Below are 282,027 nucleotides of genomic sequence, written 5' to 3' on the forward strand. Positions count from 1 at the left end.
TCCATCCTTATACAAGGACCAAAGCATCCTGGCATCGATATAGATGTTTTTCTTGAGCCTTTGATACAAGAGATAAAAACTTTATGGAAGAATGATATCGACATCATTAATGGTTTTACACTGCAGGAATTTAATCTAAGAGCCATTATCTTCGTCACCATCAATGATTACCAAGCATTATTTGTCTTGTCAGGATAGGTGAAAGGTAAGACAGGATGCACGGGGTGCATTAATGACACCGTATGGTCTTTCCTAGAAGGTTCTAGAAAGGTAGTTTACCTTGGGTATAGACGTTTCTTGGTGGAAGGACACATGTACCGAAGTAAGAAGGTCTATAATTTTTTTGGCGGCAAGCCCGACCTTGAATCTGCTCCAGAAAAATGAGATGGGCACTATGATTTCAACATGATCAGGACCATTCAGGTTCCTTATGGGAAGATGATAAAAAATGAGAAGAAGAGAGATAGAGATAATCCACCTATCGATGGCGTGCCATTCAAGAAGCTATCGATCTTCTACAAGTACTTGCTGTATTGGCCGAACCTTAAAGTCTGCCATGCCATCGATGGTATGCACCTGAAGAAGAATATGTTTGGTAACACAATTGGTCTCTTCCTAGAGACATCAGCCAAGACAAAGGATACCCTGAAGTCACGACAAGACTTAGTAGCCATTAAGATAAGACAAGACCTTCACCCCTATCGATAAAAGGAATGGAAGATATGAACTACCCCGGCTAGCTACAACTTGACACTAGATGAGAAGAAGGCAGTGTGCTAGTCGTTACGGGGGATTAGAGTACCAAGTCGATTCTCATCCAACATCAGAAAACTAGTCTCAATGAAAGATCTGTCGCTATCTGACTACAACTATCATGATTGTCATGTGATGCTGACGTTGTTCCTTTCAATTGCAATTAGAGCGATCAAGCTTGTATATGTGAAGATGGTTATCACTTGATTGTGTTACTTTTTCAACAAAATTTCTCAAAAGGTTATTGATGAAGATGAATTGAAACACCTCAAAGAATTTATTGGGGAGACTATGGTGCAATTGGAAATATGCTTCCCTCCAAGATTTTTCAATATTATGGAACATCTCATGATTCACATGGTTGATCAGATACGGGCACCTCACAATAATGTCATCTTTAGTCTGTCAACACTTGAGTGTGATTCGTGCTCAAATTAAGGGCCGCTCGGAAGATTGGATCATGAGGGAGCACAAGTGTCGTTTGACCGCATGGTTGAAGCACCTAAATCTACCAGATGGGAAAACCATGGAAGATCAAACGATCAAAAGATTGGCAGTTGGCCCATCTAGGCATGTCACGTCATGGCAAGGTTATGATATTAATGGATATCTATTTTATACTACCGCGAAGGATAAGAAGACTCTATCTCGGAACAGTGGTGTTTGTCTTGAGGCCTTAGAGGAGAGAACCGGCCAAAATACCACATATTATGGTGTCATAGATGATATACGGGAAGTCCAATATGGTTCCAATATACAGATCCGTTGGGTCAAACATCCAAAAGGTGTTGAAGTGGACGGCTATAGGCTCACAATTGTTGACCTCAACAATGTTGGTTACAAAGATAGCCCTTGGGAACTTGCTCATAGGTTGCACAGGTTATGTATGTTGTTGATCCTGCAAAAAAGACAAAGTACATTGCAGTCCCTGGAAAACAAAAAATCTTAGGAGTTGATTGTATCGAAGACGTTGAAGAATATAATCAGTACAATGAAATGAACCTCTTCATAGACCTACCACAGAAGATGATGATTTTTACCTACCGCAGAAGATGATGATTTTAGAAGCAAGTATAAAGAAAGATGAAATGCCTTGGGCACGCAAGGACGGAGAATTAAGAATTGTTACCGTGTAATATATAACTAGTTTGAGTCTATTTAACTCGTGTAATATGTAGTTTGAATTAATTATCTCATGGACTTTAAATCAATTATGTCATGTAACTGAATCAATTACCTAATACTTTTGAAGTTGGCATATATATTTTTCATTTGAGAAGCATAATAACTTTTGAAGTTGAATGTATGAGTATATGTGAATGTGTTTAGTGGATGTATTTTTTGATTGCAAACTTTTACAATTTATCTCGGATGAATATAAACTTTATATCAAAATTGTAGAGCTCAACGAGACATTAAACTTTATCGTTGACAACTTTTGCATTTGAGATCATTTAATAGCTCAAAAATACATTTTAGAAGAAAAACAAAAATGGAGAAACGATTTCTAGGGGCGGGTGAATCCATCCCACCACTGGAAACGATTTTCAGGAGCGGGTGACTCCATCACTCGCTCCTATAAATCCTTTCTAGAGGTGGGTGGTGGTGCCACCCATCCCTGCTAATGGCACCCTATATATGATAATGCCTGCAGGGAGTTAGCCAAATTTTTGGAGAAGCCCGTGGGATGCCAATAGGCCGCCAAAATTTTCCCCCTCCCTCCCCCGGACTGGTGCCACTCCCCTCCCCCACGGGCTCCGGAACCGTCGGGCCACAGCGTCGCCTTTCCCATCGTGGCGCCTCCCCGCGCCACCTCTCCACCGCCGGACCGTGCAACATGGGGCGCGCCTCCTTCCCTCCTCTCCACCGCTGCGGGGTCGGGTAGCCTCCTCCTCGAGTGCCGCCGCCTTCCAGCTGAGCCGCCTCCTTGCCCGGCCGCCTCCTCATCCCTGCCGGCCTCGGGCAGCCTCCTCCCCAAGCACCACCTCCCCACTGGGCCACCGCCTACCTGCCACGGGTAAATTTCTTCAATTATTATGTAAACCAACAATTGTAAATTTCTTCCATTATTTTGGACAATCATTGAAGTTAATTTTTGGAAAAATCTATCTTGTCTAAATTATCATTGCAGTTGATGTTTGTGGAATTATCTATCTTATTACAATTTTATTTTGATATTTTTGGCTAACTATGGCAAGTGGAAGTGGCAGCGGCGGCTGTGGAGGTGGCCGCCGTGGTGGTGGCAGATCAGTTCCCAACATAGTAATATCCTTTCCTTCTTTTAATTAATTTTTTTAATACACATGAATAAATTCTAAATTTACTTACATACAATGTAGCTTATCAACCCTATTACAATGGGTTAAAGATGTTGTCGAAGTTATAAGTGGTACTTCTCTTGTAATGCAAACCGAAGGTGTCGGTGAACCTCATTTTAAAAGAGTACATATCACTTTACAAGTACCTATTTGAGATACAGATTTCACCTTGATGTCAACAGGAGAGGCCATCCCGATGGTTTCAATTGCCGCATGGGGTCAAATAGCACCAACGGGTAACTTTTGAGAGGACCGTCATAGAGACCTGCCTAGAGCAGCTTAAGGATCATGGGTACTTTGTGCCAAACTTGTCATATTTTTTAATAAAGTAGCTTGAGGAGGGAGAAGACAATGTGATTGTGACTACTAAGAGACTTTATCGACTTAATCAACATGACATGGTATGGAACATTCTTTTATCATTCTTAACTTTAGTTATGTTACATCTTTTAACTTTCATCGTGTTATTATCATCTTTTAGGATATATTTGGTACTACCATTGCGGCAACGAGCTTTCATACGATTCTGGATCAAGTCTTGGATGTGTTTGATTTGACTTACATGGGTGGAAACTCGATATTCACCAGAGATTGGAAGTTCCAGGCCCAGCTCACTTTCTATAGGCCACATCAATTAACATCTCCATTGTTCGAGATTTATAGTAGTGTATGTGACCATCCATATGAAGCGAAAGAGAGTGCACTCATCCGTGCTCTAACTTATTTTGATGAAGTTCTAGGCTGGATGATTGGAGACCTTAACTATGTTCCATATCTAAGCATATCTAAGGAAGCGAGCTAGATTAGTACGAAATATGTAACATGTATGGTTGTACGCCTACCCTTTTCTTATGGATTTAAACTTGTTCCCTCTACGACCTTTTAAGTATTGATGTACGAACTTGCACTATTATCAGGAGCAGACTACTTGCTCCCGCAAACAGCTATTTGTAGCTGCGAAAGCTAGGAGCGGGTGGCGCGTCCGCCCTACAAATGTCATTTCAACCGTCCCTAGAAATCATTTTTTATAGTGGGTGAACTTATTTTATATAATTGAGAATTATCTTTCTTACTTCCTGTCCCCACATGACATCTTAAAATTGACTCCCTTTTTGTCTTCATATGATTAGGAAATAAAGATATGACAATCAATTCTATCACCACGTTTATTTCAAAAAAAATCCATCACCACGCATCCAATTCGATAAGTGTGCTAGTCCATGAAGTGCACGCGGAGCTTGCAGAGGTGACATGTCATGCGCTCTATGGGCAATCTCCCAGCCCAAGTAACAGATAGTTTCTTTAATTAGTTTGTTAGCCATATAGGTACTACACATACAGATTACATTCACAATAGTTAGTTTTTTTTTCAAAATAAATTATCATCCAATCCCTTTTCTTTTCTCAACTTTTCTCTCTATCCCCGCCCTTCTTTCCTTGGTTCTCAGGTATTCATGGTTTTTTCATGAGAAATTATTTCTTCTACCTCCTCCTTAATTCTCTTGCCGCCTTAGCAAATTGTTTACATGACATTAGGATTGTTTGCATGAGAAATCAGCTGTTAGTGACCGTGGAGCATTAATGGGGTTTGTTAAAGTGCTTGTGAAAAAAAAGAGTGAAGAAAATCAACTTTGGAGCTGATGGCTCCATCAGCTTGCCTATATTCAAGTGCAGCAAGATCACCCCTATCAGTTCGGCTCAATAGTAAACTGCCTTGTAATTGACTTATCACAGCGATAAGTCGTCCCCTCAGTCTACTTCTACAGCACTACTGATATATATATTATGTCTTCTACATCTTCAAGGATCCTTATGAGGCTACTTTACTATAATAATGTTGATCTCCGAGGGTAATGGAGCCATGTGCTCTGTTTGATTATTGTTTCTTGACTTGTTCTCACTCTAGTTACAACTAAACATCATTCTGGGTTTAATTTCCTGGATAACAAGTCTTTTTATGTTTTGTAGATCAGACAGCTGAAAATGATAAAGGCAATAGTATTACCTAGCTTGAAAAAATATTGTTTCATAGTATTACTTAACGCGTTTAGCAAAACATTAAAATAGAAATTTAAATTTAAATTTGCGTTCTGGGGTGTGTTAGTGTTGTTGATATGTGAAATAGTGCTCTTGCTGACTTTGAAGGAGTTAGTCAATTGAAAGTCAAGCCTTTTGGAAGGTAGCATTCGATCTTCTAGTCAGTTCTCCAATATGATGTCTATACTGCAGATCCTCTAGTACAAAAATGATGTAATATAATACACGTGGATCTAAGTCGTCCTAACCGGTAATCGATGTCCACGGCCAAATCCCTAGCTAGTCAGACTAGTCTAAGAAGAAGATTTGCTGATCTGCTGTGTCACATGCCATTCCAGCCAACCGATATTATGCAGGAGTCTACGGCAAGTTCTCTAGACTATCACGGCGCTTATTCATCCTTGATCCGGCACACATGCAGCAGTTTTTAAGGGTGCCACATGGCCAGGAGGGATCTGAAACCCTTGCAAATTGTGGATTCAAGAAGATTCTTGTTTGCAGTGCATGATCCTACGACCTTTTTGCATTCCAAGCGACAGTGCTGAGGATCAGTGTATAATATCCAGCTGTTTCTAGTAGCGAGGGAAATCTTAACGACAGCTTGAGTACACATTGGTAATTAGTGAAGAGAGGTCAAAATCAATTCTCTACGAGACCTAATTCTATGAGAGAAGTGATTCTGTGAATAAATAATTTTCTTTGATTCTCTAGTATAAACTCTTAAAATTAGGATGGAGAATCTCTTCACAGAATCAGAAGAAGCAACTTTTTTCAGCTCCCAACCTCTTAGTTCATTTTAGAGAATCACTTCTCTCTTAAAAACTGTTTGGCAGAGCTCCTGCTGGATTCAACAGGGAATCAGCTCTGGGAGCTCTGTCAAACACAGTTTTCACTGCTGGGGAAAGCCCTATCAGTACCGGTTGGGAACCTCCTTTAGTACCGGTTTACTACTAGTTCGGTACTAAAGGGGACCCTTTAGTACCGGTTGAAATAACCGGTACTAAAGGGTATTAAAAAATTAAAAAAAAGAAATCCCCGCCCGGGCCCTCCCCTGGCCTCCCCCAATGCCACCCTCCGCCCTCCCCCCGGCCTCGCATCCCGCCAGCGAGCTCGGATCCCGCCGCCCCCGGCCCACATCTCGCCGCCACCGCCACCACTGCATCCCGCCGCCACCACCACCGCCACCCCCGCATCCCGCAGTTGCCGCTCCATCCGCCAGATCCCGCCGCTCCATCTGCTGGATCCCATCGCCACCGCTCCATCCGCTGGGTCACATCACCGCATCCCGCTGCCCCCGACCTCGCATCCTACCGGCCGCTTTGTGCCTCAATGGCTACCGTCGCAGCGCCTCGCCCCGCCGCTGCTCCTCGTCTCAAGCACGAGGTGACGGGCGAGCAGAGGGGGAGGAGACGGGAGGCTGGGGAGGGAGGGAGGAGGCCGGTAGAGGAGGAAGGAGGGACTCCTGGAGGGAGGGAGCTAAGGGAGGGCGAGGGAGACGGAGGGAGGTTGAGAGGATAAGGCCAGCTAGCGGATGGAGAGGAAGGCGGAGGGAGGGTGAGAGGATAATGCCAGCTAGTGCCTCGAGGGAAGGGAGGGGGCTGGTGCAAATTAAAGTCCCCGCGTGTAGATGGAGGGAGGCGGAGGAAACCCTTTAGTACCGGGTGGAGACTCCACCGGGTACTAAAGGTGACCCTTTAGTATTGGGTAGAGCCTCCACCCGGTACTAAAGGCCCTCAGCACATTAGTACCGGGTGGAGCCTCCTCTCAGTAATAATGGTCACCTTTAGTACCGGGTGGAGCCTCCTCTCAGTAATAATGGTCACCTTTAGTACCGGGTGGAGCCTCCACTCGGTACTAAAGGGGTTAGGGGGGCTCCTCGAGGACTATCCGTTAGGCTCGATACTAATGCTCATATTAGTACTGGGTCAAAATGGAACCGGTACTGAGCCTCGAAACGAATGCTCAGTTTTCCAATAGTGTTTAGTGGTTGAAGCTTGGTTCTAAAATTAATTATCAAGGCATCACCTCTGGTCGACTTTGAAATGCTAGCCTAGCACCCTCACTACCAATGGCGATAAGATGCGTGCGACATCTCCACTTTTCATACCCTTCCATCCAACCAAATTAAACCTTAGGCAAAGGGAGGTGCTGTCTCCTGTGTGGTGGTTGCATGAACAAATGCAGTGGCAACCAATGATGTGGCATCAAGATCCGCATGGGCTGCCAGCTGAGATCTGCGTTGCAGAGCTAGCTGCGGTGTAGGTGATGACTGCCGATCTCGCAGGATTGCCACTGCCTACGCTGCTGGCGTCATCTCTATTTCTCACGCTGCAGGTTTGTCGCTTGTGGCACATATGTTTCCGATGACATGTCCTCCTTAGAGGCAGCGTCCCTTTGGAGTTCCTGCTCCACGCTGCTAAGTCCCCGGCTGTCAGCTCCTTGTGCATGTCCACTGTCGTTGTGGAGTTATTAAGAGGCTGCCACTCGCCTATACCACTCTGAATTCGATGGATGGTATTAAAGGTCCTAGGCTCCTAGCAACTCTTGCTTGTGTGGTTTTATCAGCCATATGCACATATGGTTTAACTTGTGATTCTTGGTGCCACTGTTTCCATTCTTCTCAATCAAGCTTTGTGCGTTGGTGATCGTCAGTGCTGTATATCAAGCTTTGTGCAGCGCCGGTTGTTTCATCAGACGGTGCGGACTACAATGGTGCATCATCAGATGATGTTGATATGTGTGCATTTCGTGATTCCATTGCAAAATCCTTGATGGAAAATAGAGGGTAGATGCAAAATGGATGGTGCACGACTCACTTTGTATGTAATAGCATAAAGTTGGTATTTTGTATAGGCTTAAAAAAAAAAGCTACTCATGCTTGGGATATGCTTTTGTGTAAGCTCGATGAAAGAATGGAAATACTGTATGATTATATAGATTAAATTTACTATTTAGTTAATTTATTAGTAGGAAATATCAAATAAAACAAATGAAATTGTATTAACCAAGCTCTTCGGGCCATTCATTACAATTTACCAGGCATTCATTATACAGAGGGTATTTCAGACATTCCACTCTCCAGCTCAACAGCCAGCTATCCAAAAGCTAGGTTGCCAAACAGACTAGCTTATCAAACTAGAGATTCTCAAGTGAGCTTCTTGGACAAGCTGCTTTTGGGAAAAGCTCCAGCTACCCCAAACGGGGCCGAGTCAGAAGGTTTTTGTATCAAGTGAAATATGATTGACGTAATTATACGTGCATGTGTGCCAATTGCAACAATAATGCACCTACATTTCAGCACTCACCTCGTCAGACACTCAACAGGTACTTTAGTACTGACAACGGTACTTGCCACTTGGTAAGTTTGAAATGTAAAACCGGCGGCGGCCTTCGTATGCATTTTAATACTGCAGGGCCAAATATGAAACAAATTTGTCCTGGCTTGAAGACCACGAAATTCGAAGCTATGCCACGAGAGTCGCGAGACCTGTTTTTCTTACCGCGCACTGCCCGGGTACCTAGTTCACACATATAAAGTGTGCCCTTGCTTCTTGCCCTAGCTTCTTCAGACTTCCAGTGCGTGCCCTTGCCCGGCCGGCAGCAAATGGAGAAGCTCCGCTGGAGCAGGAGCTCGTCGTCCCCGCGGAACCAGGCGGAGAGGAAGGGCTTCCTGGCCAAGACCGTGGAGCGGTGCCGCCGGTCCCTCAGCCGGCGGCGTTCACCGGCGGCGCCGCCGGGGTGCTTCGCGGTGCTGGTCGGCCCGGAGAGGGAGCGGTTCGTGGTGCGCGCCGAGCGCGCCAACCACCCGCTGTTCAGGGCGCTGCTGGACGAAGCGGAGGCCGAGTATGGGTTCCCGCACCCTGCGGCCGGGCCGCTGGTGCTGCCGTGCAGCGCCGAGGAGTTCCGGCGGGTCATGTCGGAGGTGGAGCGCGAGGAGGACGGGGAGAAGGAAGACGTTGCACGCGGCGCGTCCGTTGCTGCCTCGTCCCCGGCGTGGAGGTTCTTCTCCGGAGGAGGTGACCATGCAGGTTATGTGAAGATGAGCCCAGAGCCCGACACGTACGGGCCACTTTGCGAGCTAGCAATGTAACCAATTGACTATTTTGCTCGAGTAGGATAACCATGGATCGTTTCACTTCTATACTCTAGTTCTCTTTGTCTGTTCGAGGAGTGGGTCATATCCTTCACCACATCATTTCTCACAGCAAATTAAGCAGATGCAAATGCAAACCTATAAGGAAAATAGTCCTAGGCCATAATATGATTTTGGTGATTAATGATAACATATTCATCGGGACTAATGTATTGGCAAAATATACTTTTATAGATATTTTATAGGTCCAAGGATGAATTACAAAACTATCAAAATGAGAAGAAAAAGAAAAGACTTGGAAGAATTCTACGGCATCCAAATGATAGTAAAAAATCCAGAGATAGTCTTCTTCTAAGGCTTACAAATGATGATAATGAAGCTGGGACAAAGACACGTGAAGATTTGAAGCGAATCCTGCTGAAAATATGCACCGATCCATACTCTGGTACTAGTAACCGTCACCGACATATTCGGTGATCACGGGCAGGGCCAAGGTACGTGCGTGCACTGTTACCATCGATTCATACTCTGGTAACAGTAACCGTCACCGAATCAGTCAGTGATCACAGGCAGGGCCAAGTAGGCGCGTGCACTGTTACCACCGATTCATACTCTGGTAACAGTAACCATCACCGAATCAGTCGGTGATCGTCAGCTCAGCTCAGCATTGGCTCAAAATCAGCTTTGAAAGGTTTGGAGTATAATTTGAGCCTCACCAATTCATACGGTGGCTACAGTAATCATGGCAGCGAATGAGTCGGTGATACGCAAAAAGTTACAACGGCTATGTAACGGCTAGTTCTTGGAGTTGGGGCTATATATACCCCATTGCCTGGCTATTTGAGGTGTCTTAGAGTTTGGATAAGCTATAGGCTTGGTTCTCACATACACACAAGTGCTCTATCCACCAAAGCACAAAAGAGAAGGTTAAGGCAATTAGCATAAGGCTAAGGTCTTGATTAGTGCTAGTTTAGGTATTTTAGCACATTGTTTTGGGGATTAGCCTAGAGTTAGGCGAGGTTTGCACACTTCCTTTGTATCGGTGCTTGCGCGCACCAAGAGTTGTAAATCCGGGGCTCGTAAGTCTTGTGAGACCCTCCAACCGTATTTGTGGAGTGGCCACCGGTGCTTGTGAGAGGGAGGAGAGGCTCTCGACATTTTGCCGAAGCTCTACCAAGTGAAGAGCGGCAAAGAGCATCCGGGAGAGGTTAGGCAGAGACCCATTTGCACGTGGGGAAGGCCCGCCGGCTATTCTACGGAGTTACTTGACCGGAGAGTTTATGCCCTTGCGCGGGTATTCCCTTTGAGAGGGGCTCCAACAACGAGGACTAGTGGAAAGCTTTGCTTTCCAATACCTCGGTAAAAATCACTGTGTCGTCACGCTGGGAGTTTGTCTTCTCTACCTCATTTACCTTCCGCATTTCTAATTGCACTTTACATTCTGTGTTTACCTTTCCTAGAATTTCTATGTGTAGTTTATATGATTGAAACCTAAGGTGCAAAACTCTTTTGCGGTAGAGATAGCAACACATAGAAAAATCTAGTGCACATCTAAATAAAGATTGAAATAGATTTTTTATATGTACTTGGAGCCTTAGTTTTTAGAACATCCAATTCAGCCACCCTCTAAGGGTGTCACGGTCCCTTCAATTGGTATCAGAGCCGGTGGCTCATATTTAGACCCTTTGCTTCACCGCCATTGAGCAAAATAACATTCGAAGAGATTATGAGTGATCTCGGTAGGCCTCCACACTTTGACGGCACTAATTTCCCCTATTGGCATGTTCGCATGTCATGTTTTCTAAAGGCGAAAGGTTTAGGTGTTTGGAGAGTGACGAAACATGGAATGAATCCCATAGCTCAGCCGAACAGCCCCACCAAGGCCGATGAAAAAGAGTTGCATCTCAATGCTATTGCTCGGAATTCAATTTTTGAATCTGTTAGCATTGAGGTCTTTAATAGAGTCTATAAGCTTGAAAGTGCACATAAAATATGGACCACGCTCATAGAACTCCACAACGGCACGAGTGACGTTAAGGAGCAAAAGTATAGCTTGATCAAAGAGGCCTTTGATTCTTTTCAAATGTTGCCTGATGAATTAGCTAATTACATGTACTCACTCTTAAATGTTATTGTCAATGAGCTAAATGCAATAGGTTTGACCAAGCTATCCAATGCGGACATCTCAAGAAAGATCATCCATGTTCTTCCCAAGGACAAGTACGCCGCCATCGTCACCTACTTCCATTGCTTCGAAGACATTAACAACTTGAAGCCAACCAAGCTCTTGAACCAGATTATTGCTCATGAGCTATCCATGAAGATTACCAAAAGCCATTCTCCCTTGAGTAAAGATGTTGGCACATCAAGCAAAGAAGAGAAGGAGAAGGAAGAGAAAAATGAAGATAAGCAAGAATCTTCCACATCAAGCAAAAAGGCTCAAAAGCAAGAATCAAGTTCAAGCTCAAGCTCAAGTGAAGCTTCAAGTTCAAGTGAAAAAGAAGAAGAAAATGATGATGAGGTGGAAGATGAAGAGGATGATCAAGCAAGTAGTAGCAACTCCTCCAACGATGAAGAAATCAAGCAACTTGTGAAAGGAGTAAACATGCTATTCAAGAAGCTCAATTCCAAAGGTGTCCCTACAGAACAATTGGTTCGCTACAACCTAAGAAAAAATAAGAATGAATGTTTTGGTTGTGGTGAGGAGGAACACTACATTGAGTATTGTCCGTTGATGGAGAAAATATACAAGCAAAGAAAGAAAGAAAGAAAAGAAAGGAAGAAGGAGAAGAAGGCAAGCAAGAAGAAGGCCTTCACAAGCATTGCAAATAGTAGGTTTGATATGACAAGCTCAAGTGATGAAGAAACCCACCGCAAGCCACGTGCCTTCTTATCATCATCAAGCTCATTGCACATTTGCCTTATGGCAAAAGGTAAGCATGATAGCGATGTAAGTGATGATGACTCCTCTCCTTCAATTAATGAGCTTGTGGATCTTGTTCGAAATCAAGAGGTAGCAATAACAAATCTTTTTAATAAAAATAAGGAACTCAAAGAAAAATTGGCTAGCTCATCATCCAATTATAAAGAATTGACCGAAAGGTTTGATGATGTCATTGATCAAAATGGTGAGCTAACTAAGAAAATTGAGGTCCTTGAACAAGCTAAAACTACCTCTAACAAGGCATCCACATCCTTTCAAAATAAATCAAAAAAGGATGCCTCTACTTCTTGCACTGATTTAAATGTTAAATCTTGCTTACCATGTTGCAATGAGACTTGTGCCAAGAATGTTGTTGTAGTAACATGATGAGCTCAAGTAAGAAGTGGAAAGGCTCATGAAGGACTTGACAAGGCTCAAGGGCAAGGAGAAGGCTAATGAGAGCAAGAAATAACCTTCTCAAGATAACCATCCCAAGATGGTGAAAAAGCTTGAGAAGGGTGTAACCGTTACTTGCTACTCATACCACCAAGAAGGCCACAAGTCCTATGAGTGCAAGAACAAGAAGAAGGGGGAGCAAAAGAAGAAAGTCAACTCCAACAAAGCCTTACTTGAAGGTTGACAAGAAGAAGAGGACACCCTACCTCCTCAAGAAGAAAGATGACAAGGTGGTGGCTCACTTGACCAACAAGCAAGGCAAGGGGTGGAACCAACCTATTTGGGTTCCCAAAGAAATCATCACTACCATGAAGGGCTCCAAGAAGGTTTGGGTTCCAAAGGCGACTTAGAGTCCGCGAGACTCAGGAGGATTTGGAGACTTGGCCACAAGAGAAGAGCATTTCATGCAAGTTTCAAGTTAATCAAGATTTGAAGCAAGTTGCAAATCATTGACAAATCCTATGCCCAAATCCTCCAAAGGTAACTAGGTAACTAGATATCCTTTCATGCTCTTTCAATTAGCATCTAGTTCCTATGATTGTCTAGGATTGCATGAGAAAAAAAATTCCTTTGCATTACCTAGTGTGCAATTTCATATGGTAGGTTGTTTGTGCTTCTCTCTAACCCATGAGCAATCTACATGGTTTATTAGTTGTAGGAAAATGGCACTAGTGCTTATTTCATATCTTTTGTGCCAAGTCCAAGTTATAGGATAACTTCCCAATGTTGTTATTGACTAGTGCATGTCTCTCACAAGTAATTCAAATGTTTGTATGCATATAATTAAGGGGAGCTATCTTATGGTTTGTGATTTTGAGACTAACATTGTTTGCAAGCTTATCATGTATGTAGTCTCATATTGAAAGAAATCAATCCCCGGAGATATGCAAGCTTTAACCTTCAAATGGTGCTCAAATGTTCACTTGGTATCTTTGTCTATATTGATATCATGCATTTCAATTCATATAAAGCTATCTCCATGCATAATATATATTAAACAACTCCTCTTATCTTAATTGACTAGTTGTGCATATGGTTTGACATCCACTATATGTATGCACACACTTAGGGGGATCTTAGTCTATGTTATGTGAGTTTCATGTTCATGATCTTATTTGCCTTCCACACTCAAAAGATCATGATCTATGAAACTCTCCCTTCTGCTTTTAATGTCTTCTTTTTTTGGTGTTTAATTCCAAAGGGGGAGAATTTTAGCGACCAAAGCAAGTAGACCTTGAAGGGGGAGCCGCCCTTAAGGAGGAGCATGAAAGAAAGCAAGAACCGCAAGTGTAGGGGAGATTGTATATTTCAAGTTTGGGGGGAGATTGCAAGAATTTGGTCTAAGAAAGGGAGAAAAGTGGCATTGGAATAAGGGAAGCCTTATGACCACATAAGGGGGATTCCAAATTAGTTTTCAAATTGGTAAGAGCAAGGTATGGTTTACTTCAATTCGATATTCATTGCATATTTCAATTTGCATATGACTCTTGCTCTTGCATTGCATCCAAGCAAGTAGTTGTACTTAATTTCTATATTATCTCTTGCTTCGATTATGTTGTCATCAATCACCAAAAAGGGGGAGATTGTAAGGAAAATGACCCTAGGCCATAATGATTTTGGTGATTAATGACAACATAATTATTGGGACTAATGTGTTTGCAAGATGTAGGTATTTTATAGGTCCAAGGATGAATTACAAAACCATCAAAATGAGAACAAAAAGAAAAGACATAGAAGAATTCTACGACATCCAAATGATAGTAAAAAATCCAAAGATAGTCTTATTCTAAGGCTTACAAATGATGGTAATGAAGCTGGGACAAAGACACGCGCAGATTTGAAGCAAATCATGCTAAAAATATGCACCGACACATTCCACCGACTCATACTCTGGTAACGATAACTATCACCGAATCAGTCGGTGACTAGTAATCATCACCGAATCATTCGGTGACCATAGGTGGGGCCAAGGTAGGTGCGTGCACTGTTACCACCGATTCATACTCTGGTAACAGTAACCAATACCAAATCAGTCGGTGACCACAGACAGGGCAAAGTAGGCGCGTGCACTTTTACCACCGATTCATACTGTGGTAACAGTAACCATCACTGAATCAGTCGGTGATCGTCGGCTCAGTCCAGCATCGGCTCAAAATCGGCTCTGGAAGGTTTGGAGTATAATTTGGGCCTCACCAATTCATACGGTGGCTACAATAACCATAGCAGCGAATGAGTCGGTGATACGCAGAAAGTTACAACAGCTATGTAACGACTAGTTCTTGGAGTTGGGACTATATATACCCCATTGCCCGACTATTTGAGGTGGCTTAGAGCTTGGAGATAGCGGCTTGGTTCTCACATACACACAAGTGCTCTATCCACCAAAGCGCTAAAGAGAAGATTAAGTCAATTAGCATAAGGCTTAGATCTTGATTAGTGCTAGTTTAGGCCTTTTAGCGCATTGCTTTAGGGATTAGCCTAGAGTTAGGCGAGGTTTGCACATCTCCTTTGTATTGGTACTTGCGCGCACCAAGAGTTGTAAATCCGGTGCTTGTGAGAGGGAGAAGAGGCCATTGGCGTTTTGCTGAAGCTCTACCAAGTGAAGGGCAGCAAGGAACATCCGGGAGAGGCTAGGTGGAGACCCACTTGCACGTGGGGAAGGTCCGTCAGCTATCCTACGAAATTACTTGACCGGGAAGTTTATGCCCTTGCGTGGGCATTTCCTTTTAGAGGGGCTCCAACAACGAGGACTAGGGGAAAGCTTTATTTTCCGATACCTGGTAAAAATCGCCGAGTCGCCACGCCAGAACTTTGCCTTCTCTACCTCATTTACCTTCCGCATTTCTTATTGCACTTTACATTCACCATTTACCTTTCCTAGAATTACCATGTGTAGTTTATATGATTGGAACCTAGGGTGCAAAACTCTTTTGCAGTAGAGATAGCAACACACATAAAAATCTAGTGCACATCTAGATAGAAATTGAAATAAGTTTTTATATATGCTTGGAGCCTTAGTTTTTAAAACACATGGTTCACCTACCCTCTCTAAAGATGTCACGGTCCCTTCATAAGCAATTGAGTCATCCCATAAAATCCATAAGATGATCCAGCTCGTGAGCGTCGTCCATCAAACGTTAACTGAGTCCTTGTTTTTATTGGACTTTATATATATATATATATATATATATATATATATATGAACTTTCGAGATTTTATGTTTTTCATATTTTTTTATTAATGGGGATCACGATGATTTTTTTTTCTTCATCATAGAGGCATGGCGGAGTTGATGAGCCGAGGCCCAACAAGAGAAGTCGAATAAATATTCGAGTTTTTGAAATGTGTTATTCATAAAAGAACCCCAATGGCATTTTCTACCCCGAATGAACATCCAACCATAATATATCCTATATCAGTTTCATTTTTATTTAGAAATTAATTATTGATGCAATTAAAAGGGTTACTATCAAAGTAAATATTTAAAAAATAGAAATATTTTATGAACTATTCACATCCTAAAATAAAAAAAAATTTGGGTGTGACTTTTTTCTCTTCTTTTCAAATTAAACTTAATTTGATTAATGTTTATTTAATTTGTTTATAACTAAAACCTTATATCTCGGGTTTTCATAATTAAATGTTAATTTGACTAATATGAATATAAATGTATTTTTAATTATATTTGGTTAGTTCAACCCGAATCATAAAGTTATACGCTTAGATGCTTTTACGTGCTGCTTTTAAAATCAAATGTTTAATTTGCTTAAAATTGTACTTAGCTATTTATAAGTAAAATTGGATTAAGCTTTACATCGAGTCTTTTCATATGTAAATATGACTTGATTAATTCCAACTAAGGGTATTTCTCTGAAATATCTTTACATTATTTTTTCAACTAAAATAAATGAAGCATGTAGCTCCTATCTTTTCTTTTACAAATCCAAACCTCTCGATAGCTGTACCTTTTCAACCTTAGTTCCTTGCGTTCGTGTGATCCTAGAATCGAGCCCTATCCTTTAGTACACTCTTTTTAAATCTTTTCTTTTGATTGGTGTATTGTTTTTAGTTGTACTTGTTTGTTTGCTTGTATGTTTGATTGGCTTCGAGTAGAAGGATTGTTGTTCGAAAGCTTTGAAGATTAAGAGCTTCAAGAGAGCAAGAGCTGAAGAGCAATAAGAGTAACTTTTCATTGGAGAAAGGCAAGTATCACTAACCATCCTTCTATCTATACTTATTTACAAGAATATCTTACATTAATTGGAACATGGAGCGACCACCTAGGAAAACAGTACAACCATAAGACCAACAAGCTCTAGTCTTGGCTAATTAATCAGAGACTCTAGTTTGTGATAGTCTTACCAAAAAGCTAAGAGGGGCTCATAGGTTGTGCGATGGCTTGTCCAGCCAAGGGGCGTACGCACCACTTGGGGGAGGGTTCATCCCTTATGAGGAAACATTAGCGGGTTATCACTTATTAGGGAATCTTTATAAAAGCCTTGTAGCGTCCCTATGCAGTCACACCTTGGTAGTGTGATAAGTGGCTACTTTTGCACAGCATGGTTGGGTCTAAAGTTCTCTTGAACTTTTACGCGACTTATGGTGGAAGTGTACAACCTCCGCAGAGTGTAAAACTATTATAATAGCCCTGCTCACGATCAAGAGCAGCCTGGACCCTCATATGATAATTGAACTTAAATATGGACTTAAATCGTTATTCTGATTATTTCTTGTAGCCTTACTGAGTACCAACCACAAATATACTCATCCTTGCTTTTTGCTGCTCAGAAGAAGGTGTATGAAGTTTTCTGAAGATGATGCTGTGTTCTAGGCGTACGCAACCCCCGGTCGATTGCATGTGAAGTTTGGAGCGTCCGTTTCCAGGATTAAGCATAAATCTCTGATATACTCTCTTGTTCTTTACGTGATAATATTGCTGTTATTCACTTATGATGTCACTATATGTATGAAACTAGGTCCTGGTATACATATAGGTAGCACTTGATTTTGTTTTAAAACCAGGTGTGACAGGTTGTTATTCTGATCTTTGGACTTGAACATTTATAAACATGCCAGCATAATCTGGACAAGTCAAAATGTCATCTTAAACTTCATACTCCATATGAAGTGACAATAAAATTAATAACATATGAACTAACCTTTCTTGAATTGTCACCTCATTTTGTGCTCTACCCTTAATACGGGTTAAACATTCAACAAACATGTTTATGTTTTCTTGAATAGCAGACCAGCGGTGTATGAGGGAACTTTCGAGTACAATCTAAGTAATTCGTGTATATGCTTGGAATTAAAATCAAGTAATTCGTGGCAAAAAGTTATCCTCTTTTTGCTATGGTGTATTTATCTTCTTGAGCGTGCTGCAACTAGTAAGTATTAACTTTGACGAGCCTGGCACGACCATGCATGACCATCACTGGCCAGTGGTCACAAACAACAATTGACGGGTAGTGCTAGTGCCAAGTGCCAGCGCATGCGCCCTCACCAAATCCCTTGTCTCCGTGCTGTTGCAGTTCCTCACATCTTCGCATAGTATGTCCGTAGTATGCGTTTGGGCAGTGCATTGGCTGGCAAGAATATAATGTACTCCTACAAAGTTAGTCTAGTCTTGACTCTTTTTTTAACAAAGGTTAGCTAACCAATTTCCTAAAAGAAAAGGGTTTGAAAGCAATAGGCCATGAGCCGCCAGATAGTGCCAGTGTCGGTGCATGTCGCCAGATAAGAGCAAATAAACCGATGATCAGCAGGGTCATGGAAACTTGGGCAGGAAGAAATTGCCCACTAACCAAACTCATGCTCTTTTGTCATAGAAAAAATAGCACAAATACAAGTGGGAGCATTATTTTTAAAATTTGCACTTGACTTACCACCATTTGGTCCTCCTCCGGTCTCTATTTATACCCCACCCATGCCAGAGAGAGCCTCCCTTTGTCTCTCTCCCTTTGGCAACTTAACGCCATGGACAGAGGGAGCCTGGGCTTACTTGTTCCCACAAGGACGCACGAGAGGCTCCACCACGGTGGCTTGCTCCACAACTCGTCCAGTAAGCCTCAAATCATATATCCCTGCACCAGCAAGCAAACTTCTCTTATTAGTATCCGTAGAGATGCTTCCTCGAGTCGGCCTAGCATCCTCATTAAGTCTTCCCAAAATATAAGACATTCTATGGTTTCTATAGTCACGTTAATTTGATTATTTTGTTTTTTGTCACTTGCCTTTCATAAATAAATAAATATAAACAAGTTTTTTCACAAACCCGTACCAATATTAATTAGAGAGGAACTCCGCACAAAGTTATCTTTATCTTTTCTACCGACGTGTTACACCCAAATTCATGGCTAACAAAGACTGAACAATAAAACAGGTTTTTTTAGGATAAAGGCTATATATCCAAACAACCCCTATGTTGATGAAATATATCTCCAACCAGCAGCTGATGAAATAAACCTGAGTAAGAATTGAATAGTAAAAATATTTCCTTTTCTTCTTGAAAAGCTCTGCAAGTTACAAGAAAAAACAAGATCAGTTTGAAAATCGTTGGAACAGCAGCATGTCAAAATTTCAATCCTTATACGTATTTGATTGCTTCTTTTTCTTGAGCACTGATGACATGAACGGTAGTTACTAACTCCTATGTAATACTTGCAAGAGAGAAATACAAATTAGTAAACTAATTCTGCCTTTTTTTGTTTTTGACAAACAAATTTTGGAATGCAATAATGCAGATCCCACTATGTTGCAATATTTGCGAGAATGGCCAGAGCTATATTCACCTAGCTTCTGGATGGGTGCTTTTACATTGATGCAACTGATATTCATCATAAGTATGTCCAGTCAATATCTGATCAACCAAATAAGTTGGTGCAGACAGAGATTGAAGATTGCAGCTCCTGATGAGCATTCATATCAGGACCAAAAGAATACAGTCATAAAGCAGGGTGTATCATATCAAGCAAGCAAAGCATGCTGCCTGCTTATGTTAGCAGTTCATATTCTGCGGGTATTCTTATTGCAGTTCAATGAAAGACTAAGTAATTGCATGTATCCATCTTGTGTGCTAAGTGAAGGCTTGCAGGTGTTATCCTTCATAATATTGTCAATAGCAGTATCCAATTTTCAGGAAACAAAATCTACTAAACTACCATTGATAGTTCGATCATGGTGGATATTAAACTTTCTGCAATCAATTACCATGGTGGTATTTGATCTCAGATCAATTTTATCGGATCATGAACACATAGGATACAAAAAATGGACCAATCTGTTCAATCTTGGTGTTTGCACTTATCTGTTTGCAGTTTCAGCCAGAGGAACAACAGGGATCAGGATAACTTTCACAGATAGCAGCATAACAGAGCCACTTTTGACCCCATCTGTAGGACAGCAGATGGAAGCTGAAAGGACATGTCTATATGGAAGGGCAGGTATTCTACAATTTATCACATTCTCTTGGATGAATCCTATCATTGCTATTGGATACAGGAAAACTCTAGATCAGAATGATGTGCCAGATCTTGATGGGAAAGACTCTGCCGAGTTCCTCTCTGATTCGTTTAAGAAAATCATAAATGATGTTGAACACAGGCATGGTATAACTACTTCATCAATATATACAGCAATGTTCTTATTTGTTAGACGGAAAGCAATGATCAATGCAGCACTTGCTGTGCTAAATGCCAGCGCATCCTATGTTGGACCATCATTGATTAACGACTTGGTGAAGTTCCTTGCAGGAGACAGGCAATATGGACACAAAAGAGGTTACCTTCTTGCTTTAGCTCTTCTAAGTGCTAAAGTTATACAAGCAATAGCAGATAGTCAGTGGCGGTTTGGAGCTCAACAGCTCGGGATGCGGTTGCAAGCTGCTTTGATATCTCACGTCTATCAAAAGGGACTCCAGTTATCCTTCAGTTCGAGGCAGAAGCACACCAGCGGAGAGATCATAAACTACATGGATGCAGATATACAAAGGATATCTGATTTTTTATGGTACACAAACTACATATGGATGCTACCCATTGAGCTCTTTCTAGCTGTTTGTGTTCTCTATCAAAACCTAGGGGCTGGGGCCTGGGCTGGTTTAGCAGCAACACTGGCAGTAATGGTTTGCAATATTCCGCTAACCAGCATGCAAAAAAAGTTGCAAGCCAAGATCATGGCTGCTAAAGACGAGAGAATGAAGGCAACAACAGAAGTTCTTAGAAGCATGAAAATACTGAAACTTCAAGCATGGGATATGCAGTACCTTCAAAAGATAGAGGCTTCACGAAGTGAGGAGTACAAGTGGTTATGGAGATCTCAGAGGTTGTCAGCTTTGACAACACTTGTGTTTTGGGGGGCACCTGCATTTATATCCTCTGTAACATTTGGCTCATGCATATTGATGGGGATTCCTCTAACTGCTGGTAGTGTTTTGTCTGCCCTTGCAACATTCCGGATGCTACAAAATCCAATCTTCAGACTTCCTGACTTGCTTTCAGTGTTTGCTCGAGGTAAAGTTTCAGCAGATAGAGTAGCAAAGTACCTACAGGAAGAAGAACTGAAATGTGATGCAGTTACACAAGTGCCAAGAAGTGACACATGCTATGCTGTGGAGATTTATCAAGGAACATTCAGCTGGGAACTTGAGACCACTTCTCCAACTCTCCCAGATGTACAGTTAAGAGTAAAGAGAGGGATGAAAGTAGCTATCTGTGGAATGGTCGGCTCTGGAAAATCCAGTCTATTGTCATGCATACTTGGGGAGATGCCAAAGCGAAACGGGACTGTCAGGGTGAGCGGGAGCAAAGCATATGTTCCTCAAACTGCCTGGATCCTGTCCGGGAATATCAGGGACAACATTTTATTCGGAAATCCATATGACAAGGAAAAGTATGAAAGGATAGTACAAGCTTGTGCACTGACTAAAGATATTGAAATGTTTGCAAATGGAGATTTGACTGAGATTGGTGAAAGAGGAATAAACATGAGCGGTGGCCAGAAGCAGCGGATTCAGATTGCAAGGTCAATGTATGAGGATGCTGATATTTACCTCTTTGATGATCCTTTTAGTGCAGTAGATGCTCACACTGGAAGTCAGATTTTTAAGGTAGGTTTTGTAGTTCCAAGAAACGCACAAATATAGTACTAACCATCTAGGACTTTTAGGACAGTAGTCGGCAGATATTCTAAGCAATAAATAATTGGATCATGCAGGATTGTGTAATGGGAATTCCTAAAGACAAAACAGTACTGTACGTGACCCACCAAGTTGAATTTCTTCCAGCTGCAGATCTTATACTGGTAGGTGCCTAAAATAGCTTTTTGTTTAACTAATCATGTCCAAAGGAGATGCCAAGCAACTAACCATGTGGATGAAAGTTAACAGGTGATGCAGGGCGGAAAGATTGTGCAGGAAGGGAAATTTGATGAGCTCCTTCAAAAGAATATAGGATTCGAAGCTATAGTAGGAGCCCATAGCCAGGCACTTGAATCTGTCATGAATGCTGAGAGCTCCAGCAGAATATCCTCAGATAATCAGAAATCAGCAGATACAGAGGATGATTTAGATGCAGAAAACAAAACAGATGATCAGCTTCAGGGCATAACAAAACAAGAGTCAGCACGCGATGTCTCACACGACACCAATGACAAGGGAAGGTTAACACAAGATGAGGAGAGAGAAAAGGGAGGCATTGGCAAGAAAGTTTATTGGGTGTACCTGAGGACAGTTCATGGTGGTGCCTTAGTTCCAATAATAATCGCTGCACAGCTATTATTCCAAATATTTCAGGTAGCAAGCAACTATTGGATGGCATGGGCATCCCCTCCATCATCTGCAACCAACCCAACCATTGGATTAGGCCTCCTTTTCTCTGTGTATATAACACTATCTATGGGAAGTGCACTATGTATCTTTGCCCGCTCCATGCTCACATCATTAATCGGTCTGCTAACATCAGAAAAGCTCTTCAAGAACATGATCCACTGCATCCTGCGTGCCCCAATGTCTTTCTTTGACTCCACACCTACTGGGAGAATTTTGAACAGGGTTGGTTTTATGAAAATTTTATACTGCATCACATGCCCTAACAGTACTAAAGTACGAAACTAATGTGTGTTTTTCATGTAACAGGCCTCCAGTGACCAACGTGCTCTAGATATGGACATAGCAAACAAGCTTAGTTGGTCCATGCTTTCAGTCATACAAATCCTGGGGACCATTGGTGTTATGTCACAGGTTGCATGGCCAGTTTTCGCCATCTTCATTCCAGTGATGGTTGTCTCTGTCCTTTATCAAGTACGAACTCTTAGACAAGAACTTCAGATCTTGCTTACAACTTTGGTGTTCTCTTTACCATTATGCATATGGTTACTATTGCAATCAATAAATTAAAGGAAGCTTAAATACCAGTTTTCTGAATCCATATACTTTGTATAATGTGCAGCGCTACCAAATACCAGCAGCAAGAGAGCTGGCTCGTTTGAATAAAATTCAAAGGGCTCCAATCCTACACCATTTTGCAGAATCACTATTAGGAGCATCAAGTATTAGAGCATATGGACAGAAAGATCGTTTCATAAAAGCAAACCTTGGTCTTTTTGACAGTCACTTCAGACCATGGTTCTATAACTTCGCTTCCATGGAGTGGCTTTCTCTCAGGCTAGCCATGCTATCCACTCTTGTCTTTGCGGTTTGTTTGATTCTGCTAGTCAGCCTTCCTGAAGGTTTATTGAACCCAAGTAAGATGTATATGCAAAGCCCTTGGTGATTACAGAAGCCTCAATATGTCTTATGTTTAGTGATTTTCAAACTAATATAATTACACATGCAGGCATTGCTGGACTTGCAGTGACTTATGCATTGAACCTCAACTATCAGTTGACGTCTATGATTTGGAACATTACCAGCACAGAGAACAAAATGATATCAGTAGAAAGAATATTACAGTACTCAAGGATACCTAGTGAGGCTCCTCTATTAGTTGACTACTGCCGCCCACCAACTAGCTGGCCGCAAAATGGAACTATCAGTATAAGATGCTTGGAGGTATGTGAAAAAGAATCATGAGTTATGACCTAACATGAGTGCAAACATAATTTTATTTCACCAATGATTTTAAAAATCTTTTGCTGAGTTGGTAAAAAAAATTAATTTATTCATTAACGTTGAAGTTAAATAATCATATGCACAAAATAACAGCAAGCTGTCAGAAAAATTCATCTCACGAAAGCGCTCGGTTTATAATAATTATATAAATAATCACGTAGCTCTTACTTTTTATTTTCTACATAATAAATTAAACATGTACTATGTATTTTATCTCAATATATGCATTAGCTCAAATGGAGCCATCTAATGTGACTTTTTGCTTTTACTGTTTTACAGGTTCGATATGCAGAGCATCTCCCATCTATTTTGAGAAGCATATCATGTACAATTCCAGGAGGGAAGAAAGTGGGGATTGTAGGACGTACTGGCAGTGGAAAGTCAACTTTTATCCAAGCCCTTTTCCGGATCGTTGAACCACGGGAAGGCACAATTAAAATCGACAATGTTGACATCTGCAAAATAGGGCTGCATGATTTACGTGGCAGACTTAGCATCATTCCACAAGATCCAACCATGTTTGAGGGAACCGTAAGAGGGAATCTTGATCCACTAAATGAGTACTCTGATCAACGTGTGTGGGAGGTAACTTAATCAGCTACAAATACCATCATGATAAAGAAAACCTTAATTACCATTTGAAATAGGGATAAGTCATAAATTAACATGTTTCCCTCACACTGCATGTTTGATACTACCACCAAACTTTAAATGACTGAAGCCAGAATGGGGGAATGGATGTAATTGTTATAGTATAAGTGCACCAACTGTACATTGCAATTAGTAACACAATACAATTCCTAAAGATTTTCTGGTAACTCATAACCAACCCGATCGAAATTCATAATCTATTGACATAAAAGTGCACAGAAAAGGGAAAGTACCACTCAAAAGAAAATGATGACTAGAGGGAGTGGAGACAGCCACCTGATCAGAATATTGGTTTGCTTATTTTGTTCAGGTATTGGACAAATGCCAGCTTGGCGATATAGTTCGGCAAAACCCAAAGAAGCTGGATTCAACAGGTAATGCACTATTTCAGGTCTAGTGGCCAATGTGAAAACGTAGTGTTCATGGGTAGGTGGTACTGTAGTAGTTACCGTAGTCTTGTAGGTAAGGATATCTTCAATGAGACTATAACCAAACGGGATACCCCCTGCAGTTTTCGAGAATGGAGAAAACTGGAGCGTGGGCCAGAGGCAGCTGTTTTGCCTTGGTAGGGTTCTGCTAAAGAGAAGCAACATCCTCGTACTTGATGAGGCAACTGCTTCAGTTGACTCCTCCACTGATGCAGTTATCCAAGAAACCGTCCGCCAAGAGTTTCGGGATTGCACAGTGCTTACAGTGGCACACAGAATCCACACGGTTGTTGACAGCGATCTCATCCTCGTCTTCAGTGAAGGTATAAGGCCCGGGTTCAATGAACAAACAGCAGTCCGCTGCATGTTATTGGAGGACCTAGCTGCAGTGATACTAAAATCCATACTGTTTTATGATGAGCAGGGAGGATCGTGGAATACGACACTCCGTCGAAATTGCTGAAGAACGAGAACTCTGAGTTCTCCAGGCTCGTCAAGGAGTACTCGAGGCGATCCCACTGCTCCAGCGGCAGAGGAAACAACTGTAACAGGGGCAACTAGCACAGCATGAAGACAGGGATTGAAGTGAACTTCAAAATCAATCGTAGTGGCCTAGTGGGTGGCATAGCACTAGCTCCTAGCTAGACTCAGTTATTCTGTTGCTGATGGGATCAAACGTCCTGTATAAGAAAAATAAACGATAAGAAGCACATATTCTGCGTAAATGTGTGCACGCGAATGGTGACAGTAGGACGTTTTGCCTTTTTCAACTGTAATACTTGATCGGGGCCTTACACATCGCAGTGCGTCCGGTCAGGCATTCCATCGAGCAGGCGACGGGCATATGGCAGTGCGCTCGAGACCGGCGCCAACTTAACGGCGCTATCCCTAGCCTACCGGCTATTGGAGAAGGAGGAGGTGGGAAAAACGGGCAGGCGGGTCGTCGGTGTCATCGCCGGAGCGGGGTTCGGGGCGGAGGAAGGGGGGCGATGGGTGGCGGCCGTCGGCTGAAAGGTTGGGGAGGGCGGGAAGCACAGCAGAGCCGCAGAGATGGTTCGTGTCGGCTTGGCTTGCGTTAGGATATGGAGCTGGCTCGGCTCAAAAAACAAGCTAAACTACCTCAAACACGGCAAATCGTGCTTAGAGCAGTCAGTGTGTTCTAAAAGTTATTTTTCGTTTTTCTCTTTTCTCTTTGAGTATCCATCGGCGCACCGCAAGACGCAATGCTAGATGAAAAAACTCGGCATCGATGACTCTAGTTTTCTTGATGCATAACTACTCCAATAGCAGGCTGCTGCTCCCTGTCAGTGAGAAGGAAACTATAATGGGAGAAGAAAACAAAGCATCGTTAGTTGTCGGTGTTAAAATCCGGCAACCTACCAAGAAGAATACCCAAGGTAGAGTCTTGGTTGGTAGGTGTCGCCGAAATCAGAAACTCGATGGTATACGTAGGCACGCGATTTAGACAAGTCGGACCGCTAGATCGCGTAATACCTACGTCCTGTGTGTTATTTGCTTGTATTCAATTGAACTTTCTAGAGAGGTCCCTGCCTGTCCTTATATATTGGTGGAGCAGGATTAAGGATCGGTTATTTTACAGGAATACCAGTCGGATTCGACCAGAGAGTCCTACTCTAACTGCTATGAGTAGTTTCCGAGTCCTCGACTAGTCCCTGTCCTCCACGTAGACTACGTCGTCCTGCACCATAGTCTCCATATCTGACACGTCTCGGTGCACAACCCTATATATGGGTCTGTCCAAATCTTCTGATGGGCTTGTGGATGTATGTACGACAAGCCTCGAGTACATTTTAGTCAAATGCAGCAGTCCCGAGTACCTTTACAGGCTTCATCGACTAGTTTTTGATGCTCTTCTAAGTACTCTGTCAAAGTTGAGCCTTCAAGTAACTCGAGTACTGCCATGCGGCTAGAATGTGCTCAAGCCTCATCCGACGCTATGTTGAATATCTGTCCTTGAATTTATATATGGAAGTGCGATGAAAATTGCACTTCATATGGAGTAGCCCCCGAGCCTTAGGTTGAATCGAAGAATCAGGCTGAGGGTCAATCTGCATTCGCATTGTCTTCACTTTAAACTCCAGAGAAAAAACTTTTTAGCCGACGGGCACGTGGCACACAGCCCCCGAGCTGTTACCCGATTAGTTTAAGGAGGTATAAGGGTCAACCACCAGTCATTGTGACCGTCGCCAACAGTAACTTTATCTTTTGTGGTAACTTCGGAAACTGACGGCCATATGCAAATTTTGCTACTAGTGGCGAAAACATTAGGCCATTACCTCCGTTTACTCCGCCTCTGTTATAAATAGACGGGAGAAATTACCCCTCCTGTTTACTTTGCTATTTGCATCTACTATTTGCCTTTGCTGAAAACCTTCCCCCCTAGCGCCACCACAATCCAATCTTAGATCGCCAATGCCACCTCCCCCTGTCGAGCTCCCGAGCATATGCGCGTGAAGAGGCTTGCAACAATCAGGATGGGGAGGAAAGCTGCTGGTGCCAAGGGTGCTGAGGGTTCCAAGAAGGGATCCAAAAATGGGAAAGAGTCACAGCTGCCTCCGCCCAAGTACGAAAAGACGAACCAGATCGCGCTGCCGAATCAGGCCTTGTCTTGGAAGAGGTCCACCCTAAAGGAGGAGGAGATCCAGGCCCTGTTGACGGCGAAGCTACTGAAGGATCAAGCAGTCGTAGGCTGGCAGTGTGCCTATGGTAATGCGTGGCCATTTGGGATGCACCCCGACGGGACAGTAACTTTTGCGCACTTGTTGAGCGGGGTTTTGCTATCCGCTCATCTGATTTTCTTCAGGGTCTTCTGGATTACTACAAGCTTCAATTAGTCCACCTCAACCCAAATGACATCCTCCACATCTCTATCTTCGTGCATTTGTGTGAAGGTTTCTTGGGGATTCAGCCCCACTTCCAGTTGTTCCGCAAGATATTCGAGGTGAAGCCGCATCCAAGAATGGAGCACACTGAAGTAGTCAGAGGTGCCGGAATTCAGATCCGGGAGAAGAGTAGTAGTCTGTATTTGGACTACCAAACAATTAAGTCACACTCCGGGTGGAAGGAGAGGTGGTTCTACATTGAAGACCACGAATCAAAGCTGCCAAAGGTGACTGGTCACTGCCCGGAGTGGAACAATAGGTGGATTGATGAGCCAACGTTCGGGAGCAGTCTCCAGGTACCCGAGCTTTTAGCCAAGATTGCCCATCTGAACAAGCAAGGACTGACAGGCATCGGAGTGGCCTTCAGTTTCCTGAAGAGGCGAGTACAACCCCTGCAACTCCGGCACATATGGGGTTACGAGTACTCAGGCCTTGATGATCCGTCAAGGATGTCACCTGAGGATATCTCCACCGATGAAGTGATGGCAAGGCTGAAACACATGTTCAAGAACGTCGATGAGATCTCCCAAATAGTCTTGGCATTTAACTCCTCCAACCCACCAAGAGCAGTATGTACCCATGGCTGTAGCCCCCGAGTACCTATTCGTTGTTGATCTTCTGTTCCGACTGGTCTCCCTTTATGCAGGAGGATATACTCGTGTTCTTTTCACCCCCTCCTCCACCCGGTGCTGATGATGTTGAAAGTGTGCCGCGGGTTTGTGGGTGGAATATGGCTATATTGGGGGCCACCCAAGAGGAGGAGGAGGAAGAAAAAACTGAGTCCCTCAGCAGCTCAGACACTGATGCCGCTGAGGATTTTGTTATGCAGTACCATGCCTCGGACGAGGGAGGGGCATCCTTTGGCTCATCAAAGCGTCTTGCGGAAGATGAGCTTGAGGCCAATTTGGCCCCACTGCTGAGGAAGAGATGAATAGTTGCCAAGACGCGCACTTCGAGGAGTCTTCGCATCGTCGAGCACGCGCCTCCACCGGTAATAACCTTAAAGGAAGGGTAGAACCCTGAGGTGCGAGTATGATTCTATATGCATGTTGATCTCATGGATACTAAGGATGGCAACGGGGCATGTTCGGATCGGGTGGAGTGCCGAGGCACCCAAAACCGAAACCCGAACCTAAAACCCGAATTCGACCTGAAAACCGATTTGGGTGAAAATCCATCCCTGAAACCGAAATCCGCGGGTACCCGAAACCTGATGGATTAACCAAAACTCGAACATGAATAGTACAATATAGTATAACGGTCTTAAACAATACAGTAACAGTATAGTACAGCAACAATTTCACTAACAATTTCAGCAACAGTACAGCAACAATACCAGGCGCAGTACAGTAACAATACAGGTCTTAAACACCAAGTTCAGGGACAATACAACAACAATTTCATGGACAAGTTCACAGCAACAATTTCACTGAAATTACAAGTTCATGGACAAGTTCAGAGATCACAACAACAATTTTACTTGAATTACTAAAATGTTGAACGCAATGTAAATTCACAAGTTGAAAATAGAAGCAAACAACAATACCATTTCTTCATCTTTTTTGTCAAGACAAGTCATCAAAACACCAACAAAAGTGGACTGAGAACCTGCATTGATATAGTATTCACAAATTAGTTTTATTGCTTATCTGGAATGAAGAACACATACTTATAGAAATTGCACTTACTGACTTACCCAACATGTCGGCATGAGACCATGCTTGCATGCACATAAGGGCTTGTATCATTGATGGTGCAAGCCTACTACGATGTGGACTAATTATTCTCCCACCTGTACTAAAGACTGACTCGGATGCCACTATTGTCACAAGAATAGCAAGGACATCATGTGCAATTTTTCGTAATGTTGGGTATTTCAGCCCTGCATGTTGCCACCACTAGATGATATCCAGCTCTTGTGTCCTAGGCAGCAATGGCTCTTCCAAGTACAAATCTAACTATGTATGCACATAAGTGGAGGTCACAACTAGCTGCTTGGACATGTAATCATCAAAAGTGTCCATCCAATCCTCATCATCCATCTGAATAGGAGCATTAGGTCTAGTTTGAGCACCATCTGTTGTGGCAACATCCTCCATAGCACCTTGGTAATCCAAAACCAGATTGCACAACAAGTCTTTCACTTTGTTGACAGCTTCCATAGCTAAACTTTCTAACCCATGAATTTTGAGAAAAAGAGCATTCAACAGTTACAATTTAAACCTAGGATCTAGGATAGCAACAATAACCATCAAACCATGCACATCTGACCAATACTTGTTGAATTTTTCTTTCATTTTAATAGACATTTCTTCTAACTTAGGAGCATCATGGCTTTGCCATTTCCTAATTGCAAAAAAAATGTTGCATATTTTGGGGAAAAAAAGGTTGGCTATAACATATCTAGTGCCTGACAGTAGCTCAGTTACATCATAGAACATCTTTAACCTGTCACAAAGATCTATAGCAAACTTCCAATCATCTTCAGATGGAACACATGGAGCACGAGAAGCAAGGCGCTCAAAAACATCTTGGTAAAGTAGTGCAGTGCTAAGCATAATATAAGTTGAGTTCCATCTAGTTTTACAATCAAGAGCAATTCTTTTTTCATATTTTCCTTTCATTTGTGCTGCCATTTTCTCAAACTTATCATGTCTTTTAGGAGCGGCCAACCAGTATGCAACACTATCACGCACTTTATCAATTCCATTCTCCATGACACTCATTCCATTTTTCACAATCAAATTTAAATAAGAAAACTTTTTAGCTTCCAATCTTCATCTAGAAAATGGGCTATAACTGCCATGTAACCTTTCCTCTGGTGGTCCACGAGTCCGTAGTAACAGCAACATGAGAACTCAATTTCTTGATATAATTCACCATAGATTGCTTCTGCACTTGATACATATCCAAGATATCCTTCCTAATTGTGTTTCTAGACACTACCTTGAATGCTGGCTGCAATGCAGCACAAAAATTGCGAAATCCAATATGGTCCACCATGGAAATAGGATACTCATGGACAATAATCATTAAAGCAAGTTATTTCCTAGCGACATCTTGATCGAACACATACTTCTCTATTGTGACTGTGCCATCTTGTGGGTTTGCAGATAATTTAAGAGTTGAGTGCGTTAAACCTTTTCTAGTAGCTTTGTCTTGACATACAACAATATGATTCTTCAAGTGAGTTGTACCATTTCTTATCTCCCCACCTAAATGGTTTTTTACACCATTTACATTTTGCTTTCCAAACCCCACTTACATTAATCAAATCAAAGTCTTCCCATACTTCAGATCTTACCTTTCTCTTAGTACCAATAGGAACATCATCTTCTACCTCTACCACATCAGTATTACCTTCAGTTGCAGAATCAGTTGTCGGTGCTGCTAAATTGGATGGCGGTGTTACTGAATTGGCTGCAAGATATCGACGAGTTTGAGGATGAGAACCCACAGATTGAGATTCTGCAGCAACTTGAGATCCACTCGAAGCACTAGGAGCTAACGTTGCTCACTTCCTGCTGTGATCTAAAAAAGTTTTCGGTAGCAAGACATCAGTTCAAGACATCAGTTGAACTATTGATTATATCACTAAGAGGACAACAAAAAAGCATAATAGTTAAATTCTAACATAGACCAATTCCTGAATATTTAGAATTGAGAATATTAGGTTACAGCTAGCATTGGAAGGCAGACTAAAGAAATAACATACAAGAAAATTGATAATTCAAACGGAGCTAACATTGGAAGACAGACAATAGAATCATGGGCTCAACTTAAACTGGAACTACACAATCTCTGCAGGTAGAAGTTTGCCACCAAAACACTGCAAAAACCCTTTTACACAATCTGTGCAGGCAGAAGTCGCGGGATGGTGCACGGTGGCGGGGCGCAGCCGGCAGTGGATCCGGCGGCGGGACGGCGTACAGAGGCGGGGCGCGGCCAGCAGTGGATCCGATGGCGGGACGCGTACGCACAGGCGGCGGGATGTGTGTGGGAGAGGTGAGGTCGCGCAAGACTGCCGATGGCAACGAGCGACAGCGGCGGGGTAGGGGACTGGGGGTGCGGCGTGCTGGACTGCGGGAGGTGTCGGGTGTGGCACTGCGGTCGTGGCACCGTGCGCCCATGCGGGGTGCCTAGACGCCTGGGTGGTGTATCTTGCCGTTATATACCTAGGGTTCCTAATGGGCCTTTAGTGGGCCGAATTGTTTTGGGTACCCGATGGAGCTCCGCGGTTATTTTAAAAACCCACACCAAACCCGCAGTATTTCGGGTATCCAAACTTGAAAAACCATGGGCGAAAACCAGGAACCAAAACCAAAACCCACGGACCCGAAACCCATGGATATCTGCCCCGAAACCGAACCGCTGCCATCCTTAATGGCTACTAATCAAGCCTTTGTTGTATTTGCAGGTAGTCGACAATGTAGTTGAGGCAACGGAGGTGGCTGTTGGTGCCGTCCCGTTAGAAGTTCCAGCCCCCGGGGAGGTCGTTGAAGTCAGTGCTAATAAAGAACCCCCCGCTGTTGAAGTTAACCGTGCCGGTACTGAAGTACCCGCGTAGGAAGAAGACAGGACTACCCTAGCTGGCAGTAAGCACCTCCACGTGCCTCGCCAGGAGAGTTCACCCCTACTGTCCAGCCGCTACGCTTGGTGGGGAACCCGTCACTAAAGCTGCGGTGATCCATAAGGTAAGCATTTTGTTGTTGTATGAGTACTAATTCTAGGTTGAGTACTTGGTTGTCTTCCGTCGCTGACGCTAAGTGTTGTGCAAGACGTCTTCTATCCTGGGCCTTGGGTCATCGGGTTCAAGGTCAACAATCGATGATGCTAGTCGCTCGGTTGAAGATGCACCTCCCACACCTACTATAGCCCTAACGGAGAGAGATTTAGCTCTGACGGTCGAGACAGGTGCCGCATCACTTGTCGCCGTGTTGATGCATGACATAATCAACTCGATGGCTGACATTGCAGTGCCAGCCCCCGAGCCTGCTGTACCTGGGGCTCTTCCCATGGCTAGTCTTGTGGAGAGTCCACCCCCGCCTGTGATCGTGGAAGTTATCCCCCTCAACGCTGCTACTCCCGAAGCCCCTGAGCTTGAAGCCGCCAGAGCTCTTGAAGCCGTGGCTGCTACTGTCGGGATGACTTCCGAAGCTGGCACGTCATCTGGCTGTGAGATGGTTCTTGTGCCCAGCGTGAGGATCGAGTTGAGCATTGGGATTTAGGTGCTGCCTGAGGAGGTCCAGCTGATTGACGATCCTCTGCTAGATGCGCAAATGATGGCCACCATGCTCGAGATGAACCGACGCGTCGCGTCTTACATTAAGGTAAGTTTGAATTTTTGCCTTATGCTTCACTTCTGAATGTCTGCAATATGTACTTCGTGCGGTACCCGAGTAGTGATTTGTGGATAACAGGATTTGATCAACCGCTCTCGCCGGAAGTCCTAGTTGCTGCAGGACTATGGTGAGACCGTACAATGTGCTGAGGTATTGGAGAAAGAGCTGGCTAAAGAGTGACAGCAAAACTCCCAGCTCGTCATGAAACTTGACAGATCGGTGGCGACTTTCCAAGCGCAGGTGCAAGACTTAGAAAAGGAGAAAGAGCGCCTTGTTGCCCGGAATAAGTCATTGAGCCAGAAGCTTGAAGGTGAGTACTCATCTTTTTGTTGTGTCCGTCTATTGATAGCCTGTAGTCTTTTTGACTAATTTTTGGTCTCTGTTGTGCAGAGTATAAGAATCAGGAATCCCAGTTGAAGGCTACCATAACTAATTGGCAGAATGCCTACTATCGGACCATTGATCAACATGAGAGGCTGGGGCAGCAGGTGTACGAGCTGGAGCGCGACTTGGAGAAAGAGAGGAAGATGCACCAAGATGGTGAAGTTGAATTGATCAATGTCATGACGACCATCCAGGCGCAACAAGTCGAGCTTGGGGCCTGTAAGCTGGAGTTGCAAAGCTATCTGCGGTAGCCCGACCCTTGGCTGATATGGTGGAGCCTCCGGTTGATGGCGTGGATCCTTGTCCACTGGTGGAGATACTCCGAGATGCACCAGGGAAGATCACAGGCTACGTCTAAGGGATGGCGAAGTCCGTCTCAAAACAGTTGCTGACCTTCATAAAGTCCTACCTGACGCTGACTTGTCTCCTATCGCGGAGGGGATAGTGGGAGACTGCACGGACGAAGTCTTCCAGCAATATCTGCAAGAGATGGATCCATTATCGAGGAAATTGCCAAGCATCTGGACCTACAATGAACTCCTTACCTTTTGGGATAGGAAGAACACTTAGTTTTGTAATGGGATAAATGTGTAGATAACTCTAAGTCTAAATGCAATTTGTTGCTATCGACTTGTCATCTGTCGTGTTTAGTGCTTCTCACACTTGGTCCTAATTTTGCTCATATGACCGAGGTGAGTGTCTGTGCACAAGGCTACTATTGTGAGCCTCTTCGGAAGCAAATTGTTGGATACTCGGGTACTCGAGCTATCCAGTAGTGGTCATCGGCTAGTTTCTCCAGGATTCTGTTGACTAGGGCTTGTTTCCTCGACTCCCCTGAGTAGAGTATTTGCATGATTGCTGCTTTGTCAGGAGGGCCACATGGGAGTACTGCTCGCCCGTGTCCAGTTGACAAAGACGAGCAACATGTGAACACTGGTCGTCAGAGTCCTGACGGTAAGGATAGGCGTCACATGAACACTGTATGGGTGTGATGTGCATAGGGAGCTCTACCGTGCATTCACGAGAGCATACTGTAGCACTCTGGACGGTAGTCGGCTGCCTTGGCTTTAAATAGAGTTGCATCTGCATCTAGAGTGTTCATGGCTCAAGTTATAGCACAGGTTGGCTTGAGGTTTTTGTTGTTCATCAGGGGTAGCTTCCACCATATTTTCTAATGCTAGAAGAATTCTTGTGAAGAATACACAGGTGCTCCTTCCCTCTACAGTCTCTTTGGCCTAGCCTGGAGGCTATAATGCTAGAAGAATCCTCATGAGGAAGGTGCATCGTGTGCCCCGGGCTTTGTCCAGGATACCGCTAAGAATGGACTAGAGTGTAGCTTCCTTGAACGCAGGTTTCTTGTGTTCACTCATTTTTCTTCTTCCACGTTGAAGCTGCTTGTCCTGAGGTTAGGGTAGTCCCGAGACTGGTCACACACACTTTGTGATATTGTAAAAGCCTGGGACTTCTGTTGTAACCTTAATGAAAGCACGTATGCCTTATTGATGAGATGTTGCTATCTTGTTTCTTTGGCTTGTTTTGTTGCTGTACCTTGGGAATCTGGAGCTGCGAAACTCGTTAGTATGAGCCACATTAAGATAGATTTGTAGTAAATAAGTAGTCGATCAGGTAGTTTGTGGACTCCTAGACGACTTGATGGCTCTTGCGTTGCTAGTTCGCTAAGCGAACTGCCTGGGTGAGTTGAATAACTCATGTAGACTTATAATTAAAAGTCATACTGGGGCGTTGTGGCCCAAGGAGCTCAATGGCTCATTAGGATGCTGCTGACCCACTTTTGCAAGCCGCAATAAGGGAGAGAATAAGTAGTCGAATTTCACCGAAGATAACTGCATTATTATGCTAAAAACTTATAACGGTGGCCAGTGGCCTATTTACAATGCTGTGTAGTCTTCTAACTACGGATAGAATCGACAGAGATGCTCGATGTTCCATGAGTTGTTGACATTTTTGCCAAAAAGGTGTTGTAGCCTAGGCTTGTGACCTTGGATACGATGTACGACCCTTCCCATGGTGAATTAAGCTTGTGCAACCCCTTAGTGTCTTGGATACGCTTAAGGAACATGTCGCCTATGCTGAAAGAACGTTCTTTGATGTTGCGATCATGATAGCGGTGAAGACCCTCGAGGTACCTTGCAGACTAGACGAGTGCTGCACATCGGGATTCTTCTAGGCTGTCAAGATCTAGATGCCTTGTCTCCTTTGTTGCCCCTTCATCGTATTGCTCAACTGTTGGGGATTTCCACATAACGTCAACAGGAAGGATAGCTTCCGATCCATAGACCAGGAAGTAGTGCGACTGCCTCGTAGGTTTGCACGACTGAGTATGTAGCCCCCAGAGGATGTTGGGTAGTTCTTTGAGCCACTTGCCTCCTTTGGTGTTACCAATATCGTGCAATCTTTTCTTCAAGGCTTCCAGTAGCATCCCGTTGGCGCGCTCAACCTGACCATTGGCCCACGGGTGAGCAATAGAGACGTATCGAACATTGATGTCACTATTTTCACAATACTCCTAGAACTCGTGGTTGTTGAAATTGGAACCCAAATATGTGATTATCCGATTGGGGAATCCATAGCAATGGATGATCTCATCGAGGAAGTTGAGTACTCTATCTGCCTTGGGGCAGGTTGCTGGCTTGACCTCAATCCACTTGGTGAACTTGTCGATGGCTACCAATACTCGGTTGAATCCTTCGAACACTGTAGGAAGTGGACTGATCATATCAAGCCCCTAGCATGCGAAGGTTCATATTGGCGGTATGGTGATAAGCTTGTATGTAGGGGCATGGTGCTACTTGGCAAAGAATTGGCAACCTTAGCACCGGCAAACTAGTTCCTCAGTGTCCGCTAGGGTGGTGGGCCAGTAGAACGCTGCTCTAAAAGCCTTCCCCACAATTGTGCGTGAGGAGGCGTGGTTACCGCAAATGCCCTTGTGTATCTCCTCCAATATATCATTGCGGTCATGACGTGTGACGCACTTCATGAGTACTCATGAAGACGCGCCTCTTCTGTATTGCTCTACCCTTAATATGGGTTAAACATTCAACAAACATGTTTATGTTTTCTTGAATAGCATACCAGTGGTGTATGAGGGAACTTCGAGTACAATCTACGTAATTCGTGTATATGCTTGGAATTAAATCAAGTAATTCATGGCAAAAAGTTATCCTCTTTTTGCTGTGGTGTATTTATCTTCTTGAGCGTGCTGCAACTTTTTTTTTTGAACGAGCCAGCAGGAGAGCTGCTGCTATATTAAAAAAGCGGAGGAATGCCCGACGGGTGAAGTACAAAAGTTCTATACATACTGCACACACACATCCCAAAGCAAAAGGGAAAATGAGAGAGTGTAAAAAAATTCGATACTACAGATCCCTCACCACATTAATGAAGGACTCTAGGTGCTTAGCACCTGCCACAATCCATATAGCCCCCTGGTCTTTGATCTTATTTACCGTCGGATGTATCGTCTGCTCCTTGTTTTTAAAAATCCTGGCGTTCCTTTCATTCCAAATTTCCCATAGGACGAGAATAATTAAGCTTCGCAGCCCTTTCCTGTTGGCCACCTGAGCGGACGCCAAAGCTGTCCACCAACTATGCAGAGGCTCATGTCCATCCCAGTGGCCTGGGTCAATATAAGCGCATCGTGTCCATGCACCCATCTTTGCCCATATTGTCTTTGTAAAAGAGCACTCTCTGAAAAGATGAAGACCAGTCTCTTGAGTTATGTTACAAAGTGTGCATTGCAGCCGGTTAGGCCATCCCCATCTCTCCAGGCGATCCGCTGTCCATATTCTGTCTTGTACGGCTAGCCAGCTAAAAAACTTACACTTCGGCGGCACCCACATTTTCCAAATGATGGTGTCGAAGTTAGTTGTCATTGATCCTAAGAATTGAGCTTGGTAGGTAGATTGCGAATTATAATGTCCATCCATCGTAATTTTCCATACGATGGTGTCCGGCTGATCCGGGCGTAGCTGTATCCGATTGACTGCAACCCATAGACGGTGGTACTCTACAAAATGTGTCACAGAGAAGCCGCGGTGTAGTAGGTTTAAGTCTCGTATCCAAACATCATCGATCATAGCATCGTGCAGGGTCCTATTCTTCGTCCTAGAGATATTGAACAAATTCGGGGCCATGTCTCTCGGCGTCTATCCCTGTGCCCAACTGCTATGCCAGAAGGATGCTTTCTTGCCATCCCCAATTGTGATCGTGGTTGCCGCGGCAAAAAGTTTGTGGTCTACTTGTGAGCAAGGAATATCCCGTTGGTCTGAGAGCGGACCCTCATTCATCCAGTCGTGCCAAAGCCACCGTAGATGCAACGCTCGAGCGAATTTTGCTAGGTGTAGGATCCCTAAGCCGCCTCCTTTCCTCGGCCTTGCTGATCGCACCCAGTTTACTTTGCATTTACCGCTCATGATGTGTTCAGTTCCCACCCATAAGAACTGTTTTCTCTTTTCATCAATGCTTTTCATAATTTCTTTAGGCGCCTTCAAGGCCGTCAATATGTACACCGGTTGAGAAGTCAGCACGGCCTTGATGAGCGTGAGTCTGCCGGCCACAGTCATGTTCCTTCCATTCCAACTGGTAAGTTTCCCAATAACTTTGTCCACTAGAGGTTGGAAGTCAACAGTCCTTAGGCATTGTGTGGACAATGGAAGGCCTAGATACTTGATAGGGAATAATGTGCGCTTGGTAGGTAGGTTATGCGGAACTTCATTGAGTTGTACTCCCTCACAGCGGATAGGGACGGCCGTTGATTTGTGGAAGTTTGTTTTGAGCCCTGTTACTTCACCAAATCCATCCAGGATGTTGACCAGTGCATCTATTTCCTCCTTCCTCGGTGCTATAAAATCATCACGTCATCAATATACATTGATATATGGCATGATGGTGTCCGGCCACGTAGTTTGGTAAGAACTCCCAACTCAGTTGCCAGCTCCAAAATCCTTTGAAGTGGATCAATCGCTATGACGAAGAGTAGCGGAGACAAAGGATCACCTTGATGTAGTCCCCTACCCTGCGTGATAGGTTGGTTAGGACCCCATTTAGAAAGACGCGGGTGGAGGAAGTGGAGAGAATCGCCACGATCCAGTCACACCAGCGTGTCGAGAAGCCTAGGTGTTGTAGAAGCGAGAGGAGATAGTCCCACCTAATGGAGTCAAAGGCTTTCGCAATGTCCAGCTTGATGAAAATGGCAGGCACTCTCCCTCTGTGATACCACCTCGCTGTGCTACGCACCATCATGAAGTTGTCATGTATACTGTGTTTCTTGATGAAAGCACTCTAGCATTTAGAGACGATGGAGTTCATGTGCAGTTGCAGCCTAATCGCCAATGCCTTAGTGATGATTTTGATGAAAGAATGAATGAGGCTTATGGGCCTAAAATCCTGGATGCAATCTGCTCCCTCTTTTTTGGTAAAAGGATAATATTAGCCGTGTTGATTAGCTGGAGGTTGTTGCAGCGGAGGGCGTAGAACGCATTTACCGCTGCCATCACATCGTTCTTGATGATATCCCAACATGATTTAGGAAGAGTCCTGTGAATCCATCAGGCCCTGGTGCTTTATCACTCTGCATGTTTTGAATGGCATATTTGATTTCATCTTCGGAGAAGGCCAAGTCTAGGGAAGCTAGGTTGTGCTGGTTCAGTCCCAGGAGATCCCAATTAAAATCCCGACGTCGGGGTTGAGGGCATTGCATTGTTGCTTTGAAAAAAATTTGAATCTCATTTGCTTTTTCTTCGTGTGTACATGCCCATCCACTCCCCCTCCTAAGTTTCTGGATGTAATTTTTACATCGCCTAGAGTTGGCCCATCGGTGGAAAAAACGTGTGTTGGCGTCACCTAGCCTGAGGTTTGTTATTCGGCTTGCTTGCTTCCTACATGCCCGTTCAATAACCGCAAGTCCCATGACCCTTAATTTGAGGCGGTTGCACAGTGGCTGCTCTGCATCCGTAAGAGGTCGGTGCTCTTGCGTAGTGTCGAACCGTAGAATGACTTCTAGAGCCATATTCATTATCATCTTCGTGTCTGGTATGAAGCTACTGCTCCATTCTCTTAATTAGGCGCGCATATGTTGTAATTTGTGATACAGCCTGTGGAATGGCTCAACGTGCGGCGATTGGACGCTCCATGCTCGGCCTACAGTGTCTTTAAAACCTGGGAGCATTGTCCAAAAGTTTTCAAACTTGAAGGATTTGGGGCGTCTGGAGCCACCTTGGTTTGATAGCAAGAGTGGGCAATGGTCGGATAACGACATTGACAGGGCATGCAGCACGTGCTTATTGAAGGCCTGTTCCCATTCGTCATTGGCAAAAACCCTATCCAGCTTGACAAGGGTCAGGTTGCGTCGTTCATTACTCCAGGTGTACCTTCTATTTTGGAGATGTATCTCGCATAAGTCACAATCATCGAGCGCCCGTTTGAATGAGTTCATAAGTCTTGGGTTGATCTTGTTGTTGTTTCTGTCAGACACTTTATATATCAGATTGAAGTCTCCTAGTACCAGCCATTGGGAACCGGCGCTAGGTTTTTGTTGCCGAATTTCTGTTAGGAAGTTTGTTGTCCTGGTAGAACCAGTAGGGCCGTAGACTGCTGTCAAAGTGAATTCGTTCATCGCTTGTTGCGCTGTCACTCTTGCTGTGATGTGGTACTCTCCTACAACAACGTCGTTTATCATGACATGATTACTGTTCCACAGTAGCAGGATGCCTCCTCTTGTGCCGCTCGGCCCCCTGCTGGTTTGTAGGTGAATCTGTCAAGTCTATGCCCTCCTAGGTACGCGGCCGTGAAAAGATCAATCTCGCTAAGCTTTGTTTCTTGTAAACATGCAACGTGGCATAGAGTGTCAACAAGTGTCTCCCGGACCGTGTCACGCCTGGCTCTGTGGTTAAGCCCTCTAACATTCCAGCATAATATCTCAATGTTCATTTGCAACTTTTGTAGTCTCCAGTATTGCAGGATAGTGGTTGAAGAATGATGATCCCCAATGCATTAAGATCTGAATTTGGTCCATGTAAAACAGTGTGCCGGCAATGATAGTTTCTCTGTACTTTGTAAGCCCTCCAGGAACAAGGTCTGATATGAGCTTAGCAAAACTAACATCGCCAATTTTGCTTACATAATTCTTGTCCAGCAAGATGTTTCCAGGCTTTAGGTCACGAAGGACGATAGGCTCTGGTCTGCAAGAAAGCAAACCCACAAGATACCTCAAACATAATTTGGAATCGCAGAAGCCAATGGAGTGGATGCCCTTTATTGTTGACCAATTGGTCTTCTAGACTCCCATTCTTATCTGAAATTAACAGAAGCATTACAGGAGGCGCAGCAGGTACATAAGGCTGATATAATAGTTGCATATCGTCGACTGGACTGTGATTGAAGCGCAGGAGCATAATAGAACCAGGTATTACAGAAGCAGGTACAGAAGCCTGATATAACAGTAGCACATCATCAACTCGACTGTGATTGAAACGCAGGAGCAAAATCGACAGAGGCATTACAGAAGCACAGGATGAATGTAAACAAAGGTCGATGTAAGCATAATTGATGGCCCAACTCAGGTGTCTGGTTCTAGGATTACAACCAAATTGAGAAGATGCATATGCTGAAGGTGAACACACAATGATGCAAACATAGCTGCTAGCCCATGTCATCTGTCCGGCTTTAGGCTTACAAACAAATTGGAAAGACGCATTGAACATCTGGAGATTGTGGATGGTTTTTGCCCTGGAAAGTAACTGATACACTACACTTAACATTGGTGGCTTGTGAACTCTCGGTGCTGCTGGAGACGCAGATCAGTTGGCCTGTTGGATGGTTGCTGCCTGGGCAGGCATTGCCTGGACAGCTTCTGGCTGGCGTGAGGCTTCTTCCTGGAAATCTTCAATGGCTTCACCGGCCACCGCCGCCATGGCTTCATCAAGCTGCTCGGCCACTGGGTCGTCGAGGTTGAAGATGGCTGTCAGCGCTGCAATGATGTCCTGCGCCACCGGCCCCTAGAACATGGACAGAAATTCTTGCAGTGTAACCTCGATGTGCTGCATCTCATCAGTTAGCAGACCAAGCTTTTTGCATAGATTATGTTGTGCCCGTTGCATCGCCGGCATGGGTCTGCGGGTAGCTACCTTGCGCTGCGGCGTACCGTGGACATGTCGAAGATGCGTCGCGGTCGGCGGGTTTTGTTCGTCCCCTCCTTGAGCTGCTGGTTCTGCTCGTCCCTGTGTTCCTCCACTGGAGGTTCATGGAGCACTTGCGCCGGCGTGGTGAAGAATGTGTTGATGACGTTGGTGCTGCGTGGGCTGCTGCGTTGCAGCGCCGTTGTGGTGGAGAAGGTGCTGGCGAGGTTGTTGCTGCTAGGACTGTTGCGCTCAGGAGTTCTCTGCCCTGCAGTCGGCTGAAGGTTGAAGTCACTGTCATGCTCACTGCTGGCGTGAAACAGACCTGCCTCGCCATCGGTGTTGTTGGTTGGCTGCATCTGTGCATCATGAAGGCGAATAGGGGATGCAAGTTGAAATGGTGAAACAGAAACATTGTTAAAACACGGTGAGTCTGGTTGCTGGCCATGGCCTTCCAGCTGAGCCTGTAGCTTCTGTAGAGCCGCATCCACCTCTTGTACAGAGACGGCGTTGACGTTGACTCCCCCCTCCTTCTGGACGTCCTCCAGGATGCGTGCGAACACATGAGGCACCTTGACCATGGACAGGTCATTATTGGCTTCCGTATGTCCGCGCGCTTCGGACCAGGCTTCAATTCCTTCATGTGGTACGCCAACCTTGTCCACCAGGGTGGCCGCTTTGCTGCCATGGTCGAGGGAGATGGTGTTCAGGTGTAGCTCTTCCCTGTCCTCCCCTTCCTAAAACATGCACAGAAAATTCTTGGCGGCCTCCGCCATTGTGGAGGCGCGGTTGGAGAACAGAAATTTGTAACTCGATGGACTTCCTGTCGCGCAGGGGGGCAAAGGATAACGGCGGCGGTGGCGTGGCGTTGTCGCAGTTGGAGACGCCGTGGTGCTGACGCCCCCTATTCCTGCTGCTGCCACCCCACGTCCTGCTCCTAGGCGAGCATTCATGCTCACGGTAGGAGTCGTTGCCCAGGTGTTTGCGCGTGTCGTGGCCGCGGTGAGCGCGGTCACCGCGCCCATGGTGTTCCTGGTCATCGTCGTCGTCCTTCCTCCGGCGCCACACGTTCCACCTGGTGTTGTGGTGGTCATTGTTGTGGCTTCTTTGATGACAGCCACAGTCCTCTCTGTCCTAGCGCCGTTCCTCCTCCCCCGCCACGCTGCTTCGGCCAAGTCGAGGTTGGTCCGGGCGTGGTGGCGAGCGTGTCCTTGCTTCACGTTCCATCGCCCTGCGTGGTGCCATCTCCCCGTCGATGCAGTCGAGATGCCAGGGAGGAAGCCGGTGGACTGCGGGCGTGCACGACGTCCTGTCGTCGAGGTTGACCGAGGAGAGGGTGTAGTCTTGGATCTCCTCTAGGTGCAGGATGACGCAATGCTTGACGCCGCGCTGCCACTGGTCGGGTGGCGCCTTGGACACCATCACAGACTCCAACCTGGCATCCCGCGCGCGGCCGGTAAACTTGAGCCACACGCACTTGGGGATAGAGCTTAGGTTCGCCGTCCAGGCCCACAGGTTTATGGTCTTCGTCTCCTCTAGGTGGTCGAGGTTGGTGTCGATGGCCTCCAGTGCGCAGGTGTTGCCGATGATGCGCTCCGCGATATCTGCCCTCCAGGCATGCATAGGCACGCCATCGAGAAAGAGCCTGACTCTGACGAGGAGAGTTGCTCCTTCTGCATCCCGGAGGCTCCTCCACTTGGTGAAGAGGACCTCGATGCCGGCACCCATTGCCTTGCCCCTCTGAAGCGCCTCGGAGCAGTGGCTGCTGTGCTTGCTTCAGGGAAGTGACGTGAAACAGTTACCTCGCTGTGGCGCAGCTTGAAGTCTTCTCTGATGGCCCTCTCGACGTCCCGTGGTTCAACTGGCTCCCGGCCGTGGACCGCCAGGTGACCGCCGCCGTGGAGTCCTAGTCCTGCAGATCGGCGTCGATGTCGTCGGTGGACTGAACGAGGCAGTCCACCTGCTCTAGCTTGGTTGCAGGGTCTCTGAGTCTGGACATGTTGGTCGTGGAGGTGGGCGTCGGCGGTGGAGGAAGTGGAGATGAAGCCCGGGCGCGGTGCGCTGCTTGGTGTCGAGCAGGAGCAGGTGGAGCTCTGTTGCCGCTTGTGCTTGGTCAATGGGGAGGTGGAGCTCTGTTGCCGCGTGGTGGTGCTTGGTGGCGAGCAGGAGGCGGGCTGTAGTTGTTGTGGCGGTTGTTGGAGCAGGATCTTGCACGGTGGCTGAAGCGGTGGCAGACGAAGCAAAGGTCGGGGTCCTAACAAGATGCGGCGCGGTGGTCGAGGGCCAAGTAGATGAAGCAGCGCCCTTCTTGCATGGAAGGCGCGTAGACTTGGTGAAGCTAGATGCTGTTGCCGGGTGCTGGGAGCGTGGCGTGAAAGGGGTCGGTCGTGTTGAGGCGAGATGGCCGGCGAGTTGAAAGCGCCCCCCTCTGCCACCAGTAAGGTTGCCTGACGGGCATCCAACCATCTTGAGCAGAGAATGCGCGCCGGTCAACTCAGGCGCGGCTCCAGAGGTGGCCAGACAGTGAGTGGTTGAAGAGGGGAAACCGCGGCTGTTGGAGTAACTGCGGGCAGCTTCAGTAATGGCGGCCTGCCGGTCTTGAGGTTGCTACACGATTTGAAATGACCTTGGCGAATCTTGCACCGTGGATCCTCTGACCACTTGCACGAAGGAGCGGCAGAACAGTGGGGAGAAGCCCTGCTGCGCCTCCGGTGTGTCCTGCACAAAGGGGCTTACCTGGGATGCAACACCGGCAATGGATTTGTGGGTAGGGGATCTTGGAGGGGCGGATGTGCTCAGATCTGGTTGAGATTTGGATTTGGTATTTGATTTGGTGGGGGGAAACGGGGAGGGCCAAGCAGCCGCGGAGGTCCTGGGAGCAGCGTGCTGCAACTAGTAAGGCCCTGTTTGGCATGGCTCCAACTCCGGGTGGAGCTGCTCCACTCCAGAACTCCAAATGGAGCCAGCTCCGCTCCAAAACTCCAGAACTAAAATGGGATGTTTGGCTAGATGGGTGCTCTTAGCTCCAAAAAAGATCGATTTCAGTGTGGATTGCCATTGTTGCCCCCCAATTAAGACCCCATTTGTCATCCTTTCTATCCCATCTTCTTCTTCCCCTTTCAATCTATATTTTACATCCATCCATCCCCTTTCAATATCCCAACATATGCTGTAAATGAATGGATGAACATGGTCAGGAGGAGTGAAACTCAAAAGACTTTTGCAAATGTTTCCCTTGGTCTGTCAAAATCTTCCACTTTCAATATGCCAATGGGCGGCAGGGTGAGCGGCGGGCTGGGCGGCGGGGCTGGGCGGCGAGCGGTGGGACAGGCGGTAGGCTGGGCGGCGGGGCTGGGCAGCGAGCGGCGGGACAGGCGGCGGGGCTGGGCAGCGGGCGGCGGGGTGGGCGGCGGCGGGCGGCGGGCGGCGATGGGCGACGGGCGGCGACGGGCGGCGACGCGGGGCGGCAACGGGCGATGGGCGGCGGGCGGCAACGGGCAACGGGCGGCGGGCGGCAACGGGCGGCGACGGGCGACGGGCGCGACACGGGGCGGCGACGGGCGGCGGGCGGCGACGGGCAACGGGCGGCGGGCGGCGACGGGCAACGGGCGGCGACGGCGACGGGCGCTGGGCGGGCGACTGGCCTTGACGATGAGGAACAATAGAATAGAACGAAACGTTTTTTTTTTCATAACCAGTGGCATTGGTGGGTAATTATCCACCAACTCCACGAGGAGGTTCAAAAGAGAGGTTTCTGGAGCAGCAAAAGAGGTGCTCCAAAACTCCACCTCCATTTGCACTACAGCTCCATGGAGTTGGCAACTCCATGGAGTTTTGGAGTTGGGATGTTTGGCTGAATTTTTTGATGGAGTTGCTGGAGTTTAAGAGTGGGGCCATACCAAACAGGACCTAAGTATTAAATTTGACGAGCCTGGCACGACCATGCATGACCATCACTGGCCAGTGGTCACAAACAACAATTGACGGGTAGTGCCAAGTGCCAGCGCATGCGCCCTCACCAAATCCCTTGTCTCCGTGCTCTTGCAGTTGCAGCGCCTGCAGTTTATAACGTGGGAACGAACATTCCTCACATCTTCGCATAGTATGTCCGTAGTATGCGTTTGGGCAGTGCCTTGGCTGGCAAAAATATAATGTACTCCTACAAAGTTAGTCTAGTCTTGACTCTTTTTTTAACAAAGGTTAGCTAACCAATTTCCTAAAAGAAAAGGGTTTGAAAGCAATAGGCCATTAGCCGCCAGATAGTGCCAGTGTCGGTGCATGTCGCCGTCGTCGGCACGAGCAGGTATCAGAGAAAATAAACCGATGATCAGCAGGGTCATGGAAACTTGGGCAGGAAGAAAGTCCTCCTCCGGTCTCTAAGTGGGAGCATTTATTTTTAAAATTTGCACTTGACTTGCCACCAATTGGTCCTCCTCCGGTCTCTATTTATACTCCACCCATGCCAGAGAGAGCCTCCCTTTGTCTCTCTCCCTTTGGCAACTTAACGCCATGGACAGAGGGAGCCTGGGCTTACTTGTTCCCACGAGGACGCACGAGAGGCTCCACCACGGTGGCTTGCTCCACAACTCGTCCAGTAAGCCTCAAATCATATATCCCTGCACCAGCAAGCAAACTTCTCTTATTAGTATCCGTAGAGATGCTTCCTCGAGTCGGCCTAGCATCCTCATTTAAGTCTTCCCAAAATATAAGACATTCTATGGTTTCTATAGTCACGTTTGATTATTTTGTTTTTTGTCACTTGCCTTTCATAATAAACAAATAAATATAAACAAGTTTTTTCACAAACCCGTACCAACTTTGTTAGCAAAAGCAGTTAACACGGTTTATTAATTAGAGAGGAACTCCGCACAAAGTTATCTTTATCTTTTCTACCGACGTGTTACACCCAAATTCATGGCTAACAAAGACTGAACAATAAAACAGGTTTTTTTAGGATAAAGGCTATATATCCAAACAACCCCTAGTTCATGATCAGAGCACTGCCGAGAAGTTTTAAATATATCCCCAACCAGCAGCTGATGAAATAAACCTGAGAAAGAATTGAATAGTAAAAATATTTCCTTTTCTTCTTGAAAAGCTCTGCAAGTTACAAGAAAAAACAAGATCAGTTTGAAAATCGTTGGAACAACAGCATGTCAAAATTTCAATCCTTAAATGTAGTTGATTGCTTCTTTTTCTTGAGCACTGATGACATGAACAGTAGTTACTAACTCCTATGTAATACTTGCAAGAGAGAAATACAAATTAGTAAACTAATTCTGCCTTTTTTTGTTTTTGACAAACAAATTTTGGAATGCTATAATGCAGATCCCACTATGTTGCAATATTTGCGAGAATGGCCAGAGCTATATTCACCTAGCTTCTGGATGGGTGCTTTTACATTGATGCAACTGATATTCATCATAAGTATGTCCAGTCAATATCTGCTCAACCAAATAAGTTGGTGCAGACAGAGATTGAAGATTGCAGCTCCTGATGAGCATTCATATCAGGACCAAAAGAATACAGTCATAAAGCAGGGTGTATCATATCAAGCAAGCAAAGCATGCTGCCTGCTTATGTTAGCAGTTCATATTCTGCGGGTATTCTTATTGCAGTTCAATGAAAGACTAAGTAATTGCATGTATCCATCTTGTGTGCTAAGTGAAGGCTTGCAGGTGTTATCCTTCATAATATTGTCAATAGCAGTATTCAATTTTCAGAAAACAAAATCTACTAAACTACCATTGATAGTTCGATCATGGTGGATATTAAACTTTCTGCAATCAATTACCATGGTGGTATTTGATCTCAGATCAATTTTATCGGATCATGAACACATAGGATACAAAAAATGGACCAATCTGTTCAATCTTGGTGTTTGCACTTATCTGTTTGCAGTTTCAGCCAGAGGAACAACAGGGATCAGGATAACTTTCACAGATAGCAGCATAACAGAGCCACTTTTGACCCCATCTGTAGGACAGCAGATGGAAGCTGAAAGGACATGTCTATATGGAAGGGCAGGTATTCTACAACTTATCACATTCTCCTGGATGAATCCTATCATTGCTACTGGATACAGGAAAACTCTAGATCAGAATGATGTGCCAGATCTTGATGGGAAAGACTCTACCGAGTTCCTCTCTGATTCGTTTAAGAAAATCATAAATGATGTTGAACACAGGCATGGTATAGGTACTTCATCAATATATACAGCAATGTTCTTATTTGTTAGACGGAAAGCAATGATCAATGCAGCACTTGCTGTGCTAAGTGCCAGCGCATCCTATGTTGGACCATCATTGATTAACGACTTGGTGAAGTTCCTTGCAGGAGACAGGCAATATGGACACAAAAGAGGTTACCTTCTTGCTTTAGCTCTTCTAAGTGCTAAAGTTGTAGAAGCAATAGCAGAGAGTCAGTGGTGGTTTGGAGCTCAACACCTCGGGATGCGGCTGCGAGCTGCTTTGATATCTCACGTCTATCAAAAGGGACTCCAGTTATCCTTCAGTTCGAGGCAGAAGCACAACAGCGGAGAGATCATAAACTACATGGATGTAGATATACAAAGGATATCTGATTTTTTATGGTACACAAACTACATATGGATGCTACCCATTGAGCTCTTTCTAGCTGTCTATGTTCTCTATCAAAATCTAGGGGCTGGGGCCTGGGCTGGTTTAGCAGCAACACTGGCAGTAATGGCTTGCAATATTCCGCTAACCAGCATGCAAAAAAAGTTGCAAGCCAAGATCATGGCTGCTAAAGACGAGAGAATGAAGGCAACAACAGAAGTTCTTAGAAGCATGAAAATACTGAAACTTCAAGCATGGGATATGCAGTACCTTCAAAAGATAGAGGCTTTGCGAAGCGAGGAGTACAAGTGGTTATGGAGATCTCAGAGGTTGTCAGCTTTGACAACACTTGTGTTTTGGGGGGCACCTGCGTTTATATCCTCTGTAACATTTGGCTCATGCATATTGATGGGGATTCCTCTAACTGCTGGTAGTGTTTTGTCTGCCCTTGCAACATTCCGGATGCTACAAGATCCCATCTTCACACTTCCTGACTTGCTTTCAGCGTTTGCTCAAGGTAAAGTTTCAGCAGATAGAGTAGCAAAGTACCTACAGGAAGAAGAACTGAAATGTGATGCAGTTACACAAGTGCCAAGAAGTGACACATGCTATGCTGTGGAGATTTATCAAGGAACATTCAGCTGGGAACTTGAGACCACTTCTCCAACTCTCACAGATGTAGAGTTAAGAGTAAAGAGAGGGATGAAAGTAGCTATCTGTGGAATGGTCGGCTCTGGAAAATCCAGTCTATTGTCATGCATACTTGGGGAGATGCCAAAGCGAAACGGGACTGTCAGAGTGAGCGGGAGCAAAGCATATGTTCCTCAAACTGCCTGGATCCTGTCTGGGAATATCAGGGACAACATTCTATTCGGAAATCCATATGACAAAGAAAAGTATGAAAGGATAGTACAAGCTTGTGCACTGACTAAAGATATTGAAATGTTTGCAAATGGAGATTTGACTGAGATTGGTGAAAGAGGAATAAACATGAGCGGTGGCCAGAAGCAGCGGATTCAGATTGCAAGGTCGATGTATGAGGATGCTGATATTTACCTCTTTGATGATCCTTTTAGTGCAGTAGATGCTCACACTGGAAGTCAGATTTTTAAGGTAGGTTTTGTAGTTCCAAGAAACGCACAAATATAGTACTAACCATTTAGGACTTTTAGGACAGTAGTCGGCACATATTCTAAGCAATAAATAATTGGATCATGCAGGATTGTGTAATGGGAATTCTTAAAGACAAAACAGTACTGTATGTGACCCACCAAGTTGAATTTCTTCCAGCTGCAGATCTTATACTGGTAGGTGCCTAAAATAGCTTTTTGTTTAACTAATCATGTCCAAAGGAGATGCCAAGCAACTAACCATGTGGATGAAAGTAAACAGGTGATGCAGGGCGGAAAGATTGTGCAGGAAGGGAAATTTGATGAGCTCCTTCAAAGAAATATAGGATTCGAAGCTATAGTAGGAGCCCATAGCCAGGCTCTTGAATCTGTCATGAATGCTGAGAGCTCCAGCAGAATATCCTCAGATAATCAGAAATCAGCAGATACAGAGGATGATTTAGATGCAGAAAACAATACAGATGATCAGCTTCAGGGCATAACAAAACAAGAGTCAGCACACGATGTCTCACACAACACCAATGACAAGGGAAGGTTAACACAAGATGAGGAGAGAGAAAAGGGAGGCATTGGCAAGAAAGTTTATTGGGTGTACCTGAGGACAGTTCATGGTGGTGCCTTAGTTCCAATAATAATCGCTGCACAGCTATTATTCCAAATATTTCAGGTAGCAAGCAACTATTGGATGGCATGGGCATCCCCTCCATCATCTGCAACCAACCCAACCATTGGATTAGGCCTCCTTTTCTCTGTGTATATAACACTATCTATGGGAAGTGCACTATGTATCTTTGCCCGCTCCATGCTCACATCACTAATCGGTCTGCTAACATCAGAAAAGCTCTTCAAGAACATGATCCACTGCATCCTGCGTGCCCCAATGTCTTTCTTTGACTCCACACCTACTGGGAGAATTTTGAACAGGGTTGGTTTTATGAAAATTTTATACTGCATCACATGCCCCCACAGTACTAAAGTACGAAACTAATGTGTGTTTTTCATGTAACAGGCCTCCAATGACCAAAGTGCTCTAGATATGGACATAGCAAACAAGCTTAGCCGGTCCATGCTTTCAGTCATACAAATCCTGGGGACCATTGGTGTTATGTCACAGGTTGCATGGCCAGTTTTCGCAATCTTCATTCCAGTGATCGTTGTCTCTGTCCTTTATCAAGTACGAACTCTTAAACAAGAACTTCAGATCTTGCTTACAACTTTAGTGTTCTCTTTACCATTATGCATATGGTTACTATTGCAATCCATAAATTCGAGGAAGCTTAAATAGCAGTTTTCTGAATCCATATACTTTGTATAATGTGCAGCGCTATCAAATACCAGCAGCAAGAGAGCTGGCTCGTTTGTATAAAATTCAAAGGGCTCCAATCCTACACCATTTTGCAGAATCACTTTCAGGAGCATCAAGTATTAGAGCATATGGACAGAAAGATCGTTTCATAAAAGCAAACCTTGGTCTTTTTGACAATCACTCCAGACCATGGTTCCATAACTTCGCTTCCATGGAGTGGCTTTCTCTCAGGCTAGCCATGCTATCCACTCTTGTCTTTGCGGTTTGTTTGATTCTGCTAGTCAGCCTTCCTGAAGGTTTATTGAACCCAAGTAAGATGTATATGCAAAGCCCTTGGTGATTACAGAAGCCTCAATATGTCTTATGTTTAGTGATTTTCAAACTAATATAATTACACATGCAGGCATTGCTGGACTTGCAGTAACTTATGCATTGAACCTCAACTATCAGTTGACGTCTATGATTTGGAACATTACCAGAATAGAGAACAAAATGATATCAGTAGAAAGAATATTGCAGTACTCAAGGATACCTAGTGAGGCTCCTCTATTAGTTGACTACTGCCGCCCACCAAGTAGCTGGCCGCAAAATGGAACTATCAGTATAAGATGCTTGGAGGTATGTGAAAAAGAATCATGAGTTATGACCTAACATGAGTGCAAACATAATTTTATTTCACCAATGATTTTAAAAATCTATTGCTGAGTTGGTAAAAAAATTAATTTATTCATTAACGTTGAAGTTAAATAACCATATGCACAAAATTAAAAGCAAGCTGTCAGAAAAATTCATCTCACAAAAGCGCTTAGTTTATAATAATTATATAAATAATCACGTAGCTCTTACTTTTTATTTTCTACACAATAAATGAAACATGTACTATGTATTTTATCTCAATATATGCATTAGCTCAAATGGAGCCATCTAATGTGACTTTTTGCTTTTACTGTTTTACAGGTTCGATATGCAGAGCATCTCCCATCTATTTTGAGAAGCATATCATGTACAATTCCAGGAGGGAAGAAAGTGGGGATTGTAGGACGTACTGGTAGTGGAAAGTCAACTTTTATCCAAGCCCTTTTCCGGATCGTTGAACCACGGGAAGGCACAATTAAAATCGACAATGTTGACATCTGCAAAATCGGGCTGCATGATTTACGTGGCAGACTTAGCATCATTCCACAAGATCCAACCATGTTTGAGGGAACCGTAAGAGGGAATCTTGATCCACTAAATGAGTACTCTGATCAACGTGTGTGGGAGGTAACTTAATCAGCTACAAATACCATCATGATAAAGAAAACCTTAATTACCATGTGAAATAGGGATAAGTGATAAATTAAGATGTTTCCCTCACACTGCATGTTTGATATTACCACCAAACTTTAAATGACTGAAGCCAGAATGGGGGAATGGATGTAATTGTTATAGTATAAGTGCACCGACTGTACATTGCAATTAGTAACACAATACAATTCCTAAAGATTTTCTGGTAACTCATAACCAACCCGATCGAAATTCATAATCTATTGACATAAAAGTGAACAGAAAAGGCAAAGTACCACTCAAAAGAAAATGATGACTAGAGGGAGAGGAGACAGCCACCTGATCAGAATATTGGTTTCCTTATTTCGTTCAGGTATTGGACAAATGCCAGCTTGGCAATATAGTTCGGCAAACCCCAAAGAAGCTGGATTCAACAGGTAATGCACTATTTCAGGTCTAGTGGCTAATGTGAAAACTTAGTGTTCATGGGTAGGTGGTACTGTAGTAGTTACCATAGTCTTGTAGGTAAGGATATCTTCAATGAGACTATAACCAAACGGGATACCCCCTGCAGTTGTCGAGAATGGGGAAAACTGGAGCGTGGGCCAGAGGCAGCTGTTTTGCCTTGGTAGGGTTCTGCTAAAGAGAAGCAACATCCTCGTACTTGATGAGGCAACTGCTTCAGTTGACTCCTCCACTGATGCAGTTATCCAAGAAACCATCCGCCAAGAGTTTTGGGATTGCACAGTGCTTACAGTGGCACACAGAATCCACACGGTTGTTGACAGCGATCTCATCCTCGTCTTCAGTGAAGGTATAAGGCCCGGCTTCAATGAACAAACAGCAGTCCGCTGCATGTTATTGGAGGACCTAGCTGCAGTGATACTAAAATCCATACTGTTTCATGATGAGCAGGGAGGATCGTGGAATACGACACTCCGTCGAAATTGCTGAAGAACGAGAACTCTGAGTTCTCCAGGCTCGTCAAGGAGTACTCGAGGCGATCCCACTGCTCCGGCGGCAGAGGAAACAACTGAAACAGGGGCAACCAGCACAGCATGAAGCCAGGGATTGAAGTGAACTTCAAAATCAATCGTAGTGGCCTAGTGGGTGGCATAGCACTAGCTCCTAGCTAGACTCAGTTATTCTGTTGCTGATGGGAGCAAACGTCCTGTATAAGAAAAATAAACGATAAGAAGCACATATTCCGCGTAAATGTGTGCACGAGAATGGTGACTGTAGGACGTTTTGCCTTTTTTCAACTGTAATACTTGATCGGGGCCTTACACGTCGCAGTGCGTCCGGTCAGGCATTCCATCGAGCAGGCGACGGGCACATGGCAGTGCGCTCGAGGCCGGCGCCAACTTAACGGCGCTATCCCTCGCCTACCGGCTATTGGAGAAGGAGGAGGTGGGGGGAAACGGCCAGGCGGGTCGTCGGTGTCATCGCCGGAGCGGGGGTGGGGGCGGAGGAAGGGGGGCGATGGGTGGCGGCCGTCGGCTGAAAGGTTGGGGAGGGCGGGAGGCACAGCAGAGCCGCAGAGATGATTCGTATCGGCTTGGCTCGCGTTAGGATATGGAGCTGGCTCGGCTCGAAAAACAAGCTAAACTACATCAAACACGGCAAATCGTGCTTAGAGCAGCCACAGTGTGTTCTAAAAGTTATTTTTCGTTTTTCTCTTTTCTCTTTGAGTATCGATTGGCACACTGCAAGACGCCTATGTTTTTGTGGCCCTGGTGCAAAACATAAAGTGGGGTCTATATTTATAAAATGCAAAAAACTAAAGTGCACGTAGAGTAATATCATAAGTATTTGTACAAAACGATTAAATGATGAATCTTACTTACTGATAACTTCTTAGCTTCCATTAAAAATCATCATTCGTCTAGTATTTTTCGAAATAAAATCTTCAATTATATCTTCATACATAATCTTCTCTAGAAGATCATTTTCAAGCGCAATTGTCGCCAATCCATTTAGCCTTTCTTGTTTTCATAGTACTGTGCATGTAGGTCTTTAGCAACTTCAATTTGGAAAAGCTTCGTTCTGCGGATGCAACTGTTACAGGAATAGTTAACAAAATTCTATATGCAACAAGGGCATTAGGAAAACAGCCCATCCGTTTCACAAACTTCAGAATATCAAGAGGGCCCATGTCTTCCTTTGGAATGAAATCTTGGAGGAACTTTAACTCCACATGTAATTCTTTACCATCAATATCAGAATGGTCACCACTCTTAAGTGCAGCCTCAAGATGAGCACAAGAAGACAACAGACTCTTGTCATCTAAGGAGCATAATTTCTTTGAAGTAAACAAAAAACTAAAAGTTTTTTCGTATCCCTGGTATTGTTCGAATCTATTTGTAAGTGAAGCAATAGCTTGATCAACAATGGATAGAAAATAATTGATTCTAATTAACTCCTCTGTAGATTGTGAAAATAGATTCATCTTCAGGTGCCTCATCAAATTGCCGTTTCCTTTTGATTTTACGCTTGGTACGGAATGTTGGTTCAACATCCATCTCACGTGCAATTTCTTTTGCAGATTCTAATGTATTTGGAAAACCAGTTTCTCTATACTTAGTGAAGAATGAAATCAACCCCTGCACTTTCTCAATAGCAATATCAATAAGCATATCCTTTGCTTGTAATTGTTTACTGACCAAATTAATAGTAGATAATACTTCATACCAGATAACTATTGCCACTATAAATTCAAAGTCACCAAGCTCATTGGTCGCCAAGGATTTAGCTTCACTACATATTGTTGCATCATTATCAGTATCTGACACTTCCAGTAAAGCTTCTCGTATATCCTGCATTTGGAACCTTATAGCCTTAACACTGTCAACACGACTCTCCCAACGAGTTGCTGACAATGGCTTGAGAGTGAATCCTGATATGTTATCTTTTAAAATTTGCCATCTCTTAGTGGACTTACCAAATATTGTATAGATACGTTGTATGATTCCAAAAAAATCTTTTGCTTTACCGCAACTCTTTACCATATCACATAGTGCTAAATTAATACTATGATAGCCACAAGCAGAATAAAAGGCTCGAGGATTGATCTCCAAAACTTTCTTTTGTACCCCTATATTTTTTCCTTTCATATTTGATCCATTGTCGTATCCTTGTCCTCTCACATTGTCTATATCAAGGTCAAGATTCTTCAATTCATTTTGTAAAACATCAAATAACCCTTGGCCTGTAGTATCATTAATATCCAGAAAACCTAAGAATGATTCCTCAATGCAAATAGAATCTGAAGATGTGTCAACATATCTTATGATCAAAGACATTTGTTCTTGGTGGCTTATATCAGGGGTACAATCAAGGATAACTGAGAAATATTTTGATTCCTTTATTTTTCTAATTATTTCAGACCTGATAGAAGCAGCAAGCAAATCTATTACCTCATTCTGGATGCCATGACCGAGGTAATGTGTATGGATATCATCATTTGTTATGCATTGAACATGCTCCTGCATAACCGGATCAAATTCAGCCATCATTTCAACCATGCCTAGAAAATTGCCATTGCTGTCCTGATACAACTTGCTATTGGTGCCACGAAATGCTAAGTTATGCTTTGCAAGGAATTTTGCAATCAAAATAATTCTGAACAAAACCTTCCTCCAATGTTCCTTTTCCTTCTCAATTTCTCTATGAGCAACTTTATCAATAGTTTGGTTGTTATCAAATCTGAGACGCATGTCATACCAAGAAGCCATATTTGTAATATGATCAGCACTAGTTTCATGATCTTTAAGTCGAGTGCCAACATGTAACCAATCACTCAGACCTTCATTTGCTAGCTGACTCCTTAAATGCCCCTTTCTTAATAACTTGCAACAAAAACAGAATACTCTATCAAGCTATTTGGAATATACCAGCCATTCTCTATCACAAGTTTTCCCATTTGATAAAATTCTAGTATATAATGCTGCAGAAAACCTCCTTGATAACCTATCTTTAGGACCTTTCTGAATAGACAAGTCCCTTTTAGGACCCTTTTGGACCAAAATATCAACCTGTTTTTGATCTAGTCCATCCCAATATCTTGGATCAAATATGTTAGGCTGAAAAGGAACCCTCAAATCATTGTCACTTTCAATACTAGCTGATCCATCAAGGGTAGCATCAACACTATCCGCATTATTGGGATTAACTTGCACTGATTCAGTTCCTAAAGTGTGAGCTTCAACGTTGTCTGTGTTATCACCGTGATTTCCATCACTATGTGCCTCAGGAGTTTCATCTTGTGCACTAGTTTGACAGTTCTTAACAACAAATCTATCAAGAGCACCCTTTTGAGTCCGAGCAAATTGTTCAAGCCTGTGTTTCTTCTTGCGCTTTTCATTACCTGACTCATATTTAATATTTCTAGAAGACATGATATGATGATAAATAAATAGGATTCCCTGTTTCATGAATTACAAATCAACAAAGCTAAATTAACATTTAACAAATCATTGACCCAATTGCACACAAATCATAGAGCCGGTCACCTAGCATTACATTACCTGGCGGTAGCTTTTGCCTTTTGTAGTTCTGTTGTGCCGTTGTGGAGAAGACCTACCGTCAGATGGTCAGAGGCAGGTGGAGTCGCTGCATGCAGACTTGATTGCGGCAGCGCAATTTCGCATGCAGCTCGGCGACTCGGCGAGATTGCGGCGACCGGCGGCGCTCTCGCGATTAGATTTAGAAATTAGAATAATCGGCAGGCGGCAGCGGCAGGCCAGGCCTGCTAGGCTGCTAATCAGTATCGGATGATTCGGATCGAACGGTCCTGGTCCGGCAACACGGCAACAGATTCTCCAATCTCTAGGGCCCAGGCTAAAAACACAAAAAGTTGCATGCAGCCATGCAGGCATGGTCACAAACTCGCATGCAGGCAGGAATAGAGGCCACCAGAGAGAGATTGACAGGTCACGTACTCACGTACACATGGGGGCCCCAAAATTTTGGAGGCCTGGTGCGATCGGCCCACTTGCCATGCATGATGTACGGGCCTGCAAGACGCGATGCTAGACGGAAAAACTCGGCATCGATAACTCTAGTTTTCTCGATTCTCCATAACTATCTCAATAGCACGTCGTTGCTTCTTTAGTCACATATTGTCAGTAAAAAGAAAGAAATTGTTATAATGAGAGAGAAAAATAAAACATCATTGATGATTTAATATTTGCAAACATCGTCACTTCCAGCACGTTGTGGACCTCTAGCTGCCCTTATACGAAGATATTATACGAAGGAAACACACCATAGGCTCGTTAGGCTCGCAAGTGGCTCGTACGCCACATGCCGACTCATAACTAACGAGCCGACTAGTCACGTACGAGTCAGCTCGCGAGTTTTGAACTTTTGGTCCACCCCTAACCGGCCGATTCCTTACCAGGCCCGCTGGGCCCTGAAACTTCTCGGCCCGTGAACTCCTCCGGTGGCGAACACGAACACGTGCTGCGGGGTGCTGCAGTGCCGAGCTGGCAGCAGCCAAAGCCACTCGTCGGCTCCGATGATGGCTTCATCGTCAGCAGCGGCTGCTCCGTTCCGGTTCCTACCCCCCCTCGCCACCACCGCCTCCTGCACCCTCCTCTCCAACTCCTCCCGAACCCCAACGACAAGGAGACGGCTACTCCTCTCCACCACCATTGCCGCCGCCATGGCAACTTCTTCACCGAGCGACGGCTCGGCCTCTTCTTCCTGCAAGGTCGTGGACTCCCACCTCCACGTCTGGGCCTCGCCACAGCAGGTGAGAAAGCGGGCGACGCGCGCAAGCCAGTTTCGGCCTCCAGAACGGGGTGTTGGGTAATTCTTCGCGGTGGTTGTGACCTGTGACTCTGTCCGCGCGCAGGCCAATGAGGGGTACTCGTACTTCCCCGGCCAGGAGCCCACACTCCGGGGCGACGCTGACTTCTTGCTCGAGGTAAGTTAAGAGGAATTTAGGCCTGGTTTGGTTCACGCTGTTTATTTTTAAGCACCCGTCTCATCGATGTTTAGATACTAATTAGAAGTATTAAACGTAGACTATTTACAAAACCCACTACATAAGGGGAGGCTAAACGGCGAGACGAATCTATTAAGCCTAATTAGTCCATAATTTGACAATGTGTTGCTACAGTAAATATTTGTTAATGATGGATTAATTAAGCTTAATTAGGCTTAATAGATTCGTCTCGCCGTTTAGCCTCCACTTATGTAATAGGTTTTGTAAATAGTCTATGTTTAATACTCCTAATTAGTATCTAAACATTCGATGTGACACGTGCTAAAAATAAGCAAACGGAACCAAACAGCCCCTTAGAAATGCCGCATCTCATGTGCCCTTGCAGTTGCAGTTACCTTGACCGTTGTAGCCTATAATTTGTTTCAGAACCTACGATTTGGGGATGAATTGTGCCCGTACTAGTGATAGATTAGTGGGTAAACATCTATTGTGCATCGTGTCCATGTGAAATTCTACAGAATTGGCACCAGGAAACTGTGCCAAAAAATGAAGCTATTCCTTAAATTCTCAGCATACATGGAAAAAAATCAGCTGGTGGGTTCTTTGTTTAGTCTATGTTTCTGAACATGTGGTGGCCTATCGACCTAATTGCAGTCTTAACGGTATTTCCTCCTCTATCCCGTTGTTATATCAGTTGAATCAAATGATTCAAGATTGCTCTTGAAAATGTAAGTTTGAGTCTGCATTTTGTGTTATTTGGTCTAACTAACCCACTATTACTTGTCCTTTAGGCTAGCTTGTTGAGACACATAATACATGATGCGTGTGGAAGTGCTGATTAGTGAACTGGTTTGAAAATTTTCCTCTTTATGTAGTGCATGGATGAAGCTGGAGTGGATGGGGCTCTCATTGTCCAACCTGTTAATCATATGTTTGATCATTCGTTGGTAACTAGGTAATTAAGCCTTTTCTTGAGTCTACCTATTCCAACCTGAAACCACCTGAATTAGTCATATCAGTAAGACCATGGTATTTCATTTTTTCTGTAGTGTGTTGAAGAAATACCCATCCAAATTCATTGGTTGCTGCCTTGCGAATCCTGCAGATGATGGTAGTGGGATTAAACAGCTCGAACATCTGATTGTACAAGTAAACCTCTTGGAACTTTCTTGAACGCAAAAGGAATTATTTAATCTAGCATTTTCTAATATACTACCCCTTCGTTCTCACCAGGAAAAATATCGTGCTGTCCGGTTCAACCCAAACTTATGGCCATCAGGTCAAAAGGTTTGCAAATGAGAGACTGAACATCACTTTCCCTCTACCTCTTAATTTTGATTTATGATCAAAGTGGCCTGAAAACACAAAATGTCTCAAATAAACAGATGACTAATGAGGTCGGAAGGTCATTGTTTGCTAAGGCTGGAGAACTGGGAGCGCCAGTGGGAATATTGGTGATGAAGGTAAAAAATGCATTCCTCTATTAGATGTATGTGCAGTTACTATTGGACTTTGGGATTCCGACAGCAAGAATGACGTAGCAATACGTTCCCATCGTAAAAAGGAGAAGAAGGGCTCACATTCAAACAAAGATTCATATATTCTATATTGTCAGGTTGTGCCATTCTAGAGCCTGAAGCTTTGAGGAAACTAATAGTCCAGAAAAATGCGAGTTTTCAGCCCTGTTAATTACACAAGTCACTTGTTACATGAGCTTATGAAATCCTGTCTGCATCTTCTTTGCAAAATAAAATTGTATGAATAGGCTCCTTGAATATAAAGTAACAGGGACTTAATTACCCTCTTTGTTACAAAGTCAAAATTATATAATTATTCTTTGTTGTTCTTGTGTATGCAGGGAATTGGTCTATATATTCAGGAAATAGAGGAGCTGTGTAGGGATTATCCTGAAACTACTGTTATTCTTGATCATATGGCTTTCTGCAAGCCACCAACGTAAACTTGTGTTTTTGCTTGTTTATAGTCTGCGTGAATGTAGTCATATGAAGCTATAGCCTGTAGTAGCTTATATTGCATTGCAATACAGGAATGACGAAGAAGAGAAGGCATTCTCATCATTTCTAAACTTATCCAGATTCCCACAGGTAATCTCCAAAACCTCTTTATTTTGTCCATTGGCAGATCAATGTGGTCATGGAGAGAAAAAATAGTTTTTATTGTGCAAATGAGCCTTTTTAGTACCAGCTGACATTAGCACCCTCAGATTTTGTTGTCAGAGATCTGGGGGCAGTAACACTATTCTGTGAGGGGCGATACCTAACCTGATTTATTGTCAAGTAATGGCGTCATGAATAAAGTGCCAGATTGTAGTAGAAGCTGTGCAGTTAATTCCATTCCTTCTGCTTCTGTAACATTATACTTGCTTTAATGCCATGATGCATTACTTCAACAGGTTTATGTCAAATACAGTGCTCTTTTCCGCATCTCAAGAGAAGCATATCCATATGAGGACACTGCTCAGCTTCTTTCCCATGTGATATCTATCTATGGAGCCAAACGAATAATGTGGGGAAGGTGAATTTGCATACCCACTGATAGTTTCAATTGGTCATAGACTAAAACAGTGCCTATGAGAAACCACTCTCAGTTAACTGATAGCATGCTCTGAAGTGTTGGATCAGCAAATTTGTCGAAAACACAAGCGTTGAGTTACCACAGAAACCCCAGCAGCAATTACATACTCCTAACTGAAAGGGAAAAAAATCTGCTATGGAATACAGAAATCATATAATCCCTTTATCCTCTGGAAATACACACTTCCATAGATTGATTATGCCCTGAACTTGTATGCAGTGACTTCCCTTATGTTGTTCCTGAATGTGGCTACAAAGGAGCAAAGGATGCAGTCTCTCATGTTGCGGGCAAGGTATCTGTTTCACCATCAGATTTGGAATGGATCCTGGGAAAAACAGTGAGCCAGCTATTCCAAGGTGCATGGGTTGCTCCATGAGGGAGCTGTCATGATCAGTGTATTGTAGTGTTTTTTAGTTGTTGCTGCTTGTGTTGTTAGTTTTGTGGTTTGTTGTCGTCATTACTTGACCCTTGCTTGACCCCTTGGGGTCTTGTTGCACTATTGTTTGTCTAGGATGGGTTTGATCTTCTTAATATAATTGGCAGCTCTCCTGTCCGGTTCGCTTAAAAAAAAGATGGTGTAGTGTAGTGTTGCTGGTAGGAGCTAAATCAAGACTTTGTCTTATTTTCGAATGTTCAAATGTATATAGTGTTTTAATTTGATACGAATATACATATAAAGCATTTCTATGTTCAGATTTCTATCACCAACAACAACCAAATTTTATTGTCTTCTCAAGAAGACTCCTGTTTTTCGGCAAGAAAAATTTCTTCATTTATCCAATTCCGACTTGATCGTGTAACTCAAACATGTGAAGATGAACTAAAGGTGCAAAGACCAAATTGTCGTCAGTGTATTACAACCAAAATGTTTTCTTTTATGACAATGGGAATTCAGATTCAGTTAGAAATGTTGAGGATAGCATTATTACCAGCTCGTTGACTCACGGGAGAATTAAGTCTCGAGCAAATTACAACTTATATATCATTTTAATTTATTTAAATCATACTCCCTCCATCCCAAATTATAGATCGTTTTTGAATTTTCTAGATACATATCTTTTACTATGCACCTACATATAATTATGTCTAGATACATGACAAAACATACGTATCTAGACAAGCTAAAACGATCTACAATTTGAAACGGAAGGAGTAACAATTATACGATATCATTGGCTTAGAACACCCAAAATGGAATAGCCAAATAATACAAGGAATAAAACTAGAATTGAGTTGTAGCCAGAGAATAACCCGCCATCATTGATATCCCTGCTACACTGTATCTATCATTTTGTTGTACTGCTATAGCTAAAAATAATCCATATTTGTGCATGCACATGGTTTAGACAGTCAAATAATACGCACCAAGGTACGTACAATAACTTATTTCTGTGCTCATACCATCATCCTTTTTTCTTTAGAAAAACAACGCACGGCAACCCTCTATGGTAAAATATTTCGATGTCTCCTTTGAAATGCGTTATCTCAAAACTTAAAGAGGGGGGAAACATAAGATTCAAGTTGGTTGTGAACTGCGATACTATATGAATAGAAATTTTCCAACTGAGTGCTTGGATGCAATATAGGATAAACGCATGAATTTAAGGAGATAGACATAAATGGAAGTAATTTCTAAGAGGTTGGGCCCATATATATTTTCTCCAAATTCCTATGAATGGAACAATTCCTTGTGAACTTTTTTTTTGATTTTAGGATATCTAACTTCCGAAGAGATACCAACATTCAAATATAGCATAAGATCTGTGTTTATATTTTGCTATAGAATGAGCCTATACTGATTGCAATTTTCCAGAATCTTGTGCATTTCATCGGCATCATCACATTTGCAACAATAACATACCCATCCGCATATATTTATAAACCATATGTGTTTTTGCAACACGAAAAAATCCTAAAACCCATGGTTAACCTTAATTTTTTAATCATTTTCTCTTTATTTTTTGTTGTTTTCTTGACTTAATATGTAATTACTATAAATGTACAAGTCTATAACAAAAGTAATATTAGTACATATGTTTTACCGCTTGAACCACTCGGATTTGTAGCATGCTAAAAAAGATAGTAACACCAGTGGTAGTAATGAACGGTTTCTTAGCAAGTTAACATGGTTTCCTTAAGGAATAACAGTCCATATGGCACCTAGCAACAATGTATAGTTTTATTCATTGAGGAAATCACAGCAAGAAATAGTATGTATGATTTATTAGCTGTAGTAATCAATGGTTTCTTGGTGCCGTAAGGACCCTTCAGCAACGGTTTATACGGCGCCTCGTCTAATTATACCGTGTACTTTATAAACTACACGTGCTTTCTGCAATATGAAATAAAATCTTAAAATACGGGCAAGGACACCCCTACAGTTTTTCTAGTGCTGTTTCCTCGTGAAATTAATGATTATCTAGATTTGCAAGGCACCACGAGAAATACAGTTGCCCGAGCAATAGCAGTCCATAAGTTCTGTTACTCGTATATATAAAAACAATAAAATAAAACAGCAGGCTCATTTGCAACGTGACACCGATCATCGGAGGATTATACATACTCCACATCTAAGCAAATATAATAAGCATCACAAATTCTCAAAGACCGAAAAAAAGGGGAAGAGAGTAGAGAGGGTAGCGAGCGAGAACGGGAGGAGACGGAGGGACGACCCCTAGACCCCACTGACCAGCGTCACGGAATCTTCCTCGGAGACCAAAGCCCTACTACTACTACAGCAGCCGCGACAGCCGCAACCGCCGCAACCGCGGCCACGACCCGCCATGCAGCAGCAGCCGCCGCAGCGGGGGGCCCCGCCGACGCAGGGCTTCGTCGGCGCCGGAATGCCGCCGCCGCAGGGAGACGGGGGCCTCGCCTCGGCGGCGGCGGCGGCGGTGGCGCAGGCCAAGGCGGAGGAGGCGGCGCGGGCGCGCGCGGCAGAGCAGATGGCGCTCGAGGACGCGTGGAAGGCCCTGAACCCGGACTTCCGGACGCCCTTCGCCTCCGTCGAGGACGCCGTCAGCAGGTGCGTGCGCGCGCGCGCCCGATCGATTGATCTTCCTCGCCGCCGCGACGAACCTGCTGCTTCGTCGCGCGTGGTCGGCGCCGTTACCACGCGGTTTAGCGCGCCTTGCTGGCTTCCTCTCGTGTTCTAGGGATCTCGTTTTTCCCTTTCGTTAGATGCACGGTTCTTTCTGCTTCGATCTTTCGTCGAACATCTCATATGTGTTGAGGCTTAAGGGTTTTTGGGATTAGTTCATCGTCATGGTGAACCCGGTTGATTCCACGTATGGCTTGTGGTTTTCTCTCTAAGATTTGGTGCGGCGAATTTGATTTTCACGTGGTACTGCTTGATTTGGGGAAAAAGTTATATGCAGAGGGATATTAGCGACCTCCTAAGAAATCTGTCAAGGAACAAAACTAAACTCTGAAATGGTATGAGAATAATCAAAGTGAAGAATTTTCTGGATCTGGGGATCAATATACCTATGATAAATAGGGAACTAACCTGACCAAGAATTGTGAATTCCACGTTGATGATTTCTGACAGAATATCTGAAATACGGTTGGTTCTTAACTGACAAAGTTGTTGAGGGAGATCCCTAGATTAAAAACCTGCAATTATAACTGAATAATATTGTTACCTATCAGAACATCAGCTATCTTTTGATGATTAATTTTGTTAACCACATATTACCTGGCACGCGTTATTTCTGAATCCGATATTTATTGAATAGAACTACTGTTGTCAAGTTATTATAATCTGACAAAAACAGCTCATCCCTTTGTTTCTAAATTCACAGTTCCGTACATCTATACGCGAGAATGTCATCTGTTAAATGCATTGTAGTACTGTATGATTGATCTTTCTTGAATAGAGACTCTCTACTTATTCTTGGAGGGATTGCATGTTTGCACACCAGTCTGGAAACTCATGCTATCTGGCATGAAAATGGGTTGTAGGTTCTAGGTGACTGGGATAGTAGGATTAACATGTATATGTGCTAGATGCAACCTGAAAAGATCTAGTTATTGCAATCTTAATGAGACCTCACATTACACCTGCTGAAAAGAGAACAGTGAGGATAGCAACATGCATATTCTGCCATTTAGTTCATATATATGTTTTTGAGACTAAGTATACGAAGAATTATTCATACTTTACCAATATTGGTGTCCTGTTCTCGCTAGTTGGAATTTGGAAAATTGTTGGCATGACTAACAATCTTCTTCACCTCATGGCCAGGCTTCTGCCGTATCACGTCTTCGCGGACTACGAAGAGGACGACGGCGTCATTGACGCCACCGTTGGCGGCGGCGGCGGCAGCGTCGCCACCGCGATAGAGAATTCAAGCGCGCAGAAATGGGAGGACGACATGGGCGCCGAGGTGGACGGTTTCCTCGAGCACTTCGAGAAGCAGGTGCTGACCTTCAACGTCATGAACCGGGAGCGCGCGGCGGGCTTCCACCGCGCCGAGGAGCAGCTCATTCTGGAGAAGGCGCTGTACGATGACGAGCGCCGGCAGATGGATCGCGTCCGCGCGGCACTCGTGCAGCACCAGCAGCAGCTGGAGCATCAGCGGGAGCAGCAGGAGGCCGCCTTGCGCGCGCGAATGGCGGCGCTCGCGCAGGCGCAGGCCTCGGGGGCGTGGCCGGCGGTGCAACCAGCCGCCGCCTCGTGGCAGGCGCTGGCTGCCGCGGCGCGCGGCGAAGGGGGCTCCCGCGGGCAGGCGCAGGCACCGGCCTTGACGATGATGCAGCAGCAGCAGCAGCCGTCGGAAACGATGATGACGGCCGGCGCCTGGCAGGCGCTCGCGGCGGCGGCGTCGCACGGCGAGGGAGGCTCCAGCGGGCAGGCACTGATACAGGCTGTCATGATGCAGCACGTGCAGCGGCAGCGGCAGCAGGAGGAGATGATGGCGGCGGCGTCGCGCGGTGAGGGCGTTCCCGCCGGCCAGCTGGCGCTCCCGCCGGCCGCGCTGATGCAGCTGATGCAGCAACAGCACCAGCAGCGGCAGCAGGGGGAGATGATGGCGGCGGTGGCGTCCCGCGGCGAGGGCGTTCCCGGCGTGCAGGCGCTCCCGCCGGCGACGGTGATGCAGCTGATGCAGCACCAGCAACAGCAGCGGCAGCAGGAGGAGATGATGGCGGTGGCGGCATCGCGCGGCGAGATGGGCCCCGGCGAGCAGGCGCTGGCATCGGCCACGGTGATACGTCAGCTGCAGCTGATGCAGCAACAGCAGCAGCAGCAGGAAATGATGGCGGCGGCCGCTGGGTGGCAGCTGGGCGGGCGGCAGATGACGTACGCGGCGGCGCGCGGTGACGGCAGCTCGAGCTCGCAGGTGCTTCAGCAGTCAGGGCAGGGGCAGGTCAGCAGCGGCGCGGCCTCCAGGATGGCGCTGCCATGGCATGGGAGCGCGGAGGGAAGGGAGCAGTAGTGTTTGCCAGGGCTTTACGATTCCTGCGAGAAAACCAATCGTGCGGCTTGCGTCTCTGTTGGATGAGTATGTCATTGTTGTAGTGTTCATGTCAACTAAGCTCATTTACAAAAAGCGGCCAAATTTGACCGTTTAAAATTCAATACCTGCCATTGTGTCATTGTAGCAGCTTATTACAGTAAGTATATTAAGTCGTGAATTTCAATAACAAAGTGCTACAAGCCGATAAGAAATGTTAGGTTAAATCCATTTCTATTAAGACAAACGGAAGGATATGGCATAGTTCAAAATGTTTCGAGAAGCAATCGATCAGTTTCATATTGACTCTTTGCCCAACAGGATACCTCAACTCTGAAACAAACCTTGACAAGGTAGAGCAGCAACAAGGTCTACTACACCCAGAATAGCGTGTGTGTATCTTGTACATCATATTGAACATTTTGTAGGGTAAAACACGACAACCACTGCAAACTATTTCCCTATCCGCATGGCAGAGGGACCGACTCTTTGTACCTAGGTTACAATTACAACAGTAGCTTACAACATATTGGCATCGTCTTTCGCCATTGCCACCCATTGACAGAGCATGACACCAGACTTCTTCGATCTTTGAGCTCATAGTCTCTCTGAAGGACTTTAGGTGGACATACAAATTATTGTTGGTCTCGTGGACGCATAATAGTTTCATAGTATTGTACAGGAGCAGCGAGTAGTTTTGGGCAACTTGTTGGCCTTCTTATCTGTCAGAAGAGAGTAACAGAGATAACAACATTCAGGATATGAGATTAACATGAACTGCCAACTTACAAAGTTTTGACAATTCAGCTTAACCCATCAACTGCATAAGACAAAGTAATGAAGAGTATCCAAACTTCCAGAATTAGTGCTGCAGTGTTCATTCTGTTTTGAGAATTACTCAGTTTTCAACGTCGGATATGCTGACATGCAATTCCTCCACTTGCAGAGCAATTAGTTTGAGGAATGGGATTATCCTAGCAACAGCCCATTGGTTATCTTTTGTTCTCTTTTTATTTCACTTTAAAAATGGAATCAGCTGGTTTCTCACCCCTATCCCTCAATCCTCATAAGTCATAAGAACAAGGCTAGTGAAAAAGAATGACAAATTGGGTCATCCAACAAAAAACATGGGACTACGAGGTGTCCAAGAAATAAACATCCGATCATCAAGGAATAGTCTACTTTACACATCTGAACTTTGCAAAAATGTCCATGACATCGAGTATTTTAAACCCTCAAACTAAGAAAAGCGGGTCAACTTACACCCAAAGATGGTTTTGGGAGCCATGCTTTCGAATTTTCCTTACTAGTATAAGTTAACAGGAGGGAAACGATGAGAAGACACATAATGGAGAAATAGAAGACAGAAAACTAGAAGAGAAAGAGATCAACCATGTGGACGTAAACAACCCTGAGTTGGATGCCCATCTAAGAAGTATAATGTACAAAGCCTGAAAAAGTTACTCCAATAGGAGCCAACTCAATGAAATTGATTTAGACCACTGGATGGCCTGTGGAAACAAACTGGCTATTTTGGCTAAGCCTACATTCATACTTTTGAACCCCAGCTCCAAAGAGTCGATGCAATGAAGAAGCCAGTAGCTAGTACACGTAGTTACCAAATAAGGCTAGCTGTGAACCATAACCAGCTCATTATTTGAATAAAAGGGTGTGAACAGTCAGTTTACAAGAGGTCAAATGTCCATTGCGTTCCTATTTTTTCTTCTCTCTTTTTTTTCTTTTATTTCTATTTCTTTTCCATACTATTTTATCCTCTCTTTTTTTCTTTTTTCTCTCCCACTTCTTTTCCTCTTTTTTTTTCCCTCACTTATCTGGTGCTTGCTTGCCCCTTATCCATTCGTTTCCTTCCTGCCACATATTATCTCCTTGTCAAAGCCTAACTTTGCACAACTAACTCTAGGGAAAGTGGGGCTGCCAGAAAAAAAGTGTGGAGAACAAAAAGGTAGCCACACTTGTGGCAAAGTTTGGTACGAAAATGAGTCTATAACACGTGGGGCAAGGGGCTAAGAATGTTTGTAAGCCACAGTTTGTGGCGGAAACCAAACACATGCTTAAGAATCTGTGGTGCGACAAACGTGTGGCGCGGCAAGATGTGGCTAGCAACCAAACAGGCTTGATTGAGAACTTGGCCAGAAAATCGAGATATTATGGCTTAGCAGCACAAGTTGGGGGAACAGCTTCTTGAAAATTGACTCAGTAAGCCCTGCATTTAATCTCAAATCATAGAACAGATTGTAGCTTCTCTATCTCCCTACGAGTAGCAAATTTGTATAATTCTCAGCTCAACACTTTCTACATTTCTGAAACAAAGTACTCTTATAGAAACCAAAAGAACACACTTCTGAAAATATAGATCCAACAAAAATGAAGGCAGCATGATAAAGCGTGAACCTTAGAAAGGAAAAGAAAACAAATCATAAGTAAAATAAAGCAATAGAGGCAACCAAAAAAATACTGAAACTATAATTAGCAGAACTGGAATTTTACGCATCTTGATACAATGATACTTATAACAAAGCTACCAGTCTATAGAGTTGGATGAGAGAGGTCAAATTCAATAAGTAACCATTTCATTAAGTGTGAAAACTTGCAACTCACCTGGTTTTGATTTGGCTGATGATGGTTGAACAACAACGTGCATTGTGATAGCACTACTGGGAAGATCACCAAAAGGTGCTCTGCACTGTGCAACACTCTTATCATTTTCTAGAATTTTGCCTCCGCTTATCAGTTTCACATCATTAGCAGTCTTTGGGCTAACTGATTTATCTGCAACAAAAAGTTACATTAGAAATATTATATGGGCAGGGCAAATGTGTGAGTGATTGTTTAACAAACCCAGAACTGAACTGATAACTGATAAATGCAGCATACATAGATGTAAGGCAATTTACTGCATCAAACTAACTCCACAAATTAACGGAGAAACAGAACAGCTAAAACTGCTCATGCAACTAGTTTCTGCAGTAATACTTTTGATGAAGCAGGAACACATCGTGAGACATCATATAGCCAGCTTGTAGGAAAATAAACATTGTAGAACTAAACACCAGCCAAAAAAACACATCCTAGCTCGCAGAAAATTTGCCTGATACAATCAGCGGAAAATATTTAATTGCATTACTGATCTTAAGTATGCAGTTCAAAAATATCCCATTCTGGGCAAATTTTCTGTGGAAAATGATATTATTTCATTCAAAATAGTGGAACTGTTGATTTAACGATCTAACTCAGTACTAATCTATGATGCAGTTATACAAGCCTGCAGGATCAACAAACTTCAACTAATGAGAAAGACTAGCAATAATATGGCACCAGCAAAATGATGGGTATCTACTTCGAAGTGTAAATACGTGCGCTCATTTTCACACCCTCCGGAATACAAAAGTAAAGTATAGAGTGTCCTCCCTCCCTCCCATAAACAAGATGATACATTGATATCCATACGGAAGCTGTTGTCAATGGGAGCTACAAGTGCTCAGTTAAAAAACCATGAGCTTCTCTATATGTTTATTCTACTGGGCTCTCTGTTGGCTACTTTAAAGTGTTGATCATGTTACCACTGTGGGCTACTTTGTCAAGAAACTTGAGACTGCTCCTGAGCCAGCAGCATAGCAACATGGAATTGTACACCTATGTGTAAAGACCCCCCTGGATCTTGGAGCAACTTGAGGCCACTCAAGGTTCTGATGAAATCTCATCAGTTCTTTAAAAGCAATCATGGCCAGGTGTCAAATAGACAAATACCCTACTGAACCATAAACTTATCTACAAAGGATGTAATAATATTTCAGTTTGAAAATAAAAAAACTCTACTATTACTGTTTGAACCGAAGCCAGCATATGGGCTTGACATTTCTTCAGATATGTTCTGGCATACCATAATAAGGAATAAATACCGGAATAGTTAATGCTAGATTTACAGGGTACAAAGCAACTGGTTCAAGCTCAAATCTTCTATTCGTCAACTATGCTTCGAGGCAGAGAACTTTTGTCAGGGAATGGATCTTATTGCTGCGACATATTCAGTTCTTTATTACAGTGCCTCTGTCTGCTTTGCGTTCAATACTTCCAATTCAACCGAGTCTAGAATCTTAACAAAAGAAGCACTTGCTAATAATGGAGGCGCCCCATCCTTTTTCCCAAATCGGACACCAAACCGTGAAGGCACCGAACAAGGAAATCTGAAGCTCGCCCCCCCCCCCCACCCCACCCCACCCCACCCCTTCAAAGCCCTCCGTTCCTATCTCCTCGCGACACGCACGGACTAAAAATAGCAACTGAAGATATACAAACTTAGCAGTATGGATCACAGGGCTTGACACCACGGCGGTAGCCGGCTCATCCCGCCTCGTAGGAGTTCCAGAGCTCAAGAGAACGGGAATCTTTAAGGACCTTTGGGCCAGTCGGCGACGACGCGTTCCTTGAGCGCGGCGACGGTGGTAGCAGCGGCGTTGCAGCGGACGGGGCCGATGTCGGAGCCGTCGAAGAGCCGGAACTTGACCTCCACCTCCTCCGCCTCCCCTTCCCGCTCCCGCTCCTCCATCTCTTCCGCCCCCACCTTGGCCCCCTCCTTCTCCGCCATTTTCTCGGCCCCTCCCACCAAGAGCCGGGACGCCTCCGGGACCCAACCGGAGCCCTGCGGATCCCGGCCGCTCACAGCGAGAGCTCCGGAGGCCGGCGCGACTGGGGGGCGGGGAGGGGCCCGGGTGCTCGGGCTAGGGTTTGGTGTGGGAGCGCGAGGGGAGGGGAGGCAGGAGAGGGAGAGGAGCAGGGGAAGCAAGAAGGCGAGCTAGGCAGGTTAGGCGAGAAAAAATTCTCTTCCTTTGTCACTGGAAACGCGGGAGGGTTTTTATTGTAAGCGAAGGACTGGACTAGAGTATCTACGTTGTGCGAGTTAAATTGGTTTATCTCCACAGAATATTCAGTGCTCCTTTATTCTCATGTATATGAAATTGAAGAGAGCAAATAGCATGTCTTACTCAGCTTTAAGAGAAAGTTCTCTTTCTCCTCTCACTTGAGAAGTTTTATTACTGGGTTGTGGCTTTTAATCTTTTGCCATGTGTTAGATTCCTGTTTGTCTTGAGAGCTTATGGTAATTTTATTAGTGTCATGTATGTTGTTTCTTTGGTCTTCCATAGTAGAGGAAAAGAGGATCATGTAAATATGTCTATGCCTACCTCAGTGGAATTGAAAATTTTCTATCATTTCATAGTATAAAGTATGAGTTATGGGTTCGGTTGGTGGATTAATTGATGCTATTTCTATGCTTTCCTTTTATGCATGTATCCGTTTCTAATGAAATTTAATTATTATGTTAAAAAAGGTGAAATTAAAGAAAAAAATTGGCTAACTATGCATCCATCCTAGTAGTCACTCTTTATCTTGTATTTTAGCAATCAAAATAAATGCTCAATTCTTGTCGGTTTCTTTGACTCTCCCTTCAAAAGTTCAAACCATATGGGATTTTCCTTGGTGCGCATAACAAACCTTTGCATATAAATCCTACTCCCTCCGTTCCAAATTATAGGTCATTTTATAATTTCTATGTTCATGATTTTTACTATGCACCTATATATATTATGTCTAGATATATAGGAAAAGCAATGAATTTAGAAGTGCCAAAACGACCTATAATTTAGGATGGAGGGAGCACATTAAAATTAGTATCAAGAGTGTTGGATGATGAGGAGACATCAAACAACATCATTGTCAACGGTGGAGGTCTATCTTTCTCTCACTAGATTGAAGAGAGTTCAAGTTTCTCTTTGGTTATCCATAGAGCTAAGACACGGGTAAAAGCAGTCTTTTTATGATTGGGTGCAACGATATACATTTGCTTTGCACATTCCTTTTCCCGTACATGCTCTCTCTCTCTTGGCACCACACTAGAAACTACTACTCCTAATTTGTTTTTTTAAATATTGCCTGTTAATTTAATTTACGCTTTTACTTAAAATAGTAATTAATGCACATGTTATGCTATATCATGTGCAAAATGCTGGATTTTTTTTGATAGGGTGCAAATGTTGGATTTAAATAGTCTTCTTTAATAAAAATTCACGGCAGGAGCCTCCCGTAATATGATCCAAGATCACTTCTTTCGACGGCAGGAGTTTTGGGCTGGGCTGCCACAGACACTAAAGTCTAAAGGCCATTAACATGCAGCTCTTTCTCGGGAAGCAGGTTGGGCCGGCAGAATAATTGGATTGGATCCACACAACACGGTCCCTTTCTTCCCTTTTGACGCTTACTGATCGATCAGTTGACCAATCATGATCTGGCCTATCCGATCCGTTGATAATCAAGAGTTGTTCAATTCAGAAGCTAGCCCGGTTGGTCATGAATGACTTTTTCCTTCTTATTTAATCTGGCTAAAAAATTCTCAGAAATCTTCAAATTTAGGGGTAGAAGGAGACTCTGTCTCTTGGTAATTAGTGCATTCCTCTCCTTTGTATTTCGACCACGCCTACATCTCTTTTCCACTCTTTGCCACAAATCGTGCATGAGTGCATCACAAGGGATTTTTATATAGCACAAACCGTCCATGATGAATCACTTATCTAAAAAAGTAGGTCTAGTTCAACTGGTTGAGATATGAGGTGTAGTTGTACACTCCAACCATCCAAGTTTAAGTATTGTTTAACTCGAATTTATGTGCCTATCTTACACTTAATAATGGAAAACCACGTACCTACCTAGTTCATGCTACTCCCTCCGTTTTAAATTATAGGTCGTTTTACTTTTTCTAAATTTACAAAATTTTCTATGTGCATAGCAAAAGCTATGAAACTTAAAAAGTTACAATTTAAGGCGGAGGGAGCAGTTTTTAAGCATGGGATAGGTCGAGAAAGCATTTGTTAGGCTTTGTTTTCTATAAATCAATTATCCCAAAATGGTTACGTTAGTGTGGAGGCGTATTGTTAGATAGCTTACGAGCTATTATAAACCCCATTATCATTGACACCTAAACGAATGCCGTTCAAGGGCCGTATGTGACAACAACTCTGAACCGCGCGCCTGTGACGATGAGGCTGTCCAAGGCAGTGCGCTAGCTGCAGCTCTTTTCTTTCCTTTGGTACTAGCATGTACGGAGTACGTAGCTAGCGCTATAGCTTTATAGACAATGATTAATGGGTCGGAGCAAAAGCCCCCATTGTAAATCCTTGTAGTGAGGCAATCGCCCCGTATCCCCGATCACATTGTACCTTTTGTAGGCCAAATCCAAGATTTAGCTCCTGCCACTCAAAAGTTTAAAACCTCACTAGCTAGGAGAAGCTGCCGTCCCTTTAATTTGTCCCTGCCCTTGCCGGAGAGGAGAGGAGAGAGAGCAAAGCCTGTTCTTTTTGTCCCCAAATTAAAGATCAGGAGCTTCCTTGCTACACTACTCTGCTCTCAAGCAAACCATGCATGGTTACGCAAGGAGTACAGCTAGCCAGGGCGCAGGCGCAGCATGGTGTGGTGGGCCCCACTGGACATAGAGCGGTGATGACGTGATGTCATGAGACAGAAGGGGCCACAAGGGCATGCATGCATGGTCAAGGTGGCGCCGGGTAACGAGGGACCGAACCGGCGGCGGTTCGACTGAACCAGAGCCTCCACTGATCCGGTTCACTTAAAAGCTGTCCATGCAATTGGACCGGTAACAACCGGTTGAACCGGCGGACCGGGTGCTTTTTTCTCCTCGCTTCACCTGCCAGCGGCCAATCCTTTTTCACTAGTGGGCCAAACACACATGATGTTCGGATGCTAATTAGAAGGATTAAATATGAGCTAATTATAAAATTAATTGTACAAATGGAGTCTAATTGGCGAGACAAATCTATAAAGACTAATTAATCCATCATTAGTAAATGGTTACTGTAGCACCACATTATCAAATCATAGACTAATTAGGTTTAATAGATTCGTCTCGCGAATTAGACTCCATCTATGCAATTACTAATTAATATCCAACATCCGATATCACAGGTGTTGTTTAGCACCCATCCTCAGGTTGCAGGCATCCAGCAGACCAGCACACGCAACAGAGAAATCAATCCACCATTTCTTTATCTCTTCCCGTTCCACGAGGCCAGCTAGACGCCGGCAACCAGGACTCTTGGTCTTTGGGCTTGGAGCAGCAGCAGCTGCTTCTGCCGCCGCCGCCCTTCCGCGAGGGAGCGCCAGAACGGCTTCTGAGTTCTGACTACATGCGCTGACGGACGCAGGAGGCTAGCTCTGCCGCAGCAAGCTTTCCCAAATCCAACACGGGGTGCGGCGGCGCTGCGGTGGACGACGAGTGCGGCGGCGCTACGGTGGACGACCGACGACGAGCGCGGCGGCGGCGCGGCAGGCGGAGCGAGCGGTGAGCAGCGCGCGTCTTAGTAGGGGCAGCAGAGGCTGCTGTGGCCGGGAGGGAGATGGCTTGGCCGCTTGGGTTTGCCCGATGCGTGCGCCAGGCGGCCGTCGCTGGGAGCTCGGATCCACCAAGGCGTGCGGCGGCGTTGCAGTGAACTGCGAGTGGGTCGACGACACATGAATGAAATTCTTGCATTGACTATCAGTCAATTGTAAATGAAATTCTTGAATGAGCTATAACCTGATTGCATACTGTGATTGAAATTACAAGCGATTCCACTGAAAGATTATTATGGAGTTATAAATCCTCAAGATCGCGTGCATCTCAATTTCAAGCAAAAGCTTACACCCTAAGTAAAACTTTTGAATGGTTGTGTCATGACTCATGGGTTTACTAATTATTTTCTGAATCTAATTTTATATATGAACAATTATATATGCACCGGTTCATAGTATCTGCAGCCGTTTGATTTAACGGTTCAAAGCTATTGAACCGGCGGTTCAACCGATTTCTAATGGTTGGACCAATGAACTATTGAACCGACGACCTCACCGGTTCGATGACCGGTCCGGTCCTAATAACTATGTTGCTGGGCCATCATGCCTAGCTCTGTACACATGTCACTTTGTACACCGTGTGTGTGTTTTGATTTGGTCCTCACAAACGACCATCATGCTCAATTGCTCATATCATATGATTATCCAGCCTAGCCGTTGTTTAGACTTTGCACTGTTTGTTACTAGTCTCGAATCTTGTCCCCAGTTGAAGGTCCAGAGGAAATAAGCAATATATAAGGTTTTCTTCTTTACACTACGTCAGAAATGATTTGTGGTGGCACAGGCAAATTAGCATGCTGGTGGGCGTGATTGGCATCCGCTAGCACAAAGATTCGTCGGGCTAGCGGGGGAGCGCCCACCCGCACAGATGGCCCCATATGTGCTGGCGGTGTGCTTACGTGGCTCGCCAGCACAGAGACCACTGTGCTGGTGGGCGCTTATGTCACTCGCCAGCGCATATTTGTGCCTGCCGGCGCAAATGTGGCGCGGGAAATGAAAATTCGCATCAAACGAGCGGGCGAGCCAAAAGCACTGCCTCTCTCCTTTTTATCTGCGTGCTCTCTCTCCTATCCTCACGTCTCTTTCTCCTCTCTCTTTCTCTCCCCCCCCCTATCCCTTTCATTCCTCCTGTGCGGGCGAGCGCGAGCGGCGACCAAGGGCGCGCAGCCGGTGCGGGCGAGCGGCGGGGTGCGGAGGGTGGCGGAGGGCGCGGGAGCAGCGGGCGTCGGACGAGCTTTTGTGCTGGCGGGTGGCTAACGTCGCCCACCAACACAGAGCGGTCTGTGCTGGCTCAAAGTTGCTGGCGGGTGCTCGGCCCGCCAGCACAGAGCCCATTTACCCGCTAGCCAAAATCTTTTGTGCCCTAGTGTTACTTGCAAGTTGCAACTGCACATTTCAAAGAGCTGCCCAATTCCTATAAATTTAACACATGCGTGGCTGATGGAAACCAACGTATTTCACTTGACCCTAACCCTGATTGGTGCCAAATTGCCAACAACGATCTGTAGGACAAGTAGCTAGGTTCTTCCCTGCTCTGTGCTCTCATAGTCTCATGAGATTTTGGAAGTTTCAAAAGGGGTTTTAATTACTTGAAACTATTGAATCTTCCAACCGTGATGATTCTCTCATTTAGACTTCGATTTTTTTTTGATGAAACAGGAGAGGATGATCCCCTGCTGGATATATATTAATAGAAAAGAACAACAGCAGTTGCAGAGGTATAAATCAGGAAACAAAGAAGGAAAGAAAGAAAATCAGAAAGATTACAATGAGTGCTCTAGCCATTCTAACACTGGTTGCTTCCAAGCCTCTTTTACTCACAGAACAACTTGAGTAAAAACAATCTTAAACCGCATCTTAGCATCTTGAACTGATGGAGTAATACCTCTGAAAATCCAGTCATTTCAGACTTTGATTTGGACAACCCATATATGTCTATTTTGATTGTTTCGATGAGGACTATCCAATACTGAACTCCAATGTGCAATTTGGCTTTATTGTCCTCTTGGTCCAAATAGTTATTTGCATCCATTCCTCCAACTTGCCTTGGGCCAACTTTAAGAGTAAGGAATAGGAATTTCATATTTTCATACATGAATGGCGAAAATTATTCTTACCACACCTTCAAATTTTGGATCTCTCCAAATTATACGGTGGATCTATATATCCCAAGATGTTGTAGCATAGCCTAGCCTCCTCGATCATGGGCACAAGGCACTCCCTCTTTCCCCGCAATACCATTGAGTAACCCATCTATTCCTTATCAGCCGTTAACCCGTTAATGGGTCTACATCTCCTACAAGCCAACCACCATTCCATTTGTAAGATGGCATTGTGTCCTGAACTCGCGGTCATGATATATATATATATGCTGCCACTCAATTCCCTCTTGTTCAGTACTAGCTCTAATTCATGAATAGAAATATACCCTAGTGAACTCAAAGCATTTATTTAGTATACAAACGATTTGTCTAGGCACCATATCCCTCTCCAATTCTACAAGTAGATTACATTAAAGCCCGCTAATAGAAATGGGCCGAGGCATGCGCAGGTGGGGTGGAGGGTTGTCTATTTCTACAACCAGACCACATAAGGAACTGCCAATAGAAATCGATTTCCACAGGAGATTCTTATGTGGTCCACCTGTAGAAATCTTTTTTTCCACAAAGTAACAAAAGGATCGCGTGAAGTTTGAGGTCCTGTGCTTGAATCCTAAAAGGTGCGTGCGATCGAAAAATCGGACGCACTCATAGGAGAATCGCTACTAGAAAAAAATGGATTTGTATGGATATTTCTTAAGAGAACCATTAGTAGAAATTATTTGGTTGAGTATATTTTTTTACCTTCGGTGGGATTATTTGCGGATGGCTAAACGCCACTGGAAATGGGTGTATCAGCCCTCCGACCTGTCATCACTGCGCCCAACGATCGAGAGATAAGTCACTCATTTGTATGTTATATTCTTTGTGGTACCCTTTATTTTAGCAATTCCTCAGGACAATAGGCTAGGGTCATATACATGCATGGTTGCAACTTGCAAGAAGGTGCAAAGCTCTGCGGTTTGGTTACTAGTTCAAACTTTAAATCCCAATGCAAGCACTGAGCCTGTTTACCAATCTCCAAGCACCTTGAATATCTAGCCACATGATCGTATCTCCCACTCCCAGCATCAGCATGGACCATGGAGTAGTAGCTCGAAAAGGAGAGAGAAAGAGAGGAACGCGCGTGGACCAAAGCCGGCAAGCCGCAGTGAGCACGGGAGAAAAGACCGGCGGAGACCGAAGCTGTGCGCCTGCGGCCGACCTGCAGGACCACCGGCCGGAAATAGGTCAGCAGTCAAGGCGCATCGCGTCAGCCTCGGGACGCGGCGTCCTCCCTCCTCCGCGCGCCACCCTCTCTACAACGGCCGGCCGGCCGGCAGCGGCGTGCATGGCTCGGCCCAGCTTTTTCTCCCCCTCTTGCTTCTAGCTTTTCCCCTCGGCGTACGTCCGCCCTCCGCCTTTCCTCGGGCCGCCGGCCGTCGCAGGCGCGATCACGTACGTACACTGCTGCTGTCGATCGCTTTAGCCTAGTGGCCGCCGGGCTTTCGTCTCTCTCTCGATCTCTCGAGCTTTCTTTGCATGCCCGCGGCAGCACGGAGCAGAAGAGGAGACCAGCAGACAAGGGCACCCCTGCTGACAACCCGGCCTCGTGCTTCCTGCTACGTACTATACCGCCACTAAACTACTGCTCCTGTTCCTACGGCTATGGGCGCGCTGTACGTACGTACTGAGACATTGTTTTTCCTTTTAGTAATCATCATATGGTCGATCAGTTTGCTCAACGACAGTTGCTTATTTAATTTTGTGGTCGATCACGAGCTCTCTGGAGCACATGTATGATGTGCACATGCAATACTCTAGCTTATACTAACCCCAGCCCAGTACATCCTCCTCACATGCATGCAACGATGGATGGACATGGATCGACAGCATTGCGTGGAGGCCAACCCCAAGTGGCCGGCCCTAGCTAGCACTTACCTCACTTACCAATTATGTCCAGTGATGGCCGTGGGAAAAAAGCCATATGTATCATTGCACGCTGCCAGTTCCACCACACAAAGACCATGCAGACCTGCATGCAAATGCAAATAAAACACAACTCCAGTACGAAAACGCCCTTTCATCAAAATCCAAACTTAAAAAGAGAAGAGATCCAGAAGCAAACCAATGCAAATCAAAGCACGTACGGAAAGAAAAACGCACGAAACAAGAGATCGTGAGATCAGCTGGATACGCTTGCTGGTTGCTGCCACCACCCCTCGTGAAAATTCTGAAAAGATATCACGCACGCACGATCTCCATGGCCGGGCACCTGCATGCGTCCATGCAAATAAAAAGAGACCAACGCAACAAGTCTCGCATGCGTACGTGTACGGCGCTGCACGCGCGCTTTTTAACCGTGCGCGCGCGCGCCAACTTTCCAAGCCTTTATTACTTGCTGCTTGCCCATCACCTGTAGAGACCCAGCCCAACCCCGGCCGGCCGGCGGCGTCGATCCGACGGCCGCCTGCCGGCGAGGCGCCGCCTCGAGATCCGGAGCCACCCCAACCTGACCCCAAGCAAAGTGGCACACACGCTTTCACAAAAGGTTGGAGGAGAGCTGGTTAAGTGGTTTAATAACACTTGGTTAGTTACTTGATCATCATGTCTTTGCAGTACTTGACGACCATTATTTTTTGTAAACTAATAAAGCCGTGAGGTGGTAGCTAGCATGTGGGTGAATCCTTGCTCGGAACTTTCGTGATATCGCTGGCATGCAGCATGCAAAGCAAACTTGGTAATTTGGTCGTACGTACATATACTGTGCTGCTGCCTTGAGGAACATGCAATGCATGCAAACTCCAAAGCGTATCATCGCAGTCAAAATATTTTTACCGACAAGGCCATTCGTCGCCATGATCTCGCCGACACAGCAGCCTGCCGCCGAGCTAAGCTCATGAGTAACTACTTCAGGCCTGTTTGGTTCGTGCACTGAAGTTTAGTCCCTATTACATTTAATGTTTAGATACTAATTAAGAAGAATATAAACATATGCTAATTACAAACCAATTGCATAGATGAAGGTTAATTCGCAAGACGAATCTATTAAGCCTAATTAGTCTATGATTTGACCATGTGATGCTACAATAAATATGTGCTAATCATAGATTAATCAGACTTAATAGATTCGGACCTATTCGCTTCAGCTTATTCAGCCGGCTTATCAGCCACTGAACAGTATTTTTCTCTCACAACAAATCAGCCGTTTCAGCTTTTCAGTCAGCTTATAAGTTCAGCCGAACAGACCCTTCATCTTTTGAATTAGCCGCAGGTTTTGCAATTAGTTTTATAATTAGTTATATTTCTAATTAGTAGGTGACCCGAACTAAAGGCAGTGGATCCAACGACAGTTTGTGGCAGTTGGATAAAGGTGGCGGTGGCAGTAGTACTACCACACACACGACAGCTTTGCATAAAGAATACCGTACGTCAGCTACAGTGCCCAACTAATTCTCCCTCCCTCTCTCATCTGGTACCATATGCACTTCTAAACAAAGAATTCGAGTCACATGTGCATACTAAAAGAGTTCCTGGTATTATATTTTCTAAATAATATTGCAGAAATGTTTGTTTCTCTACAGGTCGGTCGATGAATGAGCCCAATTAACACACATTTACCGGCATACAGAACGAAGCTTTAAAACGACCGTTTGCACAAAACCAAGCGAAAAGCTGGTGCTGAGACGACATTTCTCTGTGGAAGCAAAAGCCGGTCTTTGCTCCCACCATCGATCAAATCCTTGGACAATTTTTCAGTAATGCTTCTCCTTTGCAGTACTGACGATAAAGATAAAAGGTCTAGCTGCTCGCCCAGCAGAAGAAGCATGCACTGTCGGCCTGCCCTGGGAGACAAAGGAAACATCACCGTGATGTAATGCACTAGCTCGAGGCGTGTGTTCATCCACCGATGCATCTGTATCCAAAGCTACTAGCCTAGGCTCACTTGTTTCAGATATCTGTCTCGAAACCTAGCGACATATGGACATGTAACTGTTTAAGTATCCCTAGACGATCTTGGACCTAATTAATTCCTCAGCTGTCTGAAATTTTGAGTTCTTTCTGCCGATTTTGTGAAGATGCACGTAATACACTTGCCTCTAATGCTCCATTTCTTTTTATAATAAGGCGCGCGTGCGTCAACATTCAAACCTCACAATCTTCACCAACAACTACCTTACAAGTTAAATCCAGCTTTAAAGCTACTTGCCGCCAGAAATTTACCGGGACGCCCCTGACCCCGCTCCTCTATATATAGGCGCACCTCCTCTCACCTCTAGCCTGCCAGCCCTAAAGCAAAGAGCCAAAGACACACTCGACCTTGCTCTCGCAAATTGCACACCGGCCGCTTAGCTACTAGCATAGCTAGCTAGCCATTTGATCTCAGCAGCCATAGCATAGGAAGCACCGGCGGCAACGAACAGAGAGCGACAATGCAGTACGGCGCGGCGGCGGCGGAGCAGGCGTGGTACATGCCGGTGGTGGCGCCGGCGGCGGCCGCGGAGACGGCGGCGGAGCGCGTGGAGCGGCTGGCGTCGGAGAGCGCGGTGGTGGTGTTCAGCGTGAGCACCTGCTGCATGTGCCACGCCGTGAAGCGGCTCTTCTGCGGCATGGGCGTGCACCCGGCGGTGCACGAGCTGGACCTCGACCCGCGGGGACGCGAGCTGGAGCGCGCCCTCGCCTGCCTCCTCGGCGCCGCCGCCGGGCCCGGGGCGGCGCCGGTCGTGCCCGTCGTGTTCATCGGCGGCAGGCTGGTCGGCGCCATGGACCGCGTCATGGCCGCGCACATCAACGGCTCCCTCGTGCCGCTGCTCAAGGAGGCCGGCGCGCTCTGGCTCTGAGCTCGCCGCCGGCGCGCGCGGCGCCATTATTGCTAGCCGCTGCTCGGAGCTAGTTATTGTAGGGCAGATTAAAGTAATACATCATCCACAGTTCAGTAGTGAGTGAATCGATCATAGAGTGAGTGAGTGCGTGCTTGTGTGCTTGTGTGTGTGATCAGAGAGAGGTCAGTGATTTTTTTACTGATGCTGCCTGCCTCCGTCTTGTGTGAGTGTGAGTGAGTGTGGTAGAGCTGGCACGTGCTTGCATGCTCGCACGTACACGGGTGTGTGAGCAATGCTTGCTGGATTGCTGCTGCTTGGTGCAAGAAGAGATCTAGCTACCTATTTAGTGTTATCATCTCTTCTATCAACCTTATTAATCAGTTTGGCTTGCCTTATTTTTCACTGATCCCTCTTGTGTTTTACTGTACTTGCATTTAGAGGAGAGCTAGTCATGGACAATCGACTTGTGTGTCATGAAATTCGGGTTTTAATTAGTTGCCACTTGACATGCATATATGATCACTGGTTTGCATTCTAATAAAATGTGAAAAATGCTAATATCAACAGCGTGTATAGTTATTATCTACTCAAATTGTAGCATTTTACTGCTGGTTATTGTTTGTTTAAAAGGATGTCAAAGAAAAGGAGGAGTAATATAATAGCAAGTGGGATTCGCGCTCTCGTCCTCGGTCCTAGTCGGTGCTTGCTCGGTGTAGTTTTTTGGGAGCTCCTTTTCGCGGCTGGCAGGCAGGCAGCATGCACGCTCGTCTTTTTTGCATGAGACGGCTAGCATCTCGTGTGTGCCATCTTTATGCTTTCTCCGAGATATAGCTTTTCACTGTGTGCTTCGCCTGTGTCTCCTCTGTGCTTTCTTCATGGCAGCAGCTAGCTACGTACCTCATGCATGGCCATTGATCTTGTGCGTTTGTTTGTTAAAAAAAAACTCTATCTGTTCTAAAATAGAAGACTTGTTCTAAGTCAAAGTTCTACAACTTCGTTCAGGTTTGTAAAAAAAAATGCATTCATAAATTAGTCCCATTTAATCTATCTATCTATCTATCTATCTATCTATCTATCTATATCTATATATATATATATATATATATATATATATAGTATCTTTTTGGGTATCATAGATATTAATATAACTTTTATATACTTAATCAAATCAGATAGATTCGACTTGTTCCAAGATTAGAATATATTACATTGCGTACATTTTGAAACAGAGAAGGTAATGTTTACACGGTTCTCCCACGGTCCCACCTCAGGGCTCGCTTGTTTGGGTTTGCGAAGAATCGTTACTGTACAAGTACAGGCACGAGTGATTTACTGCACCGGTTATATTTAACTGTGCCTTTAAGGCGCGGCTAATGTGTAGTACCAAGGTCATGACCGGTGCACAATTTCGTTGCGTAGTTACTACAACTAAGAGTTTCATGTCATCTAAGGATATTTGAGTTGATGAATGAAACAAAGTCTTCCGAGTCCAATGCAAAATTTCATTTCACAGTTTTATAGATTGGCTATATCATATAAGTGTTGTATCTAAACGACCAATGAGCGTTGACAAAACATGAAATGGAGTTTGGAAACAGTGAGCACCTATATTTCATTTTGATGAAAATGCTTCAATATCTCCCTCTGTATAAATGTTGCGCCATGTCACCATATAAGTTGTTGACGTGGCATCTCAGTTAATTGGAATGAAATCTCCATGATGCTCCTACCAAGAATGGCCTCTGCCGTGAGGAAACAAGCCGGTAGAAAATGATAAGTTGGCACAGTTGATGAAGCACAACTTAAAAGGAAGCTGCGGACATGTAACGACGGCATCGACAAAAAAACACAGGCAAGATGCCAAGATCGTACTCGGCTAGATGAGAGTAAAATGCGACAAATTACCAAATATAATGGGATGCCGGTAGCGGTAGGGCCTTGTTGTGTGGAATGAGCAAAAGCACCAGGTGTGGGCCGGTATGGGCCTCCTGCTAGGCCCTGCGCGCTGGGCGGGTAAGTCGTTTGATCTGGTAGCAGGTAACAATGGTTGGGCCAGCTTCTATTTCCTCTCTACGGTTACCGCCGTACGACGTATGGGCCGCAATCTTTGGACCCGGCAAGCCCAGATTCCCTCTGGGCTCCCAAAACTGCGTCTTCCCTTTTTGGCAATAATAGTTCTCTGCTCTTTCTTTGTCCGAGAGGCTCTGGGCCATGTGCTGGTAGATCCCTGTCTTTATGCTTCTCCCTGATGCCCCGGAGCACAAGTCAGGCAGAGGTCCTTTCCTCAAAGCAGAAAGTAACCAGCACGTGCTCAACGAATTGCGAACAACAGAAGGTTGCATCGTCAAATTTTCCTTAAATAGAGATAATGCTAGCTCTTGCAACAACTTGTTGGGGGTAATCCAACATGTGTTAAAATACAAGTTCAATGCCCATCTTTTCTCATCGGCTAATGTACCGGCCTAAATTTTCGAGAGGATTCGTGCATCGTAGCCATCCATGGGGACAAATATGGCAATCTGTCCTTGCGGATAACGTAGAGAGATGCTGGAATATATGCTCCCTTTCCGCTGCAACTTGCAGGTACCATTTAGAAAGTGGTAAGCTGCACGTTGGCTAGCGCAACTGAAAATCCATGCTACAGATCTTCTGCAAGAAGCTAGCGCAACTGAAAATTGATTCTGAATTAGAAGAAAAAACTGAAGGTAAAAATGGCAATCGCCAAGACTGGTCCCAGATGAGATGATATCCCTGTCTCATGTTGCGTTTGCGTGCACAGTGCCACGAATATCACGTGGACCCGCCGCAGCTTTGGAAGGCTCCTGGCTTTCTTTCTTTCTGGTCAGGCGAATGGTCATTGGTCCATACACATCTACATCCAAATCCTTCCGGCATAAGCATCCACCTTTAATTTGTTCTCTTTTAGTACTGCTTCTTCTTTTTTTTTGAAATATAAATCTCTTTTACTACTTGACAAGGGTGATAAAAAAGCACAGCATTTTTAAGCAAAGGTGTTTTTGGCACAGTACGAATCATCACTAGCCCCGACTCTATGTCGAAGTGATTTGCTTATTTATTTGTTTTGTTTGCGTGATCGCGTCGTGCTCCTCTCAAGAGAGAGGGGGAAAAAAAAGTCAAGCCCGTGCCTGTGAGTGCGACGGAGTGGCCCCTTGGACATGATTAGCAGGAGTTTACGTTTGAGTTCCATTCACCTTGGTTTTCTAGATGATTGTGAAATATGCAGTGATTTTAAAAGGAGTTAAACCTCGCTTATTGGTAACAAAAATTATCATCAGTGGCCCCTTCAGACATGATCAGCAGGAGGAGTTTACTTTTAAGGTCCCTTCAGCTGTGTGTTTGTGTGTTTCCAGATGATTGTGAAGTGTGACCCTTCCCAGCCATCCTACCATACCTGGTTCAACTAACCCAACGAAGCATTTTTAATGTTTTGCAAGGTATCCATAACCATGGGGACCCTGTTTACAAATTGCGACATATGAATTTTTAAAAGTCGGGGGAAATACGAACAACTTCGTGTTAAATCATCCCCCCCCCCCCACACACACACGTTGAAAACTGAGGGCTCATTTGGAATGCAGGAAAGAAAAAATATGGGAATATGAAAAACATAGGAATACTATAGGAATGTAGATACAAAACATAGGATTGAAAAATGTAGGAATTTTGATGGAATGGAAATTTGGATATGTCACAGGAAAAACATAGGAATCCTAAAGGATCTTTAGCCATGATGAAATTGTTGTTTTCCACTAATTGATCAGACATGGTTAAATATTTCTTCTACAAGTAGTACACACCAACAATTGGGCTGCACACAGAAGGACAACAATTAACAAGTAGCTGAAGCATTGAGTTTCTCGTTCTTCGCATAGGTCTGAGTGGATGTTAGAAATCTTTTGGAATCAGCATGCAAAGGAGTAAATTCGTATGGAACACTATTCACATTTCCTGCAAATCAAATGATAGGATAGGAAGAATTCCTCTGTGAACAGTATTCCTTCAAAATTCCTTCAAAAAACCTGCAATCCAAAGGACCCCTGAATTGCTGGACACGCATGCGAGATTGGAAAGGGCGACGAGCAGAGGCCACGGAGGATCTAATTTTGGAAGGCGACTTGACCTTGACTCACACGGAGCAACGGCCTGCTGTCAGCCTGTCATTCTTTACGAGCTTAATCGGCTGCTTATAATCAGTAGAGTAATCAGATCAGTCAACCGGTCAAATTAAATTAATAATCGGCGTAAAATCAGCAACGCACTAGTACGTGTGAACGAGCCGACATCTGACTTGGACGTGGCTGCTCCGTTTGCAAGTTGCCAATAATCAGCAACTTGCTCCCGACAACCATCAAGTGCCAGTACTTTATTTACTGGCCGGATCATTATCTTAATTCCCGAAAGATTATTCACCGCTGGGAAAAATAATTACTCGCAATAGTGATACTTTCACCGGGTAAAAAAGTTGTAGTTTTCACGGCGGGCGCACGGAGCACGTGCACGCGGGATAAACTATCTGGCGGAGATATTTTTTTTGGGGGTGGTGGGGGGGCGCAACCGAGATCACACGATAATCCCCCGGAATTTCTCCCAAAATGACAGTGAAGTCGCTCCTAACCTCCCGTTCCCGTCCTACGCTTTCCCGTTCCCGTCCTACCAACCCCCCACGGACCCCAGAGGGAGGCGGGCCGGCAGCCTCCCTGCTATAAGCAACAGCCAAGAGCAGCAGGCAGCGGCAGCAGCCGCCCAAGGCGAGCGAAGGAAGCCAGCCGACGCCACCGCCCCCCGCTCCCTCTCCGTTCCTCCCCCTCCCCGTCCCCCCTCGCTCGCCTCCCCGATCCGCGCCGCCTCGCCGGCCACCTCCGCCCCGCCGACCCGGACCCAGCGGCTGGTCGGTGCGGGAATGCGGGTCCCCCGCGCGGCGCCGCGGGGGAGCGACTGATTCATTGGTTGATTCGGCGGTGGTCCCCGCGATGGGTTGCTTCCCGTGCTTCGGCTCGGGGCGGGAGGACGACGAGCTCGGGTACTACGGCGGCAATGGCGGTGCCGCCGGGTGGGCGGCCGCGGCCGCGTCCTCGTCCGCTGCGGCTGCGGCTGCTGCTGCTGTCGGGGGCGGCGCGGAGGCGGCCGTGGCGGCTCCACCGCGCGCCGAGAGGTCCCCCACAGGTGCGTGCTGCGTTCGCGCGTCTCCCTCCCTCTCCCTCTCCCTCTTGGATCGGTCGCTGGGTTTGTTGGTGGGATCGGGGAATCGGATCCGTGCGAGGGGCTTGATGCTCGGGTTAGTCTCCTCGTGTTTGTGGTGGTTGAGTCAGTCGCTCGGTTGTTGGTGCGAACGGACCGGGCCGATCCTTGTGGGTGTGGATGTGATTGCGGGAAATGACAGGAGCGATGTGCGATGCAGCGTATCCTTGGGATCTTTCGGTATTCGAAGGGGAGAAGGGTACCGACTTGTATTGCCGAATTCAGAAACTCTACCTCATGATAACCCGTTGATTAGAAGCAGGGCTATTGTTTTTTTTTAAGTGATGATTGGTATACTGGCTTTGCTTGCGTATGACCGTGTCTTTGGTATACTGGCAATGCATATGTGCAGGGTCCAACAAGTCGAAGGCCAAGGGCAATGGCTCGAAGAAGGAGCTCGCGGTTCTCAAGGACGCCAACGGCAATGTCATCTCTGCGCAGACCTTCACCTTCCGCCAGCTTGCGGCCGCGACGAAGAACTTCAGGGATGAATGCTTCATTGGGGAGGGAGGCTTTGGGCGCGTCTACAAGGGCCGCCTCGACGGCACGGGCCAGGTGATGTGCGCTTTGTCGGCAAAGCAGGCTTTCGACTTTTCTTGTTTCTTGCTGTTGGGCTAGTACAAAAGTGGCTCGGCTGTACCAATGGCACCATTGATTTGTCTAGGACATTCAAGAAAAAGCAGTGTTTGCACATGAGTGGTGGATGCCCACTGGCACGGAAAAATCCATGTTCACTTGTAGCTGATCCAACTTATACTTGGTTGATAATTGAGGGCAGTGTGCACTGTTCTGTAGGTCCCCTTTTAATTTCACTAGATGAATGATATGAAACAAACAAACAAAGAAGTGATCCATGTCATTTGATTTGTATGCAACTACTTGAAGCCCTGATATTTGGTATAAGGCACGGCATTTGTATTTTGCTGAAATGCTGATGCATCTGTTACAGGTTGTTGCTATCAAACAGCTCAATAGGGATGGTAATCAAGGAAACAAAGAATTTCTAGTGGAAGTTCTCATGCTCAGTTTGCTTCATCATCAAAACCTTGTCAATTTGGTTGGTTATTGTGCCGATGGAGATCAACGCCTTCTCGTGTATGAGTACATGCCACTTGGATCATTGGAAGACCATCTGCATGGTAAGACTGTTCTGTATATTTGTCTCTGCATATTAGTTCCTGTTAAGTTTCCTGTTGATGTTTATTTGCTGGTACTGTGGCACTCAGTGCATGATAGTACTTGTTTTTCACATGCTTGCCAGAGTACATGCTGTCAATCTGCCATGCTGTCTGCCCCCATCTAGCTGCCAATGCGTTTCATTTTGTCCATGTGCATTAACGCATATTTCCATGATTTGGAGACACTTTTCTCTCCCATGTCCTTTTGTCCCGCAGCAGTACATATGTGCACAGTAACCAATGGGTTTTTCCAATAGTCAATCATGGTTCTGCCTTTCTACTTTCTCAGCATTGCCTACTTAAAGTATGATGGACTTTTTCATAATTGCATCTGATTCTGGGCACAGTACAATTAAGTGTAGTTTACACCAAGCATTCGACATATGACTTTACTTTACTACACTGGGGAAATCTCTATACAGAGTAATAAAACAGCTACGTCTATTTTTGTGTGGAATTTATGTACAGATTTTGAGTTGAAACTCACTTATATGATTATACTATTGGTGGCACATCCTTATTGTTCATGTGACTGAAAATGTGTGTTATAAAATGATCTTTGCATAGGTTCATTTTTTGTTGCTAAGATATAGCCTATTTGATTTCTCCACTTTTTAATTCCTTGGAATGGAATACAAATGCTGTAATGTAACAATTATGCTATAATTAATTATTCGAATAAAAGGATCATGTATTTACTGCATCGACAAACATAATGTGCCTTTTGTGACATATGAATAATCCATTTCATATCAGTGATTGGAACCTAGCAAAGAAATAGACTGCTGACACAAGTAGTATCCCAATTTAATATTTCTCCTGAACTTGCTATGCTCTGGCAATTTATTCCTGCAAAAGGCATTTGAACTATATCATGTGACATAGTATAGTGATACAACTGTGCACTTGGAACATTTTCTTTGCAGCATTTTAGCATTTTTGTTATCTCTTTGTGGGTCAATATTGGGAACAGGAACCAATAATCTTCCAATGTTTTAAGTATTATATGAGTACAAATCTGCAGTTTGTAGAAAATCTGCTGAGAATTCATTCATATTATAAGCATCCTTTTAACTTTACTCCAATTAAGTAAGTTTGAATGTCTAGCAATACTATGAGCAGTGGCATATTTTCCATTTCTGAATTAAATTAGCACATAATGCAGATCTCCCTCCTGGCAAGGAGGCCTTGGACTGGAACACTAGGATGAAAATTGCTGCAGGTGCTGCTAAAGGGCTTGAGTACCTCCATGACAAGGCAGACCCACCAGTTATATACAGGGACTTTAAGTCATCAAATATTCTATTGGGAGAGGGTTTCCATGCAAAGCTGTCCGACTTTGGTCTTGCTAAGTTGGGTCCTGTTGGTGATAAGTCTCACGTCTCAACACGTGTTATGGGAACATATGGTTATTGTGCACCAGAGTATGCTATGACAGGACAACTTACAGTTAAGTCAGATGTTTATAGCTTTGGAGTTGTCTTGCTTGAGTTGATTACTGGCCGGAAGGCCATTGACAGCACCAGACCAGCCGCAGAGCAAAACCTTGTGTCATGGGTAAGTTTGTTCAATTTGTTCATTAATCATTTGTCGAATATTTTGGCTGGGGTATCCAGTATCTGAATGTCAAGCTATTGGGTAACCCGTATTTTGTTTGTTGATATTGATATCTGAATGTCTTCTAAGCATTTGATTGGCTAATGGATATCTAATTTTGATGGGAAACTGGGATTGAATCTAGGGGGTTACAATAATAGTTAGTTGGTTTGTATGTTTAGGCAGAAATTATGATAGTTCTGACTTAAGTAATGCTCTTCATTGATGTATTGAAGTGTTGGATCTGATTGTGATAGAAATTATGTCAAATTCTAGAAGTGCACTATGAAGTCTTCTTTAGTTTTTTTTAACAAATTGTACACATACATGATGCAATGTCCATGCTAGGTTACTTAGCTAAATAACAATTATATAGTACATCTAGGAAGAAAATGATCATTTGGTATCATTCTACAATGATCAATGGTTATCTTCCATATGCTTATTTGGATTAACTAATTGCATTCAGTGGAGTTAACTCTTTGTTTATTGGCAGGCACGACCTCTTTTCAATGACAGACGGAAGCTCCCAAAGATGGCTGACCCAGGGCTGGAGGGGCGATTCCCTACGCGCGGACTTTACCAGGCGCTTGCGGTGGCATCAATGTGCATCCAGTCTGAGGCTGCGTCCCGCCCACTCATTGCCGATGTTGTGACTGCTTTATCCTACCTTGCAAACCAGATTTATGATCCTAACACAGCCAGCACCTCCAAGAAGGGCGGCGGCGACCAGAGGAGCAGGGTCAGCGACAGCGGAAGGGCGCTTTCCAGGAACGACGACACAGGCAGCTCTGGCCATAGGTCGCCAAGCAAGGACCTGGACGACTCTCCCAGGGAGCGGCATGCCACAGGGACTGCGCACAAGGGTGAAAGAGAGAGGATGGTGGCCGAGGCGAAGATGTGGGGCGAGAACTGGCGGGAGAAGCAGCGCGCTGCTCAGGGTAGCCTGGATTCTCCGACCGGAGGTGGGTAACTTGGGTCACCAAGGTGCTGTTTTGCCTGTGCGTGTTCTGTCACAGACTGTTTTTTCCTTTGTGCGGTGGGGGATGACGAAGACCGTTCGGTTTCCGGTGTTGTTAGCTGTACATTCGTAGGGGGTAAAACAAAACAAAAATGTGGAGGAGATGAGAAAGCGAGGGGGGAAAGCAATGGGTGCTTTGCTCTGGATGTGGTCGAGTCGTGCCTGTAAATTCTCGGAAAATTTTGCAACGGTGAAGGACAAGTCTGAATCTGAACCTCATTCTGTCGTTTGCGTACGGTGGTTTTTGTTACTGTCGGCAAAGTTTTGGTCGGCGCTGTCCGCTCCGATCAAAGTGGGGCAGCTTCTTCGCATCACTTTGATCCTGAAGTGCCTGTTGACAGCGATATGTGGAACAGCGCTGGAAATTCGATCGGAAAAGTTAGGGTTTTCTTTTTTTTGAGAGAGAATTTGTGGGCTGAGTCTAATTTACCCCTCATCTATTTATTTTGTCCGCTTTAACCCCTAAATAAAATTTAGACTTACTTTACTCCCCGAATTATTTCATTTGATACAATCTACCTTCTAATTAGATTTTTTTCTTTGCGTACAAGTTGAATTTTAATTTTAGATTTTCTCAGTTGACTTATAACATAATGCTCTCGTAAGAAAAATATATTCGAATTTTTTCATAATTACTTTTCGTACAGTTTTATATATTTAAGATCAATTTCCTATTAAATATTCCTAACTTATGAAAATAATCATGAAAAATTTATAGTATAATTTTTTAAAATATTATGCTTCGTATCCGCTCACAAAATTTGAACTCAAAATTCAACTCGTACAGAGAGAAATAAAAAAGAAAAATCTAATTAGAGTAGAGATTGAACAAATGAAATAGTTCAGGGAATAAAGTGAGCTAAGATTTTATTTAGGCGGTTAAACTGATAAAGTAGACAGGCGAGGAAGTAAAAATGGACTTTTCCTTCTATTATGGGATGCCTGGATGGCTCCTGTTATCATCATCATGCTTACTCCTATAAAACTTGTTTTGTGATTCGCAGAAGTTGTTTTAGGGTTTTTTTTTTTATAATCGCAAACACTAGAATTCATGCGATAATCATGTGAGATTCCTGCACAATGCAACTTACAAAAGGCAAACACGCTACCAGTATGGTTAGCTGAACAGAATGGTTAGCTGAACAGAATGAGTGCCGATACATCGTACCGTGGTTTTTACCTCATTAGAGTAGTGGGTCAATTTTCTTACCCATAGGTTTGTTAATGGGACAAATCTCTACTCGTTGGGTTTATGAGCATGGGTTTGTTCCCATAGTATCCAAACCTAAACCCGTGAACATTTTATTTTGTGAACGTACAATGAACGTGATGTCTTCCCCTTTACTTCCTAATTTGTGGAATGGTGAATGTGTTCATGGTGGGTGAGGGTGTTGCTTGCTTGCTATTATAGTGATTACTTGTGTTATGTATGTGGTGGATTTGTGACTTAGTGCGATATTGTGGTCACTTGATTATACAACTTGTATTTTATTCTCTCTATTAGTAGTTTTTTAGAGAACCATGAACTTGTTGCTCATCATATAAATATATGGATTATGAACTCGTTGCTCGTTATAATAACTTGTTGATTATGAGAAGAAGTAGGTGAAACCCATGGGCAACCCGTGGGTATCTGCTAACCCGATGGGCACGGGTTTGGGCAAAATTTTAAACCTGGGTATGGATTGCTTAGTGAGTTTAGATATTTTCCATAGGCATGGATTTGGGGTGGCAAAACTCAACGAGTTTGTGCCCGTTGCGATCTCTAATCACAGCGACGGCCGCAAGTGGACATCCCTCTGCTGAACACTCGCCACGTGTTCAAATCCGGCCAGTCTGTCCTCGCGCGAGCTCCGCACACCACGGGAGGGGAAAGGTGGGGAGGGTTGTTGCCGGAGGTTTCGGGCTGCCCGCCGGCGTGCCGTGAGAGCGGAGCGCCGACGGCGGCCGGTTGCAGTGCAGGCTCCTAGATATGGAGATGGTGGTGAGACCGATCCTCTTACTGCACAAACTGTCGTTGCCCGGCCTAAGCACGCCGTGGTATCGATCTTAGATTTTCGCATCTACTTGTTCAGAGGAAGCGAGAGCTGGCGATCCTGTTGCAATGGGGGTTTGCCGGGTTGGGATTCGCACGGATATGAGGTGGGTTAGGGTTCGGGTAGCAACGGATTCACTTGCTGGAAGCTGGATATATCGAGGAACCACCACATTTGGGAGGGAGGGTTTCAGCCTCTCAGGGTTTAGACCTAGGCTTCGTGTCGCGATAAACTAGCCACTGGGGATTCAGTAGTATCGCTCTGGAAGAAGAAGGGCATGAGTTCTGGGGAGGTGCCAGATCAGAGGAGTGCCGAGCGCGGCCATTTTAGAGTTGCCTGTCACTGACTGACCACTGTGCCTGACGGACAGTGAGAAAATCACCAGACTGGATCACTAGATGTTCGAGCACAACGCACCTGGTTTTTCTGATCACAGACCACTGTGTTTAGTCTGTGCAAATTTCTTCCAAGTCAGATCATGACTAGGTTGATTCTGTCCTTTATTCTTCAACAGAAACACAACCATTTCAGCTTAGTCACTGGGCATTGGGCAGTGGGTTATCTGGTAAGGAAGGAATCTCCAGTATTTTCATAGACGATTTGCCAAAATGACGGAAGAAGGTTTAACACAGTTCACACCCAATGAGGGTGTGATTGCTGACACTCATCATGATGTAAAGCAAGCAACCAGTTTCGTTTCACCTTTTCTATTTGACCTGACAACAAAGCATAACAAGTAGTAACGAGACAGTTGCAGGCTGTTATACCTGTATGAGAATTTCATTTCTCTGATGTTCAAACCCCTTCTAGTCTTAAATATATTTTCGTGTTGTGCAGCAGCTCCACTCAAATGCAGGCGTACAAACTTGTATTCCTTCTACGCATGTTCCATGCCTTGGTGGTATTGCGGACGATTACGAAACACGGTGTTCAGTAAAGAGTGTCCACGAAGTCATATCCCAATTCGACTCAGCGAAGCGGGAGCTGGTGAAGTCTATTGGGTTTGGTGGTCTTTTGCAATTTCCTGCGCTTACAGAGATCAACAGGAACTTGGCTGTTTGGCTACTAAGAAAAGTAGATGTGAATTCACAGAGTATTGTGATTGAAAACAGTCGCATCTTTACTTTCAGCAAGGAGGACGTTAAACTAGCGTTTGGGATTCCTGCAGATAGAATCTGGTTGCCCAGGTAGCCAGGTCGCATATGTGCGTTCTTGCCTTAATTTGATTGGCAAGGATTCCAGGTGTGAGAAAGCAGCACAGGAGGTTCTGCAGAGACAGTACTACACTGCAATGCATGCAGAAGAAAAGGCCTCTTTTAAAGTGGCATTTGTTTTTTTTTTTTTTTTGTGATGGCAACGCTGTTTGCTCCTCCTTCCAAGCATGACCACTCCAGAACTGATTTTTGGGCAGCCCTAGGGAGGCCAAATGAGATTGGATCCTATGACTGGAGCTCATACGTGATAGGTCATCTGCTATTTGCTGCTGCGAAATTGCAGAGTGATCTTACGAAGAATATCCACTCGCCTTTAATCACTGGATGCATCTTGTTCTTACAGGTGAGGTTGCAGGGATATATGCAATTCTATTCACCATGCTGTGTTCTTTCATTAAGTATTTAAGTCCTTATGCTGCTGTTGTTTAGCAGGTACTTTATCTTGGCAGTATTGACCTTGGTGTCCTCAACATGCCACACAATAGCTTTCCAAGATCTCAATGGTTCACTCCTGAACGCATAAGAGCAATGCTTGCTGGTTGCTGCAGATACAGTTCACAACCTTAGAGGCATGGTCAACATTGAGTTTGGTGCTTCGACTGTGAGCTTGCTTGCACTTGTTTCTATAATTCCAATGAAGCGCCTACATGAAGTTTCATAGTTGACCTTAGAAATTATTTGCAGCCAAGGCCTTCAGCTGAAGTATGCTACACGTGGGCGAAAATGAGTGGGAGAGCCCAGCAACACTCCACCACAACGAGATTGTTTGATGCAGCCATGCATTGGGTATCAGTTTTGAATATAAGTGAAGAGGTAAGTACTAGATACTTTTTTGAATTCACTGGTCATAATTAATGATCATCCGCTGTATTAATCATGGCCATATGCTAATGTCACAGGCCGCAATATCCATTTTCTTTGCAATGATGCAAAGCCGGGAAATAATAAATGATAAAATTGACGAGTTGGAAGTTATTCTTTTCGACGTTATTTGTGTCATTGTGAAGAGCTACCAAAATGGCTTCAGGTACTGCTCGCCAATTGGAGGCATGAAGCGTGCATTGGTTGGAGCTGAAATAGCGTCGAATTTGCGTACGTCTCTTTCTATATACCTTTTTCTCTCTTACACACTGGTTGTATCAATACTTGCATGGATGCACAATACCGCTGACTCTGCTGATGCTATTGCTGGTGGAATTTTGTGCATCCTTTTTACCATGTTTGCACCTACTATGGAGTTTCATGTGCCAGTGTCCTACATGGTTGCCTGTCCTTGCCAATGTGTTCTGGACATTCATCATTATTCATTTGTTACCAGATCCAAGCTCCAGGATGGAGCGCCCCACATTTTCACGGTACCTTCAAATGCAGAATCCAGATGGAAAGGATACAACTTTTCCTGATGCCTGCCCATCCCTGAAAACTTCCCAATCTAGAGCTACAATGAAAGTACCAATGCCAGGTCCATCAGACCAGCAGGTCTTCCCCTTGGCAGTGATGTTAGCTCGGCATTCCACCCAATCCATGACCTGCAGATCGACAATTCTCCACGAGAGCTCACACTACCAGTAGCACAAGAAGCTACCTGGGAAGCGTGCTCACCCTCCCAGACTCAGCAGAATTCTTCAGTGCACAAAAAATGTTTGCCTGCTTTTGTCAACAACGTTACGTCCAAATCTTATCTTTGGTCAATGCAGTCCAAATCAAAAGCCAGAGTCCAATCTCTTGCGTGCGAATTCCAGGAAACGGATTCTCCAGTCATGAAGATAAAAGTTTGTAAATACCACTCGCCACCAACCCCATGGCAACTCGGACACAAGGAAGAACCCACTCAGAACTCTGCATTGGAATTGTACCAGTGGATGACCACTCTGCAGCCTCGTCCAGCCATAACCGCGAACTATAAAACTGACCATTCATATTTTTCTTGTTCTCCTCAACTGCAAAACCCAGTACTGAAATATATTTCTTTTGCAGGCCTTGGTTGATGCATTTCAAGCCAAAGTTTATTGAACTGGCCCCAGATGATATTCATGAACAGATAACAGCACAGGCTGAATTTGACGTCGAAATTTCATGGATATCTGTATCCGGCGTATTAAACAGATGGATGGCGCGCTGTATGGCGCACACGTTGAATCTCGTTGGCGCCATCTAATGGAATCTGACTTCATGGTGCGGATGAAATGCATTTTCCCAACTGTTCTTTACTTGCCCTTCTTGCTGGGCGGAGTCTTACACAATCTCCTTCAGTTCGCAAGCAATTCATGGGGGACCACCTGACATATGCCGTTCCCAGTTGTAGATGTGTATGCATTTTCCTCCCATACTTGTTTGCACCTGCTGGTTCCCTTTGAAACATATGACCCTTTATTGTGAGCGGAATTGGTTTTCTTACTACTTCAGTGCAATGTGCAGTCTGTTCAGTTTGGCCTTTATCTCTGAATGCTTTCCCTGCCTTTTGTTACAGATATTCTTCCCGGCTATAGTTAATCAGAGGTGGTTTTGCTATGTATGGGACCTTGGTGAGAATGAGGTTATGGTATACGATCCATCGATGCTGGGAGATATGTGATCAAGAAGCTAGGAGAAGCCATGGGAGAATGTGCTAAATTTTTCTTTGACGGTTGGACGCAATCTTGGTCCGATCGGAAGCTTTTCATATGTACAAGCAATCGGTTAGAGACCCACCTCATAAGTACGTCCCTGGTACAGTTCTGCAGATGCTTTAATGGATCCAGCATCACCCCCAAGCTGACAGTGGTGAGACTAAAACGCAAACACTTCTGTATTATGCTGTAATATAGTTTAGGACCATACCATATCATCTGTATTAGCTTAGGAGCAGGAATACCCTGACAATGCTGATGTTTCCGCAACTAAGTGCTCCGGTTTTAAGAATGGTAGTTGGACGGCTATTTGTTGCTCAATCTGTGTACAAAACTTAGTTTTTTACGCCAGCAACACTCTCCAGTCGTTTTGGAGAAAACAGAGTTTTGTCAACTTCTATGATTCGCTAGATGTGAAACTGGTACTCGATCATAAGCTACCACACTAGTTACTTTCCTGATAGCCTCATAGTACGTGCTATAAATACTCAGAGTATGATGGTGTTAGTTCAAAAAAGAAGAAGAATCATCCTCAGTGAATGCGAAGGACTGAAGAGGTTTTTGTGTTTTGATAAAAGAAGAGTCCGTGAATGGACCCTACAACTGCAAAAAGGGACTTCCTAAACAGAACACAGGAACAGTCAGTTAATAACCAGACTTCCAAGTAAAGAAATGAGCAGGAAAACAGATACCATCACAAAATCTAATTCAAGTTCTAGAGCGCCTATTATTCTTTGAGTCTTGGACAAGGGCTCAAAGGGTGGTGTAATGAGCGTAAAACTGAATTCGTTGAACGGAGCAGATTGAGTTCAGTCTCCACAGAGATTTAAAATCTATGCATGAGTAGCTCTATGCATTTTGTATAAAAGAAACCTGCCCGTATTTATTTCATTATCATCATTACCATTACTATTCCATGCTAAACCATGTTTACTTTGCTTGGTCGACGACTAGAGCCCAATAACCCGTGCTGCATAAGCAGAGGACATGAAGTTGAGGCAGTTCCCAACAGCAAAAGAAGAGTATACCTGAAATCGGTCAGCTTTCCATTATAATTTAGAAGTGTAAGAATATATAAGCAGAGCAGGATCCCATACAACTTATACCTATTCTCAACGTGTGAAATTTGTTTAGGCCCCGTTACGATCCCTTCAATAATTGGAATCTATTTAATGGAGTATGCTATTTATCTTGGAATGTAGCATTCCACAACTTTCCAAAGTTTAGATATAAGTCTATCTTAAATTCATAGGGTGGGAGATGGAAATTGATTCCATAGATCCTCATGCTATGTTTCTAATGTGCAACTTATATCACGCTCTCCGACTCGCTTCCCTATAATAGAAGTGCAGCATATCAGTATCTCTCCCATATGGCCAACAATAATATACTATATTAGCTTAATTAATTTGTGTCTAAATTGTGATTATTAGAATGGAATTCAATTACAAGGATCGGGGCCTTAGTGATTTCTTTGGGAGCAGTATGCCTCGGTTGCTATTTGTTTCTAAAAGCTTCTTTAAAAATTTATCTGCAAAAATCAAATATTTTTAAGTGTTTGTGACTTGGAGTATTCTGACATGAACACACAAATGGAACATTCAATGTCATGAGTGAACCCAAATGCCTCGGAAACGGGATGTAACAATACCCGGTGGGAGATAAGGAAGTCGATGTGAAACGGATGCGAATTGCCATTTCTGAGAATTCAAACCCACGCACTTCGGTGATATGGTCGTGCACTTAATTTCGAAGAATCCCTAGCATATGGTGGTGCACTGATGCTTTGTCTCTGCACAACAAACTGTTAAATAAAGGTTGAAAAATCTTAGGGAAAAAAAGTCAACTGATGGCTTATTCAAAATAGCGGCACGGTCCGTGGCTGGGTGAGATGATATGAGACATGAGAGAGAGACTCTCCTTCGAGTGCCAAATTTTGCCAACCTTTTTAATCTTCCACCTGGCCGTGGCCGCGCGCGAATCCGTTCGACCGAACTGCCGGATTAGTACCTGTACCGGCCCAGATATCTTGGGAGCAGTTGCAGCTATTGATCGAAGTGTGTGGCACTCGACGGAGAGCATGCGTGTGTAGCTGTGCACGTTCCCCGTATCATTTCTTTTGGAGCGGCGTGCAGTGGTGGGCAACGACGATCGATCTTGAAGCGCCACGGCACGCCAATCGCCGGACCTCCCGTGTGCCTGCCGCCGCGTCGATCGCTAGGTCACGAAGGATATCCATTTCTGTACGGTTCTGGAACATCGGAAGATAAAGAGGAAAAATTGGAGCAAGAAGGGATCTTCCTCGGAAGCAAGTAGCTGAAGCTGACGCGACCCGCGACCACCCGGCGGCACGGCAGCAGCCGCCGCGAGGCTGGACCTTTGGACCGGATGGAAGCAGTGCTTCGCTTCGCTGTCTGTCCTAGGTCTTGTTTTAGTTGATAAAGTTTGGAGGTGCCAAATTGCTGTTACAGCACTGTAACACACTGTAGCGTTTCGTTTGTATTTGTGAATTATTGTTCAAACATTAACTAATTAGGCTCAAAAGATTCATTCGCAAAGTACAATAAAACTGTGCAATTAGTTTTTAATTTCGTCTACATTTAGTACTCCATGCATGTACCGTAAGTTTGATGTGATGAGAAATCTTCTTTTTACATAGTGTTAAAGTTGGAAGACCTAACCTGAATCGCCGTCGATTTCTTCCTCGTTTTCCCCGCGCTTCTTCTCGGTTTCTCGCACGCAAACCACCCCACCCACCTGACCCTCAACAGAGAGCGAGAGGCTGTGTGTATATAAATAGCGTCCTCTCCCTGGCCTCCACAAATTAGCAGCAAAAAAGCCGCGCGCATTCCAGGTGTGATTTGGCCGTTATCTAGCAAGCACTAACCCTTCTCCTCACCGGCCGGTCGGTCGCCTCGTCTGACTAGGGTCAGCCAGCCACGCACCGCCGCCAGCCGCCCGGCGACGTAGCGTCCCCTTCACCTGGACGACGATGGCTCAGCGCAAGGCCGCGCGCGCTGCCGCCGACGCCGCCGTCCCGCCCGCCATGCCGGAGCCGGACATCGCCGCGGAGCTCCACGCCCTAGTGGCCTCCTCCACCTTCCCCGCGCCGTGCATCGGAGGTGCCGCGGCGGCGGAGGCGGCGGCGAGGGACGACGCCGGGCGGAGGCGGCCGCCGCTCGTGGTGATCGGGCACCGCGGGAAGGGGATGAACGCGCTGGCGTCGCCGGACCCGCGGGTGCGCGGCGACGTCAGGGAGAACACGCTCCGCTCCCTCAACGACGCCGCCGCCAGCCACCCCACCGTCGCCTACGTCGAGTTCGACGTCCAGGTGCGCGACGCAACCATTACATTCTTTTCCCCACGGCGTTTCGCTCGCCGCGGCCGCCGTCGTCCGCCGTTGACCAAGCCGGTTCTTAGACGAGGGTGGATTTGACTTCTCCGTGGACAGTCGGGGGCGGTGGGCCCCGGTGGCCTCCTTGAGAGCTGACACGTGTGTGTGTGGGTGGGTGGCATGCTGGCGGGCCGGGAGGGACCGGAACAGGGAGAGCTCGTGGCGTCGGTCCAGAAACATCGGTCCAGTTCTCGAGTTCTCGAGCTCCTCCCGGATCTCGGGGAGAAAACTTGAACGAAAGATTTCTAAACAACAGACAAATTCATTGATCCGATCAATCTACACAAAAATCGCATCTTACATTGATAAAATTTCAAAGCAAACACAGTAAAATTAGTAACTTGTTATCTTGGTATTTCTGCCTCTGCAGCTCAGAATGAAACACGCTAGAATTCTGTATTATCGATGCAAGAGATATTTGATTTGTATAATATCGAACTTATTGTAATCGCAAAGTTCTATCTCCTTAGCACTGCCTCCTTTATATCAAAACACGCTGGAATGGGTAGCTAACCGTGACCGTGATTTTTGCAGGTCACCAAGGATGGCTGCCCGGTCATCTTCCACGACAACTTCATCTACACCCAAGAAAATGTAAGCATATCCCAGAATTCCAATGTTACATGTTACTACTTACCATAAACCATTTTGTTCTCTCACGTTGCACATCGTATCATGCACCACAAACTGTGATCAATACTCGAATTTCAGGGCGAGATCTCAGGGAGGCGCGTCACCGAGCTTCACCTCGACGAGTTCCTCTCCTACGGGCCCCAGAGGAACCAGGAGAAGGTATGCACCGTGAACAGCCACGAGCCTTTCAAAATCCTAAACGACCGCGTTGCCAGATTCAGTAATGTTCGAGCTCACCTCCGTGTTGCCTTGCCGAATTGTTCTTGCAGGCTGGGAAGCCGCTGCTCCGGAAGCTCAAGGACGGGAGGATCCTCAAGTGGGACGTGCAGAAAGAAGACGCGCTCTGCACGCTGCGGGAGGCGTTCGAGGGCGTCGACCGCCGCGTCGGGTTCAACGTCGAGCTCAAGTTCGACGACGACCTCGCGTACACGGAGGAGGCCCTCACCGGTGTCCTGCAAGCCGTCCTCAAGGCACGTTGCTATGAGCAAGAACCGATGCTAGCTTCCTTGTGCAACATCTCTGAATACACTTACTGACCGCTCTGCTACGGCTTCTGTTCATCAGGTTGTCTTCGAGCACGCCGACGGCAGGCCCGTCATCTTCTCCAGCTTCAAGCCCGACGCCGCGCTGCTCATCCGGAAGCTGCAAGACAAGTACCCTGTAAGTGCCATTGCTGACACGGCCATGGTTGAGCTTGAGCACATAAAGTTTTCGGACCGTGAACAGTGACTGGTGGCTGAACCTGTTCGAAATTGTTGCGACGCGACTCGATCGATCAGGTGTACTTCCTGACGAACGGAGGGACGCAGATCTACGCGGACCCGAGGCGGAACTCGCTGGAGGAGGCCGTCAGGCTGTGCGTCGACGGTAGCCTACAGGGGATCGTGTCGGAGGTCCGGGCGATACTCCGGCAGCCGGCGGCGGCGGCCAAGATCAAGGAGGCCGGGCTGTCGCTCATGACCTACGGCCAGCTCAAGTGAGTGACACTTAAATCCACTGAACACTTTACGTGGCTACCTGCGACGCTGACGGCCATCAGGAACTGAACGTGTCATCGTCGTGTTTTTGTTTCTTGCAGCAACGTGCCGGAGGTGGTGTTCGTGCAGCACCTGCTGGGGGTGGACGGCGTCATCGTCGACCTGGTGCGGGAGATCGCCGAGGCCGTGTCAGCGTTCTCGGCCGCCGCGCGGGAGCCGAGCCCCGAAAGCTGCGGGGAGGTTGAGAGGCTAGAGACGGCGGCGGCGGGGACGCCGAGCTTCTCCCCGCGGGAGATGTCCTTCCTGCTCAGGCTCATCCCCGAGCTGGTGCAGTAGCGTGTTTCTAGCCTAATCCAGGTTTGACTCGCTATAGAGTAGTCGTTGACTCTGCATGTAACTCGCGTCAGCCCCAAAGGGGCAGAGGATCAGGCATGTAATTTCCGAATTGTATAGAATTTTGACAAAACGAACATGTACTTACAATGTTCCGGCGACCTTCTCTGTGCTCTCGTGAGTCCTCTGTTTATCGTACATCCCCATGAGATCGAAGTCGGAATCTTGGGATTGAAGTTTTCATCGACAAGTATATTGTGTGGCTTAAGATCTCTATGAATGATCCCCTTGTCGTGGAGAAACCGGAGGCCACGAGCGACCCCCAAGATGATGTTGAACCATGTAGCCCACTCTAGCTTTGGGGACTGAAGAGACGCTGAAATTGTATCCGAACCAGAATTTGTTACTACTCTCAGGATTATTTGACGTTCTATCCCAAAACCACCTTTGTTATTTGAACTGACACCTCCAATCGGAACGTCATCTATAACCGACCGAAGAGAGTACCTTTTTAGCTCGGATATTTCTAACAAAATCCTCTCTTATTTAACCATTAGCAGACAACTAAGCTCAACTTTGTACCAGAATTTCTCAACACGGAGGAGGTGCAAAAAGTCATGTTTTCCCACGAACTGCTGTACTATTCCTTTTTTTCCATTTTCTTTTTGGTTATATATAGGACCGAAATAGTGCTAGACTTTTTAATAGGGTAGAATTAGTTTCTATTTATATCATTAGGATTGCTTGACATCCAATCCACTATCAGCCATGAGACTCAAAATAGATAAACCTAATATTTGTAGTATACTAGTCCATCAACCCGTGCTCCCGCACAGGCTAATATTTTTAAAATCTATTGTATTTGAAAATTATTTAGAAATTAAACTCCTAGCTAATAATCAAAATTGTTTACCTATTACTCTCTTATTTTTCAATACTTCAACCTAATACTTATATAGATATGTACCTATCTTTGTCCAGTTGTGATTGATTTTTAATTAATAATTACTCTATGCACCTTTTCATCCATATTCATACTTTTTCCATTTTGTATCACACCTCCAATCCTCCATACATTATGTTTAGCATACAAATCAATATTTTTCATCAATTCCTCACATACATGTATAAATGGTCTAAATGGTGGCACTCATCATGTGTATATACTTTAACTTAATATTTTTATATTAACAATGACATAAATAGTTAATTTAGAATCATATATTAGTTTACTTTTTGACATTTTTGTACGATGCACATGAAGATAATTAGATTAAGATTTAGGTGTTTACTTTAGGTTATTTGTAATAACGACATACGTGGGTAACATAGATAAAATTTTAGAATAACATTTTAAGTTATGCTTTATAATGATGTGTATTAGTAGATTGAATGAAGATTATGGGGTTAATTTAGTTTATTTTTTAAATAGCTGAGCTCAGTAATTTAAATATAGGTTTAGAGCTTATTTTTGAATATTTTCACAATGACGGTGGTGGGTAACTTTTTAGAAAATATAATAGATCAATGGCTATGATTATTAGAGTTTACAGGATTGGTGTTTGATGTTTTTAATTTTTATAAGAATTTGTTTCTTTTTTCTAGCTTGTCTTGTGGGAACTAATGTGGAGTCTCCAATGGAAAAAAATAGAACTAATGTGGAGTCTCCAATGGAAAAAAAAGAGACTATATTGCTACAAAACTATTACCATAAGCTACCTCTCGTTTGTTAAATATTAGAACACAATACTTATGTAGATATATACTTAATATATTTATCCAATTGTGATAGATTTTAGTTAGTAATTACTCTATAATATTTTCATCCACATTTATAATCTTTAACTTTTTACATCGCAGGTATGCGCTTGAATTTGTTTAATGAACCCTAAGTTTGAGATAAAATTTTAGCATAGAAATCTATATTCTCATCATTTTATATCCTAATAAATAGTGACACACATCATGTGTATATACCTTAATTATTATATCGTATACCAATAGTGTAAGATATAGATGATTTAGAATCATATATTGCTGTATATTTTTAATTAAGGTTATTTGATTCAAACGTAGGGTTACCTTATGTTATTTTTAATAATAGCATTGTGGGTAATATAGATGCAAATTTAAGGGGTTACTAAAAGTTTTTAAAGTAATAGTGGTAGGCAATTCAGTTGTAAATTAGGGGGTTATTTTAAATATTGTTTATAATGGCATAAGTGGATAATTTTAATGAAGATTAGGGGGTTACTTTAGTTTATTTTGTATAATGGCAGAGGTGGGTAATTTATATATAGATTTAGGGGATTACTTTAGGCTCTTTTTCTAGAGTGTCCACTTAGAAATCCTAGGTGGCTTCACCTAGAGGCTTCAAAAGAAGCCTCCAATTAGTAATAGTAAGATTCATCTTCTCACATGGTATAGAGTTGTTGTTGTTCGTTAGCCGTTGCCTCCACAGCTTCCACCGCCCCTACATGTGAGATGATCCCATTTCTCTTTCGGGCTTGCAACTCGTAGTCCTAGGGTCCACGTTAACGTTAATGAGTTAAGAGTTTTCCTTGGTCACTCGTAGTCTAGGCCGCCCTCTCCCCTCTGCTGCGCTCCAGTTGAACATGGTCACCAGAGCCCTTCCGGGGCTGGGACCTGGGAGGTTGGTGCGGCTCGTCGTGTCCCGTTCCCTGGGACGTGCGCGCCGAAGGTGTCGCGCCAGACTGATCGGAGGCGTTTATGGATGCCACCGCCGCAGCAACACGATCCCTACGTCTCCTCCTCTCGGGGGGCTGCTATATATACAACGTGTGAAAGCTGGTTAAGGTTCGTGGTTTTAAAGCCCACCTAAATAGAGATCTGAATTTAGCATTTCAAAAGATAGGTTTCAACATTTTCTCAATAATAGATCAACATCTAAATTACCTATATTTGTCAATATTTCTTTGAAGAAAAAGCTAAAGTGATGCCTAAATTATTTAAATATGCGATTATATAAAAAGAATATATATCTCAAAGTACTCCGTACACACGTGTCTAAATTTTTGACTTATTATTATTAATATTGCGTAGTGTCAGTAACCACGCAGACTATGTGTACACGTATGCACCAGGTGTTGAGTATTTATTTTAATACTAAACATATAGCTGAAGCTAAGTGTATCACAACCGGATAAGGATTATAGTGTGATCATCATCCGTCTGTATTTTGTAAGTCATATTTCGTTTCATTACAACAGCACATTTATGTAATGAAAAAGAATATTCATAATAAAGTATTTTCGAGTACGAATCTAGTGACATCAACTTTCTATCACAAAAAATATATATTAATATAGAATAACTATATATTGGCCAAAGGCATGTCCTAACAAAATGAAATATAAGCCTATATGGTGCTTAGAATATGGACAGATGAGAGACAACAAAGATAGGCAATTTTGATTAGCATGAACTTCTAACACTAATCTCTCTTAAAATTATTACCCCTCCCCCTCCCTTCCGTTGAACCTTAAAAATTTTTTGCCCGCCTAAGAGCAAGGGTTACGACTTACGAATCGGTAATAACCAATGTAATAACCGTAGTTTTATGCTGTATGACCATATGTGTTACGTCAGTGAACTCAAAAGTCTTCTCCTTAAGTATTCATATTTTATATAGCACAGGTCTTGCATCTCATAATTTGGACCAAAAACCAAACACCAGTAAGTTCGTCTCTTATGCCTGACTTCAAGCCATTCACGTACCGGTCTGATCTGGCTCCATAGGCGAGCACCGGTAGGCGGTAGCTCTACCTACACCCAAGGCACAACGACAGCCGGACCGGGCCAGACGCCGCCGGCGTACGGACGATGTACCCTGGAACTGGAAGAGATGGCTCCTGCAGCACCTCCGTCCTGTTGTCACTGCTCAGCATGGCAATGACTTGCCCCCATGGTCGGCCGCCTTGGCAGGTCGGTCCTACTGCACGCAGAGGAGCACGATGTGCACTACCCTCAGCATGTGCCGCGCCGCGTGCTCCTGCCCGTTGACGCCCAGCTTCCTGTCCATGACGTCGACCGCTCGATTCTCCTTCCGGTGCTGCCACACCTTCTCACATAGTAATCAGCAAACTCTTGCAGAATCATGAGGAGATAGCATAAACCCCCCCCCCCCCCCCCCCCCCCCCCCCCCCCCCCCCCCCCCACACACACGATCACTACCAAAATCCCCAACTTCATTGGGGCATATTTCATAACACAATACTATGTTAGTGTGAAATTCGCGAATTTTTTTATTACCAAACTAAAATGATTAAATATTTATCTAATAATTATCTTGAATACGGCCACAAATCCACTGCTCCCTATCCTGTTACTATTTAAGAAATGACTTGTTGCAGCCTTAAGAACTTTGTAGTCATAGAGTTGGCAACTCGTTCTTTCTCCATCCTTGTCCTCTTCTTTCGTGCTCCATCGCTCCTCTCCTTGGTCATACATGTTCTCCCCTCTTATGCCATCTACATGATTCGTGAAATAAAAAATAAGGCACAGAAATAGTGATACAAAGGGAGAAATCGAGTGATTTCCTATCATTTGCTAGAATAGGATCTTGTGACACTTATGATGGATCCTGGAAAATTATTAACATGGAAAGAATTGAGACCAGGTGGGGCCGGATGTACCATCCCAATTTTCCTAAGCATTTAAAATATGGACCCCAAAAACTTTTTCTAAAATTTATATAGCAATTCAAGCCATAGAGCCTTGCATTTGAATTATTGCATCACAAATAGTTTTCCATAATCAAATATGCATTTGTTTGAGCTAACTACTCCATCTACTCCAAAATATTCCACCTTAACATTCCTTCCAAGCCCTTACACCAAAACCAATTCAAATTTGAACATATTTCAAATTTGAACTTAAAACACCTTACCAACTAAAAGGAAAAACCATTTAAACCTACTTGGGCTGATAACCTCAGAACCGGCCCCTTCCCCTTTCCAGCCTGGCCTACCTCCTCTTTCTCCCGCACATGGCCCAAACCAACTGCCTCGGCCTGCCACTTCGCTTAGCCCAGCCCTGCCACACGATGATGTCATCCTGATGTCATCATCCCCAACCTCCATCCATCCCCCCTTCCCTTCTCCTCGCCCGCCCACGACATCACGCCAGCCGTGTGCCGTACCCGGCCCTCCAGCCACTCTCACTGTTCCCTGGCGAGCGCGCCGCCATCGCTCATACTCCTATCGTCGCCGCACCTATCAGAACCCTTCCCCCCGCTCAAGAACCCAACCGCCCCTATTCATTTCCCCGCGCTCCAGAGCGTGGCCACCGGCGAGCTCCCCCTGATCTCCTCCATCCCAGCCTGATTCATCTCCCCGGTGAGCGCGCCACACGTGCCAGCACCAAGCGTGTCCACAACCGCGCTCCTTCCCGCCAGCATCCTCTCTCCCGGCCCTATCCACCCCCGCCACTAATGCCACGCGCCGCCGCACCATTGGCGGCCGGCCGGCCCGGATAAGCTTGGCCAAGGCCGTCCGAGCCCCCAATCCTCTTCGTTGGGCTATAAATAGCCCTTCCGACACTCCTTACCCCCCCTCTCCACCACTCTCCACCACTCTCCTTCGTCGGAATAGGATCCTGCCGCACCTCCTCCACCCGCCACCATGCTCTATCTCCTAGAGCCGGGTTGGGTCGAAGTCGAGGAGCCCCGCGCAGTGGTAGCCACCTCCCTCACCCGTATCGAAGCGCCGCTCCCGCTGGCCGCTCGTCGCTAAACCACCGCCGCCGCTCAATCCCATTGCCCGCAGCTCGCCGCCAGCCAAATTCTGGATGTCACGCTGCCCGCGTGAGCTTCCAAAAAGTCCCAGGTACAACCGCTATGCTGCCCGTGCTGCTATATGTCCTCCTCGCCTTCTCCAGCCATATCCCCGCTCGGCCGTTGCGCCGTCGGGATTCCGGCGAGCCGCCGGCGTTGCTCCGGTCTACCACCGGCCACCCTAAGTCCTCCACTGCACGCGTCGAGCCACCTCGAGCCTTCCCATGCCCTTAGCACCCCCAAACCCCCTCTAGACCTCACTCCCCTCGCATCCGTGCTGCCGTGCAACTCCGACAAGCTCCAAGCTTGCCGTCGGTCACCACTCATTGACCACACTGTCCTCCACCGGTCCGCCATGGCCTCCTCTAGCCCCTGGCCACTTCCTGCCCTGGCCCAAGCCTTCCCTCGTCCGGCACAGCCTGCCGGCGAGCTGTCCTGCCACACGCGACGGTCCGGTGACCCCAACTGGGTGGCGCTGCTCCCCTTCCCATCCCTGCACCGCATCTACATACACTGCATGCACGCACTCTCCCTCAGCCCATCACGTGGACCGCCAGCCCACAGCACAGTCCGGCCACGCTAGCCCCCACACGGCCCCCTCGCCACATCATGCCAGGACCGCCTATCTCTCTCTCCTCCCCCCATCCGCTTTGTTAGCTACAGCCACCCGAATAAACATACACCAATTCTCACCTAGCCATGTTAGAAATTCCCAAAAATTATCAAAAATTCACCAAAATATATTAGAACCCATTTTAAACCCAACCATACCTTGTTTGTCCAAATCTCACATCCATAACCCCTATAACTAAACCCTCCTTTCATTAATGAAGAACCCCATATTTCATGTGGCCAAAAATAGGAAACCATCCCGAAAAGCTATGGAAAAATCCTAGAAAATTCTAGGAAATTACTCAAGCCTCCTAAACCCCAATTATCCTCCTGTAACCCATGTTTGATGTATTGCTATAATTGTTTGCTTGGTTGCTTACGTATAACTACGATAATATAGAAAACGACGACACCAAAAACGCATTTGACGATCCAGACTACGAAGAAGAAGCTCGATCCAGACTTCGAGGAAGGAAAGTCCCACAAATCATCATCATCTTTTATCCCAAGCTTTATTAATAAAATAAACCAAGATAATAATTTTTTTATAAGCTTTGTATATTTTCCTTTATTTCGTTGCTTAGCTCGTCCTAATAATTTTGAGCCCTCCTTGATATCATGAACCCCATATACACTAGGTCATATCATGACTCACAAATTCTAAGGAGGAGTGAGAGTACTTTAAAAATGGCATAAAATAACTTAAGTAAGTCTAGCAGCCAATTAAGGCTGGATCCGCAAGTAAGAGGATAGCCTCGGTAGAGGATCCTATCCTAAATAAGCTTACTCTAGTCATATGAGGACCGGATCATGGGAAAGTCTTTCTAGTGAATAGTACAGCCGCACGTGCCAAAAAGGTACAGCCTTCGGGAGTGACTAAACATGTGAGGCCTTGATTCACACCCCACTACAGAATCTAATAAACTTTCCCAAGAGGCCACTGTGGGCAACAGATAGACTGGAGCAAGACCTTCGCAATCCTAGGTCTGTTCAGCACGGGTCTCGAGTTGAGGTCTGTAGAACCTGTTGACATTGTATGTCAAGTTATGATGCATCTTTTCCCGGGACAGAGTCCACGAGTGGACATAGTGTGACCCCTATTTAGACCCCAGCCATATCTATGGACGGAGTTAGGGAATGTTGTCTAGGAATAGATACTGGTGGGTACGGGTCTCGTAGGTCAGTACCGCCTATGATCAAGGTACAGGCTGATCGAACGTGTGGGTAAAGTGTACACCTCTACGCAGAGTTATAAAAACTTTTCGAATAGCCGAGGCTCACGGTTAAGAGCTCACATAGTTAAAGCTCCCATTGATTAGTCATAGAGTGAGATTCAGGCTTGTCTTGGGATGTGTCTAGAAATAAGGCAAAAGCTGGCTCGGGTAATCCCTAACGGATCCCGATGCTCTTAAAACTTAGGGACCGGTAGGGAGCTAGTTTTTCCTCCAGGACCAACAACTTATAAATATTTGCATTTCATTCTCTTCAATTTATAACCATATACATTGTGCATGCAACTAGCTTTCGGGCAAACTAGCAGCTATTCCTTGAAATCCTGCATGAAATAATACAACAATTGTGGGATTTGCTGAGTACCCATTATATGATGCTTACCCTTGATTCTCCTTCCTTTCTTTCTTCAGAGGAAGAAGTTGCTAGTGAGGAAGACGAGGATCTTCCCTAGGAGCCAAGCCGCTTGCAGGCTTGGGATTGTTATGTAGGACTCCGCTGTATAATTAAGGTTGAGGCTACGGCCCTATCATTGTAATATTCTTTCTCTTTTTCAACCTTATGTAAATTATCAATAAAAGTTGTACGAAGTATGGATGTGATACTTCTCGTGTGAAGTGTCCGTATCATCTACTGATCCAGGGAATGATATGAATGACATTCGGGGTCCCTTTTTAGGGGCAGCCCCCATACCGGGTTTGTTGGATGACCGTATGTTGTTGCTTTGGTGGTTGCTCCGTTCGTGTCATTTGAGGACTGTACCGTTGTGGCACACTGATCGAGGTTGAACAGTATTAACCACATGCCGGGAGTAGAACGTAGTCGAAACCGATAAACCTACGTACATTCGTGCGCTAGTAGATTGAGCTTGATATCATCATTCGTATGATCATGGTGTTTTTAGCGTAGGAGCCAAGCTCAAACTTGATGTGAATGATAAGCCATTAACACACTGTTTGGTTGGTGGCGATGCACCGTAGAGAAGTACTTTATGTTTTGCACCGTACTACGTGTCATGGGTGCTGTATCTCTCAATTTAATGCTCTCACTACCGTTCAACTAAAGAGATCGTACCTCTTTATAAAAAAAATCGTACCTCATTTTTTAGCCCCTTTGGAATAAAGGATTGGCGGAGGAATTCTGTAGGATTTAGTTCCTATAGAAATTTTTTATATGTATCCTTTTGGAACAAAGGATTGGACATCCAAGAATCCTACAAAATTCCTATGGAATGCCTCAATCCATAGGAAATTTTGAAGAAAATCTAATATGAGATCCCATCTTTTGAAAATTTTCCTTTGTCTCTCCTCATATTCCTATATTTTTCCGATGTTATATCCAAATGCTCCCTTTAAAAGTCTCCAGCGTGCTAAATTCCTATAGGATTGTAATCCTACATTTTTCCTATTCCAACGTTTTGAGAATCCAAAGGAGGCCTTGACTATAAACACCATCAACGTTGTAAAAAAATGTCATCAACTCGGTACATGAAATTATTTCCCAATCCAGTCAAAACGAAGAGAGAATTGTCATTAGTCAAAGAGGTTGAACGATCGTGGCAGCTACAAAAGAAAAAAAATAGACCAAAAGCAGACACCTGGCATCGACGGGAAGTCGGGAAGGAAGTCGCCACCAAGAGAAACAAAAAGTAACGGAAGGGAGAGGGCGCCGCCCCCCACTGGCAGGTGGGTCAGGAGCGGCCCGGAGAAGCCGAAGCGACCAGAGGGGGCGTCCCGCGCCTGGGCCCCCCATTCCGCTTCCAGATCTCATTATTGCACGCGGCCACCCCCCTTTCGCAAGTCAGAGAAGCGAGGAGGAGGCGAGAGATTTGCATCCCGAGGGAGAATAGAAAGGGACCCAACCCAAATCAAATCCCTGGTGCCCCCTTCCTTCCCCCACACGCCGCCGTCGCCGCCGCCGCCGTGAGGACTCCGGCGAATGGCGTCCCGCATCGCCTCGGGCCTCCTCCGCCGCCGCGCCGGCGCCGTAATGCCCCTTTCCCTCCCTCCCTCCCTCTCTCCTCCCTCGTGCGCGTGGTCTCCCTTGGCGGCTAGCTCCTGTTCCCCATTCTGGTTCGGGAGAAGCCGATGGATTTAGGGTTCGCGCGGTGGTCCGATGCGGCGTCCCCCGTCCGATGGGTGTGCTCTTCGCCTTCGGATTTGCGTCCAGGCGTCCTGGATGGGGTCGTGGTTGGTTTTGCAGGGGCATCTGGTGGCGTCGAAGCTGATGCTTCTGGGTCTCCCCGAGCCTGCAGGTGGGCGGCGTGGGGCGCTGATGGTTGAGGGACGTCAGCTGTGCGTCCTAGGCTTTTACCCATGATTTGATTAGGACGGACCTGGGACCTGGGGGTGATGATTTGGGGCGCGCCACACGGATTAGGGTTGTAAACGTGCTTCTCTGCTGTTTCTGGCCATTCCAGTGTTAACCTTGCCATTAACTGTTCTGTATAGCTCAGGGATCTTTTAGTGGCCAAGGGATATGATGTACGGGCAACAAATGGATGCAGAGTAAGCGTGAAGCTTGTAATTTCCCCATCTTGTGAGGTTTCGTGCTCTCTGTGGGGGTATCATACATCTAAAGGAGTCTAGTGAATTGATTTCCTTGCTACCATCTCTTTGGTTTAGGTCACCAAAACAATCTGAGAAGAGAATAATGGGCGTTGAATTGTTGTGCTATGGTATTTTCCTTTGTCTAGCTGTTTCCTGCAAAGAGAACCCGTTCTGCGCTGTGTAGAACAATCTATTTAGTGTACAACTGAAAGTACCATTAATTAAGGAGTAGGTTCATGGTATTTCTGATTATTCTTGGTTCATTGTTCCATGCTAACTTTTTTCTGGATATTTTTGGACCATATTTATTAAGTAGATTGTCTTGATGAAAATTTTGTGCTCTGCACTTGAGACCAAGAATGCGTTCATTTTTATATACCACTATAAGTTACTTTTTAGCTGAGATTTTTTGGCGTGCGTTTGAGAAGACCTAGATCCTCAGTTGCACTGGTCTCAGTGTTGATAACCTTATGTGATCATGCGGTATGTGACCTTGTGTGTGATATGTATCAATCTAAGAATAGGGTTTTATGCATAATAGTGTGTAAAATTGTGGCATACATGCTAATCAAGAAACTGATAAAGCTCACAGTTCACCATTTGAGACCCAGATATGTCTTGTTAATGGAAAAGGAGTCAAACACACGTAGATTAATCGAACATCTTAGACCTACTGCTTCAAATATGAAGGTTTTTGGAGATTATTTTATCAACCAATGCTATTCCTTATTGCTGTTGAACTGATAGGTGTTGCCTATAAATAAAACTAAGAAGCTTGTATGGTAGCCCAAGTTCATTTTCCCCAAAAAACCTTCTTCCATCATAAGAAACGATAGTTTGATGGTTAATGGAGTAGGAGTGGGAGTGGGATTTGCTGATAGGGGGTGACTATATCCTAAAGCTTTATGTTATTGCAGACCCTATATTTTGTAAATAAGAAATAGAACATGCCATCTGAGTCAGCTGTAAAGTATGGCAGCTGCTTCAGCATTTGTGGCCATCATTTATAGCAATGTTAAGTTGAATTGGTGCCTTTATTAACAACCTTCAGGGCATTCCTTTATACAAGCTTGAAAAGTGTCACAATTGAGATTGATCCACCATGCCAATCCTATCTAAGTTACTATACTGATTTACAATTCATTCTGAAGTAGTGTATCAAATTTTCTTAGTTATGGTTTTATTATTTTTATGCCATTTTACACTTTCACATTGTAGTAGTGCTGATGCACAGATAATATATGCTTGGATGTATTACTCCTTTACAGCTAATTTCTCTCTTTCTCACTGATCTGACTTACTTGCAGAACCTAGGCCTCCTAAGGAGTTATACACATGTCAGAAACTACAGCAGTCAACTTTCAGGTAATTAGTTTGACTGGCCCTGTTTTTAGTGTTCAAATCTTAACTATTGACTATAATGTCTGTTTTCTCCAGCTTTGATTCCAGCTACGTCCCAGTGCTCGAAGCTAACGAGGTAATTATTAGACTGTTATGAATATGAATGTCTTCATCATTGACCTCACATTAAGTTTTCTTACATTTTTTACTTTCATACAATAATTTTATTCTTGTGATTGAATCTTTTTAGAAGACGTTATTACATGCCGAATGCCTCTCCGTACCAAGTTTGGAGTAGGTCATTTGCTTCAGATAATGGTAAACCACAATAGCCTGTTGAGGTAAATAGTGTTCTATAAATGCATTCCACATTATGTGCTTATCAAGTCTTGCTTTTCTTTCTACAGAAGACAAGGTTGAGGCTGTTGTGCCCTTCATGGGTGAATCTGTAACTGATGGAACTCTTGCTAACTTCTTGAAGAGTATGCTCTCTCCCCCTCCCTCCCTCTTAGGTTGTTCTATATTCTGTCGCTAACACTTCTTTGAAACAGAACCTGGTGACAGAGTCGAGGCCGATGAGCCCATAGCACAGATTGAAACTGATAAGGTATTGGTGCCTTCTGTTTGAATATTTGTAGAAACACCATATTTGCGAATGGTCATAGAAAGACTGTTTTCCTTTCTGTTTCAGGTTACTATAGATGTTGCAAGTCCTGAAGCTGGTGTTATTGAAAAGGTGAATATCTGTGATCCTTTCTGGCTTCCAGTCTGCTTTCTTGGCCATACTTTACCTGTACTGGAGCTGTGGCTTTATGCAGAGATCAAAGATACATACTTGAATTGAATACCATGAGTATCTATTAATGTTTCAGATCAGTGGTTATATCTACTAATGTTACAGATCAGCAGCTACTCCCATACTAATTGTTGCTATTTCTGACTGATGTTGTGTTCCAGTTCATTGCTAGTGAAGGTGATACAGTTACTCCAGGCACCAAAATTGCAATCATATCAAAGTCTGCTCAATCTGCTGAAACACATGTTGCTCCATCTGAGGAAGCAACTCCAAAAGAATCTTCTCCACCAAAAGTTGAAGAAAAACCAAAAGTAGAGGAGAAAGCGCCAAAAGTAGAACCACCAAAGACACAAGCACCTAAGCCTGCTGCACCATCAAAAACGTCCCCTTCAGAACCACAGCTCCCTCCAAAAGAACGAGAGCGGCGGGTAAGGCCTATATTATCCAATGACAGCTGCAGATTTTTTTCAAGGGACATGCAATATTTTACCATGTTGTTGCAGGTGCCAATGCCAAGGCTCAGGAAGCGTATTGCAAACCGTTTGAAGGATTCTCAGAACACCTTTGCAATGCTGACCACATTTAATGAAGTTGACATGTAAGTGTTAGTTTAGTTTGGTCCTATTCTTATATAATAACAATACTTCACGTAACCATAACAGTAGGTTCTATCTCATCGTTTTATTTGTGCCTTCTCCTGTTATCATCCTAATTGTTAAAAGATGTGGCTAGTATCCAAGCAATAAAGAATCTAGTTTGTTGGAGTATGTTTCACTATATGATTGCTGCTCCACTTTGAAGGGGTCCTAATACTTGCTAAAGCACCCTGGAAATTAAGAACATATGCTAACTTATGAAAAGATTGCGTCATATGATTATTGAATATGTATGAATGCTCATAGAAAGTTATTTCGTTGAGGTGCACTGACCAAAATAATCTCATCATTTGTTGTGCAAAACTGCAAATAATTCTTATATCAATATATGTGGTTTATCATCTTTGTTTTCTTACATGTGGACTTAAACATTACTTTCTGCTTGCCATTATCATTTCTTGAAGTCCGGATAGTTGTGTTTATCTATCACTAAATCTTATGATTAATGCAGGACCAATTTGATGAAGCTTCGTTCTGATTATAAAGATGAGTTCGTCACAAAGCATGGTGTCAAATTGGGTCTCATGTCCTGCTTTGTCAAGGTACCTGCCAGTCTTGTGTGTTGCAACCTCTTGCATGATACACTTACATCGTTGTGTTAATTTCATTTATTTTTGCAGGCTGCTGTTTCTGCACTTCAAAACCAGCCCATTGTCAATGCTGTCATTGATGGTGATGACATCATATACAGGGACTATGTTGATGTCAGTGTTGCTGTTGGCACTTCCAAGGTACCATCATATAGCAGATAATTGTCACTCTGATGACTGTTTCCTTCTTTCGTATCTCATTGTGATGTAAATCTTTTTCAGGGCCTTGTGGTGCCTGTTATCCGGGATGCTGATACGATGAACTTTGCTGACATTGAGAAAGGGATAAACAACCTCGCAAAGAAGGCAAATGAGGGGGCACTGTCAATTGATGACATGGCAGGAGGAACATTCACCATCTCCAATGGTGGTGTTTATGGAAGCCTTATCAGCACACCTATCATCAACCCCCCACAGGTAACTTGCTCTCCAGTCATGTAAAACACATTCTGTAGCAGGCTCTGTCCATTCATTTTATACGCCATCTAAAATGAAATGCAGTCAGCAATTCTTGGGATGCATTCCATTGTGCAACGCCCTGTGGTTGTGAACGGCGACATCCTCGCAAGGCCGATGATGTACCTCGCCCTGACATACGACCACAGGCTGATTGATGGCAGAGAGGCTGTCTTCTTCCTGCGCCGCATCAAGGACGTGGTCGAGGATCCCAGGAGGTTGCTGCTTGACATATAAGTTCACGCCCTGGCACTGCCCCGCCAACTGTTTTGTGCTTATCTGGAAATAATACCATGCAAATTTTTTGACTGATGAAAACTAGTTGCTTCCTCCGAAAGGCAGAATCTGAGCTGAGGATATGGTGAGGTTTTTCCTATAATTGTAGAAGAGAGCACCAAACTCAACGCTGAGGTCATGTTCACTTTTCCTATCGAAGATGTTCCATTTCGGGATGTAGTTCCCCGAACACTCGTTTGTTTACCATGCAAAAGCAATAGGGGCTACTGCATTTTTGGGGTTTACATTCTCGCCTTTGTCTGCAACTCGAGAGTCTCGGTTGTATTACCGGTACTGCTTGTAAGTAGGGGTGGTAAAAGTTTCTCAAATTTAGCTTAGCAAAGGATTGAGATCAATAAGGGTCAGATCATAATAATATAATATGATTTTGATCTAAAAATAGATAAGGTTAAGTTGGATTGTGAAGGAGGTAGGAGGATCCTGATTCATTACCACCCCTACCTGCTGCAGCGCTGATAAGTCTTGCTCCAATCGTTCTTGCTGTATCTGCTGAATACTTTAATGAAAACTCGTCAAGAAATACGGTATGAAATACGATATGGGGTATGACCCGCTGCATTCGTTAGACCGACAGTACAAGGGTTAGGCGTGCAGCACAAATTCCTCCGTTCCATTGATATTATAGTTGATGGTCTATTTTTTAAAGGCTAGTCAAAGCAAAAGAAATTTGACTTGGGCCAATTTCAAAACGTTTTACGTTTAAAACAGATAGAAGGCAGTTGCATGTCCATAGGTTTCAATCTTTTTGACGGCGAATAAACATTCGAAACCGCCACAACACCAACGATAAGAATCTTCCTTTTCTTTTCAATATTTTTCCCTTTTTCTGGGGTGTGGAGGATCCGTTTCCAGCTAATTTAAATATGAATTCAGAGAAAAAAAATGAAATCACACGGGTTATAAAAGATAGACTTAACACGAAAGATGACAAGTAAACACAAAATTTGCATTGAATGGGTCAGTTACGTATGCCCTATCAGTTTGGTATGCACAACAGAAGTTTTGGGGATGAGAGCCTAGATGGGGTTACGAGTTTGGTGTTCAGTGAGCTCACAAGTCATAACAGAATCCACACAGAGCTGCTTTCAGCAAGGAGCTACAATCTACAGAACTAGCATAACATTAACTGCTTTCAGCATAATGCTACTCCATACTGAGGTGCACAGATGATCTAGCACACCTCATTTTTTTTCTCGTGGAGAATGAGAAGATTTGGCAGTGATTCCCAATGTCGGTAAAAGGCCCAGTGTACATTTGAATTCTTTTTCTTAACCATCCGCTTTCCCTTTTATGGGTCTTACCCATGCTGCCCCAAAATTCATACCAAGGTCTTCAAAAGATCTTCCAATAACTTGAAATGTGCAGGGGAATTTGGCTAGGTGCAGATTTATGTAACAACCAAGCCACCAAATCCAAGCTTCTGAACACCAACTCGTCCGACCACCATCAACCTGTGGAAAAAAAAACACATTAGCATGCCAATTGTTTTAGAAAAAAAAGGGGGAAACAATTAAAAAGACAAGAAAAAAAACAGAAAAAACTAAAGAAGAGACAGGGGCTTATTAGGATATGTAAACACGCAAACAATAGCAGCTTGAGCGGATTGCACAGACTACAAGTCTTGTGCCAATGTGCCATGTATGAAACAACAAAAGAATTGTAAAAAGGCAACAAAAAGTATCAAGTATCGTGCATACAAAAAAAAAGGTTGCATCCAGACTTCTGTAATCTGTTGTCTTGGTTGGACCACATGCAGTGAGACAGGCGTTCATTGGGGACACTCAGTCACCAAGATGAGTGCGAACATGCATAATGCCCCTTGCCAACCTGTCAGCAGCTGAGGTGTCTCACTGCTTGTGAACTAAAATAAAGACACTCAAAGATCCCCCAACTGTGTGGGGGTAAGACAAGGAGATAGCGGGAGTTGGATGGAACCAGGTTTTATGTGAGAGCCTTGCACACTAGTAGTTCTTTGATACATCACAGCGGACTTGTTGTGTAGGCAAATGTGTCTCTAAAATCAATTTTGGCAGCTGACTAAGCTCACAGATGATCCTATCATGGATCGTGCACATAAAGATATATAAACAATAAAATAATGTATTGCATTATGCATCGGGGGTAACATGTTTGAATACACCAGCAGGAGGAATAGTCTGCAATAACTCAGGAATATATTTTATGAAACAGCTTGCAGTACAATAGGGAGGCAAAAGAAAGGGCAACAGGACAGAAGATAAATGTGTAAAAACACACAAAAAAATGTAAAAGGCAATCAGCAGCCAATATCATGTGTGTTAATGCAAATAGAAGTCTAGGCTAAGGCAGAATGCATGATTTTGATCCAGTTGCTTCAGAGAATTTAAAACTGTGTACTAACCATTGGTGTGCTTAAATAACTGAGCCCCATTCTAGACAACTATAGAAGATGCATACAACAGTGCTGAATAAGGGAAGAACATGCAGACTTTGTGTATTTTTTAACATGGAAAACTTGAATGAATGACAAGGTATTGGAAACTGGACAAGCTAAGCATAGTGCTTTATGAAGCATGTTATGTCCCCTCTGGCAAGATTAACATATCAATCATTATATTCGGACTTCTGAACCAATAAAGGTAATATAAGGCTACTGGAATTAATTATAAAGAACAGGAAACAACTACCATCTCAACTGCATATAATTTAATATCATAGCATTCCTTGTTATACTATGAAAATATCAGACAACCTATCTGCAATAAGCAGCCCTACCTATTGAGCTCCCCTTATACAAGGGGGTCACTTGGGGTGGGTCGGTGGTTAAATTTCAAATTACTCTAGTTGCTGTGCTACTGATGGCCTCCATGCATATGCAGGCTGGGCACTGGAGGGAACAAGCCAGATGAGATCATGTTTGAAACACTGCATACTACCAAGAGGGTGGTACTGCTACACACAAAATTACGGCATACTTTGCCAGCATCAGTGATTTCCTTTTCACATGAACTATTTGGCAGGTAGACAAGTGGAAAAAAAACAATCCTGAAATCATGCATGTAACAAAGTGCCGATGACCTAGAACATACTCCCTCCAATAAAAAAAAAGAATTCTGGAATGAGCGAGCGTAGACAATTTTTTTTTAACTTTGGTATCGATCTCTTAATGAATATATTTTGATTGGACTTACAAAAAGAAATTAACTCGCTGAAACATAATTCATGACATATACTTTTACCATTTTGTTCAAATATATTGCGTATGTTAGTAAAGAAATTGTATTTTGGGGTCATGCCTATGTTAAAAAACAACACATTGTGTAATTGGCAACAAATTCAAATGTAACCATTTCAAGAACCGTATGATAATTCATAATCAGTGCAACATACCTCATTGTGGAAGGGCAGAATCTGAGATAACATCCCTTGTTGAACCATGTTCAGGAGGACACTCATCATTTGACGATAGAGAGGAACTAGAACCTGAAGCTTTGGAAATTCCAACTGGAGAAGTCTTTGCACTTTCGGCAGTCGAAATGGATTTATTATGAGGAATGGCTGCCGTACAAGATGCGGCAGTAGATGAGATTTTCCCAACAGGGCTGGAGGCCCTGATAGGAATTGAAGTATTCTGAGGTCTAGAATGGTTATTTGAGCCAGGAGATGCCGTTAACCACATAAACCGTAGAGTATGCCCTTTACAAGATTTACCACCAATAAATGCTTTCTCAGCTGATTGCCGTGTTGTGTAAGTCACACATGCTGAACAACTCAGAGATGGTTTTAAGGTTGCATCATGGTTATGGGCTTCAGTATGTTCCAGGACAACAGATGAAAGCTCCCCAAATGATGAGAAATGGTCTGCCAAGATAGATTCCTGTAAATAAAAATAGTTAAAGGCATCAGAAATAAACTGAACAGCCTGTAATCAAACACATCAACACAAAATGCAGCATGAGAATATCAACACAGTTTTTTTTGCCAAAAGGGAAAGGTGAGTTCTTTTATGAAAAAAAAAGAGAACTTGTTGCCATCAGTTGCACAGATGGATGACTGATTTTCCTCGAATCTTGCCACTAAATATAGATACAAGACTGTTTCTTAAATTAATTTTGCGATGGCAAGGATGCCAAAAATTCAGCTAAAGAGTGCAAATAGTATGCGCTAAGATATCCACAAAAGTTCATGCATATGCTTATCTTCGATTTTGACTGAAAAATGTTGAGCTCCACAGATAAAATTATCTCAAAATGGCACCATATCATTTATCGATCTCAGAATAGCACGTGGTTGGATGCTGAACTTACATTTGCAATTTCAGACGGCAAAGGTGGAAGAATTCTGAATGATGTGGTTCGATTGTCAAGCTTAAACCTATTCTGTGGAGGTACTAACAGAGTAGTCTGCTTCGTAACCACTGCTGATTTCTGTGTGGATATCTCAGCAGATTTTTGAGAGCATGAAGCCAACTCTCCAGAGCTTTGCTTTTCCAATGATCCAGCAACTTCCTGTGATCCTTCAGCCCTGGCGCTCATGGACCTTGCATCTTTTACTTTTGATGCATCATTTGAAGCAACTTCTTTTCCACTGGCCTCGGCATGCTTAACTGAATTAGCTGAACCTTTCTGCAATATAGTTGTTCACTTATTAGAAATCAGCAGCAGAAACAGCTAAAAAGTGCAACTAATAGGAAAATTTTTAGTATAAACACTCAGCCTGTTCCTACTAAAGAAAAGTCTATTCACCTAACAACAAAAAATCACAGTACACAATAAAATTTAAGCCACTTTAGGGAAAGAAAAGTAAGTACTTGTTTTGCAAGTTTCTCTAACTGGCGGCGGAACTCATCACGCTTCTGAGCTAAGATCTCCTGTTTTTTGCGAAGTTCTTCCAGTAGTTCTAGACTTTCATGCCTTTTTGGAGCATTGGGTATTGGTTTTATACTGCTTGTCGATAGCGTTTTAGAACCTGTACCAGAACTCAATGGTTCAGCAGAAGATCCAGAACTGGGCCTTGGAGCTAATTGAACATTTTCCTTGACTCTGTTGGGATAAGATGGTTGAGGGGCAGAATTGGCCAGCATAGTAGACGATTGGGAAGACTTTGCAGGGATTCTACCCTCTCCCTCATCAGGAATCCTATCTCTGTTGGCCCACCATAGCCTTATAAAGCGGTTGCCCATAACAGCATCCGGAGCTTTCAGGGCAGCTTCTGCTTCTTCTCTTTTTGAGAACTGGACAAAAGCTTTTTCACTGTTAGATGGGATATAAATATCTATTACTTGACCAAACTTCTGAAAATGCGAGAGAAGGGCCTCCCATCTGTTGTTTTCTTGGGGAATTCCATGTACATAAAGTGTACGGGATGCTTTGTGAGCAGCTCGATTACTTTGCCGGCCCACGTCTCCATATATTCTCGAATTGGACTGACCATTAGTATCCTTAGCAGCAGCAGACTTTGATTGGGTCGTGCTGGGAGCCATCTCATCATAATCACTTTTTTGGTTTCCGGTGGTACTTGTTGATGTAATTTTAGCTGTGTTACTAGTCCCTGATTTTCTCTTTGATGCTATCCGCCCCCAAACAGAAGACTTCAAACCCTGCGAACCATCAGTAGCAAAAACCTGGTTTGAATGCTCCTGCCCCATTTCATAGCCTGAGGATTCAGGATTCCACATTCCAGCATCAGTATGTACAAAACCAGCACATGAAGCTTCTGGGTGTTCATTGTTCCATAGAGGCTGATCAGGATCATATACATCAGCATCAGCAACAGCTGAAGTGGTGCTTCCATTTAGCTTTACTGCGTCGCTTGCAACACCAGATTTGACCTCTTTTGCAGGAACACTTTTACTGACCGAACCAGTACCTCCCTCATTTTGGATTCCCAGTCCTTGAGTATTTGGAACAGATACTGGAAGATTGAATTGCGAGAGACTCTGCAAAGTGATAAAGAGATTATATCAAATTCAATGTCTTTACCGCAGGACAAAAGATTATCTAGTAGTACTTGACCAGAGGAACTTTGCCACCCATAACAGTTTAATCTTTTATATTAAAAAAACAACTCAAGCAAAATAACAACCAGAAGGTAAAATGCTACAGCGAAGAAAAAGGTCCAAGGCATGCCAAAGTTAATTGTGGTATGATATAAAATTCAACAGGATTTCTCAGTTCGGATTTTGGATAGGGGTATTGTTAGTATGATCACAAGATTCACAGCTCAGATTAGTGATAACTGATATAACATAGTTCAGGGTGTGCCTTTCAAGGCTACAGTTATGTTGGCACAACATAGCCATGGCACTGTGACTCAAAATATGTATACATACATACATACATACATACATACATACATACATACATACATACATACATACATACATACATACATACATACATATATATATATATACAGGAATTAATCTGGATCCATTAAATATGTAAATCTCACAAGAATATCCCTACGAAGTTATGATGGAACACATCAGATAAGCAAAAGAATACAGGATAGTATGCAGATGATTATGAAGAGTGTGAAATAGATATACCTGCATATCATCAACAACAATTCTATTAACACCATGCTCCATGGGGCACATATCCCCTCTCAGGCAAAATCCACGTTCCTCAAAGTCTCTACAGCGTTGACGAGGCAGGCCAAGATCAATCAAAGGAGATACTGCAGGCTGAATAGGACCTTGCATCCCAAGTGGGTGGATTGGATCCAAAATTCCATGAGGCATTCCAGGCATAAATCCATATGGACCACTTGGCAATGCAGCGCCCATAAATAAGCTAGGGTGTGCAGGTGGTCCTTGTGGAGCCATCTGGGATGCAAAATCCATCATATCAAGGGTGTTAAATCTTGGGTCATGCTGAGTCCAGGGTGCACCATTCCGTCCTCTTCCTCGTGGAGGGCGAGCAGCAACAGAAGCTGATGAATCGGCTCGGAAGGATTGGTTCACTCTAGGCGCTCGACTGTGAGCTCCTGCTCCGGGACGCCTCTTGAATTTTGGCATAAAATCCTTCTGTGATTCGCCTTGAGAACCAGCTCCGCCAAACGGTTGCCCATTACCAGAAACCCTGCTCCTTTTTTTGATAGAGATCCCTGGATGTTGCTCCTCTGTATTATCATCAGATTGTGGTCTAGCCTCCCGTCTTCGGTGCTTGTGGTTGCGGTCATCATCATCGTCGTCACTGATTTCAAAGTCTTCAGTATCTGTAGCAGCTTCAGAATTTGTTGAATTATTTTCTTCCTTCGGTGAAGGAACTTCTATCCTGTCAGCATCCAATGCTGGAGATGATGACTCTTCGATCATCTTCAAGGTTACCAAGCTAGCAGCAAACTTTGCATCTATAGTGTCTTCATTGTCTTGATCATATTCAACTCCAAGAAGCGATTCAGTCCTATCTCAGTATATCACTACATGAGGCAGAACACAGAAACAACAATGAGTAATACAACACGAAGCTGATGATATGATCATGGTAACAACAAACTGGATAGGCCCAGAACAACAGCAAAGTGGGAAGGCCATATGTAACTCTTTTCCTGTTAAAACAGGAACTGCACTGATGGCAGTTTAACTCAGCTTTTCAGACCACACTTTTATTAGCGGGATTATGCGAACAGAAAACACAGTCTACACTTAGGGGTCAAGGTGAAACATACATATCGAGCCTATTACTCAATTGTCATTGTTAATAGATACTCTCATACCACCTCCAGCAACCAAAAGAAAAGTAACGGCGGGGTGGATGCTGTTAGCTTTCCTAATTTTGACCAACACCATGCATGATACATGCAAATTGTTGGCACAATGAAAATGGTAAGTAGGTTTCGACCAAGACAGCAGCAGCAAAAGTAGATTTATTTGTTCCAGATACAGCTGCGTTCTTATTAGCTGGTACAAAAGTACATTAATTTGTTAACAGCATCTAATTCTGACTGATTAGTTAAGCAATGGCGAATTTTAAAGTGCTATCACTACAAGGGAAAGCAACATGGTGACCTCATATAAAATTTGTGTCCACACAGTGACATTTCTATGCATCTTTGAAACAAAGGACAAGACTAATACGACTGGAAGCAATTCACTGATACCCATGCTGCCTTAAACAACGAAAATTTTGTCCTGCTCCCAGAAACAAGGTTAACGCACAATATGATAACTGAAGCAGTAGAACCTAGTACCTAGCTAAATGCTTGGCACCACTGTAAATGGGTGAGCCTAATCTACACTCCCTTCCAAAATTCTATCTAGACTAAGCTTCCTCATCCCTTCCCTCTTCCAATCCTACCTCACTACCAGCCTTCTGCTAGTGATCTGCGACATTGCACGAAAATCAAACGACCCAATGACAGGGGACCCAACTGACCATGAAAACACCGTCAAAGATTAGTGGCATTTACATGCGTGTATCGGCATGGAAAGCTACTTTCCCTAATCAGTGGCTCTAATATGAAGCAATAGAACCCCATTGAAACATAAAAACAAAAGCATCCTGATTTTAAAAGTCAAAATTAGCTAGACATTCACCTTCCTGCACACAGTATTCCTGGGAGCTCTCATGCAGTACCAATTCCAAAATCTCAATTCAATCCAATCTCATATTCTCATGTTGATCAGAACAAACAATATGCATATAAGCTGGCAGCCATCATGCGTGGAGTGGTATTTGTTTGGACTACAAAGCAGTTGCATGCCAGAGAAACACAAAAACATAGGGTGAAACAGAGCGCAACAAGTGTGTCCACAAAATAGTGACAAGCAAATGTCAGAAAGACTAAAGGACAATGTAAAAAATATGGCACACTAAAATCAAGCATCTACCAATCTGCCTGCTCAGCAGCTCTCGATCATTGGAAACAATAAAATTATTTGCAATCCTATACTCCTACCAGAGAAATAATCTTCACTATTGACCTCAAAAGTCCACTCCACTCGAATTTCGCCAATCAGGCCGCTTGACGGCACCGAAATGGAGCTCTCCTCGATCAAGGAACGATTTTGTGATACCCACACCCCGTGCGCCCAACGCCCGGACTGCAATCCGGGCCTCCCACAGCCAAAAAAACCTAAACCAGGAACAAACCGCGAGCCAGCGCCGTGACAGTCGCATCAGTACACCACGCAAGGCAGCCGGCCGCCTCCCATCCTGTCCCTGGCTCCTCCGACTCGCCGATTCAGCAGCAAACCCCAGCGCCGCGCGGGAGGCCGACCGGCCGGCCCGCGGGCAACTGGGTAAGGGAACCGCGGGGCGCAACGGAATCGGGGGCTTACCAGTTGAATCGGGATCGCTGGCCGGGGAAGAGCGGGCGACGGTAGCGAGGCGGGGGGAGGAGGGCGAGCTCGAGGGGAGTCGCCGTCGGGGAGGTGAGGGGATGAGATGGTTAAATGGCGAGGGGCACTTCGGTAATTCTGTTCTGTCCTGGGCCTGCCGTGTTGTGAAGCTAGGCTAGGGTTCTTGCTTGCTCGTTTTCCTGTCCTCTCTTCTCAGACTCGGCCTGTACTATGCTGGTCTGCCTGCTGTTGCATCGACGCCAGCTGAATTTCAGCTTCAATTTTTGATCCACGAGGCTTAATCCATTGGCCCAGAATTAATCATTGGGAAGGTGTAACCGGGCAGGTTCTTGTTTGGCACATGTTGTATATTAATTAAAGGATAAAATAGTGCCTCCTTTTAAATTCTTTCAAAAGATAGACTTTGAATTCCTAAATTGTACTACCTCCGTTCACGAATAATTGATGCTCCCGACCAGAATTTGCACTCGTAACAGGTGGAAGCTTTTGTTCGGACGTCATTTAAAAAAAAACGGAGGTAGTAAACTACATGTATGTATGGTTTGTAGCTGACCTGCATCGTCAACATTTATTTCAATTCTTAGCTTGTTTGAATTTAAATAAAAACGGATGTAGTAAGTACATGTATGTATGGTTTGCGTGAAGAGCACCGACAAAAGTGAGGAAGCCATTGTCAAAAATTGGACAAAAGAAAATGTGTATGAGTAATATACAGTTCCCAAAATTTTGAGAAAACTACTTACTATCGTCCAGATCAATATTTTTGCTGCACATATGCACATAGATTGGTACAAAATAGAATTTGGTGCACGGTTTGCAGGGATTGAATGAATTTTGAGCTTAAAATTTCATTTGCATGTCAATTTTGTCCCAGAACTAGTACTTCTTTATTTTTTCTCAAAAATTATTTAAACTAGTTTTATTTACAAAGCTAAAACTTTGTGCATGTGTGCACCAAATGCTGTAGATCTCTTGTGACTAATCATTATCTTGATTAAACGAAACATGTCTTTAAAAGAAAGTTTTAATAGAAACTAGATCATATTTTTTAAGGAAAAAGTTCAAAAAACTGGTTCACGATGCGCCTCTAGGATTAGAACACATACTCAACGATTCGGCCGTGATTGGAATTTTAGGCCTGCCAGGCCCAGCCTATTGGACCTTCTTTTGGGCCAGCACCAAATCAACTAGCAGCAATCACACGGTGACACGTTTTATCGTAGGTTTTACATCATAATTTGAAAAAATAGGAGTTTTTGTTATGAAAAGACTTGCGAAACAAGATCATTTGGTCACAAGAAAACTAGGATCAAACATCCAGTTTCAAATCTCAAAAATGTATGTTAAACGCATTATTGCAAATTGCAAATATATTAATCTCCACTTCACTAGCAAAAAGTGTGCAATAATCATAAAAATATAATATTTTAAAAATCCTTTTAGCTCCACATCTCATAAATAGTAAGTGCTTTTGTTAGTAGGTGTCCCCAACTCGGACCATGTGGTTTTCAATAAAGCAGGGCAGATACATTTGATCCATAATTAGTTTTCCCCTGAGACACTGACCTATTTGTGATTGCCTCCTTTGTTTGAGACCTTGTCTCTGACTCCTTATTGTTTGCCATATTTATTTTGCAACTCAAAATTGAATTGTTGTGCTGAGAATGAATGGGCTATTCTTCCATCTTGTCAACAGAACCCAGCAAGTAGTCAATATCGGGAGTGATAACAGCACGCTTATTGATCTCCCCACGGCGCAGCAATGCTTTTCTCTAGTGTCCATTGCTGCAACTTCCTAGACAAACTTGCAATTCGAGCCAGAAGAAACCTGCACAATTTGTTCATTATGACTTCTTGAGTACTGCATGGAAAACCTAGATAGAAAACACAACTACTTTGAAAGGATCGTGTGATGCTTAAAGGGGGTGAATAGGCTCGATCTTTAAAATTTGAAAATTCTTCACAACAGGTGAAAGTTTTTGTTCGGACGTCATTTAAACATAAAACGAAGGTAGTAAGTACACGTATGTATGGTTTGTAGCTGACCTGCATCGTCAACATTTATTTCAATTCTTAGTTTGTTTGTCCAGATGTCATTTAAATAAAAACGGATGTAGTAAGTACATGCATGTATGGTTTGCGTGAAAAGCACCGACAAAAGTGTGGAAGCCATTGTCAAAAATTGGACAAAAGAAAATATGTATGAGTAATATATAGTTCCTAAAATTTTTAGAAAACTATTTACTATCATCCAGATCAATATTTTTGCTGCACATATGCACAGAACCACATAGACCGGCACAAAATAGTTTTGGTGCACGTTTGCAGGGATTGAATGAATTTTGAGCTTAAAATTTCACTTCCATGTCAATTTAGTTCCAGAACTAGTACTTCTTTATTTTTTGTTCTCAAAATTATTTAAACTAGTTTCATTTACAAAGCTAAAAATTTGTGCATGTGTGCACCAAATGATGTAGATCTCTTGTGACTAATCATTATCTTGATTAAACGAAACATGGCTTTAAAACAAAGTTTTAATAGAAACGGGGTCATATTTTTTTAAAGAAAAAGTTCAAAAAACTGGTTCAAGATGCGCCTCTAGGATTAGAATACATACTCAACGATTCGGCCGTGATTGCAATTTTAGGCCTGCCAGGCCCAGCCTATTGGGCCTTCTTTTGGGTCAGCACCAAATCAACTAGCAGCAATCACACGGTGACACGTTTTATCGTAGGTTTTACACCATAATTTGAAAAAACAAGAGTTTTTGTTATGAAAAGACTTGCAAAACAAGATCATTTGGTCACAAGAAAACTGGGATCAAACATCGAGTTTCAAATCTCAAAAATGTAACGTGAAACGCATTATTGCAAAATGCAAATATATTAATCTTCACTTCACTAGCAAAAAGTGTGCAATAATCATAATAATATAATATTTAAAAAATCCTTTTAGCTCCACATCTCATAGATAGTAAGCGCTTTTGTTAGTAGGTGTCCCCAACTCGGACCATGTGGTTTTCAATAAAGCAGGGCAGATATATTTGATCCATAATTAGTTTTTCCCCTTAGACACTGACCTATTTGTGATTGCCTCCTTTATTTGAGACCGTGTCTCTGACTCCTTATTGTTTGCCATATTTATTTTGCAACTCAAAATTGTTGTGCTGAGACCCCCTCGAGTTTCTGGAAGAGTAAACTCCATATTGTTCTATGTAGAAACAAAACTAAATAGTCCCTTGCAATGTGGCATATGGTCATGATGGCTTTTTACCCAAAAGAAATGAATGGGCTATTCTTCCATCTTGTCTACAGAACCAAGCAGGTAGTCAATATCGGGGGTGATAACAGCGTGCTTATTCATCTCCCCCACCGCGCAGCAATGCTTTTCTCTGGTGTCCATTGCTGCAACTTCCTGGACAAACTTGCAATTTGAGCCAGAAGAAACCTGCACAATTTGTTCATTGTAACTTCTTGAGTACTGCATGAAAAATCTAGACAGAAAACAGAACTACTTCCAGTTTTGAAACTCACATCAAATAGCGTGTCTCCGACTTTCATCTTCACTTTACCACTCTTATATACAAGTATCTTCCCAATATAACCCCCAGGCAGATCCTTGAGTTTCGAGCCACAATGTGATGATAGCCTCTGTAACATTCGTAAAAGTCACCAACTTAAATCACCCGCTAAAATTTGTTTTCAAAATCTTTTTACCGTTGAGCTCCCGAAAATCTAATTTTCCCGGCGATTTTGCCGTCTCGGCACCCAAAGCCGACAACCATCCTTTTTATCCTCTCCGCAAATTTCACCACGTGCTGGTCGACAAACCGCCGTGCGTGCTCCGACCGTTCTCCGTAATCAGCGCCGACTCTCCCTTTCTTTTTCTCTTTTATTTTTTTCCTTCTCTTTCTTCCTTTCTTCTTCTTCCTTCTTCCTTCTTCTTTCTTCCTCCTCCCTCTTCCTGGCTGGCCGCACGCCTACCTCCCCTGGCCCCCCCAGCGCCTTCTCCTTCTCTAGCGCCCGGCCACCCCGGCCCCTCCTGCCGTGCGCACGACCGAGCCCCCCTCCCCAGCACACACTCGGCCCTGCCGCTCTGGCACACAGAGCGCCGGTGCCGAGCCCCGCCGCTCACCTCCCGGCGTCCCCTACCACCGGCGCCGCACCCCGACGCCGCGCCTGCTTGGTCCCCACCACGCCAGGCACCGCCGCCGGCCCCTACCGCCACCTGCCGCACCACTCGCCGGCCCTGGTCCCCACGACGCCGTCGTTGTTTCCTCCGCCCACCGGTCATAAAAGGGCCTCAACGCCCGGCCTCCACATCCCCACCTCCCTTGCCACCAAGCCCTACCTCCCCCTACGCGACACGGTCGCCAGGAGCGCCGTCCCCTCTCCCATGCGCCGCCGCCTCCCTATCCACCGACGGCCGCCCCCCTTCCATCACCGAATCTCCAAGGTAAGGGGCAAAACGGGTTCCCCTCACCTTCCTCCACCTTCCCCCGCCGTCCAATCTCACCGCCGGCAAGCCATGGCCAGCCGGCAGCCGCTGGACCCACCCCTCCCCCATCTCTCTATCTCGGTACAGGGGAAGAAGAAGGGGAAAAACACCCCCCAATTTCGATCTAACCCTCTGCTTTCTCCTATTCGCGAAATAACCCTCCCACCTCTCTCAAAGTCTGTTTCACAGATCAGCCCTTCCACCTCCTAAAAGTATTTACAAATAGATCCCTGGTTTCTCGTAGTTCAGTCCTAAACCTTATTTTAAGCCCCTAACACACAGTTATCTCGTCATTTCATGCGCCGAACTTCCTCCGATTAATCCCAAATTCGACCACGGCATCCTGCAATATACCTCCACCAAGTCATATCCAAATCTCATGAAAAATACTCATTCCTTCTATTTTCCGTACGCGTCCTCTGTTCGAAGCTCAACGGGTAAAACTTTAATTTTCTTTTATTTATTGTGTGCCCGATTGTGTGTATCGTAGATCGCGGTGTACCCGAGGAGGAGCACAAGGAGGAGTTTGACCACGAGCCCGAGCCCGAGGACCAGCACCGTGAGTAAGAACTCCCAGCCAACTACGAGGACGGTAAGTTCAATCTCACCCTTTGATGCATATTTATTCCTAGTTTTTCAAACACAACCTATTGGCCCGTTTTATAAAATTGCATATTGTTTTACTGCTGAAACACGGTTGGATAGCCACCCCTTGATTGGTATGAATATTCCTTGTTTGTCCTATAATTATCTCTAAATATGATTTGCTCTGTTTGGATGATAATTACTGCTAGAATGCTTAGGACCTTGTTACTCAATTCAATCATAACTACAATGGTTTATTTAATGGATAAATGTGTGAGTGTTTTCAAATGAGAAAAATGGGTTTTTGGAAATAAAGGAAAGAAATGCTTAGATGAGATGGATGGGTGTTTCTTGTGTGAAATGCCAATAAGTTGGGTTCGTACCTTTATGGTTGAGCAAGGTTGGGAGATATCCATCTTGTCACAGTTAAGGACTGAGTTGATGTGCCATCTTGCCTAACCCACTATCGTGCAACCACTCGACCGTTGTGTGGGCGGCGGCTTAGCATAAATCCCACTAGCCGGCCTGTTAGCCATCAGGAGAGCTGGTGAGCAATGGGAGACTATGAAGAAGAACTAAAAACTTTGTGAACTTAGATCCCGATTAAGATCTCGTTGGAAGGTCGTTAACCCCTTGGGTGCTTCCGTGTTGGCTAGTCAGTCTTAGCTATGGTGGGTAATGGCTTTGATACGATCTGCACCGACACTAAGGTGATCGTGCTGCGGTACCCTACTTGTGGGTAAAGTGTACAACCTCTGCAGAGTTAAAACCTATCCGGGTAGCCGTGTCCACGGCATTGGACGAGTTACGGCTTGGACACATAATGAGTGTTTGGGTGATGTATGGTTTCCAGGGTGTGAGTGGAATTTTGGAAGGTGTCCGGTAGTTGTGCTGTGAGCTACTGTGGACGGGGAGTCCAGTAGCATTAAAAATTGGATCCTTTGTGTAGGATCAACCCCTCTTATTGATTCTGTTACCAAAGAAAATGTTTTGTGAAAACCCTTTCGAAAATGAACCCCTGCATGTGTTGAAAAACCTAGCTTTATAGCAAATAAACCTTAGCCTTATCCTTGTATATCATGTGCATATTCTTGATTGTATCCCCCTCCGTGGATGGGGTTGGACTTGTTGAGTACTTTTGTACTCACCCATGTTTTGTTGCTTCAGAGGAAGACCTAGACTTCGTCGCCGAGGATTTCGAGTAGAAGGTCGCTTCCGCACCCAACGCTGCCTGTGGTGTTGGCCTTTGCAGAATGCTTCCGCTGTCGTGTAGTCTCGAGTGCTGTCTCTTGACAGTAGCTTGGCTCACTGCTGTTGTTTATTTACTTATCATTTTGGCGTGGCTTTCGCGCCCGCTCCCTCGGAAGTTGTATGGTTTATGAACCATCTGTTGAATAAATGTGTTATCAGCCTCCTGGGACTGATATTTGTATCACATTTAGTCTCCGCTAATGTGGGGATGCTTCAGCCTCATGCCCTAACGTCTCTCCTCGGAAGCTTTATTAGGCTCAACAATTGATTGTGGCTGCACTGGTAAAGGAAGGGAAGACGGCAACTGGATGAAGAGCAATTGTGATTCATCTGATCGATCCTGTCAACACAGGACATGTGTAAGGGCAGCAATGGCCACGGCCTGTAAAACTATATTAGTTTTAAGCAGTTCAATGTTGATTCTTAGTGTACACAATTGAGCTTGCAAAGTGATTTTGCTTTAATAATTAATACATATAATAAAAAAACGGTGTTGGAATCTGCGACGTACCATTAATCCAAGCTCTTCCGCTGCGGTTATAGCATCTTGAGCTCTGCTTGCAGAAGATTCTCCAAATTCTTCCTCATCAAGAATTTCTGCATTAGGAATGTAGGAAGGGTGTAAAGGTTCAGTTGAAGAAAAATTCTTGCAATTTCACTACAAAGACAACAGCATACCAGGATTTCCAGAGTAGGGCCTCCTTAATGGGAGAGTAACAGGATAATCAGTATGGGTATAGTCTTGTAATAAAAAAGGAAATCAATGGATAAGGTTAGGAAGCGATCTGAATTAGTAATCTGATCTTTACTCACCCATGGCTCTGCATATTCTTTTGTTAACTTCTCTTCATCTTCATATGAAATGGAAACAAAGATAGTTATTAAGGTCCAAATACAGCAATCTGTATGTGCAAACAAGCATTACATATATTCTATGTTCTTTTAAAAGAGAAAACCAAAATTTGCAACCCAGCCAGCAGACTAATCCAATTTTTCAGAATTGCGACGCTTAGTGAACGGTTTAGAGTCATAAGCAATGAAGATAAATATCTTCCACCAATACCTTTAGAATGTTTTGGCATAGAAAATGATCTTGCGTAAGAAGAATTTCCTTGTCCAAATGCAACTTGTGTCCGGCTGCTATGCAAACAGAGCAATACATCGTTAGCTAGATGTGCATCAGAAATAAAATAAATAATCCCCACCAATATTAAAAAAATTGTATATTTATAAACACCAACGAGATACTAGTTTGATAATTATAACAATTGGATCTATCAATTTAGAAAGAAACTAATGATTTTTTTCTGAATAAACCTTCTCAGTAACAAATCCTTGGTTACCTTGTACTACATGCACTAAATTTTAGTACACTAATTCAAGACTTGGAAAGAAAGAGTTCGGTGCATGCACAACACAATGTAGTAAAATTTAAGACAATCCAACGTGATGCAACATATATCAATAACCATTCACAGGAGTAGCTGCGAGCACATCAGCTTGCAGGGATAACACTTCTTTTAGAGGTAGGAGTAACAAATTTACTAGGTGGTGACGAGGTTTAGACTATAAAGCACGGAATGAACATAAATAAGCATTCTTACGCCTATCCTCAGTTTTAACTCTTCTAGAAAAGGGTTCTGTAATCTGCAAAATGAAACAAATTATTGTATACATCAACCAAGCATCAAGTGAAAAGATCGCAGATACAACAAATGAAGGACCAAATATAATGATTAGTACATGTGATGCCTTAAGTTTCATCAGAAATTCCTTATCGATGGTTTCATCCCTGCTATCCTCAACTGGTTTCCTGTCAAGTTAGAGTAAATCAAATTACACATCACTGAAATTGCTAATCTAGCAAATTTTAAATGGAAGCTATCCAAGTTTTAGAAAAGTAACACGGACCAATCACCTACTTTTTCGGAACAATTTTGGCAGCTTTCTTCACAGGTACTTTGCGTGCAAATTATAGTCCTCCCCTACATCAAGAAACAACAATGGTAAGCAATAAACTGGAAGAAGCTGGCATTGTGAACAGCCAAGGAAAAGAGATACTAACCTTTTGAGGAGCACCCATTTCCTTCTTGACTTTACTCTTGCCGTCCATAAGAAAATCAGAAAACCTACAAGAGTGAAGCTGCGAGCTGATGTGTTACGCTTACAACTTTTCAACATTGAAGTTGACTACAATTTGCACAGCAAGTAGAAACTTGAAATTGCTTCTCAACTTCGATTGAAGTATTCTAAACCACAACACACAGTGAAAAATATAATGCCCATACTCTCAATCCATTGACCAAGATAAACATACAATTGTTAGCGGCAGAAAGCTTGCTTCCCTTGATAAAAACTTCAAAAGAAAAGGGCGTTAGAGGAAGAGAACGAAGCAAATACTCCTGATTCTAGCGGCGCCAGAGCCCGAAGGGGCGATTAGTGCTGAAATGCCTGGGGCACGATCAAGAACCCTGCTACCTCCCTTCCCCATCCGGATTGATCTCTTTTCTAATTCATGAGCACAGGTGACCTCAAAAAGCATTTGCTTATGAACTTATTATCAATTACCCCGCAGTTTCAGTATCCACGTGATGAGGATAGGACAGGAGGGAGTAAAGCATTCTAGCAGCAAGCAATCAGTCTGGTGACACAACCACCAAAATAAAGACACAAGAATAACTTAAAAGAAGGATTAATCCAAGGAAGAACAGGCCTCTGGGTGCCCCGTGCCGCCGGAGAGAATTACCTGATGGAAAGGGGCGTGGAGAGAAGATGGCGATGCAGCAGCGGCGGCGTTGGCCTGGCCCTGCTTGGCACCACTATAAATGGGTGAGCCTAATCTACACTTCCTTCCAAAATTCTATCTAGACTAAGCTTCCTCATCCCTTCCCTCTTCCAATCCTACCTCACTACCAGCCTTCTGCTAGTGATCTGCGACATTGCACAAAAATCAAACGACCCAATGACAGGGGACCCAACTGACCATGAAAACACCGTCAAAGATTAGTGGCATTTACATGCGTGTATCGGCATGGAAAGCTACTTTCCCTAATCAGTGGCTCTAATATGAAGCAATAGAACCCCATTGAAACATAAAAACAAAAGCATCCTGATTTTAAAAGTCAAAATTAGCTAGACATTCACCTTCCTGCACACAGTATTCCTGGGAGCTCTCATGCAGTACCAATTCCAAAATCTCAATTCAATCCAATCTCATATTCTCATGTTGATCGGAACAAACAATTTGCATATAAGCTGGCAGCCATCATGCGTGGAGTGGTATTTGTTTGGACTACAAAGCAGTTGCATGCCAGAGAAACACAAAAACATAGAGTGAAACAGAGCGCAACAAGTGTGTCCACAAAATAGTGACAAGCAAATGTCAGAAAGACTAAAGGACAACGTAAAAAATATGGCACGCTAAAATCAAGCATCTACCAATCTGCCTGCTCAGCAGCTCTCGATCATTGGAAACAATAAAATTATTTGCAATCCTATACTCCTCTCAGAGAAATAATCTTCACTATTGACCACAAAAGTCCACTTCGCCAATCAGGCCGCTTGACGGCACCAAAATGGAGCTCTCCTCGAGTCAAGGAATGATTTTGTGAAAAGATTGCAAATACAACAAATGAAGGACCAAATATAATGATTAGTACCTGTGATGCCTTAAGTTTCATATCAACAATTCCTTATCGACGGTTTCATCCTTGCTATCCTCAACGGGTTCCCTGTCAAGTTAAAGTAAATTAAATTACACATCACTGAAATTGTTAATCTAGCAAATTTTAAATCGAAGCTATCCAAGTTTTAGAAAAGTAACACGGACCAACCACCTACTTTTTTGGAACAATTTTGGCAGCTTTCTTCACAGGTACTTTGGGTGCAAATTTTAGTCCTCCCTTACATCAAGAAACAACAATGGTAAGCAATAAACTAGAAGAAGCTGGCATTGTGAACAGCCTAGGAAAAGAGATACTAACCTTTCGAGGAGCACCCATTTCCTTCTTGACTTTACTCTTGTCGTCCATAACAAAATCAGAAAACCTACAAGAGTGAAGCTGCGAGCTGATGTGTTACGCTTACAACTTTTCAACATTGAAGTTGACTACAATTTGCACAGCAAGTAGAAACTCGAAATTGCTTCTCAACTTCGATTGAAGTATTCTAAACCATGACACAGTGAAAAACATTAATGCCCATACTCCCAATCCATTGACCAAGATAAATAGAAAATTGTTAGTGGCAGAAAACTTGCTTCCCTTGATCAAAACTTCAAAAGAAAAGGGCGTCAGAGGAAGAGGACGAAGCAAATACTCCCGATTCTAGCAGCGTCCAGAGCCTAAAGGGGTGCTTAGTGCTGAAACGCCTGGGGCACGATCAAGAACCCTACTACCTCCCTTCCCCATCCGGATTGATCTCTTTTCTAATTCATGAGCATAGGTGACCTCAAAAACCATTTGCTTATGACCTTATTATCAGTTACCCCACGGTTTCAGTATCCACAAGATTAGGATAGGACAGGAGGGAGTAAAGCATTCCAGCGGCAAGCAATCAGTCCGGTGACATAACCACCAAAACAAAGACACAAGACTGACTTGAAAGAAGGATTGATCCAAGGAAGAACAGGCATCTGGGTGCCCCGTGCCGCCGGAGAGAATTACCTGATGGAAAGGGGCGTGGAGAGAAGACGGCGATGCGGCGGCGACGGCGTTGGCCTGGCCCTGCTTATCGCGGGGGTGGCAGGCTAAGGGAAAGGCAAAGGTTCCCGTCCTGAGAGTTTTGTCTCGATTATTTTTCTTTCCCTGTCTGTGTGTAAGTGTGTTAGCACTGCTTTCTTTTATAAACCCTTACAAAACCTCCTTGCGCAAATAGTTGCGGGCTAAATGATTTCTCGGACCACTCATGTGCACCAGGTCGGCGGGTTGAGGAAGAAAGAAGTTGACGGTTGCAGCGAGCTGGGTTGGATTGAGAGAAGACAGCAGACCAACCGAAGCCCCAAAGCCCACCTTACATTCAGCATTGTAACTATTTTTTAAAAAGATCTAAAAAAACTCAAAAAAACTATTTTTAAGCGTTCATTTAGCATTACTTTTTGTGAAAATACTAGTATAAGTCCCTGTTTGGTTCCTTTAGTCCCTACCCTGTTTGGATCCAGGGACTAAAGTCCATTAATGCAGATAAACAAAGACGAAAATACCCCTAATCAAAGCACAAAACTAAGGAGACCGAGGAGGAGCGAGCAGGCAAACGACGGAACCGAGCCCACGCCACCGCACGCACGCGCAGAGCGCAGGCGCATCCCACCACCACCACCTCCTCGCCCGATCTGCCCGCCCGGTCGCTCACCGCACCCTGATGTCGGCCGCGAGGATGTTTTCCAGAAGTTGCTCATTCATTCGTGTATCAAAACCAGATTCCCTTTATATTACAATTTGCCAGTTGTTGCTTTCTTTGGATCTCAGCATGGTAAGTCTGCTGGATTTTTATCCTTTCAGATATTAGGATGGATGAACTCACGCAAGCTGTTGATAATCTGAAGAAAGAATGGAACCAAGCGGTTTCACAGCTTGAGGAGAGCATTGATGTAATCAGATCATGTGGAAAAACAGGGAAAGGGACAGAGGAAGCAAATTCTCTTCCAAGATTGAATGGTTCTGCACAGGATGCTCTGCAATTGCTCAAGTCACTGCAGTTTCGTCTTGATCTTCTAGCATAGCAGCTTCCCACTTTTGAAGAAGTGCAGTCTGGCTAAGCAACCTTAGAGTCATGGGATGAACAATACAAGAAGTAAGATAGTCTTGGAATCTTTCCTGTTGTTCTCCTTTTTAACCTGCTTCGATTTCTCACAATTTTGATTGTGTTGGCAGGCTGTGTGCTAGCCTGAGGAATGCTAACTTACAAGCGAAAGAGAACATCAGGAAAGCTGCTCAAGAGGAGGTGTGTGATTTTGCCTCAATTTCATGATATTAATCTGATTGATTTGCTGTCTGAGAACTACATACTTCTTAGAGCATCACCAATGCAAGGGAATTACAAGTGAAATGTTACGCCGCATAATAAAGAAATTATTTTATGAACCTATTCTTTATATGCAAGTATATCTTCTCGTAGGCGTTTATGGACTCACATAAGTTCAGAAGCACCATTGAATAGTTGCTTTAGTTTTTGCAACTTCTTTTGCAAAATTGGCAAGAAAACTACCTGTAGGCGCCATGCACCTTTTTAGAGCATTGTAGGTGCCCTTATAACTTAAGGCTATCAGTTTCTAATTGTCTTTTCTCTAGAAGGAGCTTCTTCTCGGGGGTGGAGAAGAGTCTACCATCCGCAGGCGTAATCTCCAGTAAGTTGATTTTTATGAGGTCATCTTTCCTTTAAGCCAATATATGGGATATTTAAGGAATTTTCATAATTTAGTCAGTTACATGGGTATCCCTTCCATCTGATTTCATCAAATCTGGGTCACTTGAAATTTTAAGAACCGGATAAGGGCTATGACTTTTGAATTCTAGTTTGTTCTTATTTCAAACTAAGAATTATGTGGAATAATTTGCTGTGTTAATGCATTGCACTAATGAATGAAACGCTCTTCTACATTTGTAGTCCAAGTAACATCCAGTTTTGTCGTATAATGTGATTTGTGACCTGTTGAATGGTGCAGGACAAAGACTGGGATGACATCTGCTGCTGAAAGTATCACTGAGAGCCTCCGACGGTCTCGCCAGATGATGGTTCAGGTTAGCATGTCCACGTTTTCAATTGATAGCTATTATGCTGATGGCTTATTGCTCATTAATTTGAAGCCAATTAATATAAATGTTTGCAGGAAGTGGAAAGAAGTGCAAGTACCTTGGCAACATTTGGTATGCATTCTTATTTAAGCCTTTAGTCTGTTTAGAATATCTTATTTCACAATTGTTATCATTCCAGAATGATTGAGTTTTGTTGGTTGGTTTTCTGAATCTCCTGTACAATGGCTTGGCCTTATTGTAATTTATTCATGTGATGGGTCGGAGAAAATAAAACTGCTTGGTGGTACACATGTAGTGTATTTATGTTTTAGGTTTGTCATGTTATTCTTTGTTACTTTACTATAGGATGTTCTTCTGTTATGGTTGAAAAATTATAGCGCGTTCATGCACTTCATGGTGTATGAATTAAAACATTTTCCTTTTTGCCTACATTTTTAGGATCGTCATTGTAAGATTGCAACATGCAAACCAATTTATTAAATTATGCAGATGAATCAACACGTGTTCTTCGGAAGGCTGAAGGTGAATATCAAGGACACCGCTCTTTGCTGTCGCGGACCGTGGTTTGCTCTCCACGATGCAACGGCAAGATGTTCCTGTTAGGTAGGTACCCTCTAGCGTAACTGGTCGTATAGCCTGCATTCTTGTTTTACGGTCAAGCCATTTAACAGAAAGACATATCTTTATATAATGTGTACACCTACTAGCAGCTCTAGTCACATTTTGCACAATGAATATCTACAAATTGAAACACATCCATGGCTCCTTTTGTAGAACTGGCAACGAATGCTATAACTGACAGTACTCAACTATCATTTGTCAGGATCCTTCGAGCCAGTGCATTTTTCATATTAAACACAGAACAACTTGCTAGGCTGTCTTCATAGAGAAGTAGGAAATACATGATTCATTATAGCTCATCGGGCGAAAAAAAGAGAAGAAAAAATACTTGCAAGAAACATGCTAGCATTTGATTTGCATATTATCACAAGTTTGAAACTGAACAAAAGTTGTGTGGATTTATAAGTTATTCAAAAGCCTTTATAAAAAAAAAGTAGTATGAGTAACACCAAAGGGCACCATAATCATCAGATTGTCATCTAATAAATATTGCTACCTTCCTCTATGAGCTCTGGGCCTGGTTGAGATGATTCCTTAGTCAATGGTGTAGTCCTGCCAGTTAAAGATTCAAAGGCACATAACTTGTGGACTGCTTCAGTAGGCCACAGGTTATATTCTTATGCAACAGGAAGTACCACGAATGGATCAAACAACTCATATCCTCAAAGTCCTATTACTTGTACGTTGCATCTCCAAGACTCTGTACTATGAAGCAAGGATGCATATTATCCTTGTTTGAAGGTGGATTAGTGCAGTAACATTCCTGACATAACTATTTTGTTCCTAATTCCCAGCGGTTCAGCTGTCAGCCCAAAATGCTTAGGAAGAAATTGTTTTGAAGTATACGTCTGGTACTTCTGTGCTATACAATCAGTTCTTTTTATCCGCTAGACAATGTCCTTCCTGTCTGGTAACAATTCCGTGTTTCTGTGTCAAATGTGCCATAACCAAATGGCTAATAGCTAATTGCATCTGTTTCCAGGGTCATCCTGACAGCCGGCTTTATCATTTTCTCCTTGGCGGTTCTCTACGTTGTCTCAAGACGCATTGGTCTGCTGACGTTGCAAAGGAAACTGGCTGATGCCATCAGATCAGGTTCGTTGTCAGCCGAGGACATCGTAGCGAAAGCCTAGCAGCATGGACCTGCCGCAGCTGATGCTACAGCCCCCACTCCTCCCATTTACGATGAATTGTGACTCGCATCTGCCCATGAGTTTTTTTTTAGAGGCATTTGCCCGTGGTTTCTTATACATGTGTACCCAGATTCCCAGAAGCAATTGTAAGGCAATAGTTTCACGAATAAGCTATTGTTGAGATATATATCTACAGTCTGCAGTGATCTGTGATCATCAAATCATGCACCGACCTGTTCGATTGAAAGTCCATGATCTCGGCTCAGCTCTGGGCTCAAACGGCCTTTCTTCTTCTTTTTTCTTATAAGGGGCTCAAAAGGTCTTGGCATGCGCCCAATACACTAGTTGTCAGGCACCTAGCAGGAGCGGAGCGGCATCCCCCAGCCGGCCTCGTCCTTGGAGCGCGGCCAGGCGTTCCAGGTGAGGCAGACGGCGTCGGGCCGTTCAGGTCGGCGGCCGCCGTGGGCGGCATCGCGGAAGGGTTGGTGGCCGACACCGGGGTGCGGCGAGCGGTGGGGCAGGCAGATTGGGCGAGGAGGTGGTGGTGGTGGGATGCGCTTGCGCTCTGCGCGTGCGTGCGGTGGCATAGGCTCGGTTTCGTTGTTCGTCTGTTCGCTCCTCGGTCTCCTTCGTTTTGTGCTTTCATTAGAGGTATTTTCGTCTTTATTCATCTGCATTAATGGACTTTAGTCCCTGGATCCAAATAGGGTAGGGACTAAAGTTTAGTCCAGGAACTAAAGGAACTAAACAAGGGCTTAGTCCTTCTTTTAGTAGCTATGTTTGGCAGTTTAAGGACTAGAAGAGGCTTGAAAAGGAGGAAAGTCCTATGGAGCTAAATAGGCCTTAATATTTTCCTGAGGCCGCTGTGTGTACGATGTCTTTATTGTGGCAGATGGATGCAGGAAGAAGACAAGCGAGGGTGGGTTCTCGGTGCTCGTGTTTGGATCAACGACCATGACTCCATGGGGCGCCATTCCTTGCTACGTCGGCACCGCTTGTGCCTATTCATCCATACGCTGAAACTTTATAATCCTTAGATGACAAGGAGTATACATTTTTATTTGAAATTTTATAACCCTCTTTTTTTTTAGATGTACTGAATCTTTTAAGGTTGTAGAACTTCTTTCATGAGCCCTAGTTATTTTGGTCGATTTCATGTGTCCCAACCTCTAGGTTTTCTGGAACTTTTAGAAGTGGTTGAGTATTTTTCCCCTATTTAAATAATCTTCCATACTAAAATTAGAAAATTGCTGCCACTAAGCCCTAAACCGCTTTGATTGGGCTCAGAGACAAAACTAGACAGAATTCAAAATTGGGGTACCTAGAATAAACGTAAATAAACGTATTGAAGTTAAGGGTCAAAATTGGATAGTCTGAAGAGTCCATGGACCAAATTTGAACTTATTCCGCTATTGAGAAAAAGTTAGGGTCGATCTCTCACCTCATCATCTTTAGTTCCAACCTAATTTGGAGTCGTCTATCAAGGTGATCTAATGGCTCACATTACTCCCCGTGTAACCCTAGCCCCCCTTGTCTTTCTTGTGACCAATGTTTTAAATAGCCGGCTATAGCTTCCGCTATCTTCGGCTATAGCTGATTGAGGAAGGTACCGCTATTTGCTCCTATGTACAATTTAGCCGCTATAGCTTCATTTAGCCAACTATTAGCTATTTTTGGAGGTTGAACGCTAAATGCCTTAGCCCGCTATTTAAACACTGCTTGTGACTCATCTCCGTTTTAATAACATCACTGCCACCTAGCATCCTTCTGCTCATTGCTTGCCACCATTGCCTCCAATGAGCGTGTGAGGCACCCCCGTGAGCTCATGCTGTCTCCTACACTCTCATTATCTCATTGTTTTTTAAAGAAGAACTCTAAGAGTCAATCTCAACCATGCCTTTTACCTCACCCCCGCCTTCTTCCTCGCCTCTAGTGGTGATTAGGAGCCACCATATTCATTATAGCCCATCAACACACTAACCTGAGTTTATAGAGCTAGCACAGCGATATTGTCGCCCTAGCACCCACCGAGATGACATTCCTTCGCCTAATGAGGCCAACGGTGCTACCCTGCTTCGCTACCCCCAACACTATGGACACCATCGACACTCTGCACTAGGGAGCACTTATTCATTGCACGTGCTAAGAGGGCTACCCTTGGATGGGGTGCTCCAAGGCCAATCTCAGTGCACAATTTCATTGTACGGTTACCAAGATTAGGAACTAGGTAACTGTGCCTGTTGAGTGTCATGGGGATGAAACACCTCTCACGTATGATGAAACTCTCCCTTCTCTCTGCTCATAAAGATCTTGCTAAGTCAGCAAAATTGCTGACGTGGCATGGAATTTAATGTCTGTAAAACTCTTCATGAAACTTCCACTGAGAATAGCCTAACGAGGACTGTGAAGAGTGCCAAGGTGATTAGGGAAAATTGAGCCTCCAACCTTTCTTTATATTATGCAATTTACAAATCATCATTTAAATTCTTGTAATTACTTTCCGCATTTACCTTTCTATGATTGTCATGTTAGGAACCAGGTTACAAAACTCTTTGCCCGTTAGATAGCTACACATTGAACCTTAGGCACATAGATGAATTTGACCAAACGTGTAGACCTTATTCGTTCAAATTTTTTTGGATGACTAGCTAATTTTTTGGACATCTTGATCCTTTCGGTATGGTTCAACGCCACTAGTGTTTATTCTATATTGAGTTTTTTGGTTCTATGACTATTGGCTAGGCACACAATGTATGCTTTGGAAACATGGCAAAATAAAGATGTTTCCAACCATGCATTAACTAAAGCATGCCATTAAAATCGTGAATTAAGTAAAGCGCTACTATTAGGGTGGTGTTCACATCGTGATTAATCTAAAATATTAACTTAGAAAGTCATGACAAAATTAAAATTGTATTCTTTTAGAACGGAGAGAGTTTGCATTGCAACGGTCGTGGCGATCGGAAACACACGGCATGGAACGCAAAGTCGGCCGCAGGGCACGCTTCGGCAACAGAATTGATCGCCATCCTGGAATCGAAGATGGCGCCGTGCTGTGTGTAGAGTTGTGGCAATCCGACTGGGCTGGCCTCCTCTTTAAATCGATTGCCAAGGCATACACATTGCACCAAGACACATCTCCATCCCGCCAGAGCCCGAGAGCATCCGCGCGTCTCACACTCTCGTGCCGATCGAGATGGCGGCAGCGGAAGTCGCCCGGTGGATGACGGCTTCGAGCGACGGCGGTGCGCGAATAGATCCCTGGTACTCGTAAGGAAGGAAAAAGACAGACTCCTACTAGGATTCCTCTATAATTCTACTAGGACTTATACCATGTAATCCTTATAACCGACTAGTAATCCTGTCCCCTGGAGTATATAAAGGAGGGCAAGGGTACCTAGATAGGGAGCTCAGAACCATCATCAATAGCTAACAATCACGCTACACAACACCCAAGCGTAGGACGTAATATACAACACCCAAAATAGGATGTGTGGGTATTACGCTACTCTGCCGGTCTGAACCTGTATAAATCCGTGTCTTGTGTCCTCGCTTTTTACCTTCGTCCAGGTCCGACGATTCCCCATCAACCAATCTACTATCTCGGGATACCCCTCGGTAGGTTGCTGGGTATAAAACACCGACATCTGGCATGCCAAGTAGGAGTGATCCTCGAGATCATCGTGCGAGCTTGAAGGACCTCATCATGAAGATCAATCTACTCGATAAGAAGCAAGTCGCCGAGTCGGAGCTCTGAGCAGACAAATCTACGTCGATACATAAATCGATGCGCTCCATGTTCCGGTTGAAGACCAAGTCGTGTCCACCGCAGGTTGCTGCATACAGCTCGTCGATCAAGGCAGAGTCACGCGCGGATTGAGAAGATGTACACGAGCACTGCTACCCCGACGTCCGACCGCATCAAGTCACCGATGACTACTTCGACTATTCTCGACTAGAAAACTAGTCGAGGACGATCGACTATTCGTCTCAACTAGAAAATTAGTCAGAGCAGACTTCACACCATTGACAACTAGTCGGAATCGACTCCGACTAGTCGGCTTCATCGACAATTGACACAGCTTCGTCGACAACCGTCCACAAATCAAGCTAAGTCACTTTTTTTTAATTATTTTCTGGCTTATTTTCCGCATGCAGGGCAACACGCCGACTACTTATTTGTGTACGCCTCTCAATGGGAATTACCCTTCAGAGCTACACTTTGCCAATTATTCATGGGGCATGTTGACCGACAGCCATGGGTTTGGTACACCGAATTACGGAGGCTATAGCTACAGGTTTTGTGCACTAAGTTCTGGAAGCTCCACCAACAAGTTTGGTACATCGAATTTCGGAGGCTACGGCCACGGGTTTGGTACACCAAGTGCTGGAGGCTCGCAGCGGCTACACCCTAAGGATAGGCACAAATCCTATGAAAATAAAAATGAAGGTAATAAAGAAGAAAAAACGTAACCGAAGGAATAACAAATAAAAATAAAGGAATGGGAACATAATAATGGAAAAGGATAAAAAAAGATTTAGTGCTGTTGCTAAAGGAAAAAGGAAAAAGAAATGGTAATAAAGAAAGAAAAAGGGAAGGAAAAACGAACGAAAAATTAATAAGTTGAATCACAAGAAAGAAAGAAAGAAAAGAAAAGAAAAGAAAAACGGAAATGGGCCACAATTGGGCAATCACGCTCTTAGGAAAATCGAAAATGAATAAAAAGTGACATGGGCCGGACCATCTCGCATAGCAGGCCCCATGTAGCTAACGGGTCGAATTCACTCCTCCACCCCCATGCGTGAAAAAGGGACAAAATATGAAATGGACCGGGCCGTATTCAACTCTCGAAGCAAGCCGAAAATATTAGCACCTACAGATAGCTATCTATCGCATATGCAACATATAGCTATCTCGCCATCTATCGCGTTTGGATCTCCATGGAGGAGCAGTTCGGCGACGATGACGCTGACGGCATAAGGAAGCTCTTCTAGGGGTGGCACCGTTGGTACACTACAATAAACTATTTAATCTGTGACGGAACAAATTTTTCAGTCGTCATAAAGCAGTGTTTGTGACGATTTCAGATAACGTCATGTGTTGAGCGTCACAGATTAAATTGATCGATGTTTCTTCGTAATCGTCATAGATTGACGCAATTTGTGATGTTTCTTAACCATCATAGAATAGCCTTGAGCCTGCACAATCCAACCCAAGCCTAATGTTAATGACGAAAATAAACGTCATAAAAATCATCATTAGATTGTATTGCCATGTGACGTGGCTGCTGACGTGGACGTTGTACCAAATATGGGCTAAATATTTTCCAGCCCAGCAGCCCACTTAATTCGGCCATTTTATGGAGCCCAAAAAGAATCTAGCCCACCAAAATTGGCCCATTCCAGCCATTTTCAGGATTACTATTTCAACCCAAAACAAGCCATAAAGCCCATATAAAAAAGCATTATCATTTCAGCCCAACCCAAGATATAAATCAGCACATGTCAACACAATAATGCATGGGGCAAGCCCATTTTAACTCCAGACGTATATACAAATATTATAAAGATTCCAAAAATCAGGATAGTCAGGAATATGACTAGTTACATTAGTTACTAGACACCACCAGACATATATAGCATTGAAATCAGAGGTACAAATCACACCAACAAGAGGCCACAATCATTTCATCAGGAATTAAGGTAAGAAAAAGATTTATGAATCAACCAAAACTGTTAGTATCCTTTGTTGCCTCCAAATTTCCAATCGCTTCTAATAGCTTGCTCCTTGTTGCATTTGATCCTGGTCCTGAAAATAGCAACTTGCAAATACTTCAGAGGGCAATATTTATGATGGAAACTACTAAAATGCTCTATGTATATAGGTATCATGAACATATTCATATATCAGACTGCAAGTACAAGCATACACATATATCATACGGACAAAAGTATATGGATTGCAAACCTTTTCTGCTTTGGGTCCTACGATGAATGAAAGGGTGGGTTAAAAAACCATGGCCACCCCCCCTCAGGAAATATTGGCCTTAGGTTACTGATGGGATGCTAGCTGCTGGTATACATGAAAAATGTGGTGCAAAGCACGAACAAAAATACTATGCTAACACATATCCCTTATATTTGAAGCTTCTACAGAAGATGTATGATAAAGAGCTGGCATTAAGTCATGCAACGCGCTCAAGCTTTGTATTATAATAGGAAAGACTCTCGCCCGTACAGATTGAACGTATGGCGCTTGCTTACAAGACAGCTACTGAAAAAGGCTACCTCTTCCAACTGTTGAATGCCCTATTCCATATGATAGACTGTCTATCTTTCCTTGAAAAAACGTATACTTTTGTTCTATAAGCAAATAAAGCATACTTCTTTTGCGGATCAAGCAATCATCCACCTTGGTGGGTAGCGGAGAATCAAATCAATATCGGAGTATTGCTCTAGCTGCTGCTGAATTAACCTGAATTCAATCGTTACTCTCTGAACTAGGCTGTACTTCGTCTTCCCCTCCTACAATCTGGTGTGAGAACCTTGGCGCTACCTACTTTCTTCAGGCTTGGCGAAGGTGTCCGATCTAGTAGGTCTCCTCCAACCAATGATTACACTACCTTGGTTATCTGCTTTCTTGTCTTGGATTGAGCTTTATCTCTCTTATTATAGTTGGGTGGGTGGAAAGAAAGGATAACATGCCTGCTTCTACTTGGTGAAGTGTCAGCTGGAACAATCCAATCAGTGAAAGAACATTCTCTCTCACTAACTGGAACCTTATCCCAAGGGAATTAGAGGGGTAAAAGGGAGACTTAGAGATCTAGAGCTGGCTTACATAAATGAATTTGTGGACTCGGACAACCGACCGGATTCAAGCCCTAGCCCCTCAACTCAGACGGACTTGTGGAAATCCTCAAAAACTAGTATTGCTCAACTCACCTATCTATAACATCATAGAAATGTTGCATCCAACCCTGGAACGAGAGGTAAAGAATAGGCTACCATATGAGATGAGACAACTTTATTCTTGGCTTTCATCCCTACCCTTAAGAAAGATAAGGGATTGTATTTCATACCTGTTATTTAGAGCTCTGTCGTTCCGACCGGAAAATGTCACCTTCCATGTGTAAACTCAAATTTTCATATATTTTTTTGTTCCTCATATACACTTTAAATTTGGATGAACCCTTACCTACCCTCCTATTAACAAGTATGAATTTATGTTGCCATTTGTTATGAAAAATCTATTTTTTAAATAACTAATTAAGACACCCTAGTGATGTAACTTGAAAAGAAATTATCATAATTAAACTAATACATTTTTCCATGTAATGGACAACGTTACCCACATCACTAGGTATTGCTTGTCCTTGTGGTAATTCATGACGAATTTTATAGAATATCGCTACGTAGTGGGCCGGTTCATGACGATTTTCATAAAACGTCATTAAATTATGGGCCTGATATCCACTTGTACCGATCCATAACGAAAAAATAGCAATCGTCACGAAGAATTCGTCATAGATTAAAGTGTTTCTTGTAGTGATGACAAGAATAAGGGCGCCGGCAGGAGCCAGTGAAGCCAGGACGAGCCGACGAGGGCGGCTTCTGGTGCCACTACATGGACTCGAGCGCGCGGGGTGTCGCAAACTTTCGTGTGTTCCATCGTGCACATTATTGGCTTATTGGAAAAATCAAAATCATCCGTCTGCTACATTTTCTATTAATTGCAATTTTTTGTCACAAGTTGATAGTATGATGTCATGTGTTATTATATTAGTTATAATTAGGTAGAGATGAATTAGTGAGTGATTATCATCGGTAGATACGTAGGTGCACCAAAATCGATGAAAATTTTTGGGGATGTTTAGGGCGTCTCCAACAATCCGAGACAGCAATAGCTCTCCAAAAAAAATTGTCGGCACAGTAACCCGCAGTTACCTCGGGAACCGTGTGTGAGAGAGGGAGGCACCTCGGGCCGTGAGCGAGGCTAGTGCTCTGCTCCGCGCTAGCCGACTTGTTTTTGCACTGTTCATCAATTCAAAAACTCTCTCAGCTATCTCCACGCTACTCCCGTTGGAGACGTTCTTATAGGGACCAACAAAACAACGTCAAAGCCCATGTGACAATTACATTGGTCGGTCAAAGGGCACTGAGGAATATGGAAACATATACAGCTAGTAGGTGTGTAGTGTGTTACAGTGTTTAGATCATAAGGAAATGTATGCGAGTATTTGAAACCTCCTCACTTGCAGGTGAGTTTCTGAAACTTTCTGATTATATATGATCGATTTATCTTGCCAACATACCAACACACCAACAAAGCTAAATAAATACATAAAATCATAAATATATCAATATAAAGAACCAATTGTAATTAATGGATTCAGAAGAAAAACACATGTTTGAGCAAAATAAAATAAGTGTACAATTTTATAAATGAGAACGAAGAGAATGGACAAAAGTAGTGCCACACCCCGCCAAGAGATCAGATAAAGTAGTGCTTAAATTTGTGGTGCTCATTCTCCATCACACTTTACCATGTTCTTCCTTACCGTATGTCGTACATACATCTATGGGCCCACCAGAAGGTTTGGATAATCTTAAATATAGGGTTGGACACTGAGACGTATTTGATTGGAGACTATGGCGCATGACGGTGTGATCTACGTGGTAAGAGAAGAACTAGTCGAGGATTAGGAAAAGTACTCGTAGCAATCATAGTAAATCTCGTCTAGTCGAATCTGACTAGTATTCTTGTAAACAACTTATATGTAGCCCTGCCTCCGGTAATATAAAGCGAGGCAGGAACCCCCTCCAAAGTAATTCAATCCAAACAATACACAGGACGTAAGGTATTACGTTATTCAGCAGCCCGAACATGTCTAAAACACTACCTCGGGTACCTTTCTCAGTAGGATGCCGGGTCTAAACACCGACACCGTATGTACATGCTATTCCTGTATGCGTTGCGTTGTTGAGTTTGGCTCTACTTCCAAGTGATTTGTGCGTGTGTTGTTCTTCCACCCCATCAGGTCAGAGTATGTCATGATCATAGCTCGTACGCTGTGTACGTGCATGCGGATCAGATTCGTCCTTCCTTATCCAAGCTGTGGCTGAGTGCCCGGCCACAATTTGAGAGCTAGCTAGGAAACGAAACTGGAGGGGAATAAATATATACGTGTGGATATATATACCTTTGCAATATATGATGCGAAACATGGAGCTGTCCAGTCCAAGTCAGGAACTCCATTTGATAACTGGTGCTTATCATTAGGATTTCTCTAGTAAATTTGGATTTCATTTTCCAAGGAGGCGGTGCGTTTGCAATTAGCACAGTTCCGGATTTGCATGCCTCCACCTTGTTGCCAAACCCTAAGGGCTAAGGTCCACATCTATGTTGCAGTACACTCCACAGGTGATGATCGATGCTCATTTACATGTCTTGGAAATTTATATATAGCTTTGCAACTAACTAAATCCACAAGTATGCATGTGCATCTTTGTTGGAAATCTAGCTAAAAGTGAAAATGCAAACATTTTAATCTGAGTATGCATAAAAGCACTAGCACAAAATGTGCTAATTAGCTTGTTCTAATTAGTGTGTTCTAAATGTCGTATATTTAAAATCAAAAGGACTACTCATTAAGCAATATTACCAAAAAAAGGGTCAAAAGTGAGTCGAATCATACTTGTAGGGCCAAGTATCCAACACATGTATTTCTGAACAATCTGCAAGCAAGCATACATAGTAGCTAGGAAACTTGAATATTAGCCCTAATATGTTAACATTGCAGCATTACATTACGTATGAATCAGAAATTAAGAATCACTATATTGAATTGCATGACATATACCTGACAAAGCAAATAAAGCACCAGACTTATCATGAGAGTAACAGAGAAGAAGAGGCCTTCCATGACAGGCAAAAGCCACTCAGGTTAGCCAAGGTGACCGCCCACAGACCCAGCTGAACCGGCTATGCAACCGGAACTGACAAGGCCATGTAGGCAAGTCATCCTTGGCTACCAGAGGCAGGCTCTGGCCCTCATGCAAGGCCCCTCTTCTTCCTTCCTCGTTCCTCCTACCACTGATTTTGCAATGCACTAGTCGCTTTGATGGCGTGGTATTTATAGCAAAAGGGAATGCATAGGATGAACCGGACCTCTCCACTGATGCCGACTCAATGCATATAGCCTCATCCCATCCACAGCTTTCCCAGATACTAATCACCAGTCGTTGATACAAATCATTCGTTGGTACTGGCATATATTCATCTACGGCGGCCGCAGAGGTTGCGGCTTCAGGCCTTGCACATTTTCAAAAGTGTGAAAGGGCAATCAGTTGTAGTCTTGTAGAACAACACCAATAGACCTCCAGCATTTGCCATTATGAGGAAACAAACGTTCCTGCTGGTACAGCCAACCCTCCATGGCTCCACATATCCAGTGATTCGCGCAATCCGAGGCAAATCTCCATATTCTCTTTGGATAGTATCACTGGAAAGGAATTCATCTCCCTGAGTCACTGATTCTTTTGTGAGGAGTCAGTGTCATGCACCACTATTTAAAGTTATTTTTGTTCCCTCCAATTTGAGTTTGACCTTAATTATTGATAACACTGCGGTTAGGTTCTCTCACATGGTGGTGAATGGTAGGTTTAAGCATACAAGAATCACTTCTGACAAGAGGTTACTTTGAATTAAAATAATGTTATGGCAGCAATTTCTTGGCTAATGCATGATCACACTGAAATGCAATGAGCGTGTCACAGTAATAAGTATCAATTATGTTAATTTGTACTCTTCCTGCCAAGAAAGGTTAATCAGTATTGCTCTTGTCTTTTTGCTACTCTGAAGATTTGTGACCATCCAGTTGTTAGAATGTACTTCTCACTTCTCTGACCTTTCCCCTCCTTTTATAAGAGCATCTTGGCCTTATCAACTTAGTAAGGGTTAGTTGACTTTCTGATAACTTTCTGCTCAATTCACAACTTTTCTACGTGTCAATCTATAACAGAAAATGTCCTATTCCTGCAATAGAAAAGGAGACAGAAACCGATATCTTTGGAAGGGGAATCTCCAAACTTTTGGTGATGGAATGGTTTAATTGAATACTTTGTCTTCGTGCTTACAAAATATGGACCCTGTTTCTTCTGAAAATTTGCAAAAAGTAAATAAATATTGATTTTTATAAATCTACCATGGGAGAACAACTTTGAAACTACATCCTAAAAGAAAAATAAACTGAAATGGTTGATAATTTTGCTGAATTTTAGTTCATCTATACTTCTGTTTACATGTACAATGTTCACCATGGATGCTAAAAATTAATTAGCAGCACCATTTCAGCCCTGAACTTTCCTTCTTTGATACAAGGGATAATGGTGACCTGGATCTCAAAACCTTTATGATCATTACCTATTTTCTTTCCGAAATGATGTTATAGGAACTTGTATTAGTTTCGAAGCTGTTGGGAATTGATATTAATATTCAGCAAGCAGTGTGATGGTATGAACTATGAGCCACTGGATGTGGACCATGGGAGCAATCAATAAAGCTAAAATGTTCTTAGAGAGGAAAATTGATTGTGGTCTTAATTATTTTGTGCATTGTAAAGCTAAAACATCATCCAAAAAAAGAAGGAAATGGAAGTAGTTTTTTAAATACGATTTAACCTGTTTTAGCTATAGGAGTTTAATTAAGTTGTTATTTGATTAAAATAACATTGGGATATTTTAGTTGCTTTTAAGATTTATGAAAACATTAAGATTTGTTTTTTTCATAGAACTCATAATTTAAATGATGGCAAAAAAGGAAAACATTAGTACAGTTAGGTCTAAAACTAGCTTCGTAAATGTAACGACCCCGCTCAGGAAAACAGCTTATGCTCACTCTGCATGGTGAGTGGACCACACCTGCATTACAACCTGTTTACGCTTTCATCATCGCTTTGCGTAAAAGGGTTAACCCAAGGTTGCAATGCTTCCTGGAGCTAGCTATTTAAGTTAGTCTCACTCACTCTCCACTTCCCATTTGGGACTATTCTTAGAGCTACCATGCCTCCTGCATGGTACTCAATTGTTGGCCCAACATGCCCATGGGTGTTACAGTAAATCTAGTTTAAAAACTCTAGATCCAATAAGGCCAATCTTCGTGGAGGTTTCATCAAGAGTTTTTATGACCATTAAATAACATGCTACATCAGCAATTTTGCTGACGAGGTAAGGTTATTATGAGGAGAGAGGAGAGGGAGTGTCATCATATGTGAGGGAAGTTTCATCATCATAAAACCCAACAGGCACAGTTACCAAGTTCTCAGCCTTGATACTATGCATTGAGACTGACCTAACCAATATTAAATGTATTGTCCGCTGTTGCACTTTGGCACTATGCTTGACTGCAGTAATAAACATATCTTAAGTGGCATATACTGGTGTATGGAAATTGAAAAACGTGTCCTGAGAGCAGGTTGACATTTTCCACGAACAATAAAGAACCCTATGTTCTAGTGGAATTTCAAAGGTACCCACTTTTTCTATTTGGACCTCATGATAAAAGTTGAAAACATTCTAGTCCGCAAAAACGGAAAGGGAAACTACTTGAACTAGTAAAGACCCCAAGTACCAACCAGAGATAACAAAATCATAAACTAGTGTGTTGTATATGTGTTTCATATTGGAAAAAAACTCAATGAAGATGCATTCGGTTAGACATTTCAAATGGCCATGGCTGACACAGAATAAAATAGAAGCTTGGAAACACACTCGAGCTTCTAGTGCAACCAAAGCTAAAGAAGCAGCAGATATACCAGAAGTGGGAAATATCAAGTGAAAACCACTCATTGGACGGAATGGTTGAAAGCACATTTCACAAAATATGTGTTGGAGTTTTAAGGATTCTATATATATGTAGGAGAGGTGATATTATTCATCAGGGATAATTTTGAGATAAATTTTTATTTCCTCTGTAACATATAAATATTAAACAGTGAACCTGATTTTTTTAAAAAAAAATAAAACTCGATCCCGGGGATAGACCATCCTTGCGGTTATGCCTTAAGAAGGAATCTCAACCTTCAAGGGACAAGAAAAGGTCCTGAGGGCCAGCATTAGCCAAAGGTGGTCTCCCTGGTTGAACAACTGAGGCGCACAAGGGGGTTTTTTGCGGGACCCAAAGGGTTCAAGCCTCGGGTTGGCTGGCACCACAATTTAGTGCCCAACCACCAAGCTATCAGCTTGTTGAATTGGCCATAAAAATTTCATTGTTGTTTACCAATCTTATATCTTACTAAAAATGTGAGTTTGATTTTAAAATTTTGCATAGTTCTATAGTATCACCCCCCCCCCCCCCACACACACAAGGGACCTGTTTTAATGTTTTGAAATTTCTACACACGACTTGTGAGTGGGTAATTAAGAATGGGTGACTTCTACCTGATATTTTGCCAACTGGGTGAGGCCACTTCGTTCGACTACTGTTCCATCATCATTCACCGGTGATTCAGGTCTGAATCCAACTGGATGAGAAGGGGCTCCAAATTGATCTTCCACATCTAGACTGAATTGTAAACACTACTCCCTCTGTCCGGTAAAGAATGCAACTACGGGTTGCGTGCCATCAAAAGTAGTTCACGTTTGACCACATTTCTAGTGAATACTATTCATATTTATGACTCCAAATTAATTTATTATAAAAATACATTTCATAATTAACATAATGGTATTTATTTGATATCATAAGTATTGATACTTTTTTATCTATAATTGATCAAATTTAAGATACAAAACTATGACACTGTGCTAGAATTGCAATCTTTTCCGGACGGAGGGAGTACAAGATTCAGCACTTTTGCCAAGATTTTGCTTTGAGTGGCCAGCGGTGATATGTTGTTTTATCCTCTGCCGTCTGCAAATGTCAGTCGGCGATTACTTCTCTGGGAATCATCTGCACACTCTCGGCCACTGGAGCAGATAAAGTAAATAGTCTATTTTACTCCCCTCACCTATCCACTTGTCCGCTTAACCCCTGAACAAATTTTTGGCTCACTTCACTCCCCGGAACTATTTTATTTGTCCAATCACCCCCTAATTAGATTTCTCTTTTTTTTGTTTCTCTATGTATGAGTTGAATTTTGATTTCAAATTTTGTGAACGGATACAAAACATGATGCCTTACATTAAAAAATTATACTAAGAATTTTTAGTAATTATTTTCATAAGTTAGGAATATTTAATATGAAATCCATCTTAGATATACAAAACTGTACAAAAAGTAATCATAAAAAAATTCTAATGTATTTTTCTAACTAGAGCATCATGTGATAAGTTAACTAACAAAATCTGAAATTAAAACTCAACTTATACATGAAGAAACAAAAAAGAAATCTAATTAGGGGTAGATTGAACCGAACTGTAATTAAAACTCAACTTGTACGTGAAGGAAAAAAAAGAAAAATCTAATTAGGGGTAGATTGAACCAAATGAAATAGTTTGGGGAGTAAAGTGAGCCTAAATTTTGATTAGGGGTTAAGTGGACAAAATAATAAGCAAATCAATCCCCCTCGGCCACTGATTGCAAACTCTTGGGAAAAGTGCTGAATCTTGCAGTGAAAGTTTGTGTAGATTATTTCAAAAAGATAAACTCCAACTGAGGCAATGTAATATTCAACATGGAAGGAGAAGAATGAATCTCGTCCTCTTGCAACTCCTTTTTCTTGAACACATCCTCTTCCAACTCTTTCAAATCAGGGATAAGAAAACAGCTTCTAGTTGTGTGAAGACCACACGAAATATCTAGCTACTTAGGATCTGTTTTTCGCAGCTCCAACCCGAAGATGCTTGGGATACCTAACTCCAAAAACCTCCATTAGAGTTGTTTGGTTGAGCTATTTTCTTTCCATTACAGACTAAAAATAGTGCCTCAAATGTTCTTGGTTTCAGCATACAAACTGCAAATCTGCGGTGGAGCTAGAAGCTCGAGCAGTGCCAAGCGCGGCCTAACTTATATTGGAGAAGAAGCAACACGATGCCTCAAAATCTTGTACCTGGCATTACTGCAAAAGGACTACATGATCAAATGCTGTTCGATGGGAACTTTATGCAGGTGACCTCTCCATACGGAACCAGCCATGTTGCAGAGTTTGTTAGCAGAATTAGGGTCTTCCTTTCACGAGGAAAGTTTTGCCACTAAAATCGGTTATTCACCATAACAAAGCGCCTCATAAGCTCAATATGAATCATCACGCCTTTCAGGTTAAGGAAATAATTGAGAATCCACACGGATCCTCGATGGTTGAAGTGTCGAACTATGGCCACCGTTCTTACTTCACTGATGCTTGTTTCAAGGGTCAAACTGACATTTGCCCTCACCCTGGGATTCAAATTTCCCCTGATTGTGACCAAAATGCCCTCAGTCACATGCCATGTCCTAATTTGCTGAAAGCCCAACTCAAGTAGAAGCCCCGAGTTTGCTGCTTGGAGCCGAATTGGAAGCATCCTCAACCAGGATCGACTACAGTACATCAGATGGGAAGATCAAACGCTACTTATCAGGTGAACATTTCTTGATCTAATTTTACCTAAACTCGATAGCTGGCCTTCATTTGTTAGTGTTGGTAGATGAATACACTACATCCAAGAAATAGTTCAGACAAGCATACAAGTAACAAAGGAGATCACAGGTAAGAAATAATCATGCTAACTTTATTTACATCTTTTCTTTAATGTAAGAAACAAAAACATTATAGAGGGAATCTATAATGTACATTAATTACAATCAAAATTTCCTAAGATCACAGGTTCGGTCTTGTAAACTCTCACAAGGATTCTGCAAACAAAGGAGAGAAAAAGTCTGATATCAAATCAGAAACCATTTTGTTATATTTGTGCAAACAAAGGAGAGAGAGAATCCGATATGCATGAATATTGGAAGCTTCTCATAAAGAGTGAATTAGATTCTATTCAAATGCTTATAAAAATGTTGACAAATAATCAGTAGAGTGAAGCCACTGGGAAGCACTGATATTTCAAAGATACAACTGAAATCTTATAAGCACTGTGAAAAGTTAATTCTATGATTGTTTTAACTGATAAATAATCTTGGAATTACTTAATATTTTGCAGATACTGACTCTCTCAGTAAGAGTGGTTGTTTTCTAAATAATTACTACAAGCATTATTTATTAGCCAAGAAAACTTATAGGGTCATCAATTCCCCAATAAAATAGCACATTAAGATACCAAGCCTATAATCAATTACACTTAAAGTCTAATCATCAAAACCTTCGTTTCAGGAGAAGTGCGTCATTATCAAATCGGAAGATTATATGATGGAATTGTAGACATGATCGTGTTTACAGATAAAATTGTGATGAAAACCAATTATACGGTCGTAACAACTTACCCTTTGTCCTTCTGTTGTCTACAGTTGTTTCTGCTGTTGATCTGCGGGAAACATCTGCCAGTGATATAGGTGTTAGTGGGGGTGAGGATAATTCACTGCTTTCCCTGCTATGTCTAGACTCCAACAATTTATTCACTGTAATAATAGGAGTTCGTTGACTATTTGAAGGTATTGAATAACTGCGAGTCATGGCAGCAGGCGGCCGTGGAAGTGGTGATGCTGTATGTGATGGTGGTGAGACACGGGTTGGTGCATTAGGCATCTGCCGCCTTGAAACCAAAGGACCAGAATATCCAACCAAACCAGGACGAATGGTGCCTACATTCGCTGGAGGCCTGGGCAGTTCATGCAGCTCACTTATTTTGGGAGTTGTTGTTGGGAGAGAAGTGACTCTTGGAGTAACTTTTGGAGGTAAAGATGACTTCCAACCTGGGCCATGTGATTTTGTTGACAATACACGAGAAGGATAATTCATTGACTGTCTGCGATCAGTTGCAGAAAACAACGGATTGCTGGATCCTGTTTTACTCGGAATTGGACCAGAAAAGGCTTCCCTCTTCATTTTCTTAAAATCTGAAGTAGAGTAGGAATAAACTAGTGGTGCTGATATCCCCTCATTATTTGATGGCATCTTAATAGGTCCACTGTACATGGAACTCGGCTTAAAATCTTTCACCAGTGGAGAGGAATGCCACACATTTACTGCCACATGAGATTTTCTTGCAGGTGGATCTGAATGAGGTGATGTGTTGGTGACTACTGAATCAGGGTTCTTGTCATCGGCTGGTGTCGGGAGTTTGTAAGAATGAAAAGTTCTGTTTGGCAGGTTCAGTTTCCGAAACCCCATAGATGGATCAGGCACATTCTCGGCAAATATGGGTGCTGATTGGGTACCAATCTCAGGCTTCACATGAGGAACCACAAAAGCCGCCTTCATTTCTTCAGCATTTTCCTGTACAAACATGTGTTAGCTCAAAGAATTATATGACTCAAGATGAGGAGCCATTATGACATAAATGACAGGCAAACTGATGCATCAAATATCAACAAGGACTCAACCTAGAAGGTACGGATATTTAAATTTCCGGATATAGTTATCACGTGTTATTTAAGAAAAAAACTCGACCGGTGGGGGAAGAACCGCCCCCACGGCATTGCATTAAGAAGGGACCGTATGACCCCGGTCGAGAAAATAACCCCCCCCCCCCCCACCCCATGCCCATATAGGGCCAAACCAAACTTGGGCCGGCGTACACCATTACCTAGGCCGGCGTAGCGCACCGACTTACATAGCACGGATTTCCATATTAATGTGCTCCATCAGAAATGGTATTATGCCAAAGAACATTTTCAGTTGACTTCACTATGCTGATCTAATTCTAATTTTATTTGACATTTAGAACAGGGAAGACGCTACCTGAAAGACCTATGATATAGTCGGCACTAAGTGTGACCTTACTGACTGAACTTTATTTCAACCAAAGTTCAAACGCCCAAAAATGTATATTTCTTATTTCCCAAAATGACATTGGAAGACACATTAGAGTAAAATACAACATAATGTCAGTCATTATTTTGATATTCTTACCCTAGAGTATTCATGTCACTATGAACAAGAATGATCTCATTTCTAAAGAAATATATCTACATCACATAACTAGCGAGCTGAAGATTACCTGCGCATGTTCCTTCAGAGGACTTGGGGAATTCGTCGGTTGAGTTTGATCCAACTATACACAAATAAATAAATGTACCAAAGTTTTAGTACAGTAACAAAAGGAAGAGATACAACAGACACTTTCAACAACAAACAACAACAATAAAGCCTTTAATTCCCAAGCAAGTTGAGGTAGACTAGAGACCACGAACACGTGCAGAAAAAAATTAAATAGCTCGCACTTTCATATGCTTTAATTGAAACATTAAATTGAAAAACCCAGCTGAGCAATATGTTTCAAAATAGATACATAATCTGAACTGTAGTATAAAAAGAAACATTTAGGACGTCAACAGACACGCTTTCATAATCATGTAATGCCCGAAAGTCAAAATTTCAATGCAATCCAGTGCCATTATGTTGGACGCCTAACAAATATACCAACACAGCCACTTCATCCAGAAGGAAAATCCCAGAGCTATTGGATTTGGTACAAGGACTATTTACGCTCTCAACTTTCCATCTGGGGATTCTTGTAGCCACTACTATATATGGGCCACATAAACCACCACAGATTGGGGAAGGGTATTAGGCATCAGACCCTGCAGTTTCCAACTCACTCCTAGTACTATATATTGAGTCATTCAGAAAGTGAGTGCCACAAGGCCTCTGCAGTTCTATTGCTAATATCAATTGGCCCAGGCAACATAATGTGGTCTGGGGCACCAGAGAAAGCTGATAACCAATTACATCATTAGTAGGCACAACTCAAAGAACATAATACGGATCTTCTTCGCATTGTTTAAATTGATGTCCCTTGAGCAACATTTGATGCAATTATTAGCAATCTCTCTTCACAGTATTTTCTTCCTCATAAAGGAAAATACTGAGCCAAATTGTTCTTTGAACTGAAGAAAGCTAACTGACAACAAAGGATTGATAACCTAAGTAATTATCTACAAGGTGCTCATATAGTGAGATGCTGAAAGTTATGATATAACACGGTAAAACTAGAACAGAAAACAGTCACAGGTTCAAAATGAAACTTAGCTACAAAATATCTTGAATTGATCAGTTGGAAAAGAACTTACATCCATTGGACTTCTGGAAGCAGGAAGGTCTTTGTCCCTGTCATTTATCTCATAGTCAAAACTTAACTCGCTGCCATCACTGTGGTTATCCTGGTAAGAGCTATAATCATCAATATCACTATCATCATCCAGTCCACTGAAGTGATAATCAATGTGCTGCTTCTCAGCAACTGCTTTGACATAAGGCTCTAGAGCCTCTAGATGCTTCAGTCCTCTCCTGAAAAAACTGATCTGAAAGTCCAACCAATGATAAGATTGTTGTAATATTGCCACTGCATGTGCATAATCATTAGCTGTAATGCTATGAAGACAAGTTAAACTACCTGAGCAGCATGATGGCGAGCAGCCTGGGTCAAAATACTTAGAAATTGGCCTTGCTTTAGCGACTTCAAGCGAAATATAAACAATGCTGCCTCCTCTTGGTACTCAAGAAATGAAGTTTGCAGTTGTTCTGTGGAGAATGATTCGGATTTGGAGTGTGTTGATCTCCCTTTATCTTTATAGGCTGCCCGCATACCTTCATATTCCACTCTGAGGGGAAAAACATTTAGGAGGAAAAGTAAACACTGTAAAATTAATAAGATGACATGCAAGTAGATTTGTACCTTTTCTGATCACATAGGTCTTTCATTTCCTGCATCAATAGGAAAGATAGTAAGTCTGTCTGTCTTTTATTTGGAAATGATGATAAATGCACTATGAACAATAAATTAGCAAAACCCAATATTTGAAGGTGAGAATTCGCAATTGATGAAGTTGAGAGGAGCATAATCAAGGAGGCAGAACCTCTACAACTTGTAGCTCCTTCAGAAGTGACTCTGATGGGTTTGTGATTGTATTTATAATATTTGTACGCTACAAAAACAAAGGGAAAAACACTTGTTAGAATGCCAGCCAAAATAGAGTCAAAAGCATAAATAATACTTGAAACAGTATGATGGATTTGAAAATTATGTTGTTATACAATTTTACAATGGTGTCAAAGGAATTTACATAGCTATCAACAAACTTCTGCAGTTCAAACTGGGCTTTCCCTAGCATCATCAGCACTCTACCTGCAGGTAAAACTAAATCAATAAAGCAAAGAAGACCAAACACTTTTTTGAAATAAAGAAGCAGCTCTACAAAACAAACATAGAATTTTGTTTTCTATGTTCACTGAAAGCCAGAAGAAAAGTAGCATCAACAAACTATATTTCCAACGAAGAATTTGACAATTCTCCTAGCCACTAACAGGCATTAGCATGGAGACTAGGATGGCAAAGCCAGTAGTGGGGACACAGTGACCCATTTTAGAACTTGAGGAGGTTAGGTGGACAAAGAAATAGTCAGGGGGTGGAAAAACACGACATTTCAGGATGATGAATTGGACACTTTGAGAAATAGCACGGTTGACCCTACAGCACAAAACTTGATTTGCTAAACAGCAGCCCCAAGAATAATTTCTGACCACAAAGTTTTCATATACATGCCTATTGATCCAGAGAATTACTCACCACTTTCATCATCATCATAATTCAATGCAGCTTTCTCAAGTAAGCAAGTTCCCATTTCCTCCATGGCTTCTGCAAACTCTGTATAAATGGATTACATGTAGCTATAAGAATATTGCTCGAACAAAATACCTAGCTTTAGAAATTCGGATAGTGAAGTTTCATTCAAAAAGTTAAAACATCGTACCATATACACTATTTGCCGTTGCAGCTGCAGCTGAAAGCAAGCTATCATAACAGTTCCTCATTTCATCCATTTCCTGCAAAATATCCGTGTTTAAGTTAGAAAAGGTAGATTACAAAATTCTTACATGCTAGTTGAAGCACAGCCTCATCGAGGCTTTATAATTTTATATTAGAGAAGGGTGGTTGTGGCAAAAAGAATTGGAATAAAAAAACAATCCTGTTTTTTTAACTATCATTCACATGGAAGTGACTGGCTTGTGATTTCATCCCAAATTTCAAACAACACAATGAATTCTAATCCAATTAATTGGTGACTTGGTGTACAACTCTAAACATGAATCAAATCCTCCACCGGTAGTCCTTTCAAACTTTTATAATATATGGCTCCAAAACCTTCAATCTCTTCCTCTAAATCAGCCTAACGCCCGTATCCAAACAGCTTTGACCATGATTTCTTCGTTAAGATGCACACAGCATCAGCAGGGCAGGAACTGTAAACATTGTCTATGAGATGGAATATGCTGTGACTGACTGAGGACTCCTGAATTTCAAAAACATGTTTCGACACCAATGTTGAATATAAGAATTCCCAGCAGCCAATGGCAGGTTAAACAAAGCATCTGTTCCTCTCAATAACGACTTTGAATTGCTGACTGCGAGACCAGTTCTAATAGCACCAAGCTTCCAGCCGTGGACTTTGACCAGCAAGAAACAAGGCACGAAAACCCAAATGCTCCTGAACTCTAATGTCCACAATATAACACATAAAAGCAATCGAATCCATGCATTTCGCTGATTACATACAAATTACCGATCAGCAATTTACTTTTTAGTTCACATAAACGTTTAAAAATCCCCCCCAATGGAAAAGGAAAAGGACAAACTACTACTAACAAATAAACAAGAAAAAAGTATCCATCCCTCCACAGTTCCGTTCAACGGTACTGCGTACCAGAGAGAGGAGCTAAGATCGTTCGATTCCAGACAATCACTGCGACCCAGGAACAACGCCACCACGGTCAACACGGGCCGCGAGAACCCCCCGCGAGAGACGCACGCGGCGGGAATCGCGAGCCCGCGACGAGGGCGCGCGATCCGTTTTTGGCGCGCAATCGCACCCCCAACGTGGCGCCACGGCCGAGGGCAAGGATCGGGAGAGAGGGAATCGGGGCGGAGGGCCGAACCTGGGCGGCGTAGACGAGCTCGTCGAGCTTGGCGGGCGGCGGGGCGTGGTCCTTCCGCTCCCTGTGGTGGTGGCCGAAGCCCCGGAACCTGCGCAATGGCGATTTCATCCCGCTCCTCCTCGAAGCCGGACCCCCAGGCCGGAATCGCGGGCTCCGATCAGCAGGCAGCACCAGGTGGGTGCGGAAGAGGAAGGCGAGGATGGCTTTCTTCGTCGCTGCTGCTCTCGGGCTTTGGAATTTTGGGGACCAAAAATGGAGCGAGAATAGTCAGTCGTCGGAGACGGAGAGGGGCAATAGCGGGAGGGGCGGGTCTTTATGGCGTGTCCTTTTTTTTTTTGGAGAGATTCATTTTTTGTCCATGTTTGACCAAACGAAACAAGCGTGACCCTTGGCATAAACTAAGCGAGTTCTGGGACTACGGAGGAACTCCCTCCGTTCCAAATTTATACCTTTTTAACTTTTTAGACATACACTGTATCTAGATGTATAATAATATTTTTGAATTAAAAAAGCTAAAACGACCTACAATTTGGAACGGAGGGAGTAGTTTCTTCAAAATTATACTCCTTCCGTTCCAAATTATTATTCGTTTTGGTTTTTATATTAGTTTTTATAGATACATGGATTTTGGTATGCATATTATGTCTAGATACATAGTAAAGTTATGTATCTAGAAAAACCAAAACGAATATTGATATGGAAAAAGGAAGCAGTAAACTGCCACTGCCATTATCTCCGCTCAAAATAAATTATATTAGAACGGGTGCAGTCTTGACACAGCATTAACCATTTTTGTATCTAAAGACTTTGCTTATGTTTATTGGGAAAAAGATTTAGAAACTAGATATCCACCATCAAACTCGTTAATGTTTGAGAGACATGCCAGCGGTGATTTTGTGCTCGTGCGTTTTGTTTTTTTTTTTTTTTGCAAATTGATCACATGCGACTTTTTTCACATTTCATTCTCAAGTGTAACTTTTAATTTTAGCAAATGGATGGCACTCTCATGAGTCATGACCATTTTGGCAATAGCAAGCGACGGTTTTGAACAATTTTAACTAGGCGGTGGCTTTCATGCAACTAGACAAAATTGTTGTGGCACTGGCACCTACTGAAGCTACTATAACACAGCGAATATAACTTAAAATCAGAGATAGAGCAAAACAATCCTGCCATGACAACCAATTTTTGTAACATAAGCTTAGAAAATACCATCAAATATATGAGCATTTGGAATTATATTAATGCCCTTGACAAGTGGGCCAAAAGTGATCTTGTACTTGCAATTTGTGCTGGTGCATTTTTGGCAACTTGGTCCCATGCATGCCACCTTTTACACATTTCCCTTTCATGTATATCTTTCAATTTTAGCAAATGGATGGTGCATTTTTTTTAACATTTTTCACTAAGTGGTGGCCTTCATGAAATTATATTGAATGTTCAGTGAAAGATACTTAACACTGGTGACAGTCCTATCATGGTACCAGTATGGTAGTACCCCAAATTATTGAAGTTGTGTTTCTTTTTATCATCCTTGTAATGGTATGTACGTATTAGGACCCTAGTACCTAACATACCAATCTGTCGATACATTTTTAGATGCCATAAAAAAAACTTACAAGTTATGTTTTCTTTTCATTCTCCAAAATCATTTTTTATGTAACTATTATCGTAGTTTGTCAGTTTTGTTATCCAAGTATTATCAACGATGATTATGCTGATTTGCTATCTTTACACAAGTTTAACCGATAGGTTTTAGCTAGCAGTCGAATGCATCGCGATAGCTTTTTCTTCACAGGCAACTTCCCCGCGCATACTCAAGCAACTTCACAAGCTTTTTGTGGTGACCAAACCACTCGCCATATAAAATATTTTTCATTGGGAAGTTCGTGTAAGATCAGTGGAAGCCGGGCCGCACGCACTGCTATTCTCCAGCAAGTGTCGTGTTGTGCCCATCGCATCTCGATCAGCAGCATCATCCCAAATCATGATGACAGAGATCAAATCACACCATCAACGCACGTAACTAATCCATTCGAGGATGCTGCTGCTTTCCCCGGCACCCGGTCCTAACCACGCCGTCGATCGTCGACTCACCTCACGGTGCGTGTGGCGTGGCAGCCACGATCGGGAGGGAGGGAGATGCATGAACTTGCCAGGTGTCAGAAGCTCACGATGGGTCAAGTTAGTGGCTGTCTGGCTGCTGCTGATGCGTCGGTCAACGCATACGTGCATGGGTCAACGCCAGCCAATGCCGTTGTTCATAAAGGAACACAGGAGGAGATAGTGGCGGTCACATTAGTTAGCACCACCACTAGTTGCCTTTGCATGACTGTCTTTTTTTTCTTTAATAAACCATGTCTGTCTTCTCTCGTCTCTTTTTTCCCCTTCTTTTGAGGGAAAATCGGCTCCTAGACATCATTCGATCTTGGCTTTTACCGCAGGTAAAAAAAATGACTTTGCCATAGGACATTACACAATCGTGGTAATTTGCTGAGGGACACTACACCCATTATAATATTCGGTTTTAATAGAAAGCCATGGGACTTGACATATTTATCCCTGCGAGATTAGCAGAAACGCATCGCTAGCACCTGAACGGATGGCCTCGCCGGTCGCCGCACGGGCGTCACCCTCCCGTCGGACACGCCCCTTCCGCCCGCGTCCTCCTCTCATGTTCGCGGCAGCAGCCCCGCTCCCGCCGCCCGCGGCAGCAGTGCCCGCTCCTAGGGTCCGCGGAACCCATCTGCGACGGTGGCGCCCGCTCCCAGCGTCCGCGGAGCCTGCCCGCGGCGGCACCGCCCGCCAGCGGCTGCGGCACCCGCGGAACCCGTCCACGGCAATGGCGCCCACTCGCGGCTGCGGCGATGGCTTCCGGCGTCCGCGGAGCTCGTCCACGGCAGCGGTTGCGGCGCTTGCTCGAGCCCCAACCGGACGGCGGCGGCGACGACAGGGTGGAGGGGGTCGTAGGACTGGTGGGCATCTCCAGTGGTGTTGTGCTGGGTGTCGTGGCCACGGGCATCGAGCCGTTGACGGGATCTCCGGCGCCGGAGGCGACAGGGAAGACGGCGGTGGAGATGCAATGGTCCCATCCCATGGTTGTCAGGCTGCTGCTCAAGTAGCAGTTGAGGGCAATATAGTCAAGTCTCGTTACTTTCCATTAAAACCGAATATTATAATGGGTACGGTGCAAATTCGACAAAGCCATCTTCTTTTTATGGCTTTCCCTTCATTTGAAGACATCTTTCCTGCGCTGTGGTCGTGAGCTATGTTGTGAGCCCATCTCTCTCTACAGCCCATGCATGAGCCCATGTAGCGCTTCCGTAGCCCATCTACCCATAGCTAGGATAATTAATGCCAACAGTACCGGCCGGCGGCGGGTTGGTGACGCCGTGCGAGGGCGACGAATCGTCCATCGGAGCCTCAGACTCGGGCGGCAGCCACGTGAAGCGAAGCGACGAGCCGCCGCAACTCGCGAGGCAACGGCACCGACCGTCGAGTTGCCGAGGCACAAACAACCGCGCGGAGTCTTCATCTCTCAAGCCGTTGCTTCATCAGGTAAGTAAGGGCATTCGGTCAGTTGAGCATCAATTCGCCTAAAGCAAAAGTTGAGCATCATCCACCCCAATTGGTTCGGATTCAATTTTTTTCCCAAACAAGTGAGAAAATCTTCGATTTTCTTTGAAGCCTGGTTTCATGCGGTTCCTAATTTTCAGTTGCAACTGATCAAATGGGTTTTTAACTCAGTATTGTGTCCATAACTATATAGATGTAGGTCCTGTTTGGTTAAACATTAGTCCCTCCTTTTTTTCCTCTTTAGTCCTTATTAAACTACCAAACATAGGGATTAAAACGAGGACACTTGTTTAAAGTGAACTAAAAGCTCAGGAGGACACCCCTGCCTCTCATTTATTATCCATTCCCACCCGTCTCGAACCCTCCCTTCAGGTCGTCCTCGCTCGCTCCCCTTCCCGCCACCACCGCCCCCTCTCCTCCCCACACCGCCGCCACCGCTCCTGCTACTCCCCGTGCCGCCGCACCCGCTCCTCAAAAATTCGCTCCACCCGCACCCGACGAAGAGGAAGACGGGCGGCGGCGGGGCTCCGGCGGCCCCGAGGGTCCCGCCAACGATGTACTCGATGGTTGAGCACTGCGAGAAGAGCTCGGCCAGGGCGTTGGACTCGGAGATGGCAACGTAGTGCGGCGGGAAGTGGTTCCGGGAGAAGCAAAGCGGGCAGATCCAGATCTTGGCGGCGAAGTCGGCGCGCGCGAAGGGATTGAAGAGGGCGGAGTAGGGCGACCTGCATAATTAGGCCTCGGGATGGTGCTACATGTTGCATAGTTGGTTTATAATGACTTGTTTCCTTGGAACGAATATACACGGATATTGCACTAATCTGAAATGTTTTCCATATGCCATGCATATCCATTAATACGCACTTCAGGAACAGACGACCTCGTCCGTGAGGATATTGTCTCTACAGAACTTAGTTTTCCAAAAGTTGCTCATTCATTCGTGTATCAAAACCAGATTCTGTTTATATTACAATTTGCCAGTTGTTGCTTTCCTTGCATCTCAGCACGGTAAGTCTGCTGGATTTTTGTCCTTTCATATATTAGGATGGATGAAGTCACGCAAGCTGTTGAGAATCTGAAGAAAGAATGGAACCAAGCGGTTTCACAGCTTGAGGAGAGCATTGCTGCAATCAAATCATGTGGAAAAACAGGGAAATGGATAGAGGAAGCAAATTCTCTTCCAAGGTTGAATGGTTCTGCACAGGATGCTCTGCAATTGCTCAAGTCACTGCAGTTTCGTCTTGATCTTCTAGCATAGCAGCTTCCCACTTTTCAAGAAGTGCAGTCTGGCCAAGCAACCTTAGAGTCATGGAATGAACAATACAAGAAGTAAGATAGTCTTGGTATCTTTCCTTTTGTTCTCCTTTTTAACCTGCTTTGATTTCTAACAATTTTGATTGTGTTGGCAGGCTGCGTGCTAGCCTGAGGAATGCTAACTTACATTAGAAAAGCTGCTCAAGAGGAGGTGTGTGATTTTGCCTCAATTTCATGATATTAATCTGATTGATTTGCTGTCTGAGAACTAATACTTCTTAGAGCATCACCAATGCAAGGGAATTACAAGTGAAAGGTTATGCCGCATAATAAAGAAATTATTTTATGAACCTATTCTTTATATGCAAGTATCTCTTCTCGTAGGTGTTTATGGACTCACTTAAGTTCAGAAGCACCATTGAATAGTTGCTTTAGTTTTTGCAACTTCTTTTGCAAAATTGGCAAGAAAACTACCTGTAGGCACCATGCACCTTTTTAGAGCATTGTAGGTGCCCTTATAACTTACGGCTATCAGTTTCTAATTGTCTTTTCTCTAGAGGGAGCTTCTTCTTGCGGGTGGAGAAGAGTCTACCATCCGCAGGCGTAATCTCCAGTAAGTTGATTTTCATGAGGTCATATTTCCTTTAAGCCAATATATGGGATATTTAAGGAGTTTTCATAATTTAGTCAGTTACATGGGTATCCCTTCCATCTGGTTTCATCAAATCTGGGTCACTTGAAATTTTAAGAACCAGATAAGGGCTATGACTTTTGAATTCTAGTTTGTTCTTATTTCAAACTAAGAATTATGGAATAATTTGCTGTGTTAATGCATTGCACTAATGAATGAAACGCCCTTCTACATTTGTAGTCCAAGTAACATCCAGTTTTGTCGTATAATGTGATTTGTGACCTGTTGAATGGTGCAGGACAAAGACTAGGATGACATCTGCTGCAGAAAGTATCACTGAGAGCCTCCGACGGTCTCGCCAGATGATGGTTCAGGTTAGCATGTCCACGTCTTCAATTGATAGCTATTATGCTGATGGCTTATTGCTCGTTAATTTGAAGCCAATTAATATAAATGTTTACAGGAAGTGGAAAGAAGTGCAAGTACCTTGGCAACATTTGGTATGCATTCTTATTTAAGCCTTTAGTCTGTTTAGAATATCTTATTTCACAATTGTTATCATTCCAGAATGATTGAGTTTTGTTGGTTGGTTTCCTGAATCTCCTGTACAATGGCTTGATCTTATTGTAATTTATTCATGTGATGGGTTGGAGAAAATAAAACTGCTTGGTGGTACACATGTAGTGTATTTATGTTTTAGGTTTTGTCACGTTATTCTTTGTAACTTTACTATAGCATGTTCTTCTGTTATGGTTGAAAAATTATAGCGCGTTCATGTACTTCATGGTGTATGAATTAAAACATTTTCCTTTTTGCCTGCATTTTTAGGATCGTCATAGTAAGATTGCAACATGCAAACTAATTTATTAAATTATGCAGATGAATCAACAAGTGTTCTTCGGAAGGCTGAAGGTGAATATCAAGGACACCGCTCTTTGCTGTCGCGGACCCGTGGTTTGCTCTCCACGATGCAACGGCAAGATGTTCTTGATAGGTAGGTACCCTCTGGCGTAACTGGTCGTATAGCCTGCATTCTTGTTTTACAGTCAAGCCATTTAACAGAAAGACATATCTTTATATAATGTGTACACCTACTAGCAGCTCTAGTCACGTTTTGCACAATGAATATCTACAAATTGAAACACATCCATGGCTCCTTTTGTAGAACTGGCAACGAATGCTATAACTGACAGTACTCAACTATCATTTGTCAGGATCCTTCGAGCCAGTGCATTTTTCATATTAAACACAGAACAACTTGCCAGGCTATCTTCATAGAGAAGTAGGAAATACATGATTCATTATAGCTCATCAGGCGAAAAAAAAGAGAAGAAAAAAAAATACTTGCAGGAAACATGCTAGCATTTGATTTGCATATTATCACAAGTTTGAAATTGAACAAAAGTTGTGTGAATTTATAAGTTATTCAAAAGCCTTTATAAAAAAACAAGTAGTATGAGTAACACCAAAGGGCACCATAATCATCAGATTGTCATCTAATAAATATTGCTACCTTCCTCTATGAGCTGCTCACGAGGAGGTGTGTGATTTTGCCTCAATTTCATGATATTAATCTGATTGATGCTGTCTGAGAACTACATACTTCTTAGAGCATCACCAATGCAAGGGAATTACAAGTGAAAGGTTATGCCGCATAATAAAGAAATTATTTTATGAACCTATTCTTTATATGCAAGTATCTCTTCTCGTAGGTTTTTATGGACTCACGTAAGCTCAGAAGCACCATTGAATAGTTGCTTTAGTTTTTGCAACTTCTTTTGCAAAATTGGCAAGAAAACTACCTGTAGGCACCATGCACCTTTTAGAGCATTCTAGATGCCCTTATAACTTAAGGTTATCATTTTCTAATTACCTTTTCTCTAGAGGGAGCTTCTTCTCGGGGGTGGAGAAGAGTATACCATCCGCAGGCGTAATCTCTAGTAAGTTGATTTTCATGAGGTCATCTTTCCTTTAAGCCAATATATGGGATATTTAAGGAGTTTTCATAATTTAGTCAATTATATGGGTATCCCTTCCATCTGGTTTCATCAAATTTGGGTCACTTGAAATTTTGAGAACCAAATAAGGGCTATTACTTTTGAATTCTAGTTTGTTCTAATTTCAAACTAAGAATTATGGAATAATTTGCTATGTTAATGCATTGCACTAATGAATGAAACGCCCTTCTACATTTGTAGTCCAGGTAACATCCAGTTTTGTTATATAATGGCTTGATCTTATTGTAATTTATTCACGTGATGAGTCAGAGAAAATAAAACTGCTTGTTGGTACACATGTAGTGTATTTATGTTTTAGGTTTTGTCACATTATTCTTTGTTACTTTACTATAGGATGTTCTTCTGTTATGGTTGAAAAATTATAGCGTGTTCATGTACTTCATGGTGTTTGAATTAAAACATTTTCCTTTTTGCATGCATTTTTAGGATCGTTGTAGTAAGATTGCAACATGCAAACTAATTTATTAAATTATGCAGATGAATCAACAAGTGTTCTTCGGAAGGCTGAAGGTGAATATCAAGAAAGGTGGTGATGATAGGAAGAAAACATCACAAAGAAAATGCTATGAGTGCAAGGAAGTGGGTCACTACATTGTCGATTGTCCATACAAGAAAAATAAGGAGAAGGAAGAGAAGAGGTAGGACTACAAGAAGAAGTATCAAGGTCAAGGTCATGTTGGTCAAGAATGGGATTCAAGTGATGAAGAATCCAACAAGAAATGTATGGAAACTCTAGCCATACTCAAGTCTTCTACACAAAAAAAAACTCTTGAACAACACTTCTGACAATAAGGATGACACTCCTTTTTGTCTCATGGCAAGAGGAACCAAGGTAGAAGAAACAACCACCTCCTCTTCTCTCTCTACCTCCATATCTAGTAATGTGCAAAATGATTTTGAAAGATGAAGAAGAAAAATATAAAGCTAACATGATAAAATAATTTGGAAAGAAAGGTTATAAAGAAATTAAAAAGCTTATGGAGAAATTGGAGAAAAAGAAAGAGTCACTTGATAGGCAAGAAGATTTGCTCATCCTTGAAAAGGAGAGAAACCTTGCCTTAGAGAAGGCCCTTGCCGAAGAAAAGGTGAAGGTTGAAAATTTGGCTATTGACTTGTCTCTATCTAATGATTCAAATGAGAGGATGTCAAAGGAGCACACTTTGACAAATGAATCTCTAGCTTCTCTAAAGGCCACTCATAATGAACTTTAAGAAATCTTCTCATTCTCAATGGTCAAATACAAAAACCTTGAAGTTAACTATAATGCTCTTTGGGAAAGCACCAAAACCAATTCTAAGGCAAATCTTGACTCCAGTGCCTCCACAAGTGAAGGTTGCTCAGGATGTTATAAAATTGATATAAATGTTTGTGTTGCTAACATTGCTAAGCTAGAAGAGTCAATCCAAGCAAGGGATATTCAGATCAAAAGATTGAACATGCTAGTGGCACAAGGTTATGAAGGTAGTGTCAAACCCGAGTCTAAGATCAAGTATAAGGCTGGGAGGCATCCTATCCATATGGATGGGCTTGGACACTACAAGGGAAGTAAGGTAAATGACCGAAAGATGGTTAATGGTAAGAAGGTCCTCATGTTCAACAAGGGTGCAAACCTTTGTGACTTGATGAACATGACACATGGTGTGACAAAGACCAATACAACTCAAGCCAAGCCAATGCTCATAGCAACTACCAAGGTAAACGTTGTGGAAAAATCCATGACAAAGTTAAAGGACAACGTGGTCGCACATGAGCCCTCACGAAACTACACCACCGACTACATGGTTACAATGGACCACAATGGTAAAATAGTGGTCAAGTATGTTGGTTCCTACATGAAAAAGGCTATCTTTAGAAGTGTGTGGGTTCCAAAGATATATCCCTCTAACCAATAAGGACCCAAATCTTTTTGGATATCTAATTTCAAGCTTAACTTGTTTTGTAGGCCTACTCCTCCGGTGGTACCACATGGTTGCTTGATATGGGATGCTCAAATCATATGACTGGGGAGAAAGATATATTTTCATCCCTGGAGCATTATCACACACCTAAAGAAAATATTGTCTATGGAGACCAATAGCAAAGAGGATGTAATCGGAATGGATAACATTGCTATCTCAAATAACAACTCTCTCTCTAATGTTTATTTGGTTGAATCCTTGGGATACAATTTGTTGTCCATCTCACAACTTTGTGAGAAGGGCTACAATTGTGTCTTTACTAATGAGGATATGACCGTCTTTAAAAGAGAGGATTCCTCTATTGCTTTTATAGGTCGCTTGAATGGCAAGCTCTATCTAGTTGATTTCACAACGAATAAAGTTGAGCTCGAGACTTGTTTAGTGGCAAAAACTAACTTGGGTTGGCTTTGGCATCATCGACTAGCCTATGTTGGGATGAAGAACTTGGCCAAACTTCAAAAGGGCGATCACATCCTAGGACTAACAAATGTTGTCTTTGAGAAAGATAGGATGTGTAGCGCGTGTCAAGCCGGGAAGCAAATTGGTGCTCCACACCCCACCAAGAATATCATGACTACGTCAAGACCATTGAAACTTCTACACATGGATTTATTTGGATCCATTAATTACGTTAGCATTGGCGGTAATAAATATGATCTTGTTATTGTTAATGATTTTTTCCCATTTCACTTGGGTATTTTTTTGCATGATTAAAGTGAAGCTCAAAGGATAGTCAAGAAATTTATTAGAAAAACTCAAAATGAATATGAGTTGAAGATCAAGAGGATAAGGAGTGACAATGTCTCGGAGTTTCGAAACACTAATGTTGAAGAATTTCTTAATGAAGAAGGGATCAAGCATGAGTTCTCCGCTCCATACACTCCTCAACAAAATGGCATTGTGGAGAGGAAGAACCGAACCTTGATTCAAGCCACAAGAACTATGCTTGATGAGTACAAGACCTCGGATATTTTTTCGGTGAAAGCAATTAACACGGCTTGCCATGCCATCAACCATCTCTACCTCCACAAATATTTGGGCAAGAAATCCTATGAGATAATCACCGGTAACAAACCCAAGGTGCACTACTTTAGAGTTTTTGGAAGTAAATGTTTATTCTAAACAAGAAACTCAAAAGCTCCAAGTTTGCACCAAAGGTTGATGAAGGATTTTCTACTTGGTTATGGTACTAATGAACACGCCTATCGTGTTTTCAACAAAATCACCGGTTGTGTTGAGATCACGGTAGATGTGACTTTTGATAAATCCAACGGCTCTCAAGTAGAGCAAGTTGATAAAAATCTTGGAGATAATGAGGAGCCACCAAGTCAATCAATCATGAGAATGGGCTTGGGTGAAATGAGATCACGTGAAGTTGAGGCTCAAATACCGGTTGAAAAGGACAACAATGATCCATCATCATCAACAAGAGTTGAACCACCAAGTTCTCAACAAAGCCAAGATCAAAGTCAAGTTCATGGTGACAACCAAGCTCATGGCATTGATCAAGGGGGAGAACAAAGTGGTGAAGCTCAAGAAGATGCTCCACAAGTTGAAAATGATGATGATGGACCAATTCAACGTTAATCACAAGTGCCTCATCCAAGAGTTCATCAAAGCATTCAACACGATCATACTGTTGACAACATTATTGGAAGTATTCAAAGAGGGGTAACTACTCGTTCACGTTTAGTAACCTTTTGTGGATGTTACTCGTTTGTTTCTTTTTTGGAACCTCTCAAGGTAGATGAAACACTTGATGATCCGGATTAGGTGATTGCTATGCAAGAATAATTAAACAACTTTACAAGAAATGAGCTATGGGAGTTGGTTGAAAGATCCAAAGCAAAATGTGATTAGCACCAAGTGGGTTTTCCGCAACAAACAAGATTAACATGGTGTGATCGCAAGAAACAAGGCAAGGTTAGTTGCATAAGGTTTCACTCAAATTGAAGGTTTGGATTTCAGTGAGACCTATGCACCCGTAGCTAGACTTGAGTCAATTCATATTTTATTAGCCTATGCTACTCACCATGATTTCAAGTTTTATTAAATGGATGTGAAAAGTGCATTCTTGAACGGCCCCCTATCCGAGTTGGTGTATGTGGAACAACTGCTGGGCTTTGAAGATCCAAAATTTCCCAATCATGTGTACAAGTTTCATAAGGCGCTCTGTGGGCTTAAGCAAGCTCCTAGAGCATGGTATGAATGCCTTAAAAATTTTCTTCTCAAGAACGACTTTGTAATGGGCAAAGCTGATTCTACTCTTTTTACTCATAAAGTTGATAAGGATATATTTATTTGCCAAATATATGTTGATGACATTATATTTGGTTCTACTAATTAAAAATTTTGTGAGGAATTTAGTAGGATCATGACCAAAAGGTTTGAAATGTACATGATAGGTGAATTGAAGTTCTTTCTTGGATTTCAAGTCAAGCAAATGAAGGAAGGAAGTTTCATATGTCAAACCAAGTATGTGAAAGATATGCTCAAAAAGTTTGACATGATTGATGCAAAACCTATCAAGACACCCATGGCATTGAATGGGCATCTCAATCTCAATGAAGAAGGAAAGTCGGTTGATCAAAAGGTATATCGCTCCATAATTGGCTCTCTACTTTACCTTTGTGTATCTAGGTCGGATATTATGCTTAGTGTGTGCATGTGTGCAAGATTTCAAGCCAATCCTAAGGAATATCATTTGATGGCTATTAAGAAAATTTTGAGATATTTAGTATGAACTCCTAACCTTGGTTTATGGTATCCCAATGGCTCCACTTTTGATCTACTTGGCTATTCCGATTCGGATTATGCCGATTGCGAAGTAGATCGAAAAGTACAACGGGGACTTTCCAATTCCTTGGTAGATCCTTGGTGTCTTGGAGCTCTAAGAAGCAAAATTTGGTTGCTTTATCCACCGCCGAAGCCGAATATGTGGCAGCCGGTGCTTGTTATGCCCAACTCTTAAGGATGAAGCAAACGTTGAGTGACTTCGATTGTGAGTTTAGCAATGTTCCACTCTTGTGTGACAATGAGAGTGCCATCAAGTTAGCTAACAATCCGATGCAACACTCTCGAACAAATCACATAAATATTAAACATCAGTTCTTAAGGGATCATGAGGCTAAGGGAGATATTGCTTTACGTCATGTGAGCACCGAAAGGCAACTTGCCGATATCTTCACTAAGCCTCTAGATGAGCAAAGGTTTTGTGCTTTGAGGAATGAGCTAAATATCTTAGATTCTCGTAACTTGGCTTGACTTATTGCACATACTTGATTGTTGACTAGATAGGAAAAATGGATTTCTTTGTGTTGAGTTTATTTTAAAACTTGGATTTTGATCTTTGGATCAAAACTTGACTCAAGTGATCATTGTTATGTAATGTTGCTTGTTGGCTGATCACTAAGTGTCAAGTTGTCTTATATGTCCAGAAGCCATATATCTCGAAATCTCAATCTTTATCCATCTCAAAATCAATCTTTTTGGAGCAATCTCAAATCTATCGGAACTTTCGGCACAACACTGGAACTTGCGATAGCCACCAGAAGTATCAGTAAAGTGCCGACCGAGGGTTCCCAGGAGAATTTTCATTATCATCGGAACTTCCGACGCATAGTCGGAACTTTCGATAACCATCGAAACTTTCAGGTTTTCTCCAACAAAGGGTGCTCAGGAGTTGGATTTATTTGCCATCGAAACTTCCATCGCTCCGTCGGAACTTCCGATAGACTGTCTATGAGTATATATACCCGTTGGATACCCCTTAAACCCTAGCTCTCACCTCACTTCAAACCGACACCCCCTCCTCTCCTCTTTCAATCTCTCTAGGGAATCTCTTGCAACCGTGGGTTTTCGTTGCTAGTGCTATCTTTAGATTCTCCACTCCTCGGAGGTTCCGATCCCCATCGGAAGTTTTTCGATTCGCATGGGAAATCTTCGAGGTAACTCATTCAAAAATTCTGTCACCCGATCTCTCAATGTAGTAGGAGTTAATCGTTTTCCTTTGGGGGATAGACTCTAGATTGTCTTAGAACTCATGCCTATGATCTTGTCAAATTTGGTGGGTGCAATATCTGATTCCATGAATTCTTGGATGAACTCGGGCTCTGTTGGATGTTCCGACCCATCGGAAGTTCCGACAAGTACCTGAAGTTTCTGTTTTGATTCATGTGCATCATCTCTTGACTCCATCCTAATCATTTTGTAAATCATGTCAGATGGGTCGTGACAAGAGAGGCAAAACAGGGTGAGGAGACCCCGAAGATTGAATATAACTCATCCATTGAATCGGAAGATCAAATGTCGATTGCTCAAAGAAAGGGAAAGAGGAAGGCCTTTCCCAAGGTTCCTATGCGAGCTAGAGGTAGGGAGAAGCCTATTCCAGCTGGGGGGCCTAGACAAGGTGGTCGGCCTCGCATAAAGAATGCATCCGCTCCGGGTGCTCATATGGATGAGAATGAGAGGATCACTTTGGATTTTTTTGAACAAGTGATCCTTCGCATGTCCAAACCCATTCGAGAAGAGCGGCCAGGATATAATGGAGTTCGGATGGTGGATTATCAAAAGGGCAAGCATGCTATACGAGTTCTCCAGTATGATAGGCCATCCCAATATCAAAAGGAATTCTATGGGGATGTTCGTTTTTAGCTACGCTTCCACGCCAATTGGTATGAGTCAGTGATCTTTTGCAAGACTCATCCTACCACTGAGATGAAGTCCATTGATTGGCCATATTTCAATGCAATTAAGCTGCCTATCATTGATCAAGTTTGGGAAGCATGCAGTAATATGAATCTTACCCCTCTTATGCAATTCAATTGTGATTGGAATGAGGAAGTCATTGCTCAATTTTATGCCAATCTTTATATTGACCAGGTCAATAAAGTAATGCGTTGAACTCTTCAAGGGAAGCCCCTCTCGGTGACATATGCAGAATTTGCAAGCATTCTTGGTTATGGCGAAGATGATCTCACTAGATATAAGATTCATGAGATGGAAAATGTCATTCAGGATGGTGAGATATGATTCATGTATGACATTGCATATGGGACAATTGAGCATGGTACTACCAAGGGTATGCTTCCTTTCTACAAATTGCTCAACCAGCTCTTCCGCTATACCCTTTGTCCTAAAGGTGGTGATGCGGACAACATTTCCAACGTGTTAAAGAACCTACTTGCAAGAATGCATCCTGACAAGGATGAATTTAGTGTTTTTAACTTTATTTGGAAAGAGATTATTATTTGCTCTTACTCACCCAAGAAGAGTTGTCACTATGCTCCTTATATTTTTGTTGTGATCAACAAAGTGACATAATTGGAAACCTTGATGGACAAGGGTCATCCAATCTACAAGCCAAAGAAGGGTCATATTGAGCGGCTTTGCAAGATTGGCTCCCATAGTATTCGTCCTCCACCTCCACAATGACCTTCTCAGGGACCATCTATTGGAGCTTCACCTTCTCTAGGGTCATCATCCTCTCATAGGCTATCTAGCTCTAGAGGTCCTCCACCCTCCCGTGCTCCTAAGAAGAAAGGGATCTTCAACTTCTTATCACAAGGTCTCTTTGCTTGCTTCAATGTCGGCCGTCACAATGCGGAAGAAAATGTATGCTCACAAGAAGCATGTGGATGGGCAGCTCTTGAAGATAGAAAAGAGGCAAAAGGAGCTCATGGCTAAGAATGATATCTCACACTCTCCCGTCCATGCTCCTATGGAGTTCTCTCCTCCACCGGTATTCTACAACCCTTGGGAGCAAATTAGACAACCCTCCATGTTCTTTGGGGCTCCCCAAGAAGAAGATGATTATGATTTGGGTGGGCGCGAGGAGTCCAAGAAGGAAGAAGAAGATATCCCGCTGCTCATACTTCAGAAGATGAGGGTGATGATGATGATATAGGGATGAGGATGATGATGATGAGTGATGGCTATAGAAGGGCCTCCCCTTTTTGGAGCTTGATGCCAAATGGGGAGTGAGCTCACCATGGACCATGATGTGGTGGCTGCTATATCTTTTATGAGCTTGAGTTTGTGGGCTTGTGGACATGTAAAACTTTAATTTGGTGTGATGTGTGGTGTTTCAAGTGAGACTTTTAAATTTGTAAGACTTATTTGTGCTTTATTATGTTAGTGTGGATCTAGAACTTAATGCTTATGATTATGTGATGATCATGGTTTAATGTATTGTTTATTTCCACTTTGTTGATGTGATATATCTTGTCATATGCATCACATTGATTTTAATATCACTCTTTGCACCCCACAAATGCATGGATACAGGGAGCTATCTTAAAATGTGCAAATGGTATTTGTGGGCATTTTTTGATTTTATCTTGAAAAATGCACATATTAAGGGGGACATTACCTATATGATTGCATTCAAAATGTTTATATACTTCTCTTGTGAGCCTTAGTTGTGTTGTCATCAATCACCAAAAAGGGGGAGATTGAAAGTGCATTTGGCCCCCTAAGTGGGTTTTGATGTTGGTGACATGCATAACTAAGGAACTAATGAATTTATCGAGAAATTAACAGGTTCAAATGTTAAGAAATGAAAAAGGGCAAGAAAGGACCCCAAATTTGTTTGAAGGACGGTGTTGAAGCATAAACGAAGATCTTTTTATACTTTCTATTTTTGAATTTGAGTATAGGAACACCGTACTATAAAGGGGGACGCGGATGGATAGCTTAAAGATGTCAAAGTGCTTATTTAAGATGCTAACCACCTATGAGATACACCACTCACATACTTGCACATTAATTTCTCACAATTTCTGTGAGTGTCGGAAGTTATGACACCTGACGAAAGTTCTCAAAAACTTCCGACAGGCCCGACAAGGGGTGCTCAGCGGGTTTAATTGAACAATGTCGGAAGTTCCGACCCTGTGTTGAAAGTTCCGATAATAGGCACCGGAAGTTTCCAGCAACTTTCGGCAGGGGGTTCCCAGCCATTTTATTTGAATTGTGTCGGAAGTTCCGACACAGTGTCGGAAGTTCCAACAAACACTTAACAAACTGCAACGGCTAGTTTTTAGGGCTCGGGTATTTATACCCCCCTCAGGCCCACTTCTTTTGCTGCTGACCAACCACGAGATAAACTCCTCCTCAAGCATTCAATACTCCTCCCCACTCCCTCTTTGAGCTAAATCTTTAAGAGTTTTGAGCTAGAGCTTGGGTGAGAGAAGGATTTGAGGTGTGTGACTCAATCTTTGAGTGAGAGGTCAACCAAGTTCATCTCAAGAGCACTTGAAGCATCTTCGGCCTTCGATTCACGTTTGTTACTCTTGAAACTTGCTTCTAGACGGTTCGGCATCGCCCGTTTGAGTGCCCTCTCGTTGTGGTGCTCCCGGGAAGTTTGTATTGCCCATCCTCTTGGAGGATTAATAGTAAGTGACTCAATCCTCCTTTGTGGTTGATTGAGAGAGGTAAAGGGTTAGTGAGGACCCGGCTCTTTGTGAGCTCCTCAACGGAGACATAGCTCCCTTTGTGGGAGTGAACTTCGGTAAACAAATCTTTTGTCTTGTGTTCTTATTGTGTTCTTCAATTTCTTGTTGACCTTGAGCTTGATTTGTGCCAATCTACTTTTGGTGAAGTTTCTCTCATAAAGATCACCTGTAGTAGTTTTTATATATCATTGCTGAACTTTTGATTCAAATAGAATCTACTGAAACTTGTTTGTTTTTGAATTTTGTAGAGTAGTTTTTACTCTATTGGAAGTTCTGACCTATTTAATACCGCTGCGAAGAATTTTCAGATCGAGACTATTCACCCCCCTTTAGGCATCACACGATCCTTTCAAAGTAGTTGTGTTTTCTATCTAGGTTTTCCATGCAGTACTCAAGAAGTCATAATGAACAAATTGTGCATGTTTCTTCTAGCTCAAATTGCAAGTTTGTCTAGGAAGTTGCAGCAATGGACACCAGAGAAAAGCATTGTTGCGCCGTGGGGAGATCAATAAACGTGCTATTATCACTCCCGATATTGACTACTTGCTGGGTTCTGTTGACAAGATGGAAGAATAACCCATTCATTTCTTTTGGGTAAAAAACCATCATGGCCATATGCCGCATTGCAAGGGACTATTTAGTTTTTTTCTTCATAGAACAATCCAGAAACTCGGGGGTCGGGGTGTTCTCAGCACAACAATTTTGAGTTGCAAAATAAATATGGCAAACAATAAGGAGTCAGAGACAAGGTCTGAAACAAAGGAGGCAATCACAAATAGATTACTGTCTTACGGGAAAACTAATTATGGATCAAATGTATCTGCCCTGCTTTATTGAAAACCACATGGTCCGAGTTGGGGACACCTACTAACAAAAGCACTTACTATCTATGAGATGTAGAGCTAAAAGGATTTTTAAAATATTATATTTTTATGATTATTGCACACTTTTTGCTAGTGAAGTGGAGATTAATTTATTTGCATTTTGCAATAATGCGTTTAACGTACATTTTTGAGATTTGGAACTGGATGTTTGATCCCAGTTTTCTTGTGACCAAATGATCTTGTTTTGCAAGTCTTTTCATAAAAAAACTCTTATTTTTTCAAATTATGATATAAAACCTACGATAAAACGTGTCACCGTGTGATTGCTGCTAGTTGATTTGGTGCTGGCCCAAAAGAAGGCCCAATAGGCTGGGCCTAGCAAGCCTAAAATTGCAATCACGGCCGAATCATTGAGTGTGTGTTCTAATCCTAGAGGCGCATCTTGAACCAGTTTTTTGAACTTTTTCCTTAAAAAATATGATGTAGTTTCTATTAAAACTTTCTTTTAAAGACATGTTTTGTTTAATCAAGATAATGATTAGTCACAAGAGATCTACAGCATTTGGTGCACACATGCACAAATTTTTAGCTTTGTAAATGAAACTAGTTTAAATAATTTTGAGAAAAAATAATGAAGTACTAGTTCTGGGACTAAATTGACATGCAAATGAAATTTTAAGCTCAAAAATCATTCAATCCCTGCAAACGTGCACCAAATTCTATTTTGTGCCAATCTATGTGCATATGTGCAGCAAAAATATTGACCTGGATGATAGTAATTAGTTTTCTCAAAATTTTGGGAACTATATATTACTCATACACATTTTCTTTTGTCCAATTTTTGACAATAGCTTCCTCACTTTTGTCAGTGCTCTTCACGCAAACCATCCATACATGTACTTACTACATCCGTTTTTATTTAAATGACGTCTGGACAAACAAGCTAAGAATTGAAATAAATGTTGACAATGCAGGTCAGCTACAAACCATACATACATGTACTTACTACCTCCTTTTTTTTTAAATGACGTCCGAACAAAAACTTTCACGTGTTACGAGTGCAAATTCTGGTCGGGAGCATCAGTTATTCGTGAACGGAGGTAGTACAATTTAGGAATTCAAAATCTATCTTTTGAAAGAATTTAAAAGGAGGCATTATTTTATCCTTTAATTAATATACAACATGCGCCAAACATGAACCTGCCCGGTTAAACCTTCCCAATGATTAATTCTGCGTCGATGCAACAGCAGGCAGACCAGCATACTACAGGCCGAGTCTGAGAACAGAGGACAGGAAAACGAGCAATCAAGAACCCTAGCCTAGCTTCACAACACGGCAGGCCCAGGACAGAACAGAATTACCGAAGTGCCCCTCGCCATTTAACCATCTCATCCCCTCACCTCCCCGACGGCGACTCCCCTCGAGCTCGCCCTCCTCCCCCCGACTCGCTACCGTCGCCCGCTCTTCCCCGGCCAGCGATCCCGATTCAACTGGTAAGCCCCCGATTCCGTTGCGCCCTGCGGTTCCCTTACCCAGTTGCCCGCGGGCCGGCCGGTCGGCCTCCCGCGCGGCGCTGGGGTTTGCTGCTGAATCGGCGAGTCGGAGGAGCCAGGGACAGGATGGGAGGCGGCCGGCTGCCTTGCGTGGTGTACTGATGCGGCTGTCACGGCGCTGGCTCGCGGTTTGTTCCTGGTTTAGGTTTTTTTGGGTCTGTAGAGGTGATTGCTTTTGGCTGGGAGGCCCGGATTGCAGTCCGGGCGTTGGGCGCACGGGGTGTGGGTATCACAAAATCGTTCCTTGACTCGAGGAGAGCTCCATTTCGGTGCCGTCAAGCGGCCTGATTGGCGAAATTCGAGTGGAGTGGACTTTTGAGGTCAATAGTGAAGATTATTTCTCTGGTAGGAGTATAGGATTGCAAATAATTTTATTGTTTCAAATGATCGAGAGCTGCTGAGCAGGCAGATTGGTAGATGATTGATTTTAGCGTGCCATATTTTTTACGTTGTCCTTTAGTCTTTCTGACATTTGCTTGTCACTATTTTGTGGACACACTTGTTGCGCTCTGTTTCACCCTATGCTTTTGTGTTTCTCTGGCATGCAACTGCTGTGTAGTCCAAACAAATACCACTCCACGCATGATGGCTGCCAGCTTATATGCATATTGTTTGTTCCGATCAACATGAGAATATGAGATTGGATTGAATTGAGATTTTGGAATTGGTACTGCATGAGAGCTCCCAGGAATACTGTGTGCAGGAAGGTGAATGTCTAGCTAATTTTGACTTTTAAAATCAGGATGCTTTTGTTTTTATGTTTCAATGGGGTTCTATTGCTTCATATTAGAGCCACTGATTAGGGAAAGTAGCTTTCCATGCGATACACGCATGTAAATGCCACTAATCTTTGACGGTGTTTTCATGATCAGTTGGGTCCCCTGTCATTGGGTCGTTTGATTTTCGTGCAATGTCGCAAATCACTAGCAGAAGGCTGGTAGTGAGGTAGGATTGGAAGAGGGAAGGGATGAGGAAGCTTAGTCTAGATAGAATTTTGGAAGGGAGTGTAGATTAGGCTCACCCATTTATAGTGGTGCCAAGCAGGGCCAGGCCAACGCCGCCGCTGCCGCATCGCCGTCTTCTCTCCACGCCCCTTTCCATCAGGTAATTCTCTCCGGCGGCATGGGGCACCCAGATGCCTGTTCTTCCTTGGATCAATCCTTCTTTTAAGTCAGTCTTGTGTCTTTGTTTTGGTGGTTATGTCACCGGACTGATTGCCTTGCTGCTGGAATGCTTTACTCCCTCCTGTCCCATCCTCATCACGTGGATACTGAAACTGCGGGGTAACTGATAATAAGTTCATAAGCAAATGGTTTTTGAGGTCACCTGTGCTCATGAATTAGAAAAGAGATCAATCCAGATGGGGAAGGGAGGTAGCAGGGTTCTTGATCGTGCCCCAGGCGTTTCAGCACTAATCGCCCCTTTGGGCTCTGGCGCCGCTAGAATCGGGAGTATTTGCTTCGTCCTCTTCCTCTAACGCCCTTTTCTTTTGAAGTTTTGATCAAGGGAAGCAAGTTTTCTGCTGCTAACAATTGTCTGTTTATCTTGGTCAATGGATTGGGAGCATGGGCATTGATGTTTTTCACTGTGTTGTGGTTTAGAATACTTCAATCGAAGTTGAGAAGCAATTTCGAGTTTCTACTTGCTGTGCAAATTGTAGTCAACTTCAATGTTGAAAAGTTGTAAGCGTAACACATCAGCTCACAGCTTCACTCTTGTAGGTTTTCTGATTTTATTATGGACGACAAGAGTAAAGTCCAGAAGGAAATGGGTGCTCCTCGAAAGGTTAGTATCTCTTTTCCTTGGCTGTTCACAATGCCAGCTTCTTCCAGTTTATTGCTTACCATTGTTGTTTCTTGATGTAAGGGAGGACTAAAATTTGCACCCAAAGTACCTGTGAAGAAAGCTGCCAAAATTGTTCCGAAAAAGTAGGTGATTGGTCCGTGTTACTTTTCTAAAACTTGGATAGCTTCCATTTAAAATTTGCTAGATTAGCAATTTCAGTGATGTGTAATTTGATTTACTCTAACTTGACAGGGAACCAGTTGAGGATAGCAAGGATGAAACCGTCGATAAGGAATTGCTGATGAAACTTAAGGCATCACAGGTACTAATCATTATATTTGGTCCTTCATTTGTTGTATCTGCAATCTTTTCACTTGATGCTTGGTTGATGTATACAATAATTTGTTTCATTTTGCAGATTACAGATCCCTTTGCTAGAAGAGTTAAAACTGAGGATAAGCGTAAGAGTGCTTATTTATGTTCATTCCGTGCTTTATAGTCTAAACCTCATCACCACCTAGTAAATTTGTTACTCCTACCTCTAAAAGAAGTGTTATCCCTGCAAGCTGATGTGCTCGCAGCTACTCCTGTGAATGGTTATTGATGTATGTTGCATCACGTTGGATTGTCTTAAATTTTACATTGTGTTGTGCATGCACCGAACTCTTTCTTTCCAAGTCTTGAATTAGTGTACTAAAATTTAGTGCATGTAGTACAAGGTAACCAAGGATTTGTTACAGAGAAGGTTTATTCAGAAAAAAAATCATTAGTTTCTTTCTAAATTGATAGATCCAATTGTTATAATTATCAAACTAGTATCTCATTGGTGTTTATAAATATACAATTTTTTTAATATTGGTGCGGATTATTTATTTTATTTCTGATGCACATCTAGCTAACGATGTATTGCTCTGTTTGCATAGCAAAAAGCCGGACACAAGTTGCATTTGGACAAGGAAATTCTTCTTACGCAAGATCATTTTCTATGCCAAAACGTTCTAAAGGTATTGGTGGAAGATATTTATCTTCATTGCTTATGACTCTAAACCGTTCACTAAGTGTCATAATTCTGAAAAATTGGATTAGTCTGCTGGCTGGGTTGCAAATTTTGCTTTTCTCTTTTAAAAGAACATAGAATATATGTAATGCTTGTTTGCACATACAGATTGCTGTATTTGGACCTTAATAACTATCTTTGTTTCCATTTCATATGCAGATGAAGAGAAGTTAACAAAAGAATATGCAGAGCCATGGGTGAGTAAAGATCAGATTACTAATTCAGATCGCTTCCTACTCGGACCTTATCCATTGATTTCCTTTTTTATTACAGGACTATAACCATACTGATTATCCTGTTACTCTCCCATTGAGGAGGCCCTACTCTGGAAATCCTGGTATGCTGTTGTCTTTGTAGTGAAATTGCAAGAATTTTTCTTCAACCGACCTTTACACCCTTCCCACATCCCTAATGCAGAAATTCTTGATGAGGAAGAATTTGGAGAATCTTCTGCCAGCAGAGCTCAAGATGCTAAATTAACCGCAGCGGAAGAGCTTGGATTAATCGTATGTCGCAGATTCCAACACCATTTTTTTTTCTGATTATATGTATTAATTATTAAAGCAAAATCACTTTGTAAGCTCAATTGTGTACACTAAGAATCAACATTGAACTGCTTAAAACTAATATAGTTGTACAGACCGTGGCCATTGCTGCTCTTACACATGTCCCGTGTTGACAGGATCGATCAGATGAATCACAATTGCTCTTCATCCAGTTGCCGTCTTCTCTTCCTTTACCAGTGCAGCCACAATCAGTTGCTGAGCCTAATAAAGGCTCCGAGGAGAGACGTCAGGGCATGAAGCCATCATCGCACTGTGGCTCGAAACTCAAGGATCTGCCTGGGGGTTATATGGGGAAGATACTTGTATATAAGAGTGGTAAAGTGAAGATGAAGGTCGGAGACACGCTATTTGATGTGAGTTTCAAAACTGGAAGTAGTTCTGTTTCCTATCTAGGTTTTCCATGCAGTACTCAAGAAGTCACAATGAACAAATTGTGCAGGTTTCTTCTGGCTCGAATTGCAAGTTTGTCCAGGAAGTTGCAGCAATGGACACCAGAGAAAAGCATTGTTGCGCAGTGGGGGAGATTAACAAACGTGCTGTTATCACCCCCGATATTGACTACCTGCTGGGTTCTATTGACAAGATGGAAGAATAGCCCATTCATTTCTTTTAGGTAAAACAACCATCATGGCCATATGCCACATTGCAAGGGACTACTTAGTTTTGTTTCTTCAGAGAACAATCTGGAGTTTACTCTTCCAGAAACTGGGGGGGGGGGGGGGGGGGGGGGGGGGGGTCTCAGCACAACAATTTTGATCAAGATAATGATTAGTCACAAGAGATCTACAACATTTGGTGCACACATGCACAAAATGGAAATGAAAATTTAAGCTCAAAATTCATTCAATCCCTGCAAACGTGCACCAAAAACTATTTTGTGCCAGTCTATGTGGTTCTGTGCATATGTGCAGCAAAAATATTGATCTGGATGATAGTAAGTAGTTTTCTCAAAATTTTGGGAACTATATATTACTCATACACATTCTCTCTTGTCCAATTTTTGACAATGGCTTCCTCACTTTTGTCGGTGCTCTTCACGCAAACCATACATACATGTACTTATTACATCCGTTTTTATTTAAATGACGTCTGGACAAACAAGCTAAGAATTGAAATAAATATTGACGATGCAGGTCAGCTATACCTTTGTTTTTTGTTTAAATGACGTCCGAACAAAAACTTTCACCTGTTACGAGTGCAAATTCTGGTCGGGAGCATCAATTATTCGTGAACGGAGGTAGTACAATTTAGGAATTCAAAGTCTATATCTAGAAAGAATTTAAAAGGAGGTATTATTTTATCCTTTAATTAATATTCAACATGTGCCAAACATGAACCTGCTGGTTACACCTTCCCAATGATTAATTCTGGGCCAATGGATTAAGCCTCGTGGATCAAAAATTGAAGCTGAAATTTAGCTGGCGTCGATGCAACAGCAGGCAGACCAGCATACTACAGGCCGAGTCTGAGAACAGAGGACAGGAAAACGAGCAAGCAAGAACCCTAGCCTAGCTTCACAACACGGCAGCCCAGGACAGAACAGAATTACCGAAGTGCCCCTCGCCATTTAACCATCTCACCCCCTCACCTCCCCGACGGCGACTCCCCTCGAGCTCGCCCTCCTCCCCCCGCCTCGCTACCGTCGCCCGCTCTTCCCCGGCCAGCGATCCCGATTCAACTGGTAAGCCCCCGATTCCGTTGCGCCCCGCGGTTCCCTTACCCAGTTGCCCGCGGGCCGGCCGGTCGGCCGCCCGCGCGGCGCTGGGGTTTGCTGCTGAATCGGCGAGTCGGAGGAGCCAGGGACAGGATGGGAGGCGGCCGGCTGCCTTGCGTGGTGTACTGATGCGACTGTCACGGCGCTGGCTCGCGGTTTGTTCCTGGTTTAGGTTTTTTGGGTCTGTAGAGGTGATTGCTTTTGGCTGGGAGGCCCGGATTGCAGCCCGGGCGTTGGGCGCACGGGGTGTGGGTAGCACAAAATCGTTCCTTGACTCGAGGAGAGCTCCATTTCGGTGCCGTCAAGCGGCCTGATTGGCGAAATTCGAGTGGAGTGGACTTTTGAGGTCAATAGTGAAGATTATTTCTCTGAGAGGAGTATAGGATTGCAAATAATTTTATTGTTTCCAATGATCGAGAGCTGCTGAGCAGGCAGATTGGTAGATGCTTGATTTTAGCGTGCCTTATTTTTTTACGTTGTCCTTTAGTCTTTCTGACATTTGCTTGTCACTATTTTGTGGACACACTTGTTGCGCTCTGTTTCACCCTATGTTTTTGTGTTTCTCTGGCATGCAACTGCTGTGTAGTCCAAACAAATACCACTCCACGCATGATGGCTGCCAGCTTATATGCATATTGTTTGTTCCGATCAACATGAGAATATGAGATTGGATTGAATTGAGATTTTGGAATTGGTACTGCATGAGAGCTCCCAGGAATACTGTGTGCAGGAAGGTGAATGTCTAGCTAATTTTGACTTTTAAAATCAGGATGCTTTTGTTTTTATGTTTCAATGGGGTTCTATTGCTTCATATTAGAGCCACTGATTAGGGAAAGTAGCTTTCCATGCCGATACACGCATGTAAATGCCACTAATCTTTGACGGTGGTTTCATGGTCAGTTGGGTCCCCTTAAGGAACAGACAACATCGTCCGCGAGGATATTTTCTCTATGGAACTTAGTTTCCAGAAGTTGCTCATCCATTCGTGTATCAAAACCAGATTCTGTTTATATTACAATTTGCCAGTTGTTGCTTTCTTTGCATCTCAGCATGGTAAGTCTGCTGGATTTTTGTCCTTTCAGATATTAGGATGGACGAAGTCACGCAAGCTGTTGAGAATCTGAAGAAAGAATGGAACCAAGCGGTTTCACAGCTTGAGGAGAGCATTGCTGCAATCAGATCATGTGGAAAAACAGGGAAAGGGACAGAGGAAGCAAATTCTCTTCCAAGGTTGAATGGTTCTGCACAGGATGCTCTGCAATTGCTCAAGTCACTGCAGTTTCGTCTTGATCTTCTAGCACAGCAGCTTCCCACTTTTGAAGAAGTGCAGTCTGGCCAAGCAACCTTAGAGTCATGGGATGAACAATACAAGAAGTAAGATAGTCTTGGAATCTTTCCTTTTGTTCTCCTTTTTAACCTGCTTCGATTTCTAACAATTTTGATTGTGTTGGCAGGCTGCGTGCTAGCCTGAGGAATGCTAACTTACAAGCGAAAGAGAACATTAGAAAAGCTGCTCAAGAGGAGGTGTGTGATTTTGCCTCAATTTCATGATATTAATCTGATTGATTTGCTGTCTGAGAACTAATACTTCTTAGAGCATCACCAATGCAAGGGAATTACAAGTGAAAGGTTATGCCGCATAATAAAGAAATTATTTTATGAACCTATTCTTTATATGCAAGCATCTCTTCTCGTAGGTGTTTATGGACTCACTTAAGTTCAGAAGCACCATTGAATAGTTGCTTTAGTTTTTGCAACTTCTTTTGCAAAATTGGCAAGAAAACTACCTGTAGGCACCATGCACCTTTTTAGAGCATTGTAGGTGCCCTTATAACTTACGGCTATCAGTTTCTAATTGTCTTTTCTCTAGAGGGAGCTTCTTCTCGGGGGTGGAGAAGAGTCTACCATCCGCAGGCGTAATCTCCAGTAAGTTGATTTTCATGAGGTCATCTTTCCTTTAAGCCAATATATGGGATATTTAAGGAGTTTTCATAATTTAGTCAGTTACATGGGTATCCCTTCCATCTGGTTTCATCAAATCTGGGTCACTTGAAATTTTAAGAACCAGATAAGGGCTATGACTTTTGAATTCTAGTTTGTTCTTATTTCAAACTAAGAATTATGGAATAATTTGCTGTGTTAATGCATTGCACTAATGAATGAAACGCCCTTCTACATTTGTAGTCCAAGTAACATCCAGTTTTGTCGTATAATGTGATTTGTGACCTGTTGAATGGTGCAGGACAAAGACTGGGATGACATCTGCTGCTGAAAGTATCACTGAGAGCCTCCGACGGTCTCGCCAGATGATGGTTCAGGTTAGCATGTCCACGTCTTCAATTGATAGCTATTATGCTGATGGCTTATTGCTCGTTAATTTGAAGCCAATTAATATAAATGTTTACAGGAAGTGGAAAGAAGTGCAAGTACCTTGGCAACATTTGGTATGCATTCTTATTTAAGCCTTTAGTCTGTTTAGAATATCTTATTTCACAATTGTTATCATTCCAGAATGATTGAGTTTTGTTGGTTGGTTTCCTGAATCTCCTGTACAATGGCTTGATCTTATTGTAATTTATTCATGTGATGGGTTGGAGAAAATAAAACTGCTTGGTGGTACACATGTAGTGTATTTATGTTTTAGGTTTTGTCACGTTATTCTTTGTAACTTTACTATAGGATGTTCTTCTGTTATGGTTGAAAAATTATAGCGCGTTCATGTACTTCATGGTGTATGAATTAAAACATTTTCCTTTTTGCCTGCATTTTTAGGATCGTCATAGTAAGATTGCAACATGCAAACTAATTTATTAAATTATGCAGATGAATCAACAAGTGTTCTTCGGAAGGCTGAAGGTGAATATCAAGGACACCGCTCTTTGCTGTCGCGGACCCGTGGTTTGCTCTCCACGATGCAACGGCAAGATGTTCTTGATAGGTAGGTACCCTCTGGCGTAACTGGTCGTATAGCCTGCATTCTTGTTTTACAGTCAAGCCATTTAACAGAAAGACATATCTTTATATAATGTGTACACCTACTAGCAGCTCTAGTCACGTTTTGCACAATGAATATCTACAAATTGAAACACATCCATGGCTCCTTTTGTAGAACTGGCAACGAATGCTATAACTGACAGTACTCAACTATCATTTGTCAGGATCCTTCGAGCCAGTGCATTTTTCATATTAAACACAGAACAACTTGCCAGGCTATCTTCATAGAGAAGTAGGAAATACATGATTCATTATAGCTCATCAGGCGAAAAAAAAGAGAAGAAAAAAAAATACTTGCAGGAAACATGCTAGCATTTGATTTGCATATTATCACAAGTTTGAAACTGAACAAAAGTTGTGTGAATTTATAAGTTATTCAAAAGCCTTTATAAAAAAACAAGTAGTATGAGTAACACCAAAGGGCACCATAATCATCAGATTGTCATCTAATAAATATTGCTACCTTCCTCTATGAGCTCTGGGGTCTTGTTGAGATGATTCCTTAGTCAATGGTGCAGTCCTGCCAGTTAAAGGTTCAAAGGCACATAACTTGTGGACTGCTTCAGTAGGGCCTTGCTTCATACCACGAATGGATCAAACAACTCCTATCCTCAAAGTCCTATTACTTGTACGTTGCATCTCCAAGACTCTGTACTATGAAGCAAGGATGCATATTATCCTTGTTTGAAGGTGGATTAGTGCAGTAACATTCCTGACATACTATTTTGTTCCTAATTCCCAGTGGTTCAGCTGTCAGCCCAAAATGCTTAGGAAGAAATTGTTTTGAAGTATAAGTCTGGTGCTTCTGTGCTATGCAATCAGTTCTTTTTATCCGCTAGACAATGTCCTTCCTGTCTGGTAACAATTCCGTGTTTCTGTGTCAAATGTGCCATGGCCAAATGGCTAATTGCTAATTGCATCTGTTTCCCAGGGTCATCCTAACAGCCGGCTTTATCATTTTCTCCTTGGCGGTTCTCTACGTTGTCTCAAGACGCATTGGTCTGCTGACTCTGCAAAGGAAACTGGCTGATGCCATCAGATCAGGTTCGCTGTCAGCCGAGGACATCGTAGCGAAAGCCCAGCAGCATGGACCTGCCGCAGCTGATGCTGCAGGCCCCGCTCCTCCCATTTACGATGAACTGTGACTCGCATCTGCCCATGAGTTTTTTTTTTTTTTTGAGAGGGCATTTGCCCGTGGTTTCTTATACATGTGTACCCAGATTCCCAGAAGCAATTGTAAGGCAATAGTTTCACGAATAAGCTATTGTTGAGATATATATCTACAGTGCAGTGATCTGTGATCAACTGATCATCAAATCATGCACCGACCTGTTCGATTAAAAGTCCATGATCTCGGCTCAGCCCACGAGCCCTGGGCTCAAAAGGCCTGTCTTTTTTTTTTTTTGGATAAGGGGCTCAAAAGGCCTTGGCATGCGCCCAATACACTAGTTGTCAGGCACCTAGCAGGAGCCGAGGGGCATCCCCCGGCCGGCCTCGTCCTTGGAGCGCGGCCAGGCGTTCCAGGTGAGGCGGACGGCGTCGGGGCTGTCCGGGTCGGCAGCCGCCGCGGGCGGCGCCACGGAAGGATTGGCAGCCGACATCGGGGTGCGGCGAGTGGCGGTGCGGGCTGATCGAGCGGTGGTGCGGGCAGATCGGGCGAGGAGGTGGTGGTGATGGTGGGATGCGCTTGCACTCTGCGCGTCCGTGCGGTGGCTTGGCTCGGTTTCGTCGTTCGCCTGTTCGTTCCTCCTCGATCTTTTTTGTTTTGTGCTTTGATTAGGGGTATTTTCATCTTTTTTTCATCTTTCTTCATCTTCATTAATGGACTTTAGTCCCTGAATACAAACGGGGTAGTCCAGGAACTAAATGAACCAAACAGAGGCTAACACACACACACCAAGAGAGATGGACTACAGCATGCCAGGCTCGAAGCACTCGTACTCGCCACAAGGCAAGATTGTGCTCCTCCGATACGATCACTCCATGCATGAATGTTCTTGCAAACTGTTCTAGTTAGTAGTACTGTACTAGGCTTCTTGCAAGGATCCCTTCAATCCGCAGGTTCTTCTCTGTAACATCGGGCAATAGTTGCGATGGCTCAATCAGCTCGTTCCATGCACCATGCACGCCATTCCCCCGGTCCTTCCCCTGCTTCAGCAGCTACTGCCTATTCCGACGATGGGCACTTGATTTCCTCAGCTCGTTTCGTGTCATGTTACTGAGTACCAGGACTACTCCGGCGGAGCGGAGCAGCCTCCTTACAGCTACGGCCGCTGTTGTGCCACTTTATTTTTATTTATTATTCCTTCAGTTACCTTTTTCCTTTTTCTTTCTTTATTACCGTTTCTTTTTCTTTTAGGTAACAAAACTAACTTTTTTTCTTTTTGTGATTATTCCTTTTCTATTACTTTATTTTTATTTATTATTCATTTGTTTATTTTCTTTTTTAATTTTTTATATTCTAGTATTAACATTTCTTTTTCTGTAATTATTTATTCCTGATGTTCAATTATTTGCTCGCAGCTGAAATTAATTATTTTGTATTAAAAATATTTTTTAAAAAAATATCATCGAAACATAGTGAGATCTTGTTTGAAGATCTTGTTGTAAGCAATTCATTGGTGTGATCGAAATTAAATTTGACTATACGGTTTAAGATTTATAGATTCTTTTTTGAAAATTACATGTTGATGTTATCATCTATTTCGTCACGTCTTGCATGCATGCAACGAATCTCTATTTTATTTCCTATGAGGTTAGCTGCCCATATATTTCATCCCTCTACACTACTATTAACCCATAATATTAATTATTAATTGATCATACTGAAGGCGACAAGTGGAGAATTTATGATCTTAAACCCAGGTGGTGCAGCAGGCGAGCGCGTCGCGGAGGAGCACGCGCCTCCCCGAGGTCGCTGTCGATCCGGAACGTCTCGAGTGCCAGCTTACACCGCCGCAAGGCGATGCTGCAGCCCGGGATGGTGGCGTCCAGCAGCGTGCTCGCGCGCCGCCGCCGCTCGAAGCCATCGTCCACCCGGGCGACAGCTTACGCCACCGCCATCTCGATCGGAGTGAGAGTGAGATGCACGGATGCCCTCGGGCTCTGGCGGGATGGAGATGTATCTTGGTGCAATGTGCCTGCCTTGGCAATCGATTTAAAGAGGAGGCCAATCCAGTCGGATTGCTGCAACGCTACACACAGCACGGCGCCGAGCTTCGATTCCAAGACGGCGATCAATTCTGTTGCCGAAGCGTGCCCTGCGGCCGACTTTGTGTTCTGTGCCGTGTGTTTCCGATCGCCACGACCGTTGCAATGCAAACTTTCTCCGTTCTAAAAGAATACAATTTTAATTTTGCCCTAACTTTCTAAGTTAATATTTTAGATTAATCACGACGTGAACACCACCCTAATAGTAGCACTTTACTTAATTCACGATTTTAATGGCATGCTTTAGTTAATGCATGGTTGGAAACATCTTTGTTTTGCCATGTTTCCAAAGCATGCATTGTGCGCCTAGTCAATAGTCATACAACCAAAAAACTCAATATAGAATAAACACTAGTGGCATTGAACCATACCGAAAGGATCGAGATGTCCAAGAATTAGCTAGTCATCCAAAATATTTTGAACGAATAAAGTCTACACGTTTGGTCAAATTCATCTATGTGCCTAAGGTTCTAAGGTTCATTGTATAGCTATCTAACGGACAAAGAGTTTTACAACCTGGTTCCTAACATGACAATTCTATAAAGGTAAATGCGGAAAGTAATTACAAGAATTTAAATGATGATTTGTAAATTGCATAATATAAAGAGAGGTGGGAGGCTCAATTTTCCATGATCACCTTGGCACTCTTCACAGTCCTCATTAAGCTAGTCTCAGTGAAAATTTCATGGAGAGTTTCATGGGCATTAAATTTCATGCTATATCAGCAATTTTGCTGATTTGGCAAGATCTTTATGAGGAGAGAGAAGGGGAAGTTTCATCATATGTGAGAGGTGTTTCATCCCCATGACACTCAACAGGCATGATTACCTAGTTCCTAATCTTAGTAGCAGTGCAATGAAACTGTGCACTAGGACTGACCTTAGAGCACCCCATCCAAGGGTAGCCCTCTTGGCACGTGCAATGACTAAGTGTTCCCTAGTGCAGAGCATCAATGGTGTCCATAGCGGTGGGGGGTGGGGGTAGCGAAGCAGGGTAGCACCGTTGGCCTCATTAGGCGAAGGAATGTCCTTTCAGTGGGTGCTAGAGCGACAATATCGCTGTGCTAGCTCTATAAACTCAGGTTAGTGTGCTGATAGGCTATAATGAATCCGGTGGCTCCTAATCACCACTAGAGGCGAGGAAGAAGGCGGGGGTGAGGTACAGGCATGGTTGAGATTGACTCTTAGAGTTCTTTAAAAAACAATGAGATAATGAGCTCACGGGGGTGCCTCACACGCTTACTGGAGGCAATGGTGGCAAGCAATGAGCAGAAGGATGTTAGGTGGCAGCGCTGTGTCGAAGCGGAGATGAGTCACAAGCAGTGTTTTAAATAGCAGGCTAAGGCATTTAGCGTTCGACCTCCAAAAACAGCTAATAGCTGGCTAGATGAAGCTCTAGCGGCAAATAGCGGCTAAATTGTACATAGGAGCAAATAGCGGTACCCTCCTCAATCAGCTATAGCGGAAGATAGTGGAGGCTATAGCCGGCTCTTTAAAATATTGGTCACAAGAAAGATAAGAGGGGCTAGGGTTACACGGGAAGTAATGTGAGCCATTAGATCACCTTGATAGACGACTCCAAATTAGGTTGGAACTAAAGATGATGAGGTGAGAGATCAACCCTAACTTTTTCTCAATAGCAGAATAAGTTTATATTTGGTCCATGGACTCTTCAGACTATCCAATTTTAACCCTTAACTTCATAAGTTTATTTACGTTTATTCTAGGTACCCCAATTTTCAATTCTGTCTAGTTTTGTCTCTGAGCCCAATCAAAGCGGTTTAGGGCTTAGTGGCAGCAATTTTTCTAATTTTAGTGTGGAAGATTATTTAAATAGGGGAAAAATACTCAACCACTTCTAAAAGTTCCAGAAAACCTAGAGGTTGGGACACATGAAATCGACCAAAATAACTAGGGCTCATGAAAGAAGTTCTACAAGCTTAAAAGATTCAGTACATCTAAAAATAAAGAGGGTTATAATTAAAATTTCAAATAAAAATGTATACTCCTTGCCATCTGATTGTTCATTTCTCAAAGTTCCTGAATCCAGTGCGGTGCAGCAAGTTGTGATCTTTTTATCCCGTGAAGGGCATACATCTGATTGTTGCCAAAATGTGAGTTTCGGCGTATGGATGAATAGGCACAAGCGGTGCCGACGTAGCAAGAATGGCGCCGCATGGAGTCATGGTCGTTGATCCAAACACCAGCACCGAGAACCCACCCTAGCTTTCTCGTCTTCTTCCTGCATCCATCTGCCACAATAAAGACACGTACACACAGCGGCCTTAGGAAAATATTAACACGCACACACCCAAGAGAGAGATGGACTACAGCATGCCAGGCTCGAAGGACTCGTACTCGCCACAAGGCAAGATTGTGCTCCTCCTATACGATCACTCCATGCATGAATGTTCTTGCAAACTGTTCTAGTTAGTAGTACTGTACTAGGCTTCTTGCAAGGATCCCTTCAATCCGCAGGTTCTTCTCTGTAAAATCGGGCAATAGTTGCGATGGATCAATCAGCTCGTTCCATGCACCATGCACGCCATTCCCCCGGTCCTTCCCCTGCTTCAGCAGCTACTGCCTGTTCCGACGATGGGCACTTGATTTCCTCAGCTCGTTTCGTGTCATGTCACTGAATTCCTTCTCTGAAGATTAGCCGCCCAGCCTTGAGCCACCAGAAAGAACCTCTGTTGTTCGTTCCACAAAGGCCAAGGTGATCATTTGTTAATTCCTTTTCAGTGCACAACTTGTACCCGCACGCGCAGCCAGGACTGTATCCTCCTCCGCAGGCGCCGGCGGCGAACCCGCAGGGGGGCTACCAGTACCAGTACCAGGACTACTCCGGCGGAGCGGAGCAGCCTCCTTACAGCTACGGCCGCACCTGGCCGGGGCAGCCGGCTCCGTCCGACGCGGGGCCTTTCTACTACCAGGACGACGCCGACTGCATCACCTTCCTCGGAGGATGGTATGTTCGTTTCTGCTACGCTAAAGTTTTTTCCTTAGATGATGGATGTCTTTTGTTGCAGTAAAGCATTCACTACCGTAAAACTGAGCATTCGTTCTAAGGCTCAGTACCGGTTGCATTTTGGCCCGGTACTAATGTGAGCATTAGATCTTGTTTGGATACCGGGGCTAAACTTTAGCCCCTATCACATCAGATGTTTGGATACTAATTAGGCCTATTAATCATAGGCTAATTACAAAACTAATTGCACAGATGAAGGCTAATTCGTGAGATGAATCTATTAAGCCTAATTAGTTCATGATTTGACAATATGGTGTTACAGTAACCATTTGCTAATGATGGATTAATTAGGCTTAATAGATTCGTCTCGTGAATTAGCCCAAGACTTCTGCAATTAGTTTTATAATTAGCTCGTGTTTAGTCCTTCTAATTAGCATCCGAACATTCAATGTGACACGGGCTAAACTTTAGCCCAATGATCCAAACACGTCCTTAGTACCGGGCCTAACGGATAGTCCCCGAGATGGCCTGCGTGACCCCCTTTAGTATTGGATGGGGGTTCCACCCGGTACTAATGTGCCTGAGATTCTTCAGTACCGGGTGGAGGCTCCACCCGGTACTTAAGTGCTCCCGTCCGCCACCCCACCCCACCCCACCACAGCCCCCACCCCCCGCTGCCCGCTCCTTTCTTATCTCTCTCTCCCCCAGCCCTTCCCCCCTCCTCTATATCTCTCTCTCTCACCCGGCTCTTCCCCCCCTCCTCTCTCTCTCACACTCACTTGGCTCTCACACTCCTCGATTTGCCTCCCCTCCGCTCGCCTCTCACCGGCAGTGAGGAGCAACAGCGGAGCGAGGTGAGGCGGCGGAGGGCGGAGAGTGGCGGGCGGGCGGAGGACGGAGAGTGGTGGGCGGGTGGAGGGCGGAGGCAGGACGGAGGGCGGGTGGCAGGGCTGGGAGGGGACGGGGCAGCGGGCGGAGGCGGAGGGGCGGCGGGCGGAGGCGGAGGGGCGGAGGGACGGAAGGACGGAGGCGGAGGGCGGGGCGGAGGGCGGTGGGGCGGCGAGCAGCGGGGCGTGACGGGGGCGGGCGGTGGGGTCGGGAGGGGTAGGCGGAGGGCGGCAGGGCGGCGGGGGCCGAGGCCGGCAGCGGGGTGGGGACGGGGCCGGAGGAGGGATTTTTTTTTTTTTAATTTTTTAATACACCTTAGGTGCACCATTTAGTACCGAATTAGTAGTACCGGTTTCTCAACCGGTAGTAACGGGTGATTCCTGTTCCTCAGAGAGGTACGGTGAAATGAAAGCTTGTTAATGTGGGCTTTTGCCTCACACAGTGCTACTAGCTGTTGTTAGTTACTTGTGTGGTACTTGTCATGTGATATGAACATAACATGGGCTGCAGATGTGCTGTCTGACTGATCAGTTTGCCAAGTGTGGTTGCAGCCTGGCCGGGCTGTGCTGCTGCTGGTTGCTGGAGCGCTGCTGCATCTGACACGAGAAGGGAGATGGGTCGGTTGGAGGAGAGAGCTGGCAATGCCATTGCCAATTTGCCATACCAAATGAAGCAGCTTTGATGGCGGTTTTTTTATATAAAAAAAATGTAGTTCTGAGGTGCAGTTGTAGTGTAAGTCCCTCTGTGTATGACCTGTACATGTGCCGAATAAGCTGTGGTGGTCGTGCGTGGAGCCAAGCCGATCGAGGCGATGGTTCTGCATCGATCGTGCGTTACCTACTCCACCGGTGGCCATGTAAAAAGTAACACGGGGGCTCTTGCTCTTGCATTGCCATCATGCATGGTGTCTCGTCCGTCAGCGTGCAACTCGGAAGGTCCGTAGCTGTGTCTGGCAAAGCCATCATCATCCAAGTCTGATGGGCAAGGACGCCGCGCTGCTCCATACAGCCCTTGCGAGCGCTCCAAAGCCATAAAAATGCTGCTCTCTCAAGCAAGACAGGCATAGGAGATCGACGAGAAGCCCGCACAAGGTGTGCAGGTTGGTTCAGTAGTATTTCAGTACCGTGATCGAAACGCCGAGCATGGCAGCGGACGCATGGGCCCCTGCACTGGGCTTCCCACTCGCCCATGTGTCACGCACCATCGTGCGGCGGTGGCGTCTCAATCCGTCCACACGCGCGTACACTGACGGCGCTGCCTGTCTCTCAGTGCCAACCGCGGAGAAGAGGAGAAAAACGTGCGCCGCTTCTCCCTCCTGGTGATCCTTTTCCTCAGACACAATCACCGCGCTCGCGACGTGGCGAGGCGAGGCGTGCCTTATCTAGACTTGGCCTTTTTTATGATCGCCTTTGCTCGACGAAAGCTAACAGCTTTAAGCTCAAAAATTCAGACAGAGACTGCCCATATGAAATGAACCCGTCTTGCACCAAAAAACCATGCTTCATCATCCAAGTGAATAAACCACGGGCACGTAGAATGTCGGAAAGCTCGTCAGGTAAAATCATGAGGAAGGAGATAAAGGCCCAAACCTATGACGCACAACCGTTGGTTTCACGAACAAGCCTCGAGCCAAAATGAAGATTGGACGATGACGGCCGCTTCGGCTCTCTATTTTTAAGGCAGTAAGTAGCACGGTGCAGAAAAGGGAGGAGGGAAAGGGGTCGGCAGTTCCAACATTGAACGGCACTTGACAAACAAAACTAAGGGCAAGCACAAACAATTCAAAGCCATAGAATGATAAACCGCGAATTATTCCACGCACTGCATTCACAGGAGCAAGAAGCAAATCGTCGTCCCCGGAATGTCCCCATAACATAATTCAGGCTACGAAACAAAACGCTACAGCAGCAGCAGCAGCAGCGGCAACACAACCCACTGTGCCAGTGTCAAAAGCAAATGGGACACTACAGATTACAGGGGGGTGAAAAGAAAAGGTTGGTCAGGTCCGGTCCGGCCCAGCCCTCTCTGAGTGAGAATGCACAAGGATGATGAAGGGGGCCTCAGTGGCCATATGACCAGGCACTGAAAGTGGTACAGAGGATGATGATGGATCCCGGCCATGTTTGCTCCAAGATAAGGGAGCACACCAGCGTGGCTTTTCCTGACCCTGCAAAGGGGGGAGGGATTGGTTCAAGAACTTACCCACTGTTGCCGCGGCCCCCGGCCGTGCCGGATTCCACCGACCATCTGTAAAAGCAATCGAGTAGGGGGTGAGAAAACAGGGTTAGGCACATCAGGTTCTGCTGCTCCCCAATTGGTACTGGAATCTGAATGATATATGCATTGACTGAAATCAGCTATGAGTAGCTACAATCAATCTACTGGGGAAGAAACAAAAAGGGAAGCCTACAGATTTGGAAGCAGAAAGGTGGTTCAAACGTCACATTCAAGCACTATCCAGTTTGATTCAAGTACTATCGAGTTAAATCTTTTCAGAAACCAGACTTCTCATGCAGCATTTTTGCCCATGTGACATTCTTATTCGTGCCCATGACAGGAGCCTCTCATGCAGCATTTTAGATTTGGATTATAATGTCATCTGAGTTTAATGCCTGTATAAACTACTAGGAAACAAGTAAACTCAGCTGCTACTGAATGGAACACTTTTTGCTGACATAATGAGCAACGAGTGCCTACAGATGCTAGTTCGCATGTTCTGGAGTGTACAATATACATTTAAAACATGCAGTGTTCAACAAAGCTACTAAGCATTAAAAACAACAGGGCACTAGTACTGGGCAAGCAGAGTATTAGACAAAATCAACAAGCAGATCGCACATTTCATATAAAAGAAGATAGATCTGAAAGGAAGCTCACCTTTTAGGGTGAGAAGATACCAGGCTACTTGCAGCTAGCTCTATAGGATTTTAACAAAATTTGGTGCATCATCCCTCGCTCCAGCAGTTGTGCGGTAAACATATAACTTATCCACTCTAGAGGGGTCACCATGGTTTTCCTCCATTTCACTGCTTCCATCTAGTTCATTCATGATCTCCACATTGAGCATCGGCATCTTCGACGCAAGGACTTGGCACCCCTTTAATGTGACATTGCATGATGACATCCAAAGGGATCGCATTGTCTCATACTTGGCAACATTCCCCAAGAGCGCAACATCACCAAATGGACTGTCTCTAATTTCAAGCTTCCTTAGATTCTTGCACCCGTTCATCACATGCATCATCCCCTTATCACTATCTCCAGCAAATGCTATAGAAAGCATCTCAAGTTGTTTTGCATACTTTCCAATATACATGAAAACCTTATCGGTGAGAAGACCTGATATTGACAGTCGTCTTAGCCCCCTGCACTCACGAACAATAGCACCAAATCCTTCATCTAATGGCTGGTTTGTTATGGCATCCGGCTTCTTTGGCTCAAGGATACAGAGTCTGAATCTTATGAAATTTGGGCAGTTCTTGGCTACAGTCATTAGTGCATCATTGGTCATCTGGTGACAGAAATACAGCAAAGAGCTCAGTTTTGGGCAGCCTGATGATATTGCAACAAGCCCCTCTTCTGTCACAGCAGAATAACCAGCAACATAAAAATCTGATGGGAAAACCCTGAGTTCTTGTAGATCTTTGCAGCTGGAGGCCACCACTTGCAAACCCTTATCCGAGATACAATCCAGTACCTGTGGAGGCTCAAAATCGTTACTCGTTTTCTCTTATGACATACAAAAATGATATACCCAAAGGAAAGAGAAGGGAACTCACCCAAAGACGCTGGAGTTTCACACAGCGGCTGATCATTTTGGTCAGATCAGAATAATCCAGTGTCGGAGTATAGCTCAAGTTTAGGCCTGTTAGGTGATGGCAGAGGGGATAGATAAAAGGAACACAAATAGGAGAAGCATCCCAAAATCCTGACAAACTCCTCAGCATTTTGCATTTCTCCAGTGCACTACTCAGCCTCAAGTAGGATTCAGACTCATCTGTCAAATTACCTGTCCCCAAGTCTTCCAAATTTGGGGTTCGCGCTAGTATCTTGGAGAGTGTATCTACTGATACAGAACGATTCAACCTCAAACTGCGTAGGTTCGGAGACCTAGCAACAAGTCTCTCTAGTGCACCAGAATTCACCTCCCCTTTGATGCACGCAAAATTCAAGGAGACGAGCGAAGTGCAGGAATCAGGGAAGCAGGAGAGCCACCTGGGCCCATGGTCCTCCACGTCATTTTCCTGCAAATCTAACTCCCTCAGGAGCCTAGACAACAGATAGAACGTAGAAAACAAAGTCAGCACATTCTGAATAACATACCAATTGTTACAAGAAAAACTTGACGCATTCAGTTAAAATCAATCAAGTATTACAGATAATAGTAACACTAATAATTTGTTGAATAAAGAATTTGCATCTAGTCCTAGAAAACAGTAGTATGCAGCATGGCCTCAACACACCTAGTTAACTCTTTGCACTATAACCAAAACTGTATTTATTCATTACACTACACTGAATAACAACTATAGAAGTCATCCACTGACAAAATGCTAAACATCTAAAGCGCAAATGCAAGGACAGAACAATCAGGTACCACTTGAATTAACTGGTTCATCATAGTTCAGCTCATTCAGGAAAACAGCAATGTAGCAGACCAATGAATGACTTGAACAGCTGTACCCTAAATGAAAATACACATGCGAGATAAGCTCCATAACGATCACAGATAATGGCATATAAGACAGATGCATTAAGGTTAATAAAAGAAAATGCTGAAGCAGTTTCAATTGGAAATTATGCTGCTGTAGATCACCACATCTAAAAGTACTTGCACACTACACTGCGATATCAGGAAGGAAAAATTGGAACTCTTAAGGAGCTAAGACTATGAAGGCATATTCATTTGCAGTGACTTGCAATAGCTGCTTAAGGAGTAAATACTGGCATCAACAAGTACGTAAAGACACCAATGTTAAATCAGGAAATCAGGAAAGAAAAGAAAAATGATGCACTTAATGAACAGGCATGCAAACTCAAAATGATGTATTTGAGTAACTGGAACAGAAAGCTCACTTGCAGTGACTCGCAATAGCAGCTAGTCCATCAGTGCTGAACCCCTCGCAGCTGATAAGGACGAGGGCCTTGAATCTTGGGAATGACCGAGCTAGCAGCTCAAGGTTCTCATCTAACACAACCATCCGCTTCATCCGCAGCTCCTCAAGACCCATGCACCTCCTCGCTGCCGCTTCGATCCATGGCCCCGCGTAGCCACCCCAATCAGGCGGCACGAGGTTGAAGTCCGCAAAGTGCGGTTTCCCCTTCACCGTCAGCGCCCTCACATTGGGGAACCGCAGCACCACACGCTCGGGGCGCACCGCGTAGCAGTTCCCCACGAACACAGCGCGCCGACTCAGCCTCTCGACCTCATACCACACCTTGCACACGAGCGAGACTGTGTTCCGGTCGCTGTGCGACGGCAGGAAGCTGAAGATGTGCTCCACCACCTCCTCAGGGAAGTAGGTCATGGCGCCCTCCCCTAGGAGCACCTTGTTACCAGGGCAGGAACTGGATCTGATCTCCTCCAGCCTCCAGGTTATCCAAGCAAGCCCAAGAAGTCAACAACAACGGAGCGGGAATGTGATCCGCTCCCCTTCCAGCTTCCAGGTTATTCAACGCAGGGCAAGAAATCAGCAACCACTAGAAGTCTTCTTAGCACATCACCTCATGGCCCGTGCTAAATTTCTTGAGCAGACACCGAACAGGAAGTAATGACAGTCAAAGAGCGGGAAGCAATGCCGTTCGCTCAGGTCAACCGAGCAAGGAAACCGGGTGACTTTCAGATCTGCAGGCCGCGCTCCTTCCGACAGTTGCCGCATCCGTCACCCATACCCGATTTGGACATGGGAGGGCCGAACTACTCGAAATGAGCAGGAGATGGTGACCACCCTCCTCTCAGCCCCCCGATCCCTCCACCGAAACCTGCGAGAAAAAATCGGCAGCTCCTCAGCTCCTGCCACCTCCAGGCGACTGCTGCGAGAAGGAAACGGGCGCCCGAAAAAAAAAATGCAACAGCCTACCTCGCTCAGATCCGCGCCGCCGCACCGCCAGATCTAACCCATGAACACCTCGCGGACTCCCAGCACCCTCCTTCCTTCCTCACCAAACCCCTCTGGGAAAGAAAAAAACCCTCCCTTGCGCAGCCGAAGATCACTCGCCCCCGCCGCCACGCCGCTCGGACCAAGGCTCCGCCGCGCCCCTCAACGCGTCCCCCGGAAGGGGAGCAGAGCAGGTGGAATCCGGGGCGACCGCCCAGCGGGAGAGCGCCGGGAGAAGCGCCGCGGAGGTGGAAGCCCGAGGTGGCCGGCGGCGGGGAGGGCGCGTGGGCGCAGCCGGAGATGGAGCTGGGGGGAAGAGGGGGATGCGAGGAGTGAGGAGATGCTTCTCTCTCTCTCTCTCTCAGGCAGCAGGGGAGGGTGGGAGGGGAGGGTGGAGAGGAGGTGAGGTGAAGTGGGAGGTGGTGAACCGGCTAATAATGGGGGCTGAGCCGGTCGGCGGTCGGGTCGGACCGGTGGCGCGGGCCGGGCGGGCGCATGTGTCCCTATCCACCGGTTCCGGATAAGATGTGAGGGTGTCAGAAAAGGATCACCAATTGCTACGCGCACAGGCGTGCAATGCAGTCTCTACTCGGCTATGGTTTTTCCCTATTCCCAAGAAGCTCCGGCTCGGTGGGAATTTCATTCTCATTAAATAGAATAACACGTCAGCATTTTTAATGATGTTGCAAGAAATTAATGAAGAGAAAAGTGAAATGAATTTCATCACCATAAAACCTTGTGTACACTATTTCTAAGATCCCTTGTGTCTTGCATGTAACTTGAAAATAACAAACAATGAAACTTTGCATTGTGTGGTGCTATTTCAACTATGGATTAATTGGCATTTTGTTTATGTAGTATTATTGGAAACACAAGGATTAATTGATATTTTGTTTATGTAGTATTATTGGAAACACAAATATGAAATGGTCATTGAGAATGGCTTTATGGGCTTGCAAATAAATCTAGATGTTGTTTAATTTTTAGTTTCACATGGACAGTAAAACATGTGAAAAAGCCATAAGGTCTTTACGACTTTAGCTTTGCTATATACGATTTCTGAAAAACTCCAAAATTTAGTCATTTTGCTGAAAACAAAAAATCAATGCTAGCCAGAAAAAATATTTAGAGTTTCTCTTTTTTCATTTTTTTAAATGAGTAAGTAGGCAGGATAAACTTGAAAAATGTTGTACCTTCATAGTTGCCGATTCTTTTGCGTTGCAAACAACGGGCCTTAAATTGAATCTAAGTTCGTGTTCATATTATTTCTCAAATTTTCTTCAATTTAGGCGGTGCCATGTCTTCGTTAAAAGGTAAAAAAAAATATGATATTCTAGTGGCAGAGTACCGAAACACATGAGACAACATTTGATGTTTAAGGATGTACCGGTAGACTAAAAAGTGTATTGGTATATAGAACAAATAGCATATCTTCTACGATCTACCATAGAGAAAAGATTTTTGAGTCTGACCAATCATTAAATTTTAGTTTGGAAAATAAAACACTTTCTAAAATCTCAAATTCTAGCAATTCCATATTGTTCGCAAAATGTTCAAAAAATACAATAAAAACAAAAACACAGTCCACATTTCATTCGCTTTGGCATCTAATATGGCACCCGCTCCAAGCAAACTAGTTTTGACCTACGATTTATTATAGGATACGGCAACCTAAAAACAAATATCCCACTAAAGGTGACTTCCCCTAAAACGATATACGTAGTATTACTTGTTCTAAATTTGGCAAATGAAACAAAACCAATTTTTCAAAACACTAATATTGTTTTTAAACCATGCAACAAAATAAGCTGCAGACATTTCTAGGAGCTTTGGGTTTGTGCATTTTTAAAACAAGAAAAAAAAAGGACATGAAGCATGATGGTAGTGACTAGTGATGAGGGTACGATGCGCCGGTGCCCCGGGGCAGGTGCGTCCACCGGAAAAGCAAAAGCAATGGTCCTGTCACGTCCTGCGCCTGTGCTCGCGCAGCGTGGTGATGTGCAACGCAATAGTGCCATGTACGTGCCTTGTATACGGAGACGGTACGAATAGTCTATTCTTCTCCTTCTTCTTCCCGGTGCGTACGCATCACATCGCATCCGTCCGTCCATTCCGTCTCCTCTACTGCTACGGCGTCGATACGCGCCATCGTCGTCGTCATCATCGTGTCTCTCTCTCTCTCCCATTCATTCTCTCTCTCTCTCATTCGCCCCTAGCCTAGCAGCAAGCTGCGCCCAAGTAATAATAAATCGTTAATGATTAGATGGCGCCTCCGTGACAGACCGGCAGGCAGACAGGGCAAATGACCTCAGCCCCTAACTCTCTCTCTCTCTCCTCCCTCCCTTCCCAAATCCATCGGTCCTTTTCCAGCATCAGCATCCACCATCACCAGGGGTTTTCTTTTATCCTTCTCGCTGCGGTGTGGAGGAAGGCGAGATCACGGTCGTCCATCGTTCATTTGAAGGTTGAATTTTATTTTTAGTTTTAGGGATGTAATTTTCCGTATACTTTACTTGGAGTTCTGAAATGAATTTGATTTTAGATGGATGGTCAAGACATAGTACTCCCTGTTAATAAGTGACTCATCGCATCCGTGAAGAATGTGCCACGCTTCTTGGTGCATATCTTACTTTTCTTCCATACAATTTACCTTTAATGCATATATTATTCCTGGGATGAATTAGATTTCGATTGAACACCCAAGATCATAATCCTCCCAGTGGATTTTTGGCTTTTAACTATAACCGGGTTAATACGTGATGATCCAACATGTTCGAGTTGTCTTCCACCTATGCCCGGAATAACTCTGGTCATTCCTCTCCCACACAATCCATACATCCAAGAAGCCTAACCTCCCACCACTTGCATTAACCAAACTCTAGTTATTGCTCTTCTCCAACACGTAATGGATGGTGGGGTGGGGTCACGTGTTTACTCTTCCACACGATCTACAGTACTTTAAATCCTAACCCCTCCTCTCCATGTCTCCCAACCCTAATATGTGATATCGGTAATTCCTTTTCTCCGATATTGGTGATGATAGGGTTACTCATTTACTCTTCTGCATAATCACACCTAACCCTAAAATGTCATGGACATAACTCAAGCTCCAATTGTTCCTCTTCTTCGATGGTAGTGTCAGTCGTTTACTCTTCCATATGAATTGTCAATCCTAGAACCTAACCCCTCCATCGGCGCACCACTCCAGCCCTAACATGAACTTTGGTCATTCTCTACTCCACCCTGACGGTGCCAAGGTCACATGTTTACTCTTTCACGCGACCTACTAGGGGATGGAATTATAGTTTGAACTAGGTTTTAGTTATTCTCTTTAACCAACCCCCACTCATGAAAAATTTGAAATAAGCAATAAATACTCTTGAAAAGCTTGAATACCATATGAATAACGGTGCATTTATGATGTTCTTCCTTTTCAAAGAAGAATACTTTTGTGAAGCTAGTTTGTTGGTTATATACTTATATTGCCTTTGTAGAGGCAGGCCACAATCACAATTGCTTTGGAAATTAACTAGATTGTTGTTGATGTATATATGGTGTATGAACAAATAAAAAACTTGAGATATGAAGTCATATAATGCAACAACTTTAGTACCTTACTGTGTGGGTGTGTTTTTTTTTTTTTGCAAAACAACACATCTTTGCTTCGTCTTGCTTTTTAAGAGTTCTTAAAAACTGCCAGAGGCATGAACTGTAATAATAACTAGGTGCAAAACTCTTGTAGAGGTTGGAATATAAAATCTTTTTTTCTATAAGAAATGAGTATTGACAGCCTCTTGAAACATGCCTATACCGTGGACTCGTTGTAACCAGCAAATTAATCATTATTAACCTATATCGAGCTGATCGACCTTGCAAGCAATGCAGTGTTTTTAAACCACTTCTTCAATGCTTGATTTGTAGGTGGAGTTTACTTGCACGTATGAGCTGGTGCTGTTATTCTATTGACCTTCAGCATCATAATATGGTCAAATAAAATGCTTCAGTTCCTTGTATCTGCACAACAAAATCTTTGTACCTAGATTGCAAGTGCCTACCACATACTACCAGATCCAACCGACAAAATGAAGGGAAAACAACAAAACAAAAAAAATTAGAGCCAACTAATCAAGATAACATTGTGAATGTCCCATCACAATTATGCGCGCCAAAGTAATTGTTTTTACAAACACAAATTTCCAAAACATCGCATTCGGGAAGGCACTTGCTGTCTAGTTTATGACCCTTTGGAATGCCGTTTCCTGATTGGTGCTTCGCGAAGTCTTTGTGACACGTGGAGGCCACGAGGTTGCTGTCAGGTGCTGACGTGTGACTGTGGCGAAGACTAGGTTTGCGTGGTCTTCAGGTCTTCTTACGTGAGCCTCGTGGAAACGCCACTGATAATTTCAGTACTTATGCCCAAACCATAATAAAGCTATAGATATATAATTCCAGTATGAAGTTTGAATAAAAGCTATAGATAGTACAGTGGACTCGATTTTTCTTCTTTTTACCCAATGGATACAAAGATGAACGTATAAGATCTTTCTGGCCTATTAAAATCCTGGGCATCCTTGTTTTCTGTGACTCTCTCTACCCTCCTGCTCCCTCCGGATCTTCTAGCTCAAACGTCACCGCCTCGAGATCCACGGTCTGCCTTAGGGGATATTTGGATCTTTAGTCCGCACTAAAATTCATGTCACATCGAATATTCGGAGGCTAATTAGGAAGACTAAATATGAGCTAATTATAAAACTAATTACACAGACGGAGGCTAATTTGCGAGATGAATCTATTAAGCCTAATTAATTCATCGTTAGCACATATTTACTGTAGCATCACATTGTCAAATCATGGACTAATTAGGCTTAATAGATTCGTCTCGCAAATTAGCCTCCATATGTGTAATTGATTTTATAATTAGTATCGACGGAGCTGCAGATCCAAGCGATGGCGACCCGGATCTGGGTTGCGGCCCATTGGATCTGCGTGGAGCAGGTCGGGCCAGCATGGTGTGGTGGCTTGGCTACATTTCTGTTCCCCGACGGCAGCGTGGGCGGTTCTGCTCGATTGGCGGCGGTTCGCGACTCGGGTCCTAGCCAACAGCAGCTTGGGGCTTGGGGCACGAGCTCCGCTGGCGCGGCCTTTGTGTTTTGGCGGCACGTGATGCGTGCCTGGAGCCGACAGGATGTGGGTGCTGCATCGTCTGCGAGATGTCGAGTCTCGGCAGCGTTGTGGTGTAGGTGGTGGCTGCACTTGGTGAGCCACCCTCCTCGATGGTGTGGTTGGCGGCACCGTGGTGGCGTGGCCGGTGACGGCCTACTCAGGTGCTCGCGAGCTGATGGTGGTGTGGTTGGTGGCAACCAAGCGGGGAGTGCTGCAGTTGTGCCATGGTGGTGCAGCTGGTGGCGCTGAGCTGCCCCTCTGCCTTGGCGGACCTCCGATCCTCTTGGCTTCGGTAACACTTGGTGTTGTTGATGTTGCTCTTTGCTGGTGCGTGTTGCAGGGACGCCTACACCGCGTGTGGTAGCATCTGGTGGTAGCGGGGACGCCCACGTACGCCATCAGTGCTCAGCGATGAGGCTGGTGGCTCCTGTTGCACAACAAGGGCGCACTCTTGGCTGGGGCTGTGTTCAAGGAATGAGGGCGGTGGCGAAAGCCTTGCCCATTCTATGGGTCGATGACGGCGCCATTTTCTTTCTTGGAAGCGTCCATCAAACCGCTCCTTTTCCTTGCGCCGATCTTGCTTCCTAGGTTTATTCCTAGACCTTTTGGTCGGGCGAGGGTGGCGCATGTGGTGTCATGTTCCTCCTTTGAGGCGTTGCTTGGAAGCTCTTGCCACGTCCAACTACAGCCACGTGGCGAGGAAGGAAAAAGCAAAAAAAAAATCAAAAAAATCAAAAATAAAAAAGTTTGTTGCTGCTTGTGGTGGTGTTTAGTGCAGGCGGTGCGGTGGTGGTATGCTTGTGCGTTGGTCTATGTAGTGGTGACAATCGGTGATCCTGCGAGGTAGGATTAAGTTGAGTGGAGTTAAGGTATTGTGTGGCTCGTGTCGATGTCCCAATCCGACAGGCCCAGAGTAGTTTGTTAGATATGAGTGGAGTTTCGACGCGTGATGATATTCCAATCCAATTCGTCGGTGTTTCTTTCCATTGATTGTATTGTTCAATGTGAACTTCATATTTTTTTTAATATAATCTGCAGCTCTTTTGTCTGATTTGTTTTAAAAAAATATGACATCTTAAACGAACCCGAGCATTGTATGACAGGTTCAGAATTGAATGGAGACCTCTCTCGGCATCTATAATGCGCGATCAAGAACAATTAGCTGATGATCTGCTGAAATGGTGATCGGAAACAGGCTCAGGTTTTGGTTGAACGGCATGGCGTGCCATAGCTAGCTGCAGTAGCTCAACATCCGGGTCTTAGAATACCAAAGCCTGATTAGGAAAAGGTCTCGCCGGACGCTAAACTAAGTTATCTCCAACAGCAAAGGCGGCGCGGGTTACGAGGCGATGATAACAAAAAAATAACAGCAGCAGCAGGCAGCTGCCATGCATTGCAAGCTAGCTAGTGACTCTGATTATACCACATTAACCTGCAAGCGGAGCAGCTAATTAAGCCCTAGGATTCCCAGTCGCCTAGCGTTGGCGTTGCTTCGCTTCACAGCTCACCTCACTGGCCTCACCTCGAAGCCACAGATCACCAGTTGGGCACGGTGAGATTGATTGGTAGGGGTTGGCGTGGGAGCATGTGGGTGTAGCTGCTCTGCTACTACTGCTACTGCTGCTAGGGCATCCATCACCTCGGCCGCCGGATGCGTGCATGAATGCCAGCGCTGTTTGACGAGGAGCAGGAGCAATTTGATTGCGTCTCTCTCTCCCCATCCCTCCCTCTCTCCCTCTCCCATGATGATGATTAGCTGGTAAGGAATGGTCGTTGGCCACACTGATAAAGTAAAGGTTGTTTCTTTGTTGTCAGCTTGTTTTGTCTCTAGTAGTGTCGTATACATGTGTACCAATGCTGATTATTTGCAAGGAACGAACTCTTCGATCGATGAGCCTAACGCTCCGTGCGTAGATCATCATCAGATTTTGTTTCTTAACAGACATTCTTTGCTATACTGATGATATAGGGATAATTCGATTTAATACCTGTAATTGTTTCGGTAAGGACTTTAAACTCCTTTTCAGTCCATATAAGCATAATTTTTTAATGCAAGTTTTCAGTACATATAAGCACATAAACTCCTTCATTCTCACGGAAATTGGAATGTTTCCAACGAGTTTTCGAAGATGGTACGGCTAGATTTATCTTCAAAAGTAGCTTTCAAAATACTGTAAAGGTGCTATATTTTGAATTCATTGTACGCTATTAATTGTCGAATCAAGGTAATAGTTTTCAAAATAATGTCGCGTTGACCATGTCACTTTCCAAAAGCATCATCTATTATTTGTGACAGCTGACATGAGCGACTATATTGTCGCTGCTTCAATTAACAAGCCGCACACAGCAATTTCTATTTTGACACCCAAATTAATAACGCTCAGAGATCCCATAATAATCAAACTCTCAAATACTCCTACTTGATTACAACGAAATACAAGTTATTATGTCCAAAAAAAAAGTGAGAAAAAGTTACTCCCTAGCCCCAGCTGTCAGCCCCTCTGATTTCTTTTCGCCACATTGACCTCTAGCTTTTTCTCTACTAGTACTTCTTTACTACCTTCCTACTGATGTTTTATTCGAATCAACTCTCTCGATCGGCCCCATCACACCCTTTCCCTCAACTTTTCAGCAATCGCTGTCATCAGTTATCTAAAGGTCTTATATGGATTTCCTTATCATTGTAAGGTAAAATGATGTAATATTGCATCATAAAAATGAAGAGTTGAGTGAACTCATTTAATTTGTCTTTAGTTTATCTGAGCGACTGAACCTGTCTCTATGTCTGTCTAACCTGATTTAACCATTAAAAAGATTAAGATACTTGACATCATGGGTTTTGGGTCTACATCCATGTGATGTCAAAAGATGGCAAAATAGTAAAAGAAGAAACTGGGGGGAAAAAAGATGGGAAAGTGGCATCTTTGTGGAGAGCTACCCTAGGCATTAAGATAATGGTGCATTTGCAACTAACCTAAGGGAGATCCTAGTGTATAGATCCACAGCAACCTCCTCTGGCCCTAGCCAGGGCATTTGATGGACTAAAAGCTCTGCTTTATTTCCCTCCAAGAATTAAAAAAGCAAAAAGATTCTGTTTCTGACACACCTTAACCAATCAGGTGCAGAGCTCAAAAAAAAGCTCAGAAGGGAGCATAAAAAGGTACTACTACACGCTACTTTCATTAGTACTATTTTTGTGATATTCCCGGAATGAGAGAATGTTTGGTCTTATGCCTGAGCACTCAATCACACCCAATCAAGTGAAAATGGAGGATGCAACCATATCGAATATGCTCATGGAAAATCTTGGCCATGTCCGTAAAGGCAAGCAGCGGATAGGCTGCTCGCAATTTCAGTTTTATTTTAACCTATACAATATACAAAGGACACAGCCGTGTAGGCCCCATTTTAAACGTAGGATTTCACCTGAAAATTTATAGGGCATCTTTGAAAAATAGTTTGATTCCTGCTGGATTAAGGGGGAAAAAAGAAAGGTGAAGCATATGAAACATAAATGGTATCTAAACTCTTCTTGTATTACACCACACAACCACCTTTATCTCTTCTGACAGAATTTTACAGTTTGTAGTTTGTATTTCACGCAATATGGAAAAAGGGTGGATGTGTAATTGCAATAGAGATTTTAACATCGAAGGAAAAAGAAACATTGATAGTGCCCCCAATGGATAAGTGTTGTATCATCATCGAGGGATTTGCATGCGTATATCCATATACATCGATCCATCATCACATCTCGCCCCTCCCTCCAGCTCAGCTTTCCCCCCTTTCATGGAATCGTGCATGCACTCGGATCACCAAACTAAGGTGATCCAGGACCAGGACCAGGACCAGGACCAGCATGAGAAGGGATCATGCACTGTGATGGCTGAAAGGAGGCATGCCATGGGGGAGAACTTATTCTGTAGACCCGGTTCCAATCATGCGCAACAAGCTAGGACCACCGCGAAAGCGACGCTTTATTATTCATCTCTCCATCTGGTCCATCCATCACATGCCCATCGATCAGCTGCTGGGCCAATCGGCCAAGCAGGAGAGAAAAAAAAGAAGAGGAGGAAATTAGTGTGGATGGTTAGAGGCGTATCAAGAAGCAACACATGGCAGGTCTTTTGCTAAGCATTCCCATGTCTCAGTCAATTAAGAGGGCGGATTCGAAGCTCAAGTAAATTAAGGGTTTGCCCAGTGCCTGATTCTAAGCCCATGTACGAGGCTTAGTGCCGATCTACCCATAATGCTATACCATGCCACACTCCCTCGGTCTGTGATCCTGATTTCTGGAAACGCAAGACCAAGCCAGGAGCTCGTGGAAAACCGCAGGCGAACAGAAGCATAAATAAATATTTTTAAAGGGCAACCAAACTCATCACCATCAACAAGGGATTAAGGTTCCAACTAAACTACACGAGAATCACCGTGCCAGCAAACGCAGAAGATAAACAACCGCTGGAACTGCAAGTCTGAAACTACTGTATACAGAAGCGCGACGTTAACTGTTCAACCATGACCACAGCATTACCATTTGCCAAATCTTAAGCGTTACATAATTAGAACTAGCCAAGTCTCCCCCTTCAGCACTCCAAGTAACCCTAATGATGCACTAAATCACGGTTGACAGAGAGAACTCTAACGATTGCAGAATGATGATTGGGTTATCCGTGACCAACCCCAACAGAAAACATGTCCATTAGGTCCCAGCACGTAGGATGATATCCGGCTCCAGCACCAGACCACTATTCCTTCCTGCATGAATAAAAAAGGGCAACAACATTAGCAATAGCGTTTATTGGTTTCCTACCTAAACGAACTGGAAAATGCGTGACTCCAATCTCTCCAACAATGCAGGGATTTATTGAGCAGATCACGTTTCAATCATGTGTTATCAGACCAACAAGAAAGAGCTTTATTGGTATGGTCCCAACTGAGAAATCATCGATCAATAGAAGCACATCAACTATTGAGTGGTCAGTAACAGAGTAGATTTTGGCAGCACATTAATTGGCCGCTACTAGAAACACATGGGAGGGCCCCGGCTAATTATGCGGTTCTTCGGAATGAATGAACAGCTCCTTAATCATTTGATGGATTGGTGAAACAAAAGGATTAAATATTGACAAACAATAGACCTGCAACATCCAAATCCAACCATTATGAGTCAACCAACTATACTTCATAGTAGCAGATTGACAACTGCACTAGACCAAGATTTGGATGTAAAAACGACACCCAGTGCCCGATGGTTTTGATTCTTGCGATAGATGACTGTGGCCTGGGATTTGCTTTTTTTTTTTTTTGAATGTAAGGGATTTGTTTGTTCTCATACAGATCACCATGTGTCCATGTTGAAATTTAATGAGGTGACGTATCTTTAACATCAAGACTTAAGTAACACAAGCACACAGCTTGAGCAAATTTCGTTAGAACCATATAAATAACCTACATCTAATACTTGTATGGTATCTGCTTGTCTTGTCTGGATTTGAACTGTGACTTGATAAGAAAAACTCTTTTAGGGGACATTCAGCATGGCTACTTAACATCTACTGTCAAGAGCCATAACTTACTGATGTAACTGTAAACTTGGGTGAAATAGGGGAGCAGGGATCAGCTCAGATCAAAGAGAGCTTAAGAAATAAGAACAGCCATACTAACAAAGAAGTTCCAATGTCAACCAGAAAATCTAACGCCTTCAACAACATGCATATTGGATAAAAGATGCAGCATTTCACAATGATGAAAGGGCAATTTCAGTAACAGCTCAATCAATAGCTATCATATGGCAGGAAAACAGGTCACACTAGCAACTTGGAGTCTTGGCTGGATCAAGGGTCACAACATGTGGAAGTATGTAGGCCTGGCTTGGCTTCTATACCCATGTGGCAAGATAAGAACCATAGCTCAAGCAGACAGCAATGTGTGGAAGGAGATAGAGAAGCTCAAGAAATATATGCTCCCCACAAGTTACCTTGGAATATGAAGAATGAAGCTGTCATGTCGAAAGAAAAAACCGCTACATAGCTGCTACTCTGATCAATCAAAGTCTAACCTAAGATGAGTTGTGAGGTGGGTGGGAGTCTAGTTCTTATCTAGGGGAGAGTGTACTAAGTCCATTTTTCCCTCTATTTAATACAACATAAAATCCTCATATGCCACTGGTAAAAACTCTAATCCCTGATCTGCCACTGCTATTCAATGCCACCTGAGTTCAAATTTTTTATCCCTTCAATGTCATTTAGAGTTGCATACAAGGGTCAATCCCAGTGGCATTGAAGGGATATTGGTTTCAGTGATGGCAGATCAGGAAGAGTTTATCACAGTGGCATGTAAGGAGTCCTGAATAAAAAAGGTACACAGCTCTTCCACGTGTTTTTTTTTGTGGGAGGGGGGAGGGGGGGTAGAGTAAAAGCCCATTAACTGGGCTAGGATCTGCCGCAAGAGTTTATCACAAGTGCTTGTAAAAGCATACTGGCATCCATGTAGTCTAGTCTAGGCCAAGATATGACATAACTGTGCCTGAAAAAGTGGTGGTGTGTCGACGCTTGATGCTTGCATTAGTGCCCACAGTACTTAAACAAATAGCTGATGATACAAGCAAACTAACATAGTTAAATTGAAACAGAGAAACAACATCACACAAGTACAGCACACAAGATGGCCTTGATGTATGCTTTAGAATATGAGTTATGCTTATGCAACACAAAGGAAATTAAAGTAAAGCTAAAGCATATTTCTTTCGGGGCAGTTAAGTGAGGCATAAAATTGAGCGCAATCATGCTATTCAGGTTAAAGCAGCTACTCAGAACATGAATTGCAACAAGTAATAATTATGACAAGGTTACCATCATATAAGATGCGTCTAGAAATGCCTTTACAGTAATGTGCACAAGCCTTCATGTATGACTTGAATCAGATACACACACAAAATGGGCTTTGTTAAGATGAAGCTGGGCAAACATAACAAATTCCGTGATGTTTTTGAGATGGGTATTAACTTTTGCTCAGCTCAGAGTCATGATCTACCTTAAGCCTAGTGTATATCTTCAAGTTTAAAAGCCAATCCAAGTCGGACATATAGCTTAGCTCAGACAGACTCATGTTTTTGTAGTGTACTAATTACAAATATTTAGGAAATAAAAACATTAATCACCGAAACCACTTAAGCCTTCAACATCTCCAAGGACCAAGATAAATTCTGCAAGACGCAACCAGTGTCACAAAAGTTCCCAGATCGATGGATCGAGGAACGTGGGTCGAGTTACGCGGTACGTTACTTAAGAGAGATTTTAACAAGGAGGGGACGAAAAATGTACCATGTTCCCAGTACAGGGAACGTGGCACCGTATCACAAACCCGGTGACAAGGGATGCAACACCAGCATCTCTGTTACCAGAGTAAGCACTAGGGGCTATGCAGGCAGCAGGTGGCACATAGGCCTAGGCAGCCAACACTCAGACATTGCAAAATGAGTATGTTTCAAAAGGACTAGAGGCATTTACATGTAAATGTTCACGCATCATTTATGCCCTTTCAGTCAGGAAGTGATAGCACAAAATATATCCCACTCATTCACCCAGTGTTACTTCAGTGCCTGCCTATCTTACCTTGCTGCTCCTTGGGCTGACTAGGTTGGGGCAGCAACTAAAGTGGTAATGTCATCCCAAACACCAGCAGCATGATTGCACCTAGAGCCTCAGCATCGCCTAGGTGACTGACTAGGGCAACCTTTAGCACAATAAGTCAGATCAAGGCTGAAAGAATCCCAATCCAAAACCAAAGTGAGGTTCTTTTGGTTTGACAGAATTGGATCATAGGATCAGGATCCTGCCATTTTTGAGAAGCAAATAAATTTGATTTAAACCTCCAAAGTCCAATCTTCAAAACTACTAGCTCACTTGAATGGCATACCACAGACCAGATGATGTAACAGTTCTCTCATTTCCAACATCTGACCATTTCTAAGTAAGAACAGTCTTACCCAATTAATCCGTCTAAGATTTTGACTCAGCAATTGCCTTATCTACTACTTTGATGTATATGTTCGAAAAGAGCGTCAGGACCATGCAGTTCCATCAGTCAAATTTAGCAAATCTCAGTCAAACAAATACTCACTCAGAGACAGCAAGCCAGCAATAAAGTTGCTTTGCAACTGTCGCTCACAAACAAGTTACGTCATCCACAGCAATAGGGTGACATTACTTTGAAAAAAAAATGTAAACTCAGTCTAAGTGAATAAGCTCAAATGCTCACATCGAAGCTACTAAGGGGCCTATGTCACACATCAGCCAAGGACAAAAAGGAAGCCATTTCAAGAGGATAACTAAAGGTGAGCCTCTGACCGAACCCATTTCAAGGACAGCACCATACAATACATATTGAAGGATGCAATCCAACTGCAATCATAATTTTGTGCATTTCTATGTAATAAGGCCCAATTCCAGATCAGAAGCAGAAGCATCTAGGTGACAAATGCAACTCATCTTATGCACATCAAACTGAGTAGGACCAAGTTTAAAGTAACACACAGCACAAGAACGTTACAGAATTTAAGAATTAGACGCCACAGATAGACTATTGCGATTAAATAAAGGCCTCAACACAATGTACCCAACTAGTAGCATTGCATAGATGTATTTTGAGCGCAGAGCACGGGACAAAGGAATTACCTAGTGAGTCCGTGGCGCCGCAGCCCTAATCGCTCTCCTCCCCTTCCGCCCCCTCCTCGGGAACCACGTCGGCGTCATCGTCGTCGTCGTCCTCGGCGACAGCCTCCTCGGGCGCGACGAGGTACGCCCCGGGCTGCGGAGGCGCGCGGCGGCGGGTCCGCGAAGGGAGGATGTTGCTGAGGTCGACCTCGGCCAGCGGGTCCTCGACGAGCTCGTCGTCGTCGCTGCCGCCGCCGCCGCCCTCCATGTCGTCGTCATCGTCGCTGCTCTCCTCGCTGTCCTCCTCCTCCTCCTCCTCCTCCTCCTCGACCACCATCTTCCCCTTCCCCTTGTCGGCCGCCCGGGCCCTGGCCCTGGCCGCCTCGGCCTCGGCGGCGGCCTCCTCGTCGGCATCGGGGCGCGGCGCCTTCGGGGGCGCGAGGTCGGCGTCGGCCTCCGCGTCCGCCTCGGGCTTGCGCTTGGCCGGGGAGGGGGAGGGAGCCGGGGCCGGGGCGGGGGCGGGGTCGGCGGCGACGGGCTGGGGCTCGCCGTCGGCGGTGGCCATCGCGGGGGTGCGGTGGGGTGAGGTGGGGAAGGGGGAGAGCTAGGGTTTTAGGACGGTGAGCGGGGGAGCGGGGTGTCGTGTAGCGACTGAAGAGTGGGGTTGGGGAAGAAGAAGAAGAAGAAGAGGCGGCGAGAGAGGGACAGGTGGGCTTCGCAGCCTTTGACGCGGTTTGGTGGTGTGGGGATGGGTGATGGGCCGAATTGCTGGGCTTGGGCCGCTGCGGGGCGCCTGTATAAATCGGAAAACCTAAATGCCTTTCGGAGCCCAACTTCCACTGTTTAAAATTCGTGCAAACAGGCCCGTTTGTTTCCTTAGAATTGAAACTCCTTCCAGGAATGATATTCTAGCGATCAGATTCCATAGGAAATGGATTCCGTAGAATTTGATTCAATTAAATTTTCTTGTTTGGATGTACCGAGAAAGTTTTTCTTAGAATTAAATTTTAAATGCTGTCTGGATGCATAATTTGTAATAAATGAAGTTTTATTAGGTATAGTTTGTGCACGGGTTTAACAAGTTTTCTTGGCTCGAAATCGGTCAGTTGGAACACGATCGTGAACCTTAACTGAATGAACTGAATCGCTCATCACGCCAGCCATTCTGCTGTGCTGGCGCCACGACCACGGCCAGGCACGCCAACCCTGCCTTCTCTCTCTCAGTCTCCTGTCTTTTTCCTCAGGACAGAAACACCAAGAACCCGAGCTCCTCGCACCGCCGGCAAGAATCCCCAAGCTCCACCCCGCCATTCCCAAATCATCGCCGCACGCAGCTGCCTGACCCTCCTAGCTACCTCCTCCACCTCTCCTTTCCTTGTGCCATGGCCTCAATCACCGGGAATTGAAGCCCCTGCGCCAGCCATTGCCACCGGTCCCAAGCTTGGGCGCTGCCGGTGAACCCCATCCTCCAGCCCTATCTTCTCCAACAAACTACCAAAAAGGAACCACGGTGAGCTCCTGATGCTTTAGCCCTCGCTCCCGAGCCTCACTTGCTGTCGCTGCTGCCGGTGTGGCGCACCGCCTGTCCGCCGTTGCCGCCGCCGGCCAAGCTTCGGCTAGCCTCCGACCAAGATCCTCAACATTGCCTTCTTCGTGGAGGAAGGGCGGCGGCCGGCGGAGAAGGAAGAGGGGGCAGCGGAGGAGGGGGCGCCAGAGGAGGGGGTCGTGGCGTGGGAGGCGATGAGTCGAAGATGGGGGCAGCGGCACGGGGGCGAGGAGTCAGGGGCGAGTGGGGGAAGGAATTTGTTTCCTAATTTTTTATTCGGAATCTGAGGAAGGCAGGGTGGAATCACGAGGAATCACCGTTTCCAATTCCAAGGGAGCCAAATATAAATATGACGACCTTGGAAACTAATTCCAATTCCACCTAATTCCAACAAAACAAACACAGGCCCTTAGGGGAATCATTTGCAGGGCGTATCCCTTGTCCAGGAAGGTGTCCAAAAACAAATTCAACATATTAATTGTTTTCTTATGAAAGCACCTCCAACAGTTAGAAAGAATGCTAAATCCCTACAGTTTGTTTTATTCAGAGAACTATCAACTTCCCCCAGAAAGCTCGAACTCTTGCCATGTGGCGGTGAGGAGCATGAATATACCAACAGCATCAGAACAAGCAATGGCATCGGATACTCTGCCTTTCCTTAGATGCAGCAGCTCAATTCTGGACCTTGCAATATATTATGATCTTGCAAAGCTTCAGGCCCCTTGAAAGCCTTGAATGGTTCATCCTGATCACGATCTACCTTCAAGAACTCCCATCATGTTGATCCTCCATGTTCGTGGGATACAGTGTGTCGAAAACGACCAGTGTAAAGAGATTCCTTATTTCCGCATTTGTACCATAAGACAGGTTATGGTAATTGATCTTCCCATCACGTTTTGGTTCATAGCCACGCTCCTTTTTGCCGTATTGAACACACTCGATGAATTTGAGAACCTTCAGGTATGCTTGTAGCGGTATAAATACCTAGAATAGGATAAAACCAATTATTTAACAGGAAATAAAAGAAACACCTAGCATCATAAACAGCACCAGCACAGTTAGCAGCTACACTAACGGTGTTTTATTTTTTTTGTCTAGCTTAGAATAAACAAGCATTAGCAGAATGAAAGCCAAAAACTCATTTTTCAGGTTATTTTCAACAATGTGAACTAATTTGATGTCTGTCCCACTTCCATGACTTTTAAGTACCATCAGCTGGTTAGCTGCATCACTGATTGCACTTAATTATTTGCTTACCTTATTGATAGAATGAAAGCCAGTACCTCTAAAAAACAGAATGAAAGCCAAAACATCATTTATCATGTTTATCACTGTTATTTTCAACAATGTGAACTAATTTGGTATCTGTCCCAATCCTTTGACTTTAAGTACAGGAACAGGATAGTTGACAGCATCATAAACAACAATTAATTCGGTTTGCTTACCTTAGAACAAAACAATACTGACAGAATGAACTCATTTCTCGTGTTTGTTATTATGATAAACAATGTGAATTAATTTGATATCCTTCACACAGTCACACTCCCATGACTTCAAGTACCTTTCTCGCAGATATAGAGGCCAGGTTGCACATTAAACATTGGAGAAAACATCTAAGCTAAAAATGGAAGACATAAGTCGGTAGTGCTTACAAGATCTGAGGATGGTGCTTGAGGAATTTTTGCCATAGCATTTGCAACAAAATATTCATCAGTCATTTCAGTTAACACTCGCTTCATCAATGCAGCAAAGCTTTGTACTTCATCTACCAAATGCTTATCAGCCCAGACTTTGGGTTCTAAGAGCTCTCGATAGCTAGTATCATGTTGCCGGTTGATTGATTTTCCAATATCCACTGCCAATGACATATCACCTCCCAGGTAGAAGGCTAGTGCAAAAGTAGCCACCACCAAAGGATCACATGGTTGGCGTGCCAACGCTTCATGAAAAGCTAAAAGGCTTATCCTGTAGCAATAACAAGTAGAACATGTTAGGGAAGAACAAAACTACAGCAATTACTCCAGATTTAACTATGTTTAAAAGTCCACATCAGCTAGAAATAAAATACATAAAAATTTTCCTTGCCTGCCAGCAAGAAGTTGGATAATTCAACTCACCATAGACTATTATGGCATGGCCTGTTGGGTGCAAGAAAATTATCCAGCTTAGAAAATAAGACCTGCACAAAGAATTGATAACGCAGTCAACCTAATGGACAAACCAACCAACTACATAAAACAACAAAATTATTGAACAAAAACTGCAACTAAAGTGCCATTAAAAAAGTCTATTGTGCGTATTTGGAATAGTAGCATGCCAACAAAACAAAGTGCCCTGGCAGACAGAATATCTCAATCTGAATCCAGCAAGATTTGCAATCAGAAAATCTTCATTGAAATTTATATAAGACCGATAATCTACCACAAATTCTAGTGAACATGTGGAAATGTTCTACTCTGCAACGTGGGGCATGGAGCAAGAAGAGCACAACAAACACAAGTTTCTATTTCATTGATAGCATGTCAATTGAAGATTTGAATTCCTTTCAATCATAATGTGACAACTGACATGTACAGTTACTGTCAATCTACATGACAACAATAAACTAGTAACAAAAATAAAGCTTACAAGTAGCATATTGGTTCCTTTATCCTTCCTCTTAAAACGAGTCGAAGAGAAATACGCTGCCTGTACAGTCCAATCAAATCATTTAGTCAAAAGCACAATAACCAAAAGCTTAACAAACATTTGATTTCGATATATGTCCATTCCAGTTGGCCATGGGCTTACCTGAAAGGGCAACAAATGCTCAAGAAGACCAAATCTCCAAAGCAACCTTAAAGAAGCTTCAGCTGAACCATAAGCAAGCATATAGTTCATCTCCATAAGTATTCTTCCCTGTAAAATTGTAAATAAATAAATCATTAAGAGCTACTTATTACTTATGGCGCTTCTTTAGAAAAGTCTCATTTATATAATGAAACCACATTGTCCATGCCAGAATCAGACCTTGTCAAGTCTTGCCACTGAGCAGGCAAGTGTTCTCACATAATAAGCTGTTTCTTTGGGGAAGCTAAACCCTAACCGAGCTGCAATTCTAATTGCACGTAGAATACGGGCTGTTAATTACATGATTGCATTAATGACAGTGACCACACAGAAAAAGCGGAACTATAATAAAAGAAATGGTTAAACTTTGGATACTGACCACAGTCCTCCTGGAACGAAGTGCCAGCAGGAATTACAGTACGAACCTGTTGAAAGGAGAAGGAAGACTGCAAAATGAGCGCAGAAAAAGGACTTTTAAACTGATGCAAAAATGAAACAAACAAGTACCACAAACCTTAGCTTTCTTAATATCTTCAATGCCTCCCAAGTAATCATAGATCTTTTCTGAATATGGGTTGAACATTAACCTGCATATTCAAAAAAAAATAATAGTACAACCTGCAATATGGCATCCAGTTACATTCAAAAGTACAGAAGCACTAACCCATTTATTGTGAAGTCCCTCCCTTGGCAGTTTTTCCAGCGAACAAAATCATTCTTGCTACAGTTTTGGCTCTTTGAATTGTAAATCTGGCTACCACTTGACCCCCTTGCACAAGTATTAAAACTAGACACCTGCAATAAGAAGGGATAAGATATATCTGGCTAGCTGCACACTCTAATGCATAAGGAAAAATATATTCCGCAAATGACAACAAAAAAGTGTACAGTTTGCCAAGAAGTAGCTGACGACTAGAGGTCTGTTTTGTGCAGAGGGTGCTACCATTTACAATCAGTAAAAAAGGTACACTAACCTCAACGATGGAATTGTTCTCATGTACATGGCATATGGGGAAACGCCTTCCTACGATAACAGCTGATCCTGAGAAAGTGTCTTTCACCTGCAGAGTTTTAAATAATAATCTTAATTGGCACAAACTCATCGTATAAGCTATATTTCTTTAGCAACTCAAAAAACTCTCAACATGAAAACCTCACAATCAGAATGAAGCAATCACCATATGGGTCAAACTACACAAAAGGTGTTTCTTTAACCCAAATTATTAACATGTGATAACTAAAGAAGCACTACATAAGTAGGAGAAATTTAAACAATCACACACATTGATAACTTTATTTGGCACTGGAACATATGCCATACTGTTATGTTGTCTTTGGATATTATAGGTATATACAACATACGCAATCAAAGTATATATTCATTTCAAAAGTGAAATTTTGCACCCAATACACCAAAAGCACAAGCACCTGTCAGCTATAACCAGCAAATAAGTCAAAATCTGCGTCGTACTTTATAGTTTTTAGCAACAATGTAATACTTGCTATTTGCAAAACTATAACGGCAAACTTAACTATCTACACAATCCAATGAATCAATAGCTCCACGAAATGTACACCTCAAAACTTGGGCAGACTATTTCATTCCAATAATACCACTACACCATCATAGCATCCTCGTTAATTTGAGTTATAACCTGCCTAAGATCAGCTGTTGTTATTATGTCAAAATCTTTCGGTGTCTTCTTCATTATGAGATCTCGAACACAACCACCAACAAGGTACACATCATATCCTGCACAAAAAGTGAAACATATAAACAAAACTAGTAGTGCGACGAACCACCAACAATAAAGGGTACTCAAGGACCTAATTAACAAATGGGGAGAGGAAAATACAATGGAATTAAAAACATCCACTGGATACAACACTATGCAACAAGACTGCCCTCAAAGCTTTCATGCATATATTTAGATCACCTACATCGAATGACATGAGGCCCATGCAACCTAGACGCCAAAATAAGCAAGGTGTAGTTTATTAGTTCTTAACTCATAACATGCTAGCATTAAATAGATATAAGAAGCATAGATTCCAAATTCCTGCAGCAATATAGTCAAGGAGTGAGCAAGATTTCATATAGAAAAAACTATTTTGGAAGTATATATACATTGATTAATCTGATATTTTCACACAACCACAAATCAACAGAAAGAAAATCAAAATGAAAGGACACTCAACAAAGTTGTGCAACAAGGATCCTACAATTATGAACCTATGCATGCGATACTATGTAACCATCACCAAAACAACTAAAACCATCAACGTAACTGATAGGAATGTAATAGAATCCTGTTCTTAGTACGGTGTGGTAGGATCACAGTAAAATCACACATCTTATAATGTTATGTAAGATTTAGGTGTTAAAATGTGTCATAGGCCTCGACTTCAGTTGTGCAATAAGTACTGGCTAGTTAATTCTATAGAAAAAAATGATACTTAACCTTTTTTAATCCCTATTTCCCTAGGTTTGTGGTGCAAAAACTAATAGCCATGTTGTTGAAAGAGAAATTTCGATATTTGACACTGAATTCGCAGGCCTCACTTCTTTTAACCCTCAATTTGCATGCCTTTCAAAATATAACCCTTCGATTACGAATTCTTTCGATACGAGGGATTCTCTCCCCTTTTCTATATTTCAATTCCTTTTCTTATTCTTTTTATTTCACAGCCCTACTGCATGACCGTTTTGCCCCCTTTGCATTATCTCCTCGTGGAACCGAGCGGCACTCCTCGCTCCGCCCAGCGATGCCGCCGCCGCCTGAAACGCCGGCGAGGCCCCTCCGCTGCGCCTGAGCCTTGCCCCTTCCGTTTCCCTCGTTACCGCTCTGCTGTCCGGCGGCTGCTCCGCTGCTGTCTGGCATGGCCTCCTGCATCTCTCGCTTCCACCTGATGCCGTGGTGCAGCATGCCGCACGGGCTCAACCGCTCAAGCACGTGTAGCAAGGAGTCCAGGTGCCAATCCGATCCAATTGCATGTGCAGGTGCCACCGTGCTAGGCAATTGAGGATTTGGAATTGAATATTTGTTCCAATTTCATCCAATTACAGGTGCCCATTTCTTCCAATTGCATTATCAGGTGCCAGGCAATCGAGGATTTGGGAATGAAAGAGGCTTGGAGTTCTTGGGCGATGTCTGCACTTTTCTGTTTTTGAGCAAGAGATGGGGCACGGAAGAACGGGAGAGAGCCAGAGAGGGAATGAGACGCAGTCAGGAGGCGTGATCTTATAGGTAGGGAAGATAAGGCAGGGGTTAACTTGTCCATTCACTGAGCCTGGGAAATGAAAAGGAAATGAAATGGAGAGAAGTGGAGAGAAACCCTCGAATCAAAAGAATTTGCAGTCGGAGAGTTATATTTTGAAAGGCACGCGAATTGAGGATCAAAAGAAGTGAGGCTTGCGGATTTGATGTCAAATATCGAAATTCCTCGTTGTTGAAACCACTATTCTACCCGCAGAAAGATCTAAAATGGCACCAAATCAAAATGCCATCTAATCAAGAATAAGATAGACATTTCTGAACCATATTAGGAACAAAATGACCAGATAGCACTCATAGCACTCTTGGAATACACTGTAAATCAAGAAGGCACCCTCCAGTTTTGCAGGATCAGGTATGGCCTTGAATGCTATGATTCAGGATCATAGTGTGACTTCTGACAACCATGACACCACAAAATGCCAACATTTCCCCTATTCAAACTAATTGGCTATTAGTATCTGACATGATGTAAAAGCAATATGAACTACCTGTATTAATCAACACTCGTACCCAATAGGACACAGATATGGTTTACGTTGGCCTACCCGATTAGCCGTTTCTCCTACAACAACATTTGTATCTTTCACAAAGTATGCCAAACATGTTTCGCTCTGAATAGTGATTTTATCCAATCTCCTCAAATTTGCATACAAAGTCAATTACAGCAATATTTATATTCTGTTGCAGACATAACTGATAGTTTCTAGTAAAATCAAATTAGTCAAATGCAAGAATTATCTTTCCTTCTATATGAGGCTATGAGCTGGGTGTTCATTCCAGTCTGCATCTGTTACAACATTTGACCCGTAACTAAGTATAATTGAGTTGGCTTAAACTAATGTGCCCTCACCCGTTGTGCACATCCGCACAAATAGTCCAATCGTAGGATATCGGACTGAAACCCAAGTTCAACATTGACATTTCAGGGTTGACCACAACAAACAACGAAACACTGGCGGGCCATCGAGCCCGAGGACGCACCTCTGCTGCGGAGGCGGTGCAGTACGTTCCAGGCCTCGGCAGGGATCATGGACTCCTTGATCCCGAACCGCTTCGCACTGACCTTCTTCCACTCCGGACCCTCCAACCCCTCCGCACCCGGCCCTCCTGCACAGAATGAATTCCCAGCGCCATCCGGTAAGCAGAGCAAACCCTTGGGGTTAACAACCATAGCATTTCTCCGTCGCCACTAGGCCAACAACCGGAACGGCGGCGGGGAGAGAGACTTACCGGCGGATGCGGGGGCGGTGGAGGGGGTGGAGGAGTCGGTGGGCGAGGGCGAAGGGGACGGGGACGGCGCGCGGCGGCGGCGGCGCGGGGAGGCGAGCGCCGCGAGCGGGGACGGGGTGAGGCGGCCGGGCCGGGTGAGCGAGCCGAGCCACCGCAGCTCGGGGGGGCGCAGGGCCATCGCGACCGGGACCCGGCGCGGCGGCGTCGTGCGGAGCGGGGCGAGGAGCGCGGCGCGCGGCGCGCACGCGAGCGGCGCAGGAGGGTGGATAGGCAGAGCTGACTACTGAGGCGGCGGCGAATATGCCTCTCCCATTCGTTGCTTCTGTCGGCGGGCTGCTTCGTGACCCATGGGCTGAAGTGGGGTTGTTAAAGTCCTGGTTGTTCAGAGCATTTGGCCCATACCCATGGATAAATAGATCGATTCGGCTTGCAACAGAACTTGCGGCCCATGGATCCCCTAGAGCAGCGCAATTAAGTAACGATGCGTTTGACCGATTCTCCGCTGGATCTGCTAAACAGTTGTTCAAAGAGAAGTGATTCTCTGCTGATTCTGTAAATTGATTATCTGAAATGAACTAAGAGACTAGAAGCTGAAAAAAGTAGCTTCTCCTGATTCTGTGAAGTGATTCTCAATCCTGATTTTAAGAATTTATGCTAGAGATCACTTTTAGCTACAGAATCACTTCTCTCAGAGAATCACCTTCCATAGAGAGTCAGAATTAAATGGAGCTCTACCAAATAGATCCTAAATCAGTGGCTTGATCAATTTGACGCAATAGTAATTTGCTACGCTGGCATATGAAATCCAGGTAGTCAGAAAATTCATTTATCCTTTACATTACCATAAAAATAAAAAATATATTACTCTTCCAATATAGTGGGTATTATTCATGTGTCCATGAACTCGATGCTAAAAAGCACGGTTGCATCATCTATCACAAGAAGGTTCCACAAAAGCATAAAAGTTGTTAGGTTCTATATGACGAGTCGATGACAATTGTCCTTGCAATATTGTCATGTTTGACTTCGACTGAACTTAACATAGGAGAGACGCAGTACAGAGAGGCTCAATAAAAATACAGAGTACACCAAGGGGCTTTGTTGGGGTCAACTAGCCCCGATGAAATTCTATAACTCCTTAACATAATATGTTCATCCCTAATCTTGATCCCATAGTTTTAATGGAGCTAACCTCAGCAACGTTCCCTATTGGCTTCACCCTTGAACACAGCCTCTAAGACGTATCCTTGAATCCTTGATAGGTGCGCGTGGAAATCAGCATTCCACATGGGCAAACCATGACCTAAATGATTGATAGAGTTCCTTTTAATATTATTACTATTAGTAATCAATACCTCTTTGCTTTATGTTTTTTTTCGGTAATTCTCGTTGAGGTTTCAGCTCCAGCATACTCAACTTATTTGGGACTATTAGCCGCAAAAAAAACTTTATTTGGGACTAAAAAGATTTTGTTATTTTTGCTACTGGTGGTGTACTGTTTTTTTTTAAAGCGTGCACTGGTCTATTGATGAGCTTATAGACAGTAAATAAATGAGTGAGAGCTTCCATATTATTTATTGCGCTGCTTGATTTGTTTCATGTATTTTTTTTAGGGTTTTTTTTTTGAGGGGGATTTGTTTCACGTATGGCACTGGAGGATATTGATTGTTGACATGGGCTTTAACGGGCCGATGATCCGGCTTTTATCTTGGGCTTCCAAGCCCATCAGTGAGCTAGTGTCCGTGTGCTAGCACACTCACTCTCTCAGGAAGATGGACAAACTTTTGAGTGCTTGGTCATATTTCCTTCACATCACATAATTAACCTCATGGAAAGTACCTAATAAACAAATGCGTGTGCCCTGTAGCATCTTTTGTGAGCCATGCATGCAAGCAGGTGATCATGGCCATATGGGTCCCGTATGTACACGTTACGTACTCCACTAGTCCCCTGGCCCGTTCTCTGTAGTGCGTGTGTACGCATACACATTTTAAAACAAATTTACACCGGTGGCTGGTAATATATACAAAGATATGTGGTACTACTGCATGGGCCATGCACGCACATTGCGAGCATCTTTTCGCCTATCGCTGGCTCCCCCTTTTCTGTACGAGCATATGCACGGCCAGCGAAAGCGATGCGTCGTCTCTTATGAAAACGAGAAGCACTTTGCGCTGTTCCCCCCCTCCCCCCCCCCCCCCCCCCCCCCCCCCCCCCATGCATGCAGAATGCAGTGATGGCCTATGATGCGTGTGGAGGGCGTAGTGGGGAATAATGAATGGTGTGATGTCCCTCGCCATACATGTATATTCCGTCGGCAAATTGCATCGGTACGTCTAGCAGCAGGCCCGTACTAAGTTTACAAGGCCCTGGTGCAAATAAAAACCGGTGACCCTATGTATTTCCAAGATGCAAATAAGAAAAATACAGTTATACTTTATAATGTAATTACCGTAACCATTAATGTCTCGTGGACTCGTACTAAGTCGTAATTTTACTAGATGCCGATTGCATCTTCATCCGTGTCAGCCTCATGCCGTGGTTGTCGATGGAAGGTGAGAGACATCATGACCACATACTCTGTTTTCATAAATGCTTGATTTGATTGCCTGAGCCGTGAGCTACTGAGCTTGATGTAGAAAAGATTGGATTGTAACCTGAGCTAATTATTACTTAGGGTGGCCCCTCAAAATTGGTGGCCCGGTGCGATCGCGCCACTTGCACCACGTAATGTACACGTAATGTACGGGCCTGTCTAGTAGATAGTACAGTGCCACAGCGATACGTACGTAGGAGTACGTACGTAGCACTTGAGGATGTGATCATTTCAACGCACGCTTTGATCGATCCGATCCGTGTACGTGTACGTGTACGTGTACATAGACATGGCCCAAAGCAAGTCTAAAGGTGTATGTAGGAGAATAACATAGGGCTTGGAATGATAATCTGCTGTCACCCTCTTCGATCTTGGGGATGGCTCCCCTGGACCTTTTAATTTCCTAGCTTGTTCTTGGTCTTTCTTGCTCTTTCCCCCCTTTGCCATTTGATCCATTGCATGCCTGCATGTCTACTAGCTACCTTACGCATGGAGTGTGTCCCAAACAACCCATGAATCATATCCGCAACGGAGCGATTAGTTAGCAAATCAATGTAAAGGACAGTCAGGGCAAGTAGTAGTCGTAGCTTGTAGAGCAGTAGGGGGTTACTCATTTACGCTTGTCTGCCAGAAACGTGCGTGCAGTGTGCGCTCTGCTGGTGGCTTTACACCGTACCTTAACATGATTGAACGTTTAGTTCTTTTGTAATTGCATGTAGCAGCCTCCACATCAGAAGGCACTACATAACCGGTACGGTTATTCCTTGCCCGGTGTGCACGCTCATCTCTTTTCCCAGCAGATTTGTTTACCAATTAATTCGGCATCTTTTAGGTACGACGTCTGACATGGGCTTATCAAGTTATCATGTGTGTGTTCTTGAATCTTAAGCATGTCGCCTTCGATCGATCGGTTTCCACCCATAGCGGAAATGCGTCGGTTCAAACATCCTTTTAGTATCGATTATGCAACCGATATTGCTATTTCGGTACTAAGGGGACCTTTAGTACTGGTACTAATTTGGGAACCCCATCCGGCCACCCCCGCCTCACCGCTGTCACCCTTCCTCCTCGTCCGGTCACCCTTCCTCCTCGTCGCCCGAGCCTGGTCCAGAGAGAGGTGAGCCTACGCACCCGTCCTGCCGCGCTGCCACCCCTTAGATCCTGCTGCCCTTGCTCTGCCTCCACGCTCTCCTACCGCGCTGCAGATCCCGCTGCTCCATGCGCCATCGCCCGCTGCTGCTCCATGTGCCGTCGCTCGCTACAGCTCCCCGTGTGTAGCTCCCCGTGCCGTCGCCCACCACTCCGCCTCTACGCTCCCCCACCGCCGTGCTGTCACCTCACCTCACCCCGCCGCCGCTCCTCACCGGCGTCACAGTGAGGGGCGCGCGGAGGGGAGAGGGGAGGGGCAGCCGTGAGGGGAGGGAGGGGCGCGCCTGGAATGGGAGGAAGAGAAGTGACCGGGCACTGCTGGCCATCGTGGGGGAAGAAGGGAGAGAGGAGGGCCATTCGGGAGAGAGAGGGAGAGTCACGAGCGGATAAGACGATGAGGAGCGGATGTGTGCGGTGGACTTCAATCCAGTGAAGTCCAAATTTTGGATCCCTACCCACCAATTAGTATCAGGTGGAGGCTTCACCCGGTACTAAAGATTGCCAATCAGTACCGGGTGAAGCCTCCACCCGGTACTAAATGCTCTCAAGCACATTAGTACTGGTTGGAGGCTTCAACCGGTATTAATGTGCAACATTTATGTGCAACCTTTAGTACCAGGCGAAGCCTCCACCTGGTACTAAAGGGGTTCACGAGGGCCTCTTCGGGGATTAGCCGTTAGACCCGGTACTAATGTGGTCCTAATGCTCATATTAGTACCGGGTCAAAAAGCAACCGGTACTGAACCTCGGGATGAATGCTCAGTTTTCCAGTAGTGGGCGTGGCAGATGATAGTTATCTGACAAAAGAGGCTGTTATTCACTCGGATTTTGCTAACCTATTTTTGCATTTAGCCGAGATGGCATGAACAGTGGCATATGAGGGATTTAGGATTTAACCGATGGCGTGTGAAGTGAATATTTTTTCCTAACAAATATTCGAACATTCTTTAGTACTGCGCCACCAGAATATACTCCTGTTACGAGCATACAATGATATAGTATATCGTAACAGCCTGAATCATGTTTTGATTAATATTTTCCAAAAATTTAGGACAAGTATATATACCTTCTTGCTAGCAGTAATTGCCATATCACAGTAGCCCAGTACTACCAAGAAAGAGACCAGCAGGCAGGACTCAAACCAATGACACACACAGACTAGCTGGCAACAAGACTTGCAGCAAGATGACGACATGAAGTACCTCAACATGTGCGTGGTGACAGAGATCAATTCATCGATAACACCAAAACCAAACTGAAAGCCTGCCTGAAAGGCGAGAGAGAGAGAGTGTAGAGTAGAGTATGAGCAACAACAAAACAAAGGCATGGAAAGCTCTATTATGTCCATACTCATGGCCTTCACCATGCACAGGAAAGCCCGTACATTCCCATGAAAAGCATACACACGGCCGGCGCGGCAGTTTTTTAAAACCCTAGCTACTGGCCCTCCAGGGCCCATCCACTTGCTATTTCATTTCGTCCCCGGCCGGCCCACCACCAGTGGTGCAGTGTCAGCTAGCACACACGTACCTACTGTACCATACACCCTTGTCAGCTGCGGCCAGTAAATTATACTTGCATATAGTACGTGTACCTGCTGAGGCCTGACCTGCATCCAAGCAGCGACACAGAAACGTAGACATTGCTGTGCTAGGGAGCAAGACCGGGAGGTCTCGGAAAAGCATATGCATGCATTTGCATGCAGCAAGAATGAATGCCACTGGCCCCCAAATATTCCCTGACGGCCTCCTGCACCCATCCATCCATGCATGCGTTTTGTAGTAGGGTTGTGTTGTGTGCTAGCAGCTTGCTTCTGCCTGAATGAAACCTGCATGCAGCAGTGTGGGCATCAGTGCAGGTGATCATCGTGTCTGGCTTTGCATAATTAATCCCGATTTTAAGCAAAGCACACTCCCCCCCGGGCGGGGGTGCCTTTGCATATATATTCCTCCTGTCCCTCAGCTGCCCCACAGAAGGCCATGAGTGGCGCTTTTTGTTCCTGTTATCAACTGGTTATGTGCACTAACTTCCATGGATCAAAACAAAGCTACTAGCTCAAAGACCTTTGGATCAGTCCTGTACTCGTAGTAAAATTATGGAGTACTACACTGCCAAGCTTTTGCTTTAGGATTATTGATTGACATCCATGCATGCACTCAACACAACACACACACACACACAGCTAAGCCATACATGAGTGCCATTGCATGCATGGGAACGATGGTAAAAGTGAAAAACTTTTTCAACCTACTAGGCTCGAGTGTATGCCCAGCTAGCTAGTAGTTTCTCCAGGCCACCTTGTAACTTGCACTGGCGGGACACGAGATTAGGAAATGATACACTAGACACTAGAGTAGTAGTAAGTAGTAGATGATAGAGTAGCGCATTTGATGGGTGTTCCAGCGTCCGTACGTCGAGTGGCAAAGATTCTAGCTAATTTCGTTGCATGCATGGCATGGACCAACTTTTTACTCCGTGTCAGTGTACGTCCCCCGCTCGGTACGCAAACACACGCCACGGGCGGCGACACGTACGTGACGTCTTCCGCGAGACGCAACCTTGCTGTGTACAGTAGTTTATTAATAATCACACCATTAGTAAACTAGTACAGAGATGAGTGTCATGCATGCGTGACCCGAAAGGTGTTTGCACACTGCATGGGTACTAGACTAACGAAATGGCAATGTTTCTTCGGCAGTGATTAAACTAATCTTAGGGGTTAGGGTTCATATATGCAAAGTGTTTGTGTTCTCTGCATGCATGAGGCGGCCGACATGCACGCAGGGACAGGACCATCTTTCAAGGATCCACACGCCAATTCATTACTTACGTCAAACTCTTCTTCCCTTGGAGCTAAAAAAAGGTTCGTTTCTGTCGAGAGGAGATGCATTTCTCTGTCTACGCGTCACTTAGCTGCACAAAATGCAAACCGAAATAAGGTTCCATTTAGTAGTAATTAAGTAGCAGCCGGCCTGCAAAAGTCTCTCTCAAGTTGCGAGAGAAAAAGTCTGTCAAGTTCTTTGTGAGAATGGAATCCTAGGGCACATCTCCTCCTCCAGTCCTCCGTAGTCTTGTTCTCAGAATGATGCCACTCTACACGTACTAAGACGACGACGTAGCCCCTCTGATCTAGAGACACCGACCGGCCGGCGGTCCTCGGCCCGGACACCGCATTGACTCTCCACATGGATCGGCCGGCCGGACCACTGATCTGAGCTGATCGACCGTGGCGGGAATCCACGCCGCAGGCTGCGGCCGCCGGCTGGCCGGCCGGCGGGGTCAGAGACGTGCGGTGCGGTGCCCACGTATGGATGGGGTGGGCTGACCCAGGGGCTGATCTGCGGCGGGATTCAAGGGGAAAGGGAAGGGAATGTAGTAAATATCACTCGGACCCCCTGCCCCCACTGTCTGCTGCACAGCGCAGGCGGCCCTGGCCCACCACCCAGCACTCTCTCTCTCTCTCTCTCTCTCTCTCTCTCTCTCTCTCTGCGTGCATGGGCTTCGGTCGGCCACGAGGGCCCACGGGCCCTGAGCGCTGGGCCCTTCCCCAACACCTGTGTCGTGGTGACGACCCACACAGCAGCGACGCGCGTGCGGACTGCACGACGACGACTCCGGGTGTAGACTCACAGATCCGGCCCACCACATAGCACACCTCGTCTTCCACCTCTACTCTCTTTTTCCCCACAATCTTACTCGGCCTCCTTGTCCTTGGTTGCCGACAGAGAGCATTTGGTCCTGTTTGGATACGAAGCATTTTCAGACACTTGGAGAAAGAAACACCATGATTTACGATATTATATATTTTGGTTTCGGAAAACTAGGAGGTGTTTTGGTGTAACAAGTTTAATTTTTGAAAATTTTAGTGTTACTACAATCAAAATCATTCAGATTTATTTTTGGAAATTACACGCATGGGCTCTCTTTTTCTAATCCTGTGGTAGTGTACATTGTAAGATTGTAGTTTATTCTCACAAACATGCCTTTTACATTGAATTCAAAGTTAACATCCAAGCAAGCTCTTACTCTTACTCGTTCCATTATGCTAGATGCCTCTAGAGTCCATATACCACCAAAAAAAAAGTCAGTATCCAAGGTTCACAAAGATACAAACATGAAAATGGTTTTGCATAACATTAGTCAAAATGTCATCTAATACACACCAAATCCATGTGCAAACGTCTTGTATCTATCTTCCTCAGAAAGAGTAGCATGCATGCATGGAACGTCGACCAGACGAGCGTGGTTGGTGGTAGTGCGATGACCTAGCTATAGGGTAGGCTAGGCATATAGCAGTGATAGCTCAATTATGGCCCACAAAAAAAAAAGGTTCCTCGTGGATGTTCCCCTGAATTCATCACGGCGGCATGTATGCGCCTCTGAGTTGTACTATGATTACTCACTGGATCGATGTTATTACACATACGTGCTGTCCACCCATCGATTGCACGTTGACCAGACACAGTGCGCAATAATATTTCTATATGCACGGGTTGACCAAATATAGTACTCCTGCATGCATGTAACCAACCCGTAAGGGATATGTCCTCTCAAAATCAAAATCAAAATGTAAGCATATGTAAATGATAAACTACTACTTGATTCTAATGAGCTGGCTAGAGCAGAGACAATAGAGAAAATTGGCCTAAATTCGATGGGACTGGTATTAATAATAGAGCTATTACTACTGTTACAAAACATGTAAACTTAAGTTCGAAAAAAAATACAACTACAGTACATTTTTTAGTCAAAATTCCATATAGTCGGTTAATCCGTGTGTGTGCGAGCCTCTGAGTTTGTTTTTTTTAAAAAAAGAGAATCAAACATACTAATTTTTATTTTTCTCAGGAAAAAAACATGCAAGTGCCGCCGCCTGCATGGAGCCAAGCTCTATCTCTGCACGCACACTTGACGAGATCGAACACGCACGCATTAGGATTGACTAGCTCTAGGAGCTAGCAGTATCACACGCAAGCAAGCACCAGGCAAACAGGCATGCATATACTTGGCCACAGCTACGTACAGCTAGGCAGCTAATTGCTTGGGCGCGTGCCTGCTGGCTGCAGACATGCTGCCTACTCGTAGATGGAAGCAGGAGACCGATCGATCGAGCGAGCGATCAGAGGGTATATAGCTCGAAGGCTAGGCAGCGCCATGGCACGTCCTCTCACTGTAGTAGCTGGCTCTGGCTGGTCGGATCTCCTCACGTAGTAGTAGTAGTCTTGTTGGTCTCGATTGATTGATTCATTCATGCACGCACGCGCTAGCTAGCCTAGCTAGCCTCCACCCTGAATCCTCTGCTCGCAAATCTTAGTCGATCACACAACCACATTTTGCAGAGCACGCGCACACAGTCACACAGAGGCACCCACACGCATAGGTAGGGTACGGTAGCGTATAGTACCATCATTGCACATACTTTGGTCTACATTGCACAACAAATAATTTGGAATTGGTTTGAAAAGAGAATTGTGGCCTCGATTTGAGCCCTCCATGCTAAGCCTAAACTCTTGCCTTCTTGTTTTGTGCGCGCGTGTGTTTCCGCTGATTTTTTTTGGTAAAAAAAAGAAAAATAAAATAAAGTTTAAAGTGTTGTGGGCAGTGCGTGCATTACTGCGCTGCATGCTTGCAGCTGCAGCTGCAGCCCTGTGCTATGAGGTGTTGAGGTGGAGGAGGCGCATGCAGTTCCTACCCTGGCTGGCCGCATGTGTGCCTGCACGCGCTGCAAGCATGCAAAGGCCGCCCAGCAGGCAGAGAGGCGGTGCAGGGCATGAATGGGGGGGTGGCGCGCAGCACAAATCAAGGGGCGCAGCACAGGGCAGGGCCATCATTCTCATATGCCGATTGATCCCTGCTGCATGCCGCTGCTCTCTGCTGTGCTCCCTGTGGATGTAATTGTACTGTACCCGGCCGGCCTCTCTGTCTCGATCTCATTTCTGATTTCTCTTCCCACCCATAGCCGCTGGTCTATGCTTTGTCGTACTGTAGTGGAGGAGGAGGGCCATTATGATCATATATGCCACTCATCAGAGATAAAAAGGCCTTGATTGATCATCGGGGGCGCGGCACGGACATCCACGCACATTCTTCCACACGAATGGCATTAAATGGAGTCTCCAAAAACAAAAAAGGAATGACATTAAATGGATGCTTATTAATTGCTGATCATCCGCAGAAGCAGTTACTTGGGTGCTTTGAGGTGATTTTTCATAATAACGAATGTGAGTAGCAATATTGGGGCAAATAAGGAATTGCCTCATATTTTGTTTTTTTTTTTGAAACGAACCATAGAAGAACCGCCTGTTATATTGAAAAGGAGGAGTTCCCATATGGGCTAAAGCTGCACAAGCAAATATGAAGGCAAAAAACACAACAAAAAAGAGGAATTGCCCAAATTTAATTAAGAAGACTAGGTATTTGGAGGTATCTTTGATTCTTTTTTGTTTTAGTGACAAAGGTGGGCGTGTAGAAACTTTTTAGATCCATGGCTACTGTTGTCAATTGTGAATGGGTTCATTAAATCTATGGTTGGACGTTTTTCTTTATTTTGTGAGATTTTTTAGAATTTTTTTCCTAGCACGTCAATTGAGAATCAATGTGAAGGATACCGTAGAAACCATTGCTCTATTTATGATCGGATGAGTGGATGACCGAAGTGTGTAGTACTGTGGTCGGGTTACTCTTGTATCCAACGGAACCCCAGTATTCTTGGTGCATGTGGCACTCTGCATTCTGTTTGCCAAGCATATATAAGTGGACTGTGTGGAGGCAAAGAGTTAGTGGAAGGCCAGGGGGGCTCCATAACTCATAAATGAGAAAAGGGATCCGAGTGCTACAGCAAAAGAGGGAGACCCACCGGCTATAATTCCCTGTGATGAGGAGAGGAGCCATTTGGGGAAGCTTGCATGATGATGAGAATGGACAATGGAGCATGCAGTGGCCTCATAGCTAGGGTACTCTACCTTGCATGCATGCATCTCCATGGCCCACCCTAATAATAATGCAACTCTTTTTCTCTCAGATCAGTCTCAGTGGCATTGCCCTAGTGATATTAGATCAGAGCATCCAATCCGCTCCTGCTCTTTTTCTCTCAGGTAGGGAAATTAACCCTTTTGATCTCCCCAGATCTCTGCTCCTTCCAAAAATTGGTGCTCTGTGTTTTTTGCATGGAGTGGAGGGTAGACCTGATTGAGGTAGAGCTAAAGCATGGCATGATGGCTGTGGGGATGGATGCCACTTACCCAACATACATATATATACACAGACATCAAAAGGATCAATATAATGCAAAACTTGATAGTTCATTATAAGGAGGAAAACCTGGATGGGCACCATAAAATTGGATTTAATTTAATCCATCACCCCCAACACACGCAGAGAAGACAAAAAACCTTCAAAGTTGTAAATATTCCTAAATAAACCTATGCAACCAGATTAGGCTTGTAGACCGGTAAATGCACTAAAATAAGTTGGAGGACCTGCCTGTGGTTGAAAAGCTCACTGTTCAGCTTGTCTGTGATCGGTTGCGAGTTGGAGGACCTGCCTGCGGCTGAAAAGCTCAAAAGGAGATGCATAGATGTCTCTCGCAGCTCGGGCCCCTCTAGGCACCGTGGAAATCGTAGCTTCGGTGACGAAAGGCCAAATTCATCGTAAAGGAAGTTTTGTGACGAATTAGTGACGAATTTCAGTCCGTAAAAAACCGAGCGTCAAGTTTGTACTTACGTGACGAACTGACAAAAAACGTCACATAACTGATTTTTTCTGTGATGAAAAAACTTTCATCGCAGAACCATTTTCCGTTCTATGACGTATCGCAAAAACGTCACTGAACTTCTGGATCCACGTGTCCCCATCCACGCTGGCAGTTGACGTGGTGCCGTCCACGCTGGCAGGTGACATGGTCCGAACACGCTGGTACGTGATGTGGCTTTGTCCACGCTGGCAGGTGAAGTGTTGGCCAGCACGTGCGCAAAGAGGACACGTGTCATTATTCTATTCACCCATGTATCGCACACTCGTATGGACACGTGTCGTCTTTTCATCAGTCCATGTGTCATTTTCTTACACGTCCATGTGTCTTTTTCCCATTTGGCCACATGTCATTTTTCAGTTTGTCCACGTATCATTTTCCAGTTTGCCCAAGTGTCCTTTCCCGAGTTGTCCACGTGTCATTTTTCTATTGATCCACGTGTCTTTTTTTTTTCTATGGTTCCACGTGTCAATTCCTTAGTGTTCCATGTGTTATTTTGTTATTGGTCCACGTGTCATTTCACGACTGCTCTGTGTGTCTTTTTCTTATTAGTCCACGTGTCAATTTCTGACTAGTCCACGTTTCCATTTCTGTTTATGACATGTTCTTTTCTTATTGATCCACGTGTTAGTTCCCCATTAGTACACGTGTCAGTTTCTTATTGGACCACGTTATTTTTGGATGTTACACGTGTTGTTTTCTGGATGTTACACGTGCCCATATCATGCATGTCCATGTTTATAGATACATATCATCATATAACACCAAATGATACAACAGAATTCACAGAAAGTTCACCATAATTAAGTTACAACCAGTTCATGACACCACCATTAGTTAATTGACAGTTTAGAGCCACATAAATTCGTAACACAAGCATCGGAGGTCACGACGGAATGCTAAGTAGTGCTGACAACAGCTCCACACACATAGGATCAGGGCTGAGAAGAGGTAAAGGGGTGTTCAGGTTCAAGATCTTCATAAGGATGACATTGCTCTCATCCTGTTGCTTCTTGAGCTCCTCGTACTGTTTTTGAGTTCTTGCCAGCGCTCCTCTGCTACTTCAGTCTTCTTCTTTAGTTCTTCCACTTGTTGATGGAGAACAGCTGAACCTTGTCTTTCAGAAGCAAGTTCTTACCAAAGCGCTTCTTCACCAGCTGATTGAGACTTGGAGGATCTAGTGGGTATACCGCTCCACGTGTGCTAAGTTTACGCAGGAGGTAATTTCAGTTGAAGTAGTAGTGTGTCAGTGTGTCGTTGCAGTAGGATGGCACTGCATGCTACCTGTTTGAGATGTGGACCTCGTGTTTAATTGTTTGTTTTCATAATCTAGTCATCATAATTTGGAGCCAATTCGTTCTTTGTTTAATTGTTTGTTTTCAGTGTTTAATTTGCTCTATATGTTGTTTCCGTGTCTGCACTACAGCGTGCGTCGTTCGATTACTCCGACGATGGCGTCGTCATCGGAGACCGAATAACACCGCGATGGCGCGTGCCACCTGCGGGCCGCCACTGCAGTGGCTGGAGTGGTCCGAATCGCTAGAGTACCCCGCAAATTAGATGGCTAGGGATTTGTGGAGACAAAGGGGAGGAATTGAAGGCGATCGAGGGTTTTCTTGCGAGGATGGTAAGGGTTTTCTCACGTTCGGCCTCCAGGAATTATACTTCGATTATATTTAGAATCAATTCCAAGTTACTAATTTTGCATAACTGCAACAATAATCTCATTATTCCTAGGAAAACCTAGGACAAGGAATACCAAAAACCTTTGCAACATCAACAGAAAATCATCAGTGCTGGATCGGACCTCGTCAACCAAAATCAACAGAAAAGTAACCAGTCCTCGACCTCATCAAGCAAAAGGTACACTAATCTGGTGAATTAGTTTCAATAGATATGTCCAATTTGACCGAAGAACACATCGCATTCGGCACGAATCCTACATTCCTCACTACATTCGCGCGACGTGGAGCGCGAGGGGGTGCCACTCGAGGGCTTTGTGCGCCAGCATGGATGGAGCTGTGGCGCGTGGATGGCAGCGAGCCAAAGTGATGGAGAGGTAGAGCAGCGCGACGTACAGTGATCGAATGTGGGCGGTGGAAGGGGCCAAGCGGGGGCTACAATAGGAGTTCTTGAAAACCCTTCTTTTGGGAAATGGTGAGGAAAACGAGAGGAGGAGTTCTTAAAATCCCCTCTGCGAACTGGAGTTGGAACTGGCGACGATGACGAGGAGGAGTTCTTGAAACCCCTCTTGGAACTACCGCCGACCGCCAGCCTCTCCACTCACGGTTAAGGCGGCACTGCGTCTCGGTGAGCGTGCGCGGGAACAGGAACCGTTGCATCCCCGTGTGAGTATTTTGCTAAAAAAGAATGCGAGTGTGTAGATAGTCGAAAAACCTTGACTAGCGCAGTGGTTGATAGCATCTACCGCACCGCCTTTGGCCCGTGTTCGAACCTATGCGGCAGCAAAATTTTTGCTCACTTTTTAGGGCTCGTTCAGCAGACTTGTTATTCAATGTGGGCATGTTTCTCTTCCTGGGCCAGATCGAGTAGATCTTGGTGGCTCACTCAAACCTGGACTAACTCCATAGCAATTTCATCTCAGGTCTGACTTTGAAATAGGCTGAGGCCTTATTATCTGCGGGCTCCATCATCACACGTGGCCACGATGTGGACATGTTGGACCGGGCAAGCAGGCTCCATATCTACACGTGGCTCGTCGGGCCCCACCCAACGGGACTAGCATTTACACGTGGTAGCCACGTCAGCCTGTTGGTCCACACCCGTACACGTGGATGGCTGGGTCCCACCTCTCCAGTGGATCCCGCACTGACATATTTGACCCACACCCCTTGTTGACATCAAAACGACTGATCTGTTGTTTCTACTGCCAGCGAATTTATCGGCTCAGAGTGGGATCAAGGCATCAAGCCGATGGGGTTCTTTATATTTCAAGAGGAGTCGATGTGGCTTTGAATATTGCAATCAGACATTATTGGCTCTAAAGGCAATCGTCGGACTTCTATAATTAGTTTCGGAACATGAAGCCTTCATACTCCGAAACTACGGGGCCTGTGTTGACACCGAATTATCGGACTTCTATAGTTAGTTTCGGAGTATGAAGGAATTCATATTCCGAAACTGGGGAGCCTGTGTTAACACCAAAATTTGGAAATATGCTCTGAAATGAAGGAATCGGCCGATGATGCAAAAAAATGATAAAATCTTCTAAATAAGGCTATTTGCGAGCTGGCCGTAGAAATCAGGAACGTGTGCATGAAGAAAGAGAAAGCAAGAAAGCTAGAAGATTAAAAGAAGGAAATCAACGCACACATGTACACAGCAATAGTTCCAACAGTTCGGCATCCAAGGGAAGCGCACGTACGGGAGGTCGTTTTATAGAGTAAAATATTCTGGAGATAGAGTTGGTTAGGGATAAGCTTGATTAGAGATAGAGTTGGGTTAGTTAGAGATAGAGTTTTGATTAGAAAATATTGTGTACGTGACTTGTCTTGTACGTGATTAAATGCCAATTATGTAACGTCAAATGCCATCCACCCTATAAATATAAAGGGTCCTGGCCATTGTAATTTTTAATCACACGATCAATATACAACACATTTATCTTTTATTTACCTTTTTAGCTTCACGCCATTGCATTAGGAGTAGGAGTAATGTAGCTTCTCGACGAGTTCCTTCTAGCAAGCTGGGCTGCATCGACCTCGATCTCTGGCAAGCTGCAAGTCCCCGTCATCAGGTGTACTAGACTTGAACTTCCGGGCGCATCACTGTCGTTGGGTCTGGTTTCATTTACCCGTTATCGAGTATCTTGGATCTTTGACTTACGGCGCATCGCTTCTGTCTCGATCAATGGTATTCACAAGTTATCCCGCGAGTTTGCATCGGCTGATATTTATCTGTTCTATCGTCTTGCCGTTTACGACACATCAATTGTTATGAATTCTGTTGGAATAGACGATAGATCTATTTTCAATAGCCTGTTGCATCTTAATCTTGGTTGCCCCTCGAGTGCCGTTGGAATTGAGTTTCATTATGATTGGATTCATCGACTGGCGGGGTTTAAATTAACATCCTGCTGAGTGTTTCTAGGCTGCATCTACCGGGCACATAGCTGTGGTTTCACCTAAAAATATTGGTAGTGATGTTAGTTTGAATCTCATTGGCTTGTGGCTTTGGCTATGGTGGAGCAAGAACTCGACAGCGCTCTGTCTCCTATCGGCTCTCCAGCCGATGGTTATCGCCAATTGTGTTGAATCGGCTGGATAGCCGATGAGCTACTCACGCTCACCAAGAAGGATTATCTCCACCTTGTCAGTTGAATGGTTAAACTGACTGGCACGCTCGCGCACACCACGCGCGTCGATTTGGATTCTGCACTAGAGTTAAGCAGATCTCCCAAGTCCTCATATGCTGATGCAGGATCCACCACCGCTAGGATTTTGCGTCAACACCCCTAACACGTGGACAGTTGGGTCCCAATCACCACACGTGGCTGCCAGGTAGACATGTTGGATCAGTCAACCAAGACCTACAGTTACACGTGTTAGCATGTCGGCGTGTTGGGCCCGCACTCGTACACGTGGATGACCGGGTCCACCTCTCTAGTGGACCCCGCGTTAACATATTTGACCCACGGTCGTGACACGTGGATCGGCAGGTCCTCGTCGTTACACATGGCAGCCATGTAGACACGCTGGATCCTCTAGCATCACAAGTGGACCTATGGGTCCCAACGCTACATGTGGCCCACCGGTTCTATGACAAGTTGCTGGCGTCACTGATACGAGATGTTGATGGCGCACCGTTTTGTGACGATATGAGATGTTGTTCTATGACACGTGTTTTTTTTATCATAATTCCATAGCGGTCGAGGGCTCCCGCCAATGATCTATGACGAACTTGAGATTTTCATCATAGATGTGGCATATTCAATGATGAAGTTTTAAAACGTCACGCAAAATATTATGGAAGCTATATGGAAGCTACTATTTCTAGTAGTGAGGGCTGCACCTGCAGTTTAGGGGGGTGAAGACGAAAGAGAAGGACAAAAGAGAAGAGAGGTTGGCCCAAGGCACGGAGCACAAAGCTAGAGGAGTAGCTAGGTCATGTAGAATTGCATCATGTCACTCTGAAGCTAGGCTATGGCTTGTGTCTGCAGTTGGCCATGGTTGGAAATGACTGTTGCGGCCCATTCAATGAAGGAAGCTAAGGGTTGGGACATGACCGTTGCTAGGCTATGTTTTCTTTTTTGGGGGTTAGTTATATTAATGCTGAAAGACACAATACATTCCTTTTTACAGAAAAAAATATTTCTAAAAATAAAAGCATTACAAAGAAAGGCCATCTAGTTAGGATCTCTTCTTCGAGTATCGGCTTGTTTGTGGAGCTTCTTGGCAACTTCCGCGAAGTAAGAAGCTCAAAAAGGCTAATTAAGTTTGTATGGAAAGTTTTTCGTAACTTCCTGAACCAGAAAGCTAAACATATTTTTGAAAATTGTTGTTGACTTCTCATGAAAAAAACCAATATTAAAAAACTGCAGTCAAACAAATAAACTTCGTATCTCCGTAGGACTCAACATAGTTTTGGTTGGTATTTGCACAGGTCGGTTGCATTTTTTATTTTGCTGCACATTGCGGTAGTGCAGTGGACCGTGGACTTTGCATGCATATGACAGGTGACAGGTGAGGCTCGCCAATCGCCAGCGCGCGCTCGATCGCGCACGCACGTCCAGTTTACTCGCAGCGCAGGCGCAGCAGGCAGCAGGCACAGGCAGGGAGGGGTGGCTCCTCCTAAATTTCTGTGCGGAAGCCTACCCTACCTACCTGAAACAATACAAGTCGAGAGCAGTGGATGGCCTGGTTGTGTTGGCGTATGCTAGCATGCAGCTCGAGCGCGCCAGTGCCTGCATTGATGCCGATCCTGATGCAGCACCACCGAAAAGGCGCGCACGCGCCCTGCAACAGCCAGGCAAGAGCCAGGCCGCAGGCGTACGTTTCGTATGCAGAGATAGATAATCATCTACTACTAGTCTGCTACTAGTACGTGTACATGCACTCGCAAATATACGTGCATGCGTCGAGTATTCCGAGTCCCTGATCGACGGTCGGGCCCTCCGGCCGGAAAGCTACCGCTAGCTAGCTAGCTAGGCGCCTAGGCAGCAGCGCCAGCATGCAAGGCGGCCGGGCCGGCAAGAAGGATGGATCGAGGCATGCAGGGGATGCCGGCCGCTAGACTGCTGGAGCTAGAAGAGGTAGATGACGAGCGGTTGGTTATTGGCTAGGGACTCGGAGCTAGAGACACGCCGCCGATCGATCGCCAGCAGTAGATGCAATGCAAAGTGCCTGGCACGGCGGCATGGGCTCGTGGATGGAGGGATCTGCAGGGCAGGTAGGAGCTAGCTGGTCGATCCGATGAGCAATCATGCGCCCGGCCGGCGCCCCCGCTGCATGCGTCTCCAGCTGCTCTTGCTGTAGGCCGGTCCTCCCGGAGCTGATCGAGCAAGATGCATGCCTCAATTACGGCTACCTCGGCAGCCAGCGCCCTGTTCACAGGCGTGGATTGTGACAGTTGTTGAAGCTGTTGCGCATATGCAGTCCGATCTCAGGCCGGTATACTATGCAGCGCCAGCGCCACATAAAGACTGATGGATCGTGCATCACCTGCACATCAGTATGTAGGAGCGTTGGAATAGGATATGGGTTTACAGACTATGGACAATGTTGACAGGACTACTTGTTGCAGCACGGCTAGAGGAGTGTTTGGATACGAGGTGTTAAACTTTAACAGTGTCACATCGGATGTTCGGATGCTAATTAGGAGAACTAAACATGAGCTAATTATAAAACTAATTGCAGAACCCTGTGCTAATTCGCGAGACGAATCTATTAAGCCTAATTAATCCATCATTAGCAAATGGTTACTGTAGCACAACATTGTCAAATCATGGACCAGTTAGGCTTAATAGATTCGTCTCGTGAATTACACTCAATCTGTGCAATTAGTTTTGTAATTAACCTATATTTAATACTCCTAATTAGCATCCAAACATTCGATGTGACGGGTGTTAAACTGTAACACCCTGTTGCCAAACAGCCATGGATGGAGAAGCTAGAGCCGGTGAAGAAAAAAAAAGATTCACGGGCTTCCGGTCCATTTTTAGAGATGAAAGAGAGCCAAGAGCTAAAAAATGAAGGTGCATATCTCTGGTGGCTTAAAATGCCCTGGTACAACGTACAAGGTAGAGGCGGGCCCTTGTAAAAAAAAGGGAAATGATATTCACGTCCACGTTGTTATTGGTCAATACTCGATCTGTGCCGGCCAGCTCTCTCTACCTGGTGCACTCTGTGAATTCAGTGTGGGCAATAATTTGGAGAGAGGAAGGGCCGAGGCTCCTTGTTCCTTCCTGTCTTTACCGAGGAGAGATAGAGACTAGAGAGCCATGGAGGCAGGGCACAGAGAGCAAGAGCAGGGGTGCAGGGTGCTCAAGCTCAGCTGCTCTCATGCTCTCGCGTCTCTGTAGCCTGTAGGAGTACGTACTAACTACACACGGCCGTATGTAAACGATTTCCCAGCAGCTAGTAGCCGATGCATCGCGTAAATGGCGCCATGGATGATCATGTCGATGGCGGATGGACATGGATCGTTCGGGTCGGAGCACACACCTCTGTCTCTCTCTCTCTCTCCATCCCTCCCCGTTCGTCAGAGGAGAAACAACAGGAAGGAGGTCATCTGGTCACGTCACATCACCACCAGCTACAGCCTAGCTACGGAGAGAGCCGGAGCCCAGAGAGAAGCTCGCTGAAAGTGAAGTGGGGAGGCAGAGCTGTCAATCCTGTTTTCAATTCAGCAGCCAGCCTCACTTGGTCCGGGCCCGGACCATCCATGCATGCACGCCCATCACCTGCAGCACAGCAGCAGCTCTCTCTCAGAGTCGAGTCAAACCCCACGCTACAAGCCTACAACAACAGCTCGTAGGCAGTTAACTTTGGCATGCATGAGAAAGAGAAACCCAAACAAAAGGGAAATTAATTATAAAAACCGCTCTCACTTAGATTTTGAGTTTATAAGTCATTCGATTGCAAATACCGCTCTATATTTGATTTTGTTAAAAAAAGAACCATCACAATGACCGCATTGATTAGCCTTTACAAGTGGTTTAATCAATTTAGGGCATGATTGGTTTGTGCCTTTAAAGGTTATAGGCACGCCACAATTTTCGTTAGTTTGTTTTTTGTTTCTCATCCACATGTGGATTGATACGATTTCTTAACTGCATACCCCACATGCCATAGACATATTCCGTTCCTAAGCTTTGCTGTGTAGGTGTGGCTTCAATTTTATTGGCTACGTACTTATTTTGGCAGATACAACTTGCTTAAAGTTAGTTGTGGCAAGTTAGGCACCAACCAAACAAGCTCTTGGAGCCACAAGTACAATACTTATCGAAGTTAGATACTACTCCATCCATACCAATAAAAATAAGTTATTATGAAATTCAAAATTTGGATAAAAAACATGTCGTTGTATCATATTTGCCATGTGCATGTGCATGCGACAGTAAATTAATGACAAATATGACTAATAAATAGGACAAATAATATTATTTTATCTCTTTTTAATATGTTCTTAAATTTTTAAAATATTTGTTTTGAATGGAGGAAGTATATACCTGAGGAAGTATATAGGTATAGGTATAGTTCTAATCCTTTTCGAAATTCCACCAAAAGAATCGCCGTGATCTTAAATGTTTTGGCAGCAAGTTTCGCTATGTGGAAGAAAAAACAAGGGAACGTAATGAATATTGCTCTTCAATTTGACTCAGACTTTTGTTGTTATAAATTGTCAAACTTGAGATAACAATTATTGTATTCTTTTTATAACAGAGGGAGAGGGAGTAGTATGGTAACAATTATTGTTATCACAAATAAATGCAAGACAGAACCAATCCAAACAAACATTCACATGCATGCCAAGTGTTGACTGGAACCCTGCTGGGAGTTTTGACCTGACACGCTCTCGATCGAGCGACAGTACATAGGACTGTATCTCCTCATGATTGAACAGAGCCACCCTCGTGTATCCTTGTCCGCTTCCCGTTGGATCCACACGAGTGAAGGAGCCACTGGCCAGCAGTGCTGGCACTACTGCTGACACTACTTGCAACTTATTTTGTGCATACCTCCTGTCACGCATGATGACGCACGTACGTCCGCCACTTCCATGGATGGAGAGCATGAACAGCTCCATCCTGTTCCTTGCATTGCATGGACGGACGACGCTCTCGACGACTAGCTGATGTGAGGCCGGCCGTCACGTGTGATCGATCGATGCTGACTGATGTGGTGGAACTCCACGTCCCGTCGATCGAGTCGTCCCGATTAAGGTGAAGGGCACTTCCAAAACAGACAAGTTGCTATACGGTGTCCACTTGCTAAATTTCTAACCTTCTTCAAGCTTCAGATGCACTGTATCGATCGATGGTTGTCCCAGAAAAATCCAGCGTCGTTAGTGGCGTACGTTGTAGGCATACGGGGACGAACTAACCCAGACGACGGCAGGAGATGACGAGGCTGGTGATGGTAGCATGACGGGCGAGTGAACGAAAAGAGGGAGGGGTTGGCAGGCACGGGAATAAATGCACCGTACCCATATAGGAACACGTACGATACAGCTGATGTCGAGTTGAGGTGACAGGTACGTTTTCATGTATAGTGCCACTAGTATAGTAAACAAAGAGGGAAAAATTCAGGTTGGGGCAAGAGATCTGATAGCTAAGGGTGCCACACGTGTGCCGGTAAGTAATTGCACGCATGCTGACGATCATGGCCATGCTTAGTCTTGTTTTTACAAGTGTCCTCTCGTTGGATTACGCTAGCTGCCTAGTGGTTCTACGCCATTGTTGACGGGTCAAGACCCGATCGAGCGAGGCGGACCGGCCCCCCACCACTGCACCTGGACAGGGACAGCGATTCAGCGAAGAATGTTTCACTTTTCAGCTTGCAGGAATAGTATTCTCCGATCATCTCCCATCATAAGTCATCTGAGCATTGGACGGTAGAGAATAAAATAAGAATTTTGTACGTTATTTATTTAAAAATATTGGAGGCAACACATTAATTAATTAAAAATCCAAGTGAGTATATATGTAAGTCGACGGCAACCGCAATGGACTTTGGATCATAATTCAACCATATGGCAAAGTGAACTATGCTTCGTTGGTTAGGTTTCTTATGATGGAAAATTGTCCAACTTTGACTTGGGCCTCCCGTGGTATTCCTTTACTCCTTAGGTTGGTCCTATGGACATTCCCCTCGGCATAAACATCGATTTTAATATCTCCATCAACCTCTCACCTCGTTCTCCAATATACCATAGTACAAGAAAATAAATGATACATATGACAATATGAGATATGATATGTGTTGATGACCCTTAAATACCAAATCTGACCGTCAATTCCCGCATAAAAGATGAGTATCAAACATAGTGGTAGGAGTTTATTATTAACTATTTTATAAGTGTTGGTGAATATTTGTATGCAGGTGATTAATTATCAAAATAAAAGGAAACACACCTAAAAGGAGTAAGAAAACACACTCCCAACCAATCAAGTGTAAGCACACGGATTCATTGACCCACAAACAGGGGTAAACCGAATCAACTTCACGCCAATCACCATGTACCCACTTGAGGAGCCACCAGGAAGTGTACCAGACAAAAGGCGGTGCCCGGGGGTTGGCCAACCCCTGGTTCGGCTGACCTTCTAGTGGCTCCTCATTCCCATCAGCCTCCACCTATCCACTCTTGACAGTTTCCCAATGGTGGTTCCAGCTGATTCCTCGAACATTCCCTCGCAGAACCGCCTCTAAGCACCTATATAAGAAGCTTTGAGCTACATTTCAAGGCGAAGCGTTGCTACCTAGTTAGTGTTTATTAGAACAGGGAGAGAGTGAGCGTTAGTCTGGGGAAGTGTCAGGCCTGCTGGCACTCTTCCCTAAGGTTGTTCCTTGGCGGTTGCTTTTATCTTAGTAAGTATTCGTGATTCCCTATGGTGGTAAGTCTCTTGATTAAGTTATGTTCCTTAATTGCTTGCAGGTTCAGCGCTCAGTACCTTAGTCTTACATCAATGCAACCTTGAGATTAAGATAGTAATCGATAACATAGACGTGGTGTCTAGCAGGTTAGAGGTTACCTTTGTTTTCCTTGTTCCCCATGGAATGCATAGGTAGGCAGCACGTGGTGATAGCTTTGTCCGTCCTTCGTAATCCTCCACGTTCGGGTACAACGTGGAGCTATTGGCCGGAGTCTCCTTGCAGACCCAAGTCGGTGCTCGAAGTAAGCAGTTAACCACATAACCTATCTTAACCCAAGATCTTCTACCCATAGGAGTCGTCTCTACCCTCGCCTACTTATCTTTTGTTGTCTTTGGATGTTCTAGACTCGAAGAGTAGTACACATACATTCCCCGTGGATTCGATACCCTAAATATCGAAGCTACAACGGTATCCCTATGCTTACAAATTTATTCGTGCACGTTATTTATACGAACAATATGGCCGTGACCATGAATTTTTCTCTCAATAAAACTAAACATAAAATATGATTTTATTTCCAATCCATGAAAACACCACATGCCCGCTTACGCTTTGGTTTCTAAGCCTAGGCAAAATTCAGCTCTAATACGTGGATGTATAAATTTCAGATGGTACCAATTATTTTGGTAACTAGCTATCATGCTTGAAATTTTTTTGAAACCCTATAATTTGATAAGGTCAAACCGTACTCATGAAATTACTAAATCAAAGAAATTCCTTTGCCCTATTGTTGTCAATCGATGAATTACTACACCGTCTGCGATTTTGCGCAACAGCCACATAAATCTCCAAGCGCACTGATGTACTAATTAAATGGATGCTTGACAGCCTTATTGGCACATGAATAGCCGATAGTATTTATTGCCGAACAATACTATCCATCAAAAGCACTGGTACTATTTTATTTCAGTGGAGACTGCAATAGCTCTTTCGTTTAAAATTTAAATGAATGGGAGTAGAGTGACAAATATGCACATGGAGCTAGCATTTGGAACACTTGATGTAGCACTAGCCCGATCTTCCAAAAGGTAGTGATAAATTCGATATGTGGAGACCCGACGTTGACGATCCGGGCTTCTAATCAGACACGATTCGAATCCCTGCAACCGCTACACCATTGCTCCATTGGTTATCAACCAAGCACAACTTGATTGACCTCGCCGAGAAAGCTTTCCCTGCAAGCGAATCGAAGGACACAAGCAAGAAAGTATAAACACGTAATCTGATATTGCAAATATGAATGAAGTAAAGAAGGGTTCAGGCTCTCAATTCGAAAGGACTAATCGACACAGTCGAGGAGAACAAGAACAGGGGCCCTAGATCACTGTAAAAGGACTTGTCGCCACAGTTACAACGAATCAATCTCAGTTTCTCAAAGGAAAACTAGAACTAAACAAAACTCCGAGTTTCTAAGGCGGCAGCTACTGAGTTTATATCAAAAGGGGCGAACTAGGGTTGGAGGCGACCAGGAAGGGGGCGCCCACAACTTGGGCTTAAGGCCCGACACGATACAAGGCCAAGTTGGCCCAAAACTAGTGACGCAGCACCTTGTCGTGGTCACACATAATGATCCACGAACCTTCTGGAGCTAGGACCAGAACCAAAACAACGGCAACGGTGTCCCCGATCCAACACATGAAAGAACGCCTCGTTTCGATGTCGTATGAGGAAGATATGGCTGAAACTGTTCAGGGGTATCGGCTGAATCCGAAACGAATGCGACGACCGAGTTGGTGATGAATTGTAACTTGGGGAAGACCATGACTCGTGCGTGTCCAGCATGACGATGTTCTCATCAGCACCAATTTTAGTATCATTTGTAGAAATCTAATGTGTAATCTAAAATTTGCTTAAGAACAGTCAGCAAAATGAGTGGTATCACAACAACATTATTTTTTCCCATGACACCTTGTTTCCCGACCTATTCACAATGCTCTTAATATGTTGGCGAATTTCATATTACTTGCATTAGTGTCGAAATAAGATTTCTTTTGCATGTCTACGGGAGAGTTGTTGGCTATGATTGTGGCCATGTAATTGATGTTTTGTGTTATCGGTTTGCAGGTTGGAAGGATGCAAGCTTAAATAGCATCTCAAGCTCCTGAAAGTTTAAGCTCATTGGTGAGCATTACTGAATGGAGAAGAAAAGCATAAACTAGTAAATAGGTTTCTCTACTAACTTTAATGGGTTTGTCAAATTCCTAGGTTCTTGTGCCAGTTACTAAGAGAAGAAAGGCATCAACTAGTAAATGGGTGGCTGCAAGTGAAGAGCATTTGGGAGCAAGACAATCTTCCAAGCATGTTGCAGTGATGTTTTCATTATCAACAGGTGTGGCACCCGCCCCAGTTTGGTTAGCCCAGTATGGCCCATGAGCGCAAGTGCGTATGTTTAGTACCACCTTGCTAGTTGAGCAAGGGTGGAGCCAACTTATAAACCTTTGTCAACCAGCCATAGCACCTTCGGGTTAACCCTTTTACATGAAGCGAGGACAAAAGTGTAAGCAGGATGCTATGTGTATGCGTGCTCGCCCCTCGAAAGGGCTGGGCGGTGCGGCTTTGGAGGACGGGGTGTTACAAATGGTATCAAAGCCGACCCTCGCGGTTGCGCTTATGGGTCAGTGTGTGGGCATATGGCGCATGGTGCGTGTGGGCTCTAGATGGGACACACGACATGGCATATGGCGCCGGCACTGGACGTACGATCGTGCGTTAAGAGGGGGGTGAATGTGACACCAGCCCAATTTGGTTGGCCTAGGGTGACCCATGGGCGCAGGTGCGCATGTTTAGTACCACCTTGCTAGTTGAGTAAGGGTGGAGCCAACTTATAAGTCTTTGTCAACCAACCATAGCACCTTCGGGTTAACCCTTTTACACGAAGCGAGGATGAAAGTGTAAGCAGGGTGCTATGTGTATGCGTGCCCGCCCCTCGGAAAGGCTAGGCGGTACGGCTTTGGAGGACAGGGTGTTACAACAGGGTAGCATTTTGGAAGCTGCAAAATTGAAGAAATCAACTCAAAGTTATTGCATTAAGGAAGCTGGATGTTTTTTTGTGATTTTTTGGAACTGTTGTACATGCATCTACCAAATTGGGTTTGTTAGTGTTAAAGATTATATAAAGATCAACAAAATTAACTGCGCTTTAGTCCCTATGAATGTCTGTTATGTAGTAATACTGTTACTGTCATGAACTTGTGTTTCCTTCATTGGCTTGCGTGAGAAATGATGCGAAACTGAAGGATATATTAGTCCTATTGTATTACTGTGAAGGGTTGTGTCATATGGCAATGATGTTACTATTATGAGCTTGTTCCCTTCATTAGCTTGTTGTGTGAAAAATAATACAGGAATTTACGATCTTAACAAGTAAAAATATACGGTGCATAATGTACTACTTCCTGCCGTCCACGAGAAACTTGCATAGGCGACCGTAAACGAATGAGTTCAGGTGTGGCTCGGGCCGCGGGCGACAACTTTGTTGGCTTCTTGGCATGCGTGATGTGCAAGGGCTCAGCTCGGGCGGCTCGGCTCTAGGTATGCAGGTCGGCTCTGCTTGGCTCTCCAGGTCATACAGCTTAGTTTGCCAAAACAACGATTGGACTTGGTCAAATCCACACCACATAGGCAAAACCAGGTAGGAATCCCGCTTAAGGGCTAAATTAAGCTAGTGTCAATAGGATAGAGGAGTAAATTAAGTCAACATTTTGGTTAGGGTGTGGGATGGACAAAGTGAATATGTGAGGGGAGTAAAATGGACTTTTTTATTTTTCGTTAAGAGTATACATAGATAGTGGATGCATGGTTGTTAGCACTAAAATTTTGTTTTGGCGTTGGTGCACTGGCACCCACTGATGCTCACATGAGTTTCATCCCTACAAGCAATAAAAATGCTCATGTTATTTGTTATATGTGAACATGACTAATATATTTGAATATGATTGCCATCTGAGTAGTATGCTCGTTATATTTAGAATTACATTATTTAATTTGTTTAAATATGGTATAAGCATGTCCCTTATACATCTAAGATCATATTAATGAAAACTTTACTTTCCTATAAATTCATGTGCTAGTGAGTAAAAATGTTTTGTCGCTATAGTTCATCACGAATGGGCTGATCCCTCATAGTTTTTGTTCATCTGTTAACATGAAATAAAAACTAGATGATGATGAAGTGGTGATCGACATTGAGTCATCGACGTATGGTTGGAAGGAGCATGTAGACTATAGCATACGCCTATTTCCTTTTTTTTATCATCACGTATTGATGTTTGAATTCATGAATGATTATAAGAAATATTATCCATTTATTGCAGCAGGCCATTTATAAGATTAGTATTGGACTTGGTTAAGGCTAGGGATAGATATTACTGGGATTTAATTTGCAAGTTGTACGTGATAATTGATAGATATTTTTAGTCAATCAAATACCTTTGTAGCTTCCATCTTGTTTTTTTTTAATTTTTTAGCACCACTATTTCATCTAGAAAGCATGCATCCAGTAGTGAGAAAGGAAATAAAAGAGCAAATGAGTATTGAGCTGATAGGATCATAGAGAGGATCTTTTTGCAATTTTTTAAGATACTACACGAACCTACAAAAATCAAGATAGGTTGGTAATTGTTGTTGTGGAGAAACAAACTACTCCGTTTTTTCAAGACATATTTCATTTGGTTACGCCAAAGGGCTTGTCTAATGGTTACTCTACTAATATTTTATTTATGTGATACAAATTATGCTCATAATTAAAAGAATCAAATACGAATCTAATGACATCAAACTTTGTGTCAAGAAAAGTATGCATTACTCAATAATGGTTGGTCAAATCTTTAACTTAAGAAATAAAATAAGCCTTGTGATTTTCAAATGGAACTGCTAATATTTTAATTTAGAAGGTCAGAGTACTACATAGGACAATATTGACATCAACACGGATGCAATAAAAATACGATTGACCATGAGCACATATTTAATTCCTCTGGTAGTCTTGTGAAATAATCAGTGTTTGATATGGACATTAATTATGGTCCAAGATATTTAGTCCCTGTTTTTACTATGAAGTTATATATCAATTATTATGTCAATGTTTATATCAAGGGTTTTTGTTTTTAGTTTCATCCCCGGTCACTAGAGTATCATGACCTGTCTTGTTGCCGTCGCTCTCTGATGCTAACGTGCCTTTATGTAACTTACGCTAGCAAATACTTCAATAAATTACTGAAGCTGATGTGAGGAGTGTTAGTTATTTTCTTGCAATTTTTGAAAAGTATTTTGGTGCCATAAACATTCAAATAAGTTTCAAAAGTAGCCTAATTTGGTTAATTTTAGTTTTAATAAAAATATATATGTGCATGTGTGTTTTTAAGAAAAGTTGTGTTAACCTTCATTTTTTTATAATTAAAATAAGTTACATGATTTTTGGAGATGATTTCGAGGTCATTCACCCAACTTAACTTACATAAATGATAGAAATATCAAATAAGGAATGGAAGCTAGCGCTTGATGTGGGAAAAGATCTTTGGAAAAAAATAATTGAGTTATGTTCTGATATTAAATAAGCAATTTTCTCGACGAAGAATGGTAGGAGCATGGATCGACCGACGGAACGCACCTAGCTAGCTTCCTTGCTTGGAAGTTGGAATAATGGTAACCCCGCTCTATACGAACTGTACTAATCATCCACCATTCCCACCTTGTTAGTAGCATGGTCCATGAGCAGCGTTGATAGTACCACCGCAACAGCATGGTGAAAAGTAGTCTTTTGGTGAATTTTAATTTTAAAACTATAAAGGTACACGCTGTGTGCTATCTGAAAAAATTGGTTTTACCTTCATTTATTTTATCATTGGAACAAGGTTCATGATTTTTGGAGATGATCTCGAGGTCATTTCACCCTACTTAACTTATAGAAGTGGCAGAAAAGTTAAATAAGGAATGGAAGTTAGAACTAATCAATTTGATGTCACATCATGGAGGGAAAAGTTGAGAAAATTGAGTTGTTTTCCGTATCAAATAAAATATTTTCTTGAGGAAGAATGCCAGGGGCGCATGCATCCACGGACAGAACGTTTATCTATATAGTAGCTTCCTTCCTTGGAGGTTGGATTAATGGTAACCCCGCTCTATACGAAGCATCCACCATTCCCACCCGGTTAGCAGCAGCATGGTCCATGAGCGGCGTTGACAGCACCACCGCAACAGCAGTCTCCAGTCTCCACACGCGCTCCTCAACAGCTATCGGCACGTGAATCTATAGCTGGCTTTAGTAGCCACGGATGATCGAAATGGTGGGCCAACGCAATCCCCATTCGGTCCCTCCAAGCTCTCTTGTAGCTCGGTGATCGATCGATCTGTCCAGTCCGACTCCGACTCCGACTCCGACTCCGACCCGGCCGGCCGGCCACCGATCGGCGGCGAATCCAATCGCCGGCGAGGCCGGGACCGCCGCTCCGACCTGCCGGTGCAATGCAACCGAATAAATCCAGCGTGCCCGCGGCAGCATGCAGGTTGCGCGGTGGCCGTCCATCCGCCCGTCCATCTCCCAGATTCGCATCGGAGCGCGACGCCTCGACGGCATGCATGCGCCGTGGAATCGTCAGCTCGAGCACGTACAGGGTATCTAGCCGCGTATACGTACGCGCACGTCCCCATCGGCGACAGCGAAAGGCTCGTCGGCGCACGTGTACGCGCGGCGTATAAAGGCTGACGTGGACGCGTACACCTACCGGATCTCCACGTACGTATACCTACTACTGTAGCACGTACGGTTGGGGAGCTGGCCGCAGCGTACGTACAGATACTTTTCGAGGACCGGCGGGCAGCTTTTTTTCAATAATATATTTAATTTAATTTTGGGGAAAAAAATTAAAAACATCGCCGGAACGGAAGAACGAAGGGTCCACTGGTGGGTTAGCTTGGGGGCGCACATCATCCGCCTCGCACACATCCACGTCGCGTTTTGGCGCAGTGTTACGTAGCAGCCAGGGTACAGTTGCCCCCTGCCGCTTGCCTTTTTGGATGGCGTACATCATTGTGCCGGAAAACGGAATCTCAGCTACTAACTCATTAGCCGTTTGCTCTAGATATATAATACAGTTATATGTATACATATATGTATTTATTATGGTTTCTCCAACCCGTTGAGGATCCAAAACGTGCCTGCTGTGCACGCCGACCTTATGGACCAATTAACTAAGTCGATGAGATGCCCCGGTACACTAAGGCTTGTTTGGTTGTTCAGAATTGAATCATGGAAAGGGGAATGAGTGAATCCGGTTGTATCACTCGATCCTAGAGGGTTTCGTTTTGAAGGTCAAGACTTAAGACATGGGGATTGATTCCGGATCGCTAAGAGGTCGGAATAATTAAAACGAGCTGGAATAGAATCAAGACCGGCTCTATTCCGGTTAGAATCAAGACCGGCTCTATTCCGGTCCGAACCGAACGGTTATTTTGTATTAGGTCGGATTTTTAACCAAGTCAAATCAATCCGTGCGGAATAGATCTCGTTCCGACCGGTTCCGAGAGAACTGAACGAGGCCTGGATTTGCAAAGTCAAAGACTGGTTTCTAATTTGCAAAGTCTCTACCATTTTCTTAATTTGACATGAGAATGTTTTGTTGTTATTTTTCTAGACTTGGTGTGAGCCACCAGAACGACAAGTTAGACAGGTGTATTTGGATCACGTCAAGCTTCTTTCAATTCATCACCATGTCCGTTGCTAAGGTCAGTTTCAATGGAGTTTCATGAAGAGATTTATGGGCATTAAATTTTATACCACATCAGCAATTTTGCTGACTTAGTAAGGTCATTTATGATTAGAGTTTTACCAGATGTGAGATGAGTTTCATCACTATAACACTTCGCTGGTATAGTTATCTAGTTCTTAATCTTGATACCTGTGCAATGAGACTGGACTAAACCAGGGACACGTATCGCATAACCAACACCCCACGCCCACGGCAGTTGAGGAATTGTGCTAACTCTCCTGTCATATGCTCATCAAAAATTAATATCAACAAGAAGTGGAGGGTCCATATGGCTCAGTACTTAATAAGTCCTCATGATTGTCGATGAATGCATGATGCCGAAGGTAGGTATTGATCTATTTAAGGGTTTAAGTAATCAATGGGAAAGTTGACTCGAGTATTTTTTTTAAGTTAACACATGCACACAATACACGTATCACACACTCACATCTATAAACTTCGATAAGGAACTGAGCAGATATATCTTCAGGTTGACGAAGCCAGTACAGTACAAGTGCCTCATTGTCGATGGTTGTGTTACCAAATCACCGATAAAAATAGCCAAATTTAGTGAGACACGCATGATGTAAAACAAGAGGTTGATCCTTAATGGTTCCATCACTAGCTAGGTTGAGCTTATTCTAAGTTACAATTAACCATCTAAACAATACTCTCTTGACTCTATTATTTTTTTCACGCCTCCAATCCACATTCCTTATTTTTCCCTTCTCTGCTCACCTCCTCCGACTCTTACGACATCCACCCTCATGGCTCCATCCCTAACAAGATAGGGCTTGTCCACTAGGTTAAATTAGATATTTATTTTGAAGATTTTGGGGGATAGGATCTTGGATTTAGAGGAGAATGATGAAGATAAATGTTAGCCCAGCGATGGAGGTGGTTGGTTGGCAGGCGGCGAGCCATAAGAGGCACCACGGTCTAGGATGGTGGAGGATGGTTGGTAGTGAGTGTTAGGGCACTCACAACTCACTTGTACAAGTTAGCGTGACGACAAACTTGGCAACGAAAGATGCCGGATATTGGAGCGGGAGGGGAGGTTAGGAGAAAGAGGAAAATGTGGTTAAGAAGAAATGCATTAACAGTTGGCTCAAAATCAGATGGATGAAAAACATTAGGAGAGAGGGATGAAAAAATCAGGGTGTGAAAGGACGAAAAATACGTTTAGTGTGGTACAACCAATCCCTTGGCTAAACTGGACATGCAACATTTTCTATCCAACATGGTTTTTGCAGACTGTATGGAAGGTAGAATAACTCCCTGTGTCATTTGGACGCTAGGGACAAGGTTCTCTCCATGATAAGCCTGGTCCATGACTACCCTCAAAATTCTAGCGTGGGAGTAATGCGGAATATCAATCTCATTCTCCTTTATGGAAATAAGACATAATTCATTTAAGGTTTAGGTTTTTATACATCTGGTAAAAAAGTATAAAAAGTATATTTAGATGAGGTTTTTATACGGTAGATTTAGTTTTTTATACTATTTTTTGGTTCAATTTACTCCTACAACTATGTCAATTGGCCCAATTTACCCCTTAATAAGATTTGTTTTTTTCTCCACACACAAATGGAGTTTTAAGTTAAATTTTGTAGGATGGTCGTAAACATCATAACATACGTTAGGAAAATATGTTATGAATTTTGTTGTCACTACTTTGATAGACTAGGGTATCTAATAATAAAATTAATCCTTGGTATATAATATATATAATTGTACAAAAAGTAATAATCTAAAGTCACAATATACTTTTAAAATATATTTATAGTGTCCACTGTCACATTACAAAATTTAATTTAAACTCCTACAGGTCCCATTTCCTATTATTTTTTTTAAAAAAACTATGGACCTTTTTTTCCTAACATTGGAAGTAGTCAACTAGAGTAGAGTTCTATCTTCCTCAAAAAAAAAAGAGTAGAGCTCTATCTAGTTAGGTTTGTGGAAATACCTTGAGCTTGCCCCCCTCTTTTTACAACCACGTAAATTAAATGAAGTAATCAATAATAAAGTGTTTTCGCTCTTGATGAAGAATGGATCAAAACGTACGGCATCAAACAAAAGGCCATCTAAATTTTTGCTTGCGCTCGTAGCTAGCGGGGACCATAGCTAGCAAGCAAGTGCTTCCACATCATCCAACTGCATAATCTCAACACAGCCAATAAAACCCCACGACGTGGCTTAACCGCCAGCGCTAGCTGCATAATCACGGGCGACCCAAGTCTAAGAAGAGGCGCGTGCTCTCTTCCGTTTTTGGCAGTATGTAAGCCGCAAGTCATGTCACCCTCGCAACGAAGCTGCGATGTGGGAGAAGCTCCTGTTTTCTCTGCTGAACGCTGCTTTGCAGAGGTACGATTCAGTAGGAAGGACATCACCTTCTCAAAGATCCTAGGCATTATCACAAATTGCCATGGGAAAAGGTACCACTCTTCGATGCAAGCTAGCTAGAAACCCTGTCCTGGATGCCTCTCTTCTAGCTTGCGAGTGACATATCATTAACCATTCTTCATTAGAGCTAACACTTGGGACATTGAGTCCTAAGCAGAGAGCTTAAGTGGCAGCCGTGTGATTGAGCTGTACTGTGGCATGAGTGAGACACACCGGGAAAAATTAAGCGTTGTGGGCACTGCCATGGATGATTGGTATGCTAAATGCTTGGTTGGGGGTCATGCAAGCTTTTGCTGCTGGGCCACACGGCAACACGAGCTATGATGTGGTCCAGCCCAGTTGCGCGAGTGTTTATGCTTTTGATATTGCACTTGGTTTGTTCTCCGAATAATGATGTGTGTAATCTCATCACCTTTAAGTCTCCGCGACGCCTAGCTAGGAGAGACGTTTTGGATGTTGAAATTGCCACTGGAATTTCCAATTGGTAAATACATTTGTAGGCTACTACTTTTTAGATTTGAAATTGCTATTGCAATCTGCGGACCTCTGATTCATCGACTAAACTACATACATCATCGTAAATAAAAATTGGTAAAAATTTGTAGATTTGAAATTTCAGTTGCCATTGCGGACCACCGATGAATCGACTAAAACTACATATATTATCATAAACAAAAACCTTAATGCACTAGTTGATTACTTGATTCGCTGTAGGTTTAGCACCTACCATCTCAACTACACCGGATTTCCGTCGGACTTGGGTGGGTCCAGGAAGAAAATCCAATCAAACTAATTAATAGCCTTTTGGCTGACCGGAGCCGAGCATAACTCAGCTACTTAGATTCTTTCTAATGAACATGCGTAATGGATCCCAAGCCTTGACTTAGCATATGTACTCGTATTTATGGTTAATAATGCGGTCATGGTGAGGTGACGCTCATGCACATCGGACGTGGCAGCGGTGCTCCGGCGACGCCGTTGGCCCTACAGGTCGTACGCCGCTCTTCCACAAGAGCCCCCGGAAGAATGCGGTTTTGCGTTGGAAACGTCTGGGCTCGAATGCACCGTTCTTTTTGTCCACACGAGGGTCCAAAAGTAAATCCTGTTTTCTCTCTCCTGCCGGGTCGAAACTATATTTGCTCTCCTCTCTCTCTCTCTCTCTCTCTCTCTCTCTCTATCTCTCTCTCTCCTAATATCTCCCTCTCCTCGGTCCTCGCTGCCCCGTGCCATGCTGCTACTGCTCCCTCCTCCCCTCTTCTAGTCTTCTTCCACCTCCTCCTCTAGCTACTTCCATCTCTCTCTCTCTCCTCTGTCTCTCCTCCCATCTCATCTCCTGTTGTAGCCCACACGAGTCGTCGCGTCTCCTCTCTCTATCGCGCGCGCGCGGGCGCGGGCACGAGACCTTCCTCCAACAAGGAGGGAGCTGAGGAGGCCGGGAGGAGGGGTGCACAGGAGGCGGCGCGCTAGGCCGGGCCGGGCCGGCCGGGCGGATGGCATGAGCCGGCGGCGGCCCGGATGGTCCCGGCTCGGAACCTGCAGCAGCTCCACCGCGACGCGCATGCCACGCCCTGCGCCGCCGCCGCAGCGGGCATCGGCGTGACCACGGCGCCGCCGAGCCACATGGCCCAGGAGCCCATCGACCAGCACCACCACGAGCCGTCCAAGCCGCCGCCGCTGCCGCCGCCGCAGGAGAGGCAGGCGGACCACCACCACGAGGCCCGCGCCAGGGGGGAGGCTCCCGAGCCGCTGGCGCTGCGGCCGCTCCAGACCGCCGGCAGCCACCACCAGGAGGCCGCGGGCACCAGCGGCAGCAGCAGCAGCGGCGGGAGCAGTAGCGGAAACGGCGGCGCCGGGGACTGGCTCCGGCTCGGCCTCGCCCCGTCGTCCCCCCGCGCCGGCGCCGGCGCCGGCGCCGCGGGCTCGCAGCTCGGCGCCTTCGCGGACCGCGCGGCGGGGCCGCCGCCGTTGCTGCTGTCGTCGCAGCCGCAGCCGCGGAGGACGGCGACGGCGGAGGCGTTGCCGGGCATGGGCGTGCCGCCGGGTTCCTTCCTTCGCCAGGCCGCGCCCGGCATTCCGCAGGCGTCGATAACCCTGCCCGTGCCGCGCGCCGGGCCGCCCTGGCTGCCGCCATGGAGCCCCGCGGCGGCGCCACCGCCGCCGCTGATCCCGTTCGGGCACCGCGCCTTCTACACGCCCGGCGCCGGCGCCTCCGGCCTCGACGCGATCAGGGTCGTCCTGCCGCCGTCCGCCGTCGCCGCGGCCGCCGGCGTCTGGTTCGCGCTCCAGGCCGCGCCCCACCAGTGAGTACACTACTGCTGCACGATGCGAGCATTTCATGTGTTCCTCTCTCCCTCTCCCTCTCTTTCTCTTTCTCTCTCTTGTCGGTTGCTTCAAACTAGGTGGATCCGAATAATCCCTGGAGAATGTGGCGCATTCTTCTGCATGCGGTTTCGAATCGGTTGTTACTTTTGGTCGTTTTGAATTCATAAGGTTCTTTATCTCTTCCTTTCTCCCCGTCAAATTAAATTGGAATTTTGATTTCCTTTTGATTGATTCGTGCAGAGGGAGGGAGCCATTCTTGCCTCAGATTCCGAGGAGCTACCTACGGATCAAGTACTATTCCTCTCTGATCTCATCTACTTCTTTAATCTGACACTGATGCATCACCAATCAAACATGTCATCCTGCATTTGGATTCTTCTAATGCTTCGTCAATGCTCCTCCCATCCTCTATGCAACCACCACTACAATCTCCATGCATGCAGTAGTACAAAAATGCTGCACATCACATCTATTCCAGTAGAATACAAATGAATTTAGTTGTTGGAACATACAAATCTTTACGAATCTTCCTTCGGCTTGTTTTGGTCTTTTGTTAACCTGTGAATTAATGTTGTTGCAGGGACGGGAGGGTGACGGTGCGGCTGCTGATCAAGTACCTCGCCGGCAAGCTTGGGTTGGAGGACGAATCGGAGGTACGGTGTTCATCACAGCTCCAATCTCCTTCCTTGAAGCATCACTATTCGCCTTCTTCTTGCTTGTGCGTATGGTTTCCATGCATCTTTCTCCCCACTCTTTTTCGTTGGGTGCTTTTTTCTATATTTTATTCCCCTCCCCTTTTTTTTCCTCTTCACACTTAGCTCTCCCTCATCGATCGTGCATGTTTCCTTGCTTTCCCAACATCGGTGATGAAAGGAACTCGAGAGCTAGAAAAGGGACTCGTTGTACCATACAGATGTGGGACTACACACACACATGTTTATATATACGTATATATGCACCCATCTCGCTAGTGTTTTACATAATATATATGCTAAGTGTGTGTGTGTGTGTGGCGACATGGAAGAGAGTGAGTGAGGTCTTGTTCCTGTTGTAGGTGAGGGGTGTATGTCCTGGGGTGGCACATCACCCCCGGCCCTCTCCTCTCACCACCACCACCGCCACCACCACTTGACAAGAGAGTAGCTCTCTCTCTCTCTCTCTCTCGCCCATCCATCCATCCATCCATCCTAGAGAGAGAAAGTGAGGGGGTTAGATAGACGGTTAGTTATCACTGGCTAGTGATGGACCTTGGCCGCTTGCTGCTCCGTCCCTTCACCTGCATTTTCTGGGCGCACAGTACACACACAAAAGCACTCTTGAGCTGCAGCAGCAAGCATAGGAGGCTACTAGCTGCTTAGGCAAGAGCCTGAGCCCTCATGGACACGCCCTTTCTGTTCTTTCTTTTCCTATGCGCCCCCGTAGGCTCAGAAAATGGCCTGGGTTCCCATCATTGCAGCCCAAAGCCCTTTCTCCCTTCCTTTTCTTTCTTTTCAATGGCTTGCAGATCGAGCAATGGCAGCCGGAGACGGTGAGCGTGTAGAGTTAGAACATGCATGCGAGGGCAACAGAGCTACGACGACACGGGCTAGCGGCTGTGCTCATCATCTCATCGATCGATCTGTAAATATGTGTAGGGCGCATGAGTAGATTTGTACATGGACGTACAGTGCCTGTGTGGCTCTATCTGCAGGCCGGCGTGTGCAAAAGTGTGTATTGCGAGTGGTGGAGTAGTCGTGAGCGGGATAGATGGTGCCCTAGAAAGAGCCTCCTTCACCCACCATGCATCACTGAAAGCTATGCACCATCCTCACCTAGCGAGCTATACCTCTCACCGTATGGCAGGAAGCATCAAGTAGGGCTCTCGAGTGTCCTCTCTCTCTGCCCGTATATGGAGAGAGAGAGAGAGAGAGAGAGAGAGAGAGAGAGAGAGAGAGAGATGTTCTGTTCATGCACACATACTCTTTCTCTCTCTTACACACACCATTTCTTGCTGCTCCATCACTGGGGGATGGATCCTTTTCATAATGGCCTTGAGATCTTGCTTCCTTTTGCACTCGATAGGCCTAGCTTGCAAGCCTGCATATGCTCTCAGCAACCGCAATGATAGGCTTCTTTTTGTTCAGGACTACACACACGCATATACACGCTTGACGACGACCGGCCGTAGCTTTGTTTTCTTTTCGTCGACATTTTTCGCACTACCATATATAAATGTATATCTCACCTCTTCGCATTGCCTATTTATGTTTTGCCTGGCCATCTACTCTGATCAGTCTCATTTGCAAATTAAAGTAGCATGAACATAATGGTCATGGAATCTCGTCCTGGATTAAAACAGAAATACCACCAGATAGTGCAAGCTCTAGCTAATTCCTGCACGCACAGCACACTCACATAGCAGGTCATAGCTACACCCATGTAGAGATGCCATGCCAATGATGAAGGGCCAGCAGCTAACTTTTCAGGTGGCTAATGCACTTGCAATTCTGCATAAATCATAAATGAGATTCTTAGAAAATGGGTTCTGGTGGAGTAACCGTATAAGCAACAATCTATATATGAAAGATGCGTATGGATACACACATAAGTGGAGTGCAGGGCTATATACAAGAAGTGTGGACGTTAATCCATATGTGTCTAGGAATTGACGGGCTAACCGCGCGTCAGAAACTTAACTAGTATCCTATACTTGAGTGGCCAATATACTTTTGTTTAGATAATGGATGACAAAAGTTCAGTCTTTAACCTCCTCATAGGGGACGAATCGTAATAGCTATAAGCAGTATACGGCGTTATGCAGGAGTTTACGGGAACAAAAGACAGCTTATTACTAACCAATCCTACAACTAAAATGCAACACAATAGCTTGAAGATGTTTAATGCTGTGTGAATTAAGGTAGCAATCAGTAAAGTCCCTGCATGTTGTAATACTAATTAATCGGATTGAAGCTCGTAACTGACTAGTCTTTCTTTTTTCTTTTCTAAGGAATTGCACTGATGATTAGTAGTAGCTCTCGATTGGTTACGTGTGTGTGTCGGTTGTCCAAGCGAAGTGACAGGAGGTTAAAATTTAGATCACGTGTCAACTCACCTCTCCAGAATGAACAAATTGAAGTGGGGTGTGACGTGGCACAGCTCATAAAAAATATATATTGTACGCTTGGCTCACAGTTTTTACAGAAGTTTCGAAATAAGCCGGAAACAAGGTGTTTATTACAGAAGTTTGAGCTAAGTTCATTATTAGTATTTTTGGTTTCCTAATCCTGCAAAATCCTCAAAGGATGAATATAATGCACTTTTAAACTGTATTGAATTAATTGAATTAGTATTTATCCAGAGGCTTGCATCAGTACATATGAGAATTTCATCATAATACACAGAATGCAGCTAGACTACTGATGCCTAGAAATTTCGTGGTGTCTAGAGTGATCTCAGTAAGAAGAATTTTAGGCCGATTTATCGGACCTTATTAGGACAAAGACCTAGCAGAAGAGGGTCTTAGCGTCTTTGTTAATATTTATCAATCTCTATTTGCAAAATAGAATAATGCTTATAACTCCCATATCCTGTGCCATCATACTTTTCGTTTCAAATATCACCCACGATGAGTGAACAAATTTGCTACACATATATATGTAGCAATCAGCTGAGCATGCAGCTTTGTTGGAACAATGATTTTATTTTTAACTATCAGCTGCTCTTGAAAGGCTTGGCTAGCTTCACCGACGCCATGCAAAGACTAGTTTATTTTTTTCCTATAAAAAGATGCCATGCAAATAAACATTTCTAAGGTCAACTTTGTCTCTACCAACCAATTCTATATTATCTAGACTTTTTATCAACAATAATTGAGGAGGTTCTTTCCCTAAAAAAAGAGAGGTTGTTGGTTTTACTAGGTTGAAACATGTGTCAATCTTGAGTGGTGAAAGGCCTGCATGAGCAGCTAGGGATATGATGCATGCGGATTTAACAATGCACAAGAATATGGAATGTGACCATGCTTTAGTTATTAAGATAGTAATGAGGACTTAGTGGCAGGTCATAGCTAATCAAAAGATTCCATCTATTTATGCTTTTAATATAGTAGTGTACCGGACGGCTGCTCCACTTTCTATATGCTTATGGATTGTACTTTCTTCTTTGTCTCTACTAGCTTGATGCTCTTTTTTCCCTTAGTTGCTATCCTAGTCGTGAAATTAATGCAGCGAGCATCTAGCCGTCACTACAGACAACTCTGAGCCGGGGAAATTCGTGAGTGGTAGGACGTCACCACCGACTGACTATTTTTTGAATTGTGATGTTCGAATGAAATATGTATAATTCAAACAATACAAATATTAATTTCCAACAGAAAAAGAAAAGGAGAATGAATTCGAGGCATCTCCCATGTCATATTAAAATTCCCCATCAGAAAAGAAAAGAACACCGAGATGAGAATTTGGTCGATGAATCTTACATTGCTCTTAGTTTAGTTACTTAGTTCTCGTTTTCTTGCGGGGAGGTGGAGAGAGCACAAGTGAGCATGCAGGCCTCTGAAACGCCAGTAACCCCACTTCTCAAAACACCCCGAAGCTAGTCGTTGTTTTCTATACCCAATGAGTGCAATAAGCCTGTGTCAGTACTACTAATATGCTGTCATGCTATCGTAGAGCTTACCTCAGACCTCACTCTTGATTGTGAACCCAAACTGTGTCCGCGATGTAGATAGATCTAGATGCATGATGCAAAGATTTTCTTTCACATCATGCGACAAAGATCAGATAAGAGTAAGCTAGCTAGATAGATTAGGTTTATACACTGCTAGTAGCTGGGGTTTTGTGATGACAAATTAAATATAAGGACGTTTAGTAGTGCTGCACTTTGTGTGGAATGGTTAGACACGCTCATCTTAATTAGCTACGGCCAATGGAATGGATCCACAAGAGCAACCACTACTTTTATGCCCATATGATTGGTTTCCGAACGAGAATGTGCATGCATTGTTTGTGCGTGTGTGTGTGTAGAGAGAGAGAGAGAGAAAGTGGAAGAGAAAGAGAGAGAATCATGGCATGGCAAGTTGCATATGGTGAAGGGTGGCGAGAGGGCATCACGCAATAGAAGCAAAGGTAGGGAATAGAGACCGGTGAGCAAGAAAAGCCAAGAGGACCACACCACACACAGCCGGCTCTCACTCGCAATCCCTCGCATGGACACTGCATGATTACCTCATGCATGGGCGCACGTACGTGTCGTCAGGAACTGGCTCGCGATCGAGCCTGGACACGGACGTGTGACGTGTCCCCCTTCTTGATTTGCACCGGCTGGTCCATGCGAGCTAGCAGCAACCTGCTTGGAGGAGGGATTTATTGGTCGATTAAAATGAAGGAAGCGTTTGCATTACTAGGAGGCACTAGCTTTAGAGGTAGAGCACTTTGGAGCAAGGAGTTGTGGACAAGAGGGAAGCACTGAAGGGCTAGCTTCCTTTAGGACTACACGTACTCCAGTCTTCCCTTTGCCACTTTCTCTCTCATGCATGCTTTGAGTTGGGGACCATGCATATGCTCTCTTTGTCTTTGAGAGAGAGAGAGAGAGAAAGAGAGAAGAAGAGAGAGAGAGAGAGATTGAAGCACTCGGTGCACCTACCAATCGGGAATCAAGAGGAGATTAGCGAGAATTAAGTAACTTAACGCAACTGCAAATGAACACCTAATGTACACACAACTAATTGAGCTCACCGGAATCACTATGCAGTGCACCGGCATTTATTGCGTGTGCTCGATCGCCTAATATAATAGTTAGGTGCAAAGTCTTGTGTGGGTATTGTTTAACAATGTGGAGGAGGACTAAGAAGCAGGTCGTTGGAATGGACGGAGTGTTAGTTGGAGGGTACTTGTTGGTGCCCTCGCCTAGCTAGCTACTAGTAGAAAATATTCCCTGGGGCAAGGCAACGGGTGGTGATTGATGGGTGCATGCCCATGCATGCATGCAAAAGCATTGTTGCCACAGCCAAGTCTGGGCAAGCAAACGTGAACGCTGCACCAACGCTGCCTGCCTCTAAACTACTAGTGTATACAGTATACTCCATTCTGGTTGGTGGACTTTGCACATCATGACATCAATCCAATTTCCATGCAAGTAGTACACATGCACTCTTATTTGACGTTTTTTTTGGGTACCTTTGCTAGTCTTCTACCATTTTTTTTTCACAATCTCTATCTTTGAATTTGGAATGCTTATTGCGAAATTGTCCTATGTGTTACCTCTGTTTTTAAATATATGATGTTTACAACATCTTATACATATACGAACTGATTAGCTTGTCCTAGACGTCGCTTATTTAAAAACTGGAGGGAGTATAACATACTAGCTTGGAAACTAAATACTCCAAATGCATCATAGATATAGTAATATATATATATATATATATATGTATATGTATATGTATATGTATATGTATATGTATATGTAGTAGCAGCAGCTCGTTAGTCACATTGGTGCATGTCGTAGGCGTGGCTGTAGTCTTTGGTGGCAAAGGGACGTTTGGACGTTCGGCCGGCCGTGACCAGATATCGCCACCGGATCGCAGGCCAATTAAATGTAGCCATGAGCCCATGACAGGTTATCCTCGTATAGGTTAGGGGCGCTCCTGTAGGAAAATACACTCATCCAAAGGAATCAAGTGAGCCACCAAATTGGGGTACATAGTTTATGACACAATAGTTGTTGTAGGGATGTAATGCATCATCTTCTTGCATGTAACTCTACACTCCTAATTATTGGAAGGAATCTGATGATATGATCATGCCCTCAAGAGCTGTTCACTTGTATATGTGTGCATTCCGGCCGGTGGTCTTTATATAATTCCCCTTGATTGCTAAAGCGTCCCCAGCACGATCTAAATACACCGTCGTCGCTTACATTTACGCACGATCGAGAACGATGATCGATGAGACGAAAGATTCGCGAATTTGTATTTTAATTTACTCGTATATATATTTATAATAGGTGCTCCTTTCTTTTTTGTTCTGGCGTGCTGCATGATTACGTTTTTATAACCCCCTCATCTTGGCCTTGCTTGATTGGTGGAGGGTTGCATTCCATGTAGAAAAACGCATCCCCACATGCATGATCATGTTAGACCTAGCTAGCACTATGGCTTAGTTAATATTATTTTGATTCTTTTGTCCTATAGCTAGTGTGAGCTTGCTTCACAATTAGGTCAGTCGTATCAGTGGGAGTTTCATAGAGAGTTTCATCAGCATTAATTTCTATGCCACATCAGCAATTATTTTCTGAGCAACTTTGAAATTAACCTTTTACCTAATGATTCTTAGCTAGATAATTTTAGCTGTGAACTGACTAGCTTGATGCTGGTGAAAGTCAAAGTTCCGACGGTGGTTATTGCTTTTGCTTCTCTATACCCTGTTGTGGTAAATACATATAGGAACAACATTTGAATAAGATCGAGAATTAAGCCTTTAGTATTTAACCATCAACGGTGAATCCAAATGTAGAAATAATCTATATGCCTATAGGAGGATATGCATATCGCTTTGAAAGAGTGAAAAAAAAATCTTCTTGAAAGAAACACAGTGTATCTACAAGTTAGAAAGAGCACTACTGAACACACAAGAGTATGAAACTGTGGATAATTAGAATTTGCAGTTTCTTATAAGAGATTTGCACATATGTGCAAGAGATACAGTTTTGCGTCAGCATGCTACACCTTGTACATAGTTTAGTTTGTTTTAATGTTTTTAGGAGAAGATGTTGTTTGAATCATCTTTTGGGTAACTAACGTTATGCTGTTTGGGCACAAGTCAGTGGAAATGAATGTTAGCAATTTAGTGGAAGTATTCAAAATTTAATGAATTTTCATATGTTAGGACTTTGTTAGTTTGCATTTTCTTGTGTGTAAGGGAGTTTTTTTTTTGCATTCATGCAAGATAATTTTTTTCATCACCAGCATGCTACAACCCTTGTGTGCATTTTTTTAAACACCAATAAGTTGCTTGACTTATTTCATTTAATTTATTTCGAGGAATACCTTTAAAACTCATATGTGCTTGCTCCTTCTATTGTGCATGTTGCATAGATGTAAATCTAGAAATTGCAGTAGAGTTAACAGTAGTAAAGAAAATATGCTTATAGCAAAGAATAAAATTTATTTGGTAAAAATCCTCTTTCTAGGGTGACTGATCTACAGAGGATTGTCTAGTTCTAGTAGCTATGTTGTACTTTTACATGCTGTTTAGCCAATGCATGTATGTTGGACAACTAGATAGATCAACAATTAGGTGATGGATGTGCAACAACTATCACAATGCTAATTTTGTTCTGTAACACTTCATTGTCTATTCATAGTAGTACCACGGCGTTTTCAATTTGTACTTCTTTGGCGTGTATGAAAAACGTACAAGTTAACGATGCTTCCATTTTAGTAAACAATGCTTCCATTTTAGTACTACCCTAACAATGACAGACAGATGGTTAAGTGACAATGACGCTTTTATTACACAATATAAAAACAATCATTCCTTAATAAAATTGTTGTATAAAAGTATTTCCTTAATAATTACTTAGTACTATAAAGGTGAACATATATTAGAGCTGAATTTAAGGATTCTTACCTTAAGATACAATTGTTGTCGTATGCCAACATATGCATAGCTGAGAAACATCCTTCACCGAATGATTTCAGAAATATTTGTGTCAGCAAGTTTTTGGAATTATTACCTTCTTTCTAAGTATGGATTCCTATTGCATGCTTTTAAGGTGTAATTTGTCACATTGAGATGGAAAAGAGAGGGAGAGAGACAAAACATATATGAAACTGAATAACCACTTTCATATGGAAGAAGCAACTTAGCACTTGAATTGAATTGGTGATTGTGGAGGGGAAAGGTTAATGGGTTGGACTTCAACCTGTAAACATGTCACCAGAAAGGCCCACTGATGCATGCACATTCCAATCTAGTAGCATCTGCACTGCAAACTCATCTTACAGGAAAAAGTATTTTACTGCAAACTGATAGAAATTTGCCATATCCTTGGCTCTAATTGTCGGTTTAGTGTGCAATTATTAGGTCAAATAGCATCTATTTTATTCAGTGAGTATGCGTCACGAGGTCTATTTTAGGTTGCGCAGCATGATATGCTGCCGACATCAGCAATGTCGGTGGCGCTGTTTACCTAAAATCAAAAAATTCAGAGTAGGGGCAGGCGTTGCTGTCATGCTATGGCATGTTAGGTTGGCAAGCATGGCCGTATAGAAAGGTAGAACACCTGCACATCACGGGTGTGGGCATTGCTTGCTAACCCATGCATGCTCCTGGACGATTTTGGGATGGAAGAATCAACCAACCAATCTATCAACATTAATCCTTTCCTGGACCATGCTTAGTCTGAATTTCTGTGTTGTTTATGGTAGGTGCTCAGTATGCCTAGCACTTGTTTTCAAGAAGCCAAACCATTGACTTGAACTTGGGGTGACTCTGGTTAATAAACTAATGAGGAACGTACATGGCCGGTTAAAAAACATAATTAAAAGAGAGGAAAAACAGTCAGGCAAGAGGTCGTTCCAGTTGTGCATCTCAGATCTGTGCTTGGTAATTTGAATAACATGTTTGGATTACTTGCTCTTGAGATCTGTGCTTTGCAATTGCAACTTTATTTGCAAGCACGTTTAGTTTGCTCCAATTTCTCCCAGATAAACCGTACATGTCGTAGTAGTAGGTTGTCTGGGCATCTCATCTCACTCATGTGGGGGAGAAGGTAATGCAGTGCCATTATCGCAAACTTACAGGGGAATCAGACATCGGTGTCGATCGGGCACCACCTCCTTTGTCTGGTCGTGCATCTTTTGTGTCTCGTAGCCTCGCAGAGAGAGCATCGCCCATGGCGCTTATGCTTCTTTTGTGCATGTGTGGGGTTGCTCCTAGGAGATAGAGGACCATCTGATCGACTGATCCAAATCACTGTCTCACTCTTTCCACGACTCATTATTGGTGCATCAGTGTGGTGTGGAGTCATATGCACATCTCATTTGAGTGTGTAAGGAAACTAGGAATGCTTTGATGCTATCTCTGTGCAAGATTATTTCAGTTTGTTTCCTTGCTTTCTTGGAAATGAATTTCAGTTTGTTTTCCGGATGACATCGCTGAACTGACGCAACATGCTTTGTGTCCGTCTGTGCAGGTGGAGATCACGTGCCGAGGGCGACCGCTCCCCGCGTTCCTGACCCTGCAGCATGTCCGGGACGGCATCTGGTGCCAGGGCGACGCCGCCGTCTCGCCGTCGGTGGTGGCGCCGGACATGCCAGCCGCCGCTAACCACGTCATGGTTTTGCAGTACGGCAGAAGACCGTAGTAGGCAGGCAGACAGACAGACCACCAACCGATGACAGTCACTCACAGAAAATGTAGATCCTGGCAATATTCTGCCCCTCCTAACCCATTGTCGGCACGGGCTGTTGCCAGGCCGGCAATAGGCGGCATGACGGACGACGACGAGCTCCCGACCGCCTGCGCGCCGCCGATGAATGATGATCTGCTGAAGAACCACAGGACAGGTGCGAAGCTTTTTTCCCCGGCGGCGACGGGTCGGCGCGACAGCTCATCGGCGCACCGGAGGCTGTTTCTCTCCACACAAGTGCTGGAGAGAACATGACAGCTTGGAAGTTGCCTGACAAGAGAGCTGTGACGGCAAGGGAGTTCAGCCCACTGAAGAGTAGTGACTTCCAAGCCATTTTGGCCCTTTTTCACTTCACCTGATCTACTAATTAATCTCCAGAGTTGAGCCGTGACGTTTTTGTTAATCCCCCTGCTGCTGGCTTCTGTTCTTTGTTGTGGAAGCAGCACGTCGTCAGTTTAATTGTTCTCATTGCTAAAGGACCTGTCTCTCAGAGGGCAAACTAGACATCTCACTGAGAATTCATTGATTCATGACTTGACAACACCCCCCCCCCCCCCCTAGAAGATCTTTGTTCCCTTTGGTTGGTTATTAATTCAGTGGTTTGTGCCACAGCAATTCAGTTGTAGCACCTCTCATGTCTGCACAATTTGCCCTCCTTTTCTATTTATTGGAAAAAAATTCAGCAAGCAGTTGTAGACTTCTGATGAAAGTTGAAGACTTGGATGTTCTTCAGGGTCATTCTTTTCCTTCAGGTCTTCTAAGTTTACATCTCACGCACATACTTCTGTATATTGTCTGAAACAAAAACAAAATGAAGAAACAATCGATTTCTCGCCTTTCAGAAGAAACAAGTAACATCACGTTACAGTAACAAACAAGGTGAATCGATCGGATGGAAAGCCGCACATCAGACGTCAATGTGCCACCAAAATGCCATCCTCCCTGCAGAGGGCACTCTCGGGCGCCAGTAGCAGGTCGCCGTCATCAGTCGGAGCTGAGCCAAGGGTGATGCTGAGGTGAGGTCAAGAGCTCCAAGCAACGGTACGCACAAGAGACGTCGACGCGTGCCAGGGCGCACCCACGTGTGCTCCGTCGTCATGCTGGGTTCGCATCCTTCCTGGACTTTGGAGAAAATTCAAAGAAAAGAGTAGAGAATGATTGTACACGCGAGATGGGAGACAGTCCAACGTACACTGCCACTTAGAAAGACGATGCAGATCAGTGCAGGGCAAAGCATAGAATAAACCTCCTCGGAGCTTCCACTGACTGAAGCAGCGTTAAGGGATGAAGTTAACAAATGTTAAGCGGCCTGCACGCTCGTAACTCTTTTTTTTCTAGGTGATGGAAGTACAACTACCTTAACTTTGACAGCAGCTCCTGAACAACCGTCATGTCTGAACTTTGAACCATCCCTCCGTCACCTGGACGAGACAGGATAATGATAACAAGGCGCTAGCTGCAGTAGTTGATGATGCGCTCTTCCCCCCCCCCCCCCCCCCCCCCCCCTCGAGGTTTCTGAATTTGTGATCTCTGATTCTCTGCTGTTCTGGTGCTCTGGCTAAATGTAGCACCTACTACTGCAGAAAGAGAGGACGGACACGTGGCGGCGCCAGGGCGGCGTCCGGTGAGCACCGACGGATCGGAGGCGGCGCTTAGAAGGATCCATGTCGTGACGAGGCGAGACGATGCAGAGGGCAGGGAGAATCCCCTGAAAACGAAGTGTACCTGCAAGTTCAGGCTTTCCGTGGCGGTCTCGACTCTCGATGCCGCCTCTGGATGCCGAGACGGAGAGCGACCTTGCTTCGCATCGTATCAGCCCAGGCAAGATTGACATCATCCAGTGGCGAGCGAAGTCATCCCTGAGCTTCCTGCTGTGATGCAACGGCAGGTTGTCGGTCGATTTTCTAGTGCTCTTTCAGTTCAGTCTTGTTAATGATGACCACGAAGCTGCAGGAACTGAATGCAGCTGCGAAATAGACATGCATCGAAAAAAGAAAAATAAAAGAATAGATTCATCAGCAAGTACACTACAGGAGTGGATGGATGATTGGAAGGTTCCTCGCACACTTTCAGAGCCCAAACTAATCGCCCACATGCTAAATGTGGCCTGCCATATTAGAAAGATGAAGTGCTACTAATTCGCCCGCTAATCAAGGCAGCAAACACAGTGTGAGGTGGAGTGTCAGGGACAGAGAAGGACCCTCCGTCGGCTCCCATGTTACTTGCTAACCAATCGGGCTGTCATCGTCCTCCTCCTCGTCGGCGGCTCATCATTGCTTCCAAGGCTGGAGAACCATGGCGGTGGGGAAGTGGGGGGAGCACTTGATGTGAAGGCACTACTAGATTGCCGTTTCAAGTGAGGTACTAGTACTACTGGCCATGCTTGACGAGACAGAACCACGCACTACAGATTCTTGTCAGTGACCACAGTCGATTGTAAAGCAAGAAACAACCATATATTCGCGGCAAGCGTGTTCGCAAGATCTCATAATCGCTATCACTTTCAGTTCATTGGATGATGAAAGAAACCACCTGAACAGCGGATGGTAAAGCAGGGAACAGGAGGCAGCGGGCCGGTAGCAGTCGCGAACGATGGCATGTGTCAGGAGACCTACGCCTCACCGGCCAGATCGATCAGTAGACCATCGACCTATGTGACTGCATTATGCAACCAATCATCAGCGCCGATGACTATGAGTAATCAAGAGCTGAAATGGACACATTGCGCAGGCTTGGCTCATCGAAGCTCTCTCTCTCCCCCGGATCTGCATGGGCCTAAAAAGAGGAAACGGGCCAACGTCGTGCAATTGGAGATCCGGCCCATTAGCCCACCTCGATGAAGCCCAAAGAGACGCCGAGCTGAGTTTAAAGTGGGCTTCCGAAGTGTCCGAAAGGCCCAAACCACCACTCACCGGAGGCGCAAGCAAGCCATGCTATATAAAACCACGCGCAACGCGGCCTGCCAAAAACCCTAGCCCCGCCCGCCGCCGCCACTCCTCACCCTCTCCCAAACCCTACCCACACCCTCGCCGCCGCCGGTCGCAGCCATGCCGCCGAAGCTCGACCCGTCGCAGGTGGTGGAGGTCTTCGTCCGCGTGACGGGCGGCGAGGTCGGCGCGGCGTCGTCGCTGGCGCCCAAGATCGGCCCGCTCGGTCTCTCCCCGAAGAAGATCGGAGAGGACATCGCCAAGGAGACGGCCAAGGACTGGAAGGGCCTCCGCGTCACCGTCAAGCTCACCGTCCAGAACCGCCAGGCCAAGGTCTCCGTTGTGCCCTCCGCCGCCGCGCTCGTCATAAAGGCGCTCAAGGAACCGGAGAGGGACAGGAAGAAGGTCAAGAACATCAAGCACAGTGGTAACATCAGCCTCGACGACGTCATCGAGATCGCCAGGACCATGAGGTCTAGGTCCATGGCCAAGGAGTTGGCCGGCACTGTCAAGGAGATCCTCGGCACCTGCGTCAGCGTCGGATGCACCGTCGACGGCAAGGACCCCAAGGACCTGCAGCAGGAGATCGACGACGGCGAGGTCGAGATCCCCTCAGCTTGAAGGTGAAATTCCTCCTGGCATCTTTCTTCTTGTTACATTACTACTGCGTGATTACTTGGATTGCTCTGCGGGATTGCTGAAGTTGACACTGCGGGTATTGCTAGAATTTAGGGAGACCAATGTTATTGTTACCGTGTTTCATTCTTTGGCTCTAGGATTCGTTTCTGCAAATGCAGGTTGCAGCCAAATGTTGATTGCGATGTGATTATTAACTCAAAACTGGAGACGCTACCAGACCTACCGTATTAGAATGGTTTTTTTAGTGATACTGATACACCAGACCTGCATTAGAATGGTTCAACTGATACACAGTTATCCATCTTTCATATCCTGTTAAGTATTGGTCTGATGAACATGTTCTTGCTAAATTGTTTGCTGGAGCCTGATCATGTTTGTTGTGTGGGAGGCCTGGCTTGTCATTCAGAGTGTGTTTGGTTGCTTGTATCATCTGGTTCATGTATGAAATGGTTCAAAATGATAGTGATTTGTTTGGTTGGGTGAATTGTACCAACTCATGCACGATGAAGCAACCCCACTTAGTATGTTATTCTACTAACAGGAGTGAGCCATATGGTACAAGCAAATTGGTTGAACCACACCATCCAAGATCATCCATACATGCATGATCAGTTAAATTGTGGAAACAATAAGTGATTTTTTGCCTTTCAGAAGAAACAAGTAACAGCACGTTACAGCAACAAACAGGGTGAATTGATCTGATGGAAAGCCGCACATCAGACGTCAATTGTTTCTTCATTTTTCTTTTGGTTTCAGCTTGATTACTCGGATTGCTCTGCGGGATTGCTGAAGTTTAGATGTGGGGATTGCTAGAATGTAGTGAGACCAATAGTTACCGTGTTAAATTCTTTGGCATGAAGATCCAAATGAAGATTGCAGCCAAATGTTGATTGCAATGTGATTATTAACTCAAAACTGGAGACTCTACCAGACCCGCTGTATTAGAATGGTTGTTTAGTGATACTGATACACCAGACCTGCTGCATTTAGAATGGTTTAGTGAAACTGGTACACAGTTATCTATCCTTCATATCCTGTTAAGTATTGGTCTGATGTACATGTTCTAGCTAAATTGTTTGCTGGAACCTGATCATGTTTGTTGTTTGGGAGGCCTGGCTTGTCATTCTCGCTGTGTTTAGTTGCTTGTATCATTTGGTTCACGTACGAAATGGTTCAAAATAATAGTGATCCTTTTGTTTGGTTGGGTGAATTGTCGAGGATGGCAACCAAACACACCCAATGTGCACATTTGGTCAGTCAAATTGTGGAATTAGATAGTGTTATTATGCTTCTATGTTCCTGATGATGGAGCACATATTATCCAATTCACCATAGTTTTTTTTGCTTGCTTCTCTACTTCTAGACATGATTTCAGTTTATATAAATCTTTAAATTATTTTGAATGTTTCCTGTTCAACAATAATGGATTCAGTGGAGTTCCTTGTCTTAGCTACTCTGTAGTGTTCTGTAGGCAATTCATTGTTGTTGCAGTGTTCTGTTATGAGTCCAAATGTGACCGATCTCCTGCAAAAAAAAAATGTGACCGATCATAACTACTCTGTAGTGCTGTTCTCGCGTTTTTAAAAGAAACTCGTTCCACATATAATGTACTTATATTTCATTTGTTCTGTATGCAGGCTAGACATTTCTATGGAGATAATCAGTGGTGCTGCTGAAGTGATGCTTTGTTCTGCATGATGTTGATGTACCTCACTAAACAACGCGATTCCATCTATTTTTGTCTAGTTCTAGTAGTGTTGTCTTCTGAGAGACCTCAATGTTATTACTGGATCCTTTTCCAATTTTGGAAGTCTAGAATGGAGAGTTTCAATGCCTCTGCAATGGAATCCAAGCCTCGTTTAGGGCTTTTTGGACAGTAGTGGATTGAAGTGGAATGGGGGAGGGATTGGAGGGGAAATTAGTTCATTTTAGACTCAATCCCCCTTTGTTTCACTCCAATCCTCTTCTATCCAAACAAGCTCTTAGTGGATGTTTTATGATCGTTCAATATATTTCAGTGGCAGCTCGCTAGAGCTCATACTGATGAGGTGAATCGGTTACTGCGTCCATTAGGGAATATGAAATGCAATTCGACCATTTGCTCAACGTATCCTCTGGACGCATGCACCACAAGACGTTCACATTGCCAAACACTGCTATTTGCTGGTCTCCTGGCAATTCGACCATTTGCTCAACGTATCCTCCGCACGCATAGGCCTCCTGGCTCCTGCTGTGTCCAAAACTGAATGTTTTGAGCATCATACATGCATTGCATTGCATGTTACAATACAAAAGGACAGAAATAAATAGCTACTGTATTACACATCAGCATCGGTTCTTCCGTACACTAAAAAGCTGCTATTACAGCAGTAACAGCCTCCTAATTTCCTACAAGTAGCTGATCAACATGCTAATCAACACTACACATTCAAACACTAGGATATGATGATTTCCTAGACGGCAATAACGAAGTTGATTAATCTGTAAAATTAAAATCACGAAACACCAAATGAAATATCAAATCTGTTAAAAAAAATAGTGAGATGCAAGTCCTGGAGCTTCAGAAGAACAAGCAGCTTCACACACGAGCCCAGCACATCCATTGATCCACACAACACCACATGCAAGCATCTCGCTGTCTGGGGTTAATTTCAATCAAAATTGGCTGTTTTTTAGCCTCTTCCTTCACTGAAATCAATCTTGGGCGTATATAAAAGAAATCAATCATGGGCATATATAAAAGAATGCAACCAAGAGAAGGTTACACACAACATTTCACTCCAAATTGTTTGCTGAGACACGTTTCCACATTTAGCATTCAACTTGCACTTAGTTAATGGCTTAACCTACTTCAAGATGAGGGGCGGCGGAGGCCTGCAGTACGTCGTGATCATCATCTACTCCCTCGTGGTGTTTCGAAGCGTACCCGGAGACACAGGCGCAGCATGAAGTCACCGTTGGTGTAGGATTGGACGGCGCCATTTTTAGGGCTCAGGGCGAGGCTTAATTAGGATTTGCATCGTTAGGGATAGGATAGGTGGGGTGAAAGAGGGGCCGGAAGAAGATGTGGTAGTGTCTTGTGGTTGCCACCAACCACAAATTAGGGATAGATGGCAACAACCAGGGCAGCCACAAGCCCACAACGCCATTAGCGACCCCAGCACAGCTGCAAGGGAGGAGGCATGGCTCGTGCGTAGAGACACTTCCCATGGCACTTTAAAAGATGTCCCATGTATCAAGGCATTGCTTGAGACATTTTAATGAAGCTATAAATAAATTAAACACATCTTTTTCAGACATTTTGTAAAATGCGAATACATATTTATATGTAGAGGACATCTTTAAGAAAATGTTAATTTGACCTAATTGCATAGAGACGTAATTTGGGTTATTGCTCCTTTTCTAAATTCTACCAACACGTATTGTTTTGATGTTTGAGACATGTAAAGAACTACTTGTAACAATCACAATAAACATATAAGGAATAAATGGTTTGAGGTTGAACTGGCTAGCAAGCAGAGAATATGCATTTATTTGCTGTTGCATGAGGTCTTAGTTCGAGGATCCACCATTACAAACTCATCATAATTTTGCAATATATTTCTAGTACTTTTGGTAAATAGAGATATAATATTGTGTCTTAATTTACTTGTTGTCGCAACATGGAACATAAAGATATTCAACTAAGTATCTTCATTCAAATAGATATTACTACTTACAATGGCACTTTTACATATGATGCTTCAGAAAATTTCTCTATGACAACCGTTGAGACAACTGTCATAAGTACTCATCTCTCCTCAATATATTCTGATAATAAACATACAATATTCATTTAGGTCATACTCAGCTACTTGATGTCAGAAGTGCTAATGCTACTACAAGCAACTCAACGTCAACGGATGAGAACAAGCTCCACGTAATATTTTGCATCGAGATGGTGTGCCCAGACAATGGTCCTGGCATATTTCATCCCCCATGGCTATTGCTGTCAGAAACCGCCCCAGCGTGTATGTTACAAGTCGCTTGAGGAGTGCCAGTCCAAATGCCCCATCTGCAACCCTCACTGCCTGCCGCAGTCTTCCCTTGAATCTGAGAGGGAAGACGATCGTTCATTCCAAGTAAAGATAAACGTCACTTTATTGAAGTAAAATAAAGCAATGATGCGTGAGATATTGGTTGGAATAATGTACCACATGCACGAGCTTAAAAGAAGAGTTGTGCGCAGACAGCATCACCTGCCATGAGCTAGGTTCAATTGTTAATTTCTCTTGCTGGGATAATTTCGATATTTCCCATGAGTTATATATTGAGTTTTCTATGAATTTTGATTTGTTTCCACGTCTTATGCATCTGCCATCAATCTTATTTATATCTCGATGAGCTCCTTTTCCCGTTGCAAATGCTTTGCGAGGATTAGAGCCTCCATGCAAATAAATTATAATCATTGCTGTTGATGTTGTTTAGTAATTACCCTTCTTTATTTGGCTATACCGTTGCTTGCTTGATTATTATCGTGCCGTAGGGTTGTTCTTAGTTATTGATATATAAGAAGTGCCATACATGATAATTTTGGCCTGCTATCTTAATTGTTAAAAACTGGGAGAGCAAACCTACTCTCTAGGTGCATAGCAAAAATCTATGAATATAATTTATAGCAAAATCTATGAATATCAAAAAAACCAAAATGACTAATAATTTAGGAGGGAACACAAGTTTGCATTCAAATTATTGTACTATGTTTACTCATGATTACAATTATTATGCCCTTCATAATACTTAGAATTAGGGCATGTATAACAGCTCCTGTCTATTTGATTTGCCATGTCAGACACAGACAGCTAAAAAGATAGCTTGTACAGTGAGCCGTCTATTTAGCTGTCTGCAAACTATTTAATTCATTCATTGAAATGGTGATCAAGTGTACACTTGATCTTTGTAGCCATTTTGGTGCTCAATTGGTAGAATGCATGATATTAAATTAAGTCACATAAAGTCTTTGAAAAAATAGGTACTCAAAATACATGATATGATTTAGTAAAGTTGCAATACCATTACAATGTAGGTCTAACTTTGGTTTTGCCCATAACGTTGCCATATGTGCTCAACTAAATCCTTCTTGAGTTGCTTATGTGTAGAATGCTTATGTGCAGGAGCACGGATAGCGAGTTTCTATTAAGTACCTATGCGAAGCATGGGTTAGGATTATTATTCGTACTCACTTCTGGTGGTAGGACAATAGTTGCACTTGGGTTCTCATTTAAATCCAATGGAATTTTAACCAAGTTCTTTTCATCTTCAACTATCATATTATGGAGGATGACGCAAGCTTGCATTATGTTAACAACATCATCCCTCTTCCACATATGTGTTGGATGACGTACAATATCAAATCGGGATTGCAACACGCCGAACACACACTCAACATCCTTCCTTGTCCCTTCTTAATGTTGCGCATATAATTTGTGTTTCTCCATTTGAGTTGATGATATTATCTTCACAAAGGCTGCCCACTTGGGATATATTCCGTCAGCAAGATAGTACCCCGTGTCATATTACATCCCATTTATAACAAATTGTACTCTTGGAGCTTCTCCTTTTACCGCATCAATGAGTAGTGGTGACTTATTCAGCACATCGGTATCATTATAGGCCACAGCGGTACAAAAAACGCATGCCATATACGAAGGTCAGGTGATGCTACCGCTTCAAGGATTATAGTAGGAATTTTCTTGTCACCACAAGTAAACATGTCAGCCCAACCTTTTGGGCAATTCTTCCACGCCCAATGCATACAGTCAATGCTTCCTATCATGCCTGGGAAGCCACGAGCCTCATTTAGTTGCAGAATTTGTTCTAGTTCATCAATTCGCAGGTACTCTCAACCAAAACATTCAATCACTCCTTGAGCGAATTTCCCTAAGCACTCCAAAGACGTGCTTGCAGCAATTTTCAAAACCTCATCAAGTTGGTCAGCTGGCGTGCCATATCCTAGCATTCGAATGGCCGCGGTACACTTTTGAAGAGGTGAGTGGCCATCTCTTCCGGTTGCATCCACTCTTCGGGTAAAAAAAAAGGATCCCAATCATTGAGAACTCCAACAATTCGAAGGATCAATGGCTTTGTCATCCGAAACCTTCTGTGGAACATCTCATCAGTGTAGATAGGATTTGCAGAAAAGTAGTTAGCAACAAGTTCATCATGACTAGCTTCTCAATTTCTAGGTATATACCTTTGAGGTCCACTTTGACACTAACGACGATTAGGCGGTTTAGAAGATGCTCCTTCAATTTTGGCCTTCAACTTGTCACCAATCTTCCTCCGAAATGATTCTAACTTTTCATCCTTGGCAAGGAAGTCATCAAGTGTGTAGATATTCGCTGGATCGATTTCTATTTCATCCTCGGCAAGGAAATCCTCGGTAGCCTCCTGATCTTCATGAGCAGGCGCCAGAACTTCCTGCTCTTCCTGCGCAGCCTCCTGCTCTTCTAGCGCCTACGCAGCTTCCTCCTCTTCATGTGCAACCAACTCACCGGTCGCCATTGAGAAAAAAAATGAAACAGAGATATATTTGGTTGAACAAACATAGAGGTCATCAGGTATTTGTACATCTGCATACAGTCATCTTTAACGCATAGTAGTGGCTAGAATGCATGCAGTCATTTTAGTTCACACATGACTTCTGCCATTCACACAGGATACACACAATGCATTTCAATTCACACATCACTTCTGCCATTCCCACTCCCATTTAGTTCACACATGACTACTGCCATTCCCACAACCATTCAGTTAACCACAGCATAGTTCAGATGACAAAAAAAAGGTCAAACTCTAAATGCAAATAAGAAATAGAAATGAGATGAAAATAAGCATAGATCCAACTCTAAATGAGACTGTTTGTTGTCTTCTACATGGAAAACATGGGCCTTACCAATCCACATTTGATCATTATAACCACTAGTAAAAACCCTTTGAGCCTTCAACCAAGCACTATGGAAGAGGTCAGTCCACTTATTAACCTTATGCCAACGGTCCTTCGCTTGCTTTGCATTTCTTCTCCTATGATTTGGGGTAGTCTCATTGTAGGTGTTAGCAACATCATGCCAATACTGTTCATTCTTCCTATTAGCACCGATGCTTGAGTCAGTTGAATTGTACAGCCATGAGCTAATCTGTAAAATTATCAAGTTAAGAATGTTTTTCATTGTTCAACCTGCCTTTATCAAATAGAAATTAGCATGACAAATGCAATGAAAACTCACCACCCGGGCATCTTCTTCTTGTGTCCAAAGGATTCACTTCTCAGTCCTAGGTAACTCTAAATTATCCCCTATGTCAACAGTAACATACTTATTTTTTTCTATTCATGAAAGTAGAGTGGCTAGTTCTTTTTCTAATGGTGTATCTTCCATAGTGCACGACGGTTTGAATGGGGCAAATTGAGCATGACCTCTAACAAAATAAAAATTTTGAGATAAATGAGGCTGGATAAAGTTTGTGAAACCACCGGGAGGTGTAGGAATTTTATCCCTGCAAAATTTCACATTGTTCAGCAAGACCACAACCTATCCATTTTATTTTTTCAACCACTAGATGAGAAAAACAATCAGTGACTAGTAAACATGGTAAAGGTAATTGATTAACTGCTATACCATCAGCACAAACATATTTGATTAACTATCCCTTCATCTAACTAAGTGGCATACATGACTGATAGACATGACTGCATATATCAATGGCATACAAGACTACCCAATCTGCTATGTACTGACAAAGACATCAATAAATTTCTAAAAACCACGACTGATAAACATGTCTGCAAGTATCAATTGTCATTATCTGAACAATAAACAGCAAGACGGATCTAACAAATCTATTGAGCAACTATCACTTCATC

The 282,027-nt window shown here is 43.9% G+C and overlaps 19 protein-coding genes, 5 long non-coding RNA genes and 3 pseudogenes across 36 annotated transcripts; 14 read left to right on the forward strand and 13 right to left on the reverse strand.

The window, feature by feature from the left end:
* Nucleotides 1-18,352: 18,352 nt before the first annotated feature.
* Nucleotides 18,353-25,823, reverse strand: LOC117862920 (uncharacterized). The gene is made up of 5 exons (XR_011898820.1): nt 25,562-25,823; nt 24,788-25,446; nt 24,056-24,699; nt 23,170-23,299; nt 18,353-23,088 (listed from the first exon to the last, which is right to left on the reverse strand). It is a non-coding gene; the product is annotated as an uncharacterized lncRNA (long non-coding RNA).
* LOC117862919 (putative ABC transporter C family member 15) lies at nt 18,493-25,491 on the forward strand. The gene is made up of 11 exons (XM_034746472.2): nt 18,493-18,641; nt 19,324-21,686; nt 21,794-21,880; nt 21,966-22,628; nt 22,713-22,877; nt 23,026-23,320; nt 23,413-23,627; nt 23,967-24,272; nt 24,649-24,712; nt 24,850-25,089; nt 25,191-25,491. Exons 1-11 carry the CDS (start codon nt 18,557-18,559, stop codon nt 25,325-25,327), a joined length of 4,620 nt encoding a protein of 1,539 aa, XP_034602363.1. The 5' UTR covers nt 18,493-18,556; the 3' UTR covers nt 25,328-25,491.
* A 19,827-nt stretch (nt 25,824-45,650) lies between the features above and the next one.
* LOC117862693 (uncharacterized) lies at nt 45,651-53,488 on the reverse strand. Of its 2 annotated transcripts, XR_011898801.1 has the most exons (5): nt 53,098-53,488; nt 52,323-52,981; nt 51,591-52,234; nt 49,834-50,834; nt 45,651-48,657 (listed from the first exon to the last, which is right to left on the reverse strand). It is a non-coding gene; the product is annotated as an uncharacterized lncRNA (long non-coding RNA). The 2 variants fall into 2 exon arrangements; XR_011898800.1 differs by having other exon boundaries at nt 45,651-50,834.
* Nucleotides 46,006-53,098, forward strand: LOC117862692 (putative ABC transporter C family member 15). Its single transcript, XM_034746191.1, has 11 exons — nt 46,006-46,124; nt 46,859-49,221; nt 49,329-49,415; nt 49,501-50,163; nt 50,248-50,412; nt 50,561-50,855; nt 50,948-51,162; nt 51,502-51,807; nt 52,184-52,247; nt 52,385-52,624; nt 52,726-53,098. Exons 1-11 carry the CDS (start codon nt 46,040-46,042, stop codon nt 52,845-52,847), a joined length of 4,605 nt encoding a protein of 1,534 aa, XP_034602082.1. The 5' UTR covers nt 46,006-46,039; the 3' UTR covers nt 52,848-53,098.
* Nucleotides 53,489-53,761: 273 nt separating the features above from the next.
* LOC117864678 (uncharacterized) lies at nt 53,762-56,207 on the reverse strand (annotated as a pseudogene).
* A 1,072-nt stretch (nt 56,208-57,279) lies between these two features.
* On the forward strand, nt 57,280-61,023 carry LOC117862417 (uncharacterized). Its single transcript, XM_034745885.2, has 10 exons — nt 57,280-57,565; nt 57,668-57,739; nt 58,636-58,715; nt 58,810-58,909; nt 58,994-59,047; nt 59,146-59,223; nt 59,619-59,716; nt 59,808-59,865; nt 60,174-60,295; nt 60,575-61,023. Exons 1-10 carry the CDS (start codon nt 57,329-57,331, stop codon nt 60,729-60,731), a joined length of 1,056 nt encoding a protein of 351 aa, XP_034601776.1. The 5' UTR covers nt 57,280-57,328; the 3' UTR covers nt 60,732-61,023.
* Nucleotides 61,024-63,035: 2,012 nt separating this feature from the next.
* Nucleotides 63,036-65,793, forward strand: LOC117864679 (uncharacterized). The gene is made up of 3 exons (XM_072295302.1): nt 63,036-63,380; nt 64,602-65,241; nt 65,353-65,793. The coding sequence occupies exons 1-3, from the start codon at nt 63,139-63,141 to the stop codon at nt 65,791-65,793; spliced, it is 1,323 nt and encodes a 440-aa protein (XP_072151403.1). The 5' UTR covers nt 63,036-63,138.
* Nucleotides 65,794-66,085: 292 nt separating this feature from the next.
* Nucleotides 66,086-70,652, reverse strand: LOC117863938 (membrane-anchored ubiquitin-fold protein 4). The gene is made up of 3 exons (XM_034747861.2): nt 70,228-70,652; nt 68,431-68,601; nt 66,086-66,533 (listed from the first exon to the last, which is right to left on the reverse strand). Exons 1-3 carry the CDS (start codon nt 70,415-70,417, stop codon nt 66,478-66,480), a joined length of 417 nt encoding a protein of 138 aa, XP_034603752.1. The 5' UTR covers nt 70,418-70,652; the 3' UTR covers nt 66,086-66,477.
* A 9,920-nt stretch (nt 70,653-80,572) lies between these two features.
* LOC117863121 (glutaredoxin-C5) lies at nt 80,573-81,532 on the forward strand. Its single transcript, XM_034746717.2, has one exon. The coding sequence runs from the start codon at nt 80,741-80,743 to the stop codon at nt 81,146-81,148; it is 408 nt and encodes a 135-aa protein (XP_034602608.1). The 5' UTR covers nt 80,573-80,740; the 3' UTR covers nt 81,149-81,532.
* Nucleotides 81,533-85,875: 4,343 nt separating this feature from the next.
* Nucleotides 85,876-90,419, forward strand: LOC117864068 (probable serine/threonine-protein kinase PBL7). Its single transcript, XM_034748049.2, has 5 exons — nt 85,876-86,314; nt 86,742-86,944; nt 87,339-87,528; nt 88,733-89,124; nt 89,660-90,419. Exons 1-5 carry the CDS (start codon nt 86,122-86,124, stop codon nt 90,134-90,136), a joined length of 1,455 nt encoding a protein of 484 aa, XP_034603940.1. The 5' UTR covers nt 85,876-86,121; the 3' UTR covers nt 90,137-90,419.
* A 2,409-nt stretch (nt 90,420-92,828) lies between these two features.
* LOC140223460 (uncharacterized) lies at nt 92,829-96,423 on the forward strand. The gene is made up of 7 exons (XM_072295303.1): nt 92,829-92,894; nt 93,718-93,777; nt 93,867-93,882; nt 93,983-94,035; nt 94,119-94,247; nt 94,334-94,526; nt 94,753-96,423. The coding sequence occupies exons 1-7, from the start codon at nt 92,829-92,831 to the stop codon at nt 95,004-95,006; spliced, it is 771 nt and encodes a 256-aa protein (XP_072151404.1). The 3' UTR covers nt 95,007-96,423.
* A 2,217-nt stretch (nt 96,424-98,640) lies between these two features.
* On the forward strand, nt 98,641-101,559 carry LOC117865722 (glycerophosphodiester phosphodiesterase GDPD2). Its single transcript, XM_034749961.2, has 7 exons — nt 98,641-99,374; nt 99,972-100,031; nt 100,149-100,229; nt 100,340-100,540; nt 100,635-100,730; nt 100,850-101,046; nt 101,149-101,559. The coding sequence occupies exons 1-7, from the start codon at nt 99,036-99,038 to the stop codon at nt 101,381-101,383; spliced, it is 1,209 nt and encodes a 402-aa protein (XP_034605852.1). The 5' UTR covers nt 98,641-99,035; the 3' UTR covers nt 101,384-101,559.
* A 9,259-nt stretch (nt 101,560-110,818) lies between these two features.
* On the forward strand, nt 110,819-115,925 carry LOC117865024 (dihydrolipoyllysine-residue succinyltransferase component of 2-oxoglutarate dehydrogenase complex 1, mitochondrial). 2 transcript variants are annotated; one of them, XM_034749101.2, is made up of 13 exons: nt 110,819-111,002; nt 112,873-112,930; nt 113,003-113,042; nt 113,157-113,224; nt 113,314-113,388; nt 113,458-113,513; nt 113,598-113,642; nt 113,864-114,130; nt 114,206-114,300; nt 114,810-114,900; nt 114,979-115,089; nt 115,171-115,365; nt 115,450-115,925. In XM_034749101.2, exons 1-13 carry the CDS (start codon nt 110,955-110,957, stop codon nt 115,639-115,641), a joined length of 1,341 nt encoding a protein of 446 aa, XP_034604992.1. In that variant the 5' UTR covers nt 110,819-110,954; the 3' UTR covers nt 115,642-115,925. The 2 variants fall into 2 exon arrangements, with proteins under 2 accessions (XP_034604992.1, XP_034604993.1); XM_034749102.2 differs by having other exon boundaries at nt 113,160-113,224.
* Nucleotides 115,926-116,626: 701 nt separating this feature from the next.
* Nucleotides 116,627-125,136, reverse strand: LOC117865022 (zinc finger CCCH domain-containing protein 27). 2 transcript variants are annotated; one of them, XM_034749100.2, is made up of 7 exons: nt 124,967-125,136; nt 124,223-124,370; nt 122,231-123,105; nt 120,491-121,618; nt 119,988-120,305; nt 119,071-119,557; nt 116,627-117,152 (listed from the first exon to the last, which is right to left on the reverse strand). In XM_034749100.2, exons 3-6 carry the CDS (start codon nt 122,999-123,001, stop codon nt 119,072-119,074), a joined length of 2,703 nt encoding a protein of 900 aa, XP_034604991.1. In that variant the 5' UTR covers nt 123,002-123,105; nt 124,223-124,370; nt 124,967-125,136; the 3' UTR covers nt 116,627-117,152; nt 119,071. The 2 variants fall into 2 exon arrangements, with proteins under 2 accessions (XP_034604991.1, XP_034604990.1); XM_034749099.2 differs by lacking the exon at nt 124,223-124,370.
* Nucleotides 125,137-129,553: 4,417 nt separating this feature from the next.
* LOC117863332 (uncharacterized) lies at nt 129,554-134,797 on the reverse strand. 3 transcript variants are annotated; one of them, XM_072295416.1, is made up of 9 exons: nt 133,386-134,797; nt 133,243-133,305; nt 133,064-133,133; nt 132,925-132,967; nt 132,384-132,457; nt 132,134-132,171; nt 131,999-132,021; nt 131,832-131,917; nt 129,554-131,660 (listed from the first exon to the last, which is right to left on the reverse strand). In XM_072295416.1, the coding sequence occupies exons 6-9, from the start codon at nt 132,145-132,147 to the stop codon at nt 131,547-131,549; spliced, it is 237 nt and encodes a 78-aa protein (XP_072151517.1). In that variant the 5' UTR covers nt 132,148-132,171; nt 132,384-132,457; nt 132,925-132,967; nt 133,064-133,133; nt 133,243-133,305; nt 133,386-134,797; the 3' UTR covers nt 129,554-131,546. The 3 variants fall into 3 exon arrangements, with proteins under 3 accessions (XP_072151517.1, XP_072151519.1, XP_072151518.1); XM_072295418.1 differs by having other exon boundaries at nt 132,384-132,967; XM_072295417.1 differs by having other exon boundaries at nt 132,384-133,133.
* A 201-nt stretch (nt 134,798-134,998) lies between these two features.
* LOC140223540 (uncharacterized) lies at nt 134,999-135,779 on the reverse strand. The gene is made up of 3 exons (XR_011898867.1): nt 135,304-135,779; nt 135,161-135,222; nt 134,999-135,051 (listed from the first exon to the last, which is right to left on the reverse strand). It is a non-coding gene; the product is annotated as an uncharacterized lncRNA (long non-coding RNA).
* A 1,047-nt stretch (nt 135,780-136,826) lies between these two features.
* On the forward strand, nt 136,827-139,632 carry LOC117865461 (uncharacterized; annotated as a pseudogene).
* Nucleotides 139,633-145,347: 5,715 nt separating this feature from the next.
* Nucleotides 145,348-150,448, reverse strand: LOC117862818 (uncharacterized). Its single transcript, XR_004642076.2, has 2 exons — nt 149,687-150,448; nt 145,348-145,635 (listed from the first exon to the last, which is right to left on the reverse strand). It is a non-coding gene; the product is annotated as an uncharacterized lncRNA (long non-coding RNA).
* Nucleotides 150,449-155,510: 5,062 nt separating this feature from the next.
* Nucleotides 155,511-162,133, reverse strand: LOC117865188 (uncharacterized protein At2g33490). Of its 3 annotated transcripts, none has more exons than XM_034749327.2 (11): nt 161,843-162,133; nt 160,660-160,732; nt 160,476-160,553; nt 159,973-160,034; nt 159,766-159,834; nt 159,585-159,613; nt 159,303-159,510; nt 158,980-159,210; nt 157,908-157,961; nt 156,232-157,183; nt 155,511-155,655 (listed from the first exon to the last, which is right to left on the reverse strand). In XM_034749327.2, exons 1-11 carry the CDS (start codon nt 161,948-161,950, stop codon nt 155,645-155,647), a joined length of 1,875 nt encoding a protein of 624 aa, XP_034605218.1. In that variant the 5' UTR covers nt 161,951-162,133; the 3' UTR covers nt 155,511-155,644. The 3 variants fall into 3 exon arrangements, with proteins under 3 accessions (XP_034605218.1, XP_034605217.1, XP_034605219.1); XM_034749326.2 differs by having other exon boundaries at nt 155,511-155,679; XM_034749328.2 differs by lacking the exons at nt 159,973-160,034; nt 160,660-160,732; nt 161,843-162,133 and having other exon boundaries at nt 155,511-155,679; nt 160,476-160,547.
* Nucleotides 162,134-180,872: 18,739 nt separating this feature from the next.
* On the forward strand, nt 180,873-190,585 carry LOC117863864 (uncharacterized). 6 transcript variants are annotated; one of them, XM_072294894.1, is made up of 12 exons: nt 180,873-181,048; nt 182,830-182,893; nt 182,975-183,036; nt 183,146-183,215; nt 183,312-183,354; nt 183,817-183,897; nt 184,110-184,147; nt 184,224-184,287; nt 184,368-184,456; nt 184,633-184,869; nt 184,956-185,129; nt 187,313-187,451. In XM_072294894.1, the coding sequence occupies exons 2-11, from the start codon at nt 182,846-182,848 to the stop codon at nt 185,109-185,111; spliced, it is 888 nt and encodes a 295-aa protein (XP_072150995.1). In that variant the 5' UTR covers nt 180,873-181,048; nt 182,830-182,845; the 3' UTR covers nt 185,112-185,129; nt 187,313-187,451. The 6 variants fall into 6 exon arrangements, with proteins under 6 accessions (XP_072150995.1, XP_034603626.1, XP_034603627.1 ...); XM_034747735.2 differs by lacking the exon at nt 187,313-187,451 and adding an exon at nt 181,668-181,815 and having other exon boundaries at nt 180,874-181,048; nt 184,956-185,513; XM_034747736.2 differs by lacking the exons at nt 180,873-181,048; nt 187,313-187,451 and adding an exon at nt 181,826-182,212 and having other exon boundaries at nt 184,956-185,513.
* An 8,595-nt stretch (nt 190,586-199,180) lies between these two features.
* Nucleotides 199,181-202,772, reverse strand: LOC117863438 (transport inhibitor response 1-like protein Os04g0395600). Its single transcript, XM_034747135.2, has 4 exons — nt 202,370-202,772; nt 201,366-202,271; nt 200,069-200,558; nt 199,181-199,986 (listed from the first exon to the last, which is right to left on the reverse strand). The coding sequence occupies exons 2-4, from the start codon at nt 201,815-201,817 to the stop codon at nt 199,207-199,209; spliced, it is 1,722 nt and encodes a 573-aa protein (XP_034603026.1). The 5' UTR covers nt 201,818-202,271; nt 202,370-202,772; the 3' UTR covers nt 199,181-199,206.
* A 9,282-nt stretch (nt 202,773-212,054) lies between these two features.
* Nucleotides 212,055-216,867, reverse strand: LOC117862514 (uncharacterized). The gene is made up of 2 exons (XM_034746007.2): nt 216,229-216,867; nt 212,055-212,308 (listed from the first exon to the last, which is right to left on the reverse strand). Exon 1 carries the CDS (start codon nt 216,770-216,772, stop codon nt 216,254-216,256), a length of 519 nt encoding a protein of 172 aa, XP_034601898.1. The 5' UTR covers nt 216,773-216,867; the 3' UTR covers nt 212,055-212,308; nt 216,229-216,253.
* A 1,295-nt stretch (nt 216,868-218,162) lies between these two features.
* LOC117864372 (uncharacterized) lies at nt 218,163-225,328 on the reverse strand. Its single transcript, XM_034748448.2, has 13 exons — nt 225,091-225,328; nt 224,842-224,967; nt 222,238-222,335; nt 221,557-221,643; nt 221,247-221,377; nt 221,097-221,169; nt 220,962-221,007; nt 220,763-220,872; nt 220,544-220,651; nt 220,382-220,441; nt 219,871-219,932; nt 219,406-219,718; nt 218,163-218,737 (listed from the first exon to the last, which is right to left on the reverse strand). The coding sequence occupies exons 1-13, from the start codon at nt 225,266-225,268 to the stop codon at nt 218,516-218,518; spliced, it is 1,614 nt and encodes a 537-aa protein (XP_034604339.1). The 5' UTR covers nt 225,269-225,328; the 3' UTR covers nt 218,163-218,515.
* Nucleotides 225,329-247,523: 22,195 nt separating this feature from the next.
* Nucleotides 247,524-250,840, forward strand: LOC117865172 (uncharacterized). Its single transcript, XR_004642476.2, has 3 exons — nt 247,524-247,659; nt 249,764-249,820; nt 249,905-250,840. It is a non-coding gene; the product is annotated as an uncharacterized lncRNA (long non-coding RNA).
* Nucleotides 250,841-259,029: 8,189 nt separating this feature from the next.
* LOC117865837 (protein LAX PANICLE 2) lies at nt 259,030-271,247 on the forward strand. Its single transcript, XM_034750077.2, has 4 exons — nt 259,030-260,147; nt 260,410-260,460; nt 260,750-260,822; nt 270,346-271,247. Exons 1-4 carry the CDS (start codon nt 259,363-259,365, stop codon nt 270,514-270,516), a joined length of 1,080 nt encoding a protein of 359 aa, XP_034605968.1. The 5' UTR covers nt 259,030-259,362; the 3' UTR covers nt 270,517-271,247.
* Nucleotides 271,248-273,524: 2,277 nt separating this feature from the next.
* LOC117865042 (large ribosomal subunit protein uL11z) lies at nt 273,525-275,969 on the forward strand. The gene is made up of 2 exons (XM_034749118.2): nt 273,525-274,111; nt 275,765-275,969. The coding sequence occupies exon 1, from the start codon at nt 273,609-273,611 to the stop codon at nt 274,107-274,109; it is 501 nt and encodes a 166-aa protein (XP_034605009.1). The 5' UTR covers nt 273,525-273,608; the 3' UTR covers nt 274,110-274,111; nt 275,765-275,969.
* A 3,225-nt stretch (nt 275,970-279,194) lies between these two features.
* LOC140223461 (protein ALP1-like) lies at nt 279,195-280,277 on the reverse strand (annotated as a pseudogene).
* Between the last annotated feature and the right edge of the window lie 1,750 nt (nt 280,278-282,027).

This window comes from Setaria viridis, chromosome 7, assembly GCF_005286985.2.
Source record: "Setaria viridis chromosome 7, Setaria_viridis_v4.0, whole genome shotgun sequence".
Classification (NCBI taxonomy): Eukaryota; Viridiplantae; Streptophyta; class Magnoliopsida; order Poales; family Poaceae; genus Setaria; species Setaria viridis.

What these genes read in the sequence shown, in the direction of transcription:
- LOC117862514 (XM_034746007.2), bottom strand. Translation starts at nt 216,772, where the DNA reads ATGGCCACCGCCGACGGCGAGCCCCAGCCCGTCGCCGCCGACCCCGCC.
- LOC117863438 (XM_034747135.2), bottom strand. Translation starts at nt 201,817, where the DNA reads ATGACCTACTTCCCTGAGGAGGTGGTGGAGCACATCTTCAGCTTCCTG. An exon ending in GCTATTGCGAGTCACTGCAA is followed by an intron (nt 200,559 to 201,365) that starts GTGAGCTTTCTG and finishes TCTGTTGTCTAG; the next exon opens with GCTCCTGAGGGAGTTAGATT. An exon ending in TGAAACTCCAGCGTCTTTGG is followed by an intron (nt 199,987 to 200,068) that starts GTGAGTTCCCTT and finishes GAGCCTCCACAG; the next exon opens with GTACTGGATTGTATCTCGGA.
- LOC117862919 (XM_034746472.2), top strand. Translation starts at nt 18,557, where the DNA reads ATGGACAGAGGGAGCCTGGGCTTACTTGTTCCCACAAGGACGCACGAG. An exon ending in CAGCTGCAGATCTTATACTG is followed by an intron (nt 21,881 to 21,965) that starts GTAGGTGCCTAA and finishes GAAAGTTAACAG; the next exon opens with GTGATGCAGGGCGGAAAGAT. An exon ending in CTGGGAGAATTTTGAACAGG is followed by an intron (nt 22,629 to 22,712) that starts GTTGGTTTTATG and finishes TTCATGTAACAG; the next exon opens with GCCTCCAGTGACCAACGTGC.
- LOC117865188 (XM_034749326.2), bottom strand. Translation starts at nt 161,950, where the DNA reads ATGAAATCGCCATTGCGCAGGTTCCGGGGCTTCGGCCACCACCACAGG. An exon ending in AGCTCGTCTACGCCGCCCAG is followed by an intron (nt 160,733 to 161,842) that starts GTTCGGCCCTCC and finishes GATATTTTGCAG; the next exon opens with GAAATGGATGAAATGAGGAA. An exon ending in AGAAGTTTGTTGATAGCTAT is followed by an intron (nt 159,835 to 159,972) that starts GTAAATTCCTTT and finishes TTGTTTTTGTAG; the next exon opens with CGTACAAATATTATAAATAC.
- LOC117865722 (XM_034749961.2), top strand. Translation starts at nt 99,036, where the DNA reads ATGGCTCAGCGCAAGGCCGCGCGCGCTGCCGCCGACGCCGCCGTCCCG. An exon ending in TCCTGCAAGCCGTCCTCAAG is followed by an intron (nt 100,541 to 100,634) that starts GCACGTTGCTAT and finishes TCTGTTCATCAG; the next exon opens with GTTGTCTTCGAGCACGCCGA. An exon ending in AGCTGCAAGACAAGTACCCT is followed by an intron (nt 100,731 to 100,849) that starts GTAAGTGCCATT and finishes TCGATCGATCAG; the next exon opens with GTGTACTTCCTGACGAACGG.
- LOC117865022 (XM_034749099.2), bottom strand. Translation starts at nt 123,001, where the DNA reads ATGATCGAAGAGTCATCATCTCCAGCATTGGATGCTGACAGGATAGAA. An exon ending in TAGAGAAACTTGCAAAACAA is followed by an intron (nt 120,306 to 120,490) that starts GTACTTACTTTT and finishes ACTATATTGCAG; the next exon opens with AAAGGTTCAGCTAATTCAGT. An exon ending in TGCCGTCTGAAATTGCAAAT is followed by an intron (nt 119,558 to 119,987) that starts GTAAGTTCAGCA and finishes TTTTATTTACAG; the next exon opens with GAATCTATCTTGGCAGACCA.
- LOC140223460 (XM_072295303.1), top strand. Translation starts at nt 92,829, where the DNA reads ATGACGGAAGAAGGTTTAACACAGTTCACACCCAATGAGGGTGTGATT. An exon ending in TTGCTGACACTCATCATGAT is followed by an intron (nt 92,895 to 93,717) that starts GTAAAGCAAGCA and finishes GCGAAATTGCAG; the next exon opens with AGTGATCTTACGAAGAATAT. An exon ending in TTTTGAATATAAGTGAAGAG is followed by an intron (nt 94,248 to 94,333) that starts GTAAGTACTAGA and finishes CTAATGTCACAG; the next exon opens with GCCGCAATATCCATTTTCTT.
- LOC117864068 (XM_034748049.2), top strand. Translation starts at nt 86,122, where the DNA reads ATGGGTTGCTTCCCGTGCTTCGGCTCGGGGCGGGAGGACGACGAGCTC. An exon ending in ATTGGAAGACCATCTGCATG is followed by an intron (nt 87,529 to 88,732) that starts GTAAGACTGTTC and finishes CACATAATGCAG; the next exon opens with ATCTCCCTCCTGGCAAGGAG. An exon ending in AGCAAAACCTTGTGTCATGG is followed by an intron (nt 89,125 to 89,659) that starts GTAAGTTTGTTC and finishes GTTTATTGGCAG; the next exon opens with GCACGACCTCTTTTCAATGA.
- LOC117863121 (XM_034746717.2), top strand. Translation starts at nt 80,741, where the DNA reads ATGCAGTACGGCGCGGCGGCGGCGGAGCAGGCGTGGTACATGCCGGTG.
- LOC117864679 (XM_072295302.1), top strand. Translation starts at nt 63,139, where the DNA reads ATGCAGCAGCAGCCGCCGCAGCGGGGGGCCCCGCCGACGCAGGGCTTC. An exon ending in GTCGAGGACGCCGTCAGCAG is followed by an intron (nt 63,381 to 64,601) that starts GTGCGTGCGCGC and finishes CCTCATGGCCAG; the next exon opens with GCTTCTGCCGTATCACGTCT. An exon ending in AGGCTGTCATGATGCAGCAC is followed by an intron (nt 65,242 to 65,352) that starts GTGCAGCGGCAG and finishes CAGCTGATGCAG; the next exon opens with CAACAGCACCAGCAGCGGCA.
- LOC117865042 (XM_034749118.2), top strand. Translation starts at nt 273,609, where the DNA reads ATGCCGCCGAAGCTCGACCCGTCGCAGGTGGTGGAGGTCTTCGTCCGC.
- LOC117864372 (XM_034748448.2), bottom strand. Translation starts at nt 225,268, where the DNA reads ATGGCCCTGCGCCCCCCCGAGCTGCGGTGGCTCGGCTCGCTCACCCGG. An exon ending in CACCGCCCCCGCATCCGCCG is followed by an intron (nt 224,968 to 225,090) that starts GTAAGTCTCTCT and finishes CATTCTGTGCAG; the next exon opens with GAGGGCCGGGTGCGGAGGGG. An exon ending in TTCGTTCCAGGAGGACTGTG is followed by an intron (nt 220,873 to 220,961) that starts GTCAGTATCCAA and finishes TGTAATTAACAG; the next exon opens with CCCGTATTCTACGTGCAATT.
- LOC117862692 (XM_034746191.1), top strand. Translation starts at nt 46,040, where the DNA reads ATGGACAGAGGGAGCCTGGGCTTACTTGTTCCCACGAGGACGCACGAG. An exon ending in TTGTCTCTGTCCTTTATCAA is followed by an intron (nt 50,413 to 50,560) that starts GTACGAACTCTT and finishes TATAATGTGCAG; the next exon opens with CGCTATCAAATACCAGCAGC. An exon ending in TCAGTATAAGATGCTTGGAG is followed by an intron (nt 51,163 to 51,501) that starts GTATGTGAAAAA and finishes ACTGTTTTACAG; the next exon opens with GTTCGATATGCAGAGCATCT.
- LOC117863332 (XM_072295416.1), bottom strand. An exon ending in GCCCTACTCTGGAAATCCTG is followed by an intron (nt 131,918 to 131,998) that starts GTATGCTGTTGT and finishes TTCCTAATGCAG; the next exon opens with AAATTCTTGATGAGGAAGAA. An exon ending in CGGAAGAGCTTGGATTAATG is followed by an intron (nt 131,661 to 131,831) that starts GTACGTCGCAGA and finishes CTGTGTTGACAG; the next exon opens with GATCGATCAGATGAATCACA.
- LOC117863864 (XM_072294894.1), top strand. Translation starts at nt 182,846, where the DNA reads ATGGACGACAAGAGTAAAGTCCAGAAGGAAATGGGTGCTCCTCGAAAG. An exon ending in TATGCCAAAACGTTCTAAAG is followed by an intron (nt 183,898 to 184,109) that starts GTATTGGTGGAA and finishes TTTCATATGCAG; the next exon opens with ATGAAGAGAAGTTAACAAAA. An exon ending in AAGAATATGCAGAGCCATGG is followed by an intron (nt 184,148 to 184,223) that starts GTGAGTAAAGAT and finishes TTTTTATTACAG; the next exon opens with GACTATAACCATACTGATTA.
- LOC117863938 (XM_034747861.2), bottom strand. Translation starts at nt 70,417, where the DNA reads ATGGCGGAGAAGGAGGGGGCCAAGGTGGGGGCGGAAGAGATGGAGGAG. An exon ending in CGTCGCCGACTGGCCCAAAG is followed by an intron (nt 68,602 to 70,227) that starts GTCCTTAAAGAT and finishes TTTTTGTTGCAG; the next exon opens with ATAAATCAGTTAGCCCAAAG. An exon ending in ATCAGCCAAATCAAAACCAG is followed by an intron (nt 66,534 to 68,430) that starts GTGAGTTGCAAG and finishes CTCTTCTGACAG; the next exon opens with ATAAGAAGGCCAACAAGTTG.
- LOC117865837 (XM_034750077.2), top strand. Translation starts at nt 259,363, where the DNA reads ATGGTCCCGGCTCGGAACCTGCAGCAGCTCCACCGCGACGCGCATGCC. An exon ending in CTCCAGGCCGCGCCCCACCA is followed by an intron (nt 260,148 to 260,409) that starts GTGAGTACACTA and finishes TGATTCGTGCAG; the next exon opens with AGGGAGGGAGCCATTCTTGC. An exon ending in AGGAGCTACCTACGGATCAA is followed by an intron (nt 260,461 to 260,749) that starts GTACTATTCCTC and finishes ATGTTGTTGCAG; the next exon opens with GGACGGGAGGGTGACGGTGC.
- LOC117862417 (XM_034745885.2), top strand. Translation starts at nt 57,329, where the DNA reads ATGATGGCTTCATCGTCAGCAGCGGCTGCTCCGTTCCGGTTCCTACCC. An exon ending in TATGGCCATCAGGTCAAAAG is followed by an intron (nt 59,048 to 59,145) that starts GTTTGCAAATGA and finishes TCAAATAAACAG; the next exon opens with ATGACTAATGAGGTCGGAAG. An exon ending in GCTTTCTGCAAGCCACCAAC is followed by an intron (nt 59,717 to 59,807) that starts GTAAACTTGTGT and finishes ATTGCAATACAG; the next exon opens with GAATGACGAAGAAGAGAAGG.
- LOC117865024 (XM_034749101.2), top strand. Translation starts at nt 110,955, where the DNA reads ATGGCGTCCCGCATCGCCTCGGGCCTCCTCCGCCGCCGCGCCGGCGCC. An exon ending in CACAGATTGAAACTGATAAG is followed by an intron (nt 113,514 to 113,597) that starts GTATTGGTGCCT and finishes TTTCTGTTTCAG; the next exon opens with GTTACTATAGATGTTGCAAG. An exon ending in CTATCATCAACCCCCCACAG is followed by an intron (nt 115,366 to 115,449) that starts GTAACTTGCTCT and finishes AATGAAATGCAG; the next exon opens with TCAGCAATTCTTGGGATGCA.